Source organism: Rhinolophus ferrumequinum, chromosome 8, assembly GCF_004115265.2.
Source record: "Rhinolophus ferrumequinum isolate MPI-CBG mRhiFer1 chromosome 8, mRhiFer1_v1.p, whole genome shotgun sequence".
Classification (NCBI taxonomy): Eukaryota; Metazoa; Chordata; class Mammalia; order Chiroptera; family Rhinolophidae; genus Rhinolophus; species Rhinolophus ferrumequinum.
Genome location: NC_046291.1, coordinates 41,141,236 through 41,429,593, shown reverse-complemented (window position 1 = coordinate 41,429,593; position 288,358 = coordinate 41,141,236). Strand labels below are relative to the sequence as shown.

At 36.2% G+C, this 288,358-nt stretch overlaps 3 protein-coding genes across 4 annotated transcripts; all 3 read left to right on the top strand.

The window, feature by feature from the left end:
• Positions 1-38,604: 38,604 nt before the first annotated feature.
• On the top strand, positions 38,605-58,197 carry ZC3H15 (zinc finger CCCH-type containing 15). Its single transcript, XM_033112711.1, has 10 exons — positions 38,605-38,839; positions 46,890-46,991; positions 51,243-51,354; positions 52,005-52,157; positions 52,587-52,678; positions 53,845-54,027; positions 55,411-55,557; positions 55,707-55,808; positions 56,572-56,695; positions 57,381-58,197. Exons 1-10 carry the CDS (start codon positions 38,765-38,767, stop codon positions 57,569-57,571), a joined length of 1,281 nt encoding a protein of 426 aa, XP_032968602.1. The 5' UTR covers positions 38,605-38,764; the 3' UTR covers positions 57,572-58,197.
• Positions 58,198-123,218: 65,021 nt separating this feature from the next.
• On the top strand, positions 123,219-199,584 carry ITGAV (integrin subunit alpha V). Of its 2 annotated transcripts, none has more exons than XM_033112253.1 (30): positions 123,219-123,690; positions 135,847-135,974; positions 154,697-154,788; positions 155,712-155,826; positions 160,693-160,754; positions 162,669-162,714; positions 164,412-164,537; positions 165,410-165,454; positions 166,275-166,318; positions 166,407-166,463; positions 168,613-168,665; positions 169,067-169,269; positions 173,146-173,337; positions 175,454-175,499; positions 176,899-177,006; positions 178,200-178,258; positions 179,797-179,951; positions 183,381-183,518; positions 185,602-185,669; positions 186,332-186,479; positions 187,008-187,100; positions 188,684-188,763; positions 189,150-189,230; positions 189,707-189,812; positions 190,427-190,585; positions 191,397-191,510; positions 194,569-194,682; positions 194,784-194,891; positions 195,465-195,587; positions 195,856-199,584. In XM_033112253.1, the coding sequence occupies exons 1-30, from the start codon at positions 123,506-123,508 to the stop codon at positions 195,949-195,951; spliced, it is 3,144 nt and encodes a 1,047-aa protein (XP_032968144.1). In that variant the 5' UTR covers positions 123,219-123,505; the 3' UTR covers positions 195,952-199,584. The 2 variants fall into 2 exon arrangements, with proteins under 2 accessions (XP_032968144.1, XP_032968143.1); XM_033112252.1 differs by having other exon boundaries at positions 135,844-135,974.
• Positions 199,585-206,955: 7,371 nt separating this feature from the next.
• On the top strand, positions 206,956-274,074 carry FAM171B (family with sequence similarity 171 member B). The gene is given in 11 exon segments (XM_033112646.1): positions 206,956-207,333; positions 244,437-244,670; positions 248,626-248,718; positions 251,845-252,003; positions 255,907-256,077; positions 263,564-263,602; positions 263,605-263,679; positions 269,146-269,269; positions 269,525-269,697; positions 269,700-270,755; positions 270,758-274,074. Coding segments are annotated over 11 exon segments (2,451 nt in total). The 5' UTR covers positions 206,956-207,116; the 3' UTR covers positions 270,868-274,074.
• The last annotated feature ends 14,284 nt before the right edge of the window (positions 274,075-288,358 follow it).

Genomic DNA, 288,358 nt, shown 5'->3' with positions numbered 1-288,358 from the left:
TTCATAGTTTCACTCTCCATTCAGTCACCTTCCCTGATCTCTTCTCCCCAACCCCTGAGCCATGTAGTTAAGTCACCAGGTTCTATTTACTTTATTTTTCAAATTGTCTCTTAAATCTATCCCATGCTTCCCCCATTTCCCCATCATTTCTTGTCCCAGCACCTTACCTATATTATTGAATAATTCTCCCCAATCTATTCTACCTCCAGAGTTATCTAATGAACATATAAATTGTCCCTGTTGCTCTCCTTTTTAAAAGCTCTAATGATTGTCAGTAGCCTATAAAATACAATTCAAAAATCTTTGCTTATTAAACGTCTTGCAAACTAGTCATAATTTAGCTTTTCAGGTCCATCCCCTACTACTCCACGAACATATTCCTTAAATTAACTCATAACAAACGATTTCTCTTTTCCAACCACGACTTGCATTCCACAATTTTACCTTTGTTTACTCCCTTTCTCTGCCCAAACCCTTTTTGCCACATATCTCTCCCTAGAGAGATCATTTTTTAATATTTGGGATTAACATGGTCTCTTCTCTGGCGTCTTCACAGATGCTCTCCCCAACTATAATTAGTTTTTCACTCATCTGTCTTCCTTCGGTACATTAAGTATAGCAGTAATAAAGTATTAAAACATAATGTATTACATTGTGTTGTAGTTCATCAGATATATTTTTTACCTCCTCTCTTAGACAGCGACATTCCTAGGGAAAGAAACCTTGTCTGTTATTCCCAGTTCTTGGGCCTGCTAAATGAGACATACTAGGAATTCAATCAATGTTTGTTAAATAAATGAATGAATTAATGAAAGTTTGAATGTACTAACTCTTCTATTTCTTTCTCATTCCTACTCTCAACATTAAATTGGTCACAAGTTCCTATTTATTTTCTTTCAAATTGTCTCCTCAACCCATTTTTCCTTCTTTCCCCATCTTCATTGCCTTGCTGGAACACTTGGATGAAAAGGAGCACAAAATAATATAAGCAAATGATGAAAGAAAAAAGTTTTCAATATTTTTTAATACCATATGGGACTTAGGGGAGAAAAGAAAAGCCCTAATGCCTCAACACTGACACTTGAGTAGATTCTGCATTCGACTATCAAAACTATAAAATGATCATTAGAATTTCAAGGTAGAATTTGTGTGCCCTATAGAAAGATTTGGATTATCTAATAACTGGATATACAATTATATTTTGTCTAGTTATCCTAATATATCTTACTTTCTTCATTTCCCTAAGTTGACCACACTACCATGTCTTTAGGAAACATCAAACAACACCTTTTTTACCATCTTCAAGTGAAATCATTTGCCATTTTAACCAGTTTCTTAATGTTTGCTAGCTCATCATAACTCTGTGTTTGTGTTTGTAAATGTGGGTCTGACACCATCAATTATATTTAATTGTTGATTGAACTAATGTCATAAAAACTTTAGTAGGGGCAAATCCCAAAGTACTCTACATACTTCTCTTTAAAATTACAGAATTTTAATAGATATATAAGAAACATCTAATTTCACGGCTTCAAAATGAATTAAATTTCTGTCCCAAGTGGAGGATTTTCCCCATGTTTACATAAGTGCAAATTGTAATCCTGCTTGCCCATCTACTACATTCTCAAACTGGTGGATTCATTAAATAATTTGCCTGCTGTCATTGGTGTTAAACACAACAGAAGAAAAAATAGAGCATTTATGTAAAGCAAATTCAAAGTAAACTTTTAGTCAAAATCTCACTAATTTTCAAAATTTTTCAAAAGAGTAAATTGTTTACCTCTAATTAATTAATCAAATTAAAGAGAAATTATTTAACTGACTTAACCTATTCAAATGGGTAGAAACAAAACATTAAAAACCTAATTGTGCAAAACAATATGTTTATTCAACTAAGAAGTTCACTTGATTTTTTTAAACTTCTGTTTCTATAGTGTTATGCCTTTATGCTCTAATCTACATTTCTGCACTTTTGTAATTAGAAAATAGAAATGGCCATATGTCCTGCATAATATTCTCCTATATTTTGTGCTGAATTCTAGATTAAAATTCTATCTAAAATTTCTGCTTGTAACATTAACTGAGTAACTGGTACAGGATTAACTATCCTGCTTTAAAGAACTACGTATAAAACTAACCAAAATATATGGATCATCAAATGTTCGATTTTTGATGACAGGTAGCACAGAACTATAATCCATTAGAGAAAGGAAACCAATGAGATGATTCCTACAATCACCCAACCTTTGGTTTGGAGGTATTTTCTAAACCACAGCACAAAGATGGGGAGGCCAGGTAGAGCCCAGAAGTCTCCTTTTTGTAGAAATTGACAAAGCTGTTTGTAAACTTCATATGAGAGTGAAAAAGATGCAGAATAACCCAAATAATCTTGAAAAATAAAAACAAAGTGGGAGGATTCACATTACCTCATTTCAAATCTTTCTATAAAAGTTACTGTAATCAAAGATCCAAGATGGCTGAGTAGATAAACACTGTGCCTGCTTCCTTCCGTGAACACATTAAAGTTACAACTAAATTATAGAACAGTCAACCTGCAGAATCATCTGAAGTCTAGCTGAACAGAAGTTTTTTTAACTAAGGATATAAAGAAGCCATGTCAAGATTGGTGGGAGGGGCAGAGATGGGAAACAGGCCCAAACCTCCATGTGGTGGTTGAGAATCAGAAGGGATATCTTGGCCGTGGAGTCCCCCCCAGAGGAGCAAGGGACCCCAGCCCCATACCCACACACCAGGCTCCCCAGCCCAGAATGCTGGTGCCAGGAAGAGGAGAACCCACAACATCTGTCTGTGAAAAAGTGGAGATTCTGACCATCCGGGTGGGACGGAAGACTGGGGGAAAACTAGAGGTCCTCTTAAGGGACCCCCACACAGACTTTCTCATTTTCAGGCACTAATCCTGGGCTCCGGCAGAGGGACGGTGACTCACGGGGAGTCAGGGACACATGGAGGAGCAAACTAAGTTGTGTGGCTTCAGAATGAGTGCTGGAGGACAGTCACTATTTTCCCTGTGAAGGGGCCTTCTCCTGTGTTGAGTCTGCCCCTATAGGCTAAATCTGAATATGATTGGCCTGGTGAACTCTGATGTTCCACCCTGCTGACTCACTAGGAACCCACCCTACCCAATGCTGGAGTCACTTCCTCCACAAGTAGCCAGCCCTACCCACATTACACTGGCTTGGAAAACTATCAGAGTCCACAGGCCCCTTGTGGGCCATGACTGGCCACAATATGCCGAAACTTTTGCTGAGTAGCTCCAGGCTCAGCACTGGCACCAAACCAGAATCTACACTAACCTGGTGACCACAACACTTCCCAATCTAGTGACTCCCTGAAATCCTGCCTCATTCAACTTGCATACCACACAGGGCTCTATCAGCAGCTGAACTTTAAAAGAAGCTGGCAGATAACTTCGGGCCTCAAGGTGACCTGCTTTTTGCAGAGCTACCCCAAGCCTGGTACTGGGGGAAGACGTCCTCAGTTTATAGTGTGGCCTCTCCCTCAGGCCTCCAGGTTTAGGATAGATAGCAAACAACTGTGGATCACTCTGTAGCTCCTACCAGGTAGTCCACGGCCAGTCACAGGCAGTGGGTGACGTGGGCCTGCACCAGATCCCCTTCCAACAGGCCCCAGAACCAACATACTTGGAGGTTGGCTTCAGACTACAGCAGAGCACTGCCCAATTAGCTCCACAAGCTGCACACCCAAAGGGTGGTCTCAACAGGCACCAGAGTCCATTGAGGGAAATCCCACTTAGTGGGATAAGCCCCACGCACAGCAGCCTGTAAGCTGCGGATGTGGCCAAACCCACAGCCAATCAGCTTGAGGGTCAATTCTACTGATTGATGTACCGATAGCATTCAAGGCTCAACTATAACAGAAAGGCACATACAATCCACACAAGGGACACTCCTGGAGCACCCGGTGAAGGTGAGGAGTGAGACTGTGCCAGGGCCTCACAGGGCACCTACTACATAAGGCCACTTGGCCAAGACTGGGAGACTTAGAATATCTACCTGATAGATGGAAAGAAACAGAGAGGCAGGCAAAATGAGGAAACAAAGAAATACATCCTAAATGACAGAACAGGAGAAAAATCCAGAAAAAGAACTAAACAAAATGGAGGCAAGCAACCTACCAGAGACAGGCTTCAAAACACTGGTTATATGTGTTATATAAATTTTTAACCAGTGTTAAATCCATAAGCTCAAGGAACTTAGAACTTCAACAAAGAGAAAGTAAACATTAAGAAGGACATAACCATAAAAAAGAACTAGGCAAAAGTGAAGAATACAGTAACTGAAACAAAGAATGCACTAGAAATAATCACCAGCAGACTAGATGAAGCAGAGGATCAAATAGCAATTTGGAACTCAAAGTAGCATAAAACACCCAATGGGAACAGCAGAAAGAATCCAAAAAAATGAGGCTACTTTAACAGACCTCTGGGACAACATCATGCGTAACAATATTTGCATCATAGGAGTGCCAAAAGAAGAAGACAAAAAGCAAGGGATTGAATCACTATTTGAAGGAATAAAGACTTTCCTAACCCGGAGAAGGAAATACACATAGAACTCCAAGAAGTGCTGAGAGTTCCAAACAAGATGAACCCAAATGGGTCCACACCAAGGCACATTATAATTAGAATGGCAAAGGATAAAAACAAAAAGAGAATCCTAAAAGCAGCAAAAGGATGGCAACTAGTAACTTATAAGGGAGGTCCTATAAGATTTTCAGCTGATTTCTCAACTGAAATTTTGCAGTCCAGAAGGGATTTGGCACAATATATTCAAAATCATGAAAAGCAAGTCTATTATTAAGACTACTCTACCCAGCAAGGCTATCATTTAAAATCAAAGGACAGATAAAAAGCTTCCCAGACAAGAAAAAGCTAAAAGACTTCACTACCACCAAACTAGTAATACAAGGAATGTTAGAGGGACTTAAGATGGGGAAAAAAAAAGATCAAAATTATGAATAATAAAATGACAATAGCTACATATCTATCAACATTTACTTTTAATGTAAATGGATGAAATGCTCCAATCAAAAGACACAGGGTGGCTGAACGGATAAGAAAACAAAACCCTTACATGTGCTGCCTACAAGATAATCATTTCACATTGAAAGACACAGACAGACAGAAAGTAAAGGGATAGGAAAAGATGTTTCATGAAAATGGAAAAGAAAAAAATAGAAAAATCTGGGTAGCAATACTTATACCAGACAAATTGGACTTTAAAATAAAGGCTATAATAAGAGACAAAGAAGGATAATAATCCACTTCTGAGTATTTATCCAAAGAAACCCAAAATGCTACTTCGAGAGGACATATGCATCCATACATTCATTGCAGCATTGTTTACAATGGCCAAGATGTGGAGGCAGCCTGAGGGTCTATCAATGGAAGAATGGATAAAGAGGTGGTGGTGTATACAATGGAATATTGCTAGGCCATGGAAGGGAATAGGTTCTTGCCATCTGTGGCTGCATGGATGGACCTAGAGGGTATTGTGCTAAGTGGAGTATGTCAGATAGAGAAAGACAGATGCAATGTGATTTTGCTTATATATGGAATCTAAAGAACAAAATAAACAAAAACAGACTCATGGATACAGAAAGCATTTTGATGTTTGCCAGATGGGATGTGTATTGGGGCTGTTTGCAAAAAAAGGGGAATGATTAAGAAGTACAAATTGGTTGTTACAAAGTAGTTATGGGGATGTAGGGTATAGCAATAAGGAATATAGTCAATAATGGAATAACTATATGGTGTGAGATGAGTACTAGATTTGTTGGAGTGATAGATGGAAGGGAATTGGAGGCATGGTGAAAAGGGTGAAGGAATTAAGAAGTACAAATTGGCAGTTACGAAATAATCATGGGGATGCAAAGTAAAGCATAGGGAACATAGTCAATGATATGGCGATAACTATATATGATGCCAAGTGGGTACTAGAGTAGTCAGGGGATCACTTCTTAACTTACAGAAATGTCTAACCACTATGCTGTACACCTAAACCTAATATAAAGAAATATTGAGTGTCAACTATAATTGAAAAATTGGAAAAGGGGGGAATGTGAAGGGGAATAAGAGGTCCAAATTTCCAGGTATAAAACAAATAGGTCATGGGGATGTAATACACAGCATAGGGAATATTGTAATAATGTAGCATAGCATTGTGTCAGATGGTTGCTGAACTTACATCGTGATCGCTTCTTTAGGTATGTAAATGTTGAATAACTGGTGTACCTTTGAAACTAATATAACCTTGTATATTAGCTATATCTGTAATAAAAATCTTTTTTTAAAAAAAGTAAATCAGTACCAGAAATGCTATAAAAAATTACTGTAATCAAGACACTGTGGTGTTGGCTTAAGGATAGAAAAATAGAACAATGAAATAGAATAGAGATTCCAGAAATAGACAGTCATATGTTCAATTGATTTTTACAAACCTATCAGAGTAATTCAATGGGAAAAGGAGTCATTTCAACAAAAAGTATTGGAACAACTGGATATCCACATGAAAAAAAAAAACTAACTTCAAGTCTTTTCACAATATTCAAAAATTAATTTGAGAAGGATGATAGATCAAAACAGAAATGCTATTGATGGGTTTTAGGATTTATTTATATATTCTGATTAAAACCCTTTTTAAATCTAAGTGTTGCACATATTTTCTCAAATCTATGAGTGTTTATTAATTTTCTTAATGGTGTCTTCTTGATAAGCAGAAGTTTTCAATTTTTATGAAGTCTAATTTGTCATCTCATTCTTTTAAGGTTTGTGCTTTCTGTGTCTTGTCTAAGAAATCTTTGATCTCAAGAATGCAAAGATATTCTCTGCATTCTCTTTACTGTGTACAGCCTCAAATACAAAATGTTGTGTGTAATGGCTACTCAGGTATATTCTTCAGTGGGAAATTTTTTAAATAAATGATTTATCGAAGGTTGTTGAAACATTCACTTCCAGTTCTAGATCCGACCATTTTTGAAGGGTCACAAAGGCTAGCTACAAATGTCAATTTTCTTCTACTTTAAACATAACGTCTTAAAGTTTGATCCAGATGGAAAAAAAAATAAACAACAGTATATCTTGCTCAATGTTTTTATATTCCAAAAGAACAGGCAATATAGAACATTTAAAATAAAATTAAAAAGAAATTAAAAACAAAGATTATTTTTGACCCCCATGACATTCTATTGGCAAAGAAAAAATGTGTTAAGGCTCAGTAGAACTGTTTCACCAATATTTGTATTTTCAACTCAGCACCGTGCTGAATTATGATAGATATTTGTCATGTGTTTCTGAAGTACCCTTTACCTAATTATTTAAATTACACAAAACTCTGCCCAGATCCAGTCAGTCATATAAGCTACACTTTGTATGAATTTTAAAGGGAAGAACAATATGCTCTAGTCTGGCCTTACACAGAAGAACTAGAACTTGAGTGTGAAGCAAGGTAATGCCTTATAAGGCAGTAGTTAGGGCATTTGAGTGCTGGCTTGGCCATTTCCCTCGCTGATGTAACCCCTCCCCCAGTTTCTTATCTATATTCTAAGACTTCGGGTACTACACTGAGCACCAAACTAAGGGCACTTTTCCATGAAAAACTGGAAATTTGGAGAAACTGTATCCATTTATAAATACCCATCTGTTGGTATATAACCTTTGCATTTTCAACTGCTGATTCAGCAAAAAAAATTGAGAACACTACATAAGCCAAGTAAGATTCACAATGTGTACAAATCCATGAACTTCAACCAGCCTCTTCTTTTTTCTTTTTCTTGTTTATCCACCTGGTTTTTAAATCTGACATAGTTAGTAAATGCCCAGACTTATACTTGGTTTTGGGAATACACCGATGAATGAGACAAAACTTAAATTCTCAAACTGAAATAGTTCTCAAATATTCTGAATGAGGCCAGTTTAACTGGGACATGATCCACAACCAAGCTTTCTGACTCTTGACTAACAAATTTTGGGACCACTATGTATTAACTTTCTTTAGCAAGAGAGATATAAATGAGCCATTTTAAAGTCGAATCCATCTGTGCCTTAAAGTCTATAACACTGCAATATTGTTGATGAAAGCATGCATTGCTGTATACTATTGGATTATATGATCATCTCCAAACTGATAAATAATTGATAAAATGACATCAACATGTTGAGATTTTTAATTTAAAATCACAAATAGTAGCACTTGAGAAATCACAGATAAGAGATGATGAATTTATAAAAGTATCCTTCCTGAAATTACTGAGAATTAAACTAACAAATATTGCTTGGGGGAAAACAAAGAATTCTAAGAAGACTATAACATGTAACAATAACATGATAAAGTTTATGACACAAATTTGAGTAATCTTTATTATTCATTTCATAAGCAATCTTCCACATTCATAAAAAAAAATTATTTTGAGGCCCTTACATGTGCTGGACACTATAGTAGGTGCTACTGGTATAAAGGTGAGCAAAAAAAAAAGCAAAAATAAATAATCATGCCATCATGGCACAACCACTCTAACTGGGGAAACATATCAATAATTAATCAAATAATTACAAATAAACAGGAAATAGAAACTCTATGAAATTATATATATTTTTTATGTATACATGTATGTATATGTGTGTGTGTGTGTATACACACACACACACAGACTTTGGCTTAATCACAAGGTCAGAGGAGGTCTTTTAAGGAAATAACCCTTGAGTTAAAATCTGAAAGATAAGTGTGAGTTAATTAGAAGAAGAAGATGGTTACATTCATTCAAAACCTCAGGAAGAACATATACAATGTGGTGGGAGCAAGTTTGGGGTACACAGTAGAGTCAACAAAGGCCTATATGGCTGGAATATGCAGTGAGGAGGAGGGCACAGTGTGTGATAAGAATGGAAAATTGGGTTAGGAAAAGAATATGCAAGACCTTGTAGGCCTTTTTTTTTTTTTGCATCCTTTATTTTTATTAATTAAAATTTATTGGGTGACAACGATCAACAAAACTAAGTAGGTGTCAAGTGTACAATTCTATAATACATAATCTATATGTTGCATTATATGTTCACATCCCAGAGTCAGTTCTCCTTCCATCACCATATATTTGACCCCCTTTACCCTCTTCTACCATCTTGTAGGCCTTTTGAAGGATTAACTGCTAACAAAATGGGGTGTTTCAATTTAGTATATTTAGTTTACAGAATATACTGATGAGATTGTGAGTAAGCTAGAAGAAAAATTAACATCTACTCTAAGAAATACTTGGTGTCTTCCCTTTTAGGGGAGACAGTGAGTACATTTTTATATATAACAGGTAGTTGCATTATGCTGCATGGTATAGCTGCTATTATCTAAATGTGTAAAATTCAAATTTGGATGGTGTGAACTGTGCCAGATAGTGTGTGTTGATACTCAACAGAATAATATGTAAGGACCATATGAATATAATACACATTATGTATATTTTTTAATTTTTCAATTATACTTGACATTCAATATTATTTTATATTAGTTTCAGGTGTACAACATAGTGGTTAGACATTTATATAATTTGTGAAGTGATTCCCCCCAATTAGTCTAGTACCCAACTGGCACTATAGCGATTACAATATTAATGATATTCCCTATTCTGCACTTTACATCCCCGTGACTATTTTGTAAGTATCAATTTTTACTTCTTAACCCCTGACCTTTTTCACCCAGCCCCCCCCCCCACTCTTCCATTTGGTAACCATCAGTTTATTCTCTGTATCTATGAGTCTATTTCTGTTTTAGTTTTTTTGATTATTTTATTGTTTAGATTCCACATAGAAGTGAGATCATATGGTATTTATCTTTCTCTGCCTGATTTATTCACTTAGCATAATACCCTCTGGGTCCATCCATGTTGTCGCTAATGGTAAGATTTCATTCTTTTTTATGGCTGATACACATTATTAGTACCATGAATGTGTGATCAAAGATAGTCAACATCATCCTTGCTTTTCTAAACAAATATTCCCTCAGTACCACAAATACTCAGAGTCTAAAATCTACATTTCCCACACACCTTTGCAAGCAAAGTTCTGGTTCAAATTCTGCCAAAGTGAGGCACTTTCATAAAATGTGGAAGATTGAAAAGAAAGAAAAGTATCATTTCCTTCCAAAAGCAATGTGTAAAATATGTGTGTTTTAGACCATGAGTAAGTCTTTGAATGCAAATAGCCTGTTTTGGAGTTGATCCAGAAGCAAGAGAAAAGAGTGGAGAAATAAAATAGTGAAGGGAGGAAAGCCAGCAAGAGGATATTGAGATGTGGATTACAACTGCAGTCAAGTAGGGCTCAGGCCTGTTGCAAACCCTCTGAGGGACTATGTACTCACAGAACATATTTCAGAGTCGTTCCACTGAAGGCTAGGAACTTGCTGACCCTCAGTGGTTGAGGGTTGCCCGAGGCAGTACTTCCCCGCCCCCCGCCCTTATGGCCTACTCCACAGGCAGTATAGTCCTGCGGCCAGATAAAGCCCTTATACAGACAGGCACAGCTTCTGGATGTACAAAAGTTGACCCTATAAAGTTTCAGGGCATGTTCAAGATAAGCCAAGGTCTGCTACAATGACGGCACAGCTCTGATGACTTCCTTCAGCACTGCAGAAAGTGGAGATCTTTGGCATTAACTGCCCTGTGATTCCTGCATTTATGAGTTTTCTAAATACCAGAAACACTTTCTTCTGATCTTCCTTCACTCAGACTTTCAACAGTGTTGTGTCTCATTTTCTGTATCAAATACCTACCACCTAAAATGATACCTGTTTTTCTGATCACACTAGCTGATATGGGTGATGGAGGGATAAAGATGTGGAGACATTCAAGAAATATTTAATATCTAGTAAAATTTGCCTTGGTCTAATTGGAATGGAAGGGGAGGTGAAAGAGGGAAAATCTATAACAGCTAAAGTGTAATATATATAGAAGCAGCAGATTTGCTCAACTTGGAGTGAGGCGCAAGGAGAGGGAGATAATTCTCATTCATATCTGTCGAGTTTGATGAGACTCTAGGACACCTCCATAGGAATTATATTTAGGAGGCCGTTTGATAAAGGCATTAGTCTGCATTTCAGAGGAAATATTTTGGCTGATGACATAGATTTAGAAGTCATATGACTTCCAGCAATATTTGAAGCTGGACGATATTTCCTATGAAGACGATTTAAAATGAGAGTAGATACAAACACTGAAGGTGCAAGTGGGGGGAGCCTGAAGAGAAAATGGAGAAACAGCCAATAAAAAGTAGAATGAAAACTAGAAAAGAATAATGTCACAGAAGCTAAGGAAGAAGAAATTTCAAAACTGACCACAGTGGTTTTTTTGTTTGTTTGTTTGTTTTAGTTTGAAATTCAATGAAATTCAATAAAACAGATTTGGCAAGAGAGATAAGGTGTTAAAGTGTCCTTTGAAATGGGCAAGGATGAGATAACTGGTAAGTGAAGCAAAAGCATTTTCAGTGGTATAACTGGGACAAAGCCTGACTGAAACAGGTTAAAGTTACAAATTCAGCAGTGAAAGAGAGAAAAGAGTGAGGGAGGCGGCAATAAAAAGCATATGTAAATATAAGTGTCTATATTATGATTCTTAAATTATTCATTTACTTATGTATACTCAGGTTCATAAAAACACTATGGCTACAAATACAAGTACTTATGTTTTTTATTTATTCAACATTTTCCTCAGTTTTTTAAAACTTATTTATATTGAGAAAGGATAATTTTTTCTTGATTTATTAGTTTAACTCTGGGTAGTCATTTAAAATGTACAACTTTTCCTTACACTTAAGTAATATTAAATAAAAATCTGAGCTCCTTTATATACTCTAATCATTTAGCTTTTACACCCCTTCCATGTTGAAAATGATAAAGCTTTGAATACACTGGAGCTGCTTACTAGCAGCTCAGAAGTGCTTGTATTAATTGAGAATTTGTCAGTATGCTACCCCTGGATACATGTGGATGAGTCACACTGGTATTAGCAGAATCACATAAACACAAGGCAATAAGCCTTTTGTTTTTAACACAATTCATAGCTCGTGGCATATGCTACTTCTTAAAATATGAATTTAGAAAATCTTACACTGAGCACAGAGGAATCATTTTTTTTTCTATATTAGAATTTACATCTGCAGTACTATCAAAAATAATTCTGCAGTTCTATATTCAACCAACAATACCAGATCCTATGCTAAATGCCAGAGATATGAGCATAAGGAAGACATGACTTAGAGTAATTTTTTTCAAACCACAGCTTGAAACCAATTAGAGATTTGCTAAATCAATATATTGGTTGGCACCAATACTTCTAAAGAAATGAAATGGAATGGAAAATATCAGAGCACATTTCCCATAGTAAATACAAATATTGCTCCATGAAATTTAACTTCAGTTTTATGCATGACTCACACAAAATTTATTTCTTACTATGGTTGAAGGCAGAAAGATTTGAATACTATTGCTCTGTAATATCTCATAGTCCAGGGTGGTGGTTGGAGGAGGAGAGGGATGTTTGGTGATAGACATGTAAAGAGAGCATTTCAATGTAATAAGTGCTATAATAAAATAATATTTAAGGTTGTATGGAAGCTGGAGAATGAGCATTTATTTAACTCAGCCTGTAGGGAAACAGGAATCTTTAAGGAGGAAATAAATGCAGTTTTTTATCTACCAGTTATACTATTTACTAATGTGCTGTTATTTGTTAAATAAAATTCTAAATGTATTATGTAAAACTAATTTGAAGTACTACTCTTAAAAATATTTTTATGCCTTATAAAATTCTGTACAATACTGCTTAGATATTAAGACTTCAAGACTACAATAACATGCCGTTTAATCAAATTAAGAAAAATAAAGTTTATGTGACCATTTTTATCCACAAAGTTTGTTTCAGAGAGCATTTTCAATTTATAGTTACAAAATGTCTTAACACAAAGATTATGTTATTCACATATGGATACTTTTTTCAAATTGACTTTTTTACTATTTAAAGGTAGGTAGCTCCATATTAAAGAAAAAGAGGTACAGATCCAAAATACAAAATACATATTTAAAACATTTATATTAGGCTTTAGAGTATTATTGCTAAACAAATGGAGACACTTACCTTGATTCTAACTTTGATTTTTATACCACTCTACAGGGTCTCTGTTGAAGGGAATGTTTCAAGTTTCAAACCACTTACGCAAGGAGCATTACCGAGTCTATACTCAGTTCCAGACCCGTATTTTCAGCATTGAACAGCTCCTTCTGAGTTTCCCACCAGTACTTCAAATTCAACATTTTAAAAATAAATTATTTTATTCCTAAAATAATATTTTCTTGTATGTATCCTACCTGTAGCATCACCATCTAGCTGGTCACATGAACCAGGAACCTAGAAGTTACTTTAGACCCCTTCTTCTCCATCAGATATAATTTCCAACGAGTTAATAAAACCGTGGATCTTCCAAAGTAAATTCAGCCTCCCTGCTTTTTTATTCACCTTCCAGTGCTTTAGTTCAACTCCTCTCCTATAAAAGTTTAGTAGCCTCCCTACCTCCCATCTTGGCCTCCTCTAACCCAAACTATTTTCTGCTAAGTGATGTTTCTATAAAAGAAATCAAAGGGGTTTTTCTTCTACTTAAAATTCTTTAATAGCTTATTTCTTTAAAAAAAAAAATAAGATCCTTTGCACACAAGTCCCTTCTAGTAGCTTACCTCAAAGACAGTAATCCTATTTTATCATTATTATTTCTCCAGTCCAACAACTCATTAACACACTTAATGTCACATGTTCCTTCTTGGTTGGTACCTGCTCTCCAGCCACAACTCTCATCACCCTTTCCCCTTTACACGGACATTATTTTCTAGCAATATTAAGCGACTTGTCAGGGCCTGGAGGACTCAATTCTGTCTCAAGTTGTGACTTTTCACAGCTTAGTCCTTTTTCCTGCAATTTTATTTTTCCTTTTACCATTTATACTTTAAGACTCAATATAAATATTCCCACATGGTTTCATGCCTATTTTTTTTCCTGAACATTTTGAAATTTTCTTTTCAAAAATCCCTGTTATCAAGCAAAGTTAATTATTGCCTCTTCTATATTCATTGTCCCTTATAGTTTTATTATAATACCTATTATATAAGTATTTTATTAATATAGTGTATTAATTGTATTATTATACTATAATACTTATAATATTGCCGTAATTCTTTGTTTTTATTCCCACTACTAGACATTGAAACTTCAAGGTTTGGGGCTCTATTTATCTTTGTATCCCAAGCATGTAGCACAGTCTGGCACATAGGAAATAAAATTTAATAAAGGTCGGTGGCATAAGTAAATCAACATAAGACAAGAACAGAAATACCATTGATTGTTATATACTTGCTCTCCTCTGAAAAGACTCCATGATAAGAACATATGATCATTAGGGTACATCCAAATTAAACTTGAAGATTATTGTTGTCATATGTTTATATACAATCAAAATCTTACAGTTATCATGTTACTTCTGTTTTTTCCAGTATTAGAGAGACTAGTTTTGACTTTGTCAGGATCCTTTTACTTATACACCTCACTATGCATTCTGCATCGTGGACTATCTTTTTCAACATGGAAAAGTGAGTTAGAGGGACAAAAGAAAGACTAACTTGGCATGAATTGATTTGGGCACAAATAATACTTTTTCTTCATGACTTGTTTAACAGTTTCTTCAACATTTACTCAGATTCCATTTTCAGACTGTAATTTCTAGGACCACTTTCTCCCTTCGTGAAAATTAAAACTCTTTTTCTCTAGTTGCTTATCTTAAAAATCAAAGTTGCTTACCTCTAGGCTTTTGTTACTTCTGTTCTTCAGGTGTCCTCAAAAGTTTCTGATAGTTTGCATATTTTATTTTATTTACTTTTATTAAATTTATTGGGGTGACATTGGATAGTAAAATTAAATAGGTTTCAAGTGAACAATTCTATAATACATCATCTATTTATTGCATTGTATGTTCACCACCCAAAGTCAATTCTCCTTCTGTCACCATAAATTTCACCCCCTTTACCTTCTTCTATCACCCCTTTTCCCCATTACCCTCTGGTAATCACTAAACTGTTGTCTGTGTCTATGAGTTTTTGTTTGTTTGTTTGTCTGACAGTTCTCTGATCATATATATTAAAGGTAGTATTCATGGTTGGTTTTTTTTTTTTAATTTATTGGGGTGACAATTGTTAGTAAAATTACATAGATTTCAGGTGTGCAATTCTGTATCACATCATCTATAAATTACATTGTGTGTTCACCACCTTTTTTTATTTTTTAATTTTTTTTATTATTATTTTTTAAATCATGGTTGGTTTTTTTAATTAAAGTTTACTGGGGTGACAATTATTAGTAAAGTTACATAGATTTCAGGTGTATAATTCTGTAATACATCATCTATATATCACTTTGTGTGTTCACCACCCAGTGTCAGTTCTTCTATCACCATATATTTGATCCCTTTTACCCTCGTCTACCACCCCGTCCCCTTACCCTCTAGTAACCACTAAACTATTGTCTGTGTCTATGAGTTTTTGTTTCTTCATTTGTTTGTCTTGTACCTTTGCTGTTTTCAGTTTTATACAAACATATCAGTGAAATTATATGGTTGTATTTTTTAAAAATATAATTTAACCAACCCAAAGAAATGAATTCATTGAAGTGGCTATACTTTTAATTTCTTCTTACCAATTTCTTATGTTTACTTCACAATTTAAAGACCATCCCATTTTAATAGGTAAAATGGGAGCAAATACACATTGGTAGGTGGGCTTTTTCCTAACATCTGTGAACACTATACCAACAGCTCCAAACAACAAACCTGTCCCTATTTCATTTTCCTTCTGCTTTTTCTTGCCCCCAAATGTTTCATTTTGAAAATTATTTGTAGCATATTTCAAAAAGTAAATCTATTATGAACTTAGTCATCATACTTACCACTGTTGTAAGACCATACCACTTGTGGTATTTATTTTCTTCCCATCTTCTATATGTAGCCTTCAACGTCTCCCTTCAGCATTTTATTCACATTGGTTTCTTCCATTGCAGCTCCCTATCCATTGTCAGTAGAATACATTGTACATTCTGCATTTAATTTGAAATTTCCCAATCATCTCTAGCCACATTTCCATTTAAGTATCCAACCATGGTTTCATGCCTATCATTTTTTTTTCTGAAGTTTTTGAAATTTTCTTTTCTAAAAATCCACTGTCTAGTCTATACTATGCTCAATGTCCCATAAACGTTTTCTCCCAAGAGGCACATCCATTCCACATCATCAATCGATTTTTTCCTATTTAAAATTAACTACAGAATATTCCCTGTCATCTCTTTTGACCTTTTGATAGAGAGATTGTGAGCAAAATGTGACAAGAATTTATCAGAAAACCTGCTTTTACAGATTTTGATTTCTTGTAGATGCAGAAATGGGTGTAATAAAGAGTAATATATTTAAAATGAATTAACTATGAATTAGTTTCAAGGGCTTTAGAAAATGCTCTACCACTTATGACATGAGTGACTTTAAGAGTTACTTATTATCTCTGATCTTATTTCTTCGTCTGTAAAAATTAAGTTACAAATACCTTCTAGAGTTGTAATAAAGATCAAATGAAGTGCTTATACGAATTTAATTTACATATGGCAGGTAACAACCTAGATAATATACACTGTAAAACATTTTAATTAGATTATTATCAATAGCATCCTTCTAAAAACAATGATGAAAAATTGATGATATTTAAAAGTATAAAATAACTAAAAAGACAAAAAGTATTTTAATATTAGAAAAAGCAAAGGTGAAGGGAGGAGTGTTACGAGCTAAATCTTTGTACTCCGCTCTATTGAGGTATAATTTACAAATATACATTGTGAAAGGATTCCCACCATTGAGTTAGTTAGTTAACATATTAATCACCTCACATATTTACCTATTTTTTGTGTATGTGAGAACACTTAAGTTCCACTCTCTTAGCAAATTTTTCAGTTATAAAGTTCATGCTTTTTTAATAGCCTCTCCCTATTTCCCTACCCCTCAGGCCCTGGCAATCACCATCCTACTCTATTTCTGTGAGTTTGACTATATATTCCTCATATAAGTGATACCACACATAATTCATCTTTCTGTATATGGTTTATGTCACTTAGCACATTGCCCTCCAGTTTCATCTACAACATCACGTATGGCAAAATTTTCTTCTTTTTTAAGGCTGAATAATACATATATACACACACACACACACACATATATATGTGTGTGTGTGTGTGTGTGTGTGTATCAAGTGGATATATATATCAAATGGAATAATATATATATATCAAATGGATATATATATATATATCAAACAATGCTGCAATGAACATAGGAATATAGATATCTCTTCAACATACTGATTGTGTGTACTTTGGATATATACCCAGTAGTGGGGTTGCTGGATCACATTTTTAATTTTTTGAGGACCCTCCACACTGTTTCTCATAGTGTTTGTCTTTTAGGAACCAAAAAGATAGTAAATATGGGCTATGCCATTTGTGATAGATTGATTACAAAGAGTATCCACACACTTTTCAACATGACTTTACAGTTCTCACTAAGATATGAAGTCTATTTTCCCCAACCTTTAAAGCCGTGTCCAATTAACAGGAGACAGAAGTGATAACATGCCAGTTTCTAGCCTAAGATCCAAGAGTACTTGTGCATGTCCACTATCTCTTGGAATACTGCCATCACCATGAGAATAAGCCTTGACTAGGATGAGAGACCATGAAAAACAGAGCTGAGTCATCCCAGATAAGGCCACGTTAAGCCAACTGGTCCCCAGTAGACACCCTCCTGGCCACAGACTCATGATGAGCCCAGATGATATCAGTCAAGCCAAGCCCTGATCAGCAGACCAGACCAGCCTACCTACAAATTCATGAGTGAAAATAAAGTGGATTTTTCATGTCACCAAGGTTTTGTGATTACTTATTTCGCAGCATTATTGCGGTAATAGATAGCTGATAAAGAGGCCTAGTTCAGAACGTCTCCAGTTAAAATACACTGAAGCCAGTTTACTAGCCCTGCAGTACCTATTTATAGCAATTTTTCAAGGGTTGGACTTTGTGTTTCCCTTATCTTGCTCCACTGATGGAAGATCAGGCATGGAAGGCAGTGTGAGAAGAATCAGACATGAACATCAAGAAAGCAAAGTTTTAGGTGTGTCTGTGCCTCTAAGAATGGGTCATTGAACAAGGTAGTTTCTCTGGGACAATTTTTCCCAAATCTGGCCATGGAACAGAAGTACTGGGGAAATATTTTGTTTGTTTTTTAAATAGATTTCCAATAGGTCAGAAGTGTTACCAAAAAATAAAGCTGGTTATTTGAAAGATATGGGATCTCAACGCCTCAGCTTTCCTATTTAATAAATAATTTCTATGAGTTGTTCCCACAACTTTGTTATCAGTCTTTTCTTTGATGAGTTATTTGTATAAATAAATTTACTTAAGAAATAAGTGGTGCATTTGGCACCTAATAAATCAAAGACCCTCGCTAACTGAATTAAGCACTCCAATGTGAAAACTTCTATGTATTTTCTAGGTAGGATGGTGTTTCTAAGCACAATAAATACTGTTCATTCTGGTCAGCAAAATTCTAAAATGGCCATTAAGATTCCCGGCCCCTGGTGTACACACATCCCTTCTCTCAATTATTTCATCAAATAGTAATCTAGGTATTAGTGGGAGGGCATTTTGTAGATATAATTAAGGTCCCAAGTCAGTTGATATGATGATAAAGAAATTAGCCTCAGTGAGTCTGGCCTAATCAGGTAATCACTAAAAAGGAACCAGTTTCTTCCTGGCAAAAGAGATTCAAAGCATTAGAGGAATTTGTGTGAGGGAGTTTCTCTACCGCTGGCTTTGAGTACAGAGCAAGGAATTTCAGTGGCCTCTCAGAGTTGAAAGCAGACCCTTGGTGACTATCTTTGAGGAAAGGGGGATCTCAGTCAAACAACCACAAAGAACTGAATCTTGCCACAACCATGTGAGCTTCAGATGAGAACACAGTTAACAACTTGGACTGAGAACTGAGTTGAGCTATGCCCAGACTTTTGACCCACAGAACTGTGAGCTAATAAATGGGTATTGCTTTTTAAGCTACTAAGTTTGTGGTAATTTGTTGGACAGTATTAAAAAAACACACTGATATAAAGGGTTTCTCATTTGAATTTTGAAACTCAGGGAAGCTGTTTCCTAGATCCATAGCTGTAATTGATTAATGACCAAAACCAAGGTAATGTCTTTCCTTACTCTGTAGAAACCCATAACAAAAACAGCTTAATGTTACACAAAGTAATATATACAGTTTAAAATAGCTCCTTTAAACAAATGCTTAAGCAAAGACTTCATTGTATTGATCCTCTCTTCTTGCTTTATGAAGAATCTCCCCTACCTGACATAATTACGAATTTAATATTATGTTATTAAAAAACAAACCCTCAACTATCAGTTCTGACATACTTTCTAGATGATATTCTTACTATTTTACATGTTTAATTTTAATACATCTGAAATATACATTAATATTACATTCTATTCTTTAATTCTACTGCTATATAGGTAATTCTAGGTTAATATTCTGGCAGAAACCACTCTCTGAAGCAGGGGGAAAAGGGAGAAAGAGAAACCTATTCAGTTTGCCTTGTAAAATACTCTGAAGAATCTCTTTAAAGCACACTTACACAATAAGATATCCACATTTAGAATTTCAACGGTTTTTATCCTTGTAATTATTGCTTCAGTGCTGATGTTATTAAAATAAAGAAATCACGTGAAAATTAACATGTAATAGATCCATATAATTAATTTATTTTACAAAAGGTGTTGGCTGCCATCTCTTGGACTGTCTGAGCATTGTGCTTTCAAAAAACGAATTAGGCCTTCAGTCCTTAACATTGCTATAATATCTTCAAGAAAGAAATAATGAAAGTTGTAATATTATTTGCATGTAATTGATTGTTTCACTAAAAAGCATTTTTATATATGGGTAAATTTTCCTAGATGTGTTAAAAAGAAGTTTATCCAAAAAGGGACAAAAAAAAAAGAGTTTACATTTATTCTAACTTTAAACTTTATGTTTTTATTTAAAATAGTACTTGCACACTTCCACTTTGTGATTCTTCCATCTTCTAATATAATTATGGCTACACCGCTAGTCATGTCTCTCCTTAATATATGAGTTAATACAATGCCAACGCTTCTGAAGCTAGTTGATAATGTGAATCCTCAAGAGATAAATTTTTGTATAATATGTAATATATATAATAATAATTAGAATCAAGTTTACTTATATTTTATGGACATAATAAAATTGAAACTAATAGGACAAAGAGAAGGCTAATTATTGGTATAAAACTACAGTACAGGGAATCTATATTCATTTTATAAAAGTTAGTGATGAAAACTCACATTTCAATCTTCTCACCACTCATGATTTCTTCTGTATGACATTTGTTTATATATTTTTTAATATTTTATAAATTAATGACTTTCTTAAAGGAGAAAGTATTTGAGATGCCACAAATAAATATATATATATATATATATAGTTTTACCTAGACATATTTAAAGTACAGACCTATAAAAATTAAAACAACAGAATATTACAACAAAAACAGTTTCTCATTTAAAAAGGAATTCTATAACAACCTGCAAATAACTAAATGAAAATTCTTAAGCAATTCTACTTTTCAAAGTAATAAGTGTTAATAAGCTCACACAGTATAATTCCTCTGGGTTCACTGTGTATGTGCAAAGTAGAACTTTTTATTGGCAATTAGTAAATTGTAATACTGGTATAAAAATAAAAGAATATTTCTTCAGGGTGGCCGGATGGCTCAGCTGGTTAGAGCGCAAGCTCTCAACAACAAAGTAGCCGGTTCAATTCCCGCAAGGGATGGTGGGCTGCTCCCCCTGCAAGTAAAGATTGAAAACGGCGACTGGACTTGGAGCTGAGCTGTGCCCTCCACAACTAGATTGAAAGACAACGACTTGGAACTAATGGGCCCTGGAGAAACACACTGTTCCCCAATATTCCCCAATAAAATTTAAAAAACAAGACATTTTTTCTTTTTTTTTTTTATACTTTGGTTTTCTGCATTTAATGTATTCTATTAAACAATATGAGAAGGTAAAAAGAATACCACTTACTGGCTTCTGAGTTTGCAAAAATTGCTTGCATATTTGAAATTATCTAACTTTAAAGTAATTTCTATTATATTGTTAATTATTGCATGTGTATGTAATTCATAATTATTTGCTCTCACCAGGAAGATCACCTAGGATAAGAATACAGAAAAATTAAGGAATTGTGGGTCTGATATAGAATCATTTTGAATTCAAACTCATTTGTTTAAGTAGTAAAGTCCATATTACTTGATGTCTTAATTATGTAGGCAAAAACCTCAAGTAGAAGTCCAAATACATGAGAAGCCAAACATAGGTGAATACAAATAGAATCCCAACAATGGTTAACTAAGACAAATTGGTTCGTGCCTCTGGCTTAGAGTTGTAAACTCATTGTGACACCCGGTGGACATTATTTAAAAATGCAAGTAACAGTTTGGGAGACAATGAGGAAAAACTGAGGGTTGCTAGATGGGCGGGAGGGGTGGGGGGTGGGGGGGGAGGGTGAGGGGATTGGAGGGCAGTCGGTGACCACAGTATGGCCACGGGGTTTGAAAATTAATCTGGGGAACGTAATTTGGTGGTTACCAGAGCGTAAGGGGGTTGGGGGGGGGGGATGAGGGTGAGGGGGATCAAATGTATGGTGATGGAAGGGGAGCTGACTCTGGGTGGTGAACACACAGTGTGATTTATGGATGATGTGATACAGAATTGCACAACTGAAATCTATGTAATTCTACTAACAATTGTCACCCCAATAAATTAAAAATAAATTTAAAAAAAAAAATGCAAGTAACAGCCATATGCTTCCAATACAGTAGCCACCAGCCACCTGTGGCTATTGAGCACCTGCAATTGACTAACCCAAATTGAGATGGGGTGTTCAAATAGTGACTATGAAAAAGAAATGCATTACATCTCACTAATCATGTTCCATATCGATTACATGTTGAAATGATAATATCCTGGTTAAATAAAATATGTTATTAAAATGAATGTCACTTGTTTCTATCTACTTCTTATGTGGCTGCTAAAAATTTTTAAGTTACACATGTGGCTTGGATTGTATTTCTATTAGATAGTTCTGTGATAGCATCTAAGCCTCAGATATTATAAAGGTATAAAATTTCTCAGCTCTTTCGTGAAAATAGGAAGAATATTTGTAACTTAAGATTACTATATGTGGTAGGAAGAATTTTAAGATGACTGCCAATGATGCACATTCTTCTATAAGTCCCCACCCTTGAGTGTGGGCAGGACTTTCAAATATGATGCTATATCATTTCCTTCATTAGGGTACACTTATGGCAAAAATGAAGGGGTTTTGCACATGTAATTAAGGTCCTTAATTGTTTGATGTTAGTTTCTCAAAAGGAAGATATTCTGGATAAAGATGGCACTAATTAGAGGAGCCCTTAAGAGACGCAAATCAGCAGTAGACAGTATCCTGTTGGCTTAGAAGCAAACTGCCATGGTATGGAGAGAGCCATGTAGCACAGAACGGCTGAGGCCTCAGATCTTCAGCTAGGAGAACTCAGATTCTGCCAACAACCAGTGAGCCTGGAAGAGGACCCAACCTCAGATACGCATTTGTCTGAGATACACCTCTGTCTGACAGTTTCATTGCAGTCTTCTGAGACCCTGAGATAGAAGACCTCGCTAAGCTGTGCCTGGTCTCCTGGCCCACAGAAACCGCAAGATAGTAAATATTGTTGTGTTATACTACAAAGTTTTTAATAATTTGTTATATGACAATAGAAAACTAATACAATATGCCTTCAAGCCATTTTTTTTTACTTTACATTTTGTGTTATAATACTACTGTTTGTAAAGTGTTTTTCTTTTTTCACCTAAAACATATTCATCATAAGAAATCAAAATCAGCAGTGAAAATCGTAACTATTATAGCATATAGTTTATAACTTTATTGTAGCATGTACTTTATCATAGCATACACAATGGACACAGAAATACAAGGAAATTCTATAAAGCCTAATAGAAACCTCTCACTAGACCCGTGCTACTATGTAAATCATAGCTCCAGCACAGAACTTTTTTAAATTTAAAGTAATGATACATTCTTTTTTCTTCATTTTGTGCTGTTTAGGCACTTCAGGTCCCTGGACTTCTAATGGTGAAGAAAATGGGTGCTAGTAAAGGGAAATACAGAATTCAGGGAGAATTGTGAAACCAATCCTAATGAGCTCATACTGAAGCTGGGACCTCTAAACAGAACTCCTAATGATTTAGAAGTTTATCTGGCGTCAGAGACCTTTCACTCTGCTGCCTTGAATTCCTGAAATATATAGCATAGTCTTGACCCATAGTTCCTCAAGCTGATTAGCTCAAAGAATAGTGGCACACAAAGAGATGTGTCCTGCAGCCTTACCAGTGATTCCGAAAATGGTGGCTGTCATTCATCAAACTCATCATAAGTTACCGTGTTTCCCCAAAAATAAGACCTAGCCGGACCATCAGCTCTAATGCGTCTTTTGGAGCAAAAATTAATATAAGACCCAGTCTTATTTTATAGTATAATACTGGGTCTTATAATATCATGTAATGTGATGTAATGTAATGTAATACTGGGTCTTATATTAATTTTAGCTCTAAAAGACGCATTAGAGCTGATGGTCTGGCTAGGTCTTATTTTCGGGGAAACACGGTATCTATGCTCTTGAACCTTTGCAGATACACTTTGCTTTTCCTGGAATAAATATTCTATTGCTTGCATGCCTGGAAAATGTCACCTCTTGTAAACATTTCCCTTTACCTTCTGTTGACTTCCTGGATGGCTTTTGCTTTTGCTCAGTTAAAGGTTTCTTTTATTCAGAGAGGCCAACTAGGAGAACAAGTGTGGCAACATTGTGTGGCAATTTTGTGATTTATAATCTACACTGATTTCATCAGAGTCAGTGAGTGAAGCTTTGAGTTCGTAAAAAAGTTCTCCGGTACACAGGCTTAGATATACATACACAATAAATAAAAACTCCTTCTCCCTTGGTTTCCTCTCTTGACCACTTTCCCTAGAATTGTAGTATTAGACCCAGGCCTTACTTTCTGCTATTTGCATATTATTATAATACGGGAGTTACCTATCCTGTTATAACCTATTCTTGTTATATCTCCCTAATGCCTCCTGGTATTAGGCCAATGGGTCTGTTTTCTCACTATCCTTAAATTTTCATTTCTGATTTTTGGAAGAAGTCTTTGTTTCTCAATTTACTTTTTACTATGTCAACACATTTTCAAAATGCAGTAAGACCTCCTTTTATATCATATTACATTCCTGGTCACTCTAAGAAAGAGTTCGTTGTTCTTAGCCCTATAATTTCAGAACACTTTGCAGACTTGTTCCAGAATTTGCCATGTCGTATAGTAACTACTTCACATCTATATCCACCATTATACTAAAAACAGGAGCCATGCCTCATTTGACATGGCATATCTAATCTTAGAATGGCAAGAAAATACACTAACTTAAAACATTTAAGACAAACTTGAATTACACTAATAGTAAACTTCCTATCCCTCTGCAGTTAGCTGATGTTTTAGCTGGCTGAACCAATGGGGAAGAGGGAGAGGAAGGGAAGACTGGGCATGAGGTTCCAATTGTTTCTGTCTCCTGCCTCTCCAACTCCCACAGTGACTAAACCACTGTCATTTTCTAAGACCTCAAAGCCAGAACTTCTTTGACAAGTATTTAAGAAACTGCCAAAGATGTGACTTCACTGTAGGTAAAGTTGATGTTGTAGATTATAGAAGAAGAAAGTGAGAAGAGGTGAAAAAAAAGGATATAGTTCTTAAGAAAAAAAAAAATTAAAGCTATGCTCAGGTTTTCCACACTGCAAGTCATGAGTAGTATCCTGGAGGTGTTTTGGTTAGCTTCACTTTTCATTACTGGTGATATTTATTTTGATAATTATAATATAGAAAGGATTTTTTACAATGAACAATTTGTGACCCCTATGTTTATCTTAGTTATTATCTCTGTATGAGCTTAGCTATTGTTCGAGCCTATCTCAGCCAAGTTTATTGGCAATTGCTGTTTATTTGTCAACAACTTAAGAAACATTCGTTTTAAACTAAAGTACACCCCAATACTTAGATATAATCCTGACTTGGGTTCCTAAAGCCAAATCAATAGAATCCCTCAAATCCAAAGTTAACTCTTATTTTGGAAGCACATTCATTCTTACTGATTAAACTTTTATTTTTGCCTTATTGTGAAGAACAGTAGGACTTCCTATAGTGCCATAGGAAGAACGCACCATAAATAATCTATTTTATATCCCTTTGTAATACCAATTAATTCATGTAATTTTTACTTCTAACTTCATTCCAAATATAATAGTGTATTTTTTTGTATATAAGAATTATTTTTTTTAGCATTTTTTAATCTTGGTTAATGTGTAAAAACAAAAATAAATGCTTATTTAGTAGAGGGAATGTGAGTCATTCCACACATTAGTCTTTGAGATTATTTCTTAATCAATACAGATTGTGTGGTAGGTACTTTCTAAACTGATCCACAATGAGCCCAGGATCTCTGTCCTGGTATCCATGCCCTTATATAACCCCCTCCCCTTCACTGCGGGCTGCACTGAGTGATTTTCTTCACAAGGAGAATACAGTTGACCTTTGAACAATGCAGGGGGGAAGAGACGCCCACCCCTGCTTCCCCCCCACCTCCGCCCCCCCCCCAAACACTTGAAAATCCACATGTAACTTTTGACTCTCCCAAAACTTAACTACTTACAGCCTACTGTTGACCGGAAACCTTACAGATGATGTAAGTGGTCTATTAACATCATATTTTGTATGTTATATGTATTACATACTGTATACTTACAATACAGTCAATTAGAGAAAAGAAAATGTTATTAAGAAAATCATAAGGAAGAAAAAAATACATTTACTGTTATCTATTGAAAAACAATCTTAGTATAAGTGGACCCACACAGTTCAAAGCCATGTTGTTCAATCCTAATGAGCTCATACTGAAGCTGGGACCTCTCAACAGAACTCCTAACGATTCAGAAGTTTATCTGGCATCAGAGACCTTTCACTTTGCTGCCTTGAATTCCTGAAATACATAGCATAGTCTTGACCCATAGTTCCAGCAAAAAAATGGCAGGCTATCACTTCTAAGATTAGTTTACAAACAAGTCTTTGGCATCCAACTTGCTTGTCCTTTCTTCCTCTCTCACTTCCTTATTCTGGTAGAAACCAGCTTTCATTCTGTGGCTGTCCAGTGCAGAGGCCCACCTTGTAAGGATCTGAGAGAGGTTTCTACTCCACAGTCTGTGAGAAACTCAGGCACTCAATCGAACAGCCCGCAAGGATATGAATCCTGTCAACAACTACTTCAGTGAGCTTGGAAGTAGATCCCTCCCTAGTCGAGCCTTCAAGTAAGATTACAGCCCTGGCAACCCCTTGACTGCAGCCGAGTACCCAGTAAGCCAAGCCTAGACTTCTGACTAACAGAAAGTGTGAGATGATAGATGCTTGTTGTGTTAAGCCACTGTGAGCTTTGGGATAACTAATTATGCTGCCATTGAGAACTAATACAGAAGGGAAGAGCTGTTCTACGCCCATTTATTTATTCTGTGAATATATATTGAATGTCTTTGTGCCCATCACTGTACTGAGGAGAGAAGCAGCAGTTGTGATTATGACATGATAGGCCCTACCCTTGAGAAATGGGTCCGGTGAGGGAGCTAACTAGGTAAATAGATAGTATACAATATCTATAATGGAGATATAAAACAAATTATATGGCACTATAATAAATAACTGTTGGAGAAGGCTTCACTGAGTAACTGCCATTTGAGCTAGATCATAAAGCTTGTGCACATTAAGACTGGCACATGGCACTGATTCAGGTGAAGCTGCTACTTCCAAAAACCAAACCAAGAAGTCTGCATGTAATTATTTTCAAGCCAGTTAGATAAAAGCATAAGAGAGAATAGGATCTTTTCAGGAAAAGAAAAAGCATATGGAGAAAAAGCAAAGACTCAAGACTCAAGATCCATGGAGGTAAAGTAAGGAAAGACCATGTTTAATTGATAAGATGAATACATATGTAGTCTTAAAGTGCTTTTCAGAGATGAGTGTGGACAAAAAAAGTCAGGTAATTGTAAAAAGCTTACTGAAAGGGGTAATAATTTTAGGAATTATTTAAATTATGTAATAAAGATGTTTGGTCATACAAATAAGAAGGAAAAATACTCCTCAATCCCTTTGGTAAAATGGTGAATCACAGTTTCTACATAGTAAAAGTGATCATTTTTTTCAGTATTAAGGAATTTAATACCTCAAATCAGAAAAATTGACTGCCAAGTCAATTCAATACACAAAAACAAGGGTATTTGTAAAAACCTAAACTTTATGAACGGAGACATACATAATTCCCCGTTAATTTAAAACCACAAAATGAAAATTTGAGCAAATATAATCACTTTTTAAAAACACAATTTCACCAAGATAAAAGCACAGTGCCAAAAAACCAATATTAACACTTAGTTAATATTGGTTGAACTAACTAAAACCAAACACCAGTAAAATCTGTACTACCTAATTACTTAAAGCCTGGGCTTGAAATAGAAAGAGGGTTTCTGGTTCTTCTAGTTAATAAGTGACTCTAAACAACTAACATATTTTATATAAGCCTAAATTTTTTCATTTGAAAACTGGAAATTATAACTTTATCTTTAAAACCAGATTTTCTTGTGAGCTCATATTAGGTAACATACGTTACTCTGGAAATGTTTAAACCACTATACAATTCTTCTAGCTATTCATGCAAGGCTATCAGACCACAGTCACAAGAGTAATTTTCAGATTACAGCAAATTATAAAAAAATCTACTTTTTGTTTAACGGACCGAAAAAGTTATTTTTGACTTTTAGTCTTGACATATGGAAATGAAACTTAAATTATATATTGGATTCACATGTCAATGTCAGGAAAATTTCCCTGATTTCTTAATATGAAATTTATTCCATTTAAAGGATATGTTGCATTTCCTTAGGAAATTAACTTGATCAAAGACATGAAATAAGGTTTGCTGCATTTTCTTTGCTGTCTTTTACACAATGGCTTCTTCAGAGCTGTGTGTGCTACCTTTGCTTCACAATACGAAAAGGAGGCCATTTACTGAGATACCTCTTTCTCTGTATATCTGTGAGTTTTGTTTGCACCTGACATTTGAATGAATATATTCCAATCCTCTCTCCAATTTACTTGTGAGTTTTTGTAGTTGGTTAAAAAAAAAAAAAAAGCAACCTACAGGTAATTTAGAAAATAAACTATGAATCCAGTAGGAGTCAGAAAGCTGCACAGACAATTGGGCTACAGCACTCAATAAGACTACTGATAGTGAATCAACATGTCACTTCTTACACTCTGTTATGTATGCCTCAAAGCAACTGACAGTTTCTTCCTCTAAAAGAATATTCCTTTTTTTAAAAAAAATCCTTCCCCTGCAAAATCACAAAGGTAAGAATTAATTTTAAACACATCAAAAAGACCAATTAACATGATTTTCTCCAGCAGGACTGATATAAATAAGCTGGAGAAAAAAGGTGAATTGTGGAAAAAAGGATAGATTAAGGAGGGAAAGACTAATCTGGAAGGGGCACAGAATGCTTCCCAGTGAGTTCATAAGTTACCTGCTTATCTACCCTGCTCCCTTCCTTTTAGCCAATGATCACTTAAAAAAAAAAAAAGTGGAAAAGAAAAACTGAAATTCACCTGTTCTTATGTCTACCTCCAAATATTTGAGTCCTGTATTTGTGTCCACTCATATTTTACTTCCTCTTATTTCATAGAGACTTTCTCCACTTTCCCAAAGAATCTCTTCCTATGTTCTTTATTGAATCGTATTCAGCCTCCTTGATTTTGCTTCATTAACTCCATAATTTCTGCATCTAGGCTATCTTTGATCTCTCAATCTAGAAACACATTCAAGCTTTCCCAGTATCTTGAACGTAACTTTCCTTATTTTTGTCATTCCCTCAATCTACTTTCACTTATTTTACTACCAGAGTCACTTATATTTACTATTCCCACTATTTGACTTTTTTTAACTTTTTTTTTAATTTTTGTACACGATAATGTGGCTTTTGTTGCTATCAGCTCTAATAAGATTGATCTCATTTAGATCACCCATTGCCCTCCTAAGCAGAACCAATGGCCTTTTTCAATTATAGTACTATTATCTATAGCATTTGACACAATTCCTCCTCCCAAAAACGCTGATTTTTTTCAACATTTCTCTCCTTGTTTCCCTTCTACCTCTCTAACTCCTTGTCTTTAAAATATCTTTGTATTACTTTTCTATTACTGTGTAACAAATTACTCTAAAATTTAGTGTCTCAAAACCACAAAGATTATGTCAAAATATGTGTTGGTCAGAAATTCAGGAGTAGCTTGGGGTTGGAGGACAGAGGTGCTCTGGCTCAGGGTTTCTGATGAGGTTGCGACCTAGACATTGCCTGGAGCTACAGTCATCTAAAGGCTTGAATGGGGCAGGAGTATCCCCTTCCATGATCGTTCCCCCACATGGCTGTCGGCAGAAGGCCTCAGTTCCTCTCTACCGTCTTACAAATGTCTCAGTTCCTCACCGGCTGTTTGCTAGAAGCCTCAGTTCCTCACTACATGGGTCTCTTCATAGTCGGTCTGAGTGTTTTCACAACATGGCAGATAACTTCCCACAGATCAAGTAGAGACAGATGGAAAAGCTGTGATACGTCTTATTCCCTAGTCTCTGAAATTGTTCACTGCCACTTTAATTCTGTTTGTTGGAAGTAAGCCACTAAGTTCAGCCCAACACTCGAGAAGAGAGGAATTAGGCTCTCCTTGAAGAGTATCAAGTAATTTGTAGACACATTTGTATATTGCCACAGATTTCTACATTTCATTCCTTGATGTTACCATCACTTGGGGTCCTACCCCAGTCCTCTTACCATCTCACTTTATTCACTCTCCCTGGGTGATCTCAACTATTCCCATAGTTCCTTCCTAGTGCTATCTACATTGTTGAATATAATCATCTATATTGAATTTCAAATTATTGAGATTCATTATTCTAGTTCTCACCTCTCTTCCAAAACCCACATTTGTATTTTAAACTGCCTGTCATACATCACATAGAAAGCCAGCTCAGCCTACTCAAAATCAAATTCCTGTTTTCCTCTTTCCTTGCTCCCAACTGAATCTTTCTTCTGTATCTTCAACACAGTTGCCCAAGATAGAAAACATAAAATCATATTCAATTCCTACCTCTCTTCTTCACCTCTCGTATCCTTTGACATAGATTTATCCTTATTGCTTATACCTCCTAAATAATTCTCAATTTATTTCCTCTTTCCATCATCACTATCTTTTTACAGGTTGTCATCATTTCTCTCTAAGACTACTGGTGTGGCCTGATAATTGATCTCTAGATCTAGTCTCTCCTCTTTCTAATTCATCTTTTGTCAGATGTATCTTGACTAAAACATATCTGAATCATATATCTCTATAAAAACCTTGAATGGTTCACTAATAACTTCAGTTTAAATCCTGAGTCCTTTAAAATGATATATAAAGCCCTTTAAAATCTGATCCTGTTTTTTGCTTCATCTCTTATCACTGTCTCAACACATCTTCACCAAATTATTGTTATTCCCCCAAAATGTCATGTACTTTCACACCATCATATATTTGCACATGCTATTTCTCTGCCTGGAATACCCACTACACTACTCCTTACACGGTTTGGTAAACTCCTATACTCAGAGTTCAAACAGCATCTCCTTTAAGTCCCTGTCCCTGACTTCCCTAGATAAAAGTCACTTTTATCTACTAGGTTCCACATCGTCTCGCATTTACTGAGGGCATGTATTTGTCACCTATAAGTCGTAGATGATTTTAGGACTGTCTCCATTTCAAATGTTCTGTCTAAATGTCCTCATAAGAACATGAATAAATTTGTCAGACTATGTTTCTCACTTTTTTATTTTAGAAAATATGACTGCTAGTGATACTACTTGTCCCCTCCAGGAATTCCAGAATAACCTATTGCAGGAAGAGACTTGCCTGCCTCTTGCAGAATTTTTGGAATCTTTTCTAATTTTATGTTGCAAACATGCATCACTGAAGATGACAAAGTGTCATTTCAAGCCCAGAGCACAAGTAAATATTTTACCAACATATATACCCTTCTCCATATTGCTCATTTCCCATTCACTGCAACGCCAACACACCATTACAAACCCACATTCCTTAATAAGCAGCTGAGGTGTCATCAGAACTGGAAGAAAAGAAGCCCACAAAAGTGTCCGTACACCTAATTAAAGCCATTTATCCTCAGAGTCTACTATATTTTGTCTTTTTATTGTGGAATCTTGGCATTTAGTGACATATAGCACATACCCATTACTGGAAAATTCCCCAGATGGATCTGGGTGCTCATAGCACCTTGGCACAAAGACTTTTATTAAATTCATCTTCAAAACATAAATACCAAAATATCAAAACTAAATCTACTCTTACAGAGTAAATGGGAAAGAACTCTCAGCTTTCAACTTAGTTCTCAGCCATCATACATGTTTAAAAACACGTTTATTGAGTTCTTTCTAAGAGACAGGTTGTGCTAGGTGCTAGGTATTAATGCTGGGTATTCAAGAGAGTCAGAATCCCTACTCCCATGAAGCTTCTATTCTGGGGCAAGAGACGCCCAATTAGGAAATAAGAAAAACACAAAGTAATTACAAATTGTGATAAATGCTATTAATGAAGAGACTAATGAGACAAATTGACTGGGAGTGGGGGATCGAGGCCCTTTAGATATAATAATAGCCAGGGATAGCCATTTGGAAGGATTGGCATTTGAGACCTCTGGGAAAATAATGAGCCAGCTATGTAGACGTCTGAGAGAATATATCCCAAAGAGGGAACAAGGGCAACCATACCCTAAACACAGTAAATATAATCCCTCTGTATGAGTAGCCCCATTTTTAAGCCAACTCCAGAGTCGAAATTACTCTACCAGAAAGGTTCTTTCTTCCCTGTATCCATCACAGTTGTCTCTTCTCACTTTTCTCCCTGAGCTGCTTTTTCTGTATTTGTCTTTTAAATGTTCCCCACATTCATATATATATATATATATATATATATATATATATATATATATATATATATATATAGCTTTTCATAAGCGTCCTCAAAGTTGTCCATTCTCGTTGACACCATATGTTCCAAAGTCTGTCCTTAATTTCCAAGTCAAATATGCACATGCCATTGAATTTCTCCACATGGATGTCCCGCTAGCACCCTAAATTCAACAGCCCAAACTGGATCTATTATTCCTTCCCTGCCCACACTTCATACATTGCCAGTGAGACCTACATAGCAGCATCACTGATCATTGACCCTTGCTTAACACCTGAAAGTCTTCTCCTACTTTCTCACTTTTTCCCCCTCATCTCCCTTATCTAGTCACTCAATCTCCCCATTTTACATTCTTAATATTTCTTGGAGTGTTTCTTTAGAAATTATTGAGTCAACACTGAATTCTTTACTTCTCTACAGTACGACCTGGGTTATATAGTAATATAAACTAATTATATGCTTACCATGTGCCACTCTGAGTGATTTATATGCATTATATCATTTCATTCTTCCCTATGAGCTACAAACAGTATAATTATTTCTCTTTTATATATAAGGAAACTAAAGCTTAGAGGTATTCAGCAATTTGCCTAAAGTCACTTACAAAAGTAGAAGCAATGATTTTTAACTCACATATTTCTGACTCCAAAATCTGATCTTTTAAACTATCATAGAAAATATGAAATTAGCTTTCATAACAGCAAAATTAAGCCTTTAACTTGATTTAAGACTATATTTTACATAGTCCCACATTATTTGGAATGTATATAAAACATGTTTTAGTCACATGAAATGTTTTATCCATTTCTGCTTGTTTCTTCTTTGCTCCTTTGTTTGATGATCTGCTAACTAAATAAATGCTAGCTACCTACTAATTTTAAAAAGACAAGTGTGAGGGAGAAAGCTTGAAATTGAGAAGAAGTTCTTACAATAACCCAAGCAAGAGATGTGTCACTGAAATGAAATAGTGAGGTAGGAAGGGCATAATTTGAAAGAAACTTAAGAGGTGGAGTCATTAGGATTTGATTGGATTTGGAGGTTGGAGGAGCAATCAAAGATGATTCACCAAAGTTTCTATTCATGGTACCTAGATAGAAGAGAGACTAGTTTTTGTTTGGGGTTATATATATAGACAATTTATGAAAAGCCCCAAGGCAGTAGAGAGTGGTAGGTGGGGTGTGGAGGTGGGGGATAAGACAAGTTTGCCTAAAACGGGGAATATAAACTGAAATAACATAATATAAAAAGCAGACATTATTGGGTTGAAGAAAGCATGGAATCCTTTGTATTGAATTCAAAGCTATTACTAGGGATATGACATGATTGATGGGAATCATGGAAAATCATTTTATCGTCAATGAAGCAAAAAATATTTGGAAATTGTACATCTTGATTTTCTGACAAATGCCATAACTATTATCATAATTTCACCAAGCAATATTTCAAATAGAAACAGATAAGTCACCCATGTAAGTCACCCATTTAAGAAAATTTTATGTCAGTGAAGGATTACAGAATTGAAACTCAAACTGACAAGTTACAAGAGATTTTACATGCTCTATTGAAACACTGGCAAATCTTTTGTAATAGTTTATTATTTTGGAGAGAAAAAAAATGATAAGATTTTAAAGGAAACTGCCTACATGTCAGAAGCATTTTGAAGCATTCAATATTTAAATCAAAATACTTTCTAATGTATACTGCCTCAACCCATAAAATGGATCAGCAACTTACATTGACAGATTCATCTTGTTTTTGTAACAAGAATTTATTTAGATAAACTAGTATTCTTGCCTCTGCTTACCATAATAGCAACACCCACAGTGTAGTTTGGTCCTTTATCAGTCAGGTTCTGTATTAGTTTGCAGGGGCTGCCATAACAATATTACCAACTGACTAACTTAAATAATTGTGGATGAAAACAGGGTTCTATGGCAAGTAACCTCACAAGGGGATCTGATCACAAATTCTTAACTGGGCAGATCATGGTGGGCAGTAACCCCTCAGGCCCGTAACTTCTTTAGTAAAGGTTTATTTTTGCCTTAAGCAAAACCTGTCTATTGTTTTTGTGCACCTAGATTAACACACCTTTGAAATGCCTCTTTTCAGACCCCTCATAATCAAAACCACCCTCAAGAGAGCACATAATCTTGTTAAATACCCTGTATTCCAATCCCCACCTGGCTTTATCCCACTTTATTGTAATCTCCTTAATGCTTCCTCCTTAATTCCAAAAGTGTAAGAAGCTGCAAACAGCCATTCTGAGAAGCATTTTTCTCAGTCTGTTGAGATTTTACTTCTAGGCATGTCCTCTGCTTGGCTCAAATTAATTTTTATAAAAATTCTCTATAGGTTTAGGTGTTCTTACATCAACGCAATAGAAATTTATATTCTTATAGTTCTGGAGGCTAGAAGTCTAAGATCAAGGACAGGGTGGGGGGGGGGATTTCTTCTGAGGCCTTTGTCCTTGGCTTGCATATGGCTACTTTCTTGCTGTGTCCTCATGTGGTATTTCCTTTGTGCACAGGTATCGCTAATGTCTGTTTGAGTGTACAAATTTCTTCTTACAAGGATACCAGTTAGACTGGATTAGAGGCCCCCCTAACAGCTTCATTTTAACTTAAGCACCTCTCTAAAGGCCCTATCTCCGAATACAGTCACATTATGAGGTACTGGATATTAGTGCTTCAACAAATGAATTTGGGGGGAGGGGACACAATTCATCTAATAACAGAGTCCTTAGTTGCAAACAACTAAACTCAAGCATAATTAACATACAAAAATAATTTATTGCAAATATTGCTCACAGAATCTAAGAAATCCTGGAAATCTTAGGAAATCCAGAATCTTAGGAATCCTTGAAAATCAGGCAAGGAAAACAAAAGCAGCAAGAGATAATAGCAAACAATGTAATTAAAGTCTACTGCAGATGCTGCAACTAAGGACCACACTGGACCGGTAATGCGTGTATTCTTCTATTGCGCTGAAGAACTCCTGAAGTCTTCCTGAGTTTTCTCATTCCCTTGAGATTGAAAGCCTTAGGCATTAGTAGAGATGGCAGGAAAAATCTAGGATCTGGTTCTGTGAAATGAAAGAAAGAAACTTACTTCTTGAGCTTTTAAAATGGGAATTTTAACATAATGGGTAATTTCTCCTACACAGACTGCAGGGCCTCTTTTTTGGTTTTATTTTGAGTCTTAGATCCCTCTCTCTTTTTCTTTTCTTGTTTTTTTCCAGCTTTATTGAGATATAATTAACATATAATGTTGTGTTAAAGATGTACAATGTGATGTGACATATATATATATACATACATACATTGCAAAATGATTACAATAAAGTTAAACATCCATCACCTTATATAGTTACTGTGTGTGTGTGTGTGCGTGTGTGTGTGAGTTAGAGACAGAGAGAGACAGAGAGACAGAGAGACAGAGAGAGAAATTTTAAGATCTGCTTTCAGCAACTTTCCAGTATACCATACAGTATTGTTAACTACAGTCAGGAAGGACCTTTGGATTCTGAGTAGCAAAAAAAGTATTTCTACTTCAGTACTAAACCTCCTATTGCCTAGTGACTCAGGTCCAAGAAATACATTCTGATGTTTTCTAAAGATGTAGTTATGGGAATGGACTAAATCCAAGGCAGTAATTCCACAGCCTATCAAATCAATCAAGGTGGTTAGGCTTTTCATTGTGTTTTGTTTGTTTGTTTGTTTGTTTGTTTTGGTGCTCTTTTATCAAACATTTATCTCAGGGTGTAGAGGTTGGTGATAGGACAAGTTGGCCTAAAATGGGGAGTAGAGTGTAATTCACTCATCCTGAAACCTAAGTTTATATCTCTGCTTTCTGGGTCATTTGAATTTGTAACTCCTGCACTACACCTTTAAACATTTTTTTTTGTGGAAGCTTAGTTTGAATTATAAAGGAGTAGAGGGTATAGAATTCCTAATCTTGCTTCCATTTGCTATTGATTACCACAAACAAGCAATTACCTTATTTCAGAAAACTGAATTCAATGAGTTAGACTTGCTAATCTATAAAGAAATGACTGAGGGGAGAGGACTATGAGAGCAGGTACTATTTTTAGAAATGTGTATTTTCCACTTGAGGCAAGGAAGGATCTTTTTTCTCTACCTAGATCACAACTTCAGGCCGGAAGCAAAAGCAAAGGTCAAAGGTAGAACGGAGTTAAGAACTATCAACCTGAGGTCACTATTACAAGATTCTAGATACTTTGTAATTTCCCCATAGTTGTTATTTACAATTCATGGATTTCATAAGAATGATTACCAATAAAATTTAAAAAAGAAGAAGCCCAAAGTGTATCTTTGGGGGGCATTAACAAGAGGAAGTGAAGGCAAAAACATTTCACCCCTACAGGAAATCGTAAAGGAGAGGATTCCCCCAAAATCCGATTATAATACTGAGGACAGAAGCACCTGGCTCAGTCTCTCTGTCCTCTGACAAGAACAAGTACAAAACAACAAAAGCTTCTTAAAAAGGAAGTAAGTAAAAGACAGGGGAGTCCATCAACCTGGGGTAGGAGCCCAGACAAAGTAAAGTTCAGATAAAGACATGAACACAGAAATAGATATGGATATAAAGATATATTGATATGTATACATATATATGTACACACACACACACACACACACACACACACACTTGGAATTCTTTGGCACCCTATGTAAAAAGTTACTAAGCAAATAATCAATTGTACTAATTAAAGGGTCTGTCATGCGGGATGGCCTGCGGGGTCTCAGCTCCCACTCCCCACATAAGATCACAGGACATGGTGAGGCCAAAAAGGAACACCCACGGAGCCATAGGTAGGGGAGTCACACCACTATACTCTCGCTGGCGGCTGTGTTGGAGAAACAGGAAACAGGAGCCACACAATTCTCAACCCTCACTGTGCCGCTTGCAGGCTCAGCCCCCATCTTCTTGCTAGCCCACATTTTCTGCTAGCCTAGCCACGGCAGTTATATTAGTGCCCAATGGCTCACTGGTCACAGCTGATGGCCAACTAGCCACAGCTGATGGCCATTTACTACCTGAGCCAGCACCTTTCTATGTGAGGCCGAGAGCCTGGAAACTGCTTTCTGGGGGCTCTGTCCCCACAGTCTTACACCCTCCTCCTTATGTAAATTAATGAAACAGATTTAAAAACTCTTTCTTGAAAGATGATTCTTGGCTCCACAATGCTTCCTAACAGAAACAGTTTAAACAATAATCATGGAACAAAAGTAACACCCAAGTACTGTACATTTTTAAAAGATAGTATTTTGGCTTGTACAAATATTAATGGGTCCCATTCATTCCTCAAATACCTTTTCAAACAGGATTAACTTTTGTAATGTGAGTGGCAGGCATTCAGTCCTTGAAGCAGGCTACGGAAATTGGAATCCCTGGTTCAGCCTTTATCATAACCTTGGGCGTTTCTTCCTTTCTGCGCGTCATCTATAAAATGTGACCAGTTAACACCTCCTACCTCAACGTCGCTATAACTAAATGAAATAATGCGTGTAACGTGCCAAATAGTTTCTGGACTTATCAAACACTTAATAAAAGCTGTTGAGCTATGTTCTCCACCGTCAAACTAGGTTTGGTTAACTTCACATTATAAAGGGGCTTTTAGTAATCATTTAGGCACTTCCCGGAAATCTGAAAATTGATAAATATAGTACGTCAAAGAAGTTCAAGTGCCTCCTTCTCTGGGCGGCCACCCCCGGCGCTCTTCAAAAAAAAAAGGAAACTTTTTTCCATTTCTTCATAAACCTTCACAGGAACTGAAGCACGCGCACCTGCCCTCCGGCCGGCCCCGTCCCACTAGGGCAGAAGGTAGTAGGTACTGGGTACCGTGGCCCTTCAAGCAGCCCTGAGTTGCTGCGGCTGCTCGGTGGTCACCAGGATAGGGATGGTACAGGGCACCATTAAACCAGCCGGTAGACAAGCCTCCTCCAGAGGCGAAAATGGACAAAAGCGTGGCCAGCGAAAGACAACACGGAGGGAGGACACAACTCTCTCTCGCACATTCATCTTCAGGCTTGCCGCAACCTAGAAACGGCCAGGTAAGTCAGCGACATCACCTGTTACGCGTAGTCACTTTCCCACGTCCCGCCCTTGCCAGCCCGCGGCAGTCCGCGGCAGAGGCGCACGCGCAGCAACGCTTCCGGGCGCTGGTCCTCACTACCCACAATGCCACGCGGCACCGACCTGTCGTAAAGGCCGCATTTCAGCGGCGAGTGAGCGCCTAGTTTTCCGTGCGGTGCGGCAGCGACGGCAGCCCGCGTCTTCCTCCTTTTCCTGCCGCAGGGCCAGATACCCTGACGGTGTCCAGCTGCGCTTAAGTCTGGCCGGTGCCACCTGTCTCCGCGATGCCCCCCAAGAAACAGGCGCAGGCCGGGGGCAGCAAAAAGGCGGAGCAGAAAAAGAAGGAGAAGATTATCGAAGTGAGTACCAGTCCCCTCCCCCACTCACGCCGCGAGCCCTCAGGGAAGCAGCCTCCGGGTTCCCCGCCCCCCGGCCCCTGCTCGCCTTGTCCGGAGCCATGTGTCCTTCCCTTTGGCTCTGTGTGGCCCACTGCCCCTTTTCCAGCCCCCTGATGACGCTCTCTGCGTCTCATCGCTATAGTGACGCTGCTGGCGCCCCCGCATCCAGCCTTTGCTTCTCTCACACGCCTGTCTTCATCCACCCCACTCTCCGCCCGGTGCCTGCCACAGGGTTTTATCCTTCACTAGTCCCCAGAATTGTAGACGTTTTCTGGGCTTGTGTTTTAAAAAACACGCCGAACGGGCTCGGGCCAGTCTCAGAAAGGCCGACTCATGACGAGCCTTTGTGTTCCTTTTTACTTTACCCATCAGCTAGGAGTAGTAGTTACTTCTTGGAGCCAACAAATTACTACTTCATGAATTTTTGGGTTTATCTCTAAACTGTTCCAAGTTCCTTAAAGAGCTTCTCCCAGGTCGCAGTCCACGGTCTTCTACATGGAGCTTGATATGTACATTCTGAATTAAGTTAAACCGAATAACGCTTTAAAAGAGATTAGGTTTCAGAGTCACTAGCTGTGTTAAGTGCTATACCCGAATCTGTTTTATATGTATTTATATAGTATGTACATGCCAGTAGATATATTCATTTAATGCATTGAGAATATAGCCTTTTAATGGCCAAGGAGCGTAATTGACCTTAAATGTTTTATATTTGTCTTCCAACGACTGTGTTAATGAGTTTCCTTAAGCGAGTGAACCGTGTTTGAGATCCTATAAACGTATCATATAGCCCCCACCGAAGTATTTTTTCCCTTGATTCCGTCTCATAAAAATAAATAGTTCCTAGTGAGCTTTGGTTGCAACTGGGAAAAGCCATGACCATTTTCCTGCATAAAGTGTATCTGAATAATGGACAGCATTTTATGGAGTAGTTACTTTTTATTAGGATGTAACCAAAATGCATGTGGGGTGGTTTGAAATGAGATGTTTATTTCTGTAACTGATTGTTGTTCTTAATAAAGTCTGCTGATTTGATTTAATTAGCATGCTAATGAAGATTACTAGTAAGTTTGGTTAAGTTCCAACTCTGAAGCAGCACCTTTATTCTTATTGCCCATTTGTTCTATTTAGAACTGTCATGAAGTAGCTAGCCAGAAGTTGAAAAACAGCATGATTATCACCTTAATACCTGTGTCTGCTAGTATCACATTTTTGAACAATCTGGGTTCTGACACATAGGTAGATCTCTGGCGATGGTGATCTAGTGGCATTCAGTGCTATGTAAACCGAGGGTATTGGGGATGACATTTTGTCATTTTCCTTTACTGAGCTTGAATTGCCTTTACTGACCATGATGCAAAGTAAAACTCCCATATAGATGTGAAATTAAATTTTACATGACTATTTAAAGTATATTTTATGCAACAATGATAATAAAATAGAACAATTATAACAACATACTGTAATAAAAGGTGAATGTGGTCTTTCTCCTCTGATAATCTGATAACCGGGATGGCTACTAAGTGACTGGCAGATAGCATATACATCATGGATATGCTGCACGAAGGGATGATGAACATCCCAAGTGGGATGGTGAGAGATTTAATTGTGCTTCTCAGAACTGCACGCAATTTAAAAGTTAATAAGTTGTTTATTTCTGGAATTTTCTATTTAATATTTTCAGACAGCAGTTGACTGCGGGTAACTGAAAACAGTAAGCAACCACAGATAAGGTGGACTACTTTATATTCAATTATTTGTTTTACTTTTTTTTAAAAGATTTACTTTTAAGGATCTTTTTAAAGATGCTTTTTTAAAGATTTTTTATTGAGCTATAACTAACAAACAGTATTATGTTTCAGGTGTATGCCATAGTTATTCAACATTTATATACCTAAAAAACTTATCACCATAAGATAACTCTAACAACTATCTGACGTTGTACAATGCTATCACAATATTATTGAATATATATCTTATGTTGTACATTATTTGTTTTACTTTTAATTAGTAGGACTGGTATTTTTTGTTTAAAGGAATTATATATGAAAGTTATTTATAGTATCCATCAACTAAAAATGATAGCTATATTATAGCTCTTTTTAACCTGAGGAGAAAGCAATGTTAGTTTCTTCACCAAAGAAAAATGCAAAATAAGATAGTTGCCTTCTTTAGCTGACAGAAAAGTTCCTGAGTGGTGAAATTAAGCCTGTATTTTCCCCCCCACATTTAACATACATGATGAATGCTTTTTTTTGTTAGTTTGTTTAATGGTAGTAAGGTTTGCAGACTCAAATGTCCTGCATGGATGTTTGCCACCACTGGAGAGGTACAACAGTATTGTGAATTGTAGTATTGAGTTACATCATTTGTTGTAAAGCGATATTTATAGAGAATATTCTGTTATCCAGCCTGGTGAGAAAACAATATATTCCACTTTATTAAATACTACAGTAACTTTTTAAAAAAATTTCCCTAAGCCCTAGCATGTCTCAATGGCTGTTGCAAGGGACTTAAAAGTTAAATATATTTTATGACAAACTGATAAGTGAACATAATTGAAACCGGGTTCATATTGGTTATTGATCTCTATCATAATTTTTGTCAAAAAGTGTTTATCGTCTATTTTGACTTGTAAGACTAATACTTATTCCAGAGTCCAGTTAATTGTGAGAGATTTTACAGAAATAGTACCTGAAATTTTAAGTTGGTCAAAATTGTAATTATGTAGAACATATGTTTTTAAGCAGCACTTTTGAATAGACATTAAAATAAGTGATAGCCCTACCTACCTGTCCCCTCTTCTGTACCTCTATTGCTTCCACTGCCATCACTATAGGCACCCACTGTAGAAACACAACATGTAGCTTTTGAGAAGTAAAGAAGGAGTAAAAAGAGGCAAGAGAGACAACATAAATTAATGCAAACAGCACCAGCTTTGGGGTCAGACCTGGGTTTGAGTCCCACGTTTCAAATTAAAATTTCAAACACTAGTTTTAGGCATGTTACATGACCTATCTGAACTACAGTTTCTCATTAGTAAAATGGAGCTAATTCCTGTATTACAGAATTGGGTTAAATGAAATGACATATGTAAAATACTGACATGGTTCGTGTTCAATAAGTGGTAGCTGTTATTTTTTAATATTGTAAGTAAAGAGAAATAATCAGACCAACCTGCACTGTCTATACAGTGCTTATTTTCTCTCTTGAAATAATTTCTTTATATTGTCTTCATTTTTTCCCTCTTTAAACTCCCCAAAATTTCTTGAATTCATTTGTATTAATAGCTATTTTCTTTCTGAAATGAGTATATCAAAAAGGGTTATGGTTCTGTTAGACATTCACATGGTTGTCCCGAATGGCATGTACCATTTGCTTTAACTTATAGCTAAATTTTAATAAACTGAAGTCACCTTTGAGAAATAGAAAGTTTGATTATGGTAGGGGCAAATAATCTTTGGGTTTAGGGCAAACAAGTAGAAGATGTCCAGCTAAGGACTTGTAGCTGCAAGGAATTAGCAATACGTAGAGACCTATGGAGATGTGACCCAGGGGTGTACAGGATGGAGAAAGAGAAATGATTGGTGACAATGAAAAACTTCAGCCTAGATCAACTGTTGATTACTTGAAACTGGATTAACTGTAGCTGCAGTATCCATTGCCTGGATGGACTACAAAAATACATTAGTGCATTTGGTGGGGGAAAACTAATGAAGTAAAACAGTGCTAGGCTCTGCTTACCCTAGCGTCCCAAAAGGTAGACCCCAATTTTCTTGGAGCGCTATTCAGTATTGACCTGCCCTCCTATCCCTTCCTTTTTTCAAACATCTTATGGAGTGGAGGCTAGTCTGTAAAAGAAGCAGGATTACACTGAGGGGTGGGGCACAGAAAGAGTAAGTTTTAAATGAAATCTGGAATTCACTGAATGTTAAAGTTCTTGGAGCCTTAGGGGGCCATCCTTTTCTTAGAATTAACTGTTTTCTGAACTCCTTTGTAGTCCCAAGTCTGAAACACATACACTGTTCCTTCCTTATAATCTAACCTCATATCTTCCCCCCAAATCCAGGTTAATCTTTGGGTAAGGGTCTATACTAATCTAAAGAAAAAGGGAGGAAGCCCTTTTGAAGTATTCCAAATTGCAAACCATCCTATTTTTCAAGAGGTGTTGTTGGTGTCCTAGATCCACATGTGGCATTCAGAAAGCTTTTTGTGTACCAACGGGCCCAATAACCTAACTGGGTTTCTCTGGGAAGTAGATTTTCATGGTGGAAAGAACAAGGACTTTGCTTAGAGTCCAGTGTACCTTGGTTCAGATGTCATCTGTGTCACTTAATAGTTAACATTTACTAAGCCAGGCCAGACGCAATTCTTGGTGTTTTGGGGAATTGTAAAGAAGAGAAACAAGCCATCTACAAGTGATAACTTTACACAGCTCCTTTAATTCTCTCAGTGGGATAAGTATTACTCTTTATACAGTTGAGGAAACAGGCCCAGTGGTTAAATAACTTACCTAACGTTATTAAGATTTGCAGTGTCAGCCAGGATTCAAACTCAGGAAATCTGGCTCCAGAGTCCTTTCTGTTAACCACTATTACTGTACTTGTACTGCCTGTCTGGTGAATCTTTCAACTTTCACAATCCTAAGTGGTTAGTGTGATACCCACTTTACAAATAAGAAAACTGGCAAAGAAGGTAATTTGCCCAGTTCCATTTGGGATTAGAATTTAGGCAGAGTTTATACTCTGAAATCATTACACTACGTATACAGCCTGCTCCTTATAACAGTGTTACTTCAAAACAATTGAACATTTCTGAATTTTGTTTTCCTCATTTACAGAGTAAGATAATAGTATATTATGGGATTGTTAAGAGGATTCAATAAAATATATATTCAGGAGTTTATGTTTAGTAACTGCTAGATAAATAAGTGTCCCCTATCTGGAAAAAAGTAATTTCTGAGCTCTAAACTAGTTAGAGACTTCACAACTCATTTATCTCTTTAGATTGGTTAATTGTGTTAAAGCAGTGAGTGTAATTAACCTTGAAAAAATGTTTTTCTGCTGTGATCTGGAGCTGATAACACCTCTACTGTTGTTACAAGCACTTTCTTTTCTAGCTTTCTAGGTCCCTTAAGGGACTTTTTTCATTCCTAAGTCTTCATATATTATATCTACTTTTCTGTTTGGTCTTTATTCATAGTTTGCTTCTTTGTAGTGCAATATGGGGCATAGGTTGAACTCTTCTCTGGTGAGGAATATGTAGATGCTGTTGCATTTTGATCCTGGTAATATTTTTTATCTAGAGTTCTCCCCTCCACCCTCATAAGAGCTCACTTTGTAAAAGGAAAGTATGGCCTTTCACGCCTGGTCGCTGCATGTGATTTCCCTCCCTCCATATGTCACATTACCTTGACCATCTTCTAATTGGATTGAGTGGTAAACTTTCTTCTCTATAAAAACAAGGGAATACAGCCATAAAAAACTCAATGCAGAGAATTTCAGTTTGTATGTGCCTCCTACCTTTTTTTAAATATTTTTAGGCTATAGAAAATTCGTGTAGAATTTGTAATATGATAGGATATTAAAACGTGAAATAGGCGTTTAACTAGGAAGAATTCAATTTTTGGTATATAGATGGATATAGATATGAATGAAGAGATATTTCCCAATGAGAAATAACCTTTTAGAACTAAAACCCTCTTAAACTCTGTGATCTTAAGAACTTTGAAAGATCTATTTATTAGTTTTGAGATGCTGTAAAATTATGTTGTGTTGACTTTTCAAGTACTAATCCTATCAATACTGTTTTCCATTTGCAGCTTACCCATGTAGGTATACCTGGTCTTATTTTACTATAATATAAAACCGGGTCTTATCTAACATAAGTCCCGGTCTTATCTAACATAATATAAGACCGGGTCTTATGTTAATTTTTGCTCCAAAAGATGCTTTAGAGCTGATTGTTCGGCTAGGTCTTATTTTCGGGGAAACACGGTAGGTATTCTGTACCTATAATACTTCTTGTTACCCTGTCCCTTTCCTTAGAAATAATACCAAAGTAAAGGCTTTAAAATAGCCACTTTCTTTCAGACTAAATGCCTCTCAGATGGTCTCAGGTTACTTTCAAAAGTAAAGACCTTTTTTGCCTCTTCTTCCTTTCTGAAACCCATCTGTAAACAAGAGAATAAGAAATACTCCATCTTGAAATTAGGAGGCATCTTTAATTTTGAACCTCAATATATGAAGGTTGGTAATGGGTGGATGAGTTGGTATCTGGCTTAGTAGAGCAAAGCACTCAGGTGTGAGTGCCTACCTAGCACTGTACCATTGAGAAGCAAGTAGATTTGTTCTGCAGAATTCTGGAAAAACTCAATAATGGGAGTAGATAATAGTTCTTAACTACCACCACTTAGCCAGATGATTACCCTTGCAAGAAACAGGAGGGGAGGGACAAATCAAGAGGCCTCTCTGCTTCTGGAGCTCTAGGCCCAAAGGAGGTAGGGAGAGGTGGTTAAAATGTGAGCCTGAAAATGGCCACTAAGAAGTCTGTGCAATAAGCCAAGAGACACCCACTCTCTCCTCTAGTCCTTTAAACAGGTTTATTGCTCTCCCAGCTGGAGGATCCTTCTCCAGAGAAACAGACAAGATAGAAAAAAGACTTCAGATACCATTATTGGTGGTTTCCTGACATCCTTGCTCCCCATTCACCTTAGGGTGAAGACCCACTAGTCAAGCCTTAGTATTAGTTTAGTTTCCCAGGCCTGCCATAGTAAAACACCACAAACTGGGTGATTTAAAACAATAGAAATTTGTTCTCAGATATGGAGGCTAGATATCTGAAATCAAGGTGTAGGCAGAGCCATGCTCCCCCTGAAGGCCCTAAGGATAATCTTTCCTTGACTTCCTGGTTTCTAGTAGCTTCTGGCAATCCTTGGCATTCCTTGGTGTAGAGCTTGTCACCCCAGTCTCTGCCTGTTTCAAATTGCATTCTTTCTGTGTGTGTCCTCTTCTCTTATAAAGATACCAGTTGTTGGATGTAGGGCTCACCCTAATCCAGTGTGACCTTAGCTTATGTTATTATATCTGCAAAGACCTATTTCTAGATAGCTAACATTCTGAGGTTCCAAGTAGACTTGAATTTTGGGGGGAGGCTGTTTAACCCACTGTAGTCCCCAAACACACACGTGTGTGTGATGGCTTCTAAATGTTTTTTGTACCGCATACTTAATAAATAAGAATAGCTAGCTAGAGATCATGATTAGTGCTTTGTAAATAATGAGCATTCCATAGTGATAACTATTACAATAATAGCTTTCCCGAGTTATATATTAATATTCCAACTTTAAGTAACTTTCTAGGTATGTATACTTCAATTTTAATATTTCCATTTTAGCAACAGCTAGGAATGTATACTTTTTAATAGTTTGAATTGTTTAAATTTAATTGTTTTGAAGAGGATAACCCTACACAAAAAACCAGTCCAAAACTTAATGTATCTTCTTAGGCAGTTTTCCCCAAAATGTGTTCAGTAGTGCATAATCCCTCAGATACGCCAAGAAAAATGCATTCTGAGGTAGAATAAGATTTGGAATTGCTGCCTACCGTATCCCTTCTGGTATAGGCTCTAAGATATCTTGTGCTTAAAATTAAAAAACACTGTTAACCAAGCATTTTCCTACATTTATTTGACTAGTACTTCTTATCCTGCTATAACAATTCGGCATTCCGAACTGATGTTCCAAAACACTAGAAGAAGCATCATAGAGTAACAGGTTAATGATGATAGTTGTAAATATGTATTGAATTTTAAAGATTCCTGGGTAATGTTTTGAGATCATGTGTTACCTTGATTTGATGTTTTAGTGTTTTCTGTGTCAGTGTATAGCATAGTAAAGAATTATATTCTTACCAATAAGTAAATGAAAGAATGATGTTTAGATAGGACTGAGAAATACTGATAAGAGATTAATATAAATTACTAAGATATTTTTATACTCTTTCTCACTTAGGACAAAACTTTTGGTCTAAAGAATAAAAAAGGAGCAAAGCAACAGAAGTTTATCAAGGCTGTCACTCATCAAGTTAAATTTGGTCAACAAAATCCACGTCAGGTAAATCACTTAAATTTCTCGATTTTCTTCATATGGATGTAATACAACATCTGTTACATACAAAAAATATTTGGTATTATAATTGTATTTCAAATTGAAATCCTACTCTTCTCTGTATCTTACCTGTGTTACTCAGCAATACTTCTTAGATGATATTTCTCCAGACATCTTGATATAGCTCCTAATTTAGTCTAATGGTCGCATACTATTCTACTATGTGGATGTACTGTATCTGTCCATTTCACTGTTTAAAAGTGATCCCTTTGTTTTTAGTTTTCTGACTCTAAGAATGATACTATAGGAACCATCCTTCTACATGTGTCTTACGTACATTTGTGTTTTTTGTGGCATAAATTGTCTGGTGGCATATTTCTAGATCAAGGGAAATGGATTTCTAATTTTAATAAATATGCCTGATCACTTTCCATAGGGGTTGTAATACTTCATATTTTCGTTTTCAGTGCATGAGTTACAGGTACTACAGTTCTTTTTAATGTTTTCCAATCTGACAAGTATAAAGTAATACCTCATTTTCACTTTGTTTCCCTCCCTACTGGTGAGTTTGAGCATCATTCCATAAGCTTGTTAGCTATTTGAGTTTGTACTTCTCTGACTTGCCTATTCAAATTCTTTGCTTTTTTCTTTCTCTTGTTAATTTATGAGACACCTTTTGTATGCATTACAGATAATTTGTGATGTTTCTGTTACATTTTGCTGTACAACAATTTATAGATTTTGTATTGTCAGATTTGTGTTGTTTAGCTTTTCTTTTATATGATTAAAAAGTCTCCCTGCCACTGGATTTGTGTTTTTCCTAGACTTTTGCTAATTATTTTCAGTCTATAAGTTTTCATAAAAATTTATTTTATATGTCACTTAAGTTTATTTTCTTTCAAACGAATAGCCACTTAATACCAGCATCATTTATCCCACTGAAGTGAAATACTGCTGTTGACATATATTAAAATATCAGATATGTTGGGATCTATTTCTGGATTCTTTATTACTTACCCTTCAACCAGTATCACATTGATTTTCATTATAGTAGCATATTTTGTTAGCTATTAAAGCAAGTCCTTTCCCCCAAATGTTACTTCTTTTCTATTTTCCTTAGCTTTTCTTAGGCATTTTTCCATATGAATTTTGAAATTATTTTATTCATTGGCAAGTCATTAAAAAAGTTTAGTTCTGTTTTCTTCTAGTTCTCTAGATTTTTCACTTTTCTTGAATTTAAAATTTTATAGACTCAGATCTTTATTTTTAAAAGTACTTTTTTCACCACACTATCTCCTTTTCCTTAACTTTTGGAAACACATTTTTTTTTCATCTGAGAATATCAGAATATATATTTGTGAGATTGTTAACCCCTATCTGAAACAAATTTCTCTCACATGCTGTCTACAAATTAGTGCCTCCAACACTTTTCTTTCTCTTATATGCAGCTTGATTCTAGAATGAGAAACTATTGATCCTCCCACACCCATTTTAGTACAAATTTATGCTCAGGCCTTGGAGTCAGATCACCTTGGGTGTGAATCCCCCTGACTTGTTTGTTACATGACCTTAAATTATTCAGTGACACTTTTCTTTATCTGTATAGTGGAAGGGCAATTATCCTTGCAGGGTTCCTATGGTGGTTAAATGAGAATGTAATGTAAATATAGGTGTGTAAGAAGAACTCACTTTCTTCACTTATTCAATCCTTTCCCTCTCCTCCTGTTTTTTCTTCTAGTGCAAAGTATGTTGACTGGTAATTTCAGATGTTGTAGACCTGAGAAATCCATAAAATAAATGTGTGATGGTGTTAGGTTTGGTAGTACATTCAGTATTGTCTTTTTTATGATATCTTGGATATTTGGGCTTTTATCTGCAAACATGAGGTACCTAACCACCATATTTAACACTAGAAATGAGCAGCAGTCCTGCTGTTAAAGTTGGGCCAAAGGTGCCCCTCCTTAGTCCTTGTGCTGTACAGGGTGACTTCCTACTCTGTCACCTCCGGACATACCTCTCCTCATAGGCAGGGAGTCATTGAGGCCAAGGATGTGTGCTCACCCAGATAGTGCACCACCCCTCCCACAATAGCTCAGGGCCTGTAGAGGTGATGGTACCCCACGTCCAGCTGAGAGTACAGTGCACTGCCAATAAGCCTGAAGTGGTCAAAGGGGGAGGATGTGTGCTAGGAGTGTGGAGAGAGCCTGGATCCGTACCACGTCCTCCCCCGCGCCTTCCACTTCCCTGCACACGTGGTGGGATGAGACTCTATGGGAAAAAAAGGAGCTGGGGTGGACTCTTGCTTTACTGCCATGCGCAGTGTGGAACTCCATGGAACCCCTGAGCATTTTAAATTTGAACCTGTTCTTCCAGGTCATGAGGTATATTTGTCAATTAAACCATGTTTTAACATTAGTTTGATTTCTAGCATAAATATTTACCAAAATGTTTTGTAGGTCTTCGTTGTACTCTTGCTCTGGGCCCCACAGATGTTTGAGATGGGCCTGATAAGCAAATGATACTTTTACTAAAACTAAAATGACTTAAATTAAAAAAAAGAAATTTTCCCTCATTTTTCTGTTTAAACACATCTACCACACGATCGAAGTCAGGATTTGGAAAGTCTTTAACCTTATTAACAACATTTGGCCATTCCCTTCTTAAAATTTCTTCTTCCTTGAATACTTTTTTGTCCTGGATTTCTACCTATTTCTTTGATGTATCTTGGTTCCTTTAACCAGCTTTTTAGGTCCTGTTGGCTCATTTAATATTGCTGTTCTTCAGGGAACTATCTTCTGCTTTTGTCACTTTTTATGCTGTCCTTGAGTAATCTCATATACACCCACCAAAGTTTTAATTATCTGTAAGCTGCTAGTTTTAACATCTTTGTCTCAAAACAGACCCTGTCTCTAGGAGTCAAGATCCATGCCCAGCTGTCTTTTATGCTCCACCCTGATGCTCTATAAGCATCTCCTATTCAGTATGTCTAAAACCAAGCTCATCTCCACCTTCTACCCTGAAACCTGTTCTTCCTGTATTCCCTGTCTTGTTTAACAGCACTAAGCATACCTGTGATAATCCTCCTAGACCCCTCCCTCTCCCTTGCACCTCATGTTCAGTCAATTAGTCCTATCCAGTCTGCCTCCGTAAGAGCTCTCTCTCTCCCCGTTTCTCTATCCTTGCTACTAATGCCTATTTTAAGCTCTTGTGTTTTGTTGCCTACAGCAGTTGTCTTTGCCTTCATTCTTGGGCTCCTTCTAGTCCACCCTTCACAACGTTGCCATTGTCATCTTTATAAAATACAATCTGATTGTGTCACTGGCTGACTTTTAAACCCTTGAGTCTTACTTTGTCCCCTACTGATGCAGTCCAAACTTCTCATTGATGTTTCTTGTACCTTGTTCCTTTTGGTCTTTGTATCTTTTCATTGCCTGGCTCTCTGTATCCCTTTTCTTGTGTATCAGAACAATTCATCCATAAAGTATTAGGTCAGTCTAATTTTCTTAGGCGTATAGGAGTTTCTTGTTCCCAGAGCACGTGTATTATGTTATAGTTGTTGACATGTCTATCTTCCCACTAGATTCTGAGTTTCTGTAAATAAGCATCTTTGTCTTTTCATCTTTGTATTCCCTGTCATCTAACTTAGGATCCGACATATAAATATTTGGATGAATCCTCTAATCACATTAGGTATGTAAATTGTGTGCCTGGACCTATGTCATATGTCATGTTTGTTTTGTTTAATCTCCCACATTGATTTGGCCCAGTGTTTTTCCACAAGGCTACTACACAGGTATTTTTGGTGGTACAATTCTTTATTGTATGAGACTGCATATTTCAGGATGTTTGTATCTCTGGTCTTCAAAATGCACCCACGTATTTCTGGGGAGTGGGTTGTTACAAGAAGAAAATCCTAGGTGAGAACTATTTTGCTAAAAATGCTGGGCATGTAGCAAATGCTTAATAAATGCTTATCGCTATAAGCTTTTGAATATGCTTTTAACTTGGCATGGTATCATTTATAGTTTTTTTTTTAAAGTAACTGCTACAAGATTTAGCAGTTTTGTTTACTGGTTTAACCACACAATTTAGTGTATACTGAAAGGCCATTGTAAAACTGACACTGTGAGGTAAGGACTATATACATATAAATATGCAAATATCTTTTTTACGTTAGTGTTATATATATTACTGTATAGTGAAAGCAATTTTATTATATGAAATCAAATTTTTATATTATATCTGGGAATATTACAGGTAGCACAAAGTGAAGCTGAAAAGAAATTGAAGAAAGATGATAAGAAGAAAGAATTGCAAGAGCTAAATGAGCTGTTCAAACCTGTAGTTGCTGCTCAAAAAATAAGTAAAGGTAAACTTTAAATTTTAGAAGCATTATTTTTATCAACTGATTCATCTTTAAAAACTCTTAACTTTGATGTATATTTCCTTCAGATCATAAGCTAATTGTGTCTGCTATGAAAATGACACTCCTTTTGTCAAAATAATCTATATCAATGACTTTCTTATGATTCCTCTATATATGTGTGGACAGCTGTGCCTAACTCCAGCCATTAGCCTCCTACTTAAGGCAAAATTAAAGATTTAGACAGTCTACTACTGGTTGATTTATAAAACCTAAGCTTTGGTAGTAGCCAAGACAAACCTAGGGTCATATAAACTGTAACTCCCAAATTCTTAACATTATATCTGCGTTTATATTTCTCTTTTGCCTCTTGCCTCATTAACTGCAACTAGACAAGTTACTATGGAATAACTTACGTGTTTGTTTGATTTCACATCTTCTGTCCCCTTTTATGGTAAGAATCAAAAACAAAAATAGATATAAAATGCTATAGAAAGAAGTTGAAAAGAAATGTTCTAATACCCATAAGTAGTATTTTACTTTCATATCAGTGGGTGGAAAATAACAAGTTAACCCAAAGTAATTTTATCACAGAGAGAAGCATACTGTATGATCTGGCAGATTGAAATACAAATACTATATGCCATTTGATGTAGGTGCAGATCCCAAATCCGTGGTATGTGCATTCTTCAAGCAAGGACAGTGTACTAAAGGAGATAAGTGTAAGTTCTCTCATGACCTGACTCTGGAGAGAAAGTGTGAAAAGCGAAGTGTTTACATTGATGCAAGAGATGAAGAACTTGAAAAAGGTACTTTAAGAAAACATTTAAAAAAAAAAAAATTTCATAAAGATAAATGTCTTTTACTTTTGGTTTGTTGTTACTAAGATATTTAGTAACTTGAAGAATATTTCACTCTTAGTGGGACTATGTTTGTAAAGAACATTTGTTTTTCATAATCCGAGTTTACTGCATTATGCCATAAATGAAGATGTTTAAAAATCAGTGACTTATTTTGGATTTGTCTCTGACTCTTTCTTATAATGCCACCTCTCATTTGCCTAAACTGTTTAGGATTTTAGTGAATAATCTCACAACACTGTTTATTCCTACCTTTGGTATTTTAAAACATATGTGTTGAGTCGTATGAGTCGTATAGCTTTCCTGTCTAAGGAGATCTGCAATGAATTCTGTGAACTGTAGATACAATGTTTAGTCTTCATTTCTTTTTTTGTTTAGATACTATGGATAATTGGGACGAGAAAAAACTGGAAGAAGTAGTGAACAAGAAGCACGGTGAGGCGGAAAAGAAAAAACCAAAAACTCAAATAGTATGTCCTTTTCTTGAATTGAGTGGTATTTATCACAATTATGTGGCAAAGTATTTGCTGCTATTTTGTATTGGATTCTTTAAGCTATTAGATCTTTTCATAAAGATAAGGTGCATTGACATTTTTTGGAATTTAGAAGTGTAAGTTATACAAAATTAGATTCTTGTTCAAAAATACCCTTTGAAAAACATGTGACTGAAGTACTTCGAATGCCATTTTCTGAGGTAATCTTACTTTCTCAAATGTGTATGAACACAATCACATATTCAGATAAGAATTCTTTTCTTATTTTTTTGTGCAGAGTGAATGGAGGGAGAACTGTTAAACTAACCCACTTAATCAGTTTATTCTATTTTAATGGTGGGGAGACGTTTTAAATCACAAGGGTGAAAATACTGTTACATGTTAATAGCAAAATGAGTTTTTGGTCGGTAATGGCTCTAGTATTCCAGGAAATGTGCTTTTAAAAGTTGGCGCCTTATTTCTCAGACCCTGCATTCATGGTCACAATATTTATCTGTAATGCAGTTACAGAGAAAAACTTTGCCTGTGCTAGACAAATTCTAATACTAGTTTTCTTAAATCTGTTGTATTTCTTCACGAAAAGAATATTGTTTATTAGTTATTTGTTTCTTTTTATTTGCAAAGTTTATTACCTGAGGCTTCAATACAATTGAATCTTGCACCCATTCATGTTTTGAAGGGTTACTATCCTTTGTGTTTCTTTTATACCTTCCCCATTCTTAGATGTAAGAAATTGCATGTAATTTCAGGTAATTTGAATACTGTTTATATCATTACTGCATGTGATTAGTTTTTAGCAACGATAAACCTAAACAAAATCATTTATAGTTTCTCTTATTTAAAAATCAGACTTCTAGGTTATATTTACAAAGACTAACCTGAGGCAAGTCCTTCTTGTACAATTCAGAATTTAGAACAATGGTGAAAACAAATTTTATATAGATCCTCTCATGGGAATTTACATTTGTATTAAATATTTTAAGATTAATATATGTATTAATATATTTCTGCACAAAGGGTGCTCTGTACAGAACGGTTAGCCTAAGGATGTGAGTGAAATGGATTTGTTCCATATACTTAAGCATTTACCTTGAAAATGGACTACACTGAGCCATTACTTGTGAATAATATTGTCTCTATAGGTGTGCAAGCATTTCCTTGATGCTATTGAAAACAACAAATATGGCTGGTTTTGGGTGTGCCCTGGAGGAGGTGATATTTGCATGTATCGTCATGCACTTCCTCCTGGATTTGTGTTGAAAAAAGATAAAAAGAAAGAAGAGAAAGAAGATGAAATTTCATTAGAAGATCTCATTGAAAGAGAGGTAACTAGTATTTTTTTCGTACCATAAAAAAAGAAAAAAAAGACTAAAGCAGTATTTATTGTGAAATTTTAATATTTACCACTTGGGGGCAGTAACATGTTATGAAAGGGAAAAAATATGATCTTTTCCCGAAGTTGCCTTACTTTTTAAAAAATTTTTTGTATGTATAAAATGTAAACTTAGCCCTAATCATTAGCCAATTAAGATATTAAATTTACGATTATTAAACAGTTTTTTAAGTACTGGTCACAGGCTAATCAAATAAATTATTTCCATATAGTTGATATACTAGTATATCAGTTCATTAAAATGCTTAGTCAATACTCAAATTGGTTGAACTTGAAGTTTCAGATGTTTTTTCTCTGATGTTTCATTTTTTCACCATTGTATTAATCATTAACATTGTATGGAAGGAGACAACTCCACTACAGTCTTGGCAGTGGTATGTTTTGTTATTATCCCTAGACTCAAGGAGAATAAGTCTCAATTAAGAGAATCTTTAGGTACTCCTCTCTGGCTCAGCACAAAATAATTTTATTCTACGAGTTGGCAGATAGGGTCACTGAGTTAGCAGATATGGCTTGTGGGTGTGATGCAAAAATACTGAGATTATTGGAAATACTAGATTTAGGGTTGTACATTTCAAACTATATCCATTTTGCCATTTCCTGGGTAATCTAAATATGTTGTGTAAATGTCTAAACTTGGGATTATATACATTTGTTCTTAAATGGACATATTATTTGGTGTCTCATGCTGGCATTAATATACTGTAATAGAAAATGTAGACTTTGGAGTCAAGTATGTTCAGGATTGTTTGTATTCTAGTTCTACCACATATTAGTTGTTAAACTTTGGTAGATTTCCCATCACCCTCTTTTTTCTTATTTGTGAAGATTAATGTGTTAGCATATGTGTATAAAGCATTAAAAATGAATACCTGGCAGATATTCAGGAAATACTATTTTTCTATATATATATGTATTACTCGATTATTGGTCCTGAGGAGCTTGTAGTGTTTTGTTTTATACTTTTTTCTCATTTGCTGAGAAACACTAGTGCATGATGGGTATCATCATGGTGCTTTTCATATTTATTGTTTTCAGCAGTTAACTTACATTAAAATAATTTCTCATGAGAAGTTTTACTCACCATCAATTTTGAAAAGAAATCTAGTTCAGAATAATATTTTATTGTGTTTAGAAATGTTGGTAATCTCTGGACATTCGCTTTGCTCATTGCCATGTAAAAAAAATAAATCAGTTCATTCTAAATTTAATGTCCTCATAACACTCACAAGCAAGAACTTAATTGCACTGAGAAAACCATTAAATACTATTATAGTTGACTTGGGGAAAAACGTTAACTTTTTTATCTTTTCAGCGTTCTGCCCTAGGTCCAAATGTTACCAAAATTACTCTAGAATCTTTTCTTGCCTGGAAGAAAAGGAAAAGACAAGAAAAGATTGATAAACTTGAGCAAGATATGGAAAGAAGAAAAGCGGACTTCAAAGCAGGGAAAGCGTTAGTGGTATGTCCCAAATGCTTCTATTCTTTCTTTCATTTTATAATTTCTGTGTCATGCAAGAAGTTATCCTTATTTAATGTGCATGTCTAAAATCAGTGACCAAGAAGTGTGTGAATTTTGTCCTAACTTGGTACATTTGTGTATCTGAATAGATCAGTGGTCGTGAGGTGTTTGAATTCCGGCCTGAATTGGTTGATGATGATGACGAGGAAGCAGATGACACCCGTTATACCCAGGGGACAGGTGGTGATGAGGTAAGGGGAACCTTTGGCCTCATGTCCTCATGTGCATTGAGAAAGAGGATAGAGTGACAATAGAGCATCAGGGTTCATTGCCAACCCAGAGGCCTCGTTCAAATCCTGGCTCTAACCTGAGAAATTATCAGTACTCTACACCTCCACCTGCATCTGTAATGTGGACATAAGGAGAATCCTTACATCGCAGGTGCTTGTAAAAATTAAATGAGTTAATCAGTTCATATTTATATATAGTTCTTTATAGTACTCAGGACAGTGCCTGGTATATAGTTAAGCGCTTAATTGTATTATCTATAAAAAGTATGTGTTTTTTCCTCCCTCCAAAAGAAAAGGCTTTTTATTTAATGTTTTATACTAAAAAAAAAAAAAATCATGGGACAGACACACTAAAAAGTACAGCGTAGGAAGCAGGAGACAGCAGCAGAATTGTTTGGTTGTAGGCAAACCTAGTAATTACACATAGCTGACTGTTTATTTTTTATATGGTTATAAAATTCTGACTTCTATATTGGAGTTGAAAAATAAGAATATTGTATTCTGTATGTAAAGTGTGATGTCAGAAGAAGCAGCTTCAAATATGGCATTGTTACTTTTTTCAAGAAGTTTATAGAAAGGAACTTTGGCAGTAGTCAATCATTTGTTTTAACTGGGCACTAGCAATAATTTTGTTTCATTGAGATAAATATCAGAGATAAAAGGCAAGTAACTTATGAAAACTGTTCTAATAGTAAAAACTTTTCTTTTCCATATATTTTTAAAGGTTGATGATTCAGTGAGTGTAAATGACATAGACTTAAGCCTGTACATCCCTAGAGATGTAGATGAGACAGGTATTACTGTGGCCAGTCTTGAAAGATTCAGCACATACACTTCAGAAAAGGATGGTAAGTATGCTAACTTTTGTGTAATTCTAAGAAGTAGGCAGCTGTCTAATGGGGTTTAGACTAGGCTTGGCAAACTTAGACGCCTATAGGTACCAGACTGGGTTTCACATAAATGTGTGGTTTGACTATATATAAAATTAGTGAGTAGTAGAGGCTATAGAAGTGGGTGGCTGGGAGGTTATTGAAACCATTAACTGAGACTAGAAGGGGGCAAAAATAAGTTGGAGGTGTAGCTAATGAGTTCAGTTTAGGATCTCATGTAGTTGAGATGTTTTGGTCATTAAGAGTGGCATTGTCTGTGGTACTATGGCAACATTTCGCAGGAGGAGAAGGGTTGAAAGTCATCTGCATTGCCAGCTGAATGAATGAATTCACCCATGTGCAATACATAGGATGAGAACATTCTAGAACACACAGCATCAGTGTTTTAGAGTAGTGAAAAGGAAAAGCTTGGGAAAGACACTAAGGACAGAGAAAAATTAAGAGAAGAGTTTTAGAAAAATCGAAGAGGGTAAATTAGAAATAATTCTTTGGTTGCAATTAGAGAAGGAATCGTATGAACAGGGTTCCAGAGTTCATAGGAAAAGTAAAACAGCACGTGCGGTATCAGACTGTGTCTGTCAGTTACTAATGGAATAGTGTTTTTCTGTTTCTAGGCCTTACTGATTTCAGTTTTTATTTTTAGAAAACAAATTAAGTGAAGCTTCCGGAGGTAGGGCTGAAAATGGTGAAAGAAGTGATTTAGAAGAGGACAGCGAAGGGGAGGGACAAGAAAATGGAGCCATCGATGCTGTTCCTGTTGATGAAAATCTTTTTACTGGGGAAGATTTGGATGAACTAGAAGAAGAATTAAACACACTTGATTTAGAAGAATGACACCAAACAAGTCAATGAAAAAAATTAAGCTGGCTCAGCATGAGTTGAAATTGACTACATTAATTTTTTTCCACCTAGAATTCTTCAACAGGATGTTTATTTCCCATGCTGGTATTCTGGAGGGCTCACTCTCCTTCAACAAAGGAATATTCCCCCTACGTCTTGTCTTCTGACTTTGGCTACATCTCATAGTAAGTTCAGAGTAGTTCATGATAAATTGAAAATATAATGGTCATTGCAGAAAATGATTGATTGTGTAACTGTCCACTCAAGTAGGAAGTGTAACTGCTTCTCCAGCTTTTGATTTTCATTGGGCATGTGTTGTTACAAGAAAAACATAAATTTAAATTAAAAATACCTTTTATTTAATTCAGTTTTTAATGAATGATTTTATTTCTTTTGTATTTATATGTTTAAAAGGCTGCCTAAAATATGAGTGCTGTACTTCATAAAGGAAACTGCATATGCAGATTCAGTATTGTATCTTTTTGAACAATTAGATGGACATTTAAAATGAAACTTTTTTAATCTGGCAGGATCAGCTGCAATGCCATGTTAAACTGTTTTAAACTTTTCCCTCTTTTTTGCCAGTAAAGTTGTAAATAAAGACCATCATACATTAAAATTCAAATATGGGCCTTTTTTTTTTTTTAAGTTTTCTGTGAAAGTTTTCTTAGCATTTCTAGCTTGAGAATTTGAACTATTGTTACAGTTAACTATCACAGAAAGCACAGACATTTTAAAGAGTTCTCTTAATACTGATTACAGAACTATGTAGAGTATTAACAATATAGTAACACTAATAGCCTAGAAAAGAGACAATATAGGTGATGTTATATGAAAGAATTATTCTTGAATTGGTAGGTCATCAACCTAATTAAATATCACCTACAATTAAACCAAATACTACTGAAGCATCATTGTGGTGATCCATGGTGTTATAAAAGTACATACTAAAGTTTGTATTTGAAAGTGTAAACAAATCCACCAGAAAACTGAGCTGAGGCCTTTAACATTCAGATCCACTGAAATATTTGGGTAATACATTTAAAGTGGGCATGATTTCCTAGTGACATATGTAGCGCTAGTTATACCTTTTCATCGTTTTTTAATGTAAGTGTATTTCCAAATATTAATACAGTGCTGCTTCTGTTATTTGCAAATATAAATTGACTTTAAGGCAGCTAATATATAATAATAGCCCTAAAATGTCAAGTGACTTGGGCCCTGATCTCATTTCTGCCTCAGAGAAGTTGCATGATTTTTAAATCTTTGAATCTTAGTTTCTTTGTCTGCATATGAAAGTTAAAGTGCTTCAGAATTATGGAGCCTAAGAAAACGTGATTGTAAATCTTTTTAAATGATAACATCAAAGTCAATAAAGAAATTGACTTCCTAGCTGTTCAGTCCAAGTACTATAATTGGCATTTTTCAAATGTAGATCATGACCCAAGTTTACTTCTCATTTACAATGAAATTACTTAAATACTTTGTATATAAAAAAGACAGCTTAAGTTTTAAAGTTTGTATCTATGAAAGATTGTTCTATTTTTTTTATAAAAAAGGTTTTAAATGTTACTTACTGCATTTTTAATCAAGAAACATTTAAAATAATCTAAAGAGCTTAAATCTTTCTAAGGTATAACCCAAGCGATCTTTTTTATCTATTTCTGAAACCATTGAAAACTTTTCCCAAGAATTATCTCATAAAAGTTAGAATCCATTTACTTTAGACCTTAAGTTGTTTTTTTTTAAAATGTATGTAAGGTAGGCCCATGTAAACAAAAGTATGCTAAAGGCTTTTAGTTGTTTAATTTAAAATATTACTACCTTACAGAAAACAGGTGATTTTAAAAACCAACTTTTCTTTAATAAGTGAGTGAAAGGGAAAATGCTGCAGTGTGGAGGTTACTTTTTAATCCCTACACTTCTTTAAATTTAGATTGGCCTTCATCTGTCTTGCCCTTAAGTTTCTTTTATTACAAATACAGTGTATGCTCAGAACGCGAAAGCATTTTAATCTGAAAAAAATCAAAAGATAAAATTGTGTTTGCTTCTAAAGTAACATAGTACATTTCAGAAGCCAGTGGGTATAATTTATGTATTGTTCACAGTAGTTACCTCCTATTAGTAGGGTAAATCTGAACTTGGCTCTTCTTTTTTTAAACCCTTTTCTACATAACCTTAATTTTAAATAGTTTTTCCTTACAAATTGCTCTTTCATGTAATTCCCATTGTTAACATAGTAGATCTCGTAATCTAATTTCACTTATGTAACTTAATTTCGCTGTAAAGCGTTTGTGGTTTAGAAATTCAGAAACTTAAATGTAAGCCTTCCACAGGAGGCTTTCACTTAACTTTCTTATAGTCTGTAAAATGAGATAATTTCCCCAAACGTAAGAACTTTTCATTTTCTCCTTAATATCTAGATTACATCAACCTAGACTTTTTATCTTATATACTCACTCAGTAACAATTACAGCTTGTAATGGTCCCATGTTTGTCAAAATCGTTCTAGTTCAAAACAGTAGTTACAAATTTTTCCTTGTTTTTGCACAAATAACTTGTATGATACTGTAAGCCCACTATGGGTGGACTGATATAAAATTGTATAATTGTACCATATATTTTTAATATTTGAATTAGTCAACTAACCATTAAGTGATTTAGAATATGAGAGGAACGAAACTACTGGATCGGACATTTAGGTGTAGTGGATCATTAAGAAAGCAACACATCCATCCTCAGGTTTTAAAACACAAAGTGGACAGATGGAGTTTGTGACAGAAGTTCGTACAGATAATTTATGGTATTGTATGAGTTCTATTCGTATTGTAGGCAGTGAACTTTGTATAAAAAGAACTTTCAAGATCACAGACTACAGAGTACTCTATATTAAGTTGTGATTCTGATACATATGGTACTATTATGTTAATGCTTCCAGATACTTAACACACTGTTGATAACTGTACGAACTCATACACATGTTGCAATGAATGTATCTCAAGGTGAGAGGATGGACTACCAAAATCATGTGTTTTGGGTTTTTGTATTTTTTAAGTGTATCCTACTGGTAATAGTAATGTTTTCTGAATAAAGATAACACCTTGTTTCTCAATTAATAAAAATTACAGAGGTAGAAATTATAAATCCACAGCATTTGAACTCTAGAGTTTAGTGACATTTATAAAATTTCATAACATCTTTAGAACGCAACTTGAATGAAGCATTAGTACAAAATGCATTTTTATTACCCCCCGTTTTAATGTATAGTTACCCTTTTATTGGTAATTGCTTTCTGTTAATATGCAAAGAGAGACAAAAATTAGTTTTCATTCAGTTAACAGATTTGTGTCCTTTTTCACGAATAAGATATTAGTATTAGACAAGATATTAGTATTAGACACTGTAGATATCATGGACTGTATGGCTTAGCTTAAGACTTATTCTCTGCCTGATTTGAGCGTACATTTCAGAAGGGGGAAATCACAATTATGTAAGGCTATGAAACTGAAATAGTATTACCTAACCATTAATAGGAATGTCTTCTCAATCAGATTATTGGCAAGCTTCTCGTCCCATTTTGTATCAAATTATCATTGATTATTTAGATGATTTTTTTTTTTATATAAAAATGTCCTTTGTGAAAATACTTTGATGGTCGTTTTTTACTCAAAGGTGGTTATTTTATGTGTGGTCCCCAAAGACAGACATTTCTGTGACAGTTGATCTGTTTCAAACAGACGTATTTATGTAAAATAAACTGGTCCTTGGAGACTTAAGCACCAGGACTTAGTTTCCTTAGCCCTGTCTAGTTAGCATCATGCTGTAATTAAAAAGAGAATGAATACTTACCAACTTTTTTTGGCAGTTAATCTTTAGGGTATACCAGTGTTTTCAAAGGAATGTGTATCAGTTTCGTTACACATATGTAACTGTTTCTGCCTGTGAATCCTTTAAAATATTTTCATCTAAGTCTTAGGGTACTCTATTCTGTCAGTGGCTGACCTAGGTCATCAGTACCACTTTTGCTATTGTACATAATTTAAGAATTTTGTGATGCTGTTACCATATTTAAATGGTAGTTATTTGATCGTGATAACTTTACAGCATGTGTATAAATGTATCAAAGAATATATAAAGTGTTTCAGTGACTGAAAACCCTCAAGTTAGAAATATAGTGTACAATAACGCACTAATTGCATGGATCATTTCATGATTGTACATTAGTGTATACAGTTGGCCCTTGAAGAACACGGGGGTTAGGTCCAACAACCCCCCCACCCCAGTTAAAAATCTGCGTAACATTTGGCCCTCCGCATACGTGGATTCCCAACAACCACAGATTGAAAATACAGTTGACCCTTGAACGACATGTGTTTGAACTGTAGAGGTCCACTTACACATGGATTTTTCCTCCCACAAATAAGTGGACCCACTCAGTCCAAACCTGTGTTCAAGGGTTAACTATATATTGTAAATATTTCACTTAAATTTAGAAAAGTTTAGTGGGAGAAAGGAGAATCTACTACATTAGTCAAAATGTTCATCGTTGAATTTTTACTCAGTATTGAATAGATAAAGAAAGTACAGACTTTAGTAACTAAATCCTTTGGATAATTTTGTGAATTAACATGTGATTAACATGAGAAACCAGTTAATTTGTGGAAATATGCATAACTAAACCACCTGTCACTTACTCAGAATTATATACATTATATACGTACAAGTGAATTAACCAACCACGTTGGTGGTTCACTCCACAGACCATTTTCTTCTAATGTGCTAAGAACTATTAGTTATTATTACTACACCTCTCGCACTGATTACCCATAATAGAAGAAAAGGTAAATATTTAATTAACTTTTATACTCCAGACCTATTTTCCACCCCTGTAGGGGGGAAAATTCATCACTGATAGTTTCAGCCTACTTCAATAAAAAAGGTAGGACTGAGAAGAATTATGATATAACCTAGTTTGAGCTAATCATTGCCATTTTTAAGTTACCTGACAGGTCTTTTTCATTGTTTTCCCCAGAGCAGTCTTCTAATGGGGAGGTTAAAAGCCTCAGCTGTTTTAATATGCAGCCTTCAGGAACCCTTAGATGTATAGAATGGCTTATATATAGGAGACCCTACCCATTTCTTGACACCCCCCCAACCCCTGGATGATTTTTGGCAGAAAAGAATTACTTTTAATTATTAATCATTCAATATTAGAGATAACTAAAAGGATTATTTAATTTGTAGGTTTATTATACAGATGGTTTCTGATTGCTGATACCTATAAAAGTCAAAACTGTTTGAAGGATGAAAGTTGATACCCTTTATAAAAAAAATCATTATTAGAAGTGACAAAAGTATCAGCACAGGTGAGTTGTCTTTAAGAAGACAATGTTTAGAAGGCTGGGAAGGCATTCACAGGGACAATAGTCTTATGACATGGTAATCATAGACCTCTGCGTACATATACAGTGTGCTACTGCACAAAAATAATATTCTTTAAGAGGACAGGAATGCAAGGACAAGCAAAACGGTTTGTGATCAGTTCTCTTTATAATTCACTTGCACAAAATCAAAAGGTTTCATCTGTGCAGAACATAAATGTACTTTTCATGCTTTACATAAAAGGACAAAAGGAAGAAAGCTCTTTAAGTGAAGGATTCTAAACCTAGCTTTGAAAAAGTCTTAATTAATGTGAATGAGCATGTTGAAGTCAAGTCCATCTGACACATTCTCTTAATGAAATTCAGTAATTCAAACTGAACACTTTAAATAGCACAGTTCCCCGTCCCCGACATTGTACATCTGAAGAAATCGCCAGAAACATCTGGCAATTTCAATCAGCTGTCTCTACTGAGGGATAAATTATGATAAAGAAAATTCTCAAAATTGAAAGAAGTGCACCTTTTTCAGATGTCTCCATATCTGCCCCACACACACGTATACAGTTTATGTAAGCACAGTTATTCAAAGAAATACAAGATGAAATAAGATGAACATTTGTTGAAGAGAGAATACCAGATAGTATTCTATTGATGTTTGGAAATAATTGAGTGTTCGGAGAAATGAATTTCAGGATAGTAAAATAGCCACACCAAAATGCTTTGTAGTTGAAGCACCCTGAAATTTTTCATGGAAAACTGGAAGTGCTATGAAAGTGCACTTTCGGATATGTTTTTATTGTGTTCAGAAAAGCATCTATCTTTTCTTCAAAACAGTTTTTTTTAAGTGTTTGCGGAGTATTTAAATCTTCAAAAGATAGTTTTCAAATCATTTCTGGAAATTTTATTTAAAAGAAACTAGTTAGTATGAGGAGCTAGAGACAGTGGTAAATGTTTACCACCCTCCCCGCAATGCCATTCAGGGAGTAGAAACAGCAAAATTGGAATTTAAGTTTTCCTAAGTTTAGCCACATAGCATATTAAAATTAAGAGAGATAACTGATAAAATAAAGACAATCATCTTAAGCTTCAATAAGTTACTACATAGTTTTTATTAAAATAGCACCAATCAAATTTAACAGAAGCTTTATATACTGTCCAGAATTCTACCAGTTTATTTGAAGTGAAACAAATGAAAATATGTACAGATATTTTTTAGGTTTCAATGATTCTTACATGTATAATGTGAGATACTGCTTCTCATTCTTCCTGAACAGAATTACATGGTGCTAACAGTTTAAAAGCCTGTCCATCTTTTTTTTATCTTTTCTTACCTTTGATAGTTGAAGATCAAAAGATCAAAAGAAAAATTTACTGTCAGAACTTGTCCAGAGGCAAACAATAAAAGTGTAGGAGAGGATTATATTGAGCCAATAGGATTTCGGAGGTTTTGACAACAAACTTAGGCTGCTAACAGGTTTATGCTTGTACTGACATTTTTATATCTGATTTAATTGCATTGATGTAAGTTATCATGCTTGTAGAACTGAGAATGAGTCCTATAAAAAAATAGAATAATATTTAGGAATTTGCTGTGCAGTGGCTTTCACATAGAGATTTTTTGCCACAGTTTTAAATAAGATTTATATTTCAGAATATTAGCTTATATAGTAAGTTACTTAAAAGTGTAAAGTAAGACAAATTGTAAAGCGGTAAATTGATAGAAAAGTCTGAATTAATTTCTCTGATAAAACTAAATGGTTTTATATCCCGTGACCACATATATATATGTATATACCATGTATATACATGTATATACACACACACACACACACACACACATATGTATGTATATATGTATATATCATACCTGGATGTAAAGTACAGCATAGGGAATAGTCAGTAGTATTATAATAACTATAGACAATGTCAGAGGAGTAATAGACTTGGGGGAATAACTTTGTGAGGAGTGTAAATGTCTAATCATTGTTTTGTACACCTGAAACTAATATAAAAAATAAATTTAAATAAGTAAATAAAAGTAAACCATATTAGTTTTAAAAAATAACTAAATGGTTTTTCATAGCTCTTTACTAATCTTTTTAAACAGCTTTACTGAGATCACTGAGACAGTAAACTACACATATTTAAAGTAATCAATTTGATGTTTGACAAATGTATGTACCTGTGAAACCATAATCACAATCAAGATACAATGTACATCTTCATCTGCACCAAAAGTTTCCTCATGTCCTTTGTAATCCTTCCCCCCCCAAGCAAGCACTCATCACCTTAAATTTTTTATAATTTTACTTAAATAGAATCACACAGTATGTACTGTTTTTTTGTTGTTGTTTTGTTTTTTACTTTCAGCATAATTATTTGGAGATTTATCCATGTCATTGCAGGTATCAATAACGCATTCCTTTTTGTCGGTAAGTAGTATTCCTTTGTATAACTGTAACACAATTTGTTTATCCATTCACCTGTTGATGGACTTTGGGGTTATTTTCAGTTTGGGGCTTTTATAAAGTTACTATGAAGATTCATGTACAAGTCTTTGTATTAACATAACGTTTCATTTCTTTTGGGTAAATACATAAAAGTGGAATGTCTGGTTGATATGCTAACTTTTTAAGAAATTTTCACAATGTTTTCCAAAGTTGTGATGCCATTTTATATCTCCACCAGCAGTTTATAAGAGCTCAAGTTGCTCCACATCCTCTAACACTTAGTATGTTCAGTTTTAATTTAAGTCTATTATCCATTTGGGGTTAATTTTTTTATATAGTTGAAAGTATGAATAAAAGTTCACTTTTTTGCATATGGTGAACAATCTAATTGTTTCAACATCATTTGTTGACAGGACTGCACTGAATTGCCTGTGCACTTTTGTTGCAAATCAATCGACCATCAATGAACAGTTCAACTTTTTTTAAAACTCTTTTTCTGATTCATTTAATTCTTTGTCTGTCTTTACATCAATACCATACTTTCTTGATGACTGTAGTTTTATACTAATAAAGTCTTAAAATCAGGTGAAAATTCTGCAGCTTTGTCGTTTACAAAGTTGCTTTGGCTATTCTAGATTGTTTTGCATTTCGATGTGCATTTTAGAATTAGCTTGTCCATGTTTCCAAAAAATCTTGTCATTTTTACTAAATCTGTAGATCAGGTTTGCAAAAAATTGACATTTCCATATTGAATCTCCTGGTCCATGAATATAATACATCTCTCCATTTATTTAGGTCTTGAATTTTAGCAATGTTTTGTAGTTTTCAGTATACAGGTCTTACACATCTTTGGTAATCTTTATTCTTAAGTATTTCATACTTTTTGATGCTGTTGTAAATGACATTTTTAAACATTTAATTTATAGTTCATTGCTAGTATATAGAAATACAATTGATTCTTGCATTTTGATTGTATTCTGCAACCTAGCTAAACTCATTCTATTAGCTTTTTTGTAGATTTTATAGTCGTCTACATAGACGATCATCTGATAAACATCTGTGAATAAAGACAGTTTTCTTTTCCAATCTAGATACGTTTTTTTCCTTGCATTATAGCATGAGTCAGAAAACCTGATTTTGTAAGTAGTGTTTTATTCAGACACATTTGTTTATGTATTATATTGTTTTCATGCTACAATAACAGAGTTGAGTAGTTGCCACAAAGACAGTAACTCCACAAAGCCTGACTTAGTATCTGTCCTTTAACAACAACAACAACAAAACAAAATTGGTCAAACTCTACCTTACTGCACTGTCTAGGACCTTTAAAGATACTGAATATAAGTGAATAATCTTGTCTTGTTCATGATCTTAAGTGAAAGGTATTCAGTCTTTCCCTGTTAAGTAATGATTTTAGCTGTAGATTTTTCATATATTCCTTATATACCGTAGGTAGGATTGAACAAGTTCCCTTCTATTACTAGTTTACTGAGAGTTGGGTTTTTTTCTTTGTTTTGTTTTAATTAGGAATGGATGTTGGATTTTGTCAAATATCTGTCTATTTAAGTGATCACGTGGCTTTTTAAATTTTTTAATGTGTTAACATTACATAGAGCTAGACCGTTCTTGTGTGAGCTTTGTTAGTTTGTGTCTTTTCAAGGATTTTGTTCATTTCATATAATTTTTCAATGTATTACTATAAAGTTGTGCATAATTTTACATTATTAGCCTTTTAGTATACTATAAAATATGTAACAATGTTAATACTCTCATTCGTGGTATTAGTAGTTTGTCTTCTCTTTTTCTGGATCAGTCTTGCTAGAGACTTACCAACTTTTGATTATCTCAGAGAACCAGCTTTTGGTTTTGTTGATTTTTCTCTGTGATTTTACTGTTTTCTATTTCATTGATTTACACTGTGATCTTTATTATTATTTTATTTCCTACTTACTTAGGTTTAATTTGCTATCTAAGTTTCTTAACATGGCAACTGAGGTTATTGACTTCACTTTTCTAATATAGGCATTACATGCTATAAATTTCCCTCTAATTACTGCTTAGTTGAATCTGTTACATAAATTTTCTTAGGTTATGTCTCACAAATTTTTATTTTTATTCATATCAGAAATCTTTCTAATTTCCCTTTGACCAATGGGTTATTTAGAAATGTGTTATTTCACAAATGTTTGGAAATTTTCTGGGAGTACTCATTATTGAGTCCTAATTCTATTGTGTCCAGAGAATACACTTTTTATAAATGGTATCCTTTAAAAATAATTGAGACTTGTTTTATGGTCATAACATGGTTCATTTTGTGAATGTTCCATGTGCATTTCTGCTTTTGTTGGTTGGTATATTCTGTAAATGTTTATTAGGTCATATTAGTAAATAGTGATTTTTTTCAGTCCTTTTGTATCCTTACTGATAAGTGCTAGCATGGCATAGCTTTTTCCATTTTTTTACATTTAAGCTATTTGTATCTTTATATTTAAGGTGGATTTGTTTTAGGAAGCATATAGTTGGGTCTTGCTTTTTTAATCCAATCTAATAAACTCTGCCTTTTAATTGGTGTGTTTAGACCATTTACATGTAATGTGATTATTCATATGATTGTGTTAAAGTCTGCCATCTTGCTGTTGTTTTCTGTTTGTTCTATTTATTATTTGCATCCTTTTTTTACTACCTTGTTTTTGCATTGAATATTTTGTGTGATTTCATTTTATTTCCTTTCACTTGTTAACTATAATTTCTCAGTTTCAATTGATTTTCTCCTCATGGGTTTGTTAAACAATGAAGAGGTTCAGGCAGTACTAAAGAACAGGAAACATTTGTTTGAGCAAAAGGGTTACAATCCAAGAGACAGTTTCAGGTAGCAACCCAAACTGCTCTGGAGAGAGCAAAGAAAGGCAGGGTTTACAAAGGCAAAAACCACAAAATGTAATTATTTCATGCAGATGAAGGATCCTGGCTGGGTTAACAGGGATTGGTAAATTCTGGTATGCAAATGAAGAAGGCGAATGCTGAAGGAAGTAAAGTCCATATATGTACATATAGCAGTTATTAGGGTATGTTTGTGAATCCAGGATGTTTATGGCTTCAGGGTTTGATCTGGGTTTAGTAACAGGTTTAGCAACTTAATAGCAGCTCTAAGAACTGAGGCACAAGATGTGCATAGACCCCACTTCCTTAATAGCTTCCTGACTTTTAAGTGACTCTTAGCAATACTTAATTTAATTTTATTCTTTTCCATTAGCAGGTTGTATTTTCCTTCTTGTTTTGCTTGATGATTTTTGACTGGATGGCACACGTTTTGAACTTTACCTTGTTGAATGATGGATATTGTACTTTTGTAAATATTCTTGAGCTTTGTTTTATATGCGGTTGAATTACTTGGGAACAGATTTAGTCTTGGTCTAATTTTCCTCACAAGTGAGGCAAAACCTTTTTGACTACTGTTCCAAATGCCCTATGAATTAATGAGATTTTCCTCTCGGATTGGTGAACACAGGAAGTGTTTTGGCCCTGTTGTGAGCTTCTAGTATTATTTTCTAAAACGTGTGTGTGTGTGTGTGTGTGTGTGTGTGTGTGTGTGTGTTTTGGGGTTTTTTTGTCCTGCATTCTTGGGCCATTACCTGACATGCACAGGCTTGTCAGTAGTACTCAGTTGAAGACCCTATATATCTCTAGAGTTCTCTTTGTGTGTGGATCTCTTGTCTCTGGCACTCGACTCGACTGCAAATTATAGCTGCTTTGGCCTCCCTAGACTCTTATCTCCAACTGGGTTTCCCCTTCCTGTCCTGTGGCCTGGAAAGTCCAGGTAGTAAGCTGGGAGTCAGCATGGGACTCACCTTTGTTTCCCATCTCTTAGAGATCACTGCCTATTGCCTGATACTGTCTTTAAAACTATTGTTTTTATATGTTACATTTGAATTTTTAATTGTTCCAAGCAGGATGCAAATGTGATCCATTGTGCCATCTTGGTCAGAAGTAGAAGTTAGGTCTAAATTTAGTTTGCAATATTTCTTTGATGTCGGAAATATTGACTGAAACCTGCTGATGAATTTTCTGTTCAAAATCTGGTATAAATTTGGGGGTTTGCTCACAGAGTGCCAAACCCCAAGTTATTCAATCACCACAGATCCTTATGTTAAGCAAGGCAGCTTATGTTTTTAATCAGTACTACTCATAAAAATCTACTTGACAGAAATATCTTTGCTGATATTAAAAATGTTCATATTCAGAAAGAATAATCTCGTTTTCCCTATTAAGATTCTTTTTTTAATGGTTAAGCTTTTGAGTTAGAAACTCTATATGTGAATATAGTATGAAATATTAAAATCTCATGAAAACAGGTATAACAAATTTCAAGAACATCAGAAAAAATTAATAAAGGGGTCTATTGAGTGGCTGAAAGAATGATCTTGTTATAGTACATAGTTTCTTGGATTCCCTGTTAAAAAGACGTATCTGTATTTAAAGTGATTCTATGAAACCAAAAAGATTTCCCCAAATTACTGCTTTCTTTTCCCCAAGGCTTTTATGTAAAAGCCACAATAACTACTAACAAATTGTTGAAAACTATAGAACTTTATAGAACCTAAAATAGTCAGTGGATGACCTTCTCAGAGAAGATACAAATATATCTTTATGTCTTGTTTTTATTTCCATATGTTTAGATTAAAAGCTGTTGCTTTAAATTGGATCTTAAAGCTCAAAAAATGTTTGGACACATTTGACCACTTTTGTTTTCTTGGTTCATTTACTCTCCTTTATATTGATGATGAAGACTGAAGTTAACACCACGCTAAAAATGGGGAAAACACTTGACGTGATAACAAGATCTTGAACAACCTGTTCAAGATCTCAACTTTAAAAATTAGGTTCTAGAAATTCAAGGAACATAGATAGTTTATTTTGCCTCAACCTCAGAACATATTGACATCATCATTTAGCTGTATAATCATCCTGGGAAAGAGAAAACTGCTCAGCATCTGCATAGGCTTTTCTTTACTAAACATACTGCCAAAACAGTTTACAAAATTTTTTTAATGACATGAATATTATACTCAAAAAAAAAACACAAAGATGAGACTTAATAATGTCAAGCAACATAGAGTCTAGCTAGATTCTAGCCATTTATTGACAGTTTACAACTTATTACTGCATGTGCTTTACCATGAGGAACGAGCTTACCGTGGTGACCATATTAAGAATTATCAGTTTCACATTTGAAAGGCCCACTGCCCATCTGGAAAAATTGTTTGCATCGATGAGTAATAAACTTTGCATATTGCAGAGTCCCATATTGCCTGAATTAATTTCACAATATTGGCAAAGAATCTGAATTCCTAACTGGATACGTATATGTTTCTCTTCCAAGCAGGTATTAAAAACACATTGTCTACTTTTTAGAGTCTACCAGAGTTGCTGCAGTAGGTCTTTCTGACAGTAGGTTAAGGTTTGGAATGTATTGAAATTGCTTGAAAAGATTCATTATCCTGCTCTGTTTTCTCCTTCATAAATTTAAAATAATTCTACTGGGCTGTAGCATACCATTTGTTTTCAGATATATGGGGAAATGTGTGGTCTACTTTAAAACTGTTTTTCCTCCAAAAAGTGAATTTTGTAAAATGAAGGAAAATATAGTTAAATAATTGGAAAGTCACTTTTTCAGTTAGATTTGTAGTGAATTATGTATGTTATTACTTAGTAAAACATCAAAGTTTTTTTCAAAAAAAGAGACACACTTAAAAAGCATGCCCGTACTCCTGCTGTTAAGTTTTATATTTGAAGTGCTTTCATATGGCTTTCTTTTAAGGGCAAAAGAATATGAATTTGCCTTATAAAATGTAAACATTTTAAATACACTTTTTTTCCTCATTCATCAAGGCAGGCTTGAAATTGAGTTCAAATGCCTTTATATATGTATGTCAGTGTCAGACAGTAATTTTAAGGTGTGCCTGGTCTTTCCTGGGTCATATTTATATCTTCATAAACAAAACAGTGTCATGGGCTTTCACTGGGAACACTAAGATTTGTCAATATACTACTCGTATGCAGTTCTGAATGCACTGTAATACAGACCTTGATTCTGTTTTAGTCTTAATGTCATCACTGATAATTGTGGAATGACCATTAACCTGACAGTCTATGGTAAGTTATGCAGGAAACAATAACATTATTTTTATACATATATTAGTGAATAGGAAAGTGAATGACAAAAACTGTAGACACTTAGGTGGTCCACAACACTTAACTGCTGTGTTTACCTTGTATCCGTCATTCTAGTCCTGGGCTAGAACGTGTTTATAACATAACTCTCAGGAGTTCATATTCACAAGAAGAATGTTGATGAAAATATGAAATGACAACAAGCAGGAAATAGTTTGTGAAGTTGCCCTTTGGTTTTCTGACCAGCTACTTTCAAACTCAACATTCACATGGGTGGTTGGTAATTATGACTGGGCTCAAAATGATTAAGTAGTTATGGAAATACCTATTAACTATCTATTAACTTCATTTAGTATTTCCAATTTGAGAGTTTTTCGAAATAGGTCTTCTTTAAGGTCCTCCCTCCCGGCCTCTTTGCTATCTTTGATTATTCTCTATTCCTTGGCAATCTCATTCGCTTTCATGATTTTAGTAATCACTTCCATATGGGCAACTGTATCTCCAGCCTCACATTTCCAATAAGCTACCGCACAGCTCAACATGGAATCCTGCCAGTACGCAAGATTCCAAACTAAAGTCATCATCATTCTCTAAATCTTTTCTTCCTTTTTTTCCTATATTTTTCCAAGTTATTGAGATTTTATTATCCAGCCACTTGAACTACAAATTTCATATAGATTATTCTACCACAACAAGATTTCTTTCACATCCACCGTCCTTTTCTATTCACACTGCCACTATCCTGTATTACTCAGGCTCTCATCTACGTTCATATTTAGTCCTATATTATTTCCCTTCCAAACAGACATTTTTGAGTGTGAAAGGGGCATTCTGAAGAGTAAAGAAGGCTCTTTAATACTTACACTAGGACAACTGGTATACATTGAGACTCCTCTTGGCACAACCTGGCCATGTAGTCACTGTACTCTAATTAATCTAACTTAGTTCCTTTCCTTCCCGTAACTAATTCATCCAAAGCACTACAAAATTACCTTCCTGAAGCATTGTTTTAATCATGAGGGTTTTCATATTCATAATTCTTCAATGGCTCTAAATTACCTACCAAATAGAATCTAAACATTGCCGCATGATCTTCAGTCTTCTTTGGTCTAGTCCCAGCTTCCCTCCTACATGTTATCATTTCTTTATTTTTCTTAGTTTTATTGAGATATAATTGACATATAGCACTGTATTACCATGTTTTCCGAATATAAGACTGGGTCTTATGTTAAGTTTTGCTCCAAAAGACTCATTAGGGCTTATTATGTTCAGGGGATGTCCTCCTGAAAAATCAAAAACCGAAAAATCATTTTCCGGTTAGGTCGTATTTTCGGGGAAACATAGTAGTTTAAGGTGTACAGCATAATGACTTTCACATATTGTGAAATAATTACAAACTTTGTTAACCATTTATCATCTCATAGTTATCCCCCCAAAAAAGAAAAAATGTTTTGCCTTTTGATGAGAACTCTTAGGATCTATTCTCTTAACTCTCAAATATACCTTACAGCAGTGTTAACTATACTCAAGTTGTATTACATCCCCAGTACTTACTTATATCTTATAAGTGGGAGTTTGTACTTTTTGATCACCTTCCTCCAATTTTCCCACCCCCTATCTCCCACCTCTGTTAATCACTGTAAATCTGTAGATATGTAAATCTGATCTCTTTTTCTATGAATTGTTGTTTAGGTTCCACATATAAGTGAGATCATACAGTTTGTCTTTCTCTGTCTTATTTCACTTAGCATAATGCCCTGAGGGTCCATCCATGTTCTTGCAGCATTACCAATTTTTTAGTCAAGTAACTGACAATGAATTACTATGCAGCTGTTTCAAAGAATGAAGTCAATTTTTCGATGTACAGACGTGGAAAGATGACCATGATATTCTGTTGAATATTAAAAAAGAAAAATGGGCAAGTATGCGAACTCTATTGAAAAGCATGTATGAGTGGGGGGAGGGAGAGAGAGAGAGAGAGAGAGAGAGAGAGTACACATACATATTAATGAATTTTTTTTTATCAGTTTCAGGTGTACAAAGCAATGTAATAGACATTTAAACCCCTCATAAAGTGATAACCCCACCCCCCCAAACTATTCCCCCTCTGACATCTTATATAGCTGTTACAATACCATCAGCCATCTTCCCTATGTTGTACTCCACATCCTGTGCTTATATATACCTACCGTGTTTCCCCGAAAATAAGACCTAGCTGGACAATCAGTTTTAATGCGTCTTTTGGAGCAAAAATTAACATAAAACCCAGTCTTATTTTACTATAACGTAAGAACCGGACTAATATAACATATAGTAATATATAATTAATAGAATATAATACCAAGTCTTATATTAATTTTTGCTCCAAAAGACGCATTAGAGGTGATGATCCTGCTAGGTCTTATTTTCGGGGAAACATGGTATATATTTAGTTAGAGTTGACATTCAATATTATTCTACTTCAGCTCTTCAGGTGCATAGGGCATCAGTCAGGCATCTACACAGTCTATGATGTGATCCCCTGGTAAGTCCAGTGCCCATCTGGCACCTTACATGATCTTCACAACATTGTTGAGTATATTCCCCATGCTGTATTAAATATCAATTTATATTTCTTAATACCTTTGCCTTTTTCACCCTGACCCCAGCCCCATTCTCATCTATCACCCTGATAGATCTAGTAGTACCTATCTGGCACCATACCTAGTTATTACAATATTGTTGACTATATTCCTTATATTATAACCTACATCCCCATGACTACTGTATAACTAACACCCAATTTGTTCTTCTTAATCCCTTCCCCTTCACCCATCCTAACCCTCCTCCCATCTTAAGTCTCTTTAATAAGAGTCCTTGTAATATTGGTTTGGTGGTGATGAACTCCTTTAGCTTTTTCTTGTCTGGGAAGCTCCTTATCTGTCCTTTAATTCTAAATGACAGCCTTGCTGGATAGAGTAGTCTTGGTTGTATTTGGAATATCACTTGGAATATTTCCTGCCACTCCCTTCTCGCCTGCAAAGTTCCTGTTGAGAAATCAGCTGATAGTCTTATGGGGGCTCCCTTATAGGTAACTAACTGCTTTTCTCTTCTAGTTTTTAAGATTCCCTTTTTGTATTTAACTTTGGCATTTTAATTATGATGTGTCTTGGTGTGGGCCTCTTTGGGTTTATCTTGTTTGGGACTCTCTGTGCTTCCTGGGCTTGTATGTCCGTTTCCTTCACCGGGTTAGGGAAGTTTTCTGTCCTTATTTCTTTAAATAGGTTTTCAATTCCTTGCTCTCTTCTCCTTCTGGTACCCCTATAATGCGAAAACCAAAAATTATGGGGACTTCTCTCCCCAGCACTAGAACCCTGGGCTGGGGTGGAGCTGGTATCTCTTGCTCATTTAGGGAAGGGGGGGACCCCCACAGCCGAAATAGCCCTCCTGATCTTTAGTGGTCACATATGGGTGTGGGAACAGCCCATTCAGTGTCTCTGACCTTCCTACCAGTCTGGAGGTGGCGGCTTCTGCGCGTCCTTAGTTGACGGGTTTCAGTTCAGCTCGATTTTAGGCAATTCTCAATAATGGTGGTTTTGTAGATTAGTTGTAATTTTGATGTGGTTATGAGAGAAAGAAGGTAAACGCAGCGTTTACCTCCTGCGCCATCTTGGTTGTCCTGTATATAGGTATATTTTTAAAAAGATCTTGGAGCTATACACCTGTTAACAGTAGTTGTCTTTGTAATATGGTATTTATGTATTACTATGTTTGTAGTAGGGAGTGAATGTAATTACAGAGACCCTTGACTTTCAATTTTTTTTCTTTTTTTTGTAGCCAAAAAAACAGATTATATTCATCAATTCAACCAGTTTTAAGTGGAACCGTTCAGTAGTGTTAAGTATACTTACATTGTTATGCAACAGATCTGTAGAACTTTTTCATCTTGCAAAACTGAAAGATGATATCCATTAAACAATAATTCCCCTTTCCTCCCTCCCCCTGCCCTAAGTCCTAGGCAACCATCTTTCTACTTTCTGTGATGACTACTTTAGATACTTCATATGAGTGGGATTATACAGCATTTGTCTTTTTGTGACTGGCTCATTTCACTTACATAATGTCCTCCAGGTTCACTGATGCTGTAGCATGTAACAAGATGTCCTTCTTTTTAAAGGCTGCGTAATATTCCATTGAACGTATATACCACATTTTCTTTATGTGCTCCTCTGACAATGGACTTTTGGGTTGCTTCCATCTCTTGGCTCTTGTGAATAATGCCACAATGAACATGGATGTGCAAATACCTCTTTGAGATCCTGCTTTGAATTCTTTTGGATGTATATCCAGAAGTAGGATTGCTGTATCATATAGTAATTCTATTTTTAATTTTTTAAGGAAACTCCATGCTGTTTTCCATAATGGCCGCACCATTTTACATTCTCACCAACTGTACAAAGGTTTCAATTTCGTCGCATCCTTTTCAACACTAATTTTCTGTTCTTTTGGTTGTGGCCATCAGAATGGGTGTGATGTGGTATTTCATTGTGGTTTTGATTTGCATTTCTCCGACGATTAGTGATATTGAGCATCTTTTCATATGCTTGTTCATCATCTATATGTTTTCTTTGGAGAATTGTCTGTTCAAGTCCTGTGTCCACTTTTTAATTGAGTTATTTATTTTTGTTGTTGTTGAGTTATAGAAGTGTCTTATATATTCTGGATATTAGCCCCTTATCAGATAGATGATTTACAAATATTTTCTCATTCCATAGGTTGCCTTTTCCCTTTGTTAATTGTTTCCTTTGATGTGCAAAATTTTTAAATCTGATATAGTCCCACTAGACTATTTTTGCTTTTGTTGCCTGTATTTTTGGTGTTATTTCAAGAAATTATTGCCAAATCTATTGCTCTAAAGGTTTTCTCCTATTTTTTTTTTGTAGGAATTCTAGTTTTAGACCTTATATTTAGCTTTTCCTCCATTTTGAGTTAATTTTTTTTATTCAAAATAACTGTTCAGCTTCATTTTTTGGTATGTTTTCTAACACCATTGTTGAAGAGACTGTCCTTTCCCTATTGTGTAGTCTTGGCATCCTTGTCAAAAATTGTTTGGCCATATACACAAGGGTTTAGTTCTTGGCTCTCTATTCCATTTCATTGGTCTATATATCTGTCTTTATGCCTGTATCACACCATCTTGATTAATGTTGCTTTGTAGTATTTGAAATCAGGAGATTTGAGGCCTCCAGCTTGGTTCTTCTAGATTGTTTTAGCTACTCAGGGTCCCTTGAAATTCCAAATGAATTTTAGGAATTATTTTTATATTTCTGCCAAGAATGTTACTGGGATTTTGATGAGAATTTCCTGACTCTTCAGATTCTTTGGGTAGTATGGACATTTTAACGATATTAAGTCTTCTGTGGGTTGGAAGACTTAACACTTTTAAAATGCTGAATTTATTTGTATCTTTTTCAATTCATTTTAGCAATTTTCTTCTTAGTTTTCATTGTATAAGTCTTTTACATTCTTAGTTGAGTCCTAAGATTTTATCCTTTCTGTTTCTTTAGTAAATGTGATTTTCTTAATTTTCTCTTCAGATTGCTCATTATTAGTGTATAGAAATGCAACTAAGTTTTGTAACTTAGTGTATTTCTATACAACTAGTGTATAGAAATGCAACTAAGTGTGCTTATTTTGTGTCCTGCAGTTTTACTGAAATTATTTTAATGGGTTTTTTTTGTGGGGGGAATAGTTAGGGTTTTCTATACATAAAATCATGTCATGTGCAAACAGATAATTTTACTTCTTCCCTTTCAATTTGGATGCCTTTTATTTCTTTTTCTTGTCTAATTGCTCTGGCTAGACTTCCAATATTAGGTTGGAAAGAGTGGGCATCCTTGCATTGTTCTTGACCTTAGAGGAAAATCGTTCAGTCTTTCACCTTTGAGTATGATATTAACTGTGTTTTTTTTTATATATGGCTTTTCTTATGTTGAGATACCTTCCTTCATTTCTCATTTGTTGAGTGGTTTTATCATGAAAGGGTATTGAATTTTGTCAAATGCCTTTTCTGCATCAACTGAAATTGTTAGTTTTTATGTTTCATTCTGTTAATGTGCTGTATCACACTGATTGATTTTCTCACGTTGAGTTCACTTTATTATACATGTCTGTTTTGTTTCTGTCATTTTTATGAGGATTATGTATTCTAAAATCCAAAAAAAAAACCCAGCTGTGTGTGTTTGTGCATATACATGTATATGATAGACAAGATGAATAGCTTTTCCATCTAAAAATAAATGTCTTAAAAGTAAAATGTTTATTGTAGAAAATATGGACAATATAGAAAGTATAAAAAAATAAAAACCATCCAAATTCTACAACTCATTTATCCAGTTAATATTTTTTCTCCACTATAGTGGGATTTTTTTTTTTTAGTCATTATTATAGCATAGTATTTTATTGTCTTTAAAACTATATTCACAACATTTTAATAGGTTGAGTAGCAGAAAAAAGTTTCCTTTCCATGAGACTGTGCCTAAATTCCTAAAATATTTACATGGCATATATACAAATAAAATATTTAGGTTTATATTATAAATACATTGTAAGTATTTAAACTGAAGATAATAGAATTAATTACTGGAGACTTAAAATGAAAGTATTTTAGAGGATTTTTTTTTTTTTTACCTATTTGGGTTTAATTATTATATTTAGATTTGATTTGTTTTTGGGTTCAAACTCTATAGAATTGAGGAGGAATAACATTCCTATGTAGAAGTGATGATGATGATGATAGCACTTCATATTTACTGAGCAGTTACTATGTCCCAGGCATCATGCTCATCTCATGTATTCCTCACAACCCTGGGAGCTGAGTACTATTATCCCCGTGTTATATAAAAGGTAAATGAGTCCCAGAGAGGTTAAGAAAATATCTCAAGGTCAAATAGCCAGTAAATATCAGAGCAGGAGCAAGTCTTAGTCAGTCATAAGGACATTATTTTATAAATAGTTCTTTATTCTTAACCTTAGCTAATATACTATGGGGTTATTGTGTTTACCAATGGAAAAATCAACGTTGCTATGATTTAATTAGAAGAATATCTCAATCAATGCAACTGTTCACTTGTGGGCAATGGATCTGCAGCATGAATTAATTGGGCTAAGATACAGCATATCCATTCAGAATGAATACTGAACCTTGGGACCCAAATGATTGTGCAATACCAGTGAATTCCTAAAGCAAAGCTTAACCATTTAATAAATCCATTCATTCTGTTCCTGATTTCTTTCTCAGTGTAACATTATCCTTACAATAGTCCTTATTACTAGAGCTTTTTAATTAGAATGTTCAAAACCCCCATGAGTAATGTGCCGTCGTTACACATAATGTTAACTCTGTGAAGCTAACGTCCTTGCTTCACATGGAGAACTTGTTGCTATAGAGTAATTTACTGAAATCGTTATAGAAAGGATCCATATAGAAACTGGCCATATGGGTGCTGTGTCTACTTAGCAACAACTTTAATTCAGTCAGACTTGGAGGGAAAAAAGTAGTAAATCCCCACAGTTTTGTTTCTTTGTTAAGCATCTCAACATTTTCATTTATTCAGCAAACACTTGTACAACTACTATGTGCAAGCACTTATGGTAGGTATTGGGATAACATAGGTTAAATTAAAAAACAAAACCAAAAAACACCTGTCTCCACAAGACCCCAGTCTAATGGTGAAGGTGGAAAAATGAATGGATGGTTTTAATACAGTATAATACAGATACGCACGTGTGCTGGGAAAGCACATGAGAGGGTCACCTAACACAAACAGGGAGGATCAAGGAGGTATCTCACAGATACCTTCTTATAATAAGACTAAGTAAATCTTGAAGCGCAGCAGTACAGAAGTGAGAACACGTAGGGCTCATAGTTCAGTATAATTAGAACATGAAGAGAGGAGAGTCATGAAAGATTTCTGATTTCATGGTTGAAAACATTCTAGTCATAAAGAAACTATAATTAAGATTCAGGATCCTAAAAATCCAAAAGCAAGCTTTCATAGTTAAGTAACATTCCTAAAATGAAAGAAATATTATAGGCTTGGCTTTCTTTCCAAAAGGTCCAAATTCTTGGGTTCTCCTAAGGCTTTTAATGACTTAAAGAAATTAGAACTTCTGGCCTTTAGATTAGGCTGGAAAGTGAGATTTGAAATCCTGAGGCATGAAGGTGGCTTTTGCAGGGGAAGACTATAGTGAGGCTCATTTCGGAGATGGTTCCAGAGCCCACACAGCAAAGAGCTAATCAGCTCCTGCTGCTTTAAGTGGCTGAGAAGCCATAGCTACCCACTGAGTCCCCAGTGTCACCAGAGATGGTGATCTTCTTTAGCAGTCGATGGCGTCAGATCCAAAGGGTTGCCAAGTTATTTCTATTGGCTATGTTATGCCATCAAAAAGGGCCAGATTTTGATCTTAAGAAGGTGGATTTTCCCCCTTACTTGCACATCCCACCCAGCCCAACTTCCTCTGATTCTTAATGAATCACTCAACAATAATTTTCAAACATAGCTGTTATTAATATCTCAGCCTATGCTTATATGCTTATAATTTGATAGACATTAGCTCTTTTATGGAGCATTAATTAAATTTGATTTAACTACATTGATCAAATTGTCTTACATTTACTGAATTAGATAACCCAGAAAAAGAAATAATACTATCTAACTTAAATGGAAATTTTGAAACAATAAAGTTATGCACGTCCAGTATTAATAGGCAAAATGTATTCTTGAATTATTTCATATATGGAACATTAAAATGGAAAAAAAAATGTTTCCAGTTTCAAGTTAATTTCTATCAACTGTGTAGATCTTTCAACCGTTAAGTTTTTTATTTCTGAAAAATGACAAAATGACATGTTGAAGCTTAACATCTCCTATTAAACTTGAAGGTGTTACTAGAAATATGTTTTGGAGTCCCACATTTGAACAGAAGAAATGTTTCTCTCTCCTTAACATTCCTCCATCCTTTACCCCCATTTATTATGCACAGACCACAAACTGACAAAAGTTGTATATCCCATAACTGGATGAAGAAAAAAAAATAAAATTACCTAGTAGACATGATTTCTTGCTTCTTCGGGTCCCTGAAAATTAGCTCATGTCTTAACACACTCATGCGAATCATAGACGCCTCACACAGCCTGCAGAAACCATGCAAGCAAGGCATGGCTCTCCGTACTAGTAAGGGTTTCTTGAATCTGGACCCTCCGAAGCCCAGATTGGATTGGAGAGCACAGAAGTGCAAGCATAAGGGCCCTCTTGGCTTCAGAAGTAAAAATTCATAGCCAGTGTGTCATCCCTCCTCCTACCCCAGCTGTATTACGGTCTTGTTTGCCAAGTGTTTTTCCCACCCATGTACAGACACTGCTGTATATGTGTATTGAAAGGTGTGGCTGATTTGGACTTGAATAAACTTTTTCTTGGAATGTGTTAACTGTATGATACAACACCATGAACAACTTCCTTGTTATATGCGAGGAAAGTATGATAACACAGTGGTGGACCCAGACGGAGAGTGGCTGCGCTTTGTAAAGTCTTGAGAGAGCAGAAAGAAACAATGTTACGTAGATTAAAACAGTTTTAATTTTCACAGCACAAAGTGTTAATGGGGATGAGGTCATCCTCGGCAACAAATGAACTGAACATTGAATCAAAAAAGAAAAGTGGATATCAAACTAGTCTAGCTAGAATATCAACAATAAACTTTGGTAGGGCAGCTGACCCAATGAAAACCCTTCAGAGAATTTTTGTATCTATTTCTTAGTATCTTAATACTGGGAATCTAAAGTATTTTGGTATAAATTCAAAGAATAGCAATAAAAATAATGTGCAAGACAGAGTCATTTAGAAGACATTTAAAGGATTAAATGTAGGCTGGTTATGCAAAGGCCTGAGAAAGAATACCCTGCCCTTATTTCAGTTTTACCCGTTCATTCCGTGAAGAACAGCTTAAAGGACTGTTTTGTGCCCGGGATATAGCTCATCCTAAATAGCTTTTGCATTGCCTGGGAACTCACAAAAGAAGAAAGGTCCCTCAAGGATTTCTTGAGGCTATGGGCTAGTTTGAGTACACCATGCTCTCTTTGTACATAGTATCCAGCAGAGTTCAAAGCACCAATAGACACTTAATAAATAATGTTCACTTGAGTGAATTAACCAGATTTTTTTACTGTAGTTTAATCTCTCTCGGGAGAAATATCAAATTATTTTTCTTTCAGTGTTTCTAATGTGATACATTTTAAATCACAATGCAAACCTGAATAATCATAATTTCTTAGAGATATACTATTAAAAATTATTTTGCTCACTAAAACGCAAGTTCGGGGGACTCTTAAACCAACACTTAGCCTAGATATTAAGTGTCACTGCATCTGGTAAGAACAGATGAGCTAATATATTCTACTTATAGTTGATTCATATTCTCTGTCATAGAATGGGGTCCAGTAAATAGGTAGAATATTGTTTCTATGTGCAGTAATATTTTATTTTTTAATTCCATAAAAGTGCTGATTGTAAATGAAGTTCAGTGGTAGGAACACAAATACATATTATCACCCTTGACATTTACAGACTGAAAAGAATTCTTTTTTCCACTTGGTTTCTGGCTTCAGTCACTGACTCAATAAACAGGACTTATTTATTGTAGAAAGATTTAAAGACTAAACTCAGTATGGTGAAAATGGCAAGAGGATAGGTTTTGGAGTAACACAGCCCTAGTCACAAATCCTGAATATTCCCCTCATCTGTAAAATGTGGAGAAAAAGATTCGCCCTGGGGGTGCTGAGTTTTGAAGAAAATGCATGTGAAGCCCTTAGCACAAAGCCTGACATTTTATCACTGTCAGCAACCTTCCCTTTGGCACCTTCCCCTCTCTCTCCAATTCATGGTGTACAACATAATAAGGTCTCTGGAAGGAAACATTTAGCAATACGTTTCTCCATCCTTTATTTACACAAGTTACAACTTTTTTCTGCTAATACTCATCATTGTACAATTCTATGAAATATGGACAATAATAGATTATGATTAAATATGCTAATTATATTTTTCATGTACATGCCTTCCAACTTATTTGCCAGATACTGTAATAAACTCTAACGGGCGTGATTGCGTCATGTAACAGTCTAAGGGTAGAACTATCATTAAGCAAGCCTTGACCTAGATGCTCAAAAGATGTCATCAAGAACCTGGTTTTGAAGTTTTGACTTAACCTACAGGTGAGGTCCTCCCCCTAGTGGCTCTGATGATACAGCAGAGGAAAATTCTTAGATACTGAAGCAAGCAAGAAGCGCTGAGCGGAGACATCTGAGCACATCATCTGGGCAAGGACATTCCAGGCAGAGAGAAATCACACGCAAGAGTAATGAAGGAAGGAGTATATTTGGAATATTCAAGAAATTGCAAGGAGGCTAGTGTGCTAAATTGAACCCCACAGAAAAGGGTAAGAGATGGAATCAAAGAAAGAGCAAAGGCCAATTAATCTAGGGCCTTGTAGGCCACTGCTTGTATTGGCTTTTGCCCTCAGTAAGACAGATTTAAACAAAGGAGTGATACGATCTGACTTACATTTCAAAAGGCTCACTCTGGTTGCTGTGTTGACCTAGACCTAGGGGAAGTTAGAGAAAGCAGGGAGACCAATCAGCAAATCTGCAATAGAGCAGGTGGAAGATGATTGTACCTTGAACAAGGATATAGTGATGAAGATTTGGAATCCGAATCTATTTTGAAGGTAGGACCACCAGGATTTTCTCAGACTAGATGGGGAATATGATAGGAGGCAAAGGGTTAAGGATGTTAGACAAGGCTGCAGGAAGGGGAACTAAGGTAGAAAAACTGGAAGTTTAGTGTTGACTGTGATGTTTGTGATGCCTATTAGACAGCTAATAAGTTTACAACTGGTTACATAGTGTACTTTGTTCCAGACTCAGTTTTAAGTACCTTATATGTATTCACTCATTTAATCCTTACCACAACTCCATAAACTGGGTATTTTGAATGGATGCATCCCAAGTTGTCGATAGTATGTAAAACCTTGAGTCTGAATGAGATCACCAAGAAGGGGAGTGTGTAGACACCGAAAATAAGACCAAACACTGAGCCCAGTGCACTGCCATGATTAGCACTTAGAGACATGAGGGGAAACCAGAATGGAAGATCAAGAAGGGGAGAACATTAAAAAGGGGTGTCCCAGGAACCAAGTGAAGTAAATATCAAGAAAGATGAAGTGATCACTGTGTCAGAAGCTGCTCATATTTTATGTATAATGAGGACTGAGAATTGACCACATTTCAGTGGAACAGTGAGGCCAGAAGCCTGGTGGGAATGGATTCAAGAGAAATGAGAAGAGGGGAACTAGAGATAGCTAGTGAGCACAGGCAATTCTTTTGAGGAATTTTTTTCTCTAAAAGGGAACAGAGAAATGAGGTGGCAGCTGGAAAGGAATGTGAGGTCCAGGCAGGTTCTTTGATTTTGTTTTTTGTTTTTGTTTTATTTTTAAATGGACTTTATATTTTAGAGCAGTTTCCGTTCACAGCAAATTTCAGCAGAAGGTATAGAGATTTCCCATATACCCCTGTGAGCACACACATAGGTACAGCTCCCCTAGTATCGAAATTCCACACCAGAGTGGTACATTTATTACAATCAATGAAAGTATATGGACACGCCATTATCACCCAAAGTCCGTAGTTTATATTACAATTAACTCTCGGTGATGCACATTCTATGGGTTTTGACAAGTGTATAATGAATGACTTGTAGCCACCATGATGGTATCATACAGAGTAGTTTCACTGCTCTAGAAACCCTCTGTGTTCTGCCTATAGTCCCTCCTCCCCCAACTACTGATACTTTTACTTTCTCCATAGTTTTGCTTTCTCCAGAATCAATTCTCTAAACATCCTCTGTGCTCTGCCCATTCATATTTCCACCCCCACAACAACTGATCTTTTTATTCTTCGTTTTGCCTTTTCTAGAATGAAATATAGTTTGAAACGTATAGTAAGTAGCTTCTTCAGGCTTCTTTCATTTAATAATATTTAAGGATCCTCAATGTCTTTTCATGGCTCATGACTTGATAACTCATTTCTCTTTGGCACTGAATACTATTCCATTGTCTGGAATTAACATACTTTATTTATCCATTCACCTGCTGAAAGACATTTTGGTTCTTTCCACGTTTGGGCAATTACGAATAAAAACTGCTATAAACATCTTTACGTGCAAGTTTTTGTGTGGCCATAACTTTTGAACACTCATTTGAGTAAATACCAAGTATTGCAATTGCTGTATCTTATGTTTAGTTTTATAAAAAGTTGCTAAACTGTCTTTCAATATGGCTGTACCATTTTGCATTTTCACTAGCAATGACAGTTCCTATGCATTCCACCGTCCTCACCAGCATTTAGTATTGTTGTTATTTTGGATTTTGTCCATTCTAATAGGTGTGTAGCGGTGTCTCACTGTTATTTTAATTTGCAATTCCCTAATGACATATGATGTGTAACATCTTTTCATATGCTTATTTGCCTTCTGTATATTTTCTTTGATAGAGTGTCTGTTCAGGTCTTTGGCTTATTTTTAATGCAGTTTTTGGTTTTCTTATTGTTGAGTTTTAAGAGTTTTTTGTATATTTTGGAGAATAGTCCTTTATCACGTGTCTTTTGCAAATATTTTTCTCCCACTTTGAGGCTTGTCTTCTCACTCTCTTGACATTGTCTTTTGCAGAGTGTAAGTCCTTAGTTGTAATGAAGCCCACCTTATCAAATTCTTTCGTTCATGGATTTGGTGTAAAAAGGCATCTCCATACCCAAGGTCATCTAGGTTTTATTCTATATTATCTTCAAGGAGTTTTATAATTTTGCGTTTTGGTCTATGGTCCGTTCTGAGTTAAATTTTGTGAAGGGTGTGATTATCCTTTAAATGTCCATGGGATTTGTCGTGATGATGTTCCCTCTTTCATTTTTCTTTCTTGTCCTGCAGGTATTTCTATTATGTGTATTTTACAGCTTTTATAGTTGTCCCTTGGTTCTTGGATATTCTGTTCTGGGTTGTTGTTATTTTCAGACTTTTTTGTTTGTTTGTTTGCTTGCTTGCTTTTCAGTTTTGGAGGTTTCTACTAAGATGTCTTCAAGCTCAGAGATTCTTTTCTAAGCTGTGGCCAGTCTAGCAATAAGCCCATCAAAGACATTCTTCATTTCTGTTACAGTGCTTTGTAAACTCTAGTATTCCTTTTTCATTCTTTCTTAGGCTTTCCACCTTTCTGCTGACATTGCCCAACTATTCTTGCATGCCGTCTACTTTATCTATTACAGCTCTTAGCATATTAATCATAGTTGTTTTAAATTCCTGGTCTGATAATTCCAACATCTTGTGATATCTGAATCCAATTCTGATGCTTGCTATCTCTTCAGACTGTATTTTTTGCTTTTTAGTATGCTTTTTAAGTTATTTCATGATAGCTGGATATGATATACTGGGTAAAAGGAACTCCATAAATAGGCCATTAGTAAGGTGGTGATGAGGTGTGGGGGGAGGGAAAGCATTCTGAGTTCTCTGAGGTCTCAGTCTTTTAGTGAGCCTGTGCCTCTGAACTGTGAACTTCACAAATACTTCTCAATTGTTCCCCCCTACCCCCTAGGTGGGACAGGATAGCTGGAGGGGCCTGGAGTTGATTGAATAGATATGTAGGGCTTAGAACAGTGGTTGACACATAGAAAAAATGGTAGAAGTGCTTTATTATCTGCTACCAGAGTAAGATGGAGGCAGAAAGTAGCAAGAAAGCTGAAGGTGTACACCACGGAGTGATTAAAGTGGTGAGTGAGGAACTGAAATCCTGATTCTTTAGGTCTCACAAAAAGGGGAGGAAACTCCGTTGAACTTCAGGGAAACCCCTTCATCCAAAAGAACACTGGAATTTGATTTCAGTCCAAATGAGAATGAGGCAAACTTGAAACACATGATCTCTCATACAATTCAGTCATGAAAGGAGAAACACATGCCAACAAAGTGACAATAATTAATGCAAATCAGAGAAATTCTGCAACTTCGTTGAAAATAATCTTTCTTTTTTCTTCTATAATTACTTTAGTGGTTTAGGACTGATTATAATCCCTGCTCAAAAGCAGCCTGAGCGCTGTTTTTCATACTACCAGTTTCAGGAATCTAGAGTTACACGGCAGCTTGCTGCATATCTTAAGTGTTCTGTGTTCGTTGGCTGCAAAATTACTTCTATACTCTTATTTTTTTAATAAAAGGCAGTTTCAGTAGTTGTCCTTAGAGAGCTGCATCAGAGTTTCTCTATTTTCCTGTTAATTCAGTGACTATATTATGTTTGTTACGAGGGGGCATTTCTTTCTTAAGGTATCATAAGTGAGTCTATTAGGGAAAGAAGAAGTGAATGGTTTTAGGAGTTAACAAGGCATTTGGCAATCATACCAATAAGCAAGTGATGTCTAGTTCTTAAGAGTGTGGCCGCTGAGAGCAAAGATTGCCCGGGGTCAGCTCCTACCTCCCTTAACTACAATTATCTGTATGTACATCCTTGAAGATGTCTCTTGCTTTGCTCATTTGTAAAATAGGCCTTATAATAGGGTTAGGTGTGAAGATTCAGTAAACTAGTATGCAAAATGTTTAGAACAGTACTTGACATAATATGCACTCGATAAATATTATATACCATAATTAAATAAACAACACATGATTGGATTTGAGACTCAGCATGACCAAAACACATTTGAATACCCCTCTCCTTTTTGTTCCCCTTTCTTTCTCAAATAACCCTGGGCTTGTCCCCCTGGGCTTGTGTGCTCTCTTACGGATAGCTCAGTATATGAGGGACAGAAAAACGCAAAGCAGAGAGTTCAGGTAGGACCATGAGTTCATAGATTCTACTACATACTCATTGAGTTATCATTGAATTAGAGTTATTAGTATGTGTAAAGTGCTGAAAACAATGCCTACCTGAGGTGTTTGTTATCTGCTGTGAGAGAAAGAGGAAGGGAGTAGCAAGGAATCTGAGGGGAATTATCTCCAGTTTTCCAAATCATTACCAGTGCTGTCTGTTTCCTCCTAACTCCCTTAGGGATACATCTCCTCGCCTCCAAGTTTCCTGAACACACTGCTCCTTCCTGCTGCAGGGCCCCTGTGAGCTTATTGTTCTGCCTGAAATGCTCTTACTACAGTCATCCTACCTCCTCTTTCACTTTGTAACCCTTCTTCCTCCTTCAGATCTCAGCTCAGAGGTTGGTTCTTCGAGAGAGAAGCCTTTCTTTTTGATGCCTCAGTCAGGTCTTCCATCCTTTGTTACTGGGGAAACGTCACAGCACTTATCTTGAGTTGTAATCATGCTCATGGTTATTTGGTCTGTCCACTTGTGGTTAGTCTAATACACAGTAAACAATCTGTAACTATTTATTAAACAATGAATAAATATGGCTCCCATTCTTACACTTTGAGAGTTTTCGCCTTCTTGTAAGTCCTTCACTGTGAATGGCTGGATAGTGACTTAAAGAAGTAGCCAGAGGATAAAAGGGTGTGGAGGCTTTATCATCTAGTAGCTATGTGACTGGGCAAAAGCGAAAAGGGCACAAAGCTCATAAAAAAAGTATGGAATACAAAAATTGGGAGAGTTCTTACAGATTTTTTACTCCCACTTCTTTGGTATTGACGACACAGGAAAATTCATCCATTAGGGTTTTTTATTCAAGGACTTTAGTCAGCCACCTTCCAGACAACGTCACATACATATAAAAAGTGTTTCAAACTATAAGAGCTTAAATATGACTCATTAACATCTGCTTTCTTTAAATACTTTTCTCTCAAAGACCAAAAACTACTTTCAAGGATTGAACAAATTCTCCCAACTTAACACATGGCAAAATACAAGGCTTTTATGCCACTTTCTTTTTAATCCCCTCATTTGCAATCTCAAATGACTTTCTCTATCGTAGGATTCTGCTGAGGAATGTTTGAAAAGATCTATTGACTCATAGCGATAGAACTGCTTATTTAAGCTTGCTTTAATAACGGAATAATCAAAGCAGCATGTAATTTCAATGGAAAACTATCACATTTTGAGGTTGTGCTAAGTAAGTAGCCCAAATATTACAGGACTAAAAGAACCCTAGGCTAAGGGGAGAAAATAATCCAAAGTTTGTTTGAGAGTATTTTTGTCTTTCTCCTTTCTTCCTTCCTGACAAAGAAAAAATTTGCCCTGAAGCTCCTTCCTTCATTGCTACCCAAAGACCTCCATAAAAAGTTCTTCAAAATCATGGCCCATGTGCTTCAGACTTACGGCTTGAAATGTATCTGAGCAGTTGAGTCTTTCCTTATCCTTTATGGAACTGTGTAAAGGGCTTCCTATAGTTGACTCTGGAGATCAAACGACTTGTTACTGTCAGTAAGACAGCCTAAGAACCGAAGAGTGTAAAAAGTTCTGTGAAAATGAAAAATTGTTTCCTACAATAGACATCTTCAAGAAAGGTAAAAGACAAAGGATAGACGTAGATAGCAATGAAAACATTAGTATCCAGACTAAATGAAGAATTTCTACAAAAAGGAAACTTGAACAATTCAATAGAAAAGCAATCAAAAGTTATGAACAGGCAACTCATAGAAAATTAAATGCGAATGATCACAAACATTTGAAAAGATGGTCAATTTCATTTGTAATCAGGAAAATGCACACTGAAAGAGCAATAAGATACATTTTCATTTGCAAAATAAGCAAATATTTAAAATTTTGATTTTATCAAAATTTGGATAGGAAGTAAGGAATCTTTATTTTTTATATATATACTACTAATGCTAATGAGAATGTAAAGTGGCAATGCCATTTGTAAGATTCCACAACATTTAAAACGTGCCTTCTGTGGAAGCAATTTTATATCTCGCTATTCATCCTAGAAAATACTTCATGTATGCATAAGGAGGCATGTACAAGGGTGCTCACAGCAGCATCATTTGTATAACAAAATGTTAAATGGTATTACTCTTTTATTCCCCAAACTGAAATCAATAGGTACAAATCCCTTCACATGCTAGAGAGATGTGCTAAGGATCCCTCAAACTCAGTGCTTAGGGATACTTGAAACTGCGGCCACCATATTGAGGCCATGATGAGAAATAGCCTAAGAGAACAAGCCAACAAGCAAAGAAAGAATCTGAGTCTTTCAGAATGTCATTAAGCCAATGGTACTAAACTTTGGAGCCGTTCTATCTGGGGGTTTCTTGTTTTGAGATAGTCAATGTCTATTATTGAAGGCATCTTTAATTAAGCTTTCTAACAGTCCTTACCCAATCAATCATCCACTAACCTGTAAAACCTGATATCATCTTCATTGACTTCAGTACCCCATCTACATACAGTCTTCCTCTCCACCTTAAGCCCTGTCATCCTTGCAAGGATAGACAGGTATGATTCATGAAAATACCTAAAGCTAACACTACATATTAACAAAAACTATACTTTGACCCTTATTAGGTATCAAATGTAAGATATTTTACACATATTATCACATTTTTAGTCCCCACGACAACTCTAAAAGTTGGGAACTAATATGACCTCCATTTTACAGATGAGGAAATATGTGGAAAGGTTTAGTAACTTGCACAGGCTCACCTAATCGGAGAGCGATAGAACTGGGGCTTGGAGCCAGGCCACTCTGACGGGCCCACTGGATCTGATTCCTACACAACCTTTCCTCAGTGCTTTCTGGACTTCCTGAAGCAGAGCTCCACTCACTAGGCTGCCCCTCACAAGGACGCCCTAGACTTCGTTTCACTTGATGTTGTTCCACTTCGAAGATCTTGACCACTGAAAATACACATTCTCACCTCAACTACAAGTCTTTCTATTTCTTCCTGATCACTTGTTTTTAATCCTAATGGTATGCATTTGTGTCTTGAACTCTTTTTTTAATGTATCTTCTCTTTTCTGGGTTCATTTATTATGTCAGTAATATACCAAACCGTGTCAGTAATACACATTAATCACCACACCACATCCCTTGCCGTTTTTATCTTCTCTCCTTGCAGCTTCAACATTATCATGCTTCATATCATTTAATGCATAATACGCATTCTCTGCTCTTAGTCCCTGGACATCGACATTTCTAGGGAAGGTCAGTAGAGTAGATCTATTGTCAGTGTCTAATTTCAGCTAAGCTCTCCTTACTGCCCAGAAATTATTGTATTCAGCTATAGTCAACTTTCTACAGCAGCTCTTCCATATGGTTCCTTTTGTTTTCAGTCGTCACCCCACTCCTGGAAATCTCTAAGAATATAGTAGTCACTTTTCTTGTTTACCAGTAAGCTTCATGGTATCTGATGGAGACTTCATGCAATTCCATTTGCTCTATTTCAATCTCTCTTGATAATTTTAATTTGCCCACTCCTTTGCTTTACCCTTGCCTCCAAGAAAGATGTACATCTATGACTGTATAAAGCCCAACCCAGCCTCTATTCCCGTTCTTCCCTATTTCCTCTAACTTCTTATTCCACCAAGGACCTCTCTTGATGGTGTTTTCATTTGCTTTCCCTGTTTGAATTCCTACAAAGATTCTCCCTCCTTATAAAGATCTTTCCCTTGACCTTACTACTGCCTCGGCTACTGTCCTGTTTTTTCTTCTCTTCTTTGGGAAACGTCTTTAAAAAGTAGGCTACCATGATCGCTTCCATTACGCCCACTTGATCCTCAGTTCCTCAGAATCTGGATTTCACCCTTGATTCTCTTTCTAAAACTGTTCTCTCAAGGTCACGGATGACCCCGTAATTGGCAAAGCCGACAATTTTTCCTCAAATCTTTATGTACCATTTAGCAGTGTTGAACATTCCCTTTCTTCCTGCAATTTTCTCCTTCCTTGGGACGGTGACTAGTATCATTTTACTTCTGGGTCACTAAGCTTTCCTTATGTGTCATTTTCTGGCCTCTCTTCTTCCTGCCATCTGCTGTAAGTAAACACCTAGTCAGGTACATCAGCTGCCTGTATTCCTGTAATCCCTCAGGTTTCTCTGTAAATGTGATCCTAACATCCATACTTTAATCCCAAACACCTCTGACCACACAGCGCAGGTCCTTCTCCCAAACCCTTCAGGCAGAGAAGTGAGTAACAGGGCAGACACCTGAGGTATTAGTGTACCTGAAGTCCCTCCACGTGGAAACATGAGGGTTAGCCCTGATGAAGATGATAAAATCTAAAAGACAGTCTGTCTTCAACTAACACTCAGCTGGATTCATAGAACAAGGAATAGAAGAAAAGTGATTTCATATAGAGGAATTTAGAAATGTACGTGAATGCAATAATAATTACAGCGCTGCTGGCGATATATACTAAATTTTACAAGTTAGGGCATTGTTCCAAGCTTTTTCATTGTATTAACTGGCTGATCATCTCAATAACTCTATGGAACATGTACTAATATTATCTCCACTTTATAAAGAAACTAGGATACAGAGAGATTTAAAAATCCATCCAAGTTCATACAACCAGTAGATAGTAGAGCTGGGATTCAAATCCCTCTAGAAACCAACTATTTATAAAGTGAAAAACATTAATGACCCTTTTCGTATTGCTGTGCCATTTAAACCTCCCCGTCACACGCCACTTCTCCACCCCCAGCAATTTAATAACTCAAAGTTTCTCTTTGTCACAATAGGTTGTTATTGGTTTGACAGCTGGAAATGAAGAATGTTACTGTGTATTACTGTGTGATCAAACCACTATATGGTTTGATCACTAATAACACCCCAGATTGCTTTCAGAATCTAGATGGTCTTCTGCAAACAGCAAAAGGCATCCTCCAGTTCTATTTTTCATTAACTTGTTTTTCTACTGTAAAATGTATATTTAGTGAGGAAGTCTCCTGTCTAGAGATGCCTTCTCTCCTCCCTCACTCCCATTTTCCAACCCATGCATGTGTTGTTTTTCCTTTAAAAGGCTCAGTGTACTACTAAGACCCTTTGTTTAACTAAGAAAATATGATAGAGGCTGTGTAGCACGAAGGCATTAGAATTGGAATGAAAAAATTCCTTGCCATTCAATGCAGGCTTGGCAGACTAGAATAATTAACCTCTTGGGACATGCTGAGTTAGCACTAGTTAAGAGCAATGTGTTATGAAAAGAAGTAAATATACACAGCACTCAGTTACTGAGGACAGCTGCCGCCTACGCTACTACCAATACAAACTCCAGAAAGATACCCCCACAGAAGCCTAACATCAGATAACTAACTCCTGCCAGCATTACTGCAAGCAGAGAGATGACTGCATCCACTTCGGAAGTCCCAGAATACCCTGGGATTCTTGAGGGTAGAGTACGGAGGGAAAGCAGGACACGGTGCTGAGAGCAATAAACATGGATTTTTATAGTGCCACAGTCATTCGGCTTTTGTTGGCTATTTGAATGAAAAGTGGTTCAAATTATCTTTGGAAAGGGGACAAAATCTGCGTAGAGTCTGACATGACTTAATACATTTGAACAGCCCCTCTTCAACCACAGCCAAGGCCTCGGACAACCCATAGGAAGTGTCAGCAGTTTCACTTAGCTGCTCAGGGAATGTCTCGGTGTCCCGTGAGCCTCCATGCCTTATCCCACTAGCTTTGTTTTGGCAAATCCAGTATCATTAGTGTTCAGCAATATTTACTAAGCAAGGGCCCTACATAAAATAAACATAGTCCCTACCCTTATAAAACCTGTAGCCCAGACTAGAGGAGAGTACAGTCCTGTGTGAAGCACTAAGTAGACCTTACATCATGGTAAGTGCTATACAGATGTTATTATTATCATCACTTCCTACTACTTCTAGCCTGACTTCATCCTCTGTTTTTATTCCTCTTAGATTCATATCTTGGTTGGACTCTGACTTTGCTTTTTGGCTTTTCTTGTATCTCCCTGAACTCCATGTCCCCAGACAATTAGTCATTTTCCATCATTCTCTGTCTTCCTCTGTCTCTCTCTGTCTCAGACACACACACGCACTCCTATCCCCAGGATCAGAGTTCAAGTTCAAAGCCTCACATTTAAATGGATACTTCTCAACCCTTAAATTGATGAATTTACACCTTAGTCACAATACAAATGGAAAGAAATTAACTGTCCCACCCTAGAAAACTTGTCTGTGTTTAAAAGAATAATAGTGTGGGCCTATCTGCTACAAACAGACTAGTAAATGATCAAAATTAATGACTTGAACTTTTGTTTCCATTTAAAACACTGTGTTGAATGAGTAATTGCTCTGTTGAGGGATGGTATACATCTTTCCAGTCAGCAGGATGTTGTTCAAAATGTGTTTCTAAAGAACATGAGTTACAATGATTTCACACTTGCCAAAAAGAATTATAATTCCTATTTTGAAGCCAACAGAAACTCAAATGCTTCTGACTGTGTCAGATCTGACTGGAAACAGAGCCCTTAAGTGAATGAATCATTGAATAAAATCATTTATTAATACCGACATTATGTAGGGCACCCAGCTAGAATCCTGCCTTCTACCAGCTTGCAATACAATGAGGAGACAAGATTTTATATATATATATATATATATATATATATATATATATATATATCCTGAATTATATGTGCTAATGAATAGGATAGCCCAGTAAAGCCAAGGCTGTCTAAACTGGAACGTGGAACAATTACTGGTACCTTTTACCCCCAAGGGAATTTCACACCTAATGCCAAGGCAAGGGTATGTTTTTTCGGGATTCCTACTGTGTATAATACACTAGCATCTCAACAGTGCCTACAACACATGGCAAGATTAATGGGAAGTGCACTGAACAGTTTTTCTGGCTGCCCAATGTCTCATTACCCTGCTTCTGGTAAGAGCACACAGTTTATGTTTGGGGATTGGCCCCTCCTCACTCTCCTTCCGTGTGGTTCCTATGCAGGTAGTTCCACTTTCAGCTCTGGACGGTGAGATGTGCCCCAGACATCGCCAGAGCATCATTTTACATGGTGTCTGTTACTAATTCAGAAGCAAGTCAGTCATGCTAATGAGACTCTCAGACTTTAGTGGAGTCATCAAGGTGTCAGACTCCTTCTTTCCTGCTGGATTCGAACCCAAATGGTTGTGAAGCCAGGGCTGCTGCAGCTCCCTGGTCACCACGAGGAGCCTTAGAGTAAAGCCTGTGCATGGATCCTCATAGGGAGATCAGAGTCAAGTTAGACCACAGACAGAAGCCAAGAGCTTCCTGCCCTTGGATTTTTCAGTTTTGGGAGCCAGCCAATTCCTTTCTTATGCGAGTTTGCGTTTGAGAGTTTTGTTGCCTTTTGTTTTTGCCTAACACAACTTGTAAGATGGTATATAGACAAACAGTGGCTAATTGAGGAGCTAGTCCTGAAGGAAACTTCCTTTCCCTCCAATCCATTGAGTCAGTGCTATTTTGTCTCTAGAACCCATGACTCACACAGCTGCAGCCAGAGTTGTTGCTCCCTTTCAAGTCAAATTTTCTCTGCCACCCACTTGACCCTGGACGTGTCCCAAGAGCCAGTCTGGGTGGAACTGTATCACCCTCTCCCACCTTTCCCCTCATGGTAGTGCAACTTGCTGACTGTGGGGCCCTGGAAAACCCTCTCCCAGCCTCCACCCTCTCCTCCTTTCTCACTGTCACTATTGCCGCAGTCCTTTCTCAGCAGTTCTCTTGTGCTGCCGTCCTTGAAGGGTCTTGCTTACCCATGGAAAATGTGGGCACCATCTGCTGCCACCCTGTTCTTGTAAGCAAGTAATAATTGTTGACATGTGTTGAATGCACACTACGAGACTGTCACTGCTGAGAGCTTTAGGAAGATGACCTCATATAATCCTTTCAACCACCTGTGGGTTTAGTATCATTTCCACTTTCCAGATCAGGAAATGGAGGCATAGGTCAGTTGAATAAATTTCCCAAGGTCATGCAACCAATAAGCAGCAGTATCACAAAGCGGAAAGGAACATTGCATATTCCTGTGAATCTTGGCAATGCTTTGATGTACTCCGGTCAGATACTGATAATTTCTGTTTCACAGGACTGGGTAGGGGCAGGGAAAAAGGAGCCCAGGGTAAGGCAGAAACCAGATGATTCAGTTATGTAGAGATAAAGTAAAAGAATATGTGTAAGATCTATTTAGGGCGGAAAAGAACAGAATGATGATGTACAATTACAAGGAAACTGATGTCTTAACAATTTGCAATGGCTCATAGCAAATACTATCCTGGAAAGAAGTGATGCCTCACAAATTCATGTATCTTTTATCTTGGACAGGACCCATTCCAGAAACTTTGTCTTGTTATGTATTCCATCAGCATTCTTTTCCTGTCAGTGTGTCCCCTACATATTCATTTCATTAATGAAACAGATATTTGTTGTTTGTTTATTATGTACCAGGCACCATGCCAGGCATGAGGATATAATTGTTGCAAAAAAGGTCAGTGTGCCTTCCTTAATGGAGTTTGCACTATCAATCTATATATTATTACACAAGTAATTGTTAATTTACACTTGAGGTACGTGTTTCAAAAGAGAGACGGATGATCACATCTGTGAGAGCCTATGTTTGGAGAAGTGGCCCAGTGAGGGAGACTAGACAAATAGAGACAGAAACAAAAAAGATATGTATTTGGAAAACATTTCTTCAGGCCTTTAGTCCCCACATTTGCTTGAGACCCACCCCTTCATTATTCTCTTTTTTTTCCTTATATTTATTTATTTATTTATTTATTTTTTTGGGGGGAACAGTGTGTACTTCTAGGGCTTTCTTCCAAGTCAAGTTGTTGTCCCTTCAATCTTAATTGTGGAGGGTGCCGTTCAGCTTCAAGTTGTTGTCCTTTCAGTCTTAGTTGTGGAGGGCGCAGCTCAGCTCCAGGTCCAGTTGCCGTTGCTAGTTGCAGGGGCGCAGCCCACCATCCCTTGCAGGACTGGAGGAGTCAAACTGGTAACATTGTGGTAGAGAGCCCACTGGCCCACGTGGGAATCGAACTGGCAGCCTTCGGAGTTAGGAGCACAGAGCTCCAATCGCCTGAGCCACCAGGCTGGCCCCATTATTCTCTTTTTTATTCTCCACTCTCCACCCTTTAAGTCCTCTACACTCCACCACAGCCCACCCACACACTCTGTCTAAGCCAGCCCCTCCTCACCCTTTCCCAAGCTCTGACTCATTCTCCTGGGGTCCCAGTCAAAATTATATATGTCTTTACGTCTGTCTCATTCCCCAGGCCTTGTTCTACTTTAAAATTATATAGTTGTGATCACACTGTATAGATGTGACAAAAACTGCCACCTGCCTAGCCAGTATGGACTGGTCCTTTCTTCTTTCACACTAGAATCTTGATTTTATTTATTAATGAGCCTAGCTAAAAACACTGTATTTGTCAGCCTCCTTGGAAGCTAGGTGTGGCCATGTGACTATGTTCTGACAAATAAGATATACACGGAATATTGTATGGCTGCTTCCAGGAAACTTCCTGAAAAACCAACTAGTGTGGGATGTTGCCTCTTTCTTTCATATCTCCTTCTCTTTGCTGCTAGCTAGATTATAGATACAGTATCTAAAGGAGAAAAAAAAAATTCCTATTGCTCTTTCGTGGTGACTCTTTACTCTCAATACTTTGCTTACATTCAGAACACTCTACACTTCTGACGCACCAGATACGTGGGTTTTCCACACACCAAGCTTCTGCAATACCAGTTGGGTGTCCTAAAAGTTAACTGAATATTCTGTGTACTGCAAATACCTTTAGAATTGAAATATGGAAATGTAACTGAAAATAGCTTTGTTCCTGCAGGCAGCTGGATGGATGCTCATGGATAGATCAACTTTCAATTTAAATAAATTTTTATAAACCAAAAAAAAAAAAAAAAGTTAACTGACGCTATCTACCTGGACATAGCATCAGATCCTACAGATTAAAGGTTCAGTCCCACAAGACTGCCCCCCTAACCCCGCTGCAGACACCAGCCTGCAATTCCAGGTCATGCTTCTGACAGACAGCTATGAGTTAGAGGTTCCCAAAACCCCCTCCTTGGGTTCAATTCATTTGCTAGAGTATCTTCACAGAACTCAGAAAACTGCACTTACTAGATTCCCAGTTCATTATAAAGGATTATTATAACTCAGGAGCAGCCAGATTGAATCGATGCACAGGGCAAGGTAGGAGTATGTGGGAAGGAGCTCAGCGCTTCCACACCCTCCCCAGGTGAGCCACTCTCCCAGCACTGAATGGCAACCAGCCCCATCATTAGGTACTTTCCAAAAGCCATCTCGTTAACATAAACTCCTGTGTGGTTGAAAGGTGCTTTCTATGAATAACAAAAGACACCTTTATTGCCCAGATCACTTAGGAAATTCCAAGGGTTTCTGGAGCTCTGTGCCAGAAAACAGGATGAAGACCAAACATATATTTCTTATTATAAATCACAGTATCACATGATGGCCGGAGCTAGAGCAGCAGTTACACCTGGCACATCCCTAAGCACTTTAAACCTTATCTCATTTCATCTTTACCAAAACCCTATGGGGCACATGCTGTCATCATCCCTGTGTTGCGTATGCAGATATCCAACTTTCAAGAAGTAAGAAAATGGTTCTGGGGGCATGGTGGACTAAACTAATAGAGATCCCTTCCTACCAACACCTAGAACTGTTAGGCAAAATAAAATAATTTATATATTAAGTACCTAGGTGAGGTTGCAAAAAAGAATGGGTAACCACCAGACATTGAGAAGGAACTAAAACATGGTGTGCTAATGTGAGCTGACACAATGTCTGCACTGGGGTGGTTGTTTATAAGTATGAAATAGGCCTTAAAGACTAGAGAGATTTGGACCTTAACATTTAACAGGAACAAGAGACAAGGTAGAGGTTGGGAATTGAGACCTATATATGAACCAAGACCACCCCCCCAAAGGGCCCCACCCTCAGTTAAAGGAGATCTAGAAGAAAGTCTGCCCATGAGCCTCCAGAAGAACTCAAGGTAACTTATGTCTGCCTGGACAGTTTGATTCTGGTCCAGTGATGGTCAGTGACACCTGGTAGGAACAAATGAAAGAACAGTAGGACGAGTACTTCCATAAATAAAGCCACAGGAAATTTCCAGAGTAAAAGAAACCCCTGATGAATTCTAAGATACATGAAGAAATATTTTGTCATGAGCAAGAGTCAGCAGATACTGTAAGTGGAGAGATTAACACCTCCATGAACTTGAGAAAACAGAATAATATGAAATAGGCTACAAAATAAGTATTTTCAAAATCACTAAACATGTGAAAGAAGAGAAAACATAAGAAAGCAAATTACAATAAAAGGAACAGGTAGATTTCAAAAAAGACCAGATAGAATAACTGGAAAAGAAAAATGTAGTCATTGAGAGGTTAAGTAACTTGCTTAATGTCACTCAGCTAAAGAGTGACAGAACTGGAGCTCAAAACATACCTTTATCCCACACTATGTTCTAAACATCAAGACACACTAGCTCCCTAACGATCAAAATCTAAGCTAATGAATTCCACAGGGAAACCTCACTCTTTTGACTTGGCAAAATCTCTTTAGAGCAGGCATATTGCTAAAAATCACGTGGGAGCTTGAGGTAAAACCAAAGTAAATCCTTGCTTTTCTTAGGGAATTAACAAGTTACAACAAAAAAGATCTTGACATTGGTAAGGTCAACGGGGCAATTTTTAGAAATCACTCATGAACAGATCCATCAGCGGCTTTAACAATGAATGGCACAACTCATCTATTTTCCTTTTAGCTTCTGAACTGTTTGCCATTTGTCTTATATGGTTATTTGGATGAGTGGGGGAGGAGGAGTCTGGGTGAGATCTCTGAGTGGAGATGGGACATTGAGCCGCAGACGTGGTATTTAAGAAGGGAGTAGAAGAGTATTTATTGTTTTGAACAGTTCAGATTCTGCTCCATTTATCTCTACTTCTCCCTAACTAGTCTACCAATCCTGACAAACAGGCGATTTATAAACAATTACTCCAACCCGAAAAATGGCAACTGAGAGATTGCTCACGTGTATTGTTCTGGTGTACCGGCAATAACCAAATCACAGAAACACGATTGCCCTGTGTCACATCCAGCTCCTGGAGCTAGGTTTGTTATATCAGACTTTTTGGAGGAGGTTTGTTGTACTGGACCTTTAACAAATACACCATTGTTTTCAAGTAATGTAGTTTCCAGTGCAAGGACCTATAAGGGTTATTGTTAATGAAAAACTCATTATTTTGTCTTTCCGTGGATTAGCATGATTTTGCAGGCATGTATCTCTTCATTCTGAGGACAGCGCCGCCGTTAATGTCTCATGCTGTTCTTCCCACACTTTCCAGGCCACCTCATGCATAAAGTGCTCAAAATGTTAGTGAATGCGAAGAAGAATATTATCTACGCCAATGAATTCCGAAGGAAAACCTCACTCTGTTTATTGGGCAAAATCTCTTTAGAGTGAGCATATTACTAAAATTCTAAATTATATAGTTGATGCCAGGTGGTAAGCTGTAATGAAATGAACACGACATATCCTTCTTTCTGACTGCCTGATTACAGGGCACATTGTGTCTCCTCTCCTGCAAATATGCTAGAACTTTTGGGAAGGTGTTGATTAAAATCTGAATCATGCAAGTAGGGATTTAAGTGAAGTTATACAGCTAACATGGACTGGTCTTACGTTGTCTGCTTTTGTCTTTTCAGTGTGTAGTTTGATTTTAATTTTTATCAGGCAACCAGAACCTTCAAGATTTAAGGGCACTAACTGAAATCGGTACATCTGTTCATTCTAGCAACAGTGCTGAGTTGATCATGCAGATAAGCACCTCTGAAAAGGTGTTTTTCTGCACTTAGTCACTCATCAAGAGAAGGTAGTTTAGTCATCAATTCAGGCCATAATTACATTCTATTCCACTGACCAGTGATAGCTAATTGTACTTTGTGCCCAGTGTAAAAACAAACAAACAAACACAGGAAAGTGTAGTGTTTGGTGAACGCCACAGGCATTCTTGGAATTCAGGCTACTTTCTTTGAATGGTGTAAAGGAAGAGAAAGCCTCATTTTTTCCCAGAATAATATCAGGTTGTAACAGGCAGCTGACCTGTAATAGTGCCCTCTCTGCTGAGCCTTTAAGTCTGGCAACTTTTGATAAAAAAAAGCAGAAGCTGTACAAAATAAAGCATTAACATTGCACATATTCTCTCAAAGAACATAAGTTACCTGTACAGACCTACGTATAAAGCTTCACCTACATAAGCACTTTGGAAGAAAGACAAACGCACAGACCACTGAGAATACATTGAGTGTAGATCCATAGACTAAAAGACTATAAGAAACAATTTAATTTAATCCTTCATTAACTGATGGAGAAACTAAATTCAAGGAAGATAATAGGACCTCCGTAAGGTTAGTTAGTACCGTGTTAAGTAACAGAGTTTGGATCCAACCTTCAGCCTCTGAAAGTAAGTCAAGAGCTCTACGATACAGTACAGCCTCATGTTAGGGAATGAGGAATAATTAATTTTCCCATAGTCTAGAACCCTCAAATCTAGAGCCTAGGGAAGTTCAAAAACAGTAAACATTCTGTTTTCTTTAGAATTGGACTTTACATTTCTTTCTTAATTCGAACATTTTCGTGCAGCTAGTGGAAATAAGACAGCAGGTTTTTTTCTTGTTGATTTATTTAAAGTATTCTAGATTTTTGTCACTGAAGTTCTAAAGTGCATGATTTTTGACATATCTGCATATCGACTCTACTATGTACTTTAAAAAAAAATGTATTTAAATTTTATTTTAAGAGGATATATAGTCCTGCCATAAATGGAAAACAAAGCAATACAAAACAGAATCATTTGCTATAAATAGAAGGTAACCTTAGAAATGAATATAACACAATGTTACTAAATTGTCAGTAGGTACAGTTGTCTACTAAAGATCCCCAGTCCAAGGCCTGTCCTTTGTTAAAAAAGGATTATTAGCAAATATCAGTGGGGATATTAATACAAATTAGCCCAATCTGAACTTGACTTTTAGTAGAGTGGCTTTATGTAGTAGGTGTCCTGTGGGGCTCAGTAGCACTGTCTCCCTTGTCACCAGAGCTGGGTGCTCCAGGTATGTCCTATTGTGAGCCTTGGTTGCTGTTTGCACGTCAGTAGGAGGGATTCACCCTTGGGCTGATTGGTTGTGAGGACTGGCTTTGTCTACAGTGGAGGAGCTGTTGTGTAGGGGCTGACCCTACAGAGCTGAATTTGCTTTAGCAGGGCTCTGGTGCCTGCCCAGTCTGCCCTTTAGATGTGTCATCTATGGAGGTGGCTGGGTGATGCTGTGGCTTGGTCCAAAGCTAGCCTCTGGGTTTGCCGGTTCCCAGGGCTTCCTGGGAGGGGCCCCACCACAGGCCAAGTTCAGCCACAGCCTTTGTCCTGCCCTGGGCCACCTGGCATGAGCCACCAAGCAATCCATAGATGGCTGCCACTTGAGCTGTGCTTAGAGGTGCCTCAGCTGGCTCAGCCATCAACCAAGACTGGCTGTGGCTAGTGCCACTGTGGCTAGTGCCAGGCTTAGAGCTGCTCCACTAACGGTATGGGACATGCCAAAGCCAGATGCTGCTAGTTTGGGTTTTGTGAACCTTTGAGAAATTTTAGGAATCTCTCAATGAGAGATTTTAGGAATCTGTACCATGAGCCAAGACAGGCTGTTTGTACGGAAGAGGCACTGGAAGCAGCTTGAGTGTGCCCAGATGTTGGGTGGGGTGGTATCTCAGGGAATCAGTAGTGCAAGGCAGATGAAAGGTGTTAGCCAGGTTGATGGATATGGCTGCCTGCGTCTGCGTGCCAAGAGGAGGGAGGTCTCAACAAAGAAACAATGGTTTCTACCTGCTCCTCCATCCAAAAGAAAGCTACTCCTCCAGCCCTTGTTCTGAAGCCAGATACTTCAGTTCCTCCCCGTATGAACCTGGTGCCATTTGAGCTGCTGTCGCAGTGCTGGACCTCAGAACAAGTGAGTATGTCAGAGAGTAACTCCATGCATGGACCCTTTAAGAAGAGTACCTAGAATTGCAACCTTCCTCCGGCTCACTCAGCCACAATCTCCACTGGTTTCCACAGCCAGAAGTTATGGGGACTTCTCTCCCCAGCTCTGGGGAGCCTGGTGTGAGGCTAGGACCCCTCACTTCTCCAGCGTGGGGGGAGAACCTCTGCAGTCAACACATCCCTCCTGACTTTTAATGGTCACTTGCAGGTGTGTGACCAGCCCATTCCATGTCTCCACCCCTCTACCAGTCTTGAGGTGGTTTCTTCTGTATGTCTTTACTGTATTTCCCCAAAAATAAGACCTACCCGGACCATCATCTCTAATGCGTCTTTTGGAGCAAAAATTAATATAAGACCTGGCATAATATAATATATAATATAATACTGGGTCTTATATTAATTTTTGTTCCAAAAGACGCATTAGAGCTGATGGTCCGGCTAGGTCTTATTTTCGGAGAAACACGGTAGTTGTAGGGATTCGGTTCAGCTAGACTTCAGGAGATGCTCCATAATGGTTGTTCTGTAGTTTAGTTATATTTTTGATATGGTCTGAGAGTAGATAAACGCAGCATTTACCTACTCTAGCATCTTGACCAGAAAACCTCAAATAACCTATTTAAGCACTGGTTCAGTTTGTAGAAAACTACTACTCTTATTGCATTTACTATCATTAATATATAAAATTGAAGTCCTTCAGGATCCTGTTATTCCCTGTAAGAACTATAAGAGGTAGTGTATTATGTAGTAGAGGCCTTGGATACATTCAAACACGTGGTAGGTAAGCTGTACGCAGGGTTTCGCCTCTGATTGGATTTGATTTGTTGAGATTCATATCCTGACTTTACTACCCATTTATCTGTGTTATCATGGGCAAGTTACTATTCTCTAAGCTTCAGTTTTTTCATCTTTTTTTAAAAATTTTTTATTTTTATTGGGGAATATTGGGGAACAATATGTTTTTCCAGGACCCATCAGCTTTATGTCAAGTCGTTGTTTTCAATCTAGTTGTGGAGGGCGCAGCTCACTGGCCCATGTGGGAATTGAACTGGTGACCTTGGTATTATGAGCACTGAGCCCTAACCACTGAGCCAACCAGCCTCCCACTGGTGGCTCAGCTCCAAGCTCAAGCCGTTGTTTCTTACCGGCCCATGTGGGAATTGAACCACTGACCTTGGTGTTATGAGCACCTCGCTCTAACCACTGAGCAAACCAGCTGCCTAGTTTTTTCATCTTTAGAATGTGAGTAGCAATAATACTTGTTGGGGTGGTTGCAAAGATTTAATGGTCTATTACATATAAAAACACAGCTTAGCTTAGCGACTGCTTTGTTATATTGTACAATGCACTGCTATACTTTGGGCTAAGTTTTAGGAAAATGTGTATAAGCCTTTCACAGCAGGAAGAATCAACTACCATTGTTTAGAACAAAACATTATTAAGCGGCTGCTTTGAATGCAGGACAGCTCAGGTTAACTTCCTTGTCATCATGGGAGATTTCTGTTGCCCTTTAATGGTCTTGTTGTACCTCTTCTGAGCCATAGGTTAGCAGCCTTTCAACCTGCTGATGGGGCCACCCAGTGTCAGGGGCATGTGTGGGCTTCTTAAGGTTCTTTCCCAGGGCATGGTAACTACTGCTGGAGTTAGTGAGGGAGGCAAGTCAAGTATAAGATCTAGTCACAGACTCTAGAATGCTTGGTCACAAGGTAGGGAATTGAGTAGTGATGGAGGGTGTGTGCTGGCATGAATGAGAGAGAGATGAATGAAGTGGACAAAAAAAAAAAAAAAATAAATAGAAAGAAAGAAAAAAATTCTGTAGGATAGCACTCCAGTGGAAAATACAAGAAACCCAAAATCCATTCTTCAAGGTAAACAATTCTGCAGAAAATATTGTGATTTAAAGAAGGTGGCATAAAAATGGATGACACTAAAGTAATAAAATTAGAAGAAAAAAGAGCAAAGTTTTTAGTTAAGAAACAAGTCTTTTGTAGAAGTTTCCCACAGCTAATTTTATGTTAGCATCTGTCTGTTTTGTGTAAGCATGTGTTAATATACATGCTGTATTCTTACCAGTAGCTTTGAAGGCATACTTTTATTCGTTGACATGTCTTTAGTTGAAAAACAACAAGAACTTAAAGATTTAATTTTCTTCCTTAAGTCACATTCCTCGACTCTAGCCAAGCCTCACAAAAGAGTAACAGATGATAAATTCTAGTCTTTTCCAAGACAGACTGACTCTGAGATGGTGGCTGTTTGGTTTCCATTAGAAACGTTAGGAGAAATAAATTATTTTAGACTCATGGAAAAAATGTGTGTTACAAATATAAAATTTTCCAAATTTGGAAAATTAATTCAGTAATCTAACAGTTAAAATAAGAAAACCTATTGCTTTTCTGGATTGCTTAGAAAGCATAACTGAAAGTGGACACATTGAAAAAACTGTGGTGGCAATCCTTCACAGTTCAGTGTCTCAAGATTACAGTTAATGTGTAATAACCACCATGCCAAGTTTGTTTTTTAAAGGTTTGCCTCCCAGCCAGGAGATAATAAACATTATCCAATGCCAAAGTGGATTCATCAAAGACAGCGATTCTCAGCATAGGCCGCACACTGGGAGCACCTGAGGAGCTTTTAAAAAGACTCTCTCCTAGCTGCCACCCCCAGCAAATTCAGATTTAATTTGGATGGATGGCAGCTTGTGCATCAGGGAATTTAAAAGCTCCCCAGGTGATTCGAATATGCAGCAAAGTTTGAGAACTATTGAAAGCCTTGTTACTGAAAAGTGGGGTCCAGGACCTACAGCATTGCTGTCAGCTAATGCAGAATGTCAGGCCCTACCTCCCGCTGCTGAATTAAAATCTGAATTTTGCCAAGATCCCCATGTGGTTTATATGCATATTAAAATCTGGGAAGTACTGCTCTAAAGAATTCTTGTCATTGGTAATTTTTTATTTCTCTGATGTTAGGCAGTAATTACATGATTAATACAAGATGAAAAAAATAGCTCCACTTTTGTTCTCAGGAAAACTGACTTTCATCTCTGACATTCTGAGGAATAATCAAAGATGGATAATATGAAGTGAGATCCATACATGTAGTGTTGCCAGATAATATAGAATGCCTAGTTAAATGTAAATTTCAGGTAAATGATAATTTTTTTTTAAGTAAAAGTATGTCACAAATATTGCATGAAACATACATATACTAAAAAAAAAAAAATTTCATTGTTTATCTGAAATCCAAATTTAACCGGGCATCCTGTGTTTTTATTTGCTAAATCTGGTAATCTTACGTATATTCCCAGGAGTGTCTCTTTGCTCTCTAGGCTCTCCCAGTAAAAAAGGGGAAATGATACCATAAATGGCCAAGTCGCTGCCCCCTGAGTTGTCTAGACTGATTGACTGTAATGTTGTTTCTCATCCTGTCCAGACAGCCAGGACTCTGTGACTCCCCTAAGCAGTGCTAGTGACTCACCCAACGAGAGAGTAATGGGAAATTTACTTGCTGACTAAGGAAGACATAAAACTTGGCAAAATTTTCCTTCAGTCTAAAGCAAAAGAAAAAAATTTCCAAGGCAAATGTTAAATAGAGTACAATATATTTAAAACATTAACTTGAGGCAGGCAAATTTAAGGGCTTGTAATCACATGTTTTCTGTTAGTTGATTACAAAGACATTTTCATGGTTTCTTCCTCTATTGCACTCAGAACCTATTATTTTTAAGTTTTATTGCTGTTTAAGCCTCCTCAGAGGCCACTTTCCAAGTATACATTTTAGATCCATTTTCTCAGATATTGCATGTAGTCTGCAAATAAAGTGGGAAATTCTTGGAGCAGAGATATGCGTGTGGATTGAATGGCCACCCTACCTTTGTCACTGACTCACAACAGGCTTTGTAACTATTGGCAAATCTGGTATCTCAGTCCTTCTTCCTGGAATGATTGTTTAATTTTCTAATCTGTACCTAACTCCTCAGATTGGTTTTTAATCCCCCTTTATTCTACCCCACCATTTTACTATTTTTAAATAAGACCTCTTGCTGTTATCAAATCACTAAAGGATCAGCTATGTTGGAAGAGGAAAGTAAACTTACATTGCCAATTCTGACTTTTTTTTAGTTTGGGAAAATTTTGATCAGAAAATATATGAATAAAATAGTTGTGAAAACTATGCAATCCTACCACATATATTATATATATATATATATATATATATATATATATATATATATATATATATAAATGATTTTTTCTTAAATAATTCCATAGTTACTTTTGAGTAAATTGAAAATGGAGGTGTAGCTACCCAGTCTTTTTGTCAGCTTCTGAATCTTTTCTGCTGAGGTTGGGCCCTTATATGTAATGAGTTATGATATTGACAATCCTAGTTTCAGGACCTGAAAACAAACCAACTTGTTTCTAGCAAATATAGGAAGAAACGTCCATTTAAAAGCAAAGCCCACAAATACCATACTCCAGAAGTTTCTTAACTACAATCCCTGAGACATGAGGGTAAAAGCTCAAAGTATTAAGTACCTAATATATATGCTTAGCAATACACTATGGTGTGTGTATTATATGGTATGTGTAAATACAAGTGCTTTGCAGCTGAGTCTATCAAGAAATGGAGTCTATTTTCCCGTACATTGAACGTGGCCTGACCTTGTAACTTCCTTTGACCAATAGAATGTAGCAGAAATGATGATGCGCAAGTAAAGCCTAGGTCCCAGGAGAGCTTGCAACTTCTACTTTTGCCTTCTTGGAACACTGCCTTGAGAATGCCATGTAAGGAAGTCACTCCTGGTTTCAGGAGCCGAGCAGAAGATGAGAAGTCACTAAAGGGAGAACTGAAGCACTCCGCAGACAGCCAGCACCGGCGGAGAAATACATGAATGAGGTCATTTTGGACCTTCCAGTCTAGCCATGCCTTCACTAGAATGATGCTGCCTGAGTGAGCCCAGGAGAAACTGCTAGTCAACCCACACAGAATCATGAGAAATTATAAATCATTGCTTTAAGCCATCATGATTGGGGGGCTAGGAAAGGGATTTTACGTAGCAATAGGTAACTAAAACTCCCCCAAAGGACATAGTAAAGAAAGTAGATCCCAGGTCCTACCTCAGAAATTCTGATTTAGTAGGTGTGGCTTGGGGTCACACAAGTATTCCAGATGGCGGTAGTCCTCAGACCACCCTTTGAGGAACACATCCTAGCGAGATTTCCTTCAGTACAGCGCAGGCCTGAGCAAGTGGCCACCTAATAATAGTGCATCATACCTGCTAGTGGTGCTCCTGGAGTTGTGCAGTGCATGTTTGCATCTGCACATGCAGTGTTCAGGTACAGACAGAAGCTTTGTTTTAATGTTTTTGTGAAAAGATATATATATATATATATATATATATATATATATATATATATATATATATAGAGAGAGAGAGAGAGAGAGAGAGAGAGAGAGAGAGAATAAAAATTGAAAAGGTAATTTTTATTCTTCTCCATTTGCCTAATATAGATTAATTGGGGGAGCAGTAATAGCATAGATCTCCTGGAGAAACCAGATTTGCTGGGAGATTTTGAATGACTTTGATGTGGGCTAAACTCTTGAAGAGGTTTAGGTACAAAAAATGCAGCAGAGTTGAGGCAGGTGCAAAAAGTGTGCAGACTTTTTGAGCTCTATGAAAGGAGGAGACAGGAGAATAGGGAAGGGAGATGCTCAGGGAGGGTTATCGGCGTGTAGAACAACATGGACTGCCTGCCCGTGAATATTCTGGAACCACTGAGAACGATGAAGGTGAATCTGCTTGAGAGAAACAAGGAGTCTTACTTACATGGGCACCCTCATTATCCCCACGACAGGTACATCACAAAACTAAGCTGGCTTGAAGTGTTTAAAGCAGGGGTGTCCAAACTGCAGCCCGCAATCCATTGTTAATTGGCCTGCAGCAAATTCCAAAAATATATTTAGTTTACTTAAATAAACCAGGTGAGGCAATATGTGCTTCACCTCTAGTGAGTGGCCCGGCTGTTTATGTATTTTTCCACATATGGCCCTGGTAAAAAATGTTGAAAAAAGTTTGAACACCCCTGGTTTAAAGCCTTGGCTTTGTTTGTGCTGGATGGTGACCCTTGGAATTTCTGGGTCTTGCTTTTATCTGTCTTATATATGTGAATTCTGCTAACGTGCCATCAGAAGAGAGTTCCACTGCGAAGAAATATTTGAAAACCAATGAGTTAAAAGCACGAAGGAAATGTTATTTAATTGAACAGAAAGATTAATTACCAGACAAGTGTTATTTTAGTTTCAGAGATGGCTGCTTCTCGGTGGTAGATGAAAAGTCAAACTTAGTCTTCACGTGGTTCTCTTTTGCCCTCAGGAGAAGATGAGAACCAGCAGCCCCTTAACAATTGCTACCTCCCAGGACCTTTGGCGAGGTCAACTTGCGTTTTCTTTGCCACAGTGAAAGTGAAATCACTTGTGGTAAAAACCCCAATTTCTGGTATAGTACCATAACTTCTACTGAGAAATCTCCCTTTTCAGGAGCTGTTTGTGAAACTTTAGTTTCTGAAATAAAGAGTAAGAAAAAAAGTCTAGGTATCTACAGATAGTTGGCAGAGAAGATCCTCCCAGGCCTTTAGGACTTGAAGACTCTCTGATACTCACCAAATCATGATGTTCCGCCCATCCCTTTCTCTTGAGAAAAAGGTGGAATTGACTTACTCTTAGGAAAGTCACACAAATATATGTGCTTTTGCCTAGAATATGAATTATATATATTGTAATAAGGGAAAGTATATGATATTTGCATAATTATGGTGAGAATCTTTTTCTTTATAAATTATGCAATTTAAGACATCTGTATTTGTCAAATTAACTCACAAATCTCAGTGGCTTAACCCAACAAAAGCTTGGATTTCACTCTATATTGCATATGAGACAGTAAAAAATGTGATGCAAACATCAGGTTTTTCAATTTCTATATACCAAGCCTGCATGTGTAGAAAATAACACAAATTATGCTTCTAGCCAATGAAATTCCTGTGAATATAGTGATAAGTTTTTATGACCAAGCTAAAATAAATGATCTCTAAATATAGTAGCAACCAAAGTGTGCTGAAACCAAGAAACAATTTTCAAACCATTACAGCCACAAAACTAAGGTTAACTGAGGAAATGGCTTGTTAGATTGACAGTTTTCACAATATCTAAAGATAATTTATAATTTATTATACAGACAACAAGTTTTAAGCCAACATTGCATTTTTGACTGCAAAAATATTATAACAATGGTCAAATAATTTTCACAGTTTAAAACTAACAAAACTAGATTTACTTAACAGTAAGAAACAATGGGAGGACATTTAAATGTTTTATAATTGAGATAACAGATTAACACTGAGATTAAAAATTTGGGGCATATATGTGGATATTTCTCCCTGTACATGTGCACTAAGATTTATATGGGAAAAACTTGAGGACAAGACATGTCACTTATTAATCCACAGTGGTCATATATTATGTGTACATCTAATATATATATATGTTGTATGCCTCGCTGCATCCCCTTTTTTGCAGAACCACCCTTCCTCCATCCTGAATGGCTAAGAACATTCTATCTACTGCAGTGTTATGCCACATCCTCATCACAGAGTGATCACCTGATCTAGGTATGGCTAATCGTAATATCTCACTCCTCAGAACACAGTGATTGGGTCAGGGGTGAGCAATTATTATAAACATAGCCAATAAGAATCATTGCCTGGAGTTGATAATACTGATTTGGGAAGAGGACAGCTTTTTCAGCTAGGATGGGATTGCTAAATAAGAACACAGCTGTAGATTGTAGGTAACTGTTTTCCCTGGTTAACTGGGAGCCTGAAGCAGTAGGAGAGGGTAAGACTAAACAAAGAAGGAAGCAGAGCTGGAAAAAGAAGAGGGGGGAAAAAGAGGGAGGGAAGTGGAGGTAGGGGATGGCTACATTTCCTGGAAATTGTGTTGTATTTGAAACCAGAGCCAACCCTGGGCTTCCTGATTACATGAACCAATCCATTCTCTTTCTGCTTTAGTTAATGTGAGTTGGATTATTATCACTTGCAATTGAAAGAGTCCTGACAAACACTTCATTCTTGAAGGCCCTGTAGGATCTGCTATAGTGCCATGGTAGCTTACATGTAAGACTGAGTCAGTAAAGGGTTTCTTTTCTTTTTTAACTCCTTCCCCCCTGTAAAGGTTTTAATTCAATGACAGCATATCTACTTGCTTCTCTAACTCTACTCCAAGAAAATATATATTTTTTTAAATTTAAATTTCCATTTCCTCTATGTAATGTTGGGTCCTCACAATATATCTGAATTCTCAATGTCTCCACGTGAAATATAACACCAAAACTCTCTCTCTCTCTCTATATATATATTTCTTTATTACTTCTTAAAGCCATATAGATTTCCATTTTAAATGATTTGTTTTCCAGTTGTTTGTCATGTCATTTTTCTAGTGCTCATGAAATATTTCCCATTTGGGATAATGTTATAAGTGATTGTGAGATTCTCAGACATGTTTATAGAATATTATTTAACCCATATTGTTTATGGCTGTAACATAATAGAAAGATAAATGCTTTTCAAAAGCCTGGTCTTCTAATTCCCATAACACTTTTTATTATTTTTATGACCATGGCCAAGTCTTCTCTGAAACTTATTTTTCTTATAGTAATATCTAATTTCATGAAATATATAATCATATGAAAACGAGAAAATTTTATTTAAAAATCTTGAGCCAGAATCCTTTTTAGGGTAAAACAAATTTTTGACTTAGATTTTTATTTGAAAATTTGACTGTCAATATAAGTTCTAAACGTGGTCTGAAAAAACAGGGCAAAACAAAGAGAAGCCTGATTTGCTCAGAATAAAAAGCACGAGAGAAATGTAGACATGGCCTTTGCTCAGAGAGAAGAAATGGGGGCTTGGGCATGAAGAGAAGAGGGAAAAAAAAGACGGTCTGGTGGAGGTGGGTGCAAACAACATGATGGGAGAGTCTGAGAAGGAGAGACAGGCAGAAATTCCCACGGTAAGAAAACTGACAGCTTTAAAGGGCAGGGCTATCCAATATTCTGCGACATAGCCCCCCTGTCATTGCCCTCAAACTTCCTACAGAATTCTGCTACATGCAACTGCCTTGCATTTGGGTTGCTTTGTGGAATCAATGTACAAGGGACCATGGTCCATGTTTGGGTTGGGATAGGGTACATGCAGGGTTGAATGAACAAACCAGATGCGGAAGTGAGGTGCAAGTGAGACTGAAAACTCCACGTAGGCTGAAGCCCCTTGGAGAATCCTGGGAAACATTGGGAAGGATGCTGGCAATAGTGGGAGTTACTTACAGCCCACCAGATGCATATCTCAGATGTGCAATTCATACCACATTATTTACTTGAAGATCAACTTGAATCTGAGTCAGAACCCTTGTTGCTCTTGTTGACCTCATCAATTCCTGTGGCTTTGTTCCTTCTAAGCAGAAAGCTCTCTAATGAATCTGGAAGTCCCAGCATTTCAGTACGCTCTCCACAACCTGCTACCTAGCCATCATATTTCAAGATGAGAGAGGTGTCCCAGAAAGGAAGGGTTGTTGAAGGCAGTAAAAGGGAAAACCAAGAAGATTAGAAATGTTGATGGCAGAGCAGATTCTGTTTTTTTTTTTTCCACTGCACTTGGCACATTGTAGTTTTGTGATGACTAACCTAATGAATGAATTAATTTCAAATATCATAAACGCAAAATTTGGTGCAGAATGGAGCAGAAAATGGAGGAGAAATAAAGTTTAATCATTCATTTTTTTCAGATATGGAAATATAAAGTTGGAAGAGTCTTTAGAATCCATCAACTCCAATTTTTTCAGCTCTGTATGAAAACCATTTATAACTATACTGTCCAATTTGAGAGCCACTAGCCACATGTGGCTATTAAAATGAAATAAAATTTAATTTTTCATGCTAGCCACATTTCAAGTTCAAATCATCACGTGTGCCTAATGCAAGTATTTGGGGCAGTATAGGTACAGAATATTTCCATCGTGGCAGAAAGTTCTATTACATCCCTATCAAATAATCATTTAGCCTTAGCTTGAATTATTTTTAATGTGTCATTCCGTATTGCATTTTGGTCCAGACATAATTGTTAGGTTGTTCTTAAAAGTTTTCTTCCATCTATTTATCCTAGATTGTTTAGATATATAGATTTATTCTCTGTAGGGGGCATTTTATTCCAGTAACTTTTAAAATTTTGTTAATGATAAAGATATTCTACACTAAAATAGAATAACTAACCTAAAGTAATTATAAAAAAAAAATTAATGCAATTTCTTAAAGAATCTCACTGATGCCTAAAGAAGAGCATTAATTAATGTGACCATCTTCCTAATAGTAATTATTTTTTCAAAACTCAAAAGAAAAATAAATTCACTGTAGAAATACCTCATGCTTCACAAAAATGTTGAATGTGCATCAAACCTTTTAATTCTTTTATGTTTCTATGAGCTAAACCTAATGCAATTATATGATTAAGAGCTCTGTATCTAACCCCTTTGTGAATGTAATCATTTCCTATTAAATCTGAATATCTAACATTTCATGAAAATCCTCTGGCATGTATCCATAATGACTGAAAGAAAGGTGGAAATCTTTAATTAGTCTTCAAGTTTTTTAGAGGAAGTAAGGCTGGAGAGTTTAGAAAAACCCCTAAATGAATCATTTAAAAGGGACAAAATTGGTGAAGGCGCCAACCCATCTAAAATAGTATTGTTCATCAGAACTGATTGAGCTTCCATAAGACCCATAACACTCCATTATGCACTGAAAAGTAAACTAACTCTGCTTTCTGTAAATAATAAAAAGCTTGTATCATCAAGGAAACTGTCAGGCAAATGCTTCTGTTTTAGCTACTTAAATAAATAGGACGAGTGGCAATACATTTAGAACAATTTCTATCAAAATGTGATAAGAATACAAATGTTTGGTACTCAAAATTTAAATCAGTTGTTTGAGGACTTAAGGTGGATATATCAGTTAGGATAAGTTTAGTTAAGGTATAAGTGAAAACCTTAGTAATGTCTGCTTAAACAAAGGTAGAGATATATTTTTCTCTCAGATAGCATAGTTTGCAGGTTTACAGTCCCAGACAGGAATGATGGGTCCGTGGTTATCAGAAACCCAGATTTTCAGCTCTGTAATTCTTAGATCATGACTTCTGTTTACCAAGTGAGGCTGCTGCAGCTCCAACCATCACATCCATGTCCTAGACATCAGCTATAAAGAAATTGCAGAGGAAAAGGGACTTGATTGTTAAGCTAGCTCCCTTCTATGAACTTTCTTAGTAGCTCCACCTGACAACTTCTACTGAATTCTTTTGGTCATTTCTAAGGGAACTGGGAAATGCAGGGGTTTTTTTTTTGGTTTGTTTTTGTTTTTGTTTTTTAGTGAGACACATTATTGCCACAACACAATATAGAGGTTTTAGTACCAAACAGGAAGGAGACAATGAATATTCGGTAGTAACTAGCAGTCTCTGTCAGAGCAGGCAGATTATCCCTTCCCTGTGCTATATATACTCCCATTGTTGGACTGGTCACATTGCACGTATTTATATAGGAAACAGAATTGTGTAGCAGTAAAGAGCATACATAGGCTGTTAGAGTAATCCTATGTCTCAGTTTGCCCTAGATAGTTCCGATGCATAGCTGTTGAACCAATACAATTATTATCAGTATCCCTGTTATTCTCTAAAGTGACCCACTCAGTTGGACAATAAATTATATGATCACTTTAGCTATAAAGGACTGGCTGGAACATCTCTATCACTTGCTAGCTTTGTGAAGTTACATAACTTCTCTAAACTCATTGTATGTTATCTATTGCTGAATAACAAATTATCCCCTAAATGTACTAGTTCAAAGCAGCAAACATTTATTATCTCACAGTTTCTGTGGGTCAGTAATTGAAAAGCAGTTTAGATGGATAGTTTCTGGCTCAGGGTCTCTTTGAGGTTCGATGTTGGCAAGGGCGGCTATCGTCTGAAGGCCTGACTGGGCAGAAGGATCACTTAGAAGATGACTCACATGCTATTGGAAGGAGGCCTCAGGTCCTCACCATGTGGGCCTCTCCATATGGCAACTTGTATGTTCTTACCACATGGCAGCTGACTTCCCATCCAAGAGAGAACAAAAGGAAGCCACAGTACCTTTTATGAGCCAGCCCACAAAGTTGACTACTCTTTAGTCTGTTCATTAAAAGCAATTCACGAAATCCAGCTCACACTCAAGGGGTGGGGAATTAGGCTCCACCTCTTGAAGGGAGCATATTTTAACACCACTTACTGTTCTCACTGTAAAATGGGATAAAATCACCCACATCCAATAGTAATATATTGTTATGAAGATGCATAATATTTATAAAGCATTTTAATAGAGCACTGGGCATGTAGTAAAATATATCCCTTAATAAATGTTAGCTAATATTATTTACATATTTGTCTAATTAAACTGTAGGTTTTGGGCAGGGGTCATGTTTGATTTCTATTGGTAAGTCAAACCACTGTTGAAGTGTTGGACATGTAGAGGGGATGTAGTAAGTATTTGATGAATGAATGATTAACATATTTTTTTTAATAAGACCAGTTAAGTGGAGTGTTCCTGTAAGTGGAAAGAAAAACAGTGCAATAGACATGTATATAAATTTATGTTTTATTTGTGTTAAAAATCAGATTTTCATAGCTCCTTATATAAGAGGGCATGAAAAGTGCATACTAATGTAATGTGTACTGAGTTTTGTAACTTAAGTATAATATTCACTAGTATATGATGCTATTATATGCTCACCTCCTTATGTTCTTGATATTAAAATTGGTTCTGCAAAATTGTGTTTTGTAGATGTATATCTAGCTATGCTTTTTTTTTTGAGACATGGAGATTATTTTTATTACTAAAGAAAATATTTCAATAGATATTTAGATGACATATTACTAAACAACAGGATTAAAGCATGTATCTAAGGAAAAGAATTTCAAGAACTGTACATACATGTGTATATATATAAGTGGTGTGTTTTGTCATTAATGACACATTTTCTTGTCATTTTTTCCCCAAGGAAAATAAATACTATCTGCGTAACTTTGTAGACTATAGTTTTTGAAGATCTTCTGGTTAGGATTGTTTATAATTTACCATACATCTGAAGAAAAAAAGAGAAGTTTGGCTTATAATTTCCAGTTACTGCAAGGCTACATTTAAACAAAATAATTAGTAGGAGGAAAGTATTAGCAATCATGTATCAGCTGCCAGAAATATTTTAAGTTATGCCACTTGTTCCTTTGATGAATCATGACAGAAATAAAACATAGTGATTTTTAAAATTTTTGTTTTTTGATGTATTATATTTTTAAATGTATTTCCTTATTCTGAATATACCATAAGTATTTTGCTTTCTATATCTAAGCCTCTTGTTTGATTTTTCAGTGATAGAAGAGTAACTTAGAATTACCTTCTTCCAAACATGGATTTTTCTTGTGGTATAGATTCTGTACTGAGAAATGTGATCTATTTCTTAGCATACATTCAGAGCACACATCAACACTTCAAGCATTTAAAACAAAACAAATCCCCTTTAGTAGTTATAATGTAAGAGGATGCTGTAATCTTTATTATCTTAAATGGAATAATAAACATAATTTTCCTTTCACATTTTTACTACATGTTAATCATTTGAAGGGAAATTCTGAAAATCACCAGGCATGTCCTTGAAGTAAACAATGTCTATTTGAGGGCACAGTGCTTTTTCACAACGAGATGCAGAGGACTCTGGGAGTTCATAGGATGTTTCTTACTATTCATGGTGAATTTTTATCTGCTTCATAAACCCCAAACCCTAATCCCACTTTGCAACAAGGAAAGAAAAACTGCTACAAAAGCTTAGAAACACTATTCTAAATGAAGTTAATAGTTTAATCCTCTTTCTTTGTCAGTTATAAAATGAATCTACTAGATATTCTTGGGCTTTTCTACTTCTTGTAAACTACATATTCATTCATTCATTTGTGCAAGAATACTTACTGAGTTATTACCTTCATGTGTTCAGTTCATAAAGGTAACAATTGCTTTTTTGTTCATACATTAATTCATTTGTCTTCAACAAATATTTCTTAGTTTCTTGCTATTCAATAAGAACCATGCTTGGCACTGTACATGTACTGATGGATAAGAGCAACATGTTCATTACAATTTTATTTGTCAGTTATCCCTCAGTAAAGCTGGGTGGGGGGAGATCAACATGTTCACTTCTCATGTGGAATTTACAGACAATCAATCAACAAGTTCTCTATGATTTTTTTTTGAAATATAAATTCAGCACTGTATTCAACGTTATGGGAGACTATATAAATTATGACAACATAGTTCCCATTTTTTAAGGAACTGATCATTTCACTAGGGAAAAATACTAAGATGCCTGAAAACATCAAGAATTAATGTCAAACAGAATGCATTCAAATACTGTGAAAAACACTAGGAAATAAAGACAATAATACATGCTAAGTTGTGACCTGGGAACACAAGACATTTTATTTTTTAAAAAGATTTTTATTAAGATACAGCTAACATACACTTATATTAGTTTCAGGTGTACATCATAGTTATTCAACAGTACGCACCTGGCACTATACATAGTGATTACCATATATTGATTATATTCCCTATGTTAAAGAAGCAATCATTGTGATAAGTCCAACAACCATCTGACACCATAGCACGCTATCAAAATATTATTGACTATATTTCCTATGCTGTATGTTACATCTCCATGACTTATTTGTTTTATACCTGGAACTTTGAACCTCTTATTCTAACACAAGACATTTTACAGTGAGGGGAGAAAAATGAAGCCATGTAATGCTTCCTGGAGAAGAAGAATCTTGAACTGAATGCTGAAGTTTGAGTGAAACAGGAATAGAAAAGCAGGGGAAAGATTAATATTCCAGGTTGAGAAGAACAGAACTTCAGGAACAGAGGCACAGAGGAAGTGGTGAGTGTGGCATATTCGTAAGACTTGAGGAGACCAGCACAGGTGCTTACCTTGCAGAAGCTCCCTGCCCAGATGCTCTGCTCCCTTCACGCACAGAATTCCAGTGCTTGTTTTTATATTCCCAGGTCCAAAAGGATTCTTAGGATTTTCTATACAAAGGTAATCAAAATGGTCTCTTCAATTTGCCCTTTAAGTCCCACAGTATTAAAAAGAAAAGATGAGAAATTTAAAACTAGATTGTATAAGTGAAATGAGTAAACGGAATGCATGCTGGAGAGGAAAGAGATATTCAGTTGTAAACAAGTGAACTACGCTATTTCCACATTTTTCCTAACATTTATCTGAAACTTCTTAAGTTTGTAACTAACTTTTTCTAGTACATGGATAGTGTGTCTGATCTGAAGGCCATAAATGGCTGATTTCCTACTGCTTTGAAAATATAAATATATTATCTATTGGTGAGGAGGAGAAACATTTCCCCTTTTCATTCCTGATTTTCATGGATGTGAACCAGTTTTTCCTCAGTAGATATCGTTATTCTGCCTAGGGTTCAAAGCTATTTGAACTAAACCAGGTGACTCTGTTTCATGGGGCCTATCAACAGCCACCCCAATTACTCTGGGAAGGTCACTGAGGTGGGCAAGACCTTGGGGGATCATCACCAGCTCCCTTCCTTGCCCTCAAGGATATGGAAATCAGGAAATGTTAAGGTATTAGTAGAGGAAATATACACACAAAATTGTCTCTTCTCTTTCAGATTAACCCCACAAAATATTCACTTACAATGATTTTCTTCATAGTCTTTACTGAAATCATTGTTCAATTACTCTTTCATAATTACTTCTTAGACACACCTTGTCAAGTTAGTTGAACTTACCTGATGAATACAACTAATACTAAAGTTTGATTAAAATATTTTATTGTTAAACATGCTGTTAATGACCTGCCCTTGAAGGACAATGGCCCACTCAAGGCTATCCTCCTCCCTGGGAACAGCTGCATCTAATGACAAGTAAATTTGGAATTAGGAAGGCCAAGCCTCAATGGGGACAACTCTGGAGGGGCCACCTAGCTTCAGAACACTTGGTAGAATTTGCTGAAATCACTTTGCTGATGGAGCTGCATCACAGCTTAACTTCTGCTTCTGCCTAGTACAGCTTCCCTCATCCCTAATGGGTGTTGTTACAAGAACACTTCTCAATAAACTTTCTGAATGTAAAAAAAGCAAACAAAAAAAACAACATGCTGTAAACAGTTCAGAAGGATTGAGGATAAAGACAATTTGTTAAGTACATTTTCAGATCACTTTGGATATATTATATTTCTTTTATCTTTGTTTATTTTTATATTGTTATATCATGTATTTTTATATTGCAAAAGGTAACTTAGTGCCAATGACCATGAGCTTGGAGTCCAATCATCATGCATTCAAAATCTGCCTCTGCCACACGACATTTGTGCCCTTGGGAAAATTATTCAATCATATAGAGAATCAGTTTCTTCATTTTTTAAATTGCGGGTACTAATAGAACTTACCTGCTAGGGTTTTATAATTAATACGTGACTTAATATATACACAAAATACTTAACACAGTATCCAGCACATAATGAGGAAGCTTAATAAAAATGTTAGTTATTATACGTCTCCAGACAATGGAATTAATTCTATCGTTGAGCTCAGAAAATACAAAAACACTAAGGCATGGTTCCTGATGGAAACCTTCCTGGAGAACATGGTGATGCCTGATACACATCTTAAAAGAGGAGTAGGAAACAGCCTGGTAGAGGACCTTGCGTAGGTTTGTATGTGGTGGAAGGATGATGGGGGGGGGGGAGGGGGGGAGTGGTTAAGGAGGAGGGCTAATGTTTTCTAGGAAGAGAGAGCCCTGTGAACAAAGCATTCTGAGGAGACTGTAGTAATTTAGTATTGCTAAAATTACTTGTGTGGTGGGGAGTGGTGGGAGGTGATAGTTGCAAGTGAATAAGATTGTGGTGGGGATGGGGAGAGGGAGAAATGCAGTGAGTCAAGGACGGAGACCTGGACACCCCTAACATTGAAGGGATAGATTAGAAAGCAAAGTCCAGAAAGGAAACAAGTTTCTCGCCTTCCTTTTCTACTCTTGCACCCACCAAGGAGCACCGATGCTGGGGAACTTTCGTGATACAGATCAGCTAGGAAAAGGTAGCACTGGTGTGAGAATGGGGGTGAAGCCAGAGAGGCCAAGTCAATCTCCGTAATACATAGGTGGGAGAGGAGAAGCAAGAGTCAGACAAAAAGACCACAGCAACACTGTAGAGTTGAGTTCGGTGGGTTAAAGTCCCTGGAGGAATGGAGTGTGGAAGAAGGGAATTTCTGAAGGGTTTCTTGGGGTTGTGAACTGAATCCTCCTTGATATTCTTTGAGAGATTAAAAATGTGAAATTACTCTTAAATTATTTGGGGCTAACTGAACTGAGTTTCACAAAGGATGAAGCCAAGTGGAGCCTTGTTTTGATTATGGTTATTATTGGTACAGAGATGAAGCCAAGTGGAGCTTTGGTTTGATTATGGTTATTTAAGGAACTGTTGGATGGGTACTAGAACTAAGAGAGTATAATAATAGTCATACACATATACTAGTTACTGAACTAAACTAATAATAGTAGAAGTATTAATGGCAACAAGTACTATTCAATCCTATGAGGTAGGTGCTATCATCATTCCCATTTTATAGATAAAACTGAGGTACAGAATGGTTGATTGCCCAGGGTCACACTAGTGATGAGCTAGTACTTGATGAAGTCAGGAATTGAACTCAGGCATTTGAATTTACAGAAACGAAGGGAATCAGGATTTTTACTAAAGGATAGAGGGGTAGAGGGTAACACTCAACGTCCAAATTATTTTTACTATCTAATATTTTATTTTCTGTGTTAGAAAGTGATTATACTTAATGTAGATAAATTATGCAGTTCTTTAAAGTTGGAAAATTGTTACAATGCAGTTTAAAGAGTCGTGCCATGGGAATGGGAAAGGGAGATAGGTTTTCTTCCATAGAATAAAATATGCTTTTCCCTCTCCCACGTACACAGTATCTGGCACATTGTGGATTCTGACTAAGCGCTGGCTGAATTGGTATGTACTGTAATAAACTCCCTCAATTTGCAAGGCGCTGCATAGATGACTGCTCAAACATGACTACTTTGTTACAAAGATGCCTGCATTTATAACCCAGGGGGCCTTAAGGCACTGGGTTAATCTGGTTAATCTGGTTTACTGTCTCCTAATGTAGTCCTGATTCACTCAAGTTTCAGTGGGCACACAGGTGTTGCCATTGCTTTGGCTTCTTCCTTTCCTTGGTCTTCTCATTTCTTCCCTCCCTTCTTCTGGCCTGCTAGACCTCTGTCCAGGATCAGAAGTTGGGGAGTGGGAAGGCTTTTGGGTGTAGACCTCCACACTTCTCTGCCTTCCCTATTTGGATGGATTTCGGGGTCGAGGTTTCCATAGGGATTTGTTCTCAGGTTTTTAAGGCCATTTGGGTTTTGTCACGGCCTTTTTGGTGTACTAGGAAACATCCTGAGGCGAAAGGTACACTGGTATGTATGTGTAAGTATTTGTGTAGGGTGGCCAGTCTCACAATTTCCTTTAGGCAAGTGCTGGACCATGGCTTGTAAAACATGCCCATGGTTTTGCTGCATATTTTTTAGTCAAATTTAAAAATCAGAATATATAATGCAATTAAGTACTATAAATTCAAGTCAGTCATTTCAATTTATATACATATCCCTTCACAGGATTAAGAGCCGTTAGCTAACTGGGCTCAAATTTAAAAGCAGAGCCTAGCAGCCATTTTTAAATAGGGACCTCTAACGCACTTCAGGGAGAAGCCTGCACTGACTGAAGTGTGTTCCTACTGTCTGTCTGATCCAGACTTCATTCAAGGAGTTCCTGGAACTGTGTTTCAACCAAGAGGACTGAGGCTTTCCTCCTACAATCGGAGTTGTGGAGTTGCCCAGCTATATCTCCATCAGCATCTTCACGGACCAATCAGAGGGGCTCCATTCTGACAAATCAGGACAGTGCCTTTTGGATCACTGAAACTGCAAGGATTTGAAGTCCTCATTTACATGAGGATGGACCAACCAGGGACCAGGGGTGAGGACTTCTTTCTATATGTCAGCTCCCCTCTGGCTCTGGGAGTGCACTTTCCCTTTCCATCAAAGACTGAAAACTGGGTTTCCCCAGCTGCCCCTGCAACACCAGTACAGACCTGTTACCAGACATGAGGGGAGCAGAGCTGTCTAGCAGGAGAGGGCGGTGCCCCCGGGCTGACACACCCCAGAATTGAGCTTTAACACTATTGAGGTGTTCCACAGCCGTGCTATTCTCACAGATGTGCTGTATCACAATGAGCTGTTCCCACTGTATATTAAGTTTCCTTCTTCACCACACCCCAAATCAGGGATTCCTTTTGGCATTGAATTGGTGCCAACAACCATTGGTTGACAGTTTTAACAGTTACTTTGGGAAGATGATATAAAAGTACTGTTCTAGTAACTTAAACTTTTTTAAGGTCCACACAATACTCTCAGTCTTGTTCATCAAATTCTTTAGCATGTGATACACAATAAGGGACAGTTACTTCTCTGGACAAGTTACTCATCATTTCATTTTCATTCATTCATTCAGTCTACATTTTATTGATTGCTTACTATCTGCCTGGCAAGATGTTGGAATTTGGGAATATAAAAAGGTCAAGGTTGCCTGAACTCAAGGAAGTCTCTCCGTCCCTGCGTGTGGTGCAACATACCAACAACATGCATGCCCCAAAGGGCCTTATTTCATAATAAAAGGGTGCATTTTCCTTTTTCCAACTCTGAAATTGTATTTCCATGCAAATGCTGTAAATCAAGATGTATAACAAATCATATGACTTCAGCAAATAAACTAGGAACGAGGTTTTGACTAGTGACTTGATTTAAAACGATTACTACCTAGTCAATGCCTTGCCAATCCTTTTGTGGACTACTGAAGGCTTTAACACAGCTCGCCGTGAAAGAGGCTGTGCTAGCATTCTGGAAGTTTATAATTAAGTTCAGTGTTTGTGTGTGGCATAGAGTAGGGAGGAAAACGACCGCTAATTATGGAGTTTCGTTTCTGAGAGCATGCTAGACTTTTAAGTAGCAGAAACACGAGAAGCGGGTGAAGCATTCCTCATTTTTAAACAAAAGTCGCACGGGAGTTCCTGACGGGACCGGGGAACGTGGGGTACCCTTGGCACTCCCGTGGCCCCGGGCGGGTAGGGATCTTTCATCCCTCCCCCTCGCGCCCCCAGCTCCGCCGCCTCCCCTCCCGCTCCCAGGGGGGGTCTGAGGCCTTTGTCCAAGAGCGCTGCCGCCCACGGGGGCTAGGAGGCTCTGGGGCCTGGGTACAGACTCCCCGCTCTCGGGACAGGAGGCGACAAGCGCTCACGGAAGTGCGATAGGGCTCGTCCCAGTAGAGGACTGTTCTCCTCCTCCACTTCCTCCCGCACAGCGGCTCGGCTTCCCGGGCCGGCTCCTCCTCCTCCTCTGCCTCCTCCCCCTGCCGCCGCAGCACTCGGGCGGGCGGTGCGGCGCTCACCCCGGCAGTCCCGAGCCCAGGGAGGTGAGGGGCCTCCCGCGCTGCTGCCCCCGCCCCGCGCGCCCTGAGCTCCACTGCCCCGCGGCTCAGCCCTCCTGCCCCCCGGAGCTGTCCCGGACTCGCGGGGAAGCGAGCGGCAGGCGAGTCTCGGCGCGCGCGGGCGCCGGGCCACGGACTCCGTGCGCTCCGGGAGTGGTGGCCGCGGCTCCGGGCTCCGCGCCCTGCGCGCACTTCGGCGATGGCTTCTCCGCTGCCGCGATGGCTGCTGCTTCGCCTCCGGCGCCTCCTGTTCCTTCTTCCCGGATTCCTGCTGCCTCTTTGCGGCGCCTTCAACCTAGACGTGGACAGTCCCGCCGAGTACTCCGGCCCCGAGGGAAGTTACTTCGGCTTCGCGGTGGATTTCTTCGTGCCCAGCGCGTCTTCGTAAGTGGCCGCACTTGGAAGCCGGGGAGGCGGGGGGGGGGGTCGGCCCCCTCCCTCCCAGCGCTCACCCACACTGCGTTTCCCCAGAGAGAGAGATTTCTGGGAGAGATCCCGGCATCTGTCTGTCTGCCCGTCCTCCCCCACCCCCGACCCCATGGGGGTGGTTTTGGTTTTGGGTGGATGAAATATTTGGGGAGATGAACCCTGCAGCACCCACCACCCAGTTTCCTCCTCCTCTCCTGAGAGGGAGAGAGCGTTGAAGCAGACCTGTGCTTAAAACTCCGGGGAAGCGAGAAATCAACAAAGGCTGGTGCGGCCGGACTCCGCGCCGCCGCTGCCAGTGTCCGCGATGTGCTCTGTTTCATCTCCAAACTTCTTTTTCTCCGGTACCAGTTAGCCTTCCCTTTAGTTGTTTTCGGCTTCAGACTTAAACACCCGTCCTTTTCGCTCTCCCTAAACAAGCCCTCCCCCACTCTTTCCGCCTTCCTGGCTGATTCTGTTTCTCCTTATTTACTCCATTTCCAGACATTCTGATGACTAAAGTGACCGTACTGACCTGGTGTCTTATCTCTGCGACGGTCAGACCTTTGCACATGTGACGGTGAACAGATGAATTGAATGTGTCAATTATTCTTTTTATAGTGATTCATTATTTAGGTCATTGTTTAGAAAGAACAAGGGTGTTTGCTGAGTGTTCACTCACTACAGGTCATTTGAATTCTGCAGCATTTAAGAATTCAGTTATGTTTTCAAATTGTCAACGTTTCGCGTGCAAAGACCGTCAGGATTTGTAATAGAGTAATTGTCGTTATTGGACTAAAAGTTGTCTCTGACTTTACCGAACATTGACATCATTCTCGCCACCCCAACACCGTATTGGCGTTAGAAATACCTATTTAATAAGTGTTCAGTGGATGTCTTCTGATGTTTAAATTTTCTTTTCAAGAGGGAGACTGCCCTTAGTTCTTTCTAAGTTCTTAGAAATAACATATTTTTGTTTAAATGTTCTTTATATTTTAAAGTATTGGTTTTTTTGGGGAAAGGGATGATGATTTTGATGTTCAGTACTTAGAACCATTTTTTCTGATTCGTACGTGCCCAGTTTGAGGATGATCTAAATACTTTTCCATGACAGTTAGAACAGTCAGCAGGATTTATTCTTATTGTTTTTCTAGATGTTGCTGAATGTCATTCATTTTGGTAACAGTTGCAGCAGTAAATAGGTTGGAAGCAGTTAGTGGAAACTAGACATTGCTTTTATGTAGTGAACTCAATTTAGTTTGTTGTTTCCAGTTAAAATACTTTCTAAGAGAGCTGAGCACAGATTTTCCGAAATGATAAAAATAATCATTAACTTTTGGCAACGTTTACTGCCTTCTCATTTGATTTAATCATTTTGTCAACACTGTCTGTCATTTAAAATTTTTTTGTTTCCAGATATTTTTAAGTGTATGCCTTTATGGTACAGAAGATTTTAGTTTCTCCCAAGGGTGCTCTTTTAGATTTAATTTGTACAGAAATTCTAAGAATTTTGAAAATACATATTGTCTTTTGTCAAGAGTTAGTACTTAAATTATTAGCAAGTTAACACTGTTATACTTGGAAGTTGATGGAGTGTTTTGCAAATGTTGCTTTTAATTCTGTATCATCCTCTGAGTTTAGTATAAAGATACAAGATGATAAACTTACTACGGAAAATGCAGTAATGTTGAACTGTTAGCATGAGATAGTTGCTATTTTGTATTACAAGATTTTTACTAGTGATTGTAATCATTGGATATACTATGACCTCACAGGTTTGTATGACCTCCCACATGGGCCTTCAAGGGTAAGGTAAAATTGAACTTGGTTTGGTTTCATATAATATTTTGAAATCGTCATCAGCGACTTTGTTACTGATAGACTAGTGAGCTCCAGGTATAGCCTAACTTAAAAAATAGAAATCAACTTTGAGATTTTTTTTAAAAAACAAAATATACATAAAAAAAGGTTTGTACTTATTGAACTTTTCAGATTTAACAAAGATTAATGCAAAACTATGCTCAATTTTATAAAAAGGCACTTTTAAATTTAGCAAGAGTTGGAATCCAAAGTACATGGGATGCCATTTATAATACTACCAGCTGCATTTATTGTTGTAATTTATTTGGTGTGATCATAAACTTCCAAAGGAAAACAAAATCCATACAATAAAAAAAAAAAGTGTTTGCTAATTAAAGATTCCTTTTTTCTGAAGGGAGATTGTCTGGATTAATGAGGAAGCAGGGTAATAGTCTCTGCTGCTTCCTGTTTCTATAGCTGTCTAAATACTTTTGGTAAGCTGTAGAATTGTTTTATGTCAATTTTTCTTGTTATACAAAATTGTTATTGAATTATTTCCATATTCTGAAAAATAATGAATTAATGTTTATTACAAAGAAGGAAAAATAAGCACTGTCACGAATATTAAGGTGACTCTTTAAGAAAATCCCTCTAGAAATAAGTCAGGTATGAAGTAAAAAGTCACAAATGTAGTGATTTAAAAATTATAAAAAATTAAGAAATTAGCATTCCATATTTTTTTTCCTGTATGCATTAATTTATGGTGGCCATATTGCCATACTTATATAAAATATACAGATTATATACAGGCCAAGAAGTAAAGTCATGTTTTTCTTGTGGAGAAATTAAAAATTGCACCCTAGGTTTAATAATAATGATGTCTTACATTTAATTATAATAATGACATTTTATAATTTGCAAAGCACTTTTACTTATGATATCTCATTTCACTCTATAGCACAAACCACCATGGGAATTCTGGAAGCAGATTAACTCATTCTCATAGATGAGGAAACAGAGGCCAGAAGAGTTTGCAGTCTTTAGTTGTTTGAGTGGGTTGGTGTGGGGTAGGGGGCAAGGTGGGATTAAAAAACATATGTTATGGAATTCAAATTCCATTTCATTTTTATATTCAAATTTTAAAATTTTAAGAAGAAAATCATTGAACAATTGTCTTATTTATTCTTCAACTGCAAGTGATATACAGTTCTCATTTTACATATATATTTATTTTTAAATAATGCTATACTATGGAACACTGGATTAGAATTCTTGCCTTTTCTCCTATTAAACGCTAATGGAGCCTCATTTACAGTTACATGGAGTTCCTATTCCCCAAAGACAGTGTGGGTGAGTGTGCCCTGGTCACAGAAGGTCACTAGACTATTCAGAGGTTCTCAATCCTAACTTCCTGTTTGCAACACCTGGTGAGCTTTTAAAATAAAACTGCTGTCCTTACTGCCTCTTAGATCTAAAAGTAGAGTTCTGACATCATATTCCAATAGGCTGTGGATCATTTCTCCTTGAGTAGCCTAATCTTACCTCAGTGTGCCTAAAACTGAACTCTTTTTTACCAAGACATGTCAGTTGCACTTCTGTTTCTATTAACGGTGCCATCATTTTCTCTGTCATGCTGGGAATAATGTCATATTCCTCCCTCTCATTTTCTATTTTTCTTTGTCATTATAACTGCACTCCCCTAATATTAGTCAGTGATTAGTCACCAGGCAGAAAGTCCTAGAAATTCTTCCTTGTTAAAGTTTCTTGCTTCCATCGCTGCTTTCCACTTCTATGACTGCCTTTTTTCAGCCCAGTCATCGCAAGTGGGGTGTGGCATTTAGATCCTCACCCCGTGGCCCATTATTTGGCTCTTAAACCTGCAAAACATCTCACATGTTTCTAATAGCTTTATCTTTGTGCAACATCTTTTGTTTTTGACATTTAATATCATTTTATATTAATTTCAGGTGTACAGCATAATGGTTAGACATTTATATAACTTAAGAAGTTAATATAGTCTACTAATCCACTGACTAATCTACTAACCCCCTGATGCTGTATATAGTTATTAACATATTATTGACTGTATTTCCTATGCTTTACATCCCCATGACTATTTTGTAACTACCAATTTGTACTTAATGCCTTCACCTTTTTCTCCCTGTCCCCCAACCCTCCTCCCATTTTTTACCCCAATATATCTAGTACCCATCTGACACCATACATAGGTTATTACAATATTGTTGACTAAATTCCTTATGCTATAACCTACATCCCCATAACTACTTTGTAACAACCAATTTGTACTTCTTACTGTCTGGCAACCATCAAAATGTTCTCTGTATCTGTGAGTTTGTTTCTGTTTTGTTTGTTTGTTCATTTTCTTTAGATTCCATATATCAGTGAAATCATGTTATATCTGTCTTTCACTGTTTGACATACTTCACTTAGCAAAATTCCCTCTGGGTCCATCCATGCCACCTCAGATGGCAAGAACCTATGAACTTCCATGGCCAAGCAATATTCCATTGTATATATGTACCACCTTCTCTTTATCCATTCATCCATTAACAAACACCCAGGCTGCCTCCATATCTTGGCTACAGTAAACAATGCTGAAATGAACATATGGATGCACATGTCCCCTCAAAGTAGCATTTTGGGTTTCTTTGGATAAATACTGAGAAGAGGAATTACTGGGTCCTTCTTTGTCTCTTGTTATAGCCTTTGTTTTAAAGCCTATTTTGTGTGGTATATTATTGCTATCCCAGCTTTTTTTTTTTTTTTTTTTTTTTTCATTTCCATTTTCATGAAATATCTTTTTCCCATCCCTTTACTTTCAGTCTGTGTGTGTCTTTCGATCTGAAGTGAGTCTCTTATAGGCAGCGTATGTAAGGGTCTTGTTTTCTTATTCAGTCATCCTGTGACTTTTGATGGGAGCATTTCATCCATTAACATTTTAAGGTAATTATTGATAGATACATAGTTATTGCCATTTCATTCATTTTTTTTTTCATCTTAAAGAAGTCCCTCTAAGATTCCTTCTAATACAGTGGTCCCTTAGTTTTCGAATGTAATCCATTTTGAAAACTGAGGCACAGTTTCCCCATAGAAAGTAATGCAAAATGGATTAATTCATTCCAGACCTTTAAAATCAACCCCTAAAACTGCAAATTTAGCATGAATTTTACTGTCTACTGATACCATAGATCCATAAAATTTTATGGCATTCATAAACCTAAATGTTCATCAACGGAGACTTTCGAAAACCAAGGTACCACTGTACTGGTTTTGTGTTGATGAACTCCTTTAGCTTTTTCTTGTCTGGGAAGCTCTTCATCTGCCCTTCAATTTTAAATGATAGCTTTGCTGGGTAGAGTAAGCTTGGTTGTAAGTCCTTGCCTTTCATCGCTGAATTATTTCCTGCCAATCCCTCTGGCCTGCAAAGTTTCTGTTGAGAAATCAGCTGACAGTCTTATGGGAGCGCCCCTGTAGGTAACTAACTACTTTTCTCTTGCTGCTTTGTGATTCTTTCTTTGTCTTTAGCCTCAGGCATATTAATTGTGATAGGTCTTGGTGTGTGCCTCTTTGGGTTCATCTTGTTTTGGAGTCTCTGCATTTCCTGGGTTTGTGTATTTATTTCCTTTGCCAGGTTACGGAAGTTTCTGTCATTATTTCTTCAAATAGATTTTCAATTCATTGCTCTCTCTCTTCTCCTTTTGGTACCCCTATGATGTGAATATTGGTATGCTTGATGTCCCGAGGCCCCTTAAACTCTTCTCATTTTTTTTTTTTTTATTCTTTTTTCTTTTGGATGTTCTGTTTGGGTGTTTTCTGCTACCTTGTTTTCTAAATCACTGATTCAGTCTTCTGCTTCATGTATTCTGTTGATTCTCTCTAATACAGTCTTCATTTCAGTTATTATATTCTTCACTTCTGACTGGTTCTACTTATGTTTTCTATCTTTATTTTTATGTTTCGTATCTCTTTGTTGAATTTGCCCCTGAGATCATTGAGCATCCTTATAACCAGTGTTTCGAACTCTGCATATGGTAGATTGCTTGTCTCCATTTTGTTTAGTTCTTTTTCTGGAGCTTTGTTTTGGTCTTTCATTTGGGACATGTTTCTTTGTCTCGCCATTTTGGCTGGCTCCCTGTACAGTGGTACCTTGGTTTACCAACATAATCCATTCCGGAAGACTGTTCGAGTTCTGAAATGTTCAAAAACCAAGGCACGGTTTCCCCATAGAAAGTAATGCAAAATGGATTAATCCATTCCAGACCTTTAAAATCAACCCCTAAAACTGCAAAGTTAGCATGAATTTTACGACCTAATGATACCATAGATCCATAAAATTTATGGCGTTCATAAACCGAAATGTTTGTCAACAGAGATGTTCGAAAACTGTATTTGTTTCTATGTATTAGGTAGGGCTGCTATGTCTCCTGGTCTTAGTGAAGTGGCCTTATGTAGTAGGTGTACTGTGAGGCTCAGTGACACCCTCTTCCTGCTCACCTGACCAGGTGTGTTCCTTGTGTGGATTGTGCATACCCTTCTGTTGTAGTTGAGTTGTGGTTGCTGTTTGCAAGTAAATGGGAAGGATTGATCTTGGGCTGATTGGTTGTGAGGACTGGCTGTGATTACAGTGGAAGAACTGTTGTGCACGGGCTAAACCTGCAGAGCAGGATTTGCTTTATCAGGGCCCTGGTGCCTACCCAGTATGCCCTTTGGGTTTGTCATCCTGGGAGGTGGCCAGGTGATGCTCTCGCTGGGTCTCAAGCTGGCAACCGGGCATGTCAGTCCTGGGGTCTCCTTGGAAGGGCCCTAGCAAACCTGTGCTCTACCTGGAGCCACATGGCATGAGCCACAAAACAATCTGCAGATGGCTGCCACCCACTCTGGGCTTGGAGTAGCCTTGAGAAGCCAAGCCGTGAACTGGGGCCAGCTGTTGCTAATGCCAAGCTTGGTGTATGGGACATACTGATGTCAGATGTTGCTTGTTTGTATTTTGGGAACCTTTGAGAAATTTTAGGAAAGTCTGCACCATGAGCCAAGACAAGCTGTTTATATGGAAAAGGCACTACAAGCAGCTTAGGTGTGCCTGAATGTTGCGTGTGGTGGGGTCTTCAGGAATCATTCTGGGCAGGGCATACAAATGGTGTTAGCCAGGTCAATGGAGACTCAGATATGGCGACTGCCTGCTTGTTCATGCCAGGAGGGTAGGGCTCAACAAAGAATGATTTCTGCCAGCTCCTCTGTCTGGAAGAAAGCTTCCCATCCGTCCCTCATCCTGAAGCCAAACAACTCAGTTCCTCCCTGTATGTCCCTGATGCCTTTTGAGCTGCTGCCCCAAGCGGAAGCCCAGAGCAAGTTAGTCAGTCAGCAAGGAAGTCTGTGCATGGGCCCTTTAAGAGGAGCACCTGGGAGTGCAGCAACCCTCGTCTCACTCAGCCACAATCTGCTGGTTTTCACAGCCAGAAGTTATGGGGATTTGTCTCCTTGGCACTGGGAAGCCTAATGTGGGGCTGGGACCTCTCGCTCCTCAGGGCGGAGCTTCCACAGCCGAGATACCCCTCCCAATTTTTAATGCTCACATGTGGTTGTGGGACCAGTTGTTCCCCGTCTCTGGCCCTCCTGACCAGTCTCGAGGTTACTTCTGTATGTCCTTAGCTGTAGGGTTTTGGTTCAGGTAGACTTAAGGCGATTCTCAATGATGGTTGTTCCGTGGTTTAGTTGTAATTTTGATGTGATCGTGAGAGAAGGTAAGCACAGCGCTTACCTACTCTGCCATCTTGACTGCTCTGAAACACCCTTTTGATCCTGGTATTCTGCTGCTAAAATTTCCTCAGCAGTGCTCCCATGGCCAGAGAGAAAACCCGAACTGCTAAATCTGGATGAAAGCCCCTTTCAGTCTGTCCCAGTCTTTTAAAAGTTCATGTCCCATTTCTCCCATCATCATTGCCACTATCTTTACAACTCTTTACAAAATGGTGCCGGCTTATTTTCATGAACTTTAGTGTTGCTGTATTGGTTCTTTTTTTCTTGTCATAAATAATATACATACATAAACTCTAGCCTTATTATTTAGAGCGCAAATGCTATGTAGATTACTCCTGATTAAAGCCCAATATTTATAGGACATTATAAAAGAGAAGGGAAAATTTATAGAATTTATAGTCACCGTGTCTGTTTTACATCATAAAAATGTTGACTCTAGCATTTTTTTTTTTTTATGAAAAACAAGTCTAAGTCTGGAATTATAGCTCTGAAACAACATTCAGTGTTAAAATTTTACGCACATTTCCTTCTATATATGTATATGATAATGTTTCAGAAGTTCCGTGTGGTGAAGTCTCCTTGGTCAACCCAGAGTCAGCCAAACATATTAAATATGCTTTATCTTGGATAGAGAAGTCAGTACTGAAAGCCGCCAAATAATTTAGTTCATTTGGAGAGTTTAAAAAATGCACTTGTCATTGTTTGGCTGGTTGCCTCTCCTTGGTAGTGAAGGTCACATTCCCCGAAGTAACTGCCCTTAAAGTACATTTTGGATAGGAAGGGTACTTGAGGGCCATCCTCTTTGTTGGTTTCACTTACCTTCTTGTCTGTCTCTCCTTCCCTCTCTTGCCCTCCATCATTCTGCCCCCCCCCACTTCCCCCTCCCTCTTCCCTTCCTCTGTCTTCCACTCCCCGCCCCCTCACACACACCGATCACACACTTTGCCTTTTATCTTTTAGAATTTCCAGGCATAATATTAACAGACCGCTCATATATGTACACTTTAATTTTGAAGTCATTTAATGGAAATGTCTCAAATCATTTAAAAAGAATGGTGAGGATGGGGATCCTGATATTGTTCCTGGGCAAACATTTTGGAGTCTGTCAGGAGAAAGTTGCCGGCATAAGAAACTAAGTTGCTGGGCATCAGAATTTCTCTGCTAACCAGTGAAATCTCTGTCAGCCTCAACTAATCCTGTGTATCTTCCCCCAGCTTTTCACCCTTGTCAGGAAATGTTGCAAGCCAACTATTTCCTACCCTTCTTTTTCTTTTTTTCTCCTTGAGTTCTTGCATTTGAGTTAATTAATAGTCCTTCAAGAGAACTAAGGAAAGAAAAGCCCCTTTTAAAAACAGATTTTAACTTCCATATGTCCTACTTTATTAGGCAGTATTTTATTAATTGTTAATTTTAGTTCCGATGCAGTCATCTTGTATTTCTATAATACAGATTTCTCTGAGTTTGCTTTTGTCTGTTTATATGGAAAAGCTATTCATACTATTCCATCTTCAGAAAATTTATTTTTTAGGTAACTACAGTGGGCATGGTTATCTCTATTCCTCCGTGGAAGAGGAAACTGAGACTCAGAGATTTAAAATGACTTTCACAATTGATTTATATAATGATTTGTAGCATTCAGTCCCAAACTGTGTGTCAGACAGTGCTGCTTGTATTGCAAATATTTTTTTCTGGTCTGTCACTTCTCTTATCCTAATTAAACTGTTGTAGACATTCACTAGACATTCTAAGTTTAACTTCAATAAAGAATTATTTCATTTTTTTATAAAGTGCTTCAGGCTTTCTTTATTGTTATGGTGGCAAAAAAAAAAAAAAAAAAAAGACGTAAAATTCACCCTCCCAACACATTCGCAGGCTTTTCTCTTTTGAAAACTTTCTATAATACTCTTAAAAGTAACTTAAATAACATGTTGATATTTTAGACAAAGAACTTTGTTCCTCAGCTTCTGTTCCCTCATTAACTTAGTACTTAGGAACTGACAGTGCTCACACGTTCTTTTATATCAGTCTACCATTTCTGTAGTATTTCACCATTGTGCAAGACTGCACATGAAGGTATGCTTAGGAAAACTTAATAAACACCCATACTATACATCTAATTACCATCATTTCATGCCTATAATGTGCAAATGATCTGATGAAAAGCAGCAGCCTTGTTCTTGGTCTTATCCAAGGAACTCAAGCTATGTGCTGCCAAAAAAATGCAGTTCTCATTCAGAACTCAGTCCCCTAATAACTTCCCAGCCTTCTCTGTCTTTTGGTGCCAAGGAAAGAAAAGATCTGAAATCGAAAATAAAGAAAATTATTTTACAGATAATGTAAATAATTGGATGTTTAATAGGAGATGATTTCTGCATGCTAGGGGTAGGGGATAATGGAAATGGCTTATTTGTATATGACTATGTTAAGTTTAAGACCTAAAGCTATCAAATTCACTTGCTATTCAGCTGTCAGTTTAAAAAAACTTTTCTGGAGTGATTATTAGGTAGCAGGTACAGAGATGAATTACAGTTCCCTACATTCAAGGAAGTAATTTATTGTAAAGTGGGAAGAATAGCTTTGACAGAAAGGTATAAAAGGTTGTGTAACGTGTTATGTGATGACAGTCCAGAAGTGAATTTTGCTTCTAGACTTTTAGGCCAATTCTGAGAACCAGCTCTCCTGTCCTGATCTGGAACATGACCATTTACCACATCACTAAAGTCATATGTATGCCTGTGCTTGTATTACGCTTGTTAGGACTATGACAGGAGTGTCCCTACTCCTTTTCAGGTATAGACCCTGACAAGCACACTTGTCTGAAATGTTCTTTTTCGCCATTATGCACTCAAAAATCAGTTAATTCAGATGCAGAGGGGAAATTTTGTGGTCAATTTTCTTACCCATTAAAATGAAAAACTTCGTATACATACACACAAAATTAAGCTCTTAGCCATCTCTGCTGTAGAAAAGGAGGGTGTGATGACAGTGAGTTACTCTGTTATTCACAGGGGTGAAGGCTGTCTTATTCATAGCCTAAGGTTTTTTCTTAGAAAAGGTTCTTGTTAAATGAAAACTAAGTTGCTTTCTTACCCAGAGTTATTTGGCTGTGATGAGAGATTGCCAGCATTGGTGTTTTACTGATGCCAAATATGACTGCATAAAGCTTTATGAAATAGGGTGTGGTTTGATTGGGAATTTTGTCTGTATTTTGAGTATGGAGTTTTCAGATTTGTGTCAGAGAGCAGGATTCCTGTAACACAGCAATTCATGCAACCAGCTCCTGAACAGTCTATAAACATAATTTGGGAGATACCACCCAGGTGAAATAAAAAAATTGAAATTGACAAAATTTAAAATGATTGCATTCCATATTTAAGACTGTTAGACATAAGAACGTCCTAGCCTGTAGAGAATTTTTATATTTATTTGAACCAAACAGAGGATACTCCTGGAAGCAAGATCTCAACAGACTAAAATGCTTCCTAGAATGGCAGTTTGCGATTTCTTTTATGCATTTTGAATTGAGGAGGGAACATAAAGATTACATGAAGGGGGAGAAAGCAAGGCTGAGATTGGATGACAGTATTGGATTAACAAGATTGTGTGCTCTCTTGACGGTGGTTTCACATCTGTGGTGTCTGAAAAGAGGCATTTCCAAGGTGTGTTAACCTAGATACACAAAAACAACGGACAGGTTTTGCTTAAGGCAATGATAAACCTTTTATTAAAGAAGTTATATACCCAGGGTGTGACTACCCACCATGACCTGCCCAGTTAGGAATTTATAATCAGATCACCCTGTGAGGTTACTTTTGGTCACTGGACTTGTGAAACTATTATAAAGCCCCGTTTTTATCCAAAATAGTGAAGAACTAAGGAAAAGATCTCTTTTACTTAAAAATTGAACTCCTGATTATTTTATCTTCCTGAATTTTACCCTGATAAGAAATTGAATAGTGATCCTATTTGACATGGGATTGATTAGATTGATTTTGTGACAAGAAATTTGTTACTCACTATTTCAAAAAAAAATTGAAGTACAATACTATAGCAAGATAAGTTTTCCAAATGGAAAAATAATAATATTTAGAACTACCAACTACCATGCTTTAGAATAATTTATTTAGAATAATTATTTTTCATTCATCATTCAGGGTATAGAAAGTGGATAGCAAACCACACACACACACACACACACACACACACACACACACACAATCAAAACAAAACTCTCCTGACTCTAGCCAGTGTACATTTTTTCATTAGCTGTAATGAGATATAATTGACATATAGTCTATACATATTTAAATTTGTCCAGTGTAAATTTTTAAATGACATGTAACCCTGAAGTTGCCTTATGTTAGTAGGATGAATAAACTATATTGAATAATGTATGTAAGAGAGCACCCAATGAATAATGAAGATTATGCCTTCAGTGAATAGTTAAAAAAAACTTTGTGGATAATATCAAGAAAATGATTGTTTTTCCTAAATTGTAAGATATTGTTTATGCTTGCTGCCATTTAAAGTCTTATTTTGCCTTTTGTATTTTAGCAGGATGTTTCTTCTGGTGGGAGCACCCAAAGCAAACACTACCCAGCCTGGGATTGTGGAAGGAGGGCAAGTCCTTAAGTGTGATTGGTCTTCCCACCGTGGGTGCCAGCCAATTGAATTTGATGCAACAGGTAAATGTTGATGCAGTGGTCCCTTTTCCTAAGTCATTTGATTTTTTTAGTATCACTTAATATTTGAAGCTTTAGCTTAAATATAAACATTTAGTAAAATAATATATATAATAAGCGCTTCAGATCTCCTGAGAAAGTTATACACAAATGATTTATTATATGTTTTTTCCCCTGCAGTTTTGTGGCATATAAAAGCATTAAAAATACATTGCATTTTCATTGCTTTGGATGTCTTCAACTTTAAACTGATGGTGTCAATATGCAGAAATCAGGGGGAAATCTAATGAAATTTTTTGCACATTGTCTGAGAAGACGGAGCTGAGACATACAGCAAGGCCTTTTGTCCTTTCTCTGTTGACAAAACTGAAGCATGACTCATTGGCAACTGTAGAAGATCAACTCTCTAATTATGAATATACCTAAGCCTGGGATTGTGCTACCAAAACCAGTTGAGGAATCTTTCACATTCCAGTAGATCAGATTGACTTAAAAAAAATTCTTATCCAAAATTTATTGGGAATGTTATGTAGTATGGTTCTGATAACATTAAAATTTTATTTATAGAGACAAATTTCAGTGTCAGGATTATGCTAATAAGGAGAAAAATTGAATAAGGAAAATGGGAAATAAGAAATAACTTACTGTATTTTGTCATGTATAATGTGCTCATGTGTGTAATACACACCCATGTTTTTGACCCAATCTTTCAGGGAAAAGTATCTTTTGTTTTAATTTTTTAATTCAAATTTTTATTTGTTTTTATTTAGGTACTTGTTTTTTGTATTGTAAAGAAATTTTAGGATTTATTTTTTAACATATTATGATACAAGAAATTTTATATAACAAGTAACTACAAAACACAAGAACAGATACAAGGTACAAGAAATGTTATGTACCTGTAAAAAATTTGTAATATTTACGCATCATAGAAGGCCAAGAATTCTTCATTGTTGCAAGTTTTCTGTAAGTTCTACAAAACCTATTATCGTATTCCAGGGTATTATTTTGCATATAGATATTGTTATTGTTTTCTAGAGTTACATTTTTAAATCATCACAATAAATAAAAGAATTAAAAACATGTATTAGATATGGAATTAGTACTACCCATATATAATGCACATCCTTACTTTTCCCTCACAAACTTGGGCAAAAAAGTGCGCATTATACACGGCAAAATACATCAGTGATATAAAATATATATAATCCTGTACACATCTGTATTGAGATATGTATGTATATTTGTGAAAGCTTAGAGAATCCTCAAAGAAATAGTATGACCTTTTTCTGGTATAATAGTTTTACAGTTTTGTTTTGTTTTGAATGATTCTGGTTTGCTGGCTTTGATAGAATATTTTAAGTGAGAAGAAAATTAATCTTTTTCCATATTTTTACTTCCTACTAGTTCTAAAATCTATTCATTCTGGAAATTACAAGGTCAGTGAAACAGGAATTATGACCGGACTATTCCATTTGACATCGTGACCAGTGCCAAAATGAGTGCCAGTCAACTTTTAATAGGAATCAGATCACATGTTTGTTTTTTTCCACTTGAAACCATCTACATTAAGCCCTGTTGTTTCTTCCATATATGGCTGATATTTGGAAAACCCCAAGGCTCATGTTTACCACAAGTTGAGAAATACCTGTGGTACAGAATACAATGGGTCAGGGCATTTATATCGTCTAACAAAATATGAATGCTAATAAGATGAAACTGTAATCCAGTTTTGATAGGTTCAATTGTTTAGATAAGTTTCTGTATCCAGCACCATAAATTTTTGTGCAGTGCAAGATAATTTATTGGTGGTCTTTTTTGAAATTTAGCTTTATATAATATTTTGTTTATTGAAAAAGTAATATATACCCTTGGTAGAAAAATTTACAAACAGTTCGAAAAGGTATACAATGAAAAATAGGACTTTCTCACATCAGCCTTTTCAGAGGCAATCACTCTAAACAATTCCTTTGTTCCTTCTTGAGTTTTGTTACTCTTACAAAAAAAAAAAAAAAGAAAAGGCAACTCACAAGTAGGAATATACAAAATATACTGTTAGGCACCTGACTCACCCCATCCCTACCCCATACCTCACAATATAAATCTCTTATAGATCTTTCCATATCAACATATGTACCTTATTCTTTGCATATCACTGATAGTATTCTATTGTATATGTAGCCCAATTTATTTTACTCATATTTCCTGTTGATGGACACTTAAGTTGTTTCCAGTCTATTTATTATTATAAACACTGCTGTGAAAAGCTTTTGCACAGGTATTTGTGCAAATGTGTGAGTATGTATGTAGGATAAAGTCCTAGCAGGAGATTTTTAGGTCAATGTATTTGTATATTGAAAGTTTTGATAGATACTGCAGATTATTCTTCACAAAGGTTTGCACTTCTGTAATTATGTTTTCTGACACCCATGCCAGTAACGTTTATCACCATATTATTTTATCTTTGTCAGTTTTATCTTGTTATAGTATTATTATATTGTTTTATTAATATGCATCCCTTTAATTAACAGTAAGACTAAGTGTCTTTGTATTTGCAAGCCATAGTATTCCTTTTCCTGTGAGCGTCTTTTAATGTATTTGCACTTTTTTCTATTGATTTGTTAATTTAAAAAATGAATCTCAGTTGACAGCACTGTGTCCTTTTGGTTGCTTAGGCGAAAATCTGGGGTCATGTTTGACCTTAAATTTGTCGGCAAGTCAAAATCTAACTGCTTCTTGTCATTCCGCAGCTAACATCCTGGTCCAAGTCACCATTGTCTCTCACCTGGAATGTTGCCCTAGACTCCTGAATTAGTTAAGAGTACTGCCAGGAAAGAGATGGAACACTTAAACTGGGATATTTTGAGGAGTTTTTAGTAAAAGTACTATTTACAAAAGCTTGTGTAGGGTCTCACAGATCGGAATCCACAAGAGGACTAGCTGAAGGAGCTGTGGCTTTTGTCAGAGGGCAGTAGCCAGCAAAGGGACCGAGAGGCAGGAGCATGGGAATAGAACCCTGACCTCACTCTCCTTCCTCCTTTTGATCCTCTGTACCTGCTCCCTACTGGCTAAATCCAGCTGGAAGCCCACAGGCACGGCAGCCCCTGCGTTCATACTGGTCAGCATCCTAGGCAAAGAGCAGGGTGGAGGACAGCGGGGAGGAGACCCGAGGGGCAGCTGAAGAGAGCTGGCTCACCTGTATTTTTTACCTCTGCCCTGCTTACCCACTGATTGTTTGCTCTCTACAGCAGCCAGAGGGAGATCCATTTAAAATATTCAAATTATAACATTCCTGCTCACATTCCACTAACATCCTCCCATCCGAGACCGAGAGGACTCTGAGTATTCCAGCCCACTATTTCTGTCTTTACCTTCATCTACTCTTCTCCCGTCCTTCACTATCTCCCAGCCTCATTGGGTCTCTTTGCAGTGGCTTTTAAACACAGTGGGCACATTCCCACCTCACCTTTGCTCTGCCTGGATCATTGTTCCCCCAGATGTACATTGGGTCCAACCTCCACCACCACCTTTGAAATGACTCAAAAGTCATCTTCTCAGTAATGCTGTGACTACTATCTTATTGAAAAGCAGTTCTCTCTTTCCCACTTTGTGCCTCCATCCTCTTCTCTGTTTTATTTTTCACTGTAGTAATCACACTGCTGTATGTTATTTAGTTTTAGTTAATGTCTCTTTCTCAAATAGGATATATGTTCCAGGAGGATAGTTTTTCATCTGTTTTGTTGATTTACAAAACCCCTCGGCCTAGACAATACCGTGTGCCTGGCACAAGTAGTGCCCAATAAATTGGATAGATGAATGAATGCATGAATGAATGATAAAAGATTTTTCTATAGTGAAGAAATAAAGTCCTTTAATTATACATGTACATATATATATTTTGTTGTTGTTGTTGTTCTGTTCTCTTGTGTCCTTGCTTATGCTATTTTGTAACTATTTTGTATAACTTCTGAGACTTATGAAAAGAAGATACAAATTAAGATGCCATTTCTTACATTAGAATTTTTATCTAAATTGTGTTTGAATTAAAAAGAAGAGTACAAATATAGAGCCCAATATTCTAGTCTTGAGAATGTACTTTCTAGAAATAGCACCATTGGATTGTGTCTTGATTTTATGGAGGAAATGCTTAAAACTTACAGCATCTACCGGAACTTTCCTCACACCTGTGTTCCTAGGAACCCTTACTCCATCTTAACACAAACACACAAAGTCTCTGCCCCACAGCTGTCTTTTATCTTTTCCATTATCTCAAGAGAGAGTGGCTTTTCTCTCTTTCTTTTCCTTATTTCAGTCTTGAGATATCTCTCTCTCAAGAAAGATTGTAGCTGAATGGATAAGAGTGGTTTCTGGAGCCAAACTGCCTATTGCTCAAACCCTGGCCCTGCCATTTACCAGCAGTTTACCTTTCACAGGTTACCACTATCGGACCTGCTCCATAGGTATGCCTTAAACCAAATGAGCTGATTATCCGTTAAGACATGTGAAGTGCTTACTAGTACAGGGACAGGCACATTGCAATCGCTCCATAAATATAAAATGTTTTATATTGTTATGATTTACTCCCTTCTCGGGGACACTGCCTGTTCCTTCATTTATCTTTATGTTCCTGTTGTACATTTGCCCTTTTCCTTTTTTTTTTTTTAACTTGCAAACATGCTTAAATTTTTTTCTTACCTGAAAAATTAATCAGAACAGCTTTCTCTGGAACATGTCTTCTCTTAGTCATTTTCCTTTCTCCTTTTCTTCACATTCAGGATATTACATTCTATTCTTCTCTTCATTACTTCCCAAGTTTATCTATTTCTTTATTTATTTTAGTCTGGCAGACACCTAACCCCAACCCAACAATGGCCCTCACTGAAATCGCTAGTGGCCACCTACTTTAGTGGACAGTTCTGATTCCTCATCTTATTTAAGATCTCTTTTACAGTTCATCACATTGTCCATTCCTTTCTTATTTGAAGTCTCTGCTCTTTGTTGGAAGCTGTTGTCCCCTTATTTCTCCTAACCTGTTTTTTTTCCCCTTCTTCTGCCTCCCCCACGCCCCCCATTCTGGTTCAAGCTGTCATTTCTCAGTCTAGTTGTGTAGGACACAGCTCCCTGACCCATGCTGGTATTATGAGCCTTGTCCACCCCCCAAGCTGAGGCAATTGGTCATTGGTCAGCTGCTCACAGCAGCTCAGGGTAGCTCTCGCTGGCCACTCACGCTGGCCACTGGCCGTTCATGGCAGCCCACAGCAGCATACAGCAGCCCGTGGCAGCTCACGGTGGCCCAGCTCTAGGGAGAGCCGTTGTTCACAATCTTAGCTTTAGAGGGTGCAGCTCACTGGCCCATGTGGGAATCGAACCGATGACCTAGGCGTTAGGAGCGCAGCGCTCCAACCACCTGAGCCACCAGGCCGGCCCTCTCCTAACCTTCCTGATACTCTTGTGGCCTTTGTCCTTTGACTGTTTTTTTCTTCGCTCACTCCATATTTGCTCTACATCATGGTATCATGAAAAGGAAATTGGCCTTAGAGTCAGGCAGACTTGGGTTCAAATCCAGGCTCTCATTTTTCCAGTGTTATCTTGGGAAAGTTACCTACCTTTCCACATTCTATCCTATACTCCTAGAGTGAAGATGAAGAGTTTAAATTAGTTATTTGATCTGCTTTACTTTATTGTGTTTCTGAGTCCAGAAGAGACTTTACTGTTTAAAAGGCTTCCATCCTTTTTTTTTTTTTTGAGAAATAAAATTTTAAAAATTAGTTTATATAAGTTAGCTCTGATTTATATGATGTGGTAGATACCTGATGGGGATACCTTTGGGGTTCCCTGGGTGCAGTGACTCTTATCACTGGCATGTTCTTTGCAAGAACCCTGAAAGCTAGAGCTATAGAGTCATTACAAGACGTACCGTTCCTATGGGGCATGAGGCTTTGAAGCCAGGGTTGCTCCTGCGCCTACCAGATCCTGTTTTTTCATATCTGAGCGGTCATCCGGGGAGACAGAGAGGAACTCTGGAGAGCTGTGTGTCCTGCTGCACAGGACTTTCATATAGGGCTCTTATCAAGGAGATATGTCTGTCTGGTTCTGTCCTACACCCTCTAAATAGAGTGGTGCTACTAGTGGCCTTTCATAGTTTTGTGAGTCTGAACGTTTAATTGAGCCCTGAGAAGCCCCTTTGATTGTTATTGGGTCAACATTTGAAGTGTGTAACTGTATGAAATACCTTGAGATCATTTGTTTCTTGGGCTGTTTCTTTTTAGAAAAAAAACGAATAGTGACTTTATCCATTACTTTTTAAAAACAAAAACCTCAGTTAGCCCCAGAATCACAATAAAAATTTGTACAGTAAGGTGCTTTTAAATGCTTGTTGGTAAATATTATGAATAATAGTCCTTTCCCATTTTCCTCCTCTTCCTTTTTGCTCAGGTTCTACTCTGCAGACAGCTTTAGTGTACTGTGTGCAGCTCTTTTTCTTCATTAAGCTGCTGTAATTTATGTTGGGTTTTCTTTTTTATTTTTCTGCTTATCCTATATGTTTGTTTTCCTGACTAGATTGTAAGCTCTCCAAAACAGGGAACAAATTTATTTCTGCTCACCATTGTGTGCTAGTGTATGGAGAAATGTCTAGCATATGGTAGGTTGCGTGTGTGTGTGTGTATTACATGCAGGTGTTGGGTTCTTAGTGAAAAGCAATAAAAATAGACTCTGGCTAAATTTAACTGGACAGGAATTTACTGGAAGTATATTGGTACCTGACCAGTTTTCTGCGAAATGGGCAGAACCAAGAGAAGCTAAAAGAGAGAGGAATTGTTAGTGCTGGGTTTTACTGCTGCTGGAATTACTGTTGCTAAGTGTGGGGCATCACGGCAATTTCTTACCCATCCCAGACTCTCTGCATCACTTGCTAGAGACTCAAAGCTTTTATGGTAGAATCTGACTGGCTGAATATAAGTCTTATGCCTTTAAAAGTTAGGAAAAGCCTCTTATCTCTCACAGCTAAGCAATGATAGATTATAAGCTTGTATAGGGAACTAAAACTTGGAGTCCTTTAAAAGAAAAAAACTGAAGAGGAATAATAGGGTGCCTTTTTCTCTTTTTGGTTGGAAAACCAGGTAATAGAAAGAAAACATCCTTTATGAATACAGTGTGTATCTATTATTGATGAATAATTCATGGACTAATTTTACTTTCAGTGTTTACTAAAGATGAACCTCGTTATTAGACAGTGTATAATTTATTAGAAGGCCATTTCGTTGTGGCTTGTCACATGAATTAAGACATGTAGCTACTGCTGAAGAAGAAAGTTTGGATTTTGGTTTTTAGGTAGCATAATGCTTAGTTTCTTAGCTCTTAAAGAAGGAAGATAGTAACTTTTAGTGTGCTTTCCTGCCTGCTCCAGGACATGATTTTGGGTAGTAGGAGAGGAGGAAAGATTTGAAAAATATGTTTGGAAAACCTATCTAAATTTATTTCACTTTAATTCTGAGCTATAGAGACACATAGATATATACCAAAATAAAGAAGGTATAACGGAAAGTATCTAACTTTGCCTGGGGCTTTTGAGGAAAGCTTCCCAGATCAGCTGGTGACATTTGAGCTAGCTAATGAAAAATGAGATGGAGTTCATCAGATGTGGAAGAGGGGTCCAGGTAGAGAAAAGTTTTTTTGCAGATTAGTGAAAGATGTTTATGAATGAAAATCAAGTAATTCCATGTGACTCACATGTGTGTGTCTATACGTAAGTACAGCAGGTCTTTGAATAATGTCATTTTATTCAACGTTGTTTCATTTTAACACTGATGAAATGCTGTAGGAATTTAACTCTTATTTATATCAATTAGCCTATTGTAAAACTGATTTTGTTATATGTCATTTCATGTAGTCACAGAACCTATTGATGTTAAGTGAGGATTTAGTGTATAAGGTGTATGTGTGTACGGTGAGGGCGGTGAGGTGTTGAGAAGATGGTAAGAAATGAAGCTGGAAGTAAGCTGAGGAAGGTTCTAAATGAATTTTTAAAAGATACTCTGAACTAGCTGTCTAACAAAATAAATTCATCATAAAGCCTAACACGCATAGAGCTTTATATTAAAAATAAAAGGATCTAGAGCTCAGGGGTTAGATGTTGCGTGTTTGGTTCCTTGCCATGCTAAGTTGGTCTGACATGAACATTACAGAGAAAATAACACTTCCAGTGTATAGTCTATTAATTTTTCCCAGTCATTATTTTTGGTAGAATTATATAAATTATAATACTGTCATCTGGATAGCTTCAAAATATTGTAGGCATGTCTTTTAAACAGTTAAGGGGAAATGTAGGGTTCTATGGTGAAAAGTTTAATTTAGTAGAAAATTCTGTCCAACATGGCATGCATACTTGCTGCTTTTATTATTATGTTTTTTATTGCGTATTTATACATTAGATATAAATTTTGTTCCTGCAGGAACAAAAGGAAACCTCATTCTAAAGTTTGTTGTCTTGGTGAAAAAAGAGAAGGGGGAAAAAAATAAATCTCTTATCTCTTGGATTTGTGAACTTTAGACCCGGAACATACTCTCTATTAATTTTCTTTCGAGCTATTGACTCTTGCTTGTCTTCTTTATTTTTGTTTTTCCTGCTGATTTTCTTGACATAATATGTAAACAAAGCCACACCTGGGACGTAAAAAGGAAAACCTATTGTGTTATTTTACTTGCGTGTATAGAGATTACAATATTACAATATATATGTAGTAGTTGCCCTCTTGGATTTTTAAACCCTTTCATCTAGTGATTCCACCCAATTTGTAGGTTTAACCAAGGTCTGTATAATGGCTGAAAACAGATGTTTCCCTAAATTGACAGGCTCATATGACCTTTGAAGAATTGTGGAATTAGTGAAGATGAAAAGATCATTTTCGGATATAATTTGTTTGTTTTACACTACGATGACTGGCATGTAGAAAATGAACTGAGTTTATCTGAATGTGGATGTGGAAAAGTAGAACTTAAAGATTAACATATTATTCAGTTTGAGGATTAATGATCTATGTATTTTAGGAAGTAAAAATATTCCCAACTGTATTATGTTGGGATGCAAAATAATATTGAGAATATTCATGTGGTAGGCAAGGGGAGGTCTCTTATTTGAAGTTTGTCTTCATGCCTGAATTAGTTTCTTACTGCTGGTGTAACAAGTTACTATCAACTTGGTGGTTTAAAAACAACACAAATTTATTATCTTCAGTTCTGTCCAAAATGGTTCTCACTGGGCTAAAATCACGGTGTCTGCAGTGCTGCATTCCTTTTGGGGGCTCTGGGAAGAATCTGCTTTCATGCCTTTTCCAGCTTCTAAAGGCCACTCAAATTCCTTGGCTTGTGGCCCCTTTTTCTGTCTTAGAACCCAGCAATGGCTAGCCCAGTCTTTTTTAGGCTACATCCATCATCAGACACTACGAACTCTTCTGCCTCGCTGCTGTGATTACATTGGACCAACCGAGATAATCTAGAGTATTCTACATTTCAAGGTCCTTCATTTAATCACACCAAAAAGTCCTTTTTGCCGTGTAAGGTCACCCATTCACATGTAAATTTCTGGGGATTAAGGATTTGGACATCTTTAGGTGGCAGGTGGGTTGGGGGGGGCATTAGTTTGTTAGCACAGTGCCCTTTTATCTATTTTGTTATTTAATATTGGTTATACCGCAAGCCACTTTAGGGCAAGAATTGTGCTTATAATGTAAGCAGTCCTTGTTCCACTTTTATTCTTTTTGCTTTGGCTCTGTGGTTATGAGGAATGTAAATTAGACTTAGAAGATGTAGGCTCAGATTCAGGCGCTGACATTCACTAAATGTGACCTTGGGCAAATGACTTAAGTTTGCCAGCTCAATTTTTCCCATTTGTCACATAAGCATAATATCTCCCTCTCAGGGTTGTCAAATGAGATAATGTCTATGAAGGTACTTGGTAAAAACAGTGAAACTGTGTACAAATGAAGAAAAGATTATGTTTATCATGCCCATACTACAGCTGTGGGGAGGTGAATAATTATAAAAAAGGAAAGAAAGATAATTGTGGATATTCTTAAATGGATGCTATCTTGGTTTGCAGACATAAGGGACACATTTGGGAAAATCCTGTCCTTGCAACATGCATTCCTTTTCTGGGAAGCAGATGTTACTAACAAACTGACTGTTGCCCAGTTTTCTTAACACTGTCTTTCCAAGAAGACGGACTGATGCTTTGCACCAAGGCAGGAGAACGGGCAACACCTGACCTCTGCAGAGTCTCTTTGCTTAGAAATACAGGCTTGCCTCCATGATTGTCACATATGCCCCCTAAAAAAAGGAGAAGCTCCTATGTTTATATTCCAAATTCAGTGAATGACAGTGACCTCTCACTGACAATATCTGTCTTAAAGAAGGTAAGAAGTCACATTACTCCCCTGCCCACTCCAAATGGATTTCTGAAACACTCACCACTTGTTCCCAGAAGGGCTTTGTCTGTAGGCTGTGGGCAAACCCTGGCCATGCCAGTTCTCTTGTCAAGAAAAATGCTGTGGAGTATTTTCAGGATATTATAACGCTTTGTATTTAATAATAGAAAATGTTTAGCTGCTCTCTACACTCTGTGCCATATAATTCCCAACTCACTGCAATTAAAACAATCAGGCACACTCAAAAACAGCCTCTCAAGTTTGACTGTGTCCTGTTGGTGAATTTTCAGTCTTCCATAGTTGTATCTGGATATCTCTACAGTTGTGACAGTCCTGCAGATTAAAAAGTTAAAAACCCAGAGGAAAAGTCTCCCATACCTTGTTACTAGAAAATAAATTTATACTGTACTGGGGAATTATTTGTTTGTTTTTTTCTTTTTAATGAAACTGTTTTCCAGATATAATCTGTCATCCCCTCATTCAGAATGATACAGTTACAGAGCTGGTAGTCAACCGAGAAATCAGTTAATCCAATTTATTACTACTTGATTAACACTCCTGCAGTTAGTTGGTATTTTAACACCTTAAATATTTTACCAAAACTAAATTCATATGATTCTTTAAAGCCCATCTCCTTCCTTGGCTACTTGGACCTGACTCATACCCATTATTTTAAGACTTAGCATTGACTTGGTTTTTTTTTTAAAAAATCTTCAGTAAAGAGTTTTTGTTTTAAAATGTTAGATGCTTTCAGGATCAGTTTCTTCTCATCACTAGGAGGAAACAAACCAGCATTGAGAAAGCAGTGGGTGTTTTCAAAGAGCCTGTATTCTTTGTGTTGGCTCCAGCAGAACCATCAGACTTGCTCAGGGAAGGAGAGGGAGATTTTGATTCTCTGTTCCCTGTGGTAGAGATAACTCAATAAATAAATACCGATGCCAGTGTAACAAGCTTCATCATGTTTTCTGCTGGCTCTGCTTTTCTGACTCTTCTGGTTTGCTTTTGGAGAACAATTATATCTAATTTTATGTAAAAGATGTTTCTGGGCAGTTCTATGTAAATTAGTAACAATTTCTCATGTTCATAGATTATGATTTTAAAACCTATTTTTATATTCACAAATGATTAGTTTTTCAGTAGCTTGTGACTCCAAACAATTCAGATTTAGAAACCTTTGTCTCTTGTCATTTTAAGTCAATGCAGTTATGCTTCTAGAAACATTTAAAGACACTTTGAAGTTTATAAAGTAAATCATCCTTTAATTAATACTAATATCTAACTACTACTCATTGTCTATCACAGTTGCTTAAATTAAGAAACCTTTTTTTTATTAAGTCAAAGAAATTATTTACTCCATTTTCTTCAGTAATATCTAGAATTTTGATTTTTTAATGGATTATTTTTTACAATATTCTCCTGTAATAGTTTGACTATAAGACATAGAATAGAGAAATAGGAAAGATAAAGCTTAGAAAATTTGTTAGGAGGAGCTTGCTTAATTTATATGTTTGTGAATATTATAAATTAAAACTCCTTTATGTGTGGGAGATGAAATGTAAACATAAAGTTAATTAAGAGGGGATATGGAAGCTCCTAACTAATTTGTATGTGAAGATTAATGGATACATATCCACACTAGTTTTTCTCCCACTTTGAAAAACATATCCATCACCACACATAGTTACTACATTTTTTTTTTTGTGATGTGAACTTTTAAGATCTACTTTCTTAGCAGCTTTCAAATATGCAATACAGTATTATTAACTGTAGTCACCATGCTGTACGTTACATTGTGGTAATAGACACTTTGGGGGGGCAAAAAATAAGCTCTCTGAGGACCTAAGCTATTTCATTGTTCATAGAGTCATATAGTAATGGACGGAAACCAAATGATTAAAAACACAGGTAACTTCCTAATAGAAGTGTAGCGTCTTGCTTTTTTAATGCTTTGGCATTCTTCTTGACTTTGGCCTTTTTAAAAAAGATGACATAATCTTGCTTCAAAAAATATTCTTTAGGCATGAAAAGAAGAAACAAAAAATTTAGCTTTAGGGTGATAAGGTAATTTTGTCTTAAAAATAAGCATCCCTGTAATTCTCCAGCAAGTTGAATGTTCAACAATGTCTTTTGAAACACTCTTGAGGAAATGAGAAATGAGAAGCGTGGGCTACTACTCAGGTGGCATAGTCTAAAGCTATGCCAGTTATGCTTTGCTCAGTAGGTTTTTGTACCGAAGTCTTCAATCATGTGAGTTTGATAAAGTCCAATTGACAAAATTAAAAGCCAACTTCAAGTCTCTAGTGATTTCTTGCTAATTAACTTCAAGTTTCTCTAGCAACATTCTCTTCTGTGTATTTTTGAAAGTGATAGGATAGTCATGTTAATTTATGTAATATGGGGCATTTCTTCTCATTTTTACCATTGTGTGAAATGCCCTTTTTCACTTTAATTTATTTAGAAGATCGAAGCTAATATTCCAAGGTGTTTTACAGAATTATGGATAGAAATCTTTGTTCTTTCTTGACTGTTCCTGAGGAAACATTTCCTTCAACTCTGGAATTTCTGCAGTTGTCTGTATCCGCTTTCTCTTTCAAGGTCTTTCTCTTTCAAGGTCAGTGACATGGTCCAAGCAGACTGTGGAGTTCTAGCATAATTCGAAATAGTGACTTCAGGGTTATGACTCAAAATATTTACTTCACTCATACGCCTGGGATTAGCTACCAGTTTCGGCCAGGTCATGAATGAACTTCTTGTCAGTTTGGAAAGTAGGCTTTCCTTTTCTTTCTCCCCACCCACCTCTATTCACATTTCCTCTAAGTGAAACTTCTGCCTGATGTTAAGTCAAGTATTTTAAGACTTGGTTTCTGGAAAAAAAACTTCTAAATGATAAAAAAGAACTTCCTGTTGAGCAAACTTCTTGAAAATATGGTAATTTGAGGTTATGAACCAGTCGAAGCTGAAGGCATTCAAAGCAATGGGTAATACACCTATTTTTTTTTTTTTTTTTGGAAGACTGTTGACTGAGTTCTGGTGTTTGCCAGTGCATTGTATCCAAATATATTTGATTTGTATGGTGATGTAATTGAAAACACATTTAATCACATGGTGCTTTAAGACATGGCTGTTGTTTTGGGGCATATCTAAGTTTTAGTAAAGCTCTAGGTTTTTCAAATGTGCCTGTTTTTTGTTGTTTTTTTTCCCTATCAAAAAGAGCCATGGTGCCTCATGTTCTATCGCTTTTGACTGGTGCTTCTTCATTTTCATTAAAGACTGTTGGTAAATAGCTTGCTATATGGAAAGAACTATGGATTTTTGTGCTCCACAATACTTGATGAAAGTAAAACCAAAAAGATACGTATAATTTGTACGTGTCTTCCGTGACGTTTTCTAACTTAAGTTAAACTTGATGTCCATAAAGGCAAATATCCACAATTATTATGGCAGAGGATGTTTTCAATCCTTTTTAAAATAGGAAATAGAACCACGGTAGCCACGACAAGCATATGCTGTTCCATATGCACAGCAGCATCCTGTACCATCACATGCAAATTTAGAGAAAAGTCTATTTGTTCAGGGAAAAGAAAAATCATGAAGGCAGGTTTTTAAAGTGCTGGGAAGAGAACTGGATGGCATTTTATGAAGAGGAAACGTCTCTTCAACCTTTCAGGAATATAATTAAAGAACAACTGCTTAGCGTAAAGGGCAATTCAGAAACAACGTGAAGCTCATTCTTAGCATGACATAAAAGCTCTTAATTCCCTCCTGACCCTTCTCTCTAGTCACAGTGAACAACTCACAATTCTCGAAAAAATCCAAGGATAGCCACTCTTTTGTTTCTTTGCACAGGGTATTTTTCTTGGGCCAGAAAGCATTCCCTCTCTTACACCGTGCCACCCCTTTCCCATGACTCACTACACATTCCTCTACCTTCATACCACCATAATTGTCCCATGAGTTAGATATTTCCTTCAGGGGCAAACTCACATTTCATCATGCGTTAGGGTCATGAGTGGACAACTAGAACTGAATTTTCAGGTAGAGTTTGAATCAAGAAGGGAAGGAGTGAGGGTTTGAATGACGAATGGAAGGAATGGAATTTTCAGGTAGGATTTGAATCAAGAATGGAAGGAATGAGGTTTTCCAGGTTAGAGGGCCTGCAGGTGGGAATGAACATGACTTGTTCAAGAACTTGGGACTGAGGGTAAAGGAACTGTTACATATAAAAATACGGATATCTTGAAGGCTTGGTAAACATTTATCTATTAGAATAATATTCTACATTACATACCATTTTATAGAGGGTTTAGTACCTTAATTTAGCAGTGAGCCCATGGTTCAGACCCCAGTAGCCTTATGCTGAGCTTCTTGTATATAATGGAAGAGGAAGTAGATGCGACTCTGAGAGGGAATACATCGGTTTCTTAAATCAAAATAGAAATATTCCTAAATTTGAAACTGAAGGAGATACAGGGGGTTGATTAAAATAAACAGCCACATGGCTGGATCATGATGTACTACACAACAATGAAGATGATGCTGTAGGTCGGCCTTTATTGACATCGTTACATGGAAAAAGGGTACATACATTTATGTATAATAATAACTTGAATGTTTTTAAAATATTGGCTTAAAGGATCTATGTTACATATAAAAGGATATGCATGTGCTCATGAAACAAGTCTTAAGGATATATACTAAAATGTTAGCAGAGGTCCTTTCTTTATGGTGGCATTGTGGTATTTAGATTTGTCTTTACATATGGCTTTATTTATATATTTATATATTTTTATATATTTTATATGTTTTAACTTGTTTTGTAATCTTTTGTAATCAGTAAATACAATAAAGAATTCAAACTCAAAGAGAAGTAGAAGATAGCCTGTTATTGGCCTTATAGTACATACAGTAGTGTTGATTGCTGTACTTTTATTTTGAAAAATTTCAAACTTGTAAAAAAATTGAAATTGTAATACAACGAACTGCAGTATACCCTTCACCTAGATTCACCCATTGTTGCAGACATTGTGAAACTTTACTCCTAAATACTTTAGCATATGTCTTCTAAGAACTAGGACCTTCCCTTACACAGCAAAACACTATCATTACAGATTTGAAATGTGTCATTATTACAGTACTACGTTGCATTGTCTACTATACAGTCTATATTTAAATTTCCACAATTATCCTAAGTTTTTTGTAACTTAAAAAAAAATCTTTAGACACAAGATTCAATCAGCAATCACATCTTGCATTGGTTACTTTGTCATTATTTTCTGTTAATCTTGACCATTTCTCTGCTTTTTTTGTGTTTAGTGACATTATTAAGGAATCTATAGTAGGTGTCTTGTAGGCAGGAATACTTGTATTAGCAAAATTATAGTGATGTGTGTTCTGCATGATTTTGATTTTGAAATTGGAAGTTTTAGAGATTATAAGAAAGTATATGGAGCTTTAATTTGAACCTCGCTGATACTGTATTTCTGTTCAATCTAAGATTTCCTTCAGCATAGAAATGTTTTGCCTCTGCTTGGACATCTTTAGGGTCTTGCCAAAAAGGCTTTTTTTTTTTTTTTTTTTTTTTTTTTTAATGAAAGCTGAAGCAGGAGGTAGCAGTTGTGAGGATGTTGCCCTTTTTGTTCAAATACATTAATCAGCTCATAAACTTAATTCCCTCAGGCTAAGGTTACCTGAGTTTATCATGATGTTGTGGTCTCAAGGGACAATGAATGAGTGGAAGTGAACCTATCCAAGCACGATCTCTTTCTTTCTTAGTCAAACTGAGTTTCTCCTGCTTCACTAATGGAAGGGGGGGAAATACCTTTATTTCTTTTGTAGAAAGGAATAGAATAAAAAGCCAGCAACACAGTAAGAGAATAATAACAATGGAATGATAACAACAACAAAAAATCCTATTAAATAACTTGTAACCATAAATCATATGGTTAAAATCCTTGAAAAACTATCAATTGAATCCAATTCTTCCAGGGGCTAGGTTTCTTTGTAGTTGTAGGCCAGGCCCTTTTGGAAATAGCATTGTATTTTTAGAATATATATTACTCAAGCTCTGCTAGGCTATGCTTCAGCAACAGCATACTTTTTTTAACAAACAAATCCCCAAATCTTCCTCACTTTAAAAAAAGATTCTTCTTTCTTACTCATGTCATCATGCAGTGTAGGTTATTTGGCTGTTCTCGTGGTTTAGAAACTTGAACTGAGGTTGCTTCCTTCAAGATTTCACCATCTATTCCTCTAGCCTCACAAATGAGAGCAAGAAAACATGGAAAACTCATATGCACTTGTGTGTTTGTTTGTTTGTTTTTTAATGAGTCGACTAATTCAGATTCCACATATAAGTGATATAATGAAGTATTGTCTTTCTGTGGCAGGCTTATTTCACTTAACAATGTCCTCCAGATTCATCCATGTTGTCTCAGTTGGCAGGATTTCCTTTTTTATGGCTGAATAATATTCCATTGCATGTATATACCACATTTTATTTTTTTATTCATCCATTGATATACATTTAGGTTGCTTCTATATCTTGGCTATTGGGAATAATGCTTCAGTGAACACAAGAATACAGATGTCCCTTCGAGATGATTTTATTTCCTTGGGATATATATCCAGAAGTGGGATTGCTCAAGCATGCAATAGCTCTATGTTTAGTTTCTTGAGTAGCCTCTACATTCTTTTCCATAGTGACTGTATTAATTTACATTCCCACCAACAGTATACAAGGATTCCCTTTTCTCCATATCCTCGCCAACACTATCGTTTTCTTTTTGATAATAGCCATCCTAACTAGTGTGAGATGATATCTTCTTGTGGTTTTGATTTGCATTTCCATGATGGTTAGTTAACTCGTATCCACTCTTCACTGTCTTGAACTGGAAATAATACCTGCCACTTCTGCTTTTAACTTATTGGCAAGACCTAGTGATGTGGGTTGAACCTAACTATGGGAGTATGGGAAATGTAAGGGAGTACGTGGAATAAGTAGTGATCTGTAGGTCACAGATGTGTACTGTTTCCAGTGGGGACAGTGTGGTGAACATAAGCTTCAGAGGCAAGCCAACCATTGTTGGGCAACCTTGGTTTTCACGGTAAAGGGCTTATAGTAGCTAATTCCATTTCTCTTCCTTCCTTTTACTTATAAAACGGTGCCTCCATGACCACTGATGAGAAGAACAGCGTTGTTTAGACTACAGACAGAGACCTTTGGAGATTGACACATTAAAATTTTTTTTTTTTCAAAAAATGAAATTAAAAGAAGATTACAGTGAACAAGGTTACACCCTTCACTTTGCCTGTAAGACACCAGGCATTATTGAACTTCTCATTAATTATTTATAACTTCAGTTGATGTTAAGGTTTTAAAATAGAATTGAATAACCATAAGCCACTAGCTTAGATGGTGAGATTTAGGGAACAGATTTAACCAAACCTTTTGATGATATTTACATGTTGGCTGGCATTCTTAAAATTGACACTTTTCTGCTGTATTTGTCTAATATAGTTATTGAAATATATGTTTATAACAAATGATTATTATAAATTTTAAGAGGAACAAACTAAACTTTAAAAATAGTCTCTCCTAATCAAAATACTTTATGCATATATTTCTGTAATTATTTTCCTTGACCTGATCAGCTTTTCCATGGAAAAGATTCTTAGCTTTTTCTTTCTTTTTTTTCTTTCTTTCATTCATTCATTCTTTTACTTACAGTGCTTTTACATGAGTATCTGGTACTTTCAGAATAATTTTCTCAATAGTGTAGCCTGAAAAATAAATGGTTATAGGTAATGTGCCAAATCTAATTCTTTTTCCTACGAGCCAAATCATGTGTCCTGAACTCTTGTGTTGCACTGTCACTGGCACCGTCTCAGTCTTTTACTACTAGTGTTCTACAGAGATGTTTTATAGCCTTTTATTTTCATAAATATCATTATGCCACAGAAAGGACTACTGAAAGTACAGTAGGTTATCCTAAGTATTTGTTTAATAGTTAATTATCCTACAATTTAGCAACTGGAAAACTTCACTTACTATTACTTTTTCACATCTGATTATGATAACTTATGGGGTTAATACGGTAACAACCCTGAAACATTTCTAAGTCTTTATTTTATTTTTCTGATTAGTTGACAGTCCTGCATGTATATAAAGTATATGAGATAAATAGCCAGTGTGGTATTTGATTAATCAAAGGCACACTATTCATAAACTTGGCTGGATTGGAATAATCTGTTATACTAAAGCATACATATTTTGTTTCTCACCCCTCACGATATATTTTTTAGGCAATAGAAATTATGCCAAGGATGATCCATTGGAGTTTAAGTCTCACCAGTGGTTTGGAGCATCTGTGAGGTCTAAGCAGGATAAAATTTTGGTAAGTCTTCTGAATATTTACTCATAGATGAGTTTAGTCAATTTATGTGAAAACACAAGAAGTTTTATTTTTAAAGTCTGATAGTAAAACTGTGTGCGTGGGGGCACAGGATATAATAACATACCATAGCTCTGATACCCCATCTAAGAATTCCATCTCTCTTGCCCTTTACACACTTGGCTTCTGCTACTTCCCACCTTCATTCCTACAGTTTCATTTCTGCCACCTCACTTGATAGTTCCCCTCAGTTTGTTTCTATCCAGCCAGGTTTAGGAACAGTGTGCCTTTGAGTAATCAAATGCTCTAGTGCTTCCTCTTTTTAAATATACAGCAACCTTCTCTTTACCTCATCCTCTCCTCTGCTATGACCCCATTCCTTTGCTCCTCTTTTCAAAAACTTTTAGAAAATGTTTTCTGTAGTAACCAGCTCCACTTCTTCACTTCACATTCTCTTCCCAGCCACTCAGGCTCAAATAGGCTCGGCCAAGGTCACCCTTGACTTTCAGGTCACTGAAATCCACTGGTACTTATTCTTACTTTTTTTTTTGCCCCCTCAGCACCATTCACCAAAGTCAGCTGACCCATTCTTTTTGAAGTGTGGTTCTTCCCTTGGCTTTTGGGACGCTGTACTTTCCTGGTTTTCTCCCATCTTGCTGTCTGCTCCTTTGCAATCTCCTTTAATGGCTCCTCTTCTACTCAGTTTCTAAATGTTGAGGTGTTCCTGGTCTCTGTTCTGGGCCCCATCTTCTCTGTCTACACCTTCTACCTAGCTGCTCCTATCCTGTCCCATGGCGGTAAATGTAATTTATATGTCATAATCCTCAAATTCTCAAATCTGTGTCTCTGTGAGTTAGTATAGATTCTGTGACACACAAATTTTTTGAGAGAATTTTTATGTCATGGATTATCCCCTTTTATTTTAGGCCTGTGCTCCCCTGTACCATTGGAGGACTGAAATGAAACAGGAGAGAGAGCCTGTTGGAACATGCTTTCTTCAGGATGGAACAAAGACTGTTGAGTATGCTCCATGCAGATCAAGTATGTATAGAATGTTGTGCCAGCTTTTAAGAACAGGGTTGGCAAGCCTAATTTGTTCAAAGTGTGTGTGTGTGTGTTTGTGTGTGTGTGTGTGAAAATTTGTAGACATCTTGTAATGTTTGAATGCGGCAAAATGAAAACAATACTATTAATGTAAAGAAATTACAAGTGTGAAATCGACAGGCTTTTCTTATCTTCCTAACAACTACTTTTCACCTTCCTTGGTTAGTAATAATTAAATGTGATTTTGGAAACTTGTATTTCTAGTCACTGTTAGTTAAAAATTGCTCCATTAATCTTCTCTAGCAGAGATGTTAGAGATTCTGACTTAGAAGGTCAAGATCAGGCCTGAGTACCTGCAATTTTAACAAACTCTACAAGGTAATTCTAATGGAGACTAAAGTTTGAGAACTACAGCTTTATATTAATAATGATGTTAAAAATTAAAAAGAAAAAAACATCTTAAAGATCCAGAGTTTACATAGGAAGGCAAAATATTGAGCTTGGAAGTATGTCTGAATTTCCTGTTTTTATCACTTTCTTTGTCATTCTGTTATCCAGCTTACTCCTTTTGGTGATCCAAAAGATCTTACACTGTTCTCTAATATTATTTGAAATGTCAAATGAAATTGATATTGTGACTTAAGATGATTTTGAGCACCTGTAATTTTGATTATGCTTTTCTGAACTCTCTACATCTGCTTTTCCCTTGGAGATTCAAATCCTTTTGCCTTCCCACCTTTGTTAAACTGGCCACCACTCTCAATCCTGTTTATACCGGAAACATAAAAATAGCTTATTGAAATATGGTATGGTGTTTATACCTAGAGTACTTTTTAGGCCATTACTTTTTATGTTCCTCTGGTCACCAGATTAAGCACATGTAAGATTCTTAATGCTAGATTCTTTTTTTTCCCCCCCATGTTTAACAACTTATGACACCCGGTCAAAGGAACTACTCAGTCCTCAAAATTCTAAGCAGTTAAACCTCCAAGAAACTGCAAATAATTTCATTAAACCCTTATTTCTCTGCCTACTACCTGGATCCTACTTTGTTGTAGGTGAGTGGTAAATATCAAAAGAATGATACCTCTCAGAACCACAGTGTTTATTAGGATAGGCCAGAAAGCATACCTTACACAGGACAGAGCAATTGGCTGCTTTATCCTCAGTGCTTGATGCCATCTGTATCACCACCGTTATGTTGATATTTTGATCATAGTGCTGTTGTCTTTGTGGTGTGTGGAAATGTGAGGACTGAATTAGTGTTTTTAATTTCTATATTGCAAAAATGTTCCCATAGTGAAAAGACAATTTTATAGTTATGAAGAGTGAGTTAACTCTCACGTGCCAGGCTTGTAATGTATCATTCACATAATGGACACACACAGAAAATCACCCTTATGCTAATATGACAGATTTAGGACCTGAGATTCAGACAGTTGAAGTAATTTTTGTCTTATGTCTTATGGTAGTGAATGGTCTGATGAGGATTTGAATCAGGTCTGTCTTATGCCGAAGGAATATTTCTTCTGTAGGACTAACAATAGAAAATATTTTCAGTTTCAATTGCCTCTGTATTAAGCAGCTTTTCTACAAAAACTACTTCCTGCTTTCACAAGTACAGATTTGGACAATTCCTGATGTGTAAGAGTACACGGAACCCTTCTGAAAACAAACATTCTTTTGGTGATCCCTTGTGGATATATGGCCATGTTAGGCTAGTAGTTTTTGTCATTTTTGCCTCTTCAGTAATGAATAGTTATTTTCTCAACTGTATTTAAAGGATTAGAGCAATGTTTGCATGATGCATCTGTTACATAATACTTTCATTTTTATTTGGTTTAGGCACAGAAATTATAAAATCTTATTAAACCCTATTTTATAGTGTTTAACATCCAAATCAGGTCAGCAAACTATGGCTTATAAGCCTCTTTTTGTAAATAAAGTTTTATTGGAACACAGCCACACCCATTTGTTTACATGTTGTCTATAAAGGGAGAGTTGAGCAGTTGTCACAGAGACGGTATAATCCCTAAGCCTAAAATATTTACTCTTTGGCTTTTTTACAGAAAAATTTTGCTGATCCTTGACCTAAATAATAAAACCTCAAATCTTAGAAAAAGCACAAAGAATAACCTCAAAAAAGCACAGTGAATGCCTTTCTTCCTAATACATCTTGCTGTCTGTGTTCCTTGATTATTGTACACGTTTTTCCGCTCAACTTTTGGAATATTAAGCTACCTGCAGGCCCCAATTACAAGGGGCAACCTGCTCATATGCAGGTATCTGATAACTGGGGTTTTACTTACATTCTGCCAGCAACCTGCCTATGCACGTAACCACTCTGGGTCTCTGTCTCAGCATTGGTCAAACCATTTTGGACAAAAGACTTCTGAGGTACAATGTTAGTGATTTGTATCTTCTTCCTACTTCAATAAATTATGCAAACCAATGATTGATTTCCCATGGGGATAGAAGCTTTGTGTGGCTACATTGCTAACCTCTTGATAACTTTGCTTGTTTTGGTGGTGGGAATTAGTGGGGTCTTTTGTTATTTGTTTGCTTTTGTTTATAACATGACCTATGTGGCCCCCCTGGGCATGGAACGTCACTGTCTGTAAAAAGCTTACCTTATTACTGATTACATTTGCTTTTGGCTTTTTATAACTGTATCTATGACTATTCTTGGCATTACACAATAGGCCAAATGTCTTTCTGTTCTAAAAGTGCCTGAGCCACAAATCATATGACTTAAATACTCTTTCAAGTCTGTGTCAGACTGAGTGTTTTGTTCCTTCTGTCGACTTTCTGATGATAATATTATTTGTACATAGATATTTCTCAGTTTTGATTTCTAGTTGGCTTTTCTTTCCCATTGATCATTACTCGGGGAATTACAAATAACGTTGTTGATTTGAGGCAGTGCACCCTTCCTGGTGTAGAGATGTCTGGGCTCAGTACCAAGATCCCTTATTTACTAGATGGTTGACTATGGTCAAATTACTTAATTTTCTTAAGCCTTCGTTTCCTTATCTGTAAAAGATTCTTTCTTACTCATTTGTGAGTAATAATAGTATCTCTCATAGGATTGCTGTAAAGATTTAAAAGGATAATGCCAAGGAAAATGCTTTAGTATAGTACCTTGCTTACAGTAAGTGCTTAATAAACATTAGCTGCTCTTACTGTCATAATCAATAATATTATTTATAATATTGTCAGGCTTAAAAATGGGAGAAACATTGATTGTTCATAGAAATGAAAACAAAAGCCTTCACTGAAACGTTCTTTACATTTGCATAAACACTCAGTTTAATATGTACCAGTTAAGAAAATTGTAAAGGATAGTCATGTTCTCTAGTTACATGTTCTGGGAATCCAAGTAAAGCAGATAATTGTACAGTGTGATAATCAAAAAAGGATGTCTTTATAAATAGCCTGAAATAGTTCCCTAAATGCAACTCAAATAAAGGAAATAAAAGGCTGGTTTGAGGTCAGAGCAGAATTCCTTAGTATGAATTCACTAGACACTGGAAACCCCAGCCCCATGTTTTCCCAGTCCCGTTTGGTTAGAAAAATTTACATTGGGGTAACATTACACTCTTGAGGCTGTTTTCTTTAAAAAAAATTCTAAATTTAGTTATTAAGTGGGTAATCTTGGGGCAGTTCCCAGGTTGTTAAAATAGGTTCAAAATTTTTGATGGGAGTATTTGACAAAAATTTTTGGAAGTGGTCCTAATGACTGAAAATAGATACTTTTGGTTCCTGTATTTGGTGGCAAATACAGTAATACTATAGTATGATTATTTATATATTGTGACATTAGTGATAAGAATTCCTTAATAACTGAAGAGTGGCATTTTTCATTGTTTCTTGTTACCTTCAGAATAAAACATGGGAGAGTCTTAGGTTCATTGTTTCCTCTATTCTCAGTACTCATGATTAAAGTTAATTTAAATTAATTGATTAATTATCCAGAAATCATCCCCTTTTGTGAGACCTACAAAAAGATGTAACTACCAAAAAATAAAACTATTGAGTCTATTATCATTTGGGAAATACTTGAAAGTGGCATGTTTAAAGACGTTCACTTTTATTAGACCCCAGTACGTGTTGTGGGCACAGTTTTGTTTTTTGTTCTTCACAGAATGTTAAGCTAGGGTCTAGCCATCTCCTGAAACTCTGAACTTTGTTTTTTATAGATATTTGTTTGCTGTTGTTAGCTATAAAATGTGCATGGGACATGTATGTATTAAGAATGTGTGTATCTCTGTACTAGTGAAAAGACGTAGCAACTGTAGGTAATGATAGTGTGAGATAGGAATTTCAGATTGGAGGTTTTAACTTGCCGATCACCACTCATCATTGTTTTATGGAAGCAAAATAGTGGGTCGTAACAGTAATTTTTTTAAGAAGTGGAATTAAATATAATAAAATAGAAAGTATTAGAGTGCATTATGCATAATAATAGTGATATTGTTTTGTGAAATTGTTTTGATATATCTGTTATACACACATAATGTGTGCGTGTTAGGTTGTGTGGGCTCTTATATAACATATAATCTTGCTGTTGTCTGTGGTGAAAAATAAGAAATTTGAAACCCGCTATCTTAGGTGATCTTTGTGTTCCCTGGTGATTGGTCCAGGTACTTTAATTTCTTTCTGTTACCATATCTAAGAAAATGGTGCTGATACTAATTATTTTAGAATGTGATAATAACTCTTTGAATGCCTGAGTGAATGAACCCTCCCAGAAACTAGTACATTACTTTATGATTACAGTGATACCAGATTTTTCTCTTGTTTCGTTTTGTGTTATTTGTTTGTTTGTTGGGTTTGTGTATATTTCCAATCTTTTTATTTTAGAAAATATTGATGCTGATGGACAGGGATTTTGTCAAGGAGGATTCAGCATTGATTTTACTAAAGTAAGTTCTCATTTAAGACTGAATGAGATTCAGACCTACCTTACCTAAATCATGGTTAAAAATTAATTGGTCATACTTCAGCTTCTCTATAACTATTACCTGTTTTATGAAAACAGCCAATAAAAATGACCCAGGCATTTTAATATTCTTTGCCTTATATCATTCTCTCCCTAGTAGACATTGCATATTTGAAATTGACATCAAAATGGGAATGGAGGACAGTAGAAGATCTCCTCAGTGGGTGATACAGTAGATATGACTTAGTATTAAATTTCCAAGTTAGGAAAATTTCTAGAACTTTCAGGTTTTCTGGTTTTGATCAAAATTGTTTTTTCACAAAAGCTATCACTGGTAGCTGTTTTGCAAAATTAGAGTTTAATCACATAAACGCTGAGAAACATGAATGTTTGCCACCTATTACATGCCTACAGCCACCAGGTGAAGTTGAAGCAACTTAGTTATTATAATAAATATATTCAGGACTCTTTGTATTTTTCACTAAGCTTATATGCTTTCTAGAGTTGGTAGTTTTTATTTCTCTAAAAAAAAGAATTCCATCTATATTTTCAAAGGAAAATTTTCTTAACTTTTTTGTATGTGTGACTATTTTTTGGTGGGATATGTGAACATTATGAATATCAAATTGAGAATGTTAATTACTCCTAGAAAAATCTCAAAAATACGTTGGATGATTCAAAGCAGAGCTTCCTAAGAAAGTTTAATATGGATATCTCAGAAAATGTGAGCAAAGAGTGCCTTAAATTTATTGAAGCAATAGAACTATCATCGTATGATTCAGAAAAACTAATAAAGTATTTTCTGATTTTTTTAATTTGTATTTTATTAATTTTTTTCTAGACTAGGTATTGATAATTATAGTTAGCTCTATTTACTAAGTAATTGATTTTAATTTACTCAATTTGTTATTCATAATTCAAAATTTACTCAAAATTCAAAATTTAAGGAAGCAAAACAGATAAACTATATTAATAAATAGGCTTCAACTTACATGATATATTTTCAAATAGATGTATTTTAAAAACGTATCCATGTTTTCTGTACCTATGTCTGTAAAATTGTAACCCCAGAAATATTCTCATATGGTGAATAGTTGTTGCTAAATTAACTATTCACTGTCTTCAACTAATTTCTAGGAAAAAAGTGTCATTTTAAAGCAGACAACTTAGAAGTATCTTTTACATAGCCAGGGCAGATTGTTGAAAGTTGAAAGGGCTATAAGAAAATTTGAAGGGGGAAATAATTTCCTAGAGAAAAAATTTCCTAACTGCTCTGCTCAAACACTAAATATCTTGATTTAGATACTTAGAGTTTGTTACAGATATAAAAAAATGCTAATCAAGTGTAATTTGTATAAATAATATACCCTGAAAATTTTATCTTCTAACTTCACTCCTGTTTGGATCTGTAAGACACTAAAAGTTTTCCTTTAGCTGAAAAATTTTTAATGTTTGTTCGAAAGGAAGTTTGCCTATGTAGCCACAAATGTAATATACAATATTAAGGAGCTACTTTTTTCCTTAATGTAACTCAGTAATACTTTGCAGTAAGTACTTCATACCAAGTTTGTGAAGCAGACAAGATCCACCCAATCTATATATGTATTTATATATGTTTATATATTTCCATATATTAAATGAATATATTATAACTTTCCTTATTGAATTTTATTTTACTTTATTTTATTTTATTGTGTTGTATTTTAGAAAAATTACAATGAAAATTATTGAAACTGAGATGAGTTTGAGATTTATGATTTTGTTTGCTTTAATATATATGTACATGTTATATTCATATATATGCACGTGTATGTAGCTTTTATGTTTATTACATTTCTTTCAGTTTTTAAAGCTACCTGTTTAAATATATGTCTTTTTGTTGTTTCATTTAATCTAGGCTGACAGAGTACTTCTTGGTGGTCCTGGTAGCTTTTATTGGCAAGGTAGGTTAATGTCATTTAAATTACCCAGTAATGACTGTGTTTCAGACTCATCTGTCTTAGAATGTGCCTATGAGGTTTTTCAAACTGTTTTAAAGAAATAAATGGGAAAATGCAATTTAGTTGTATAATCACTATCTGTTACATATTTTTAAAAAAGGCTTTAACATTATATATATATATCATAATGTTATATATATCATTTTATATCTTATATATAACATTATGATATATAATATATATATATATATACTCCTAGTAGAAAATAATCTGAATATTTTCAAAGTAAATTTAAAAGTATTTAAAATAATTTATTTTTATTATTTGTCATATGTACTTTTCCATCTCGATATTCTAAGGACCATGATGTAAGCATTAGGAAATATGTGGAACTGATATGTAATAGGTAAACTGTGGCATTCTGAAAACTCATGGTTTTAAAAGTGTTTTGAATATGCTTATTAGAATATTTAAATGGTTTTCTCATTAATCACTGACATCAACAATGACTTCTTTGTGTTTGCGGAGTTTAAAATAGAATATGTTACTAAGTTTCAAAAGAATATAATTAAACTGGCATTGATGATTGTTGTAAAAGGTAACAGTCATTCAGGGAGACCTATTAAAATTACCATTTGAACAAAAATATAACATCATTATTTGCTGACAGTTTAAATATATGTAACTAAATCTGTTTATTTGCTTACTTTGTTTCATTTATCATTAGATATACACAATTATTTATTTAGTCAATATATTCACATTTTTATTTTCTGCTACTTACAAGGTCAGTACCCTTGTTTATTGGCATTTTGATATTCAAGTATTGTCAGTATTTGGAAGAGCTGGAAAACCTATGACTATATTGATTTGCAAGTACTTTCTGATGCTGTATTTTACTTCTGTATTCTACACTATGCTTTCCTTACTAGCTTCTTTGTAGGAAAACCCATGCTTTTGCTTTTTAGAAAGGAATTAAAGAGATTTGCTGAAGGAAAATAGAATGGAAGGCAAAAAGAAGGAATGAGAAATAGGTATATCTGAGAAGTTAAAAGAGATGGCAAAAGAAAGAATGATAAAAAGAAAAATCAAGCAAAGACTGGGATCAGTATGAGTGACGTACTAACTAAAACTCCAAAGTTTGAATTTCTATGAGTTATACGTCTATTGGAAAATGAAACGATTTAGGAAAATTATAGTTGAATTTTACAGTTTTACAATGAAAAAATAGTTCTAATTTCATATGAGAAAATAAATATTAACACTTTCTAGTTAGATATAAGACATGGATTTCTTTTTCTTCTTTAATGCCAGGTTTGTCATTCAGTGGAGAGGAGGGAAGTGTCTGATCGGCATCTATGGGAACCAAAAATAGATTTTGTGATTCTCATTCTCAAACAGCCCTTAATATTATTATTCCATTTGTTTAACATTGACTTTTTTAGTGAATTAAGGCAAATTTTGTATTCATAAATATTTGTTTATTAGCAGACCAATTTTAAGTACTAGCTTGGATAGAAATAATTGTGACTTAAAAAATATTATCAAATTTGAGATTTAATGTTACAAAGAATTATTTAAGGCTAATAATTAAAAATAGTAACATCTAATGCTATTTTCTTTCATTAAGGTGCCATCCATCATCTGCATCATAATGTTCCTATTAGAAAGTTATCATTTATTTCATATATATTTTTCAGGTCAGCTCATTTCGGATCAAGTGGCAGAAATTGTATCGAAATATGACCCCAAGGTTTACAGCATCAAGTACAATAACCAATTAGCAACTCGGACTGCACAAGCTGTTTTTGATGACAGTTATTTGGGTAGGTAAAACCGAAATAGAGATTTCATTTTCTGGAGTTGAGGTGGATTTGTCCTGTATTTGCATATGCTGCCTTAAGTAGGAAAATCTTTTATGTGATATGTACTAAGATTTTTTTCTTTTAAATATAAGGGACATAAAATTTCAAATTGTTAATGAGTACTTAGGTTGTATTTTTTAGTAACTAAAATTTAAGAGCATGATTATTTATACAAGGATAATAATAATAATCTTTAAGATATGCTTACTATATTCTGGGTATTGTTCTACGTGCTTTATTTGTATTAAATCATTTAACCCTCCCAAGAAGTCTGTGAAAGTGTACTGTTATTCCCATTTTATATAAAAGAAATTCAAGTACAGAGAGGCAAAATAACTTGCCTGACATCACTCACTTATAACTTGCTGTTCTGAGATTCAGACCCACGCAATCTGACTCGAACTTTTATTATTCACTATGTTAAACTACAGTTTTGGTCTTTAGGATTTGTTCACTTTTCTCTCTTTTTAAATTTCATTTACTCATTAAACCAAGTACACGTGACAGAAATAGTACTATGCTGATTGAGAAAGTCTGTTATACGTTGCTACTTTATGATCAATTACAAATTATCATGTTTTTAACTGACTCCTTTGTAAAGTTGATAATATAATCTTACTGTTTCTAATAGAGATATTGTATTTGAGTATTTAACTCAATTACTGCCTTTAAGATGTATGTGTTATACACATATGAATCTGTCACCCCTAGAGCATAAAATATTGCTTAAAAGAATTACTTGAAGACGTTGTCAAGAAAAGCTTAGTCAGCAAAGTAGGCTGGAGATAACCGGTCCTGTCCTGATGGCGTTTCACCTTTGGTTCCGTTTTTAGGTTACTCGGTGGCTGTCGGAGATTTCAATGGTGATGGCATAGATGGTATGATGTGCTTGACTATATTTAATCATTTTTTAAAATTTTAAGCTAAGCATTTGAACAAATAGCATTGACAATTTTCAGCAGTTAAAAGAGTTTTGGAACCGTTGTATTGGAATATAACAGGAGAAGCAGGGGAGATGGTAGTACGTTGAGGTGAGCTGTGTCTGTGTTAAACTTCCTCAAGCAGCAGCTGACATGGAGCCTGTGCTGGGGGCTGCAGTCTCTTCCCCATCTGCTCCTTTCCAGCCCCAGCACATCAGTTACTTCTTCAGCTTCTTCCTCCTTGCTTTCTGCCGATTCTGCTCTCTTGGAGAGGTTTAGTTTCTCTTTCCTTTAGGTATAATCTGTAACCTTCTTCTGGGCTCTGTGGGTGAGGTTGTTGCCCCATCCTCTCTCTATCCATCCATGTTCCCTGAGAGCTCAATCCAGGAATCGTAGATTTTACCTGGTTGTGATCACATCTCTGTGCCACTGCTACCTCTACCCTATTTCCGTTTGCTCTGTATTACTTTCCATTACTGTAAATGTAGTTTTTCTTCATTCTTAGGTCATTTTATCTTATCTGTTCTCTTTTTAACAAGATTACAAATGCGTTGAGGGCACATGTGCATTTATTGGAAGGTCCTTAAGAATCTGTGTTTCTAAGATTTGACTTTGTGGTTAAAAAATTCTGGGAGCATTCATTATGGAGTACTAATTTTTAAAAATCTCTTATTGTCTACTGAAATAAAAAAACGTAAAGCTTTCTGGCATACCTACTTTCCCCTGCAGTTTCTAATATTGGTCTTAAAATGAGTAATTAAGTTTTTTTTCTTTTCAGACTTTGTTTCGGGAGTTCCAAGAGCAGCCAGGACTTTGGGAATGGTAGGAAAGTTAAAAAGTGGTTTTTGCAAAATCTCTGGGTTACCTTATATTTTCCTACATTTCATATACTTTCATTTTTCCTGCACAGGTTTATATTTATGATGGAAAAAACATGTCCTCCTTATACAATTTTACTGGTGAGCAGGTATGCTTTTAAAATGTTTTTTTTTTTACTTAACATTTTAACATGAGCATTTGCTAATGTTTAAGAAAAATCTTAAAACTTTTCTTGGCAATATTGTAATGGTTTAGTATTTAGTACATAATAAATATTGGTGTAATATTCAGTGTTATAGATATAAAATACGCTCTAAATATTTCATCTTTAACCAAAGTAATTTGTTTCAGCAAAGACTTTTGTAATTTCAAATTATGGCTTGTTTGGTTTTCTTAAGGAAATACAAAATCAAATTGCATACACACAGAACCAAAAACTTGCTTTTTCTTTGCTGATCACATTAACTTTGCCATCAAGGAATGACCTGTGCCTTTGAATTTTATAAGCTACAAAACAAAGCATGGCAGAGATGTGTATATTATAGATGGTACAAATAAACTTCATTTGTACTCCATGAAATAAAACATTCTTCAGTTAAAACATAGTAGTTTTAAGGACTAGACATTCTCTACAATTTTATATGTTGTAGTGTATGTCTCAGAGAGTTAAATAAGTTAGTAATGATAAAGGAAAAGTTAAACAGTAGGTAGAGAAAAACACATCTGGTTTGCAGATCCGGGATTCAGACCACTTGTTCAGCTGAGATGGTTGGGATTTGTGAGAGGACTTATAGGATGAGGAACGGACCTAAGGTCTCCAGCAACCTCTTTCCATTTATGCATCAGTCAGGGTTGATGCACCACGTGAATGGTGTGCAGTTAACAGGCCCTTGGGGTTGAGGCGGGGTGGTTATCCCTTTGTGCTGTTGTGACTTCTTCACGTCAAACAGCTTCTCCTGTTGAGCCCTTGTATGTCTCTGGATCATGGTGTATGCAGTCCATAATGCTTTCTTTATTCCTCCTCAGCCCTTCTGTGGGGAAAAACTTGGGCTTTGCATTAGGACAGACCTGGGCTCTCCATACTCAGTCTTTTTACATTGGACCAGGGATTTACCACTGTAAATCCGGTGGCTCGTGTGTAAAAATAGGGATACTCGTAACTTCCTCATGGGGTTGTGGTGAGAGTCAAATGAAAACATTTAAATCATAGTGCCCAGGACAGAACTTGTTTCAGTAAATGCCATCCTGTCTTTATACTTTCAGGCCAAATACCCTGAGAGAATAGTATTCTGTTAAATTCTAGTCATCACATCAACATGGTACCCCAAATATAATACACTTTATTACCCATGCTCTGATCTTGTCATTGAATACAGACCATGTCTTTCATTTTTCTCAGTTACACTGTATCAATCCAAAATAGATAACATAGGAATCTCCCTTATCATTCCCTTCTTGTATCTTAGCTAATAAAAAAAAAAAAAATTGGAAGCTTTGCTAACGTTACATTTTTTGGTTTGTTGATTCATTCCTCACCTTAGTTCATCTTTAATTTGTCTTCTCTTCTAGTTTTGCTTTGCATGTTGGGTTTTCTTCAGAACTTTCCTTTTTTCACATGTATTTCCAGCCAGGCTGCTCTGTCTGATGGCCAACAGTCTCCGGTGTGGGGGAGGACATTCCTTCTCCCTCTGCATAATAAGTCCGTGATAAACCCAAACACATTTGTACTGTGTGTAATTCCAAAACCACTGGCATGTAATCAATTGAGATGAGACACAAAAATGAACTCCATTCCATATCTTTCCAAAGAGTAATTTCTTTAGAGTTGTAATAATTTCACATAGGGAGAGCCAATAATGACCTATTAATAATTACTATCTTTGCTGCATAGACATCCATTTATAACTTCTTGGAGTCAACTGAAATGTTTGTCTGTGACTATATGTTTTTCTGATAGTGTGTCTGTGTCTGGTATACTTTGGGTAGTGGAGAGGAAGGGAGATAATAGGTTAGGCTTGGGACGGAGCATTGATTGTACTTGGACTTAAATGGCATGTGTTGTAGTCACTGAAATGATATACATGAGGTATGTTGCCCATACATCTAGGAATATAAACGAGCTCCATTACCTGATTGTCATTGTGTTGGTAAAATAAACAAAAGAAAAGAATTTTACACTGAAGCACTATATGCAGAGAAAAAAAATAACCCTTTCTATTTGGTAAATATACTACAAATATTAATTGTTAAACTAGTTGAATGAAATGTAAACATTTCATTTTCGTCTTGTTATCCAGATGGCTGCATATTTTGGATTTTCTGTCGCTGCCACTGACATTAATGGGGATGAGTAAGTTTCAAAAAATGTTTCCAGAAACAGTTTTCCTCTCGTGTTTATGAACGCTTTACTAAAACTAAACATTTCTTCTTCTGTGTCTCTGTCCATTTCCTGCTAATTTTTCTATTAGGGAACCAATTTGGAGCAACCTAATCACAAATACTAGAAAACCTCTATGTTTTTCATAATTTCTTTCAATGGCTTTTATACTATGAAGGAATAAAGTAATTTTGTGAATTATTCATCATTTCTTACGAGTTAAAAGAGCATTTGAATTTGAAATGATCATTTTATGCTTCAGTGTGGTTATGAGAGATGTGGAAAGAGGGAATGGAATTTATTCAGAAAGCGATTGTTAATAGATGGAATTTGGTCTTACTTTGGTGAAAAAGAAAAATATTCTGTTCTTTTAGTTATGCAGATGTGTTTATTGGAGCACCTCTCTTCATGGATCGTGGTTCTGACGGCAAACTCCAAGAGGTGGGGCAGGTCTCAGTGTCTCTGCAAAGAGCTTCGGGAGACTTCCAGACGACCAAACTGAATGGGTTTGAGGTCTTTGCGAGGTTCGGCAGTGCCATAGCACCGCTGGGAGATCTGGACCAGGATGGCTTCAACGGTAAGATCAAAGTCCAGCAACTATGGGTCCCTGATTTTCTGTGTCCTCCTGGAAAAGTCCTGTATTCTCATGAGTAAGCCTCCTTCCTGGAAAGAAGGATGTGAGTGACACACTAGGTTAAATGACAGGTTGCTTTTTTTTCCCTTAAAAATCAGAGCAAAATTTTCAAAAGGTGAGTCTCATGAGTTATTACTCATGCAGCTTCAAATTAGGGTGTTGGAATGGTTAATTTCTGAAAGGCACTTGCATTGATATGGAGCCCAGTGTGAGCTGGTGATTTTGTGTGTCTCCTGCTAAGCGGCAGTGCCCTCTACTGTCCATTTGGATGCAAGCGTAGAAAATGCTCCCGGCGCATTGTCCAGGCAATGCTGAATAATGCATACTTCAAATGTATGATTTGCTATTAATATTTTTAAAGTGATAACTTTGTTGCAACTGTCCAAAATATTCTGAGGGAGGTTATATCTCCCTTCATGGGGCAAGTAAAAGGTATAAGCTCATTGTTTTATAATAGTCCCATTTAATAATTTAATTAATAGCTATAGGTATTTTTAAAAACAAAGTTGGCTTTTACTGTCGAAATGAAATATAGATTAAATATTACCAAGATTTTGGGCAGCTGGATGGCTCAGTTGGTTAGAGCGAGAGCTCTTTTAACAACAAGGTTGCTGGTTCAATTCCCGCATGGGATGGTGGGCTGTGCCCCCGCAACTAAGATTGAAAAATGGCAACTGGACTTGGAGCTGACATGCACCCTCCACGACATATTCAAGGGCAACGACTTGGAGCTGATGGGCCCTGGAAAGACACACTGTTCCCCAATATTCCCCAATAAAAAAATAAAAAAAACAAAAATTACCAAGATTTTTTTTTTAAAGAATACTATTAAAAAACCTTTCTAGAAATTACAAATCGACTATTGATTTGTTCATATAATCAACAATGTATAGGGATATGCCCCTGAAAATTTAAAGAAAGTTGTAAATTAAGAAGAAAACTTAAAAAATACAGATAACTCTTATATCTCCCAAGTAGTAGTGGAAAAGGAAAACTTTGGTTGGTCCTCAACACTCCGCTCCTGCCTTGTGGGGATTTTATGTCACGCACTGGAAGTATCATCTCTAAGATGAACCGTAAAAGTCTTCAGTGATGGTGAAAAACTACTCAAAGGGACATTTTGCTTCCTAAAATAGTCTTAAAGATTTTTACTATTATGAGAACTTAACATAAACCAAATGGAACTCTGGTATCAAGTTCAAAATAGAACTTGAAAAGAATGCTATAGAACAGACCACACCAGAACTACCTAGAAAACACAGAGCCAAATTTGAGGTTCTACCTTGAGTAAATTGAATGAGTTCTTGGCTATAGCTGGGAGTCTATATCCAGGTTTTCTGGGAGAGACTGCATGTTTGCTGTCACCTTGTCTGGAGGATATTCCAGCCACTTTAAAGAACACTTTCTTATTATAATGATGCCAAAATCGCATCCTACTTTTTATGTTTTCATTAAAATGTAATATCTATGAACACAAGAATTATAAACAAAAACAGCTAAAAAATATTGAAGTTTCACCACTATTTTACAGAGAGATTTTACTTTTAGAGATACATACCGTAAAGGATGATTTTTGTTCTCCCAGGGTTTCTCCTGGGGTCTTATTATCCCAAATAGTAGACTGTGAACAATATTGTCTTTAGTGGAAAATGATCTGAGCTGTATTTATGTTTATAGGTACACACACACATAGTTTACATATATATATGTATGTATATATATATATATTTATAGTTTCTATGAATATGCAGTTTATATATATGAAATGAACTATTAGTTATAACCTGGGTCTTCTCTTTGTTTAGACCTGATGACATTAGCCCTTTGCTATGCTCTTGCTCCTATATTCCTCCCTTTCCACCCACACCCACCAGAAAAATGCTAGGTATCATCAAGAGGGATATTGCAAACAAAACAATACAGTTGTGTTCCACAGTTATATGCAGTTTTTGTCAATATCCTTGCAGAAAAGCAGAGGAAAGAAAACAGAAAAGAGCAACTAAAATGATGACAGGAAGAAATCAGTTTCATGAAAAAGGATTCTCCAGACTAACAGATAGCAGCCAAGAGAGATGATTAGAATGTATAAAATAATGAAAGGTTTAGAAAAACTAAAGATCATTTTTATTAAACGATCTCTCAACACTAAGCCATCATCTGTTGGGAAATTATATTTTAGTACTTTCTTAATACATAGGTCAATTCAGAAGTTATACTTAGCTTTTGAAACTTGAAAAAGGATAAGAAAAGAACTCTTACATAATCTAAAAACCACTATTTTTTTAAGGGTAACAAATTCTTAGTTGGTACTTACTGTAAGCCACGCACTATGCTAGGTGCCAAAATGACAGAACAAATTAGAGACCATCCATGTCCTTATGGGATTTAGCATCAATATGGGCTACTTTTATATAAACAAGTAAACCCTAGAATGTAATCATCGCAGTGTTTGGGATATTCTTGGATATAATGGTCTTATATAAAAGATGAATGATCAAGGTGTCTTTGATATCTCAGGGAAGGTAGCATTGAGCAGGCTGAAAGAGACTGGGTATATTAAGGAAATAGGCAGTTTATTTAGAAGGGCTGACACCTAGGGACTGTCACAGGTAAGATGGATACGTCCTTGTTCTCATGAAGCGTATGTTTTGTGGAGAAGCCGGAAAGTAAACACATAGTGGGGGAAATTCAGAGAGTAATAAGGCTGTGGATTTAAAACAAAGAAAGGAAAGGTAATGTGATCGAGTGCCTAGATGGAAAATGTGGTTGAGAAGTGAGAGTGCATTGCCTCATAGAGTGGCCATGGAAGACCTCTCTGACAAGATGGCATTTGATCTATGATTTGGACACACAAAAGGAGCAAACTTTGGAAATCTCTGGAGCAAGAGCTGTTAAGGCAGAAGGGAACAACAAGTGTAAACCCAGAGATAGGAACTAGCTCTGCCTGTTTAAGAAAGAGAAAAAGGCCAGGATTGGTAAGAAGAGTCAGTGAGGGCTAGAATTGGAGGTGTGGGGGGAGGCAGGAATAAATGGACAAGCCACTAGCATTTAAAGCTTTGGGAAATAATTGAAGGATTTTAAGAAGGAAGGTGACATGATTTTAACATTTGACAGTTTTGAAGAGAATGGATTATAGGAGCAAGAGTAGAAGTAGGAAGCCGCTTAGGCTGTTTTAGGCAAAGGAGAATGGGTGTTACCAGCACAGATCAAGGGAAATGGACGTATTTGTAAAATATTTAGTTAGGAAAGGTCATAATGACAATTTGATGTTTTTGGTTTTGGTTCTTTTTAGAGAATTTCAAACTTTTTGTTTATGTTATTTCAATATAAGGTGAGCAAGATCAGTATGAAATCATAACTTGAAAGTTTCTGAGCCAGATTGACTTCTGCTTCGAAAAAACCCAAAAACCATGCCCAACTAAATTAACTAGACTATTGAGAGCTAGAATGAACCTTAGGTGAATCTTTAGACATGTCACTCTCCCCTCCATTTTACAGATGACGTATTTGAGGTCCAGACAGGTTAACTGATTTGTTCCAGGTCAGGCCCAGAATATCTGGCTCCAAATTAATGTCATTTCCATATAGTTTCACTTGAATTTCCTTGAATTAGATTGTTGAATTGTAGAAAGAGTGTGATACTGAACTTTGAATCAATATTTATCTTTTGATAAATGGGTGCATAAATATTAAGATCTTCACATAAATAATAAGGACTAAGACTTCGTTCTCTCCATCCTTCCCCTTTCCTTCTTCCTTCCTCCTCCTTCCCCTTCTCCCTCTTCTTACTTCTCTCCCTCTCCTCCTTTTTCCCTGCAGATATTGCAATTGCTGCTCCATATGGGGGTGACGATAAAAAAGGAATTGTGTATATTTTCAATGGAAGATCAACAGGCTTGACTGCGGTACCATCTCAGATCCTTGAAGGGAAGTGGTCTGCTCAGAGCATGCCACCAAGCTTTGGCTATTCAATGAAAGGAGCCACAGATATAGACAAAAATGGATATCCAGGTGCTGTCCTACAAATGCATAGAGCTTCTTAGATTTTTCAGTTCTGGTAGCAAATAGTATTAGTTACTGCGCTCTTCTTTTATGTTATAAATTATTTCAATTCAATGTTTCAAGTAGTGTTCAAGCCCCTACTGTTGTTTAAGAGATGAAATAAAGACAGCTCTATTTCCTGGGAGCTTCCAGTATGAAGCACATGCTCTGAGTTTCTTTTATTGTCTTAAAGCCTGTGATGAAATGTCAGAGAAAAATATCTTAGAAGCTATAAACAAAAGCTAAATGCTCATTCTAAGTTTTTGAATGTCAGCCGTTTTTTTTTTTGTTTGTTTGTTTATTTTGTTTTTAATGACCTAATGTTTTTGTGGACTAGACTAATCATTGTGATTTTTAAAAACTATGTTACTTAATTTAATTATCTCGGTAAGGTTTGTGAAGAATACCATCTAGCTCAGCTCATTATTATACCATTTTCTGGATGAGAAAAGAGACTGGGAAAGATAATTTGCCCCAGGTGCACCATTGGTTTGAGCCAATACAAAAAAATGAAGTCTTTTTCTGTCTCTTACATTTTTTAGAGTATTATAATGGATCTAGGGTCATAATGGGTCTATTCTTTAAATGAAATATAATGCAGAAAATTTAGACTACCTTTGTTGTTGAAACAATGAATGTGAGCTCAATATACAAGTATGGTCAAGTGTTTTTGGAAATAAGACATGAAGTTAATTCTTGTCTATGTTAGTGTTATTTCAAGAATATTTTTGTTATAAATGCAATATAGTTATAGAACTTTTAGAAAATACAGCAAAACTTATTTTTCAGTCATTTTTCCAATGCATTCATACACATTTTTAACAAAATAGAATTATGCTTTATGCACTGTTAATAGCATAAAATGTTTCTCCATGTTATTAATTGTTCTTCAAAAACATGAATTTTATATTTCCCATTTTATCAAATGGCTGTATCATATCTTACTTAACTTTAATTTGGGGCATGTATATCCTTGTATATAATTCTGGTGCATACCTTTGATTATTTTCTTAGGGAAAAATTCTAGAATTGCTATGTCGAAAATAAGTCTGTTGATACACATTTTTTTAAGTCTGTTGATACACATTGTCAAATGATAATCCCACTCTGTCCAAAAGAACATTTCGCCACTTTTTAAACACTCACTATTAATAAGTGACTGATTTTCCCACATTTGTGCGCATACTGGGGGTCATCTTTTGTTTCTTTTGAAATAACTTTATATGATAGGTGGAAAATGTTATTTTGTCTTAATTTGTAGTTTCTGATTATTATTGCGGGTAAGCATTTTTATTTGCATATATATATTTACTGCGGTGCATTTCCTTTTTGTTTCCTTCTCTGTATCTATTGAGACTTTTTTTTCTTTCATTCTTTTTTTTTTCTCTTGTGGCAGTGCCTTAAATATTGAGGCTACTAACTCTTTAACTTATATATATTTCCAAGTTTGTCACACTTGGTTTTTGGACATTAAGAAGTTCTTAATTTTTATGTAAGCTAATCTACCTGTCTTTATGGCTTTTTTTCATGTGCTATTCTGCCTTGAAAGGGTTTACTCAAATTTAGCTTGAGTATATTGCGAGGTAGAGCTTGGATTTCATTTTTTTTTTTCTAATTGTGAACCAGTTTTACCAATTACATATAAAAAGTAACACATTCTGTTTTTGTTGATTTGAATGATATTTGCACTCATTCTAAGTACACGTAATGTGCTTTTTGTTTTTTGCTTTTAAGTAAAATAAATAAGATGAAAAATGTAATCCATGGGAATCTATAAAACTTTTTCCTTTGTGGGTATGTGTGTTTGGGGATGTACTTCCTAATTTTTGTGAAGAATCCATTAGAAAGATTCTTGTCTACCTGAATGAAAGACTAGTTTTATGATGAGTGTTTGCCATTGATGATAGCTTATTTGCAGTGTTCATATTTTAGTGTTTTAGATGTTATGTTACAGCCACTTAATGAATAGTTTTGAAACTATGTCTAAATCTTTATCTTATGCACTGAAAGTTTTATAGAATGGTATGTGAATTTAAAAAACCGTAATGTTAATATTATTAACATTTTTTTCCTACTCTCTTTTAAGACTTAATTGTAGGAGCCTTTGGTGTAGATAGAGCTGTGTTATACAGGTGAGCATGTTTCCATATTCTGTAATATAGGAGTATTATAAATCATTTGAAAATTTTATACTTAAGTATCAGTGTTTGAATTTCAGCTTAATTTTCTTGAAGTAATAAAATTTGTTTGTTCTTCCTATTTAAGATTTGTTGCAGATAAATATTGTTTATTCAAGGAGATCCCAAAGTAGAGGAAACTGTAGATATTTTATTTTAAAAAAGCATTTAGAATTTTGCCTCTTTGTCCTTTAAATTATGTCCAAGATATTCTCCTGAATTTTAAATCTCTTTAAAAATTATAGGAGTTTACATTTTCCTCTGAGAGGCAAGAAATTAACTTTGCGTTTGTGCAACAGCTTTCTGTGAACACAAAGGCAGTATGTAATGACTTCCAAAGTAAATATTTTTATTAGCGCAATGTGTAAATGCACATTTCTATATTTCCCAGCTTTCTACATATTCCCAGTTATTCTCTGTACTTCATCGATTACTCATGCCTTAGACTATCATCTGGCATCCCACGTAGATTAAGATGTGTACTCTTCTGTGGACCATGTTCATCCATGGCCGGGGAACTAACATTGGTGCTGTGTAATGGAGTTTGCAGTGGGCTCAGCTTCATAGGGGCCTTAAGGCGGCAGCATACGTATGTCCACACAGATTCCAGGATTTATCATGACTGAGACAGGCTCACTGGCCTGAACTTACTGTATTTTCATCCAGAGCTTAAACTTGTAAACTTGTGCCTCTGAACTTTGGAAAACTAATTGTTTGAATTTATTGTTTCAGTTTTTTGAATTGCTATTAATGAAGTAATACATATATGCAGTAAAAATTCAAATAATATGAAAAGTCCATTCAATAAAAAAATATACTTCTCACATGAGTGACTAGTATATCCTACCAGAAATATGCAGTAAAAAATCGTGGGTGTGTGTGTGCATACGCACGTGTACACGCATCCTTTGCACATTGCGTATTTTTCCGTCATACTCAAATTGTATCTTGGATGTATCTTAGAGATCATCGTATTAACACAGATGGATGTACAACACTCGTTTCCCCCTCTATATTGCATTGCATTAGGTAGATATCCCATGACTTGTTTAACCATTCTGCTTTAATGGACTGAATTCGGATAGGCTGGCTAATTGTCCTGCTTTGCCTGGAACTAAGGGATTTACCAGGTCATGGGACTTTCATGCTAAAATCAGGGCAGTCCTGGGCAAACTAAGACAGTTTAGGTTGTTTCTGTTCTTTGTGCTATTGTAAACAATGCTTCAGTAACCATTGCACTGTGTATGCAGTGAATGTGAACCTAACATGCTTGGATCAGTCTAACATTTTAAGTAAGTTTTTTTTTCTTTCTTTTCTGTTTTGTTTTATTAATTTTTATTTTCAATTTTACCAGGGCCAGACCAGTTATCACCGTAAATGCTGGCCTTGAAGTATACCCTAGCATTTTAAATCAAGACAATAAAACCTGCCCACTGCCTGGGACAGATCTTAAAGTTTCCTGGTATGAGTATTTGTTTAATAATAGTTATTATTGGTTCAATTATTAAAAAAATAATTGAAAATGAAGGTGGGGGGGCTGAAATATTTATTGCTAAAGCAGTTTCTATGTTGATACTCTATTTTTATGTCATATGTTGGATTATAGAAATATAGTTCCAAAGAAGATACATAGAAGACTTTAGAAATAAGCTAAAAAGTAGTATAAAAATTTTTTAAGTGATGCATGCTCAGTGAATATAATCATAAAGAAGGAAAAGCTAATAAACTCTCAGAACTTATTTATATTTAATTATAAACAGGCTCATGAACATTCTAATTTTTAAAAGACAGGATCTTTTTCAGATTTAATATCTGTGAATAGCTGTATGAAAAATATTATGTTGTTTGTATATACTGGTCTTCTACTTGTTCCTTTACTAGTTTCTAAAGTAAAATATATTTTTAAAAATTTTATATCTGAATTCCTCTCTAGTCCAATCTCCATTGTTTTTATGCTACTCTTTGCTATATTGTATAATTTTTGCTATATTTTCATTTTACATGCATTTAAAAAATTTCCTTAAGATTTTTTTCTTTAAATTCATTCATGTTTTGCTTTAAAACATTTTTAAATAAAAGGGAGAAACCGGTATCTTTCTTGTACATGTCAAAATAAATATAAAATCAATAATGAAAAATCTTGATCCATATGCTGTGAACATTGCTATGAGCACCCCACTTTGGGAAACACTGTTCCTGTCCCCGGCACCCACAGAAAAATCAGAGAATTTATATATGAAGGGTAGAATGAATGGAATCTGGGGAAATTTTACTTAAAAAAACACCTGAAAAACACTGTGGGAGTTTGCTAATTAAAGGAAGTTTTGGCTGGGCTTTTTATTAAATGAGACATTATTTTAAATCTGGACTGTCATTTCCCTTATTTAGATTTATCAACAGGTTCTATAAACTTGAGAGGTACTTAGGAAATTCTTTCCTCATCAAGGTACTATGAAAGGAAATGTGCTTAAATCACTGAAGGATGAATTAGATTATTTTGTATAGTTTCATATTTAAAAAATAATATGAAGACATGACGAAAGATACAGAGTTTCACAGTGTAAACTGTATATTTGAAATTTGAGATTTGGGGGATATTTCAAAATATGACTAAACTGAATTATAGGATTTATGTATATTTTTATTTTCCTACAGTTTTAACGTCAGGTTCTGCTTAAAGGCAGATGGCAAAGGAGCACTTCCCAGGAAACTTAGTAAGTGTTCTATAGAAAAATTCTATTATTTTAATGATCCTGCTTACACGGCACTTAAAACAAGCTTTTAGGATGTTTGAATAGTTTCTCAAATAGTTGTCATTACTGTTTTTATTTAAATGTTTATGTTTAAAGACATTTAAAATTTGCAGCATAATTTCTTTGTTTGGAAACTCTTAATCCAATTCAGAAATAATACATTTATTTATTTACATTGTGAATAAAATAGCCCAGTAAATGGTAAATACGATCTTCAGAGAGTTAAGCAGTGACCAATGTGAAATAAATGAGCTCGAGGAGAAAGAAGTATCATTTGTAAGTAGATGATCTACTGAGAAGTTTATATTTTATGTTTCGGAGAAGTCCCCAGCAATCTCTGGAGTTGAGGTGGTTTAGAAATAGTGAGAAGAAGGAGAAACAGTTTTGACCACTAAATTTTACCCACACAGCAAACTCCAACTTAACTCTTCATTTCCAAAGCATGGTTTATGTGGTCCTCAGAGCCAGGTAGGAGAGTTAAGCAGTTGTTGCCAAGATTTGTCAGTATGTTAGTGACAAGTGCACGGGAGTAATAATAAAGCAGGGGAAGAGGACTGAATATGTTAGGGGTGTGTTCGTACATGAAAGTTCTCATAGGGTAGCAAGGCGTTACTGGGAGAAAACTTTTCTGAAGGAAAGGAAGGAGCTAGGGGATGTGTAGAGGAGTATTAAGCACAGAGAAAATGGCACTTTCAAGAGGCCCGAGGCAAGAGCATGGAGGGCAGTGTGGGTGGGTGGAACAGAACTGGAAGCAAAATAACCCTGGGTTTTCACCCAAATTTGACATGAAGTTAAACAGAGAAATCTGGGAAGAGATCTGTGGTTTTAGAGATCTGCCCTCTCACCTCCTTTGAAGAAACTACTTAATGACCTGAATCTTAGAAGCAGTCATCCTAACAGCTGTGCTTCCGACTATTGGATGCATGTTCATTTTAAGATGATTCTTGCCCCAAACGACTATATATACATATATATATATACTTGCTTCATGAGGGACATGTATTCATCTGACAGTTTGATACAGTAGCTTAAGTAGAACTAGGAGTGCTGAGGGATGCAAACTGTTCCTTCATCATAGTGTGAATGGTATGGGTGTATATTAGTAAATATTTCTTCATCAAAATCAGTGAGAGTCCTGCTACATGCATTAATGGTGGAAGTCTTAATACATATATTTCATGCTCTGTACTTCCTCCTCTCAGCTTAAATTAAAAGAAGACATTTCTCTTCTATCTTATAGTTGTTTTACTACCATCCTTATCTGTTGTCTGAATTAATATGGCATTACTTTGGAGATAGTTGGGTTAATTATTTAATTATTACATATTTATTCAGAATTAATATGTTGTGGTCTTACTACAATGTGTAGACATTTTTAATGAATTAGAAGCAAATTACTTCTTAAGGACTACATACTATATTTTCATGAAATACAGACATTTGGGACAGATAGGTGTCCATAAAGGTTATGTTGGTTATAAATCCTTTGGTTTGTATAGACTTCCAGGTGGAGCTTCTTTTGGATAAACTCAAGCAAAAAGGAGCAATTCGACGAGCACTGTTTCTCCATAACAGGTCCCCTGGTCACTCCAAGAATATGACCATTTCAAGAGGGGGACAGATGCAGTGTGAGGAACTGATAGCATATCTGCGGGTAAGAGATGCTTTTCTGCTCCATTATCTTTTCTTTTTACTCGTTATATTTTCTTTTCATCCAAATGATTTTTACTTTCTTTACATTTTGGGTATGAAGTCAAAAAGAAAACACAGAAGAATACACTTGAGGTAGTGTGGCTTTTTAAAATGTCAGACCTGAGAAATCGACGTCTACTCCTGGTAGACTGGATGTTCCAAATATCCTTCACATGATAATGCTGCTGAATAAATTACAACAAATGAATTTTTTAAATACTGCTAGACTCTCAAAGACAGTAAAAAGAAATTCCCAGGGTCCCCCAAATAAGCAGTCCATTAAAAAAAAAAAAACTCATTGGCAAAAACTGACTTGTGAGTTGTAAGCAGTTGTGTGAGCCAGGGTTGCTGGGGTAGGATGGAGCCCAGGAAAGGGTGAGCAGTGATTGCAGACACCAGCACAGGGCTTCATGCTCACCTGGGGCCTTCTGTAAGCCAGGTGTCTGAGCCTCCTGCATTCGGCCCAGACACTTGCATGAGGCTCACGTGCTTCCAGGACAAAAGTACACCCTGACTCCAGCAAGAGTAAATGCAGAGCCTCTCTTTAACAGTGTAGTAAGGACCCCATGATTTCCCCAGGTTAAGTTCAATCAAGTATGAATCCATTAAAAACAAAAGAAAACACTAAACACAAGCTGTTAGAAAAAACAACAAACACGTATTAGACTTCAAAGGCTTGAGATGTTGGAATTCTCAGGTACGGAATATAAATTTATATAAAATGTTTAAAGAGATAAGCCATGCAGTTTTTAAAAAGAAAACAAAAAGATTTAGAAGATGCAACATAATTAACAAGCTCGATTTAACGGACCTATATAATAGAACTTAGCACCCAACAATTAGACAATATAAAAATGGACCATATATAGGTCATAAAGGAAATCTAAACAACTTCTTAAAAAATTGGAATCATAGAAAATTGATATTTGTGAAATTTTTAGAAATCAATAACAAAAAAATTAATTGGGAATTAGAAATTGTGATTTTAAATAACTTATGAATCCAAAAACGATCATAATGATGTGACTACATGGGTAGACCTGGAAGGTATTTTGATAAGTGAAATAAGTCAGACAGAGAAAGACAAATACCCTAGGATTCTACTTATGTATGGAATCTAAAGAACAAAATAAACGAGCAAACAAAACAGAAGCAGTCTCATAGATGCAGGAAATCAGCTGAAGTTGCCAGATGAGAGGGAGGTTAGGGGGCCAGTTGATAAAGGTGAAGAGATTGAGAAGTACAAATTGGTAGTTACAAAATAGTCATGGGCATGGAAAGTAAAACATAGAGAATATTGTTAATAATATGGTAATAAGTATGTGTAGTGCCAGGTGGGTACTAGACTAGTCAGGGGGATCACTTCTTAAATTATACAAATGTCTGACCACTAATGCTGTACTCCTGAGATTAATACAAAATAATATCGAATTTTAACTGTACTTGAAAAATTAAAAAAGGGGGGGAAGGTGAAGGGAAATAAGAGGTTCAAATATCCAGGTATAAAACATATAAGTGATGAGGATGTCATGTACAGCATAGGCAATAGCGTCAATAATATTGTGATAGCATGGTACAGTGTCAGAGGGTTGCTGGACTTACCATGGTGATCACTTCTTTGGGTATATAAATGTTGAATAACTATGTTGAAACTAATATAATATTGTATGTTAGCTATATTTTAATAAAAATATTTTTTAAAAAGATCATAATGGAAATTTAGTTAGAAGTGAATTTTAATAAAAATACTATATGTCAAAATGTGTAGGATGTCACAGAAGCAGAGTGTAAGAGTAAATTTATACCTTAAATGCTATTTATCTTAAATGTAAGAGTAAGAAAAAAATGAAGGAAAAAAACTACAAAGTTAGGCATTGAAAGCTACGATACAAGAGGGAATAAAATAATAGAACAATAGAAATAACCTTGTACTAAGACATAAGGAGACTTAGACAAAATAGGGAAATTCTTAGAAAAACACAACTGACATAAAAAGAAATAGAAAACCCGAATAATTTATTTAACTATACAAACCATTTAAAATATTGAATTGTCTGTTAAAACTCTCTACACAAAGGAAACACAAGGCCCAGATGGTTTTATAGGCGATATCTACCAAACCATCAAGAATGAGACATTTGAATATTATCCTCTTTGAAAGAATAGAAAAACAGAAATTATTTCCAACTCATTCTATGAGCTGGTGTAATTGATACCCAGGCTAGTCAAGGATAGTACAAGGAAGGAGAATTTCATGCTGGTCTTAAACAAAGATATAGATGTAAAATTGCCAAAACAAGTATAAGCAAACTAAATTTCAGCAGTTTATAAAACAGATAAAACAAATAGACCAACTTAGATTTTTCGTAGGGTGGGTTAACATTAAAAATATAAAAGTGCCTTACTACATGAAGAGACTAAAAAAAAAAGAAAAAACATAACCATTTTACTTAAGTGTAGAAAAAGCTTTTGAATCAATAACTTCATGATTTAAACAAACAGGACAAATACCCGAGGTTATAACTGAAGAAATACCATCTTACATTCAAACAAAATCTGCGAATACCTGTCAGTTGGTGAAGATGTGGATTAAAGAGAATTCTTTTACATTGCCGATGGTAGTAGAAATTGTTATGAAGACTTTGAAAGATAATATGGTATTATAGAGATGACAAACTACTTGCCACTATTTAGAAGAATAATCATTGCAACATGTTTTGTGTAATAGCAAAAACAAAAAGCCCAAAACAATCTAAGTAAACTTTGATGGGATGGATAAATAAATGGTGGCTATATCATATGATGAAATATTACTCACCAGTAAAAATTAACCCCAGCTACATGCAAACAGCATGGATGAATGTTACGAATGTTGAACAGAAAGCACAAAAGAACAAAAATCACAAGAATATATATGATCTCCCTTTTAAATAAACAAACAAGAAAAGCAAGCTGAAGAACATATTGTTTAGGGACATACACTATAATAAAACTGCTGAAAGCAAGGAAGGGAATGGTGAACTTAAAATTCAGAATAGTGGTTACCTCAGAGAAGGAAGGCAGAGGGATGAAAAGAGAAAGGATTGCACATGGGTAGCTTAAGTGATATCAATAATGTTCGTTATAATGGGTGTGCATTTGAGTGCTTAATTTATTAACGTGCCTTGTATATTTTTATGTGAATCAAATACTATAAAACAAAAAAATGATTAAGAGTTGTCACTGAATAATGGTAATCTTTTTGGATACTCTATTCTTATATAAGTGATTTTTCAGAGAGCTTCAGTAGAATTGAATCAAGAGATGAATACAGAGGGCTTTGTATTGTGCACTTAGGGATTTCTCCAGATAATTTGATGTCATAAATAATTCGAAGCTTTTCCATTTCTAGGATGAATCTGAATTTCGAGATAAACTCACGCCGATTACTATTTTTATGGAGTATCGGTTGGATTATAGAACAGCTGCTGATACAACAGGCTTGCAACCCATCCTTAACCAGTTCACGCCTGCCAACGTTAGTCGACAGGTACTGTTCTTCCTCAGTTTATCACTAGTTTTATACTTTAATCTTTTCTGTGGCCTTGCAATTCATATTTTAAAGTACCATAAGGGATTGCTTTTATAATGTTGGGGTTTTTAATCAAAGGAGTCAGAGGGGAATGAATCTGGATTTTCAGGTCAGATTTATTTAAAGCCACTTAGAACTTAGTGATATGGAGAGAAAGACAGGGTCACATTTCATATACATAAAACAATTGGATAACTCAAGGAAAACAACAAAACACCAATTTATTTACATAGTATTTTAGTATTTTGCTAAACAAGTTTTATATATATGTTATCTTTGATTTACATTTTAATTATAAAAATAGTACATATATATACACATATGCATATTTATAACACGTAAATCATGTTTTATAAAACCAAATAAAGCAATATAAAATTTTATACAAACTATGTATTTTTAGAAAATCTTGTATGAAACCCATATATTCAAATATTATGATTGTATTTCCTGTTTCTTCCACTTCTTTTTTATTACATGCTCATATTTTTAGATTAATATTTCTTCTCTTGTAGAATGCTTTACCCTAATTTAGTCTATTTCTTTGTCTAACTTTCTATGATCTCATAAACACTTTTTTATGTAATATGAGAAGACTATATATGGTAACAGTATAAGGCAAATGAAAATGTATTTTAAAGTCTTTGTAATTTTAACAATTTATTTTATATTTTCATTTTGCACATGAATAATCATAATATATGTGCCACTTTCGACTACCCGTTGATATAAAACTTACAAACATAGTTCTGTGTTAGTTCATACTCTATATTTTTTATTTTTAATGGATCTACAATATTATGTTGATTAATAATTTAGTAACGAACATCTGAGCCTCTTAGGGTCTGTCATTTATTTTATACTTTATAAAAATATTAATTGTTACTTGTCCGTTCACATTATGTGTTTTGATACAGAGATTATAATTAATTTCTCTTTATAGTTTTATATTTTTTGGAAATCATTTATTAGTATTACCATTACTTTTGATTAACTTACTGAGATCACCAATCTCTTTAACACCAAAACAGTTTTAAAGCCAGCTAATCAAGTAAGTAGGCTAATTTTTGAAACCCTTTGAGGGAAATATTAACTTTAGTAATATTTGCCTTCCTTATTTTCTTACCCCTGCTATTGTTCATTATTTGAATTGTTTTTTTCCTTTGTGCCCTACATTTGTTACAACAATAACATTATTTACTTTTAGGCATCTTTCCTTTTGCATTCTGAGCTTTATTATTTACTCTAATTTCTAAGTTAATTACCCACCCACCGTTCTTATTATTTACTTCTCTTTAAAATGGGTCCTTCATTTCACTGGTCATATTACAAACTTGATTACTGCAGTCTCTCTATAAAGTTCTGCTATCCAACAGAAATACAATGTGAGCCATATTTGTAATTTTAAATTTGCTGCTCAGCAACTTTTTTTTTAAGATAGCAAACAGGTGAAGTTAATTTTAATAACATATCTGTATTAGTTTACTAGGACTGTCATAACAAAGTACTGCAGAATGGGTGGCTTAAACAATAGAAATTTATTTTCTCCTAGTTCTGGAAGCTTGAAGTCCGAGATCAAGGTGTCTGCAGAGTTGGTTTCATCTAAGTCTCTCTCCTTGGCTTACAGATGGCCACCCATGTTCTCCATGTACCTTCGTGTGGTCTTCCCTCTGTGTGTGTCTGTGTCTCAATGTCCTTGAAAAGCACCAGTTATATTGTGTTAGGGCCCACCCTAATGATGCCATTTTAACTTAATTACCTGTTTAAAAACCCTATCTCCAAATAAAGTCACATTCTGGACTTCAACAAATTATCCTATGAATCTTTTTCTTCCTTTACATTGACTATTCACTGGCCTTTTTAAAAGTAAGTAGCCATGATCCCTTTTCATTCAGGTATGCAAATAGGCTGATTAATTTATATAAATATATGTGTGTGTGCATATGTATATTCACATACTTCACATATATATTGATGTAACTCTATATGTGGCCTGTATTGGTATTTTTTTCATGTAGGAAAAATAAATTTTTTTTTCTAGGCTCATATACTGCTTGACTGTGGTGAAGACAATGTCTGTAAACCCAAACTGGAAGTTTCTGTAGATAGGTAAGTTTTGCTGCAAATAATAAGTAATATAATAAGAAATTTAAATGAAATCGCACATTTTTCTATTCAAAGTAATCATATTTTAATGAGAATCAGTTCTATTAGAAGATAATTCATGATTTTCTATAATAGTAAATCTGTCAATATTGAGCTTTAAAAAATAGGCACTATATTTTCACTGGTTGTCTAGGTTAACAGATCCATTCCCATTCAGCATTAACTAGTGGCATAAAGTAATATTACATCGTCTTAAAGATACATTTTATTATTAATATACCCTTAACTAAGGGAATCTGATTACCATTTATATGATACATAAGTTAATTATTAAGAATATTGTGAGAATCATGACATGATTAATTCAGCTTTTTGGAAAAAGATCAGAGAATTAGTAAGTACATACTAAGAAATATAAAATTCCTTCAGTAATAGTAAGAGTGATAGTGATATACAAATGGCATCACTGTTTTCTTTTACTTAGAGAAGCACTGGATTTGTACCCACCGGGCTATTTCCAGTTTTCTGTTGACCTGTGAAGTAGTCTTAAAATATCTTGATACACTGTTGAACTTGTCATCTGTATATTTATCTCTTGTTTCTTTGAACAGTCATTCTCTCCCCATGCAGTCTTTTTCATTGTCCAGATTTGTATTAACTTGTAGAGATCAGAAGAAGATCTATGTTGGGGATGACAACCCTCTGACATTGATTGTTAAGGCTCAGAACCAAGGAGAAGGAGCCTATGAAGCTGAGCTCATTGTTTCCATCCCCCCACAGGCTGATTTCATCGGGGTTGTCCGCAACAGTGAAGTAAGCACACTGCCTCTTTAAAAATCGAAATACACTCATAGGTCTTGTTAACATTTATGAGCTGCTCCCCAATTTAGTGTAGTGCAAGCTTAGCCATTCTACCCAAGGCTAAATTGCTAGACAGTAGAGTGCCTATCTTACATAATTCCTTTCAAGCTTAATACTTTGCATAATGCATTGATAGGACATGTTTAGAATTGCTAGCTAAGTGCCTGAAATGAGGTCAGACAGATAAAGTGTCCAAGCCTTTTCATCAGATAATTTGTCAGAGGTAATATGGTTATGTATCTAAGTCCTCAAGGGATCTTTCAGAAATACTTTTACATTCATATGTGGCATTATACACAATTCTGGCTTTTCCCTTACTCCCCATTTGCTCAGATAGATGTATTTGCTTTGTAAAACAAGAAAATTAAATATCCAAATGCATAGTATTGTCTAGGAACTTACAGTCTTATGGCTTCTGCTTTTTTTTTTTGTGGTCATTAATTTATTTCCCTTTCAAATCTTTTTCTTTTTCTATCAAAGGCCTTAGCAAGGCTTTCCTGTGCATTTAAGACAGAAAACCAAACCCGCCAGGTGGTATGTGACCTTGGAAACCCAATGAAGGCTGGAACTCAAGTAAGCCATTTTAATTGAATGGATATTTTTTTCTTCTAAAGAAAATAGCACAATTTTCTGTGGGTTTATCCATGGTAATTTTTTAAATAAATACTTCAAAATAGTGTCTTTAAATTGGTTTTGATTTAGAGTGCAGTGATTAGCAGAGTTTTATTTAGTTTTGACTAAAATACTAAAATAATAGGTTGTGCTATTACACTGTATTCAGTAAGCTGGTCTTCACACTGCCTTCACTTTGGTAAATGGATGAGAACATGGTTTAAACTAAGGACTGAAATTATAACTTTAATATTTTAAACCAGTGCTTTAATGAATCCTCAAAGCTGCCCTGACAAATACTGTCATTCTTAGGTGAGATAGAATTCTCTCAGTTTGAAGATCTGTGATAATCTGGGGCTAAATATTCCATATTTACCCTTAAACAACATCTCTCTTATTAGATGTTGTTAAAGGTCACAGACTTACAACTAGTAGTAAATAAGTCCTAGAGACCTACTTCTCAGCATAGTGATTACAGACAATGATATTGTATTATAATCATCAAACTTGCTAAGAGACTAGAGCTTAAGTATTTCAACCACAAAAGAGAAATAATTATTTGATATGATGGAGGTGCTAACTATCACTGCAATCATATTACAATTTATATAAATGTATCAAATCAACATGTTGTATACCTTAAATTTACACAGTTATATATCAAATATATTTCAAATAAAAATTAAATATGCCGTATTTCTTGACGTATACTTTCCATTAAAACTCATTATTTCTAGAAGTGTGATCTCTTCGGTAAGAGGGCCTGACCAAAGTACCCTGAATTCCATTTTTTCACATATAGTTAACACAATGTTTCATTAGCAAGTGAACATAGTCTTTATTTTTTCATTTTCTCATTCTCTCTAGCTTTCCCACTCACAGCTCATTCAGTACAGATAATTCCAGATTATTTCAAATGTCCAGCTCCAGTCTTTGTAAAGTGGGAGGCAGTTTGCTGAAGTTTCTCGGAAATACCTTTTTATGTGTCATATATGATCCCCAAGAAGCTTGCTATCTCTTATCTCGTAGTTCAGTTCACTTTAACAATTTTCCACCTGCAGAAGTTAGGATGTTTGGTGTTGATCGAGTTGTGAGCAGTATGGAGAAATTCTGGTTCTGACCCTACTCATGCCTTCTTTTGAAGTTCTTTACTCTGGTCAGAAAGCCATTTCTTCCTCTTGGCTCCATTAGCACAAGTTCAGTTGTTAGCTTCGTATAATCAAATCATTGTGTGATTATTGTGCTTTCATTGGCTCAACAAACATTTACTTCTGTAGTTTTCAGAAAGATAATATTACAAGGAGATATAATTAATAACTTGTTAAATAGGCTCCATTATGAATTGGCCCAAGTATCGTAGATTAAAGAGATTTGATGGAAGAGCAGATTTAATAATTTTTGTTAGAGTACTTTCAGTTTTATTGTAAGCTCACAAAAACCCTGTTTTAGAACATTCTTTTTTATTTGGACATTGGATTTGAATTTTCACTAATTAGACACTGTTTTAACTAACTCTTAATTACCATCTTTTCTTCCTTCTTCAGCTCTTAGCTGGTCTCCGTTTCAGTGTGCACCAGCAATCAGAGATGGATACTTCTGTGAAATTTGATTTACAAATCCAGAGGTATAAACAGAACTTTTTCAATTTATGATAACATTGAGGAAATATTATTTGGTATGAATATATTATGTGATATATTTTAAATATTATGGAATAAAATAGACTAAAATTTAAGTACTTGATTATACCATTTTTCAAAATCAATATTTATATCATAAGAATAATTTTATTGTCAGTTTTGAGTTTGTGAGACAAAACCTGTTAAGAAGTAGAACTTGTTCATTATCTTGGAATTAAATGCTATGAAAATAATTATTTTGAGTTACGTATTTTTCATTTCTTTTTTGCTTTTAATTTGTTCATTTTTAGTGTCACTCCATTTGCCTCTCTATGATTTTGATGATCATTATGCACAATTCAGTCCTAAATATATCTGTTTTCTTTTTCAGCTCCAATCTTTTTGACAAAGTAAGCCCAGTTGTATCTTACAGAGTTGACCTTGCTGTTTTAGCTGCTGTTGAGATAAGAGGGTCAGTATGATTACCGAGTTGTGTATCTCATTCTTATGATTTAAACTTTAAAAAGTAGTTACATTTTTAAAGTAACTACGAGGCCCTCTAGCTTTTTTTGGATAGTAAGCACTCCATGTTCAGTGGTGGTTTTACTGCTGGAGCTGGAGCTTCTGAAGAAAGAAGGTCCTAGGTGTGTATTCGAAAGCCCCAAATATTTTTTTGGATATAAACCAGACATGCCAGTGGCAAGCACAAAATAAGTTACTGAACTTTTACACAAATTGACATCAATTCACCTGTTACATTAGATTCAGCTAAGTATTGTGTTTGTGTGTGTGTGTACACATACATATATATGTTTTGTTTCTTTTAAATATGTAGTGATTATTTTTTATTAGTTCTGATTTTATTCATTTCGATACAGGGTAGTCTTAAAAATAAATTGACCGTATCATTTTGACATTCATGGTAGGTTTTCTTTTGTCATTATTTAGAGTCTCAAGTCCTGATCATATCTTTCTTCCGATTCCAAATTGGGAGCACAAGGAGAACCCTGAGACAGAAGAAGACGTTGGGCCAGTTATTCAGCACATCTATGAGGTGTGTGGCTGTTGGATTTAACTGATGTCTGGTAGAGAGCCAACAAAGAGCTAAGTTCCTTTAAAAAAATAAGTCTGTTTAAGTTTTATGTAAAGTCTGCATAGTTGAACTATGTACCAGAGATTTCCTTGAATTTTTTTTCCTATTATTAAATTCGTTTTTATTAGACAGGTAACTTCAAGTGTTTAAAGAAAGCAGTTTACACAAATTGTTGTTTAAAACCAATTAGTTCTACTTGAGTAAAGCAATAGGTCATTGCGTACTTCCACATGGACATTTTGCAGTTCTGACTAAAAATCGAAAATGCCTATAGCAGATCATCAAAATTTTGTTTCTGCCGAAAGAAAATTTTCTGGACTATCTTTTGTCAATAACTTTTTTGTATTTTCCTTTTTGGTTTACATTTTCATCCTGACACATACTGCCCTACACACTAGAGGAAAAGGTTAGGTGTGATCTCTTTTGCATAATAACAGTCATGTTGTAATACTGTAATAACTATGGAAACTCTGCTGTTTCAAATCTTGTTGCTAATGATTCCTAAAGTTGATGTAGGGGAAAGATTATAGAATAGATTTTTGCCAAAAGCATTTACATTTTCTTTTCCTCATTAGCTGAGAAACAATGGTCCAAGTTCATTCAGCAAGGCAATGCTGAATCTTCAGTGGCCTTACAAATACAACAATAACACTTTGTTATACATCCTCCAATATGATATCGATGGGCCAATGAACTGCACTTCAGACATGGAGATCAACCCTTTGAGAATTAAGGTATTGTGCTTAGTAGCAGTTTTTCATTATGATAATATATTATTGCTTTTTTCCCTAAACCTACAAAAGAAATACATGAAATAAAACAACTATTTTAATCCACAAATCCATTCTGTAAAAATAGTTTATAATCAGTACACTAAGGATTAAATTGTTGATTTGCATAATGAGTAAGTATAAATTCTATGAAGCCCCAGTGAACCGTATCTTTATGTGGTGTTTAGTGAGCCTTAGCAGATATTCTTAAGTGACCCAGATAGACTTTGGTTCCATCACATTGTGATTTATCCACAAGTAATATTGTGTCTAGGGTATCCTTGAAATTTCTGTCCTTGGGATAGGATACAACATTTTAGTGCTGGCTCTTTTAATTTACATAACCTAGAAAAATGTTACTTTACGGAATTCTGTATACTTTTGAATATAGTCATCTCCATCCTAGCACATAGGTTTGAATAAGAAGCTATTGCACTATTTGGACTAAGGAAAGTTAAGAAAACAAAAAATACATACTCATGGCTGACATTTCTTACAGATGTACACTGTGAAATTTCAGGCTCTTGCAGTATATTTTGTCAGTTTCCCCTCTAGGCTATGCAAGGAGAGAAAATCATGGCTAGGCAAAGGTAACTTTTTCTACATATTAAAGATTCTATTTTCTGTGCTTTTCATCGAATATATTAAGTAGTGAATTTTCTGTTATACCAAATTTTCAGTCACTATGTGTTAGTCACACATCACAGTTTATGCCGAAATGTCAATGTAAAATGTTTTCCATTATTATTTATCATGTGTATGAATGTAACCATAGGTCTCAAATTCACAAACAACTGAAAAGAATGACACAGTTGCTGGGCAAGGGGACCGGAACCATCTCGTCACTAAGCGGGATCTCACCCAGAGTGAAGGAGACATTCACACTTTGGTAAGCGCCATTTCGACAACAAGCACTTTAAACATTTAAAAATATGTGATTATAGAACTGATGCCAAAGAACATTTCAAAAATAACAACAGCTGTGCTTGAAAGAACTACATATATTTTTATACCATTCAGTCTTATTACTTTCCTTGTTCCTTGTCACATTAATGCCAGATTTTCTTCAAATGATCTATTTTTATAGATTACTAAAAGAAATACTTTATGTTCCAACTTTTTGGTGTGACTACACTCCTTCATCTGACCTTTTTCTTGGCCTCACCCTAATCTTTGAGGCTTTAGTACAGTACTGCAGGAAAAACCCAGAAGGCCTGAACAAAAATACATTATAAGAAAAATTAGCATTATGGTTAACTTTTGCTGAGTTGGCCTATATAATAACAATATTGTTAAAAAGTTGCTTATCAGTTAAGATTTTGAAATTTTGCAAACCATCAACCAACAGAGAACTTTGGTATAGTGTTTATTATGTTCCTTAGCAATCACCAGTTACTTTCACATCATCAAATTCTCATCAGTTCAACTGCTCAGTGACTTTTGGCACAATAAATCTTTCCTCCTTTGTGAAACACTCTTCATTCACTTCTAGGACGCTGTTCTCTTCTGGTTCTCCACCTACTGGTTCTACCACAACTGGCTACTTGTTCTTAGTCTTCACTTCCAAACCTTTAACCACTATAGAGGATTCCAGGGCTCAGGGCTCCGATTTCTCATCTGCTCCACCAGCACTCATTCATTAGATCTATGCTGTCCAGTATTGTAGACACCAGCCACATTTCAGGTGTTCAATAGCCACATGTGACTAGTGGCGACTATTTTGAGAAGGGTGGGTATGTCCACACTGATGATTCCATCAGTATGATGTTGTGTCAGACAGGCTGCACTAGATGATCTTACTCACTATGGTGGCTGTAAATACCACATCTGTGTGGATGGCTTTGGTTTATATTTTCCAAACTTCTATTAGAACTCCTCTTAAGTATGTAATACCATGTTTCCCTGAAAATAAGACCTAGCCAGACAATCAGCTCTAATGCGTCTTTTGGAGCAAAAATTAATATAAGACCCAGTCTTATTTTACTATACTATAAGACCGGATCTTATATAATATAATATAATATAATACAATACAATACAATATAATATAATATAATATAATATAATATAATATAATATAATATAATAATACCAGGTATAATATAATATAATAAATATTGGATCTTATATTAATTTTTGCTCCAAAAGACATATTTAGAGCTGATTGTCTAGCTAGGTATTATTTTTGGGGAAACACGGTAGGAATCTTAAACTTAATTCGAAGAATATACCCTTGAGTTTTCCCAACTCTGCTCTTTCTACAGTGTTCCACATTTTAGTGAATTGCAACTCCATTCTCTGTCCAAAACCTGAGCATCACGCTTGACCAGTTTTCTGGTTTTCTAAGTTTCATACTTTTCACTCTTAGATTTGCATTTCTGATCCATATTAACTTAATTTTTTTAATGTGGTGTGAAGTAGGGGCCCAGATTCATTCTTTTGCATGTGGCTATTCGGTTGTTCCAGCATCATTTGTTGAAAAGACTGTCTCTCCCTGTTGAATGGTCTTGGCAGCCTTGTTGAAAATGAATTGACCAGAAATGTATGGGTTCATTTCTGGACTTCCAGTTCTATTCCACTGATCTATGCATGTATCCTTATGCCAATACCAAATTGTTTGAATATTGTAGCTCTGCAGTTAGTTTGCAAATTGGGAACTCTGTGTCCTCCAACATTTTCTTCTTTTTCAAGCTGTTTCAGCTACTTGGGTTCCCTTATAAATTTATATTCATATAAAATATCACATGAATTTTAGGATCACTTATCCATTCTACAAAAAAGATAGTTGGAATTTTGATAGAGATTATACTGGACCTGTTTATCAATTTGAGTGTTGCCATCTTAATATTAAATCTTTCAGTTCTTGAACATTAGATATCTTCTGTTTAAGTCTCCTTCAATTTCTTCCAAAAATATTTTATCGTTTTCATTGTACAAGTTTCACACTTCCTTGGTTAAATTATTTCTATGTATTTTATTCTTTTTGATGCTGTTTTAAATAGGTTTCTTAATTTTGAATTAATTTAAATGGGTTATTTAATTTTATTTTCAGATTGTTTTCAGTGCTAGTGTATAGAAATACAACTCATATTTGTATATTAATCTTGTATTCTGCACCTTTTCTGTGCTTGTTTATTAGCTCTAATAGTTTTATTGTGGATTCTTTAGATTTTTGTAGATGTAAGATCCTGTCATCTGTGAATAGAGACAGCATTTATTTAAATTTTTTTTTCTTGTTTAATTGCACTGGCTAGAACCTTCTAAACAATGTTGAAAGAAGTGTAGTAAGTCAGCAACTTTATTTTGTTCTTGATCTTAGACGGAAAGCATTCATTCTTTCACCATTGAATATGATGTTAGCTGTGGATTTTTCCTAGATGCCTTTTATCAGGTCAAGAAAGGTCGCTTCTATTCCTAGTCATCAACTGGAGGCACCATTTACGGATAGCATTGTTGCAAGGTGTACGCATATGACATGTCTAATGCATTTTGGCCAGCACCTAGAAGATGGAAATATGTGTTACCTTTGGCTGCCTGCCTTCAAGTCACTGATAAAAACCCTGAATGTAGCAAAGACCATCATCATGCCACTTGATTTTTATAGGTCTGACATGGAATAACTGTTAAAGATTCACTCTGTTTCGTTTTCTTTCCCACAGGGGTATTGTGGTCTGATTTTCATGTCTTACTAAAATCATTGTCTGGGTTTGCCCAGAATTTTGAGAATCTAGCGATAGATTCTCAGAAGAATGTTGAGTTCTAACCATAAAAATAAATCTTTTAATTTATAGATATTATCCTTTTATAACAAATTATTCATAGAGCCTAATATTGTACATTTGAAACATCTCTGGCTTTCACATGAAATGACTAAAATGTCTGATTTTCAAACGTTAACAAGATGATAGAATGACCTTTCCTTGTAAACATATACCTTGTTTTGGCAGGGTTGTGGAATTGCTGAATGCTTGAAGATTGTCTGCCAGGTTGGGCGACTAGACAGAGGAAAGAGTGCAATCTTGTATGTAAAGTCTCTGCTGTGGACCGAGACCTTTATGAATGTAAGTGGACAGATGCAGCATTTAGCAAACTTATCCGTTTTTTTAAAGAAATAAAAAAAGTGTGAGATCTAGGAAATCATTTAATTGTTACTTCCATACAGAAGGAAAACCAGAATCATTCATATTCTTTGAAGTCGTCTGCTTCATTTAATGTCATCGAGTTTCCTTATAAGAACCTTCCAATTGAGGATATCTTCAACTCTACATTAGTGAGTTATGGATTTGGGGACATGGAATAAGCTCACTCCATTTAATGCTACAGATATTTTGATTTTATTTTAAATAATGGCAGTTATACTATTTTGATCATTTAAAGTAATTAAGAGTTATTTGATAGGGTTATAACTCAGTTTAATAATATTATTTTACTCCCCCACCCCAGAGTTATTAAAGGTAGACCTTTTACTTTAGCATCTTGTCCTGTGTAAGAGATTCTTAATATATACTAAATTTTCGAGGGGGAAATTTTGGAAATTTCTGCAAGAAGTGAAGGCATTTCAAAGGTCTTTAAATTGAGGATTAAAAATGGGATCAACACATCATAAACTGGTTTGGATTATCTAAAAATCATTTCAGAGGTGACCAGAAGTTCACCTGTTATTGAGAATTTTATGCAGATATGTGCCTGCTATTGATAACAGATATATGTAATCATAGATTATCATACACAGGAAAAGAAAATGATATGAATACCACTAAATAAAATATAGTAGACATTCAGGTAGTTGTTGAGTTAGTCAGTGAACTATTTTAAAACTCAAAACCTTTTTCTCCCCTGGCAGGTTACCACTAATGTCACCTGGGGCATTCAGCCAGCACCCATGCCTGTGCCTGTGTGGGTGATCATTTTAGCAGTTCTGGCAGGATTGTTGTTACTGGCTGTTTTGGTGTTTGTGATGTACAGGGTAAGTAATGGACTTAGGAAGAGACGGAGGGAGGGGAGAAGCAGAAGAAAACATGGAAAGAGGGAGGGAAAGAAGGAGGATGGAAAAGAAGGCAGGGAAGGAGGAAAAGGATCTTTAATAATGATGCATGATGAGCGTTATGTATTATTTGAAGGAAGAAAAATTGTAATTGTCATTTAAATTTTCTTGGTGATAGCATACTCACTTAAAATACTTTTAATATTCTTCACTGATGTGGCAGTAATGTGAGTTTTTCTTCAACTGACAGATGGGCTTTTTTAAACGTGTTCGGCCACCTCAAGAAGAACAAGAAAGGGAACAGCTTCAACCTCATGAAAATGGTGAAGGAAATTCAGAAACTTAACTGTGATTTTTTTTGTTTTTTTAAGTTATGCTATATCCTGACCCATTAGAATTACCAAGGTCATTATAGATTTCAGTTCCTTTCATGAGGAATCCAATTCCAAGACTTTACTGCTGATGGTGCCCATTGGTATTAACCACAAAATGAGAGCAATATTTGTCAACAATTTCATTATAAATAAGTTCAGACATACATTTAATACACGTTCACTGACGTGTGTTTTTAGGTATTTAAATAATGAAAATTTCAAGTGTTCTTCAGTGTACATAAGACAGGTAGTGCTTGAGTTACCACTTTATGTAAAATAGTACCTCCTACAATTACTATTTCTGGTTTGAATGTTGGATTTTGTTATTTGTGGTTGTTATTATTCTAAAGCAATCCAATTCTGGACCTTAGCATCCACTTCTTTTGTACAGGTACTTAATACTAATACACATTACACACTACAATTGAGTTTTCAAGCTACTAAAGACTTTATAACTGCATGAACTTAGATTTTAATACTACTTTCTGGTAAACTTAAAAAACAAACAAACAAACAAACAAAAAACAACTTGACCCCATCAAAATTCTCTCTATAATAGCATAGGTACAGTATTTTGTTTTAATATGAAAATTGGTTACATGTGATTAAATTTCTTTTACATGTAATCTATAATCCATTTTGTTACATTTCAATTTGTGTCAGTTGTATTTCAAATCCTTTAAGCCAACCTATACTAAACATTAGTTTTATAATCAAGAGTGCCTTTTTTGTGTAATAGCTTTATTTCAGCTAACCATCATTATGTCTAAAGCCAGATAGAGTTGGAAATCATTTCCAAAGTACATTTATCCTATGGTATTCATCTGGCCATTTACAATACAAAAAAAAAAAAAAAAAAGCATTTAAATTTAAAAACCATGTTGGTAGTTCTTTGATGGAGTTGCTTAGTAATAGTATGTTCTTAAATTAGAGCAAGAGTGTTTAGTTGGGATTAATTTATTTTCCTCCTATATATGTATTTTTTCTTATATTTCCAAAACTGTTACTGAGAACAGGTCAAGATCAGTGAGGGATCTTTAAAACTTATAGCAACCTGCACCCAACCCCTCAGCCCCATGGGAAATGCTTGGAATTAAAATCCTTAAAGTAGCTCACTGGTTTACTTCTCGCAATAACCTGATGCTACTCACATGGATATTACCTCATTTTGAGCAAGGTGTAATGTGTAAAACCAGTCTCAGCGATCAAAATGATTTCTAAAAGGTACTTTTATAATCAATTCAAGTTACTGGAAACCTTTCAAAACTTTCTTGGGTTTATTATAAATTTTCTACAATTTTTTAAATAAAAGCTGCACCGGTGGCAAGTTGTAGTTTTATATGTCTGTAGGGTGATAAATCACATATTCCTCTAGAAAATTTATTCACAGTTCCTCAAAACCTGGGGATGACTTAATTATACCTATTTTTGTGCAATTACATCATGTTATGCGTTAGAATTTGAGGGTTTAATAGCTTTTTAACTACTGTCTTCATTAGACAGTGATGAGTAGTTCCCTTAAATAATTGAATATTTTTTTACATTTTAAAAATAATTGAAATTTATCTTGCCATGTCTTGTGTTATAATTCCCTACACAAGGGGCTATAGTCATAAAATAAAGGCACATGTAGGTGAGTTATACAAGTTAGAACATTGACAAGAATCTATATTTAACTTTAGTGAATTTCAAAATTAATAGATTTTGTAATATAGATTTTATTAGTAGCTTAAGAGATCTTAGTCATACACAATAAGTATTTTTATTACCAATAAATTTTTTTTAAGAAAAAAGTATTTTTATCCTAGGGCCTGCCACCAGACAGTCATTAAGTTGTTCCATAACAACTTTCACCCTACCTGTTTTCCCACCTAATAGCAATCATTCCTGAAAATATATATTGGATAGAAATTCACTCTTTGGGAAAAAAAGTTTGTATTTGCTTTTGCACAATCTATTCTTTCTATGGCCTCTATAATCTTGTATAGGAGATTGAAAGATGTTATTGGCAATTAACATGCTGTTTTAAGTTGCCTTTATGAAATGTAATCTTAGGCAATAGTATTTTCTTTGAAAAAAATGAAACCTCTAAAAAATATGGTAGCAGTATAATTTAAGCCTACATTTTGACAAAAATGTTTGGGAAAATGTTGGGATTCTTTTTCCCCTAAAGTAGCATGTGAATATATTTGGTTAAAATGTCAAAAAAATAATCCTATGAAAACTATTTTAATTTTCAAATATTTTAAATACTACTGTGTGATTTATTGAGAATTAAAATCCATTTTGAGCATAAAATTCTTATAATCTGATTCAGTTTAAATACACATGAGTGAGGTAGAGAATATTTAAAGCATTTGATATTGGTAAGAAATATTGATATGATTGTTGATTTCTTATATAGGCATTTATTTCAGAATTGATATTTTGAAAAACATTTATGTGAGAGATATTCTTTTCTTCCCTTTACCTTTCTCTTGTGATTATTATTATAATTCTGATTAAGTTCTTAATAATTTTGAAGTATAAAGCAATTAATCAAAATATTAGTGCCACAATTCTACCTGTGTAATGAAACTACTTATTCATAGTAAATTCTTATTAATACTTTATATTTATATAAAGAGGAAATTTAAATGTTAGTAAAAGAGACTATACTGGCTTCTTTAAGAGGGCTGTGAAAGATTACTAGTGAACCATGACCCTAAGAAAGAGGTTTATGTGGCAAAATTATAGTATATAAGAGATCCACTTGTTTTTATAAGGCAAACAGAATTTGAAAGTTGATAGATGTCCCCATGTTGTGGAATGTAGTGCCGAGTGTGGTGAAGAATAAGTCATTCTTGGAATACCTGTGCGTGACCTTGCCTATCTCAGTGTCACCTTGTTTGTACTCTTGGATAGCTTGTATATGTGCTAGTTTGATAAATAAGAAAAAATATATATAAAGTTTGAAAATTGAATATAGGATCAAAAACGATGAATGAAATGACATAACACTCAGTATTTTGGAGAGTATCCCTTTTAACTTGTTGGTAGTTAGTTTGAATCATGAACCTAACGACGTGCAGCATGCATATATGCTTGTATTTCATTGTAATTTCTGATACGTAATGAATTTCTTGGGAGAGGTACTGAATCTTTAATTTTTGTTGTCATTGTTCTCAAGTGCAATATAACCAAATACAGATAATTTCAAAGTCATTAATTTAGTAAAACTAATCTAGATGGAGATTTAGTAATATTTTTGTTAGCAGGAGGAGTGATTCTGCTGTGGAAATATAAATGAAGTTATTTACCCCTAAAAGGTCCATTCTGCATTTTATTTCAGGCTGGACATGAACTATTCCCTATTAGTTCTGAAACTCTGAAATCTCTTAAAGTAAGTTGGACCTGTGTATATCAAATTAGTTTGCTACCTAAGTAACATAGAAAGTAATTTTCTTTATTTAGCTTCTCTTATGATCACCCACATTGGGTGAGACATAAAATGAGTGTGTTCTAAAATTTGTCATTTGCTAACTTGATTTGAATTTGTGAAAACTGGTACAGTGTTCTCTTTAGTTTCCAATGTGTAACTTGTGACTGTACAATAAACGAGTATTGTGCCACTTATGTGTATAGATTATATTTTCCTTCTGCGATGTTGTTTTTATTTTGTTTTTTAATCACACACGCAAGCAATAATGCACTAAAAGGATGACCTCATTGAGGTGACATATTTCTCTAGACGTCTGAATTCTGAGGAGTATTAGTTATCTGAAAAAAGGTAACAAAAAATTAATTGTGTTAGATAGATGAATAGAATGTATCCAAAGTGAAGCACAGAGGGCAAAAATAAGTAAGTAAAGATTAAAAAATAAATAAATGAACAGCTTCAATGACCCGTGGGACAATCTAACTAGGTACACATGGAGTCTTACAGAGAGAAAATGTGTCAGATAAAATAATGGAAGCCAAAATGCTTCCAAATTTAATTTTAAAAAGCACCCTATAATTTTGGAAGCTCAATGAACCCCAACAGGACAGTCACAGAAAAACATTAACTGTGCACATCATGGTCAAACTCCTGAAAACCACAAATTAGAAGGGGTTTACCTCATCAGCTTGAATGCCTAAATCTCATAATCTAAATTATCTAAATTAGGTATGGGTAAGGTTTGGATTATGAACCATTCTGGGGTACAATTCCTTTCTATACGTGGAGCTATGAAACTAAAGAAACAAGTTATCTTCTCCATAACATGGTGGGACAAGCATATGATAATTATAGACATTCTTGTTCAAAGAAGGAAAAAAGTCACTGGTCACAAGCAAACTCCATTTGGTTTCCAAGTCTGTAAGTAATTCTCTGTGACTCATGTCTCTACACTGGATCGTCTGTATCCCCCCATGAAATTTAGCACATGTTTGCAGCTGAGTACTGGTAAAATTTTGTGGGACCAATACAATATGCTTTTTCATTGTTGTATTCTGTCCGTTTTAGACCAAGCTGGCAATGTTTCTGGCAATGTGACATAAAATTCACAAGAAACTTTCTGGCAATGTGACATAAAGAAACTTTCTGTCAATGTGACATAAAATTCACAAGAAACTTGTGGATCTCCAGTGGCTTCCAAAGGTCAATTGACTATAAATGTGTGGATTTATTTCTGGGCTCCCTCTTCTGTTCCATTAGTCTATATATCTGTTTTTATACCAGTATAATGCTGTTTTGACTACTAGGACTTTGGAGTATGTTTTGAAATCAAGTAGTGTCATATCTCCAGCTTTGTTCTTTTTACTCAAGATTGCTTTGACTATTCACATTCTTTTGTGGTTTTATATGAATGTTAGGATTTATTTTTTCTATTTTTGTGAACAATGCCATTGGAATTTTGATAGGGATTGCATTGAATCTATAGATAGCTTTGGGTAGTGTGGACATTTTAACAATGTTGATTCTTCCAATCCATGAACAAGGGATATTTCTCCATCTATTTATGTCTTCTTTAATTTCTTCCATCAATGTTTTATAGTTTTCAGTGTACAAATCTTTCCCATTTAAATTTATTCCAAAGGGTTTTTTTTTTGGTTTTTTTTTTAATGCTATTTTAAGTGGGATTTTTTCCTTTTTTCACATAATTCATTGTTAGTATATAAAAACAACTAATTTTTGTATGTTAATTTTGTAGCCTGCAATTTTACTTAATTTATTGATTAATTCTAACAGTTTTGGTGGAGTCAAGATTTTCTGTATCTAAGATCAATGCCATCTACAACAGGCAATTTTTCTTCTTTGTCACTAATTTGGATGCTTTTTTATTATATTTTTTTGCCTAATTGCTTTGGCTGGGACTTCCAGTACTATATTTAATAGAAGTGGTGAAAGTGGGCATCTTCGTCTTGTTCCTGATGTTAGAAGAAAAGCTTTCAACTTTCACCATCGAGTGTGATGTTAGCTTGGGCTCGTCGTATATAGCCTTTATGTTGAGGTACATTCCTTTAATATCTCATTTGTTGAGAGGTTTTTTCTTAATTATGAAATGGTGTGGAATTTTGCCAAATGCTTTTTTGCACCTACTCAGATGATCATATATTTATCCTTCATTTTGTTAATGTGGTGTATCACGCTGATTAATTTGCAGGTGTCGATGGATAGTGGTGGGGAATGGCCTGGGAGCCTGAGTCCATGGAGGCAGTCTTGGGCCCTGGGTCCACTGGAGCCTGGATCCGTGGGTGCTGGCCTGGTGTGAGGGTGGGCCTGGAGTGTAAGGCTACAGGGGCTGCTTTGGTGCCGAGGCAGGCCTGGAGTCCGGGTCTGAAGGTGTCTGGGGCTTTGGAGGCCAGTGGATGCTGGGGCCGGCCTGGAGCCTGGAACTGCAAGGGTAGCTTCTTAATTCTTGATAGCATTCATATTTTTTTCCAGAATTATTTGGCTTTCCTATAATTATTTTATCCAATCTTTCTTACCTCCAGCTAAAGGAATACATATCATATATAATATATATATTATATGTACACATACACACACACACACACACACACACACACACACATATATGCAGTTGATCCTCATTATTTGTGCTTCCATGCTTCTGAATTTGCCTATTTGCTAAAATATATGTGTAACCCTCAAATCAGTACTTTCACAGTTATTCCCAGAAATGTGCAGTGAAAAATTTCAGTTGCCAACATGCACATCCCCAGCTGAATTCAAGCAAGATGATGCTCTTCCTTCTTTAGGCTCACGTTCGAGATACATGTGTTCTTTGTGTGGTCTGTTTAAGGCCAGTTTTTGTGTTTGTTTTTTTTTTCTTCAGTTTTGTACTTTTCACTGGTGATTTTGTTGTTTAAAGTGACCCAATTTAATAGTGCTGAAGTGCTGTCTAGTGTTCCTAAGCCCGAGAAGGCTGTGATGTGCCTTACAGATACATGTGTTAAATATGTAAGCTTCTTTCAGGTGTGACTTACAGTGCAGTTCGCTGTGAGCTCAATATTAGTGAACCAACAATATAAAATAAATAAGGTGTCTATACACAGAAATATGTGTTTTAAAGCAAGGTTATGTATTGATGGGTTGATGAAAATGTTGCGAGAGGCTCATTAGAACCTATCTATTCCTCCTAGGAGCAATGGTTCAGTATTTGCTAATTCAGTGTTTAATGTGGCTTTATAGACCATAACTACCAAAAAAAAATGAGAATCAACTATACATGGCGTGAAATTGTATATACATTATAAAATATATGTAAGTAAAACAGAATAACCATATATAACATTATTAACAAAAGAAGTAATAGCTGACGTTTACTGAACAGTTTCTATAGCAAAGAACTCTTAAGTATTTTACATTATCTCATTTGGTTGCCTCCTTTAGGTGCTATGATTTCTCCCACTACACAGATGAAAAAACTGAGGTCTAGAGTCTTGTGTAAATTACATAGCTGTGAGTGGTGGATATCAGAACAGTCAGATTCTAGGGCCCTCCTCTAGAAGCAACACTTCTGCTTCTTAAAAATTGATTTATTGATTTAATTAACCAAGTAATCAATCAATGTTAGACACTGTCATAGGAGTGTAGGCAGCTGTGAACATGATGGCTCTGGCACTTGTGGAATCTACACTATTTAGGGTACAGGCAAGTCAATACCCATTTTAAATAATAGAGTGCTACGGGGAAATACGAGATGTCATGCAAGCTCCTAGCAGGGGCACCTAATCAAAGCTAAGGGTGTCAGAAAATGTATACTGGCGGAAGTAATAGCTAAGCTAACTGTTCAGGCTCTATGGGAGTTTGCCAGTTAAAGAGGTGAGAAAGTCAAGTTCCAGGCAGAAGAACTCAATATGCGAAGGTAGCTCTAGGGGCAACCCACATAAATCTAGTTCAAGGGAATAAAATATCTCTCTCTCTCTCTCATTAAAAGATGAGCTTGGGAAGTGAGTGGTAGAGTGTAAAAGATGTAAGTCTGGTTAGGGATTTTGGGCTTTCTGCTAAGAGCAGTGGGGAGGAGCTCATAGATCTTAAGTGAAGAACAATTCTGTAATACATGTATGTTTTATACTTTACTTTCTGATGGTTCTTGTAGTATTTTTATAAAAATGAAGTGCTAATATTAATGATTACATTGTATTAAGCATGACCAGTATCATGGATTATGAACTTGAAAATGACTTCCGGGATCCTCTTGCATTCCTTTGTAAATTACACTGACTGCCACTACGGCACTGACTTAGCAGGATACCTCTGAATGAATGTCTGCTTGGCTTTGCCCCCACCAGTTTGTGTATGTGTGTGCTAAAAGTCAGTTGTGATTGTTCACAAATTTGTTTTTGCCAGTTCTATGTATTATAAGGTATAGATGAAACATACATTTGAAAAAAAAAGTAGGGTTTTCTGTGAACACTAAGTTTAATACTAATTGGGTTAGAAAATTGTAAAAATATGGGGAAAATTGAAAATAAGAATTTGGGACTCAAATTGCTTGTCAATGTCTTTAAAGAACTTCTCCACTTGAACTAAAACTGCAAATCATCGAGGTGTGTTATAATTGTGGTTTATGACTTCAAACCCTAGCGTGTGGTTAGAGAGTAAAAAAAAATGTCTTGGACCTACATCAAAAGATTAGTAAGTGAATATGCATTTACTTATTTAAGGTAAAATAAGCAGCTTAAAATATATTTAAGGTATGTTGACTTTTATGCCTCTGACCAACTTTTTTGATCCACTAATCCTGATTGCGTCATTATCTGATAGCTTTTGTATATTGCACAGAAATTAAGCATAAGATATATGAATAATGGAGCATTTAAATATCATCTAAAAACCATTCTGACTGACAAAAATCTCTTTCAACTGTCCATAGTATTGAAGGATTTGATGTCCACCCTCTACGGGAGGCCATAAAATCAGTGGCTTGCCTCCAGAAGATCAGCTTCTAATATATCAATGACTACTTGGCCACCATAAGGCAGGATGACAGAAATCCTGGCAGCATTCCTTTCCTCTGGATCTGCCAGTCAGGCTTTTGGAGTCATTTCCATTTCTTCCTTTCTTCTCTCCAGGAGTAGGGAGGGGTAAGTTGGAAGAAAATGCAACAAAAACAGCTTGATGAGACAGATCTCCGTATTCAGCTTCCTCTCACTAGCGTCTGCTCGCACAGGTGAGGCAAAGCCATAACTGAACAATGGTACTCAATGTAGGGGCCTCACTTTGGCATTTATTTTCCAAATGATTCTGTACCCACATAGTTTATTGGGTCTAAAATCACTAAAAAACAGCAGTACAAGTTCATGGTAAAAGTTCCGAACAATGCAGAAAGGTAAAGTTACATGTTATACATAATTAGTGTATCCTAGGGCAAGTCCGTAACCTCTCTGATCTTCAATGTTTCCATTTGTTAAATAAGATAATGAGAGCTAATTTGTAGGATTGCTCTGAGGATATAATGTGATAATGTAAGAACAATGCCTGTTAATTGTTTTAATTTTTGGTTATATAGGCACTGTTTTCATACTCTTCATCAAAGAATAATTTTCTACTATTGAGAAGTTTGTTCATTTCCAGCCAGTTGGAAACATTGGGAGGAACATACATAAGAATGGTAAGGGTGGAAAGAGACTGTCCGGTCAGTCAAATCAGCTGAATCAACTATCATGGTAAATGATGTGATGTCACAGATCCCATATACATTGTCCTGTGAGATGTCCCAGGAGCACACCAAATACAAAGAGATTACAACTGGACAAACCATGGCTTATCGCCTATTCTGCAGTCAGTATTATTATTTAATAATCTTGATGATGTCATAAGCAGCCACCCAGGATCAGTCTGGCGATTTGGGTGTCATACTAGACATACCTATTTCTCTCCTCCCTTCTCCACCCAAATAGTCAACCATCTCTTTTGATTCTTGCTCTAAATAAAGAATCTCCCACTCCTCTCCTCTCCTTTTCAGTCTCGCAATCTTCTGGCATCTCCACAAGGGCTTTGGCAAACACTGCCTCCTCTCCTCAGATGTATCCTTCTATAATCCATCCTCTCTGCTGATAGCAACATAATCCTTCTAAAATGCAGACTGGTAGCACCTCTCCTGATTAATTGATTTCACTACTTCATAATCACTAGTAGTGTAAATTTAAATTTCCTGATAGAGCATCAAGATTATTATAGGAGTTATACATAAATCACTTGAACAGTGCCTGGCACATAGTAAGTACAGTGGTACCTCGGTTTTCGAACATAATCCGTTCCAGAAGACCGAGTTCTGTAACGTTGGAAAACCGAGGCGCGGTTTCCCCATAGAAAGTAATGCAAAATGGATTAATCAGTTTCAGACCTTTAAAATCAACCCCTAAACCAGCAAATTTAGCATGGATTTTATTATCTAATGATACCATAGATCCATACAATTTACGGTGTTCATAAACCTAAATGTTCGTCAACAGAGACGTTCGAAAACTGAGGTACCACTATACTATAGTGTTTGCTATTATGTTTTTAATGGCCTGATCTCCACTTTTCTTTTCAATATAAAACACTGTCGCTCTGTCACAATCATTCATCACAGGAAGCACACTGTCCTGTTAAACACCTCTGGGCTTTGTGCACACGTAGAAAGACACACACACACACACACACATACACACGGCTCTTTTCAGTCCACCTGGTTATTCCCATCTCTGTGTGGAACTCTTATTCTTCTATAAACCCCACCTCCCCCAGGATTGCATAACCTCCTTCCATATGCCACATAGTTAATTTTTTCCAATTCATTGCAACCTCTGAACTTTGCAGTGTTTCTCCGGTGGCAACCACCACACTGGATTATAATTTGCTTTTATGTTCCTCTGTCCTAACAGGCAGTGAGCTCCTAGGATACAGGGGTTGTATCTTTCTTCTTCCAAACACCTGACTAAATGCTAGCACATAGTAGACGCCTGGTACTCATTTAGTATAATATTCTTTGAACAATGAAGTGCGGGCTACAATTAGACAAAATGTAATTTAGAATATTTTATAATACAGAAAGAAATTCCCACGAGCATAAAAAAAGGAAGTTTAGTAAAATCCTGGAGAGCTGCAGTTTATTTTCTAGCTAATCAGTGATGGCCGTGATGCGGCAAAGCCTGCGTGGTTAAGAGTCCCTGGCTTTTTGATCCTCTGGTGCTGCGTTAAGTGCTGTAGGAGGTAATCAATGTATCACCTTCTCTTCTACTTTAGGATTAGGTGGGGGTAATTGTATTCCACTTTCTGCAAATTTCCCGGGGCGTCGGTAGGGGCTGGAGGATATGAAGGGCTACCAGCCCCCAGAAAGGCTCTCGTTTCCCGTTCATCCTGGGAGGCCAGCCACCACCCCGCACAGCTCGGAGCGCATCCCACCGGAGCAGCGGGGCCGCAGGTGACCGCGGAGCGGCGGCCCAGGGCTCCCGGATCGCCCCGCCCCGCCCCGCGCATCACGTGCGCGAGGATGCTCACGTCTTCCTCCTCCACCTCCTGCTTCCCCTCCGCCTCCCGATCTCCTCCTCCTGCTGGGGAGGGTGTGCGAGGCAGACAACACTAGGAGGAGCGAGCGGGCGCTGCCGGAGCCCGCAGCCCTGGCGCCCGCCGCCGCCCGGGGCCCCGCAATATGCCGCCGCGGCCCTCTGGCTCTCGGCCATGGCGAGGCTCAGCCGGCGCGTCCCTTGCACCCTGCTCCTTGGCCTGGCCGCGGTGCTGCTGAAAGCGCGGCTGGTCCCCGCGGCCGCCAGAGCCGAGCTCAGCCGCTCCGATCTCAGCCTCATCCAGCAGCAACAGCAGCAGCAACGGCAGCGAGAGGAGGCTGAGGAGGAGAGGCCAGAGGTGCCCGGGGCATCCTCCACTGTCACCGTTCCAGGTAGGTCCCGCAGCCTGGCCCTCCCTGCCTGTCGGTGTCGGCCGGGGATCTCATTTAGCATCGCTGGCTTCCTTGTCCCTTCCCTAGCCGGATTGTTTCCCATCGCCTAGCCCTACCCATCCCCATCTCCCCAGTCTCTCCAATCTCCCTGTCCGGTACTCGGGCTCTGCTTTGGTTTCAGGAATCTGCCCCGTGGGTGAAGAGCCTTCTGGGAAGCACAGAACACTGCAGTGGGGTGGGGAGGGTACGGGAGGGGTGGGGGTGAGTGACTGCCTCGATTGATCCTTTTCTTCTCCCTCCCCTCTGCCTGAATTCTTCCCTCTGCCCTGACTGTACACACACACACACACACACACACACACACACTCGGTTCTCAAATCCCGTTAGTATTCTGTTCTTTATCCTTTTCTCTCCTAGAGACTAAAAAATCTTGCAATAGACACCCACACACCCCTTTTCATCATTTCACCCCGCCTGCCTGCAATATTTAAATTTAGACATGGAGAAAGAAATGGTTTATTATTTATTTCTACCTCTTCTTATCTTGGGAAGGGTTTAATGCAGTTTGCTGGAATGCCTTGAATGTCTGAATAATAAGATGTCACAAAACAAAATGAAAACAGAAGTTTGTAACTGAAGAAAGGGGAAAGGAGAAGGGACAGACAAGATAAAGTGCATAGTGATGTTGGTACAGCACAGCCGGCCCCCAGAGAGGGGAATCTCCTTACTTGTTAGTGGAACTTAATGAGGCAGATTCTTGACATTTCAGTGAGGGTGTGAGGAAATACACTATAATATATGGAGCTGTAAGGGCCCCTCAGTTCCTGCCTCATTCTACCCCCTTTAAAGCCCCATGGGTAAGCAAAAACCTGGATTATCCATTTTAATAGCCTCTCCCCACCCCCACCCAACCCCAGTTCCCTTCCCTACTGTAGGTGCCACCTGCTATTTGGAAAGAAATAAAAAACAAAACCCATGGATTTGTTGGCAAAGGGCTTACATTCCTGCAAAAACAGAGTGAATTATACTAAAACATTTATTTTTATTTTAAAATCCTGCCTAGTAACGTTATACAAGATGCTGAAAATGAGATTTTACAGAGTGGAATCAGCATCTTATTTTGCACTGCTTGCTCATCATCAAAGAGCGATACTCAGGCATGCCAGCTGTGATTCAGACACAGCTAGGATGATTTAATTTGTCAGAGTGCTCTGAGCAAAGAATGAAATCACCAAAGTGTGCAGGAAAGCATGTGTTTCTGACACCCTCTTCAAGCAATTAATAACATTCAAGTGTGGCTACAAGTCCTGAAAGGTATGCAGTGTGCGGTGGTTTTCCTACCCAGTTTCCTAACAGCATGGTTTGGGCGAGGCTGTTGTTAGACTTGCTATTGCTAAACTTAAGGAAGTTAAAGATAGGAGAGTGATTGAGAGCCTGTCTTAAATATGACAGGGATTTCATAAATTAAATACAAAACAGAAGTCAGAGAGTACTGATGGATTTTATAGTTTGCAGTATATTTTTATTTCGATTTATCTTTCAGGAACATTAGTTAAATGGATTTGATTACTATAATATAGATACGTTGTGATGAGGGTTATGAATAACAGCAATAATATATGAAATCTTTTGTATACAGTGTACACAATAAAATATTTGTTTCCTGATATTTGTGAGGGAATATGTTTGAAAACGGTGATTGTTTGAGAAACTAGCAGTTTTTGTCTTATTTACCTATTCGATTGATTGAGAAAAAGGAACCACTATCCAATAGTTTAGCCTAGAGCCTAAAAAGTAACGTGTGATGACTCTTGCGTTCCCTTAAAAACTCTAGCTTCCCAAGTCCGTGGTAAACAAGAGAACAAGCAAGTAATTGCTGTTTTAGTTATTGGAATATCAAGTCATATAATGAAGCACAAGATATAAACAAATGAAGTTAAAGTATTTCTCTGAGTGCATTGTGATCTCTAGATTGAACTGGTCTTCCTGCTTTAACTTTTCTTCCTCTGCTATCTAGTCTCCTTACACAACTAGCAATCTTTTTAAAAACATTAAATAGGACCTTTTTGCTCACAGTTCTCCCATTGCTTCCCATCTCTCTCACAGGAGATGCCCAGATCCTGGAAATGGCCTGCAAAGGCCCAGATCCCCTGTCTGCCCCTCCCCGTGCCATCTCCCACAGCTCTGACCCTTGCCATTTTCTCTACCTGGAATTCTGGAATTTCACATCCTTCAGGTTTGCTCACTACCAGGGTAGCCCTTTCCTGACCAGCTATGTGAAATTAGCCATCTGTATACCCTTTCTTAGTGGTTCTCCTCCATGGCACTTAGTATTCTCAGCCCTTCTTATAAGCCTGTCTCCCTTTACTGGAGTATAAGCTCTATGAGGGCATAAACTTTGTGTTTTGTTCACTATTATATTAAATTATCATATGTTTCTAGTACCTAGAAAAGTACCTGGTATGCATAGGCACGCATAGGTTTGTTGAATGAAAGACTGAACGAATGAATGAATGAATGAACAAACTAAATGCTGGCATCAAGGATCACTTTCACTTTCCTGAGTATGTTATATAACATCTTGTGAAATTCTTCATTGGAATTTAGTAGGGGGTGTATACAAAATATAGAAATGTTAGGTAGAAATATTTGTAAGTAGAAGTTATAAAGTATATAAATTTTAGATCTCTAATATTAGCTAATTTCATTGTTTATCTTATGTTGACTATAGAGAATTGTTTGATACCAATTCCAGAATCCAATTATTAGGTTCTGTCAGGAAGATTCTTTATTCGAATGTACTTATCATCCTCTTATCACCTAGGAGGGTATTAACGTATCTTTAAACAGTTGTGATTGAGCCTGAGTTAATTCTTTGCCTGTGTATGGTGCTTCTGATTCTTTGGACATATTGTGTGAAAAACTATATGACTTTTCTCAGGCAAAATCTTGAAAACTAATAAGACACACTTGGAACTGGTACATGCTGAGCATATCAGTTCATAGTAGAGACATTGACCTTGGTTACTATTCTCTTTATTTTATTATTCTGAAAATTTATGTCTCTTTGTATTGCTGAGAAATAAAAAAAAAAACCCTGAGGTTAAGAAAACGTTGAATATGAGATTTTAAAAATCAGGATTTAAAAACGGTTTATTTACATTTTCTCATTAACTTACAAAACACCATCTTCAGAGGGTACTGAGAATAAAGACTAACGAGATCTATCAAATCAATTATTTTCTCCAGTGTATGCAGCAGCTCTGATTTCTCCATCTGTACCAATGTTTGTTAGAAATAAATATTTGAGGGGCCAGGGAAGAATTAATTTGGGGGCTGGGGGCTGATGGTAGCTGAGACAAGCATATCATATTCACTCTGATGGGCCATTAGATGGAAGGTATGCTGCGGGTGGGGGTGAGGGGAGCTGGAGAAAATAATGAGCTTCGTTTCAAATTTTCTGTGTGAAGCACAGACACAGGGGATCTCCACGGATTTTAGTGTCTTCTGCATATAAAGAAAGCTTTTGAGAGGTGTATTTTTATAGCATAAAATTTTTTGATTGCATATTTCACTGATACATAATTTAAACTTTTTATTTTGAAAAATGTCAAATATATAGAAAGTAAATAGAATAGTTTTTAAAAAGCCAATACCCATCACCCAGCTTTAACAAAGATCAAATTCTGCTGTAATTATTTCACTCATACCTCCACCCATTTTCACAATGCGGGCTTCTTTTTTTTTAAGGTAAAATGTACATACATTTAAATGTACATATCTTAGTTGTACTTTTTTTTATTTTTTTAAGATCTTATTGGGGAAGGGGAACAGAATTGGGGAACAGTGTGTACTTTCAGGCCTTTTTTCCAAGTCAAGTTGTTGTCCTTTCAATCTTAGTTGTGGAGGGTGCCGGGAATCGATCCGGCAGCCTTTGGAGTTAGCATGGAGCTCTAACCGCCTGAGCCACCGGGCCGGCCCCTTAACTGTACTATTTTGACAAATGGATATACCTGTGTAATCATCACCCCGTCAAGATAAAAAACATTTATGTCACCCTAGAAAGTTCCCTCATGCTTCCTTCCCAGGCAATTTCTGCCTCTTATCCAGAGACAACTACTTTTCTGATTGTTATCATCATAGATTAATTTTGAATTTTCTAGAACTTCATAAGATGAAATCATATGGCACATACTCTTTTTGTGGTTAGCTTCTTTAGCTCATTCTAATTTCCATAGGTTTCATTGATGTTGCCTGTTCAGTAGTTTATTCCTTTTTACTGCTGAGTACTTTCATCGTATGAATTACCATTGTGTTTGGTTTATCACTTTTTCTGTTGATGGATATTTGGGTTGCTTCCAGTTTTCGGTATTGTAAATGGAGCTGCTCTATTCTTGTACACATCTTTGTGTGAACATGTCTTCATATCTCTGGAGTAGAATTGGAGTTGCTTTTTGGAGGAGTGGAATTAGTGGGCCAAGTGGTACATTTTTGAAGTTAAAAAAATATTTTTTATGTTCTATATAGCTGGAACCTACCTCACTTAATAAAACTTCATTTACATTAATGAAATTTGATATAGATTATTACTGCATACTTTTTACTGAACACAAATAATTTAAACAAACTTGATTGAAATCTTCCATCCACGAAAGCATTTATTTATCTGCTTTTTGTTGTTGTTCAAGGAATTTGAAAATCAATAGGAAAAGTGGGATTAGAAATCTATTGTTATATATAAAGTACTCCTGTTTTGAAGGCCATATTCCCCAATGGGGTAATTATAATTTCTTTCTAGGATTTTAATAACCAAAGGGAGCTATTTCTTAGTGTTGATTACAGGTTGGAAAACACATGCCATTGTGTTAAATTTGAGTCCAATTTGATTTAGTGGTGATTTTTCAATATTCTTAATGTGACTGAACAGAAACTACCAAATATTTTTCTGAAACAAAACTCTTCCCCCAAAGTATATATATATTGAACTCAATTCTCTTTCAATGTTCTAACTAGATTAGCTGCAGTATTATCATTCATTCACTTGGCATAATGTAATATGTCTTAAAATTTCCTTTTGTCCAAATTGCTTTAGCTAGGAAATGGATATAATATTTCCATCTACTATTGGTAAAAAGTGTGCTTTGGAGTGTTTACCTGGAAAATTCTAAAACTATGAAAGCTGTGTGCTGTAGTAAAGTACATCATAAGCTTAAGAAAACAGCTTCTGTTTGCTTTGAAGATTCTGTTTGAAGATGTCTGTTTAATTGGCCTTTTTTGTAAGCATGATCCATATGTCCAAGACATATCAGATTCTGTGCCTAAGTTCTTTTTCTTTTATGACTGTCTGTGTCATCAGGACTAGGCAGTAGTCTTAAATACATGTTCATGATGTCTGTGAGTATAAAGGCCAGTTTACTTGGGCCTGAAATGAATGAGTGATTCTGAGTGCCGTTTCGTGTAGGGTAGAGGGTGTCAAGGAAATGGTAATCATTACTAACATGTCAAATCTGCCTCAGTGACCTACTGAACCAAGACTGTAAAATGCCTCAGTACCGTAGCACACGTCTCGGAAAACTTGAGTTGATAATAATGCCTGTTAAGCTGTCCACATTAAGGTTCTATGTCGTCACAGAAATGAAGATTTAAAATTAATTTACTTATGAGAGTGAGACTTCAATTTCTATTTAATGTGCTCTTTTTCTCAACTATGTTTCTATATCATTACAATTTAGGAAATAATTTAAAAGTAAAATAAACGTTTGCCAGTATTATTTGTTCTTGTACTTTATTTTTGTTCCTGTTCAGTAAAGAAATATTATTTACAAACCATATAGTTTTAATTCACTTGCTATCCCTGCTGAAATTTAGAACATTTAGATAGCTAAGCCAATAGCAGTTCATATCTGTGGACCTAACTGTTAGTTGGGCTGTAGGTGACCAATGGGAAGCTGGGAGAAATGTCCACTCTCAACCCTGGGCTCATGCCATGAGCTCCCTGACCTACCTCTGCGGCAAGTGCTCCCCGGATGTTATAGAATTCTATATCCTGTGGCCTTTCTAAAATAAAATAAAACCAGTGTCCATGGTTTTATTCCTACCTACTTACTCCTTTTTGTAACAGGAATGTGACAGACACAGGATGGGTACATGGATGAACTGTTTTTCCTAAGGAGTTAACTATAACCAGCAGTTGAATAGCAGCTTCAAAGGTCCTGGATTTTGTGACTTACTGGATTTTGATACCTATCTCACCATTGCTTGCTCCCCTGTGTTTTTGGAAAGAATAGAAATTAAGCTGTCAAATGTGCCTCTATATAGTTAGATTATGTTTCTCGAAAACTTCAAACGTGCTACTAATGTTCTTTCATATTTGCATGAGTATGGTTTGTTTATAAATGGCTGGGTGACTGAGACAAGATTACCAAGAGAATATCCATTTACTGTAAAATGGGAGGCCGTACTTTTTGTGTAAGGGGAAAAGTGTCACGAAGAATAAAGGGTATAGTAGGATTTATTTAACTATTTCACTAAGTAAAATGAACCATGCATCATGGATCAATAAGTCTGTCATGAAACATGGATTATGATTAATTCAATTTGTATACCTGAAGTTATAAAATATATCTACTCATTTATTTTTAAATGATTGGTATATTCCAGATATTTGCATTTAAAGACAAATAACTAAGCTTCATAAAATAAGTACTTCCCAAAGTACATTTTACAAAGTGCTATTAGATTCTGGAATTTTAGCAGAAAAGCTGTTATTTAATACTGCCTCAAAATTGCAATTTTTAAAAATATTAATCAGAGTTTAACTCTCATTCCTTATCATATGCAAGAAAAATATTTCTATAGTAATGTATGAAACAACTAATCTGATCTTCTAATGCTATTTATAATGAAGCAATGTCTAATATCCATTAAAATATGTAATGATTAAACAAACAATTTTACTTCACAGACTATAATAAGACTTTTTGGAATTATAGGCTCTTGGAACTAGAATGAGATAAAAATGACCTTCTCTTAGGGGCTTTGTTCTGGCAGCATTTGAAAAGTGTGTGACGTAAACTAGAACACATCCACATCCTAAAAGAAATGTGGTAGTTACAACGTCTGATAAAACTGTTATTTAAGGAGGATAATTTGATAATTTCATTCATAGCAAATTTAACTATGATGAGTGAGCTTTTTTATAATCTAAACTTTCTATACCAGCTTATTCAAGTTTGTCAATCAGAAGAGTTAAAAGAGGTGTATTTTTAAATTGCTTCTATATCATGGTATTTCTAATAGGGAGGAAGTCTAGTGAATCAATAAAGCTTAATAAATATAGGATGTAAAAGGGAAGGAGGTAAAGGCTTTGGAGGCTCATGAGAAAAGGAGAGTTATAGTAACCTGCTGTGACAAGTATCAGAGAGGGTCAAGTAAGTTTGTGGGGGACGAAAGTACTCACAAGTAGTAAATCTTTTTCTCCCCCGTTTGTCAAAGGGACTCTTTGTGTCTTGTACCTTATACAGCAGAGGTCCTAGGGAGCCAGTGGAGGGTGTAGGGGATTCATGAGCACCCTGAAATTAATGATACAATCTGCAATTACCTAGTGTTTAGAGCATCTGTAAGATTTTCAAAGGAATCCTTGACCCCCCCAAATGGTTATTAAAACCTGCTTCAGTTAATTAGGCCTTTGTAAGTAGACTCAATAAGAAAAGAACAAAGGTAACATTCAGACTCAAGTAACATTTTTGTGTTTTCTTAACATGTGAAATGTTTCTGTTATTGTGCACATGTAATGGGTAAAATGAGTAAGCGTGACAGTGACATAACCAATCCTGCCAGAAGGCAACCCTTAAAAGAACTTATTGCTTAATATGCACCTTGGTCAGTTCTTTCATCCTTTGCCTTTTTCACTCTGTTTATAAAATGGCCATCAATACACAAACCAATACCTTTTGATAAATCACATGACTTTGAATTGTTTTATGTCCAAGTTTCATTATATAATAAACTGGAGGGAAACCGTACACCTGAAAAGACCCTCTGTTCAGAAGTCTTTGGCAGTCAACCCAGAAACTCTGCCCCTTGGCTAGTCCACTGAAGGATAGGATCACTGAGATTAAGTTAATAATCTTAATAAGGGCTCTGATGACTTTGTGAGTTATTTAATCCTTCCAGGTCTGATTATAAACTCAGTCAGTCTTAGCAGATAAAGGCCTACCCTAGTTGTTATTAATTCCCAAAGAAGGCATTTATAAAAACGTAAGCCTTCCCCCACCTGCTGAAACAAGTCTTAACCTTTGGTGTTTAAACACTTTGGGGGTCAAAATAGTAATTTTAGCCTGTAGCAACTTAAATCCACCTTTGAATTTGCTATTTTTCATTGCCAGTGCTCTTCCAGGCTTTCGCAATTAATAGAATTTCTAAACTCAGCGAAACCCATATTTTCCTTACCTTTTTGAGTCACACCTCTCTTGGTTTCACTCATAACTGATTACATTGGAAGAGCGAATAGCAGAGTGAAGAATTTGTTTTGAGAAATAGCTTTATATTGCAGAGTTTTTCTTTCATTTGAAAATCCCAATGGAGAAATTTGTATTTCAACACATTCTGATGTTCCAAAGATAAAGGATGCATGTGTTGAGACTTGGAAAGCTGAGGCTTCAAAGAAGAGCATGGAACAAAAACATGGAGGTAAAATAGACTTAGGCACCCTTGACGAATCTAAGTCTTACTGTGGCCATTGTATTTCCTGATATATGGACTGGCTCACTGAACAGAACGCTATATGCAGTTACTATATGTGGGGCCCCTCATGGTTCCAGCAGCTTAGAGATAGGTATGATAAAGACCAATGAAATATAGTGACGCAATTTACTGCTCTTTCTTTTCTACCAATATTCCTTACCAATAATACAGCATCAAGCCTGTAACTCTTGAATAATTTGCTTTGCAATTGTTATATTTAAAACGTATACTTAATATTACAACCACGAAATGTTTGATACTGTAATCTATAGGTCATTAAAATACCTTTATATTCTAAAACTTTACAGTAGAAAAAAATAGTTTATTATAAGAAACAAAAACTCATAGACATAGACAGTAGTTTAGTGGTTACCGGAGGGTAAGGGGGGAGGAGGGTGGTAGATGAGGGTAAAGGGGATCAAATATATGGTGATGGAAGGAGAACTGACTCTGGGTGGTGAACACACAATGTGATTTATAGATGATGTATTACAGAATTATACACCCGAAATCTATGTAACTTTACTAACAATTGTCACCCCAATAAACTTTAATTAAAAAAAATAGTTTATTTTTTCCATTTAATTTAAGATTCCCTGACTTTTCTCACTCTCCTCTTTCAGGAGGTGATCTCATCCACTCTGGTTGCTTTAAGTACCATCTATGTACTAAGACTCCTTCGAGCTCGCGCCTGAATTTATCCACCAGTTATTTTGACATCTTTATGATGGCAATATCACAGGTATCTCAGTTTAAGCATGTTTAAAACTGGAGTCTTGATTTTCCACCACCCCTTCCAGTATAAAAAAAATCTCCTCCCTTATTGTTATTAAAAACCAATAAACTGCCCCACTTTTCAACAATGGAGAGCTGAGGGTGCTGTCCTTGCCACTTCCTCTACCTCCTCTCCATCTATTCAATCACTAAACCGCATCAAGTCTGTCTCATGAGTATTCCTCATCTGTTAGTTTTTCTCCATCTTCAGAGCCCCTGCTGTAGCTCACATTACTCTTATGCTCTAGTTCAGGTTATCAGTCTTAACTCTAAAATCCATACTCCCCAAAGCAACTATGGGGATTATCTACCTACCCCAACAATGGTGATTTTATTTTTAAGTACAAATCTGATCTGGCTTCCCACGACATTGAGAACACAGTTGAAGGTCTTAACATGACCTGTACGTCTTTGCATAATTCACTACTCCCGTCTCAGCTCCAGCTTTTCCCCCTTTTCATGACTGTGGACCAGTGCTCTTAACTTGAGTGCAACAGGTTTTGTACATCAGGGCCTTTACACAGATGTCTCTGCTTGCACCACTTGATCCAAAACACACACACACACACACACACACACACACACACACACACACACTCCCCCTCCCCCATTCATCTGGTTAATTGCGTCCAAATTTAAGATCTTAGTTTACATGCAACTTCTTTTATACAGGTTGTCTTCCGACTTTCCAATCTGAGATAGTACTCTCTTAAGCACCTCCTACTTGCTCAAGGTATGTAATTGATCTGTAGCTAGGCACCTGTTCCATATTTGCGTATTTGTCTTTAGACAGGAAGCCAAGTGAGGCCAGGTGCAATAATTATTTTGCTTGAGGCTGAATTCCAATATAATATTTATTGAATGAATAAATGAATGTTCCACATAGATAAATATTTGTGCAATTGAATATCTTCTTTCATCCCAAGCTTGAGCTGGTTTTTCTAGAGAGTGTATATATAAAAAGGATATTACGTGGGGTAAAGGCTGTAGGACCAGAGTACACAGGTTTTGGATCAAGAGTGATGCCTGCTTTAAGCAGGAAAGAGGAACTGGTATTTATTCAAATTTAACACAACATATGTTGGCTTATATATGGAGCTAGAGATAACATACAAGAGTCCTACAGTGACTTATTCCATTCATTTTTTCTTCTTTTTAAGCCAAACTCATTGAGTATATGCTATTTGCCAGGCACTTTATCATCACTATTGCAGAGAACACCAGTATGGACATAGATACAGAGATTGCATATGATAAGAATGTGATCAGTGGGGTATATAGGATTCTGTGGAAACATGGATTTGGAGGCAAGTAATTTGGCCTGTTTCCTGGAAGAAAGCACACTTAAAGTGAGTTGCAAAGTGATGTGGAAAAGTAGAAGGAAATAATTTAAAAAAATTTTTTGATTTAGAGCTATTTTTTCCATTTCCTTCTGTGATAGTAATATATTCCACTTTAGCTTAAGTATTCTCTAGAGTTCTTTGTATTTCTTACTTTTATGGCTCATCATTCCATATTGTTAGAAAAGAAAAAAAATAATTTAGTCTCCTCCATAGTGCCCACATTTCTTGAAGACACCAGACTGATGATGCACCCTCCTTTCTTAAATAAAGGAATTGAGTTCAGTATTCAAACATAAACCCCATTTCTACCAATTTAGACCTACTGTGAGCTAGCAAATGAATTGGTACTTTTTGCCTTTACGTTGACATATAGCAGAAATATTTTCCTGTGCCATTAAAACAGTGTGATACATCACCTTGACCAAATTATGCTGTTTTCTTAACATACTACCAGTCCTCAAAATGAAGACAACACAGACCAGTTGTGTCTTGATGTCTTCTGTAACCTCTTCCCCCATAGCCATCTGTGCCAGCTTGCTGGCCATTTCCCCAGTCTATCATGAAAACAACTTGGCTTCTCTTCTTTCCCTTTTAGTGACCCCAGATTTCATTTCCACACCCCACCACATGGCACTGAGTGATTTAAAATATATTGTGTTAATGATTGTGGTTGCACCATCTGAATTGAGACTTCTAAAATATGTAATAGCATGTAGCAGTTGCCTGGTTTTCTGCAAAATCAAAAAGTTTATGAAAACTAATAGAAATGGTATGTATTTATGAAGTTTTTCTCCATTAAGGTTAATCTAGAGATGTACTCATAGCAAGAGGCCATTTAGCTGAAAATGACCAAAGCATGAAAGAGTGTCACCTTCACTTTAAGCTGTATACATTGATGTATTGTGGATAGAATCAGTTTGCTCTTTCCAACTTAAAACACCCTATCGTGTAGTTTTTGCACTGTTTTTTGTTGTTTTTTTTTTTAACTCTGAAATTCTGTAAATCTCCTAGGCTAGAGGAACTGAGACACTGAAACAGGTGGCTTAACAGAGGGAGCATATGGGCTGACAATGGCTGTTCTCCCTCGGGCTCCAGTCCCAGTATGTTTGCCTCTCATGGTACTTGTGGGGTATGTTGTCTTCTGGGCTCTCAGAGACTAATGAGGAGATTAAATCACACATACCACCATTCAGAATGTGAACTGTATTTACACATATAAATCTATTTAATGAAAGGCATTGCCTTACCCCAGTAGATCTGCTCCCATTTTAGACGTTATCTATTTCTATCCTTTCTCTAATCATCTGACCTAAAAAACCTGCGGTCATCATTGATCTCTCTCCCACACTCACCTGTCACTTCTCTCTCTGTTGTCATCTTCTCTCTCTCCCACACTCACCTGTCACTCACTGGGTTCTTTTAAGTATCAGTTACAGTGTCTTTAGTGTTCATTCCTTCTGTTTTATTTTCATAGCCCCTTTCTCTCTCCAGGCCCCCACCCCGTCTGTTTGGACTGTTAGACTAATCTATGAGGTCTCCCTATTTTTTCCTTCCTCTCACTCAAACCACATCCTTACTGCATGCATCTTCCTGAAACACTGCTTTCTTTGCTTAAGCTTTCATGTTGTCATTAAAATTTGAACTCTTCTGTCAGGCTTCTACTTCTCTCCAACTTTTTATAATGAAACAAACTGAAAAATTGAAGTAGTGTAGAAACATTCATATATCCTCCACCAAGATGCAGCAGTGTTAAATGTTTTTATTTGCTTTATCTCTCTCACTGTACACGCACACACACACACACACACACACACACACACACACACACAGATACACAAGTATCTGTGAAACAATTGCTGAAACAATTGAAAGGTAATTGTATGCATCTTGACTTTTCATCCCTACCCAGATCTTAAGAGAGGCATCCCCTTCTGCATGCCTCTCTTAAGATCTGGATAAAATTTTCTGTGGGAAAGTAATTTTTTTGAAATAATAAAACAATTGCCTACAACCTTTTAAGGAACTATATATAAAAATGAGGAAAAGGTATAGATTTTTAAGTAATGAATGAATAAATGAATTTTATAGACTGTATGTGGCATATTCTTAAGAAGGTGTCACTTTGTTGTGATATTTGTGCAAATAACATTTTACTTATATTACTTGTCCACCAACTTGTGGTAAGACTGAGTTTTGTAGAAACATAGCATTTTAACTACATTACTCTCCATAACCAGAGGTTCTGCCAGGCTTTCAATTTATTTTGTTCTTTGGTCACTTCCTACCAATCTTGCGTCATTTCCCATTGGTCAGCTCTTAACATGGAACTTTTATGGTGGACATATTTAGAATTATCTATCTGGTACCTCTTTTGCCCTATTTTTTACTTATGCCACCCTAATCCATCCATATTTGATGGTGGAAATGGTAAGATATAAAACATGAGAGTTGTCATCAGCCTTGCTCCTCACCACGTGGAAAGAGCCAATAGCCTTTGAACACGAAGGATGAAGCCAGGACACGGAGATGGAGTTCCTGGTTCCAGTTCTTCCCAAGATCCAGTCGGATAATTGTCATCCCTGCGGTTTGCTTGTACAACTGTCCCTTGTAGTTCATGAGTTGATAAATTTCCATTTTTGCCTCAGCAAATTCCTGTTGGATTTCTATTAAACCCAAAAGCTTAACTTGCTCCATATGTTATTTCCTAAAGTAAGTCCAAGTCAAAGCAAATTTTAAATCTGTAGAGACTTTTCTCTACCCATTGGAACTGCCTTCCCTCTGTCTATCCCGAAGTCCAGCAAGAAACCACCTGAGCTCTACTTTCTTCATGACGCTTTTCCAGTCCACAAGTATTTTTCTTTTACTAGATTACTTATAATCTCTATTTGGTGATTTAATACTTGATAATATGTTGTTTTAAATTAGTCTCTAATTGTTTCTGGTGTGTTCATTTTGTGTCTCTCATGAGTGTCTGAATCCCTTCAGAATGAATAGGTATATTCACCCAATTTACATTCCAGAATGCCTAACACTCAGTAAGTGCTCAATAAATACATAATGTTGATTCATAACACATTATGATTGTATATATTAAGAGAAATATCTAAGGAACTAAGTATCTTGTGTTGTTTATGTATTTAATCCTCATGCTTATCACAGTGCTAGACACATAGTAGGTACTCCAAAATTCATGTTAATTAAAAAATGTTCTTAAATTTATGAATTTGGGCAAATGCTGATGGCATTAAAATGAATTGGAAGATGAATACCGCTATGTGATGCTTTAAAATTGAGCACTGTCAATCAATCATGATACTAATATATCAAAGTACAATTCTTAAACCCGGAGCACTTTTTAAAGTCATTTTTCTTTCCCTTTTCTATATTTTTGTTTCTTTGCATGTCTGCATTTATTTTTCTGTCTCTTATTAGCACTGAGTTTTGTCACTTTTTGTTCCACGATGATAATCTCATGCCTCTCACTCCTGCTTCCCTCCTTTTCTCACCTTTTCCCTCTCAATTCACAGTACTAAATTAGATATCCTTAGGATTCTAAACAGGAATCTTTTTCTCTCTTCAAAATACTTCTTTAGGGCCTCTGACTTATAAAACCAAATTTCTAAATCTCCATTGCAAACAATTAATTAATCAATCCTCAGTAATTATCAAATAGAAGTTCTCTTTGCCACAAACAGCATAATAAATGAGGCCAATCATTAAATTCTTTTCTTGGCACTTTAAAAAATTCGGTGACTAGCTGAATGTTAGTTCATGATTGTAATGTTGGAGAGGTTAGGCCTTGGTGCACAAGACATGTAAGGCCAGCGTGGCTGCCCTGGAGTGGGAGGAGGGGGCCGTGGGGTGGGATTGGAAGCAGAGCCCAGGTATGGTTGGTCAGGTCAGAACCGAGGTTTCAGTTTCTGTGCCCTTACCCGTGATTCTGGGGTTGATGTCTTCACCAGGGAGGAATCATTCTAGGGTGATTGATTTGGTGGTAGAGCATGGGGATTTGCAGTTTAGGCAACTGGAGTTCAAAATCTGCTCTGTCTCTTCTTAGGTGTGCTCTTGGGCACACTAAACTTTCTCTGATGTAGAGAAAATGAGACTTACCATGCAGAATTGTTGGTAAGTTGATGTACATGAAATACTAGAACTTAATTTACTGTTATTATTAGAGATGATTTTTAGTAAATTAAGTATTTCAGAAGTGTGACTATTTTGTCCTGGTTTATGTTCTATGATATTAGGTTACTAAGGGCTGAGTAGGTAATGAGACAGATAAGGTAACACACCAGGTTTACAACTTTCTAGTAAATGAGGCTGGATTTGTTTTTATTGTTTTGTTGTATTTCCTGTAAATTGACTCTAAAAGTACACAAAAGTTTCTGTAGTAAGAAGTATTAAAACATCTTCTGGAATCAAATTACTGTTTTTCTTTTAAGACAACCTAGAAACAACATTGTCTTTGGAACATTATCTAAAGCAAGTAAAATATATTTGAAAGCCAAGAATCAGAGTGAGGTATTCATCTGTGAGCTCCAAGTTTTCACTATTATATTGATTCCTTTTGTTTTGCTGAGAAGACAAATTGGCTCTTAAGGCTGAATTCAAACAGTTTATTATTATTATTATTATTATTATTATTATTATTATTATTTTGTCCAGAAAATCTTAACATAGCTAGAATATTGTCAGCATAAAAATAAGCCAATGAATACTGGCTGTGGTCCTTTTGGAAAACTTCATATTAAAAAGATAGTGTTTCTTTGTGGAAAAAACAAGAATGTTTTGCAGTTTTCCTTCTTTCTTGTTGCTAGCCTTGGCATTGTGCTGGCAAGTATTATTTATCCATTAAAATGGTGTGTCTTGTAACACTCTCTTTAGGAAAGAATTCTGCTGCATAGCAATGAAATCTTATTTATTTTTTAATACATACCTCAGAAGTGCAGTAACTTGTTTCTCTCTAGTGTTGTGGTTACTACTCCACAGCAAAGGGCATTCACATCCTAATGGAGGCAGCTAATTGATGAATATATTGATTAGTTCTAGAAGATTGTGTTCTGTGAAATTCGAGGTCATTTGAATTCTTAAATTGGCATGATGGTGAGCATCTAACCAGCTTAAAATTTTCTGATGTTAACAATATTTACAAGCAAAACAACACTAAGGAGTTTTCATTAAAAGATGGGATGAAAGAATGGAGTAAAAATATAAACTACATAGTAAGAGGAAAGTGTTCAGAAACTATTTACCATTCTTACTTCTCTAAGTAGGAAGCAAGAGAAAGTCATGAATTCTAAAGGCCAAATAGAATTCATCAGGAGTTTACTAAAAATTCTTAGTCATGATATAGGTTTTATCCAAATTAAAGTAAAAAATTAAACAGAACACATGAAGGTTTAGAAAGCTCGTCGGGCAAAAATAAATTGGAGCAAGGAGATTAGAATTTTTTTTTTTTAATCCATTTCAAATGTAACTGAAAACAAAGGATTCAGCCATGTCAAACTGATCTTTGTTGCTCTATACTTCCAGAGCCTGCCAAGTGGCAGGAAGACAACTCAACCCTGGACTTGTACTGGGTTCACAGTAATAGCTTTCTGAAAGGTTAGATCCACGGATAAATGTTTGCTTCTTGATTGGTTAGGTGGAATTGATTGACAAGTGTGGCAAAGGCTAATAAGGCATCTGTGTCTAAATTTATGGCTGGCTGAATATAAGACTTGACCTCTATCACTCAGGGCTTAACCTAAAGCAGCTTATGCTGTTCTCTCAAGGCTTTGTCATTAGAGAAAGAATTTGAAAATTTTACTGTAGAGGTGGTAATATCTTAGTCTGTAAAGTCTCATCATTAAAAATTAAATATGATATACTGAAATTCAAAGATGGAAAATTATTCAAACAATCAAATGGAGAGATGGGTGTATAGTATAACACTCAAATTCAGTATAGCAAGTGCAGATAAGCTTTACCATGTGGAGTCTCTGACTTTTTGAAGGGACTTTGAAGAGCAAGTTTTCTGCTCTCAAAATACTTAATATTTATTGTTGGAGAGAACATAAACATATATAGATATGTAATTTAGTATAGTTTAGTAGAGTATAGGAAGATATCATAATATGCCTATTTGAATTTCAAAGTGCTGTGGGAACACCAGGGCAGGAGAGACAAACTCAGTTAATAAGGGGCTATATCCTGACTGTTTATGGCTTAATTACCAGTTTTTGATCACCACAGTTTTAGAGCCTACATAAAAGGAGGTGGCTGGAAAGGAATAAGGAGAATTTTTCTTTTTCTTTTTGCCAGTTGTCTCTAAATGGGAGGCTAGCTGGTGGAACCTAAAGCAGGAAGTAGAAACTGAACTTTTGATTTGTATTTTTATATTTATTCACGTATTCACTCCTCCCACTTCTATTCTGTTTTTATTTTTAAAATTTTATCTTATTATAAAACATTCCCAACATGTAGAAATACAGTCTATATGTAATGGACACCCAGGTATTCATCACTGAAATTAATCAAACATTAGCTTTTTTTCTTTATTTGTTTCAGGTTTCTCTCTTTTTTACGAAATAAAAATTAAAGACAGAATCAAGCCCTAATCTCATCTCTTTCCCTCATTACCCAGAATCAATTACTATCCTGAAACTCCTGTTTAAAAATCTGCAATATATATACATTCATATTATACAGTTTGATTTTTTTTTTCATTCAGCATCGTGTTTTGCCGACTCCTTGATTTTCTCCTATTATTCTGCCTTTTGCCATTTTGATTATTAGCCCAGCCAAAAGAACTTCCTATTAATTTTTTTTATTTGCTACTACAGTTAGCATTCAAAATATTTGTTATTTTCAATTGTACAACATAGTGATTCGACATTTATGTAACCTGTAGAGTTATCACCCTGATAAGTCTCATACTCATCTGACATCATACTTAGTTATTTCAATATTGACTATATTCCCTATGTTGTACATTACGTCCCTGTGTCTGTTTTTGTATTTGGCAATTGGTGCATCTTAATCTCTTCCCCTTTTTCACCCATCCCTCCCAACCGCCCTCCCATCTGGCAGCCATCAATTTGTTCTCTGCATCTATGAGTTTATTTCTGTTTTGTTTGTTTGTTTTTCAGATTCCGCATATAAGTGGAATCATATGGTATTTGTCTGTCTCTGTCTGACTTATTTCACTTAGCATAATACCCTCTAGGTCCATATTTCTGCAAATGGCAAGATTTCATTCTTTTTTATGGCTAAGTAATATTCCATTGTATATATATGCAATACATCTTTTTTATCCATTCATCTATTAGGTTGCTTTTATATATTGGCTATTGTAAATCATGCTGCAATGAACATAGGGGTGCATTTGTCCTTTAAACTTAGTGTTTTGGATTTCTTCGGATAAATATCTAGAAGAGCTTTCTAAGGGTAGGAGGGAAAATTATTTTATGTTACAATTTTTTTTTTCCTCCCCCACAGTGCGCAACATTTTTTCATGCTTATCCTCTTCATCTTTCCTTTTCTGTGAGTTGTCTTTTTATATGCATTTTCTGTTTTTCTCTGGGGTGTGTTTTTTTTTCTTACTGATTTTTTTAGTTCTTTATATATTCTAAAAAGTAATCTTTGTAGTTTATATGTTCTGCAGATTTTTTTTTTCCCAGTGTCTGGCTTATCCCTTAACGTTGTTTTTTTAGAGACTTTTGTGGAAACATTTTTTTATATCTTAATGTAGCAAAATTTATTAATCATCACATTTATGAATCTGGTTTAAGAATTCCTTCCCTAACCTGATGTGATTAAAAAACAAACAAACAAACAAACAAAAACCTGTGTTTAATTCTAAAGTTTCCTGTTCGTATTAAAGTATGTCATTTATATGGAAATTATTTATGTGTAAGGTGTGAGATAGAAGCTTAAAATGAAATAATTTACGTCTTTAAAAAAATCCTTCAAAGTCTGTATATAGTTATATCTTTTTTGTTCTCAATAAGCTCTAAGAAATATTAGAAAATTTAAAAATCACCTATACTTTTTATTCAATATTTAGTTATTTGTATTTAGTGTATCATTATTTTTATTTAAACTGTGTATTCTATTCTCTTAAATTATTTTATTTATGAAATGTTGCTTTCAAAGCATTCAATATAAAAACCATCCATAAGGAAAATGATGCCATGTTATTCCTAGTACTGGTATGAAGGATGCAGTACTAGGCTTGGAAGAATGTTAGGAAAATTATTAATATAGGAAATATTGTGTTCAGTACCTGCTAAGGCCTGAAATAGCACGCTTTGTATCAAAGGATGAGACCACCATTAGATAGCTGAAAAAAAAAAACAAAATGCCTAATTTATTGACAGGGAGAGCTATGCAGATCAGGCATTGTTTCTCAGCAGTGCTGGAAACTGACCCTACAGAGTTTTGAGGAAGTGTTGAGTTCAGGAATTGGGGGACTTTCAGAGGTGTTGGTGGGATGACATTAGCAGTAGAAACTGGCTTCTTAGATGAGACTTGCTATTTGGTTGACACACAGACACACCATCATTGGAATGAGTCCATTTATGATTGGCTGATGCTCGGGAGTGTTGGTCATTGATTGGTTGCCTTACAGAAGACGGTTCAGTGAGGCAATTAGTCAATGATTGATTGATTAAACAAGTTTCAAACTAATTCTGTGGTTCTGAGGCTATAGAACAGTCCTACATTGATTAAGCATGTTTAAAACCTGTTCCTGTGGCGACTTATTGTTGTTACAGAGCAGTCTGTCTTAGGAGTGTGAGTATTTATTCTTACATGTTTAATTTGTTTTTACAGTTGACTGCTTCAGAAATTGTGTTACTGTGTAACTTCATCAGAGAAACTTACATTCTCATTTGGGGGTGGAAAAAAAGCAATGCACCTGGTTCCTCAATAAATTTGCCTCTATGCAGCTTTTGGCATTGTTTGATATAGGAAAAGGAATTACATACAAGTCCATTTGATGTTCTAGAATCCTCCATAATGAGTGATGTCACATCATTGGATGCCTCAGTTTTTTTACTTAAAAAAGAGTAGTGTTTTCAAATGGGCAACACACTGTCTTCACTACGTTTTAGCAGTGAGACCTTGAGCAAGTTTCTCTTTGACTCATTATTAATTGGGAAGAGTAAAATGTGCTAATTTTTCTAAGCAGGTCTTGGTAAATTCAAAAATATCAGAGACTTATGTTCCAAGCTAAAGAAATACTCGTATTTTCAAATATGGAATTATAATACCAAACATTACTAGTACTTGGAGCCAGGAGTTGTTCTAAGCACGGTTTATTATTACATTATTAAGTAACCTTATGAGGTATATCTATTAGTTAGGTGCTGTTATTGTTCTCATTTCATAGATTAATTTCAGGCACAGACTGGCTGTGTAACTTGCCATAATCACATAGGTAGTAAGAGATAGAGCTAGCACTGGGACCCTGGCTGTTTGGCTCTTAAAATAGACGATACAGTCTCTGGAAAAATGACCCACGTTAACCCAAAAAGTTAAAACTCATTTTTGAAATTGGCAGTGATAGTTAGGACAATCATTCTTGTTAAAAAAAAAAAAAGAAAAGAAAAGAAAAAAAAACGAAACATCTAACATTCTGTTGTCCTCAACAAAATTTAGAAACCCTCGTTTATGGAATCTTTGACCACACCTCCCAACCCATGAAATTACATGCAAAATTTTTGTATGTTTGTGGGTATACACAATTTTTTGTTGGGGTGGAGATGAAGAGAAACCATAGATTCATCAGATTCACAGAGATTAAAGATTGGAGAATTGCTGATATAAAGAGGAAGATCTTTTCAACTGAGTTGTAACATAGAACTACCAGGATGGACTAACTTTGACAGCTTATTTAATTTATGTTTCTTTCCAGAAGGACAGTAGGTGAGTCTATTATAATGGGTACCTCTGTTCAGATTCCACTCTTTCTTCTTAGTCTCTTTCTTCCCATTCTGTGCTATAATTAGGCTCTCCTGTCTGCAGTTCCTGCCCTTGGCCATCATCGGTCTCAGCATTTTTGTTCACTCTGCCTAGAATTCTTTCCTGTCTGAATAGCTTCGGCTTGTCGAAGGTGAGAGGAGCTTTTTGGTATCAACTTAACTTTCAACTCTATCAGGAGTTTTAGACCCTCCAGACCTGCCTTGGTGTCCCTACTCTGGATTTCTATAGCACTTGGTAACTTGATGTAGGGAAGCACTCTTGGCTGTCAGTTCAAATAGCCTGTTGATTTCTCTGCAGCCTAGTCTTTCCAGTCCAGCGTAGGGACTATGGTGATCTTGTTCTATTTGGCAGACTGTCAGTGCCTATCACCTTGATCAACAATTATCAGGCGCTCCATAAATAATTGTTAAATGAAAGAATATTATTTCTGTTCTCCTAGTCATTGAAGATCAAAAATCTCACATTGTTTTCAATTTCCCACAATGTCAATATCATGTCAGTTGCCACATCCTAAATGTTTTTGCTTCTGATCTTTCTTTGGCATTGCCTCTGTTCTAATTTTGACTTTCTTTACTTGATCCTAAACTATTTCAATAGATACTTTCACTTTCTCACTCTCCAAGTGCATTTTACAATTTGCTCCCAGAGAGGTCTTTCTATACCTCTCTTAAAAGGTCTTGTCACACACTGCTCAACCTTTCATTACATAGACAGTGGAATGAAATTCAGTCATCTCCCACTGTTAACAGATTTTTTTTTTCTTTCTTGCTACAACTGTCTGTCATTCCGTTAATATGGCATTTATTTCCTTTTTTCCCCTTTTAATCCTGGTGCCCTTTCTCATGCTGTTCCTTCTTCCTGAAGTGTCCTTGCCTCTACTCTGAATTTTAAAATGTATCTACTCTTTCTACGTCAGCCTCAATTAATTCCTACTTGGAAATTAAGTAGCCCCACACTACTTCACTTAGAGTTCATATTTCCCTTTCCTATATACCCATAATAATTTGTTCCTGTCATTTTTGTATGCCTTTCCCACTAGATTTGGAAAGACTTCAGCCTAGAAACTGGGTAATATTAACTATAATAACGTACAGAAAAATTGAGCGGAGTGTAGTTTCTGACACAAAAAAGGTATTGAATAAATAGAAGTTATGATATATACTCCCATTGGACCTGGCACTTTACCTTTTGTCTGGTCAGTATGCAATAAATGTATATTCAAGTGAATTCAATCTATATCTGAATTTTTAAAAATATTGTGATATTACCTATCAGCCTTTCCTTTTTATAAAATACGTACTGCATATGCATGGTCATATCTGTTTTGTTTCTTAAGATGTTTTAATTTCATGTTATTTATTTTTTCAGTAAAAAAATAAATTAATGATTCATTTTGCTTAAAATTCCCAGGCCTGTCAATATGTTGGCTACCTGCTAATACTAGACTGCATGTGTCCCATCATGCTGTGCTGTTCATGCTGTGCTAATTAATGCTTTAGGCACGTGAATTTCTATTTACTGGCACCTGAATTTCTATTTACTGGTCAGTATTACTTTTAGATGTCTAATTACAGGGAAAATGCTGCATTTTACTAAGGTGTCAGAGAAGCATTGGAGAAAATGCTGGGACTCACTCCATTTAAATCTAACCACTCACCACGTGTGGGTCTTATCCTACTTAAATGCAATGCTGACAGTAGGTTTCAAGCCTCTTCTAAAAGACATGCTGAAGTATGTGTCTGGCAGGTTCTAAATAAGTTCCATTTTCTCTTCATTGATTTTCCACATTCTTTGCATGTGGAAAGAACAAAGAGAGAAAGCCTTTGTAACGGGAAGAATGGGTATTTTATTAAGTCCTTTCCACTTTATTTTTCTGTGAATGAAGTCTATGAATTTACCAATGCAGTCCCACAACAATAAAATGGTATGTGTTGGGCTCTTTGTCAGGCTATTGTTTGTGTATTTAGTTTTCTCTGTAAGAGGATCTCTCAACCTATCAAGAGGGTGCGAAGGAAAAAAAAATAACAATGGTGGAATGAAAAGTAAAGTTAAAGGAAAATAGAATTATTTCAAAACATTACTGAATATTCTTTTTTTCATATTAACTCCCTGGGGAGACAGGAGCAGTCATATTGATATATTGATTACAGTAAAATAAAAACATGAATACTCTCCTTATAGTATAAATTGGCATCACTTCGGGAAAGCATTTTAGTGTAATAGATATCAAGAAGCTTTAAACAGTTTATACCTGTGACCTATTATTTCTCCTTCCAAGGAAATAGTGATTGAAAATTAAAATGAAGATATGTATACATGGATTTTTGTTTAAATCATAAGAAATGACTAAACAAATATACACTACGAGTTAAATGAATAACAACCCATAGAATGTTTTTCAGTAATGAAATATGGTAATATTGAAGACTATTTAATATCATGGATACATATTCACAATATAATCTTAACTGAAAAACACAGCATATGACATTCTTTATTGGCTTTTTTTTTTCTTTCTACCAATAAGTCATGCTCACTGTATACACCACAGCAAGTCAAATGGTATTCCTCACCCCCATGACCCAACAAATACAGTCTATGTTAACAATTTGGTGAGTTTCTTTCATACTTTATTTCATGCTTATATAAACATATACACAGTTATACACGTATACACATATGATCTTAATTTTATAAATCTATTGCTTTCCCTTAGTATGTTTTTAAAAGTACTGGAATGGAAGGCAAATAACTTCTGAGAAATTGGATTAGGAAACAGTTATTTTCCTCTATTTTTTTGTACTTTCTAAATTTTCTATATAGAACATTAAAAAAACTAATGAAAAATATTGAGTGACGCCAAACCCCGAATTAACTAGGTAGTTTGAACATGAGAAGAACACAGAAATGAATGATTAGAAAATGGCCGACATCAGTGATTAAAAAAGCAAACAAGCTAATGATAGCTATCTGTAGACATAACCATCAAGGTTAGCTTTCTCATCAGTATCCTGCATCTCTGTTTCTCTGCGTGCTTGTGCCTCTAAGGGTATGCAACAAAGGAACCAAGGAAAGCCATGGAATAAATGTACATGCCCATTTCAATCAAAGGTAAGTACTTTAAGTTATTTTATATTAATAGAAACAGAACAATTGAACTGAAGAGGATGACTTCGGGTCATATCCCTACCCCCTTCAGGATACACTTACTTGTATTTTTTATCATAGGTCAATAGTTCTCAACCTTGGCTGTGCATTAGAATCATCTAGGACCTGCCTTTTAAAAATGCAATTCCCTGGACCCTATCTGCAATGATTCTGACTCAGTTAGGCTGGAGTGAGAACTGGGAATATAGCAAAAGTTCCCCAAATGATTTTAATGTCTACACAGGGTTGAGAACTGCTGTACTAGGCCAAGAGAATTGAGCATACTGGAAAAGGTAACAATAATAAAATATTATACAAATTGATAACCTCAAAGTTTTGTATAATTTTTGTTTAATATTAATTTATTTGTTTATTCAAGCAATCAGTCATGCATTCAAAAAATAATTAAGTAGATACGTGTGTTTACAATAGTAAATGAGTTTTTTTCAAAGAAAAATTGTTTCCTGAAATATTTTTACAAAGACCATAAAGTGATTTTTAGAAAGATGTACAATAAGAGTTCACATATGATTAGTTTCTTGAGTAATATTGTTACCCAGAATAATTTAATCATACAGTTCGCTGAATCCCAAATGCTTTGTATGCATGTTTCTTGGTACTATCAACTTTCCATTTGACTCTTTGACACATGTACAGAGGGTGCCACAAAAATGTATATACATTTTAAGAAAGTAAAAAAAACTATTAAAATAGTAATACTCAATATATACCAATAATATAGATGAATACAAGTCATGTGTATACATTGTTTTGGCACCCCCATATTTGAAGGCAACTAATGTCTTTGTATCTCTCACAGTGACTAATACAGATCTTGCATATAGCAGGTGCTTAATAAAAGTGTGTACCATAAAATGACTGCCCAAACATACAGGTTCCTAAACTCTCTTGGTTCACAGTCCATTTAGTGTCTCAGTAATTTTTTTGTGGCCAAACGATTTAACAACTTCTAGCAACTTAGTAATCATTTTAATAATAATAATAATACATATTTGCTAATTACTTAATGGGATGTATTTGTATATTAGACACTGCATAGACCTTGGAATGAGAATGAACACTGCCATCCTCATGTCCTGTTCAACATTCATTTTCATGCAATGTTTGCTTTTTGTCAGAGCAATCACTGAGCACCCCCAACTTCAGAAAGGTGTAATATCATTCATTTGAGTGTAGTACATTGAATTACGGACTCTGAGTTTGTGTGGTGACCCAACAGATGTTAGGATCATTGTGTGTGCACGAAAATTTAAAATATCTTCTGGCACCCCTGTGTGTTTGTTGTGTGACTTTTGATGGCTTCAACCACAGTTTGGGAACTGTGGCCCCAAATCTTGGGCTTTTGATGTTTTTCTGTTTTAGGTACCTCAAAGGATTTGTTTACTAAGTTTTAGTTGATTATATCATTGGCTTTAGGTATTCATTTGCTAAGCCTCTCCATACATTCTAACAGAGAACACTAGTCACACTATTTCTTGGCAACATTAAAATGTGAAACCACTAAAAATAAGTACTTTAAAAAAAAAGCACTTAACTCGATTCAAAGCACTACACTGAAAGTACTTTACAGTACCATATTCTTCCATTCTGAGATGTTTTTGAAATTTGAATGCATTGTACAAGCAATGCTAAAGAAAACCTCCCTGCTGCAGGATAGAGAGGACTAGGCTCAGAGATGACGATGGTCTTTGGGCCGTGCTGGACAGGTCTTGGCAAGGCGTGGAGGCTGCTGGCCATCCCAGTTGGTAGAGTTGACCCTACCTTAAATTAGCCCGTTCTGGAGAAATGTGTTAACAGGGACTCCAGCAATGAGTTTTCTCTTAACCGAAGTCCCCTGGCTTAGAGTTGTGCAGCTCAAGATATTAATCACACTTTGCTGTTATTTGCTGTTTGGGGATATTACATGCTTTCTAGAAACTTAGTGGAAAATATTTTGGCAGAATAATTTTTGGGGGACATTTTCAGTTTGATACACCAAATCCTTTTCAGGATCTTAATTATATAAGTAGCAATAGCTTGATTCTCCTTTAAGCATGGATGATAGTGTTCTCCAGACTCGTCCATCAATTATGCTAAATTGGGAATACATAAGGACAGTGAGTCATCAAGTTGCAAAAGAGGCTAGAGACTTTGTGTCCAATTCACGTAATCCATACTTAATTCATCCCCTAAGGGGGTATTGTACCTTGGCTAACACATAACCTAATTTCCCTTGTTATATTCATGAGAGGGAACGTTCAGTGATGGTTCTCCAATGGTGTCCTTGACACCATCATCAATATGCTTGAACATCAAGGGGAAAACATGTACTACTCGAAGATTCCTCATGGATTACTCCTTTCAAATAGCAATTTATTAAGAAACCTAAGTCTGTGTGCAATAGATTTTACAACAAGTTTACATTTTAAAATGTCTTTAATTATTTTCTAACATAAGACTTTTTCCCTTGTAGCCTTCTTCTTGTCACATACTTGTTTCCATTTTTATTGCCAACACTGATTTTGGTGATATATCCATCCACAGAGTATTTTTCCAATCAGTTTTTTAAAGTTGGGTAATTTTTGGAGGAACTTAATCTTCATATATGTAATTGCTTTTCTAAGGAAAAGCAACAGTGGTTGCCCTAAATCTTGTTTTTTGAAGTTCTTTCTTAACATTGCAAGAATGAATGTTATCTGTTGCAGAAGTAACTGAAGGAAGAAGTGGTGAAGAATCAAAGAATTTGTATTCTTCTTAAAATACATGATTCACAAGTGTTCTCTGCACAGAAATAGTTGCTTACACATCTTCTTGTCCCACCCTCCACTTCAAGGCTTATCTACCTCATTTTATTATATATATTTGCATCCTCCCCGGCAATTATTAAGTGGTTTTACAACAGTGGTCTCAATAATATCAGAGTAATGAATTCATTCGTTCATTCAACCATTCATTCAAAAATAAGGATACAGCAGTAAATTAAAAAAAGTAAAATGTATGACCTCATACTAACATTCTAGTAGAGGAAACAGAAAATGAAAATAATGAGTAAATTATGTATGTGTAAAGAAGGTAGTTATGGAAAACATAGGATGTGAGGGGCATGGTAACACAGAGGGTTTGATTGCTTGATCCTTGCAAGTTGCTAGGGGAGGCTGGAACCATGATTGCCCCTTGGCCAGCTCCTGGAAATGTGGCCCTTGCAATGTTCCTTATTTTACTGATGAATGATCTTGTATACGCCCAAGCAATGATACTCGCTGTTTCAGCCTGTCAGAGATGTTTAACAAATTCATGATACATACCTGGTGTACCTATGGAGGGGTCCCGTTACCTTACCTGGTTACCTAATAGGAATGTATCTACGTGACCAGCACCACCCTGCCAGCCTTGGACCCTAAGACTCTATTGGCCTTCCCCGCAAAGAGACACTTTGCATATGTCCCTGCAGCTCACAGCTAAGAGAGAACTTGTGTCCTGTGCAGTTCCGGCAGAGGAAGGACTTGGAAGCCCGTGCCTGACCTCTCTGGGCTTGGCTGATGCATTTATTCTTCATCCTTTGCTGTAATAAATCTTAGTTGTGAGTATGACCTGCCAGTGAGCAGTGTGAGTCCTTCCGGTGAATTAATGAACTTGAAAGTTATCTTAGGACCCCTGAAACAGAGTAAGGGGGACTGGTCAGGTAGGAGTTATGAGAAGTGTAATTTTGACAAAGACTTTAAGGAGGTGAGGGAATACGCTCTTTGGATATCTGGGGGAAGAGAATTCTAGGCAGAAAAGAACAGCTTGTACAAAGACCCAGAGGTGGGAGCATGCCTGGCATGCTCAAGGCAGCTCAAGGGGCCGACGTGGATCAGGTGTGAGGACGTAGGAGGGAGTGAGCTCAGGGACACGGTGGGGCACGTCAGCACACAAGGACATTCTTGAGGGAGGAGGGTGGTGTCTATCATCACACGCTTCCTGGACGAATCGCTAAATTCCCATCTTTCCTCCAAGGAGGAGTATCTGCTTCTCACATTTTCTCAGATCACTTATTTCTGTTTTTGGCAGAGTCTTCACATATTCTTCTTAACGTCATTGTTCTTTCCTTAGTCTTTAAAATTTTGCTGAGTTCTCTCAGGGAAAATCTTACTTCTTTCAGTCTTTTTTTTATTTTTTATCTGTGATGCCAAACATGACCTCGGTAACTCAGAGTTGAGTTATCAGTACAAAGGAAGAGGAACAGCACTCCCTGTCATCCCTCAACATACCTGGGTACTGTGTCCTGGAACTGGGTGGGGTGACCCAGAGAAGACCTCAGTATGGAGGTGATTTCTGAGCTGAATCTTAAGGATGAGTATCAGTGATTGAATTCTGGGTTTCAGAGGCTATGCTATTCACCCTTCGCCCACATCCCTTCTTCAAACTCAGTTCCAATCTTGCCTCCATAGAAGGCAAGACCGGTGGAGCCGGGTCTTCCACCTCAGTGTGAGTTAGGTGCCCAGTACTCCTATGGCAGCCAGGACCAATGCTTTTTCAAACACATAAGTAAAAGAGTGATCCTTAACTTTTCCTCACTGGGTTCTTCTGTCACTCCACAGTAAGTGCCTACTTCTATAGAGTACTTATAAATGAATGTTGAATGAATTTGTGAGTGAGTGGATGAATAATTGTGATTCTAAGGCAGGATAAAAAATTGGGAAGAAATGGTAAAAATCAGGAGTGAACTTGGACAATATGTTTTAGGAGCTTGAGTCTGATATACTATTTCCATTGAGGAAAAGAACCTTTTGGGTATGCAAACAGGCACTGCGACTAAATACTAATGGCTCAGCTCTCTCATTTGTTCCCTACTGAGTGGCTTGCAATGTGCTCATTCTTACGTTACAAGGATTCTTTTTATGTTATTCATTTCATGAGTTTGGGTGAATCACACTCGTTTAGGCCTCTATTTCTAATGTAAAAAATGTGTGTTTGCTCCATAACATTTTTCACCTTTGGAGATCATGTCTTTATTTTATTTCTGTAATGTCTTCTTAGATTTGATATTTTCTTTGTGATGAATATTAATTTACTGCAAATAAATTTGGTTTTGTTTCAAACAGGAACAGATTTTTTTTTTCTTTCCAACTGCAAATCCAATCAGAATTTTGGATTCAATCTGGTGCTTAAGCAATGAAAAGGAGGCTTTTCTATTTTACTAAGTCTTTTTCCTTTAATTCAGCACTCTTTTGTTTCTTTAAAAGAAGGAGGTAGTGTGTCCATGTTTGAAATGCTGTAAAGATTAAACTGTTGAAGCCCTTTTCACTCTGCTTCACAGAATGCAGAATAACATGGTCCTTTCTTTTTATAAGCTTCTTTGTTGTCCTCACCCTTTTCTAAACTTTCTGCCCTCCTTCCAATTAAATAAGGAAATTGTACTGAGAAAGAATTGTAAGACAACTTTGTTAATATTGTTTTGTAATAGTCTAAGTAAATTTTTTAATTAATCTTTGCTGTAATACAGTTGCACTGTGTTTGTGAAGTTTTGCTACTTCTGTATTCTCTAGTCAAAATTTCCAAGTTGAATAGTCTTAAGAAAAAGAAGGAAAAAATGTATTAACTTCCTAAAGCAAAAGAATTTTAATGTTTATTTGTTGTGATTGTTGTAGTAATATAAAATTTTTCTCACTGGCAACGGTGGGATTAAGCTCAAAATTTCACTGAATATTGGGGCTAAAAAGCTGGCTATAACTTCAGCTGGCCTCTGTGGTAATCCTGCGAGGTCAGACAATTAAGTTTGAGAACTTGCCACCATGCACTTACATTGGCAGCACTGTACAAACAGCTCAGTTAGGTTTTGTAACCTTGGTATATCAGTGTCTCACAGCTGTGTTCGTGTTGATGTGTGGCAGTGCCTTGCTGTGGCGTTCATTATTGTTGTGTGTTTTTGTGTACCATCACGAGAATGTCTGAGCTTAAATTATAACAACGAACAAACATTAAATTTCTTGTTAAACTTGGCAAGAGTGGAAGTGAAATCAGGGACATGTTAGTCCAAGTTTTTGGAGATAATGCCATGAAGAAAACAGCAGTGTACAAATGGACTAAACCTTTTCTGAGGAGAGAGAACATGTCACTGATGAAGAGAGGTCATTGTGGCCAGTAATGAGCAGAACTGATGAAAACACTGCAAAAATTCGTCGAAATAGTGCATCAAAATTGTTGCCCGACTGTAAGAAGCACAGCAGACCAAGTAAACATCAATAGAGAAACAGTTAGGAAAATCTCAACTGAAAATCTTGGCTTGAGAGAGTTGTGTGCAAAAATGGTCCCGAAGGAGCTCACCGATGAACAAAAGCAAAGGAGAGTTGAAATTTACCAAGACCTTTTCAAGAGGCAAGACAATGTTTTGGGCCTTGTTATCACTGGTGATGAAACATGGGTGTACCAGTATAACCCTAAAAGAAAAGCGTCAAAGTGCACAATGGATATCAGCCACTTCTCCATGACAAAAAAAGTTCCATCAGTCCAAATTAAAAGTCAGAACGATGTGGCTAACCTTTTTTGATATCAGAGGGATTATTCATTATGAATTTGTGCCAACTGGACAAACAGTAACCAAATTTACTATTTGAAAGTGCTGAAAAGGCTGCGTGAAAAGGGTAGATGAAAACAACCTGAACTTTTCGCCAACAATTCATGGCTCTTGCATCACGCCAATTCACCAGTCACACAGCATTGTCTGTGAGGGAGTTTTTAGCCACTAAACAAATAAGTGTATTGGAGCACCCTCCCTCCCTACCTGGTCTGGCCCCAATGACTTCTTTCTTTACCCAAACATAAAGGAAATATTGAAAGGAAGACATTTTGATGACACTCAGGACATAAAGGGTATAATACGACAGCTCTGATGGTCATTCCAGAAAAAGTTTGAAAATTGCTTTGAAGGGTGGACTAGGCGCTGGCGTTGGTGCATAGCTTCCCAAGGGGAGTACTTCAAAGGTGACTATAGTGATACTTAGCAATGAGATATGTAGCACTTTTTCTAGGACGAGTTCGTGAACTTAATTGTCATACCTTCATTAAATCCACATTTTCAATACTTATTTTTTTAAAAAACTACTTTATTAACATATGATTGACATGCAAAAAGCTGTACACATTGAATGTATTTTTCTTGATGAGTTTGGAGATAAGTATATACCTGTGAAATATACACCACCATCAAAGCCATAGACATATCCATCACCTCCCAAAGTTTCCTCCTGTCCCTCTTATGTTTTATTTTGTGGTAAGAACACTTAAACTAAGTGTTTCCTACCCTGTTAGGAAATTTTAAGAAGACAATATAGCATTGTGAGCAATAGGCACTGTGCTGTATAGATCTCTAGTACTTATTCATCTTGTGTAACAAACGTCCCTTTGACATCATCTCCCCATTTCCCCCTCCCCCAGCCCCTGGCAACCACCATTCTACTGTCTGCTTCTATGAGTTTGACTATTTTAAATTCCACATCTAAGTGAGATCATATATTATTTGTCTTTCTGTGTCTGGCTTACCATACTTAGCATAATGTCCTCCAAGTACATCCATGTTGTTGCAAATGTCAGGATTTCCTTTTTAAAGGCTGAATAATATTCCATTGTATGTGCAACATATTTTTTTTATCCATTCATAGACTGATGGACATTTAGGTTGTTTCCATATCTTAGCTATTGCAAATAATACTTCACTGAACATGGGAGTGCCTGTATCTCTCTTTGAGATTGAGACTTATTATAGGAATTGTTACATATTTTGATTCTGAATTAATTTCTACATAACTTCATAGAAGGCTATATTAGGTACTATAGAAAGTTCTTGTCTGTGTTTCAATACTGTTTTTTTTGAAACCTCTTTTATGGTAGTATCAGATAATTGTGCAGTACTGTTTTTTCACGTGTTTCCTCAGTATAAACTTCTCAAGGCAAGACTGTGTTTTGTTAATATTTGTATCCCCAATATCTAGCTAGTGCAGAGCTGCCCCAAAATAGGCAGTCAGTAAACATTTGTTCGGTGAATTAATGTAGGTGAATATTTCTAATTTTCCCAACCAACTATTTCATTCCACTATATTTTTGTACTTTTTTTTATTCTTTTTTTTAAAACTTTTTTTTATTAGTTTCAGGTGCACAAAACAATGTACTAGTTAGATATTTATCATTTATATCCCTCACACAGTGACAACTCCACCTCCCCCATCCACTACCCCTCTGACATCGCACAGAGCCATTACATTTCCACTTTGCTGTACTCCGCTTCTTGTAACTATATACATATATATATATATATATATATATATACACACACATATATATATATCTAGTGTATATATATATATGTATATATATACACACACACACATATATAAACTATATATTCATAAACTGATGGACATTTAGGTTGTTTATATATGTGTTTATATATGTGTGTATATATGTTTATATATAGTTTGTGTGTGTGTGTGTGTGTGTGTGTGTATATATATATATAAAATTGTAGTTGATATTCATTATTGTTCAGCTTCAGCTTCAGGTATACAGTGCAGTGATCAGGCATCTACATCATCCCTGAGGTGGTCTCCCTAATGAGACAAGTGTCCATCGGATACCCTACAAAATCTTTACAACATTATTGATTACATTCTCAAAATTGACTTTCATATCCCCATGGCAATCTTGTGGTTACCGACTGTGCTTTATTTTTTGTACTCTTCATTTTTTTCCTAGTTCTCATTAGAATGCATAGACCTCAATCAAGTTTTTAAAAAATATATTTCATGGTTAATATATTTTATTTTTTAAAAATTGGATCTCTGATCTCTTTATAAAAGCTTTATACACCTAGTATATTTTTAGCGTTGTATTCCTAGAGAGGAAAAAATTTGTATATGAAATGAAATTATTGTAGATGCTAGAAACATGAAAGGAAAGAAAGCTAGTTTTTGTACAGGAGAAATCTGAAAATAAGGTGATTTTTCCATGGGCACAGCTGAAATCTACATAATGGGAGAGCTACATAATAATATGATGTCAAATTCTCTTGAAAAGGAATGGGATTGTAATTTATCAGCCCACCCGACTTCAAGCGCTAAATGTTGCCGAAATAAATAGCAGTATTTTTTTTAACCCTTTCTGGATTTTGAGTTACCTCTGTAGATCTATGGCAAAACCATAATATCGTGTTGGTTCTGATAAGCTTTGTCAAGAACATTTCTTTATACCTATTTATTATTACCTTTTGAATTTTATTAATTCTCACTACTTCACAGCACTTGTAGTTGTGTACTAAATAGTTAAATCTTAACCAGCAACTTCAGGACCTTGCTCACTGATGTGTATTTTATTTTTACTTATTTCTCTCAACATTTAGATTATATGTTTTTTAAGGGTGCAGTTCAAATCATGATATTAAACCATTTTTAAAGCAGTGATGACATATTGAAAAGAAGATTATATGGACAAAGCATAATAGTTATAATTAAGTGACAGAGAAAATAATATGTGTGTGGAAAGCTGAAAATACAATGGAAAAGAGTAGGTAGATTACGGAGATAAAAGCCCCTCTGGTTGAAAATCATATGTTTAATCACAGAATCTGCCCAATCTAAATGCTAAAGTACTTTTGTTGGAGGAGAGCACTAGTACGGAGGATTGTTATAGATATATGTTGCTTCTGGCCGCCAGCCTTGTTTGTCTGGTGAAACCGTTGCCATCACAAAAGTCTGAAGCATCCTATTTTAAATCTTGGGCAAGTAGTTCTTTATAACTTTTCCTTTTATTTGAAGGAAAAAGAGTTGCTTGTCTCTCTTTAATTGTTTTGGCCAGGCTTTCAGCCAAGTTTTTTGTTTTTGTTTTGTTTTAATGCAGTTTTTGCTGGTACTTGTGTTGGGGCCACAGAAACCAGGCTGAGGGATGGGGGTGAGAGGCTCTTAGGGTCAGCAAAATGCACTTCCTTCTCAGACTGGTTGGGAGGAAATAAGTCAACTAGTAGATTATGATGCAAAGCAAATTCCTACAGCTTTCAATGGGAGATGTGTGGACTGAAATGCTGGGGACTTGGAGTCAGATGAATCTGTGTGTCAATCCTACTGATATCCTTATTATGCAATTTAGCGTTAATTTCCTTGCCTTAAAACAGGGGAAACGTCTTGCAGGTTTGTATTCGGATGAAACTGGACAGTTTCATTGTTGTGTTGTGTAAAAGTTCTAGCCCTGGCCCTGGTGTGTGTATCACAGGACTATCAGTAGTTTTTTCCAGTCTGAGCTAGAGAAGACGCTCCTGGTCAGGCCTTCAGTACGTCCTAAGTCTGTAAGGGGAGCTAGGGAACAGAGATTGGGGATCTCCTCAGAGAGGGAGTCTGATTTTGGTAGCCAAGATTTGACTTTTGCAAATTGTTTTTTCTGAATTTGATATTCATTTCCTCATCAAATTTATTATATTAAATTATTATATGTGAAAAAATAAAATCATCCATTCTGGATTAGAAAATGTTTTAGAAAACATTTTATGAGTCAAATCCAGCTTCAGAATGTCAGGACGTTTTAGTGTGTCTTATTTTGGCAACTGCACTCTTACCAGGATGAAACAAGTGGAATATGCAGTTTTTTAAAAAAATGAATTTAGCCTAAGATCTTACTATACATTGGAATTCGTCCACAAATCCAAATGGTCTGAGAATTTCTGAAATTAGTCTTTGCAGCAAATGAATGAATAAAAGTTCTCTATTGAGTTTCCATCACTGAACATGCCGTTGAAGGAGCCATTGTAAGTACACTTAGTTTGAATAAGGCCCATCATCAAATTTGAATAGGAAATCCTAACTCCCTTATCTTTTCGTTATGTGCAATCTTCATCTCATATGGTTTATCATATTTTTGGTACGTAACATTATCCTTCCTTCCTTTGCCTTCTATTCTAAAAGCATAGCATATAAAATATCCTGATTTACAGTTGTACCCTATATTATTTAAGTGCTTGCTTTGGAATCAAGCAACAGAATCCAAGTCTGGCTACAAGAAATAAAGGGACTTTTGGGAGGGATTATGATATAGCTCACACATCAGCTGGTGGGCTGCACACCCCAGCTTCTGGAAAGGGAAGGACCAGGGAAGTGCTGGAAAGCCTAAAGGGTTGGACCTCATAGACTTTCTAACATGGTTCATCTCCAGCAATGGTTAGCCTCTGTGTATCTTTTTTCTCTCTTTCTTTCTTTCTTTCTTTCTTTCTTTCTTTCTTTCTTTCTTTCTTTCTTTCTTTCTTTCTTTCTTTCTTTCTTTCTTTCTTTCTTTCTTTCTCTCTCTCTCTCTCTCTCTCTCTCTCTCTCTCTCTCTCTCTCTCTCTCTCTCTCTTTCTTTTTGTGGTTTGTTTGTTTGTTTTTCATTGTCAATTAGCCTCTGTATATCTTAATTCACACTTTGAGGTCCTAACAAAATCTGTCAGGTCCACATTAGTTCGATGCTTTATGCCGGTGGCTCAGTAAATTTTGTCCAGGGAATTAGGGACAGGAGACTGGGGGAACTATTTTGAATTGAGCAGCAGCAACTTATCCTCTACACAAATCATTTTCTGTACTACGTAAGCGGACCTACTCAAGTACATTTGGTTTAGGAGTCCATCATGTCATATATATTACAAACTTTTATTTTTTCACCCAAGAGTTATATTTCCATTGGAGTTTGAAGCCATGGTTTGGCATTTGCCTGTGTGTATGGGAACCCTTTTGGCCTCGTTTTTAATTGATATTATTATATAAGAATTTAAGTTCTCGGTGATGATTGCAATCATACATTCCTTGAATTAATTTTGGTAGTGTTCCCCCAAGACTCACTAACATGGTGTAAAGATGGGTTTGGAGTCATTTCCAGGGACACTTGAAGGCTGACACAGCCTCTTGATATCTGTGACACGGGCAGTTTTCATCACTTGTCTGAATTCTCATTTCTTCATCAGTAAAATGGACTTGATATTCCATATTTTACAAAAATGTGTTGAGGGTTTTTTTTTATATAACAAACATACATGCAAGGCTTGGCACCAGGAACATATATTTATCCCAGCTCCTTTTCATGTTTTGATTTTAAATGCTTACAAACATTTTAATTTACTTTAGAATGAAATCATAGTAATGAGCTGAACTGATATGATATATTAATAATAATATCAAACGACAACCAAGCACTGTGCTGAGCACACTATTTGCATCATTTCATTTTATTTACTTTGAAAAGTAGTCACTGTGCTCTCAATTAGGTGAATAACTTAACAAGGTCACAGATCTAGGGAGTGGCAGAGATGGTCCTTGACTGACTCCAAAGCCCATTTTTAGTGGAAGGGAAGGCATCTTTGGCAAAGATGTTGTGATACAGGCATTGTGAAGGCATTTCCATGATGGTAAGACTTTTTGTTATTAAAGCTAGACATTATCACTGCTAAATCCATGAACATATTGTCAAGATTTGTACTCAAAGAGTAGACTGGAGGTTTAGATAGAAAGAAGTTTTAACTCCTCATTTTTCTTAATTTATTATGTCAATGTGTTTTCTTATTTATGTAGTAGATAATACTTTTTGATATTTTAGAGAAAGATTTTTGTTCGATATTTTGTATATTGAAACTGAAAAGCACCCCATGCTTTCCATACAACAGAATAAAATGAAGAAGCTAGCTAGCCATGCACTAATAGATTTGGTTACATGGCATATTATTCTAAGAACTTTGACTGAATTCTGATTTAGTCAAAATTAAAGTTAACACTAGTGTTAAATCTATATAACTTACTGGCTTAAAAGTAGTGAGACAAAGTAAAAATATATTTTCCTGAAGAGAGAACATCTGCCATTCTGTTATTCACGGCTTTCCTTTCTTCTTGTAGTTGGCAGGGGGAAAAATGGAGTAGTTATACCATGCCTTATTAATAACAAATTCAAATTTATTTAGTTTTAGGAAGAATAATGACTTTGGAATGTTTTTACACCGCTTTCTATCAATCTGTCCATACACATGTATTTCCTAAATTTATCAACAGTTTTGTATTGTTATTCAGATGTCTGCATGGCATTTTAATGTACAGTGACATGTATTCTAGGATCTAACATACTGCCATTTCTGGTATTTTTCTCTTTCAGTGTCTGTGTTTATGCTGAAAGTCCAGGTGAATGACATCATCAGTCGCCAGTACCTGAGTCAAGCAGTTGTAGAAGTGTTTGTAAACTACACGAAGACAAATTCCACAGTAACTAAAAACAATGGAGCAGTGTTGATAAGAGTACCCTATAAATTAGGACTCAGCTTAACCATTATTGCTTACAAAGATGGCTATGTGTTGACACCTCTGCCTTGGAAGACCGGAAGAATGCCAAGTAAGCACTTAAGCGGTGTTTTGCCTTCACTACATGTAAATATATATTTTTTTTCCCTCAGCTTTGGGAATCTCTTACTGTGGTAAGCTGAAAATGAAAATATGTATGTGAAGTCAATATGAGGTTTCCTTCTACAAAGGCTTGAAGGAATCCTGAGCAAGAGCAAAGCTTATCTGCAGGTGGCATTGAGGGGCCCAACAGATGGAGAGAGATGCAGGGTGAGCCAGGTGGAGTGGGGCCACATGATGAAAAGATGTTCTTGAAAGATGACAAACAGTTTAGATGTATGTGCTGAATAATAAGGCAGTTATTGTAGATTCTTGAGCAAAATGAGTGTAAGCTGTTTGGAAACTGAATTTGCTCAGCAGCATATATAATGAATGGGCCAACACAGGGCCAAAATTGATTCATGGAGCCCAGCTACGACGCTGGAGTTGTGCTCCTAGTAGACAGTAATAATGGAATTTCAACAGTTACTGATTGCAAAATTAGCATTAATAAATACATGTTTTTTATGTACCAGAAGTAATGACCAGTTATGAAAAATAATAAAAAGAGATCCCTCTCAACAACAACAAGAACAAAAAATATGCAGGGAAACCTGAAAAGAAAATGTCAAATAACTGTGTGGGGAAGATACCACTACCAAATATTACTGAGAGACCTAAAGAAAACCCAAATAAATTAAAACCCCAGATAACTGGGAAACATTATATTTCTTCTTAGCCTGAATACTGTAAAGATTTCAGTTCTTCCCAAATTAATTTAAAAGTTTAAGGCATTTTTTAAAAAACTTGGCAAAATAATTTAAGAATGTAAATAGGCCCAAATTTTAAAACAAAAAGAAGAAATGTATAAAAATACCTGAGAATTTTGTTTTAAAAGATTTACTAGAGACAATTTGCCATTCCAGATAACTTAAATATTATTTAGCTACTAAAATATTAATAGCTACAAAATTAAAACTATATGATATTGTACTGTGGTACAAATCAGATATTAGTACCTGTATGTATTAAAAATGTAATCCATGATAAAGTGCCATTATAAATCATTGGAAAAGGCTGGTTAACTATTTAGAGTAAATTAATTTGGATCCATATTCCAAAATATATTGCTCAGAGTTCAAATGTGGAAAATCAAATCATATTAAAAATAAGAAAATAATAAATGCTCTGGTTTTTACCAGGATGATCTGTTTAAACTTAAAATCAATGAAAGATGTCATAAAAGGTAGATTTGACTGTATTTAAAAACAAACAGCTGTACATCAAAAATAAATTAAAATAAAATGTGAAGATAGGAAAAATATTAAACAGTAAGGGGTGATATCCTTAATATGCAAAGAACTCATACAAATCAGTAAGAAAACACCAAGGCGCTGCCTAAATATGGTAAATGGACAAAATCAGGACCTAGCAATTTTCAAAACAGGAAATACCAAGGATTAGTAAATGTGACAAAATGTTTTGTCTCCTAATAGTCTACTATTTGTACACTGAAGAAATACACATTCCTTAGATTTTTTCATATTAGAAAAGTTTTAAAAAAATGAACGTACTGAATATTGACAGAGTGAGGTATAACCAGAATTGTCAAACACTGTTGGTGGAAGTACAAATCAGCAAAATTATCTCGATAACAATTTTGAAATATGTATGTAAGTGTCTTCAAAATCTTTCTATTCTTTGACCGAGTATTCCACTATGAGGAATCTATCCTAAAAACAGACATAAAAGTAAAGTTGACAAAATGTGCACAAGGATGTTGATTCAAATATTATTTTTGTACATATAGTGAAAATGGAAACAACTGAAATATACAGTATTAGTGTAGCGGTTAAGTAAATCTTGATACTTCAAGGAATGAAATATGTGACCATAAAAATGTTAAAAAAAGTTTCTATTGAGGGACAGAAATGCTTATGATATTGTCTTAAGTGAAAAATCAGGGTAAAAATATGCTGTATACAATAGCATACTCCCTATTTTTTAAAAAATCACAGGAAAATCCAGGAAGAGCTATGTTAAATTATGAATAGTGGTTGTCTCAGTGTTGATATTGTGATGACCATGATTTTCTTCTTATCCTTTTCTGTATTTCTTAATTTTTCTGTAGTGATAGACATCTCTTTTATAATCAAAAACTTTTTTTTTAAGTGAAAGGAAATCTGAATGTAAGTTTTAGTGAGGTTCAGAATGATTCCCCTGATGTAATAGTCTTACAAAGCTGCCACTTTTAAGCTACCTGAAACCAAGATAGTATCCAAATATGGGATAATGCCCTAATTAGAATTATCTCCAGGTTCAAGCTACTACCTGTCACCTCCTCTCCAATCTAATAAATCCCTTAATCGGTCTAAATGTTAATGTATTCTGAACCAAAATTACACTTTGAGTTGGTGGCTACTTCTCTTTTTCTATCGTAGAAGAAAAGTGTATTTCATTTCACATCTGCCCATACATTATTGTATACTTTTTGTGTTTTATCCTGTCTTTTCCATTAGAGCTCTTGGAAACATCTCAAATTATTAACAATATTCCCACGCAATGTATTTTATACTCTCCTAAGTGATTTTGGGGATATTATGTTATTTCCATTAAGTGTAAATGCTTATATAGCATACAGGAGTGATACCAAATAAGAACTTGTGCTTTGGGTGACTCCTCAAAATTTATTTTTCTTTTTCAGGATTGGTAAGCTTCTTTGATTTGTTCTTGCTTATAAAAAGGGTGATCAGTTGTCCCAGCTTCTTGCTCCTGGTCTTGAAATAAGTATTGTCTTTCTGGTGATCTGCACTTACTCATCCCACCGGTTATTTCAGGTGCCTACTCTTGTAGGCTGGTTCAGCCCCGCCCTGAGTTACTACTAATGGTTGCCTATGAATCATTTTGTGTGTTAAACTTTTTCCTCATTTGCCAACTCAGAGTCTGTTTGGCAAACCATACTGTGTGAAGAAGAGCTTTGCACCCTTACATGGGAAGTTAAGAAGAGTGGATGTAGAGAACCTTGAATCATGGAGCCAAGAAAAAGAGATTTTAAAAATTATTAGGTTGGTGCAAAAGTAATTGTGGTTTTAAAGGTTAAAAATAATTGCAAAAACCGCAATTACTTTTGCACCAACCTAATATAAGAAGGAAGGAAGGGCCAGCCCAGTGGCTCAGGCGGTTAGAGCTCCATGCTCCTACTTCCGAAGGCTGCCGGTTCGATTCCCACATGGGCCAGTGGGCACTCAACCACAAGGTTACCAGTTCAATTCCTTGAGTCCCACAAGGGATGGTGGGCTGTGCCCCCTGCAACTAAAATTGAACGCGGCACCTTGAGCTGAGCTGCCGCTGAGCTCCCGCTGAGCTCCCGGATGGCTCAGTTGGTTGGAGCGCGTCCTCTCAACCCAAGGTTGCCGGTTCGACTCCCGCAAGGGATGGTGGGCTGCGCCCCCTGCAACTAGAAACGGCAAATGGACCTGGAGCTGAGCTGCTCCCTCCACAACTAAGACTGAAAGGACAACAACTTGACTTGGAAAAAAGTCCTGGAAGTACACACTGTTCCCTAATAAAGTCCTGTTCCCCTTCCCCAATAAAATAGGAGAAAAAAAAAGGAAGGAAGTAATAATTATATAGAGAATATAGCAGAAGGTTGTTCAAGTATTTAATTTGACCGTATATATGTAGGGTTAGTTAGAGAGCATTGTTAGTCACCTCGGTGCAAACTACTGTATGAAATAGAAAAGATTAGTAAAATACAATCAGGATGCCCAGTCTTTTCTTCTCACTTTATTGTGATCCTTCTGTTTTTCCTCCATCATATTTTACATTCGTCCTTCCTGGCTTTTAAATTACTTTTTCTATTACAGTTAGCTTTTCCCCACTTTTTTAGGACCTGCTGGAACAGAGCTATATTTGTCTGTTTTCCTCCAATGTTTAATACAATATTTTAATTGTGCTATATTTCACAGTATATTCATCAGTTACACTTTCACTGTTTCCGCAAAGCCAAGCAAATATATGGCTATTTGAAGACACTGTTTTAATTACTGGAAAACTAGCTGGTAAGTACAACACTTTTTACTCAGAAAGTAAACACTTAAAATAGTTATTATGTAACTATACTTCTTCACTAATGAATCAGTGTTGATTATAATGTGGGAAAAGTCTAAATTGATCAGAGATGATTAATACTGACTATAAATTGATCTGAGCTGATTCTTATATCACTATTAAGCTACAGTATTTTTTTTTGTGTGTGTGTAGTGGGAATCATTCTCTCCCTTACTATTTCAGCTCCTCAGATAAGAACATTAGACTTTTGGAAATACTGGAAAGAGCGTCTGAACTTATTTCCAAATCACATCTCTCACTGGGCTTTACTGGTTGATGAAAATGGAAGAACAGCTCAGCCCTTTGGGGCGCTCTAATGTGCAGGTCACCTTCATTCCTGCCTCGGGCATTAATCTTGGGAAAGGCCCAAGACTGGGCAGTTACGTACCTGCCCAGCAGACATACTGGCCAATTTGCATATTCCAAGGGGAAGGATATAAGAAGCCTTATTTGGGACCTGATTCAGGCTGTGTCCTTCAGTTCAGCTTTGCCAACCATGGAGATGTTAGTTTCATCCTCACCTCACCTCCTCACCTTCCTGAACTAGTCCTTAAGGGAAACCGCAGCATTTTGTGACTCTTACTGCATATAAAACTTCTATAAATGACAATAATTTGCTTTTTTGTTTCTTTCTTTTGGACTGGGGAATTAATATTTAGGACTAAAGCATAATAGGAACAACTGGTAAAGGCAGAAAATTCTCACAGTAGAGTTTATAAGAGAGTCATGGTAAAAAGAATTTTTTTCCAAAGTTCTCTTCATTTTCAGAATCTATCTTATTTATTCCTAAAGTATTAAAAAAGAAACCCTAATACAATTATTTGGAAGAAAACTTTAAACTAGGGCTTGATTATTCTTGGAGTAATTTACTGAAAGAGGCAGTAGAATCTCTTACTCTTGAAATGCTAAGGTATTTGGAGAATATTGATCCACTGACTTTGCAGCATGGCAGAATGGATGGATGTGAAGTTGTGTGTAGAAGGATGAAAAGTCAACAGGAACTATATACGTGCAGAGAAGCCACATTTTATGCAGCTGGGGTCTTTGTGAAATCACGTTCTCCACAGTTCTTCTTCCATGTTTTATTTGTTTTGACACATTCCTACTCTTTACTGGCCTCTTCAAACCCCATAAACAATTGTAATTTCTGCTAGAATACAGAAATGGATTGGTGTGAGCATGTCCATGTGCCACTCCTTTGCCACTGTGCAAAGCAATGGGGAGCTGTCATTTGTCTGGATAGGATACCCATGTCTTGGCACGTATCCATGACAACACTGTGAGCCCTTTTGAATTCTCAGATCAGTTCCTTTTACTGCCCTATTTCCCTGAGAGTTGACTCATTGGTAAAGCCACTCAGGAAAGGATGGATGTTACTAACATATCCTCACTTCCTAACTCCCATAAAATGTTTATATTTTTCCCTTCCAAGATATTATCAGAAATATGTTCAGTTTGTATAGTGCAAGTATGTGAATATACTTGCAATAAAAGGAGCAGGAGAAGTGGAAACTTCAAGAATGTAGAAAACCTTTGAGAAACTCGGCTAGACACTTCCCTTACTGTACATGTTTTCAGTTGTATGAAATTTGGAGCTTCAACATAATTAAGCCACATACTCTAAATGTGTAAGTTGTAGATAGTATCTGTAAGTTATCAGAAGGTATCAGATTGTGCCTCCAAACAACATAACTAAGTAAGAAGAATATATTATAAATGTGCTGTTTTTCTTTATATGCCTTAACTATATATTTTCCAGGTATTTTTCTAGTTTCAGATATAAAAAGTAAACTATACACTGATTTTGAGTATTATCTTACATTATTTTATTTATCACTTATTCTCATGTAATTCTTTAAAAACTGATACTTCTTGTTTTATCCTAATAATTTTAATTTATTGCCTCTGTCTTTATCAGTCATCTTTGAAAAGTACAAAGTGAAAGCTGATGTCTGATAATTTTTCATTTCAATGATTTAAGATTTGACTCTTAAATTGTTATATAAGATATGATGATTACAGAAATATGAATATTGCTACTGAGTTCTCACTCCATAAGTTATAATAGAGGGTAGTCGATTCAAAGTTATTAATGTGAAATAATATTCATAAATTGAGTGCCTGGCATTTGGAAGACTAATGCATGTTTAGTTATTTGATAGAGAACTTACCCACTTAAGTATTAGGTTGGTGCAAGGGTAATTGTGGTTTTTGCAATTATTTTTAATCTTTTAAATCACAATTACTTTTGCACCTACCTCATATATGACTGAATATCAGCAAAAGCACTTTCTGTTTCAAGTAATTGAAAACCCAATTCTAAACCAACTTAAACCCAAAGGAGGCATTTATTTATTTATTTATTTATTGCTCAAATAATTGAGAAGTATAGGAGTTGGACCAACTTTAGACATGGCTTGCTCAGGGCTTCCAGGCTTCCATTGAAATAATTGAGAACTAGTTTTTCTCTCTCCATTTCTCAATTATCCACTCCTTAAATATTGTCTCAGTTGTTACACCAGCTCGCATTTTTGGTCACAAGATGGCTTTTGCAACTCCTGGATATATACCTGATTATATAGAACCCAGTGAGGAAAAATAAGTCTTTTTTTGTTAGAAAGCCAAGCAAAACTCACATTGCATCTCATTAACTATGGTTGTCACAAGGCCCATCGTTGAACAAATCAGTGTAATAAGAGAATAACGAGATGCTTTTGATTGGTTTTAGCCCGTTCTGGCACGCACCATTAACTCTACTCCTGTTACAGAAATGAAATTCCAAGTGAACCATATTGGCTACAAATAGTCAGTATGTAGTTTCCTAACGTGAAACTCAATAAAAGGGTGAAGAAATTCTGGGCAGCAGAATTAAGCAGTCTCTAGGCTAACGGTGCCTTGTGTGATCTATCAAAAGGGAAAATTTTTTATTCTTAATTTAAAATAATTATGTGAGGAAATGTTAGTGATGTTTACACATAGTTATAACTGCTTCCTTTAAAGTACAATGTCCTGACTAATGATACTGTACTTAATATGGATTTGTTTTATCTATTTGTAATGAGGTTTCCTTTTTCCAGATGCCAAATCTCAACCAAGCGTTCAGTTTTCAAAAGCCTTAATTAAACTACCCGACAACCATCATATTAGCAACGTTACAGGCTATCTTACAGTTCTGCAACAATTTTTGAAAGTGGACAATTTTCTGTATACATCTGGAATTACTCTTAATAAATCAGGTATTGTCTAATTTTTATAAAATATAATCATATGTATAAGAAATAGTACATAAAACTCTCATGAAATACTGGTAAAGTTAAATAGATATTTGACATTCATTTAAACTTTGGAGGATACATGTCAATATTGAAACATAAATCTAGTTATTAAAATGGTTATAAGCCATTAATTCCCTTTTATCCAATGAAAGAAAGATGATGCCAGAGTCTTCTGCATACATTATTTCAAATTAATGGGAAATTTTATTCACGGGATACCTTTATCCAAAAGAGGTAAACATGATATTGAAAATAGTAATGATTATTGTGTAACTTTGCAAATTAAAAAATACATTTAAAAATGGAAATTTGATTTAAAGAAGTTTACACATCTTTTTATAATTTGACCTTCTAGTCATTCTTATAAAATTGATCAGAAGTATCAATAATTGTTAAATATAAAAAAGTTAACAGGTTGGAGTAAGCAATTGTAAATTTTTTTCTGTATATATTTGGTATTCTCTATGAGTAAAATACATCTATTCCAGATTCAACAGCACTAATACATTTATATAAAGCTGTCATGATCTAAAGGTTAAGGGAATGATGGAATTTTACATTTTGTTTAACAATGCACCTATGAGTAATCGCCATAAGTACTCTATATTCTCTCTGTACATCTATACTTGTTCCACCATTTCTACAATTAGTTGCAACCTAACTGAAACTCCACTGTTTAATATCACCTAACACAATCTGTAACTGATGATTTCAGTTGTGTCAAATTTTTGGGTCATTTCATTTGAGAAACAGCCAGAAATTAGAGCAATAAGAGTATATGGGTGTTTTGGTTAGATATGTTTGTTGTTTTTTCTAACCTGCTCTAGCGGATGCTATCAGTGACCCTAGCCAAGATGACCCTAACTCCTCTAGTACAAGCCTGTTTCCTGCTGCACACATTTGTGACTGCCTAAGGGCCTTCCCTGGTCCAGGAAGCAGGCGTGGCTCTCACATGGGGCAAGCTCTCAACCAATGACAGATAAGAGTACATAAATACTCCAGTTTCTTTGCTTTGGCTAGGACAACTCTGAGCCAGACTCTGTCCAGGTGAGACTGAGCTGGAGTTGCCACAGTGATGACCTGCTCATTAACCCATCCTGTGCTGGCTTCCTTCCCTTCTTTCTTCCATATTACTCCTCCTCTCTCTCAGTGGTGCTTATCTCAGGGTCTGCTTCTTGAAGAAGCCAACCTAAGACATCTGCCGAAATTTTCCAGATGTAAATTACAAGATGCTTAAAACAAAAACATTGACAAGAATGGTGTCAATACACGCTGTCACAAATGAAGCTCCTGTTGCCCAGAGCAGGGGTGTCCAAACTTTTTTCAACGTTTTTCACCAAGGGCCATATGCGGTAAAATACACAAACAGCCGGGCCACTCACTCGAGGTGAAGTACGTATTGCCTCACCTGGTTTATTTAAGTAAACTAAATATATTTTTGGAATTTGCTGCGGGCCAATTAACAATGGATCATGGGCCGCAGTTGGCCAGCGGGCCGCAGTTTGGACACCCCTGCACTAGAGGGTTTTTATGGACAAGACTCATTATACATAGTGAGAAGGGATCAGAATATGCTCTGCCCTCTAACATTCTTCTACCACCTGCTTTCAAGATTATTCATTAAACGTTCCAATTATCCTGAGAATGCTAACATTTTAAAAATTGTAGAGCAATGCTGTCAAACTGGAAAGTTCTTCTGCTCTGTCCAATGTGGTAGCTACTAGTCACATGTGGCTATTGAGGTGTTGCAACATGACTAGTGACTGAGGAACTACACTGCTAATGTCACTTAAAGTTAAATGGTGACATGCTGCGGGTGGCTACTATATTGGATTGCACAGTTGTAGAGTTCTGTGCATATGAAAATATTTTATTTTTTTAATAAAGGTTTACTCCTTCTTATTGTCTTTTAGTCTCTTTTTTCCCTAGTACCATTCTTCCTTGTTTCTTTCTTCTTTGAGTTGGCCTTATCCCCAGTAGTAGGGTGTTGATCGCAGCAGTTTCAGCTGCGTGTGATCTCTGAAGCTGCTGTCTGCAGTGAGCTGGGGGGTGGGGTTAAGAGCAGTCACTTCAGTAAAGCCAGCTTGCTTTACTAAATAGTCTGATATTATATAAGAGATTTTAATTACTCACAAATTACATAATACTTTATTTGTGCTTGCATTGGATCAGTTACTCATACTAGTCTGCAAAATTTGTATGGCATTACTTTGCTCATCTTATGATCTGTGTTTCAGGCAGTTTACAAGAGAAAATTCTCTTATATTTAAATTTTTCAGTAAGCCAGTAGTCTGATAACTGATAACAACAGATGACATAGTAGCAATAATGAGAATTCCTTTCTATGGCCTCCAAGGTCCCACCTCTCTGCCCTCCAGGCCTGAGGTCTGCTTTCTCCGTCGCCCCCTCTCTCTATGATCACTTCTGATTTGGGGGCTTTGCATTTGTTTCTTCTGCCTGGAAAGCTCTTCTCTGAAGTCTTTGCATGGATGGCACCTTCTCATTTGACCATAGCTCAAACATCACCTCCTCAAAGAAGTGGCTTTGCATATTTTCATTGCCTTTCCAAATTTTCCTTAAAGAGCTGGTGAGGTACTTTCTGTCATGCATGGGGGGAAAACTGACAATGAGTAAAGAAAGGAAAAACGGATTTTTGATAGTAATGAGGACTATGGGGAAAAAATTGCAAACATGTAAGAGATCATGTACTCACCGTATCTTTGGGGCCTAAACGAGTGCATGGTGCCAGTAGGGGATGTAAATATTTGTTAAATGAATGAACAAAACTCTAATTTTAAGCCGTAGATTCAAAAGTTCAGCCACAAAGAGTAAATAATATGTAATAAGTATACTTAATTCAACTATTTCTAATGTGTTAATAAATTACTTGGAAAACGTAAAATTATCAAATTATTTGCAGGAAATTTGTAACTTTAACATTATATATAACCACATTATTTTATTCATTATAAATGTTTTGTGTATATTATAACTTTATTTGGCATTGCTAATATTTTAGAAAACAAAACAATGACATTTTCTGCTTTTTTTCCCCCTGAGTAACAGAAAAATATAGGTAGCTCCTGATATTTAAAAAGGTATACTATAAGTTGTATAATCAAATTTTTAAAACCTTAGTCAAAACAGAATACTTAGTCAAAACAGAATAATGAATTTTTCTGTTCATCTCTTTTCTCCTTGTTTTCAAGCTTTGAAGCCTAAATAATACTGTAATACTAATTTTGAAGTCTATGTTTATATTAATTCTTTTAAATGTAGTGTTATTAATCAAATATACACCAAGATAGATATAGCTGATATGTAATTTTATCAGCTAACAATGTCACATAGTGATTTTGTTTGCCAAACCTATATATTAAACATTGCATTTTGAATCCAAGTGCTCTTTACATAAGGTAACTTTAAGGAGTACAGCTGAGTCTATTGGTCTAATACTTGAGACAGATGGTCTTGGGAAAAGGAGAGACAGGTGTTTTAGGTCTATATCTGCATTGATGACGTGGTATGGTAGAACCTTTATTTGTAAGGTGTTTTTTTGGTTGTTGGTTTACATTGAATTAGAATCCACTGCCCTTAAGTCAGATAACTCTGAGAGAATTAGATCTCTAGGCTCATATACATTTGTCATTGTTACACAAGGATAGCCTGTATTTGTTCATGTTGTATTTTGAAATTATATTGTAAAAGTCCTTAATGAGGATTCAGTATCTATTTGATACTAAAACGGATAGCCCTGGGTGAAATAGAGGAACTAGTTATTTTAGGCCCATATTAGTGTCATTAATACATAACTACAACCTGTGTCTTACATAAGATTTTAATATAAACTGTCTTCACTTTTAGGTTTTGAAAGCATTGAATTGACTCCTCTTGCTGCAATATGTGTGAAAATATATTCTGGAGGAAAAGAATTAAAGGTGGATGGCTCTATTCAAGTTTCTCTCCCCCTTCTGCATACAAATGATGTAAGTGCAGGGGATCACATACCTGCCTGGACATTTGATATGAACACAGGTATGTGATCTAGGTAAACATATTCTGATTGCTTTTCTTTTGAATGTTTGGTCTTAGAAATATGTTTCTGTATTATTTTTTTCAGCTTTATTGAGGGAAAATTGCCAAGTAAAATTTCTATAGTTTTACTATAAAGTTTAATGTGCCATATTAAAACATGTGTTAAAATGTCATTTATAGTTGAGTGTTTTGTTTTCAGGAGAGCACTAAATCAGTAAGTTAGAATTTTAAGTACTTTGTCAACCACTCACATTGGCTCCAATTTGATTAATGTAATACCACTGGGGGGGATGACACAAATATATTACATTAAGAAATAGCATTATTTACTGATATTCCTATGCTGTTTTTTATATTCCCTAACATTTTGAGAATAAATATTTTTTAAATTGTTTCTGCTCTTATGGGTTTTTGTTTTGACAGGTATATCTTTAAACGTATATCTAAAAGTTTGGTTAAAGCAATTGAGGAATGTATGCTAATTTCATGAAAACCAATAACACTCTATTATTAAGGAATAGAGTGATTATTTAAAAAAAAAAATCTTGAATACCAGTTTTGTTCACCAAGTTCAGCCTCCTAAATGGCTGCTTGAATTACTTTTTTCCTCCTCTACTTCCCTTGGTTTTGTTTTTGTGTTCCAATGTAAATAAAGTGAGAGTGTTTAAGTTATCCACCTCCCAAGAAAAAAGGAAATGATCAGTCTACAATTGAAAAGGCTGAACAGAGTAGAACTGTGTTGGCTGAGTCATGGTGCAAAGCCTAGACAGTTTCACAGGACTTCATTTCTTTCCTCTCTCATGTTTCCTCTGTGTTAATACCTTTCTGGGATAGGATTTCCTTTTAGAATAGCAAGGAGGTTGTAGCCGATCTAATTTTATACCTGTCCAGGTTGAAATCCAGTGGACAGACATTATTTTCCTAGTAGTTATTGCACAAGCCCTTGGATTTACTGCTGTTGTAGACGGGAGTTTGTATCTCCATCTTAGGACAGAGGCCTTTGTGGCAAAGTGGCATGCACAGATTTATTTAGGAGTAGATCACATGTTGAAGGTGGGATGGAACCAAAACTAATTGTGTGGACTGAGAATAGGGAGTAGACGATCCTCAGAGGAGATTTGAAATGAGATTCACTGTAACTGGAAAGTTAGATAGCATGGACAAAAAGGGGAGCTTTGCAATGCACCCTTTCAAGTCCCTTCTAATACGTCATTACCCTTTCTGACCTCCTTCTAATTTGTGACCACACTTTCAGACCCATCCTTTTTAAAGCTTGACCAACCACAAGAGAGCACATAATCTTAACTATTGTATAATCCAATCCTTGCTTTTCCCCACCTCCATGTAGTATTCCTTTCATTCCCTCCTTAATTTCAAATGCATAAAAGAAGCTGCAAAATTGTTTTTCTACAGAGCATTGGAGATCTTGCTCCCTGACATATGTCATCAGTTTGGGTCAAATAAACTCATAAAAATTGTCTACGAATGTGGATGTTTCTTACACTGACATTTCCTTGGCACAGTCTGGTAGGATTCTAAAAAATCTCACCCAGGACCAACCTGTAGACAGACCAAGACCAGGTGTTAGACACAAACAAGGACCCATTGTGCACCACCGGCTCCCCTCTTCACATCGATTGAACTTGAGGGAGTTTCTCTTGGAATTCCCGGTCTCCTTGCTTTAGGTAGCAGACCATGACTTTATTTGAGCTATTCTTAGAAAATCCTCAAGGTGGATTAAGAGTTGAGGTAACCCAGGGGAAAGAAAACAAAATGGGTTGCTAATTTCGGCTTTTTAATTGGATTGCTTACTGAGAGTCTGAATGAAATCTTTGCTGGTTAAATGAGAGACTGAACTCTCTCTAGCTCTGAAAGAAAAAGGATATTTGCTTCCCTAACCCAAATAGCCAACGGGGCGACAAGTTGTTTCAGATCCTCAAATCCAGAATGGTGGAGATGGGCGCCCGGAGTGGTCTAGTGCAGTAACACAGCAGATCCTGGAGAAGCTGACGGGAACCCCGGAGAGGTGGGTAGGGCACCCTGGAATGGGTTCACCCCGAGAAAGAGAACGGCCTATACTTTGGAAAGTGTTTTGGTTCTGGTGGCATCTGGTAAGCTTTTGCTGTCCCTTGCTCAGGTATTCTTATGTGATTAGAATTTCAGGGTTTGCCTGAAGAAAATTTCCTGTAAGCATGAAGCAGTCCTATAGGGATATTCACCACACTTGGCTTGTCTGGTGATGTCCACACATGCACGTAAAGGCTGGCTTTCCCTAGAAATTTGTTCAGCCTCTACATATCGCAGAATTAACATGGAAAATCGTGCCTCTCAGGCAGAGAAGTCCCACCATGAAAGTCAGCCTCTCTTTAATACTAAAATGGCTGACATGAGGATACTTCTAAATTAATCTTGTGTGCACAATTAGAAAAATCTGGCTATAAAATTAGGCAGAATGAATAGAAAACATATTTAATTGGTCTCTCTCAAAATTTCAAAAGCAGGATTTAGATAAATGTAACAACCTATGATGTCATTTAGGTGTCAACTGAATTCTTTGAGGTATGGCTGTTCTTATTTTAAAAGGGTGAAAGTCATTTGCAACTTGATAGATATAAATTGTAAATGCCTCCAAAACAGAATTTGGGTCCAGCTGTTCTGTGTTTCTCTATATTTTTCTACCTCTGGATGGTATTATTAAAATGTAAAGGCAAGCACTTGCAAAGATAAACCTTTTACGAAAGACATTGTATGCCTGGGGCATGACTACCCACCATGACCTTCCCAGTTAGGAATTTCTGATCAGATCATCCTGTGAGGATACTTTCCATAGAACCCCCTTTTCATCCATAATTGCCCATTTGATGATAAATCAATTTGAGGGGTGCATTGATGACCAAATTTTTGGTTGGATAGTGTGGCCCGAAAGCACTAGAAAGCCTCGTTCCTAGGAGGTCTCAGTATCAACGTTGTCTTGTTGACCCCTGGGGCTGGGGTGATGTCATAACCATGGAATGAGTTGAGGATAAATTTTCCCAAAAAGGAACAGGCAGGTAAATGGAAGACAATCAGATCTTATGGCCTTCATTGCACAAATAAAACACTGGATCACTTCTGTCCTGTGAACTGTCAGGATCCGAGTTTTCCTTTCCTTCTCATTTTTCTAAACTTGGCATCTATTATAACATTTACATAAGCCATGAAAAAAACAGTATTAAAAACTACCTAATACCTGTTCAATAATCACAACAGTTGGACTATTTAGAAAAACCAAAAGAACTGTTATAACTAATATCATTAGCAGACGGTAAAGACAAACAATTGGTTTCTGAGTTAAGCATCAATCCGCAGATATACAGGCCTTGTTGACGTGTTGGGGGAGCTGTCTAAAGGACAGCTCCTCATCCTAGAGGAGTCTTTGATGGCTGTTGTAAGTGGAGGTGACTGTCAGAGACAGGTTAGATGTCCATTTGTGGTTAGATGCCTGATAAGGTCTCTTCCAACAAGACTGGGGAATGTTTGTTTGATGTCCTTTTCAGTAAACAAAATCTCCAGGTGGCAGACAGTGATCTTTAAAGTCTTTGTCTCCTGGGAGCTTGCTGAGAAAGGAAGCAGTTAGCACTGTGGCATTTTTTTGAAGTGATTTTATCAAACCTTGGCAATAGTGTAAGATGTCTCCTTTCAATAACGTCAGCCCATAAGTTCCTTCATGTGTATAAGTCCAGCTTATATGTACTATGATGAATGAACAAATGCAAAAACTGGGAAAAAAGGGAGGGGGGTTTGCCAGGGAGCTGGGAAAGAACCAAGTGGCTGTCTTGCTACCCGTCACCCCGATTGTTTAATTTACAGACTGTTTCATTTACAACTGTTGTTTACCCATACAATATCTCCTAGAAGTTTTTTCATCACTTGTTTTAAAATGAGTCCCATGCAATTTCAAATCTTTTGAGATGTTCCAAGGACCCTTCTGGAACACCACAAGGTTATTTCTACATATATTGAGATTCTAACACAACCTCAATTTCTAATGAAAACTAAGAAGTAAAAGCAATTAACATTCTTTACCTTCACAATCTACCAAACTATTTTGTAACATCTAGAAACATTTCATAGACATCAAAGTCAATTGTTAACATGGGCTTATTTTTTTTTAAACCCAAGAAAAATAAAGAGGTCTTTTGTTTAAACCAACAAACTTAAACTAGCTTTTATTTACTAGGCATTAATCTTAGATCATGTGTACTTAAGTGCTTTTTTAGAATTTTAGAATACCCAATCCTTACAGGCATTTGCCTTTAAATTTTAATACCATCCAGAGGTAGAAAATTATTTCACATTTACAACATGCATATATATAGACACACATACAGATAGAGACACAAAGACCTTTTAGCTATGAGAAAAACTCACTAGTTTATAAAAGAACAGTTGGATCCAAATTTTACTCTGGAGGCATTTACAATTTATATTTGTCAAGTTCCAACTGACATTCCCCCTTTTAAAATAAGGACAGCCATTTTTAATACCTCAAAGACTTCAGTTGACACCTAAACTATGTCATAGGTTACATTTATCCAAATCCTTTTTTTGAAGCTATGAGACACCAATTAAATATATTTTCCATTCATTCTGTCTAATTTTATAGCCAGATTTTTCTAATTATGCACACAAAAGATTAATTTAGAAGTATCAAAGGGTCCTCATCTTGGCCATCTAAGTTACAAATGGGAGGCTGACTGTCGTGGGACATGTCGGCCTGGATGATTTCCCATGTTAATTTCGAAATCTGTAGAAGCTGAACAAACTTCTAAGTAAATCCAGCTTTATGTGTACGTCTCCAGATCAAACAAATGAGGTGAATATCCATCTAGGACTGCTTCATGCTTAGAGGAAATTTTTCTCAGGCAACCCCACAAAGAGTCTTAGTCACCTAAGAATATCCAAGCAAGGGCCAGAGAGAGCTTACCAGCTGCCGCCAGAACCGCGATGTTTTCCAAGGCATGAGCCCCTCTCTTTCTCGGGGTGAATCCACTCCAGGGCATCTTGCCCTTCTCCCCAGGGCTTCTGCCAGCTTCTCTGGGATCGGCTGTGTTACCACACTGGACGCCTCGTGGCACCCATCTCCGCCACTCCAAATTTGGGGATCTGAACAACTATTGTCGCTTCACTGTCTATTTGGGTTAGGGAAGCAAGTGTTCTTTCTCTTTCAGAGCTAAAGAGATTTCAGTCTCTCCTTTAACCAACAAAGGTTTTGTTCAGACTCCCGGTAAGCAATTCAATTAAAAACCAAAATTAAAGGAAGCCACCCTTTTTACTTCTGGTTATTTCAACTCTTATCCACCTTGAGGATTTTCTAAAAATAGCTCAGATAAAGTAAGGAGGCTCAGAATTCCAAGAAATGACTCGGACCCAAGTTTACCCAATGGGAAATTGGGAGCTGATGAGGCACAGAGGGCCCCTGCTGGCACCTGACACCAGGTCCAGGTCTGCAGGGTGGTCGTGGGTGGGCTTTGGAATCCTGCTGTATGATGCCAAATAATTGTTGACATAAGAAATGACCAAACCTGTAGAGAATTTTTATAAGAGTTTATTTGAGTCAAAACTTGGAAGCAAGATCTCAGACGCTCCAGAGAATAATAGTTTTGCCATTTCTTTTATGTATTTGAAATTGAGGGAAAGTAAGGAAGATTACATGAGGGTGGGACAAAGCAATGTGGTGATTGGAATTGGATTACAAGATTATGTGCTTTCTTGAGGGTGGTCACACCTTCGGGGGGAGGAGGTGTATTACCTCTGGCATTTCAGAGGTGTGTTAACCTACATGCATAAGAACCATTGGCAAGGCTGGCTTAAACAACTTCGACTGAAGAAGTTATAGGCCTGGGTTGTGACCTACCCAGTTAAGGATTTATGATTTATTACAGCAGCACCTTTTCTGTCCACAGGAAAAACTCTTTCTTTTATTCTCAACTTTCCATTCTATGCTCAATACTTCATTTCTGGTCATCAAATATGGCAGTGTTTATAACCCCTCACCACGCAGTTTTCCGACAGCAGCTAGATGTGCTGCAAATTAATTCAGACACTACCTGTCTGGAATTAGCATCAGATCCCACAGGTTAAGGGCTTAGTCCCGCAAGACCACCGTTCTTCCTCTGACACCAATCACAAGTCCAGTTTATCACCTGTGCTTCTGACCAACTGGCTATAAACCCTCCAGAGGTTCTTGTGACCCTCTCCTCGAGTTCAATACTTTGTTAGAACAGCTCTCAAGGAGATAATTTACTTATTAGTTAGCATGTTTTTAGGTAGACAGGGAGGTCCCTGGTGGAATAAACAAAAGACAGACATATTCTGAAACTTCAGGTTTTGAAATTACTCTTTCCCTCCTGGACAAAATATAACAGTGCCTTGAGGTTAATCATAAAATTCCTTTTGGCTTGACAAACGGAGCAGATCTAATAGGAGTGGGGTATTTTGCAAATTCCTTCAGGATGGGCAAACAGAACAAACCTGGTAGACGAATTTCAGTAGAAGGCGCCAGTTCCCTTCTTCAAACGGGCAAGAGAAGATATAAGCCTTTGCCCCACGCTGGGCACCCCATTCAGGACCCCCTCCCGCTGGGGAGTTCTGATTCTTTGTTTTTAATAAATTATCCTCTTTTGAAAAACTCCTCACCTCTCCTTGGTCTGTTTCCATTCTTCGGTCTCACGAGGATCCCGGCACTCACAGCAAAATATCTCCTACATCACTAAGACCAAATATATATTTCTTATTATAAATCACCATATCCCAGTAGTATATTATTCTAAATGACTGGATTGAAAACTCTCAGACCTGGATTCTAAATCATTTACCAGCAGTGTGATTTTGAACAAATCACTTAATGTATTTGGGTCTCAATTTCCTAATATGTTGAATGAAAGAGTTGTTTTAAAACACTTTAAAGAGAAATATCTGCTTTGAGTCCTGATTTCTGATTGTCCTTCTGGCAAAGGTCTTTGCCTCTAATGTACCTTCCAATGGCAAAATTTTTGAATTGATGTATCACGTATGTGACACTTACACACAGTATATAGTATACTGTTTAATCAGAATCCCAGAACAGGTGATAATTAACCCCCTATTGACAAAGTAGATTTCACTATTCACATCCGTAAGCTATATCTCAGATGCACAGTTTAAACATTATCGGAGAGTCATGATTTCCTTAATTATGTCTACATCTTTAGTTTACTTATAATGATTTTATTTCCTGTACTCATAACAAATCATTGAAATTATTTTATTTTATATATTATATGTACTCTATTACCATGTAATATATGATATATGTATATTATGTTATGATAAATATTGCTACAGTTTTCATAATCTTTGAAAAAATCCTGCTAAGTATTCTATACCTAACTATCAGCAAACTCCTATCAGTTCTAAAGAGATGTAAACTATAACTAACTGGTATTTTTATTACCTTGCTTTTTAGGTACTTGGATAAATCATGGCCAGGGATTGGTCAAGGAATATAAAATCATTTAATTTGGACATATGAAGCACCACATTTGGGCTACTGGATAGCAGCTTCACTTCCAGGAACTAGAGGTTTGTAAAAATGAAACAAAAAGTAATTTAAAAAAAACAATCCAAATAGTCATACTGGGATTCGTATCAGCAGACCTCCGTTTCATTCTAAGTATTGCCACTTACCCACCGTATGACAATGGAAAAAGATTCTAGTCTCTTCATCTCAGCTTTATTTTTTTCACATATATAAGAAAAGTTTAAGTCCGTGAACTCTAAGGTTTCTTATAGCTATACTGTCGGACGAATCTATGCAGTATGAAATTTGTTCAAATCAACTTTTTTTTTCCTTAGTTTACTTTCTGTGAATAAATTCTACCCAGATCCGTTAGAGCTTTTGGGTGTAAGCCACAGGAACAGATTTTGGATAATTAAGATAATATTAGGATACAGGGAGTTCATGGGATGCCAGGGAAGGCTGAAGAACCAGATCTAAGAGGCAGAAGTCCCAGAGGCCCAGTTAGCGTGCCTGCCTGACAGTCTTCACAAGATCACAGCTCATGATGGCGGACTCCAACCCTTTGTAGTCTTTTCACACTGTTCCTGATTATTCTACCGATGAAGAATTTGGTTGGCCCAGACCTGGGTCATGAGCACAACACACCTTGGTTGGATTTGGGACCGGTGTGTGGAGGAAGGGCTGTTGAATAATAGTGTCCCAAGAGAAGACAAATGGTACCCCAAATGAAGATTGGCTTTACCTATGAACAGAGGTGGACAAAAACCAAGAATTGTCCACTAGGGATGATCTATTCGTATTCTAGGTGAAATTAGTATTTCATTTTTTTCTAGATTTAACATGGTATCAAATTACCTACATTGTTTGTACCTAAGGAAATTCTACATTTATTTTGATTTATGTAAAGCTCTCAAAATAGTCAAACATTGCATACTTGATCTGTTAATCTTTAAAAAAGAAAACTCTTCTAACCTGCTGTAATGTAGACTTTATGCACCATGGGCCTGCCACCACTTTGGGGCCTTATGAGTGTTCACTGGTACAAACTGAGTTGCCTCTTGGCTTTTTCCGACAACAGCTTTGCTAAGTCAACTTTCCATTCTTCAGCATCTTGTTGCTCTTGTCTCTAATCCATTTTCCCATAACCTGTAGGTTTGTGTATTTACAAAAACAAAACAAATCAAAACTTTCAGTGTCATTTTAGTCAAGTTTTCAGAGACTGTGAGAGTTGAATGAAGATCTCATTCCTTCATCTTTAAATAAGTATCACAGATAATTATTTTGGTTTTTCGAGTGTCTTGGCTCCCAGCTGAGAGGCAGCTGAGACCTGTCTGTTTCTTGTTGGCCAGGAATAGTCCCAATGCACATCCTGATCCAGGATGTGAATGACATTTTACATACATTTCTCTGCAGCAGTCCATCATCTAAATTTATTAAGGCTGTCTATTAATAATTTAAAGGCTCTCATAGTTTTTCTGAAAAATTTTTTTAAAAATAGTTTTTAATTTTCTTTTTATGTTGACAACCTTTGAATTTTAAGTTGTACAAGGTAACAAGACTTTTTTTAATGAAGCCAAAATTTAGTATTCCAATAGAAGAAATAAAAGCCATTAACCATATATGATCAAGAGGGATGTTCTCTCTGTTTCTGTTTGAACTTAGTACTTAAGAGATTATTTATTCAGAAGCCAGAGGGTAGTTACGTTTGTTCTTCCTGATGCAAAATATCACACAGTCTTTCCAGCTGCCTTATCCCACTTTAGGTTTGCAACTATAGTGAAATATTGATGAAAAAGAATATTAATATTTAATACTTCAACTCAACTAAATCCAAGTTATTTCATTTCTAATAAAAATAACTTAAGGAGTAGTTGAGTTTTACACAGAAGTGGACCTTCCACTAAATATATATCTGAAACAACCAACTTCTTTAAGATGACTTCATGAATTATAAAAGCTCAATAATTTTCTAAAATAGGTTAAAGTTTTTTTTTTCAGCTTATATGTTAGAAAAGATTTTGTATGAACCAGAGTACTAAAATAGAGGTGTAGGATTCCCATTTAGTTTGAACTAGATACCTTCTAGTATTGTTTTTATTCTACAAGCATATCACAGTCTAAGGAACACTATACTAGAAATATGGGTAAGTTAATTATAGCTCTGGCTTTGCCAGTAACTAACTAGGTGAGTTTTAAATAGGTACTTACCCTTCTGAGTACTACTTTTCTTGTTTCTAAATTGTAGGAGTTGGATATAGTGATCTCTAATATCTCAAACATTTTAGGATGTGAGTATTACTGTAAATCAAAATGGGCTAGTTACTGTGCAGGAGCTACTTTAGTTGTAATTTGGTTAATATATAAATCTGTTTTTTAAATAAATCTTAAGTAGAGTTCTAGAATTCCTTGAAAAATTAAGTACAAGCAATTAAAGCCAAATAGTTTTTCATAGATTGTTCTAGGTAAGTATGCAGTTGAGTATAGAGTTTAATAAACAAGTGTGTATTGATGTTTTTAAATATGCATTTTCAAATATGTTTTGGTTTCAATGAACATGTATTATAACCCCTTCTACACACACACATATGCAGATGCATAATTTTTTGCTATTGTCATACATACTAGGTGTGATCAACAAATACGATGAATGTTTAAATAAAAAAAAAAGTTTATTACAGTAAACGGCATATTGCCATTAATTCCCCTTTAAAATACTCCCCCTCGCTTCGAACACACTTATCCTATCGTTCTTGCCACTTTCTGAGGCAGTTCTGGAAGTCTTCTTTCCAGTCTTTAGTTGCACTGTCATGGTTGCCTCGATGCCCTGAATCGATTCAAAATGTTTACCCTTCATGGTCATTTTGACTTTGGGGAAGAGTCAGAAGTCACATGGTGCCAGATCCTGTTAATAATGTGGATGAGGACACACCGTAATGTTTTTATTTGACAGAAATTACCGTACCAGAAGTGATGTGTGACATGGAGCCTTTCTGTTGTGATCAGAAAATACAGTGAATGCTGCTGCCAAGTGCCATCCAATGGAAAGGGAGAATTTCCAATACAGGAAGCAGGGTGTCGAACCTTAGTAACAGTGTGTGACAAGTTTCAACTTGTTCAGTGCAGTCAGTAGGTGTGAGCTACGGTTGAGGGGTGTTTAAAAGTGTGCCATGGGGGGTGGCCGGTTAGCTCAGTTGGTTAGAGTGTGGTGCTAATAATACCAAGGTTGCCGGTTCGATCCCCGAATGAGCCACTGTGAGCTGTGCCCTCCCAAAAAAATAAAAAATAAACAAAATAAAAGCATGGCATAAATCATCCTCCATCATGACAGTGTTCTGTGTCACACATCGCTTCTGGTATATGGCAATTTCTGTCAGGTAAAAACATTACAGTGTGTTCTCATTCATCTTACTCACCGGATCTGGCACCATGCAACTCTGGCTTTTCCCCAAAGTCAAAATGATTCAAGACATCAAGGCAGCCACAACAGCACAACTAAAGAGAACTTCCAGAACTGTTTCAGAAAGTGGCAAGAACGATGGAATAAGTGTGTTCGAAGTGAGGGGGAGTATTTTGAGGGGGACTAATGGCAATGTGTCTTTTACTATAATAATTTTTTTTATATAAACATTCATCGTATTGTTTGATCACACTTCATATAGTATCAGCTTCCTATTTCCAAAAGTGAGTTTCATTGAATTCCTGTGGAATGAAAATTGTTAGCATTACTATACTGTGGAAACATATACTCTCATATTATAAGGAGCAGAAGTTGAATTTCCCAGTTATAATTAAACTTTACTCAGTTGCAACTATGGATCCTGAATAAGAATCTGCAGATGGAATCGTTACTCATTTCTTTTTGTTTGAAGAAATATATTGTGTAATGCTGTACTTGGTTGTTTAGCTATGATAAGTGCTTTATTATTAGTTACCATATTTGAAAGTGTGACCAATACCAGAGTGCTTGTTCTTACATAACCTTGAAGTTTCATTTCACAAGAGTGTAGTTTAGCCAACACTTGAGTGTTTATCATGTGCTAAACACTGTTCTAAGTGTTTTATCAGTATTAACTCATTTAATCCTCATAAGAACCCACATGGATTACGTATGTGGATATGGACTGAGACACAAAGAAATGAAACTTGCCCAAGACCACACCAGAAATAAATGGTGAGGCCAGGATTCCATTTCAGGCACTTGGCTCCAAAGTCTGTGTGCATATCCACAGAGCTGCTTCTCCAAATCCTTTACCATCACTGTTACTTTACTTTTATTAAATTAGATGATGTGGAATTTAAAGGATAGATCTAAAGACCTTGTGGCCCTGTCTCATCTGGTGTTCTTTGTGAAGGTGAGAGCTTCATTCTGGATGTTTTCTCATGGTGAGATCACCAGAAAACCTCACCACTCTCATCACCTACTCACCCTGAACACGTATTACAATCTAGTTGATACTTACTGATCAGTAGACTTGTTATATACATTTTTTGAATAAAATGAAGTCTTCGTGATACTGAAACAGATGACCTCAAAGTTAGTTGCCCAATAGCATTGATTTTCATGCAAAGTCTTAATAGCCTACACTCATCATTTTAGTGTATTAGGCAGCTTTTACTGCAAAACAGCATTGTGTCTATGTGCTCACTCATAAAGGAGGATCGTGAGTTCAGTGGGCTTCTACTGGGCTCAGCTTACAGGGATCATGGCATCTTCTTATTCTAGAGCCCAGGCTGAAGGAGTTGCAACTTTTAATCCTTCAAGTCCCAGAACTTTTGGATTCTCTAGTCCTTTATCCCTGCTTACTTTGGCAAATTTTTTTTTGAATTTATCTTTAAATTTTCTTTTTTAAATGAAATGCAGCTAATAACAAACAGTCCACACTCACTACCGATATTCTGTCTCAAACCTCTTTGCACAAAGCTCAAATTAATTGGAACTATTTTGCTACTACATAACTTGGATCAGCAGTTTCATTGCCTACTGAAACAATTTCTTCACTGCTCCTGCCTGGCCTAGAAGCCAGTGTCACATATTTTGGGGTTCTGTTATAGCAGCATTTCAGCATCTCAGTACCAATGCCTGTAACAGTCAGCCATGGCTGCAGTTACCTCAGTGGCTAACAATAGCAAACATTTATTTGTTGCTTACATTTAATGATTGTTGGGCTCAGGTTGGTTCAGTTCAACATTTTCTTTTCATTCCAGAACATAGGTTGAAGGAATAGCAACTCTCTGGGATATACCATTTGCATATTAGAGGACCTTAGCAAGAGGGCAGGGCTATATCATGCAACTTCATTTAAGGTGCTCACATTTCATCAAGGAGAGCAAGTCAGTTGATGAAGCCCAAAGGATAGAGAAGGTAGTCTCCACCCAAAGGTTAGTCTGCCATGGGAGGGGAGCAAGAAATACAAGTTTTTACACATATTCAATCTGCTTCACCTGGGATTAGGACATAGTTGAAAATTTGATCTAAAATTATGTATTTTCTCTTTATTTTATTTGTTCGTTTATATTGAACTATTTAGGTTTAGGTATAAATGGAGACTCAAAGGACATAACTGCCTACCACACAGTGTTTCTTACGGCCATATTAGGAGGAACAATAGTCATTGTCATTGGATTTTTTGCTGTACTTCTTTGTTATTGCAGGTAAGAAAATATTAATCAATGTTCGTAAACCCGGAAAACTATCAAATTATAGTATCATGTCAGTGTGTTCCATATATTACAAAGTTTATTTGTAGAAGTTGTTGGTTTGATCTTGAAATATGAAGATTAAAATTCAAATGGATATAGTGTATCAGTAGCATTGCTGTATAATGTACATATTGTGGGATGGTATTTTTAAATGAACCTTCTAGACTATAAGTTTTAAACATGTTTTTTTCTTCTCTTGTACTCTAGGGATAAGTGTGGTACTCCTCAGAAAAGAGAAAGAAATATCACTAAACTTGAGGTCCTCAAGAGAGACCAGACAACTTCAACAACACACATAAATCATATCAGTACAGTCAAAGTTGCATTAAAAGCCGAGGACAAGTCACAGTTATTCAATGCCAAAAACTCTTCATACAGCCCTCACAAAAGGAACCATCAAAGGCAGAAGCAGAAGAAAGAGTTTCCATGGTAAAAACTCGGGACAGTTTTAAAATCTACAATGAAGATGTTTCATTTCTGTCCGCCAATCAAAATAATTATGCAAGAAACCCAACACAGTCTTTGGAGTCCAATGTAGCGTCCAAACAACCTAAACATATGAACAACAATCTATCTTCATCTCTAGGTAATGCTCAAGAGGAAAAGAGATATCTCACAGGTAATGAAGAGATATATGGGCGTTCCCACATTCCTGAGCAGCTTATGCATATCTACAGCCAGCCTATTGCCATTCTTCAAACCTCTGACCTTTTCTCCACTCCAGAGCAGTTACATGCTGCTAAGTCAGCTACTTTGCCAAGAAAGGGACAGTTAGTCTATGGCCAATTGATGGAACCAGTAAATAGAGAGAACTTTACACAGACATTGCCCAAAATGCCAATGCATTCTCACGCACAGCCCCCAGATGCTGAAGAAGAGAATATCCCACTTGAAGGTCAACAGAGCTTGCCATCCCAGACTTCAGATTGGAGCCGGTATTCAAACAGCTTACTAGAGTCTGTTTCTGTTCCTGGAACACTAAATGAAGTTGTTGTAATGACTCCCTTTTCATCAGAGCTTCAAGGAATTTCAGAACAGACCCTCCTGGAGCTGTCCAAGGGAAAGCCCTCCCCTCATCCCAGAGCCTGGTTTGTGTCTCTTGATGGAAAGCCCGTCGCACAAGTCAGGCATTCGTTTATAGACCTGAAAAAAGGCAAGAGAACCCAGAGTAATGACACGAGTCTGGACTCTGGTGTGGACATGAATGAGCATCACTCAAGCAGAAAACTCGAGAGGGAGAAAACTTTCATCAAAAGCATGCATCAGCCTAAGATTCTTTACTTAGAAGATTTAGACCTAAGCAGTAGTGAGAGTGGAACCACTGTTTGCTCCCCCGAGGACCCAGCTTTAAGGCACATTCTAGATGGAGGGAGTGGAGCCATCCTGGAGCACCCTCGGGAGGAATCCCCAGGAAGAAAAAGCACTGGTGAAGATTTTGAGCCAATACATCCCCCACTAAAAAAAGGGGCAGACCACCACTAGCCAAAAGAGATAGCAAAACTAATATCTGGAAGAAGCGAGAGGAACGCCCACTCCTCCCCATAAATTAACACTAAGGATGGTTGTGTCTCTGCTGTCTCGTGCTGTTTATTATTGCTTCTTGTTGTAAATTGCAGTATGAACTTCCTAGGAAGGTGAGACTGAGCTATCTCATAGTCCCTGGACATGTCTTAAGCAGAGTAAATAGTAAAATGGGAGATTCAGTAATGAAAGAGAAAGATCCTAAGGCATGCTTCTTCTGACCCATTCTTTGCATTTATTTTTGGATGATGAATTTAAAGTATCAGGAGTTCGAATTGTAAAATAGCTTCAAGACTTTAGTATCTGAAAATGTTGCTTAGTCAGCCAATTTGGCCCCCATTTCTCTTAAGAATAACATTGTGAAACGTGTACTCTTAAAGTTGCTTCCAAAATGTTGCCTCTGCTTTGATGATTACCCCTGTGAAATATTTAGAAATGAAACTATTCTTCAGGCATCATATTCTTCTGAAATGTTACTATTATGTTCTCTGATGCCTATACTTGAAAATAACTTGATAATTGTTCTGGATTGATGTAATTCTAGAGTTTAAAGGCCAAACAACATTTCTTTTTTTGTGATAAACAGCATGTGTATTGTATCAACCCCAAAGTAAATCCCATACTCATATAAGATGGGCAAGCAGCTACATGGTTGTTAGAGAGGTTACTCCAGCAATTTGGTAGTTTTTGGATACAGCTTTACAGAATAAATGGTAAGGTGTTAATTTTTCATTAAGAAATCTGAGAAATGAATACTGATATTGAATTTTTATTTTGAATCTGTTCCCCCTTTTAACCAATCTGAAGAAAATAAACAAACATATCTTTATTTTAAATCTCACTGATACCTATAAGCTAAAATCAGTTTTAAGATATTCTGGTAAAAAAATTCTTGCACTTAAATGCTATTAAATTGGATGTGGGTTTTTTTGAATCAATGAATTGAAAGGTTTCTTGTGAACACTAAAAAATTAACAAAGTATGTGGAGCTATAGGGAATTAACATTTCAATTTTTTCTGAAATGTTGATGAGCTGAAAAAGAAATGTCATTTCCCTGAGATTCAAAACTACCTTCAGGATATTAGGTATATCTGCAGATTTTTTTTTTTTTCTGTTCACATTCATAAAAGATGTTTGAGAAAAACAGTTTCAATTTCATGGGAAAAGTAAAAGTTTTTTTTTCTTAAATCACTTATAGCTTTTGCAACATTTCCCCTCAGTTTTGCAAGTAATATATTCATGTCTTTTTCATTGTAGTAAAGAATTCAGTGTGAACACATTCAACAGCTGTTTTTAATTATGTGTCTTCAGCTTGAATTATCAGTCATTCATATGTCCTAAAAATAAAGCTCTTTGTTAATTAAAATAAACACAGCCCAATTTTCTTTAAATTTCCACGAAGGCAAATGTCTGAAGCAGCTTCCCCTTTCCCATGGGGGGAAAATGAGACTAAATTGTTCATCCCCTATAATCAATATGGGAGCATGTAAACAAGTTGAAAGAACCAAAATTAGTCACATTAGCTTTAGTCAAATTATTGATGGATGTACAATGAAAGACAACAGCTTCTTCTGCCAAGATAGTAGACTTCAGCCAATTTTTTCCTGTAACCACTTCTGAAGCATCTAATCTGTCAGATAACACTGCTACCTTTCTCTGTTTACCCAAAGAATTTAAAGACCAAGGCAAAAGTTTCCTATATTTTATCCCAATCCGTAGAAGAGATACATGTGTTGGGTAATAGATAGGTTTACTGTTTTGCAGGGAGAGGGTAATGATAAGACCCAAAATTAGAGGAGGCTTCTTATTGGTCTAATACAGAAAGATGCATTAAAAGCAGCTTGAATGAAAATGACTTGGAAAAGGTTAAGGAGTTAGTGCTCTGCTGAAGTGCCTTTGATATAGACTTGCTTTATTAGAAGGATATGATAACATCTTTCTTAAATGTACATTTTCTTTCTGTTACCCAAATTAAGCAGATGTGCAGTTTTTATTAATTAAAACATATAGACCTAGTGTTTCACGTTGGAACAATGAATTTTGCATGCAAGTAATATTTATCTTTCTTTTCTGAATCCTGTTTATATTGATACCTTGTTTATGTTGGAATGAAGTTAGAAACTATATAGAAAATGTTGTACTTCAATATTTTAAGTGTATATTTCTCCCACCTTTAAGTAAAAATGTTTCATCTCTCAGCTTAGTAATGGAATACATTGTTGATGTAAGGGTGTGCCACTTACTCATTCTTGTGTAAAGGAAATGAGAGGATGTATCCCCAAGGGCTTTTCTAGAAATACATTTTTGGGTTTCAGAATAAAACTTTATTTTTTTATACACTGCACATTCTGTTCTCAATTGGGAAGTATAGGCAATTTATCTTTTCTAATGATTAAAAATGTGTAACTTCTCATTTGTGAGTAGTCACAAATTTCCTGTTAAACTGAAGCCATCTACTTTTTCTTAACCCAAGTGATAATGAATCTACAATATTCACAGCTTTCTTAAATTTTTAAATTGAAAACCAACCCAGTTTTTTGCAAATGTAAACCTAGAGAATTTTGGTCACAAATTGTTAACATTTGTGGATCCTTTGTACATACTTTGGATATATCTTAAAAGCAAAATTATCCCTCAATTAACTGATGGATTCATTTACTAAAGCACAGCTATATGTATTTTTGAATACATATTAAGATCTTGAGACTTTATAAAATCCATTTTTATGACATTTATGCAGTTGTATAGGGATTGCACCCTTTTATAATACACAGTATACCACAAAGATCACAAATGTTGAGGAATAAAAGCACTTCTTTGCTTTGGCAATCATTTTCAGATCACTTCCTGTGTTTGAGTCCTCTAGTATCAATGCATATTAGAGAGTTTTAGGGATCTGTGGGTCAAATAATGTCCCTCAAAACTTACCAGAAAGGTGAAGCTCAAAGTTACATATTCATTTATAGGCACTGAGTTATTCATTTCTCTATGTGCTATCTTTGTAAAGAATTTGACCATGTTAATCTCCTCCTCAGATCTAGAGTTGACATTTTGCCCTCTTGTTTCCAAGTGTTTCTATCTTTTGTATTTTCATCAGAGGAATCTCACATTTCACTGTATATTTATTGTTATTACTACTCTATTTACTGCTGAAAACTGTAACAAGCTGAAGATTTGTAAAATGTTAAACATAGTTCATTAAAGATAATAAAATAAATCAAAATGTACTTGATGCATTGTTTAATTTTGGATAAACTGAAATAGTCCTCTCTAAGTTGTCATTTAATCTAGTAAATACTCAATTATTACTTTTTCCTAATATATTCCCTATAGTAAAGTAAACATTATATATTTAAATGCCCTTTGTTTACATAATGAACTTGATTTCTCTTTTTATGTCATGTTCTCCAAAGTTCACATTTTATTATTAAAGCTGAGTATAGACAAATTGTTTTTCCTCCAATGAGAAGCCTTCTTAAGATAATCCAACAGACTGTAAAGTAAATTACAATTCTCAAAATACCTAAGTAAGAAAATGATATGCTATCTCCTTCCCACCTTTAAAAAAATTCTTTGGACTGTAAACTTAAGACTAAATGGTAACAAAATCTGTTTTCACTTAGAGTGTTAGAGATCCTTCAAGAGCCCATCTGCTCAATTAATTGAACAATGCTTAAGTTCCGGCAATTTGCATCTCGAGCTTTAGAATATCTTTAGAATCGTTATACTGACTGCCATGTTTTTAGACATTTTGTATAGCAAATAAATATGGTACTAGAAATACCTTTCGTCAGTTCTCATGGGAATTGGGCTCTGAATCTATTCACAAATACAGTGTGGATTATGACGCTCCCCCCCACACACAGAGTGGCATTGAAATAGACACTTCCATTTGGACCCCTGCTGCATACAAGCCAGGTTGTGGCCACCTTTGTTTCAGGGCCTGGTCTCTACCGAGGAGAGTCTGGTGTCAAAATGAGTCAGCCCTTGGGAGTCAGGCACGACCCAAAGTCACATGGAACTGGATGTAATAGAAAACTTATTTAAAAATCACAATCAGAAACTTAGCTGCCAAGCAGATGGTGTTCCTGAGCTGGTCATCACATTCTCATCAAAGAAGGGAAATGTTAGAAGACTGATGCGTAAAAACTATAACAAAGGTAGTTGGACGGAGTTAGAGATTTTAGTTGGGTGGATATAGGAGAGATTTAATGAGAGTCAAAAGTAATTCACCTATCAGTTCTTGATAATTGTGACAGTTAATCAAGGGACCTTCCCTTGAATTATATGCTGGAAAAATGTTGAACTATACCACAGTGTTGCTTCACCTAAACTTCATAAAATCACCTTTTGGCCTTTTTTCATAAGTACACTGTACAGATACACAGTGAGGCAACTTAATCCCATCAGTAAGTTCTCTAAAAATCAATTATGGGATTAATTTAACAAATCTGTTGTATTGTCTTAGATTTGGACTTGTTTGCTCCATCAAAATGAGTATTATTTTCTTGACTTCTCTTTTCCCCGTTATTTTGAAACTGATTATTTTGGGACTGTGGACGTCTGTCTGTTAAGTGTTTTTTTTTTCTTTCTTTATAAAAATAGTTTCAGAGTTTGACTAGAAAAAAAATCATCTAGAAATGAACCACAATTTGTAGTGTTAAATACCAAAAAGTTAATAAACTCAGTTACAGATGATGGAAAACATTTTTGTTAAATATACGTAACACATTTCTTAGGGAAAAAAATTGAAACCTAGGGTCCTTATAACTGATGAAATTTAGTTTTAAATCCTAGTTCTAGAACTCATCCCTATCTCTGTAAAGATCTGGCTTCTCCCCCATCCCCCACCCCTCTAATCAGCAACCCTCGAGGCAGCAGAAGACTGTAGCCCAGTCCAGACCTCTGGCTGGCTAAAGGTAACATTTTGACCTAAGTTATGATTCAGTTCCTGAGCCCTAAGGTGGAATGACCCCCTAGCTACTTTCTCATGAGACTGGACAGAAGAACTCCGGAAAGAACCTTAGAACTGTCCTCAAGACCTGAACAAATGATTCATTACTCTTACCTCACTTCCAACCAATCAGCTCCCAATGCAATCCCAAACCCCTAACCCACAGTGTCTTGCAATTTTGCCGTATATAATATGTAACCTACATTCCAATCGGAGAGCTAGATCTTAAGAGCACTGTTTGATTACCCTTATCCCACAGGCCAAGAACTCAAGGTGGGACTTGTACTAATTATTTCGTATGTTATTCTCAATTATACTTTGGGAGGCTAGGGAAATAACTGCTAGATGGATCTGAAGAAATAGTGGAACCACCACAAGCCAGATGTGTCTCATTGATCCAGGATTGTTGCTTAGTGAGTGCCGGGGTTTGTAGTCTTGTAGAGCCAAAGAATGGATACACGGACCAGGGAGAGGCAAAAGTTGCACAGGAAGATGGTTTATTATAGCAAGCAAAGAATTACAGCTTTCGAGCGGGAGGGGATATCCGAAGCTGGGATGCCCACTAGCTAAGGCAAAAAACTGGTGTTTATATACCTTTATTTTTACCTCGGAGGGGGATGTTGGGATGTGGGTGCCTATGGATACAATGTTTCCCAGACTTGCTCTACTACTTAGCTTGGGGGAGACCATTGAAACAAACCCAGTTGATGATATTTGTGTTCTGGTGCAGTTGTCCTGATACAGTTGCCCTGTGTCTGTTATTGCTCAGTCTACCAAGGAGTCTTTAACTGCCTGATGTCATACTAACTAACCTGTCTTATCATGACTCCAATTATTATCTGGCCCCATTTGCTCCAATTCTAATAGAGGGACCATAATAATGCTTCACGTTTCTGCGTATCAGTGTAAAATAAGACGCGTCCAACATTCCTTGACATGTTTGGCTATTTCCTTTTCCCCGACCATAATACCAGCTCATCCCAGTTTGCTCAGAAGTTTCCCAACAAAAAAAAAAAAAAAAAAGTCCCATATCCAAGACACCTGAGTTCTGAGAAAACTCGGTTGAGTTGTCACTGTAAAAGTTACCAAATAAATGACTTTTGGGGAAGGAGTAGGGAAATCATTATCTAGTATATTTTCTGTGCTATTGGAATTTCCTTTCTATTAGGGACTTGGCCTCCTCTTCATTCAGTGGATTCTGGGTCAGAAAACTACCACAGGTCCAGAAACTTAACACTGGATTGTGACTTTTAATTAGGACAATTGCCTTTGGCCTCCTGGTCATCTATTCTTGATTCTTATGATAGTACAAGCAGATTGGAATACCCTTATTGGACCTGTTATGCCCCTTGTGACATTCTGTTTGAGTAACCATCTCCATCTCTTGGTTCATGCCTCCTGGCTGTTACTCTGACCCTGCCACTTATTACTATAATTCCTCCCCCCCCCCCCCCCAATTTTGGCAACTAAGTGCTAGCAGCTGGCCCTTTGGGTCCAATCATCCCCATGGCTGTCACTGAGCCTGGGAATAAGATCCTCTCCTACTGTCAGCCCTGGGTAATATAATAGAAGAGAGCCACCACTGAACCACTGGTGGTTCTGTGCCTCAGAGAAGAACATTGCTTGTGGCTTTGGTAAATGGTGTATTTTACAGGCCTGTCCATGGGACATAATCATCTGGTGGGGCTCCTGGCCTTACACAGTATATTCACTTCAGCATGCTGGCTTCCATGGGTTGTTAAATCCCTTGGTCTACTATCTGCTATGGAAGTCTGGTATTTCAACTTCAGTTAGCATTGGCCATAGCTTTTCCAGGCCTCTAGGAGTCATCCAGTGAGCCTCTAGTGAGCATGCACCATTATCTGGATGGCCCTCACATCCATGTTTTCACCCAACTGTTAAATCCAGTATCATTCGGATGCTCTCGAGTCGATAAACTCTCCCTGCCCAATCGTATTTAGTCAGGTCTCCTTGATTGAGCACTCTCAGAATTCAGATCCACAGGTTTTCCTCCAGTACCTGCCAATACACAATGACTAGGTCTTGCAGCTTCTTTGGGATATTAGCTCTTATTAGCACCAGCATATCCCTGGCTGAATTATGCTGTGACCTAACCTAATTATATGTCTCGTGGTTACAACAGAAGGTAAAGGCAGATCCTGAAGTGGGCATATGATGTTTTGTGGGGAGAGGACTCTACAGTACCTTCAAGCAAGGGAGGTGGGCTGGCTAGCCCTTAAGAGGAAGAGATGACTTACTTCTGTATTTCAGAGGGTTCAGAAGAGTCTAGGGGTTCAACATGTTCAGGCTCATGCACCCAGATGTTCTCTTCCCAAATATTAGGACCTCATTTTCCCCTTAAACAAGCCCTGGTCATGTCATAACTAAGCTGCCTTGAATGAGAATTTAACCTTAATTGGAGCTCCGCCACTCTATTAATGCCTAGGCCTCAGGTTCCTCTGCCTTCCCGCTGCAGGAGAGTGTCAGCTCCCAGGAACATTTGTTGGCTTTCCTGCTTGGTATTCAATCGCCCACACCTTTTCATGATCTTTTTCTAGGGTAGCAATGGGCTTAACAACATCCATCCATTCATATATATCCATATATATTGCCCTTATAGCTTCCCCAGTACTTTTCAAACGTTGACACTTTACACCAACTAATGCATACTCCTCTCCCAGTGGTATACCATCATAACCCACCCATGAAGAGAGTTTTAATAATTGCATCCACGGTATGCCCGGGAATGTCTGTGTTTCACTTAGCATTGACGGTCTCATTGCCACCTGGGCTGAAAGTGATCCACCTCCCAAAACCTAAATTATCACCTACTTTCTCAGACCCCTTGCATTACCAACAGGTGTAGTGATTTCTTCCAAATTAGATGCTTAAACAGTATTTGGTGTGCAAGCTATATATTAAGCATGAACACCTATGAAAAGGAGACGCCTGATCCTATCTGTATTTAAATTTCAAGGTTTTGTTCATCATCTTCTCCTTACCCTAGTCTGTTCCCGGGGAAAAGAAAACCAAGTTTGGCAGCAGGACAAGAAGAACTGGAAAGCCTTGGTGATACTCCTGCCACAATTCATCATGAGATGTAGGCCATCTCAGCAAGGATGCACGTGGCCTATGTTGTGCGCTCCAGCTGGGGCCACACTGAGGCAGCAGACAGCTCTCGGCAGGCTTCGGCTGATCACACTCCCGCAGGCATTGCCACAAGTTCTTCCAGGAAGGCTGAGCTGGGCAACACATCTCTTGTTTACTATAAATTTAGATGGAGAAAATTATTGAGTTAAACAAACATTGAGGAAGTCATTAGTAAGGGAAAGAAGGAAAAAGAAGTGTAAAACAATTCTTTTTGTGGTAGATATTACATGGATGAAGAAACCAGTATCTGGGGTTGTTTTTCTGGGCATTAGGGAAACTGCCCTTCCCTGCCCCACTGTAATCAGGTGGAGCTGTGTGACTTGCTCAGGTGAGTGAGATGTGAGAAAAAGTGAAGGTTGTTGCTTGCAGCATATGCAGTGGAAAGGTCCGGCACAGTCTCTCGTTCCCAGCCACGCCTTGGGAAGCCACATATTCCACGTGGTACAACAACAAAGGAGCTGACCCTCCAGCAGCCTGCATCCTTGAGGTAAGCACTTCAATGTAAATTTTGAGTTCCGAAGAGGTTTGGGGTGGGTGAAAATATATTTATGGGTCATAAGCATGTTGACAGAAGCTATGTAATGGGTAATATCAACCAAGGAGTGAATCCAGAGTAAATAGAGGGCGTTGGACAGAGCTCTGAAGAGCTCCAACATTTAAAACTCGGGAGAAGATGCTAGCAAGGAGGCTGAGAAAGGGTGAGAAATGTTCTAATTTGGGATTTAATAATATTTAACTATTCTACTATCTTCATAACTCTTTTGAAGACTAATGAAATTACTAATGAAATTACTTAATCCCTTAAAACATAAGGTACTTGGGGGCCAGACTTTGTTTTCTTGTTCATTGCTATGTGCTAAGCATACAGTGTTTGACATGTGAATGTTCTATAATATATTGAACTATTGAATTATGGAGACAAATGGCCAGGTAGGAAGGGAAGATTTTTTTTCAATGTAGTGTTAGAAAACTAAATTAAAAAATGTAGTTAACTCATAGGGATTAAGTTAAATAAGATCAGAACTGAAGTGTAGCGGACCAGCCTTTACGAGTCGAACAGTTTCTGACAAGGGGAGTGGGAATGAAAAAGAGACACTCACACAATTGATGCGGCTGGTCTTCAGTGATCCTGAAGCCCAGAGTTTACTTTTTTTTTACCAATTTATACCACCTGTGTACGTGCAGCTTAACAATCACGAGTGTGCATTACCTCATTGAGAGTAAATTTTTAACTTCTACATAGAAACTACAAAATCACTGAAACTTCCCCAAAGTCATTTTCTCAATGACAAAGCCCACCATTACCCTGATAATCATCAGTCCTCAGTGTCCGGGAACCGGCCACTCCCACCTCATTCCTCAGAGGCTTGCAAGCACCCTCCAGGTGTAGGCAGAGACAATGCCTTAAGAGCTAAAACAAGTTAACCATAAACTGAGCCAGTCTGCAAGGCTACAGAATAACAAGAAATTATGGCTCCCCACACTGAAGAATGCAATTTTGCTTTGGCAATAAGAAAAGCATTCATGATCTTAGCTAGGAGAGTTTTACTGTAGTGGTGGCAGGAAAGTCCATATTGGATTAGGTTGCGAGAGAATGCAGGGGAGAACATGGAAACGGGAGCACGCTGAACTCCAGAAGGGAGACTATGAGTGAGAGGAGAGAGTAAAAGAATTGGAAGGGGATGTTTGTTTCAGGACATTTTTAAAACTGAGACATGTTTAAATGTCATTGAAAGCTGGAGTGGTTAATTGATAATAACAGAAGGATCGAGAGCACATGTGACGGATGCAGGGACATATCCCCTCTAACAGAAGGAAGAAAGGGGGAGAATTATAAGGGTAAGCAGGTTTGAGTCTTTGCTGGCAGGAGGTGGGAAGTTTCAGGAGTGAGTAGAGAATAAAAAGGCTTGAGGTCCTTGGAAAAGGATTACAGAATGTTTTATTCAGAGAAATGGAAAGTGAATTGAGTAATGAAACATGATAGAAATTCAGGCAGTTTTAAGGACATTTAAGTTTGTTGGCTCTGAATTTATGTCACCATTCTGACTTATTTGGATGATTTTTAGCTGCACAGAGCAATCTATGTGTAACCATAGAGAACTTGGAGAACTGAATTTATTCATGGTTGCAGTTTTAGTAGGCAGTTGTAATCAAAGGAAAATGAACAAGAAAGTCTGGCGTCTCAACAGGGAGAGATTAAAGAAATAGACTCAAAATCTAAACTACATTAGAAAAGAATGTAGCAGAAGTCTGACTAAATAAATCAGAAGACAAAGATTGATCAAACAATGGTACTTAGGCAGACAAGATGCAAAAACAAGAAGCAAAACCAGAGAAAGTAATGGCTGCAGAACAGATTTCAGAGGTGGTTCAGCCTCATAGATATTAACGTGCTTATTGAAAACAGGAGGTAGGGAGGAAAGAAAGTTGGTAAACCTGTTGTCAGATCCTCAGGGAGGCAGTACATACAAGGTCTACAGAGGAGGAGATCTAACGGGAGAAGCATAAAGAAATGGTACGCCCCTTAAGGGAACTGGCATTTTTATAAGAAAATCGGCAGCTGTGACCTGAAACTGGCTACAAGGCGTAGGGAGAAAACTGACTCCATCTCTCAATTCTGCTGCAAGGACAGTAGGAGAAAATAAAACGTTTTTCTGACAGGGTGCAGGGAAATGCAGTCCTTAATAGGAAGAACATGGGTTAAGGCAAGAAGGGAAGCAGGCAGTGAAACATTTTATGAAAAAGTGTAGGGAGCTCATGGTAGTGGAATCACAAGTACAGCGAAAAAACATAGGAAGAGATATGAGTTATTAGGGGAGAAGAAAGGAAATGCAAAGTAGAATATTAGAGAGGTATGATTGACAGGAAAGAAAATGGGGCTTAATCTGAAAAGTGACCAAGAAATGTGAGTGTGAAGGCAACGTGAATGGTCATTTCGATGGCTGTTCAGAGCTTTAGTCGCCAGTCAGTTGTGGCCGGCCAGGTGGAGAGACCCACAGGTGGAGGTGAGCTTCGGCTTTTATGCTTCTTACCCTCAATTGATCAGCGGCAAATGAGGCCCAGGTGTGCTGCACAGAATTCTGTGTTCTCTTAGTTTCCTTTAGCCCATCATCAGAGTCACAGAGTTTGAGCTGAAAGAATTTTGGGAATCCTGTTTTCTTTATGAGATGAATGAAGTTTAAAGGGTTTTAATGTTTTACCCTAGATGAGAGCCAAAATTAGAGGATAAAAAATACACATTTTCTTGCTCATAATCTGATGTCGTCTTTTTCCCTCTCCCTCAGAATCAGTCCTCTCCTCTCTCCCCTCTCTCTTTCTCTCTCTCTCTCTCTCTCTGTCTCTCTCTCCCCCCTCCCTCTCTCCCTCCTCTCTCTTCTCAGTCCCCTCCCCCTCTCAATCCCACTCTCCATCTCTCTGTTGAAGAGTATTACATTATCTCATTTTAAAGACATCTTTTTTGTTGTTTTTTAATGGCCAGAGAATGTTTTCTGGAGCTTACAAAGGCAGAATATTGTTCCTTTTTGTTGTTGTTTGTTTCCAGATTGGGGCCACTTTATAGTCCTCTGCTTTTAAAAGTATTTTTAATTAAAAATATAGCTAACATATAATATTATATCAGTTTGGGGTGTATAATGTAGTTATTCAACATTTATATACCTAAAGAAGTGATCACCATAAGTCCAGCAACTATCTGACACTGTACTATGATATCACAGTGTTATTGACTATATTCCCCATGCTGTACATTACATCCCTATGACTGGTTTGTTTTATACCTGGAAATTTGAATCTCTTATTCCCCTTCAACTGCCGCTACCTTTTTAATTATTTTTCAATTACAGTTAACATTTGAAATTTTGTATTAATTTCAGGTGTGCAGCATAGGGTTAGACATTTATATAATTTAAGAAGTGATTCCTCTGACTAGTCTAGTACCCACCTGGCACTCCGAGTATACACAGTTATTACCATGTTATTGACTGTATTGTCTGCGCTTTCCTTTACATCCCCATGACTGTTTTGTAACTATTAATTTGTACTTAATCCCTTCACCTTTTTCACCCAGTTCCTCAATCCCCCTCACATCTATCACCCCAATAAATCTATAACCATCTGACACCATAGTTATTACAATATTATTGATTATAGTCCTTCTGCTATATCCTACATCCCATGACTACTTTGTAACAACCAATTTGTACTTCTTAATCCCTTCCCATTTTTCACCCACCTCCTCCAACCCCCTTCCATCTGGCAACCATCAAAATGTTCTTTGTACCTATGAAAGTGTTTCTGTTTTGTTTGTTTGTTTATTTTGTTCTTTAGATTCTGCATATAAGTGAAATCCATTCCATCTGTCTTTCTCTGTCTGAAATACTCCACTCAGCACTATAACCTCCAGGTCCATCCATGCCACAGCAGATGGCAAGAACCTATTCTCACCAATGGCTGAGATACACACATACACACACACACACACACACACACACACACACACTCACACATACTCACGCACACACATACACACACTACCTTCTCTTTATCCATTCTTTCATCAACACACCCAGGCTGCCTCCACATTTTGGCTATTTTTTGACCTTTTTTTGACCTTTTTTTTCCATCTTAAAGAAGTCCCTCTAACGTCCCTTGTAATACTGGTTTGGTGGTGATGAATTCCTTTAGTTTTTTTCTTGTCTGGGAAACTCTTTATCTGTCCTTCGATTTTAAATGATACCCCTGTTGGGTAGAGTTTTCTTGGCTGTAGATCCTTATGTTTCATTACTTTGAATATTTCTTGCCAATCCCTTCTTGCCTGCAAAGTTTCTGTTGAGAAATCAGCTGACAATCTTAGGGGAGCTCCCTTATAATAAGTTACCAGTTGCATTTTCTTGCTGCTTTTAGTATGCTCTTTGTTTTCAGCCTTTGCCATTTTTATTATATGTTTTGTGTGGGCCTGTTTGGGTTCATCTTGTTTGGGACTCACTGCACTTCCTGGGCTTAAATGTTTATTTCCTTTGCCAGGTTAGAAAAGTTTTCAATTATTGTTTCTTCAAATATGTTCTCAGTCCCTTGCTTTCTGTCTTCTCTTTCTGGTAGCCCTATGGCGCGAATGTTGTATGCTTCATGTTGTCCCAGAGGTCTCTTAAACTATCCTCATTTTTTAAAATACTTTTTTTTCCTTTTGCTGTTCTGATTCAGTATTTTCTGCTAGCTTGTCATCCAGATCATTGATTCGATCCTCTGCTTCATCTAGTCTGCTGGTGTTTCCTTGTAGTGTATTCTTCATTTCAGTTATTGTATTCTTCACTTCCCACTAACTCATCTGTATGGTTTCAATGTTGTTGTTTTTATGCTTGCTGTCTCTTTGTTGAAGTTCTAAGTTCCTTGAGCATCCTTATAACCAGTGTTTGGAACTCTGTCTCTCGTAGGTTACTTGCCTCCATTTTGTTTAGTTTTTTTTCTGGAGTTTCCTCCTGTTCTTTCATTTGGGACATAGTTCTTTGTTTCTTCATTTTGGCTGCCTCTCTGTTTGTTTCTATGTGTTAGGTAGATCTGCTACATCTCTTGCTGGGTGGCCTTATGTAGTAGGTGCCGGTGGGGCCCTGGAACAGTCTCTCTGGTCACCTACTCTGGGTGTTTCCAGGAGTGTCCTTTGTGTGGGTTGTGTGTACCATCCTCTTATAGTTGAGACTTGATTGCTATTGGCATGTCATTGGGCGGGATTGATCCTCAGGCTGCTTGGCTGTGGGTTTGGGCCACATCCATAGCTTATGGGCTGCTGTGCTAGGGAGCTTCCCACATGGAGTGGGATTTGCCCCAGCAGGCTCTGGTGCCTGTTGAGACTGCCCATTGTGTGTGCCACTTGTGGGGATAACTGAGCAGTGCTCTGCTGTCATCTGAAGCCAACCTCCAAGTATTTTGCTTCTTGGGTCTTTTGGGAGGGGCTCTAGTGCAGGCCCAGGTCAGCTACTCCCTGTGACCAGCTGGGGACTACCTAGTAGATGCTAAAAGCAATCCACAGTTGGTTGCTATCTGTGCTGGGCCTGGAGGTGTTTGGGAGAGGCCATGCTGTGAACTGAGGATGGCTGCCACCAGTGCTGGGCCTGGGGTTGTTCCAAAAAAGCCAGGACACCCTGAGTCCTGTTGCTGCCTGCTGACGGTTGCCAGCTTTCCTAAGGTTCATCCATAGGTAAAGCCTCCGGTTGTATGGAGTTGAGTGTGGTGGGGTCTCAGTAAGTCAGCAGGGAGGAGCAGCAGAGCTCACCAGGCCAATAAGATTTCGCCATAAGTGTAGTGGGGGGTTCAGCACAGGAAAGATGGTGCCCGCAGGCCAGCTGCACGAGAAGAGGAACCAAAAAGGGAAATTGCTGACTGTCCTCCAGGGCACCTCCCAAGGTCACGCACTTCAGTCTGCTTCCCATATGTATGCCTCTGACACTCCCCAAGTCACTGTCCCTCCGCGGAGCCCAGGGTGAATGCCTGTGAGCAAGTCTGTATGCCGGCCCATTATGAGGATGTCTGGGTTTCCTGCAGCCTTCCATCACACCCAGATGATTGGAATACCCACTGTTTTTCACAGCCAGATGTGGGGGCTTTTTGCCAGCACCAGTACTCCTGGAATGGGAAGCCCGGTGTGAGGCTGGGCGCCTTGCTCCTCCATGGGGAATCTTTGTGGCCAAGATATCCCTCCCAATTTTCATCAGCCACACAGAGGTTTGGAGCCTGCCCATTTCGCATCTCCGTCCCTCCTACCAATCTCAACATGGCTTCTTTATATCCTTAGTTATAAAACTCCTGTTCAGCTAGACTTCAGATGGTTCTCCAGGTTGATTGTTCTATAATTTAATTGTAATTTTGATGTGTTCACAGGATGAGGCAAGCACAGTGTGTATCTACCCACCATTTTGGATCATTCCTCCTCCAGAATATTGTTCTTAACAGTGGCGTAGAGTCAATTTTATACTGAGCAAATATCATTATTCGTATTATCATGATTAATTTTACATATAATGTGTGTTGTTTGTACATATGGTACATATAGTATAAATATTTTATTCAAAAACGCCATTGTAATGAAGTATTCAGAGGTACATGTTTGGAGGAACATTTCCAAAAGCAATTAGAAAATTGAAAACTGATACAACTCCTTTTTTCTAAGTGATGACTTCTGTGAAACAAGTTGTGTTTTAGTTTAATGTTGCTTTGAAGAGGGGAAAATTTTTTTAAAGTTAAAATTTCGTTACTGGGAAAGTGACTGATCTCTCTTGGGTGGAGTAAGCATTTTTCATGCTTATATAAGAAACACTGATTCATATAAAAGACAATTTGGCATATCACAAAGGTTTAAATCACTAGAGAGACTCTAGTGTTTGAAAATTGGATTTCAGTTTGTATTGTACTGTTTTGTAGTCATCTGTTTCATAACTGAAACATATTTCTAAGATGTGTGCTTATTCAAATATTTGAAATCCTGAGAGTAAGTACTGGAAGATGTAACATTAAAGACAAAGTGTGTTTAGGCACAACTTTAATATAGTAGTTATATACTAGTTTATTCTTACAGTACAAGGTAGCTAAGAAAATTAAATATTTTAGGTAGATGCTTTTATTTGAAAAATGTCAATAATGAAATAGAGGTGTGATTCAGTGATGTTTCAATAATATCTGAATAAGACATGGTATACTGACAAAAATTATTCTTTTGCAAAAAATACCACCATATGAGTTATAACTTTATGAGAAACATGTTCAAGCTAGAAATAATAAAATAGGGGTTTTTTTACACTTTATAAATCTACTAAAATATAATAAGTTTCCAAAGTTTCACATACCCATGTTACTAATTATTTAAAATAAGAATAACAATTTTCTTCTTATTAGTTTTTCTCATTATTATGGATAATGACTTGAAAATGCTAAACATTTGTTATTGCTTGTCTTTTTGATAATAGCATTCTACACGTGTGAGGTGATCTTTCACTGTGATTTTGATTTGCATTTCCCTGATGATTAGTGATTGAGCATCTTTTCATGTCTGTTTAGACCCTCTGCTAATTTTTCAATTATTTGGGGTTCTTCTATTGAGTTGTGTGATTTCTTTAAGCATTTTGGATATTAACCCTATTCAGATACATGATTTGAAAATATTTTCTCAAATTCCATAGGTTCCCTTTTCACTTTGTTGATTGCTTCCTTTGCTATGCAGAAACTTTTAGTTTGATATAGTTCCATTTGTTTGTTTTTTTGTTTTGTTTTGTTTTTTGTTGTTGTTTTTGCTTTTGTTGTCTTTGCTTTTGGTGTCAAATCCAAAAAGTCATCACTGAGACCAATGCCAAGGAGCTTGCCACCTGTTTTCTTCTAGGAGTTATATCATTTCAGGTTTCAGATGTTTAAGTCTTTATTTTCAGTTGATTTTGTGTATTGTATAAGATAGTAGTCCAGCTTTATTCGTTTGCATGGGGCTCTTCAGTTTTTCTAACATCATTGATTAAAGAGACTCTTTCCCTATGATATACCCCTGGCTCCTTTGTTGCAAATTAATTGACCACATATGTATATGTTTATTTCTGGGCTCTCTATTCTCTTCCCCTGATATATGTGTATGTTTTTATACCAATACCACACTGTTTGGTTACTATAGCTTTGAAATAAGTAAGCACGATGCCTCCAGGTTTCTGAAGGCTTTCTTTCTGAAAATTGCTTTGGCTATTCAAGGTCTTTTGTGATTCTATACAAGGCTTAAGATGGTTTGTTCTATTTCTGTGAAAAATGCCACTGGAATTTTGATAGGGATTACATTAAATCTGTAGAATGCTTTGGGTAGTATGGACATTTTAACAATATTCTTCCAATCTATAAGCAAAAATATGCTTCCATTTATTTGCGATTTCTTCAATTTCTTTCGTCAGTGTTTTTTAATTTTCAGCATATGGGTCTTTCACCTCCTTAGTTAGATTTATCCCTGGGTATTGTATTCTTTTTTTATGCAACTGTAAATGGGATTCTTTTCTTAATTTCTCTGATAGTTATTAGTTTATAGGAACACAATAATTTTTTGTATATTGATTTTGTGTCTGGTAAGTTTACTGAATTTGTTGATTCTAACATTTGTGTGTGTGTGTGTGTGTGTGTGTGTGTGTGTAATCTTTAGGGTTTTCTCTACATGTAATCATGTTATCTGCAAATGATGGCAATTTTACTTCTTTCTTTCCAATTTGGATGTCTTTTATTTTTCTTGCCTAATTGCTCTGGCTAGGACTTTCAATACTACGTTGAATAAAAGTATTGACAGTGGGCATCCTTGTCTTCCTCCTGATAACTAGAGGAAAAGATTTCTGCTTTGCACCATTGACTATGATTTTAGCTGTGGGCTTGACATATATGGCCTTTATACCTACTTTGTTGAGAGTTTTTA

What these genes read in the sequence shown, in the direction of transcription:
- ZC3H15 (XM_033112711.1), top strand. Translation starts at nt 38,765, where the DNA reads ATGCCCCCCAAGAAACAGGCGCAGGCCGGGGGCAGCAAAAAGGCGGAG. An exon ending in AGAAGGAGAAGATTATCGAA is followed by an intron (nt 38,840 to 46,889) that starts GTGAGTACCAGT and finishes TTTCTCACTTAG; the next exon opens with GACAAAACTTTTGGTCTAAA. An exon ending in AAAAACCAAAAACTCAAATA is followed by an intron (nt 52,679 to 53,844) that starts GTATGTCCTTTT and finishes TTGTCTCTATAG; the next exon opens with GTGTGCAAGCATTTCCTTGA.
- ITGAV (XM_033112252.1), top strand. Translation starts at nt 123,506, where the DNA reads ATGGCTTCTCCGCTGCCGCGATGGCTGCTGCTTCGCCTCCGGCGCCTC. An exon ending in CTAAGCAGGATAAAATTTTG is followed by an intron (nt 154,789 to 155,711) that starts GTAAGTCTTCTG and finishes CTTTTATTTTAG; the next exon opens with GCCTGTGCTCCCCTGTACCA. An exon ending in GATAGAGCTGTGTTATACAG is followed by an intron (nt 175,500 to 176,898) that starts GTGAGCATGTTT and finishes CAATTTTACCAG; the next exon opens with GGCCAGACCAGTTATCACCG.